Source organism: Alosa alosa, chromosome 7 (assembly GCF_017589495.1).
Source record: "Alosa alosa isolate M-15738 ecotype Scorff River chromosome 7, AALO_Geno_1.1, whole genome shotgun sequence".
Lineage (NCBI taxonomy): Eukaryota > Metazoa > Chordata > Actinopteri > Clupeiformes > Clupeidae > Alosa > Alosa alosa.
Genome location: NC_063195.1, coordinates 36024967 through 36278940, shown reverse-complemented (window position 1 = coordinate 36278940; position 253974 = coordinate 36024967). Strand labels below are relative to the sequence as shown.

Below are 253974 nucleotides of genomic sequence, written 5' to 3'. Positions count from 1 at the left end.
GGGTCCCTCTTCTGGTTGAGAAGCGCAATAAACAATCTAAATATGTACTAACGACTGGCTTCTGCCCATAGCAACCATCCATTCAGTACAGTATAATATATTACATTAGATTACAAATTAGGCCTATTTGTCTATTACTTTGAAATATTCAAAAGTCAGCTATTATTGCATTTCGCAAGTCTTGTACATCGCCAGGTACGTTGCATATTTCCTTAAGTCTGTAGAATATTTAAGCCTATGCTTATGCTGGTTTCATTTAACAGGCAGACATGGATGTCTTCTATGTTCACATTAACGCTCTGGGATTTGTTTCCCTGTGACATATTATTGATTTAAGATCATAGGTGAAATGATACTGTTGTTATCATGACGTTTATCACGTTATGAGCTCTATTTACATAGTCTGCCTTTATACCCAGATATCGATGGCAAAGAATGGTCCAATAATGTCCATGTGTTGGTGTCTGACATCGAAACGCAAAAGAGCTGCTGCACTACAGGAATTCAGCAATCTTTTTCACACCACACATAGCCTGACAATTACAAAACACTTGTAACCATGTATGACTTGCCCTTCCTCCAACTGTTCCTACAGTACCTGTTATCTTCCTATCCTGACTGTCTGGTCTTATGCCTTTTTTTTCCCTTATGGTTTCTTCTCTCTGACCAGTTAATGCTTAGGGATGGCGGAGCACATCTACACCCAGAAGGTGGTAAACAATGGCACCATTCGAACCCTACATAAACAATTCCTTTGCCATGCTGAAAAGTTAGAACATTGCATAGCCTATGTTCTAAACAAACACACCTACCGACCTATATTTTGTCAGGTGTACTTGCGGGAATTGCGACAGAATGCCCACGGAAGCAGAGAATCTGTGCTGCAAGGAGACTCCTCCGGTAATGATCTAACTGGCGTTGGTTGATGCAAGTTTGTTGACAAAGGTTACTCATTTTGTTTTCACGTGTCACACACATGTGTGCTGCAAGGAGATTCTTATTGTAATGAGAACTATGGCATGGCTTTGGTTGATATAAGTTTGTTGGCATAGGTTACTCAAATTGTTTACAAGTTTGTTGGCATAGGTTACTCAAATTGTTTACATTCACGTATGACTGCTCAGGTGGTTAGAAGAATGGGCGACACCGGTACCCCTGTTGCCTGTATGACCCTCCACCCAGGATTAGAACCAGTCTGCCTCAACATATACTCCCTTCAAAATGCACTAAATATTTATAGAGCCGACTATGGCCCCCTGCGAGAGAGAGGATATGAAAGGTAAGATAAACCATCTTTAGCCTAAAAGAAAGAAAACAACCTGATGAAACTCCTAAAGCCAATATAGAAAAAACGGGTCCATTTTCAACAAATAGCTTATTTTATTTACATACAGTAATTTTCAAGTCTAATAAAATAATGCAAACACAAAAGAAGAATATCCAAACTATGTACAGAATTTACAATGTCTTTTTTTGCAAGGCGATGCAGACATCTGGCCTACAGATCCTTTGTCAGCTGGTGCTGGGGTTATTTAGGTAGAAAAGTCCGAGTTGTTATTCCGGCTTGTGTTGTCCTACGGATCCGAAGACAGTTCCCAGACACAGAAGGCCAATATGTCGGCTTTAGGGCTGCCCTTGCCTAAAGCGAGATGTGTATGCAGCCACAGCTTCTGTCAGTGGAGGATGGTAGAATGCTGAGGACAGGGCATCAGGAACAGGGATTTTTTTGGAGCTCCTCCATGTAAGGCAGGGGGTTGGGGACTATCTCTTCAAACACCCCAGCAATCAGGTTGTGGACGTAGCCTGGAAGAAAATGTTCAATGTAAATATGTACATAATGTCTCCTCGATATTAAACAGTTTTATTTGTCTTTCAAGAATGGCAATAAATAGTTTGTGTTTGAGTTACTTACAGTGTGTTGGTGGTGATTTTACTGGCTTCACAGTGTGCCCTCCCTTTTTGGCTTTTGGGAAATGTAAGCTGTACCTCAGTTTCCCTGAAGTTGTTCTTGCCTGAGTGCGGCCAGCGTTTTCATTGAAGTGCATTGCTGCCAGATATAGTCTAAAAAACAAAATAGGCTGTTATGACAAATCACTATCCTACCAATATTGGTTACTTCCAAACCAACAACATCAAATTTGATAGTAATTGATCAGTGCAGATGATTACTTTTTCTCTTAACTGTAAGCATTTCTTGCAAAATCACTTTACACATAGTGGTTAATGTAGATGTGACAAAACATACCTGCACAACATCCCAATGAAAGGAATGACCACACTTTTGGGTGTGAAGCGCAAGATTACACTGTGGAATGCCTCCAGTGTTGAGGTCTGGTACCGTGAGCTTAGCCTCTCAACATCACTGAGGACCCTCTTATTTGTTAGGATCTTCTCCACTTTGTAGAGGGCTTTGGAACCTAGAGACATGAAGCACAAAGTAAATAAGTATTCAAAAGTTATGTTGTCACAAAACATTGAGTACAACAGACAGCTACACACCTGGTTGAAACCACTTCTTGCGATCTCTGCTCCAAGGACTGGATGTTGGCATTGTGGGAAGAGAGGATTGTCGTGGGTATGTTTGTTTTGCATGTGGTTTACCACAGATGTCCATTTGGCGACTTTCTCTGGCCCTGAGGATGAGGATGTTGCACACCAATAAACATGGTTGCTGATTCCACGCTGCCACTTCTTGACCACCTCGCAGTCCTTCTCTTTAGCCACTTTTCCCAGTTTCTTAGATAGACCTGGTGATCACAAAATGAGTTGACTTATTGTGATGAAAAACATGATGTGTGTGCATCTAAACATTAACTCCTAATATTGGTACAGGGATATTGTTATTGCAATGCAATGCCATGTTGCAGTGTTGAAATTCTATGTTGAACCAAAGTAAGACTATAACCTTTTTCCAAATGCCAGACATCATAGTAGTGTGTTATCTTTTGCTCACGGAGATATTTTTGTATCTGTGGATGACGGTCAGTGACAATGTAATCGACTGCCACACCCTTGGACTCCAAAAGCCAACATGAGCATTGTGTAACATTGATAACTATTTACATCTGTGAATCCACTCACCTGGACTAGTTGAATGTCAATAATGCTGTTGGTCTCCAGATTCATCAAACTGTAACTTCCATATTTGGCAGAGTGACCTGCAAATACACAATAGTTCTATTAGAAGTAGGTCTTATTATTATTATTATTATTATTATTATTATTTATTTATTTATTTATTTATTTATTTATTTATTTATTTTTTTAAAATTTTGTGTGTTACACCACGGTCTGTCATAATAGAATATGTTTCGTCTAATAAAAAGCGGAAGCTTACCCGGTGAATCTGCTCGCATGTCCCTCCAATCTTGACTTTCCTCTGACTCAAGAACTCAAATTCTGCTTCTTGGTACTGGTGCCATTGGTGGATCACAGCTGTTTCCAGATAACTGCTTGCATGCCTATGGAATGCTGAGTAGCTGATGTTTTGCAGATGCATGGCTTGAAATATCTACAAATTAAAAAAAATCATGCATGAGGACATTGTAAAGCACTGTATCGGGCCAGGCGTGTTGGTTGGCAAAGTAACTTCCAAAATCATTTCCAGCCTCTAAGGGTCAGCATGAATAGTACAGGTGAGAACCTTCAAATGTAAATTAGGTGTGGGTCATCTGAGTTCATGTTGGCTCATTGCCTGTTGGAGGCACTTTGTAATGTAACTGTTGTGTCTCCACTATAGAGTAGTGCCAGGTAAAGTCGAGGAAGTGGGGCAGGGGAAACGTGTGACTAGGGCCAGGTAAAGTTGTGAAAGTGGGGGGGGGACAGGTGTGACTATGGCCAGGTAAACTTGAGAAAGTGGGGCAGGGGAAACGTGTGACTAGGGCCAGATAAAGTTGTGAAAATGGGGAAGAAGCATCAAGAGTCTTACATCTTAAGTGAGCAGGGCCATTTGCTTGCTATCCAGCAGACCCTGCTTCTGACCAGGACCAGATAAATACTGTTCAATCTGGTTGGATAGTAAACATTGGGATAAACTGTGGAGTGTACTATACCTTTTGCACTTGGAAATATGAGGAGCCGGTGAAATATATGGCAGCAGACAGTATTATGTTGCCTACAGGGGAGCTTCCAATCGCTGGCTGGCTCTTCCATTGCCTGGAAAACTGGCAGTGATGGCATTTTTGGTCGATGGCCAAAAATGTTCCCCGTCTGTAGGTCCTCACATCCGACAACCGGCGACAGTCTGGACACGTTTCAAAAAGTTCCATAAGGTTCTTCTCAAATACTATGTACTTGGAGTCTTTGTATCCAGTTGAAGACGTATCACTGTTTGAGACAAATGACATTATAGACATCCACAATGTTAGTTTAACAAGCAAAGTATTAACACAAAGATATTTATCAACAGAAACATTGTCGTTTAGATGAAATGACAGCTCAAAACATATACGTGGGCTGTGATGCTTCTGTTACATTGCTGATTGACTGTGCTGGATCATACGTGGAGACCTGGGGTTCAGGTAAAATTGTGGAGATGTCACTTTCCTCCTCTTCATCAACCCGAGGTCTTTTTGCTGGCCTTGGGTGAACAGCCTTGATGGGCGTAGAGGTAGCAGGTGCATCAGAGGTACTTGTGGCAATACTCGCAGTTCTCATAAAGGATTCTGTTTGGGTACCTGAAGTAAATGAATGTGTATTACTGTCAAGTTACAAGATACAGTATTAATAGGACACAGGACATTCAATATATCACACAAAACCGTAATGGCCCAATGGAAACAAAAAGATTTCAGTGACTGTGATAAGATGTATGATGTAACAAGTAGCACACCCACAAAAAGACATTCAGGAATGTCATTCCTATTTGTAATGCAATTGACTTTCCCAAACATTGACAAGCACATAAGCACCTGCTTTACTATAAAAAGTGTTCTAGAAACTAGCACAACAGAAATTGAAAAAGAGTCAGATCACAAACCTTTGCTTCTAACGTGATGACCTAATGTACCCATAGAAAGCTGTGTAGCCCGACATGCACAGCTAGGTGGGTCTGTTTGGGTGCTGGTATGAATGGGGGTTGTCACCAATGTCTGTGATGTGCTCTGGAAGACAAACACTACGTAAGCAAGTAATCAAACAAAACATTAATGTACAAAGGCCAATGTAATAATGACTAGAAGACATAAAGTAGACTGAAGTGTAAATACCTGAGCTCTAGTGATAGCAACTTAGCCTAATGGTGCACGTGTATAGTTTCCTTGTTCAGACTAAGCGTAAATCTCGTCAAAATGCATCCTAGGGTGTTTTTGTGAATGCAATGTACCCGAGTCAAACTTTCGTTTAAAAGCATAATTACGTTGGAAGGGAAGCACCACTTTTCAGCTTCCCAGTGTTGTCGTTTTCTGGTCAAATGGCCTTTTGAATAGCCACTACAGTTTTGATGCATGATCGCGTCAAAATCGCTATTTTTAAAACACTAAGAAGGCTCGACACAACATGAAACTTTGATCGTTAGTATCGAAGTATGATCAGTGTCTCTACACATCAACTCGAGCGTTGAGAACATTGTTTGTGTACACATAGTTTACTAAAAAGAGAGGTTTTGGACAGCTCACTCCTTTCGAGCAGAAAAACCAAGTAGTTCTTTTAGTGAACGACAATGGACAAGTGTAATTCTGCCTTTAAACTAAAGTTTGACTCGGGTACTTTCACAAAAGCACTCTAGAATGCATTTTGCCGAGAGGTACGCTTTAGCTTAGGTTAGAAGATTATAGGTTCAACAAGCTAAATCTCTCGGTAACGTTTTTTGTTTTCTATGAGTGACAGCCTAGCTCGTGCCCATTTCATGCATGCTAACGTGAAGAATATGAACAAAAACCTTAGGTAGAAAAGTTTGTTTTTACTTACCCCCTGTGTGCTTGTGCTCGATCGTTGTGATGGTACAGATCCAGGTTTTAATAACAACTTCGATGCAAAACCACTACTGTAGGCACCGAAGTTGTAAAAGTCACTGTGGTCAAAATGATTTGAACACAGAACTAAATTAGGGCTATACTTCGCTGGTGGTGTTCCGAAGATAAATTCTAACCATTTAGTCCTTGACTCTTCTTTCTTGGGCAAGAAATGCAATGTTGATGTCTTATTGCCACAGATAAAACAAGCACGAATGTGTTCCGCCGCCATGTTAGCAAGTAGCTGTTCACTTAGCTTCTCTGCAGAGATTAGCTCTGTAGCTCTGCTACCTCCTAGCCACAAAATCAATACTGTCTTCCTGTGGGCGGTCACAAGCCAAGGTGGGCGAGTTCATGAATAACCAGTTTCCCTTCGGCATCATTGGGAAGGGCTTTTTCTGATTCGCTTGTTTTTCCGTGTATTTTCTTTCATTGGCTAATGCGGGCAATGGGGGTAGAAGATCATTTTCACGTGCAGCATGCATATGCAACTTGGAGTGAGCTATAGTATTTCGAAAGTAACAAGTATTAAACGGGTTCTCAGTGAATGACACCTTTAACCAGTTTTTTCCTAATAAATTATTTATTTCACATAGGTTTATGTTATAGGGTTAGTCAAATCAAAAGTTTGTTTCATTATTCTGAACGATCTCCATTAAACCCAATGTGGTTAGCGGGACTTTTATTTTGAAAAAATGGCTAACTCTTAGCCGCCTTTGCTAGCAATAGATACATCCGGCACGAACATTCTATTTTCGCTAGGTTCACGCTGCTGTCTATGGCAGCCCATAGAACGCCTGGCTAAAAAGTGCAGATTTTTTGGCAGAACGTTTCGGGACACTCCACTGACCACTCACGCTCATTTACGGATCTCTAAACCCAGCCGTCTAGCGCCACCAACAGGTCAAAGTTTGGCCGAAAGTTGAAAAGCTGGGTTGAAAGGTATTTGCAAGTCATTATTATTATTATTATGAAATTTAGCGCCCTGATTCAGGACCGTCCCATGATCACTCTCACCAATTTACAGAACTCTATGCCGAACACTCTAGCGCCACCAATGGATCGAATCTGGACTCACATGCACGCATGTAACAATTGAACGGTGTGTTCGATTTTCACAAATCAAGCAGCGTTGGAATCCCTAGACTGACTTGAGTTGAATGACCCCTACTACGTCACTTTCCGCCATACTGGACCTCCATATTGGATTTAGTCCAAACTCTACGAAAAGTTTCAGCGGTTACAAATTTCTTCCGATTTTCACGAAACTTGGTAGAGATGACCTTCTGCCCGAGCCGCACAAACGGTACTTGTCAGATTTTTCAATTTCATTTTTATTTGCCCGTGACGGCCAATCAAATATGGTGACGAAGCCACCAAACAGGAAGTGGACAACCATCTAGGTGACGCTTTGAGTTAACATAACAAAACTCGAGACCATTAGTCAGGACACTGTCCCAATCACTCACACCAATTTTCATGCATATACATTGAACACACTAGCGCCACCACCAGTTTAATGCTGGACATGCGTTCATTCGTTTGATCCTTGACTCTTTTGTCTGATTTTCACAATTGAGGTAGCGTCTGAATCCTTGGACCATCCCGAGTTCATCGACCCCTATCCCGTCACTTTCCGCCATATTGGACCTCCGCCATATTGGATTTAGTTCAAACTCTACGAAAAGTTTCAGCGGTTACAAATTTCATCCGATTTTCACAGAACTTGGTGGAGATCTTCAGACCGAGCCGCACAAACGATACTTGTCAGATTTTTCTAATTCCACTTTATTGGCCCGTGACTGCCAATCAAATATGGTGATGAAGCCGCAAAACAGGAAGTGGGCTAACATCTCGGAGATGCTTTCATGTATGAAGTCCAAACTTGGTACAGGGACTTTGTATCTGATTGTGAGGACACGGTAAGAAATTGGCATCATTTGGCCTCTCTAGGGGGCGCTGTAATACAGGAAGTGAGCTTGTATCTCAGCAACAGTTCGGTGTATGAAGTCCAAACTTGGTACAGGGACTTCGTATCTGATTGTGAGGAGACAGCAGGAAATTGGCATCATTTGGCCTCTATAGGGGGCGCTGTAATACAGGAAGTGAGCTCGTATCTATGCAACACTTCGGTGTATGAAGTCCAAACTTGGTACAGGGACATATTAGCTGATTGTGAGGACATGAAGGAAAGTGGTCTCATTTGGCCTCTAGGGGTGCTGTAATAAAGAAAGTGAGCTCACTTGGTAGAGGGACATGGTAGCTGATTGTGAGAACGCACAAAGACATTGGTGTAATTTGGCCTCTTGCTGTGAGTGCTTGCTCATGCCATGGCAACGCCATTCCTGCTATAGCGCTCTGCTAGGCCCCCGCATTGCTGCTTGCAGCTATATTTTGTAATTAGTTTCTTCTCTTGTGTAGTATTTATTAGTGATTATTTTTACTTGATGTAGCTGTTGGCATACATGTAAGATGAAGTTGATGTCATTTCTCTTTTTGTATAGGCCAGTACATCATTAACATTACATACAGAAGAAAGACCAGCTACAAAATATATTGATTGCCAGACTGAGCCCCCTGAAAGAAAGTGTTGGCACACAACTGTCTTCTAGGACTCTGCAATTATGGTCATTACCAGGTCTTGCAGGAACTCCTGCGTTTTGTCTTACAGGAACTCCTGTGTTCTACAATCTAGAAAAAAGAGCTGACCAAGAAGACTGTCCTGAAGGATATTGCCAAACTCAGTCCCCACTATCAGACGTCCTCTTTGGAGGCGTTCCATAGTGTCATTCTGCGGTTCGCACCCAAAAACGTGGTCTATCCATATCTGGGGATGCTGTGCAGGTAAATGAAACTGTTTATTCTTTGAGAATATTTGCCCATTCCTTGAAATTGTTTTCATGTCTGATTTTCTTTTTACTGTCCAAGACTCTACCTGCATTATAATGAGAGTGCTAATCGAGGACAAGCCACCACATCTTCCTCTTTACAAACTGAGCTTTCCAAAATCCAGGAAGGGAGAGTGCAGAGCCAGACCAGTGAAGACAGACGCTACATTCCGTGTTTTTTTTTTTTTTTTTGCTACACAAAAACAAACACTTGCATTGTACATGACAAAGTACTGCAACAGTGCTTTCAACACAATAAATAAAACCAAACAAACTTACTTAAATACCTGAGAAACTACAAAATTTCACGTGCAAAATGAACAGTTGTTGAATAATGTAGTAAATTATACTAGTGATTCACTTTTTTGTGTGTATGTTGATGATTTGATGGACATGATCATGGAGAAAGTCTTTGTTGACCCATCATCGTATGGAGACGAGATTCTGAAGCTAAACATCCCGCCGGACCTGTCTTCACAATATGAGCATCCAGACAAGGAGGAGGTCATCGCCAGCTATGTCTCAAGATTCAATCAAGGGGCGGGAGTTTGAAGCCTACATATCTTCCATGGGCGTCAGGAAACTCCCGTGACGACACACGAGGGGATCACTACCCGTATCTTTCTACCAAGGAAGCCCCAGCACCAGCTCACAACTTCTGTAGGCTTAATACCTGTAACGAGAAAAATGAACTTTGCTAGTCAACAGGTTTTATAATGTATGTCTAATTTGGAATCGGTGAATCATTCAATACTGTATTTTTATGTACAATGACAGTGGTAAATAAATGTTTATTGCATGTGTAAAATGATTCATGTGAATTTGTGTAATATACAGTTTGCTAAGGAAATACTTAGCTATAAGTTCAAGAAAAAAATCTGAAATGGAGGCTTTGGCAGACTATATTTGCTTTATTATGTTGTATGAACAGTGAATGTAAGTAGGTTACTACAGATAACTCACTGCTCTATTCCCCATAACTGTAAAGGACCGTAGTCAGCCCTGTAAATGTTGCATGCATTCTGCAGTGAGAACACATTTAGACCGTCCAGGTTTAGAACCTGTTTGCCTATCATACATGGAGGCCTTTCATCCAGCTGCTGCAGCCGTCTTGTAACCCTGGCAGCATAAGTTCTCCGGCTCTGACGACATTGTTGCACAATTTCCACATGTGCACCTAAACAAACAAATACAAAAGGAGTCATACATGAATAAAGCTAAAGAAATAATAAACCTGGTATTTTTTACCCAATAATAGCACCCACGATTACATTTGAACGAGCGTGCTCCAGCTAGCTAGTACTTTCTCAGCCTGACGTAAGTAGGTGAATGGTAAGTAGTGCTAGGCTAGACTTTCTCAAGTTTACAATGCTAACACACCAGTATACACCAATATATCAAGCGCATACATGCAAGTCTCATAAGTATGACAGAAAAATACTACTGTACTTTAGGAACACTCAGTCTGTAGAGCAATGGTGTCGGAGCCCTCCCTAATTTTACTGTGAAAAACTGTAACGTTAATGTTATAAGTTAGTTACAGGATCTGCCAACTGAGCGAAGCTTGAAGCAGCGGGGTGTTTACAAGACATAACTTCACGTTTAGTGAACAAGAAGCACAATATAGTTTACTACTGTGTGAATACAAATTCATTAAGTTTAATAAATATTGAATAATAATTCATAATAGTGCCTGACCTGGTACTAACGTTAGCTATCGATAGCTAGACTAGCCTAACGTTAGCTTTCATGGGCTAAACACTGACTATCTAAGTTTCAAAAAAATAGAAAGTTTAACTAACCATTCAGAAGCGTCTTGCTGAATTCTCTGAGTCTCGGGTAGTGCAGGAGACTCCCCTCCTTCAGGATCAGATTCTGGTTCGAACATGAATGGTTGAACTACTGCCGCCATGTCCATGTGAAAGTTAACGTAGTAGTAGTGGTAAGAGTCAGTGGGGCGTGGGCAAAGATTCTAGAAGCTTTGGGCGTGGCCAAATTAGCTGCAGATCATGAATATGTAATGAGCAGCAGAAAACAGCACACTCTGGAAGGGGCTGAAACAGAGGGTAATAGAGGTAGGTAACAATCGTTTCCTACACGCTATTTCCACCAAACAACTTCAGAAACATGAACTCAAAGACCTATTTGAACTTGTTGAAAAATAGTCAAAATATGGGCACTTTAAGAACACTGAAATTATAGAACGTTCGCGTAGAATTGACCTGTCGCTAAGCCCCGCCCCCCATTGTTATCGTGTGAAAACTTGGACAAACAAACCAGGCTTGATTAGAAATACATTGTGGACAATGGCAGCTGACAGTATATGAAAGCAGGCTTTGAGGACGTTTTGGTCGATAAAGGATTTACTTTCCTCCAGAAGCTATCAAAAGGGACTTAATTATGCTATGGAGGGGTGTATTCAAAACTTTAGAATACATACAAGGTGACAAGCAGTTGTGGCGAGTAGCCGTGCAAATCACCGTGCAAAAACCACTGACGTTAATGCTAGCTAGCTAGGTAGTGGAAGATTGATACTAAGATATGTTAGGTTACGTTAATATTTGATGTAATAAGAATATAGTAGTTGGTTAATGAGCATTTTCATCTTGGGATTTAACAGGGAACCTGTGCCCACGTTTTTGGCTTAGCCTACATTACGTCGAGCTGTTGCAAACGAGACGTCCTGTAGGCCAGGGGTTCCCAAACTTTTCCATGACAAGGCCCCCCAAATACCACTAGGTTCTGGCCAAGGACCCCCTTGATGTGTTATTAAACCCATCGACAATACTACGGCAATTAAGCTAATCCTAATAATTATTTTAGCCACAAGCACTTCGCGATGGAGCATACAGTGTGTAAAAATTGCATTTGGGGCTTTCTGCTATAGACCCTTTCAACAAGGTAAACAAAAACAATGCTTGAACGTTCTATTTGGCCCCAATCTACTTCCTCTGCATAACTCTGATAACATATGGAATGTTAAAAAGGAAGTCTTGTGGGGCCAACTATGATGCTGATAATGGAACTCTCTTGATAGGGTCCATATGAGAGTTATCACTCTACTATTATTCCCAGTCATAATCATGGAAAATATAATGTTCAGATAATGTGAGAAATTATTATAATGGCATTGTATAACAACACTCATAGTAATAGGTATATTTTACATTTTTCAAATGTATTTATTTGTTGCTTTTATTTTTCCTTCCAACTTGCTGAGGCCCCCCTGGCACCCCCTCGCGGCCCCCACTTTGAAAACCACTGCTGTAGGCTACTGTTGGTGAAAATACATACCCTGTTTTCTAGTCTCTCGGGGAACCGGCTATCAGTATTCCACGTCCCCCATGCAAAACGTTTGACCATGGTTATCCGTTGGGGTTTTTTGAGTTAATAAACTCCATAAATAACCATTAATTTGTCATTTTATGCCTCCTCCCTGTTGTTTCCTATGGAGTTGTCCGAGCTGATGTCCGAATCCCGTTGAGGCTGGACTGTCATTGGCTCATCAGCGTTCTAAGGGTGGCGCTTAGCGACAGGTCAATTCTAGAAGGAGCCAGGAAAATAATTCACTCTCTGGGGAATGGCATTGTCTTAAAGAATTTACTCCTCAACAGGATAATAGTGATAAATAGCAGACATGTAATCTAATTACCAATTTTCTGCCTATTAAAGCTAGATAGGCCTAATTTGGCATGCATTGGTCTGCTCACCCCCAACTATATTTCAGCCATACTCTGAGCAACCACAGTTTGCATTTTCTCATGGAAAATAACAATTAGGGAACGTTTCCTGAAGATTTTATTAAGGTCATATTTTTGTATCGTATAGGAATTATCATCATCAGTGGAGTCTGAGGAGTAGGTCTGTCATTGTGTTATAACAGGGCTGATTTTGTGTTGCCTGTGTGTGTGTGAGAGAGAGAAAGAGAGAGATGTCGTGTGGAGGTGTCATGGGGTGTGATTGCTTGGCAACGGTAAACTTTTGTTATGTGTGTTCGACCAAAGATTCGCACAACCGGCGTATCATCATACAGAGAAATTTCTCTGCACCATGCCCCTTCTTCAGGGAAAGCATGGGAAAGATGGCTAGCAGTCACACATTACATTTAGTTATTAATAATACCAGCACATTCAATCATTTTACAAACACAATGGTTATGAAGAAATATGTAACTGACTCATGCCGAAACTATTGGAACCTAATTCGCTTGCAATAGCCCAGTGTTGAGGACAAATTTACACTTACAAGAAGTTCCAATTTAAAACTGTTAGCTTGCTAACTAGCTAACTGTGGAACGTCAGTATAAAATAGTCAATTATCTCATCTTAGTTGTAGGAAATATGTTCCTATTTCACGTGATAGAATTAAGGTGTGGCTTATGTTTAGTTGCTTCTATGACAGCTTGCCAAACCAAGTTAAACAGTCAGCCACAGGCAGCTTGACTGTGACTCCATTCCTGACACTCCTGTTAATAAACTGGAAAGAGCAGAAAATAGGAATGTGATGGTCGCCTAAATCCCAAGTACACACAATAACTCTTAAACCAACCATATATTTTGTGCTTTTCACATTTGCTTAAAGATTTAATAAGTATAATCCCTTTTCGCTCCCCACATCAATGCAGATCCATAGGTTTCCATTAAGTCCAAGCGGTCTGTTTTCCCTGAAAAGGGGGCGGAGCCCTGCAAATTCAAAGTTCCTGGATGTGCCGGTGGTGTGTATAGGCTACTTTTAACTTTATCAACTGTCTCTGGTTTGACCACGGGTTCAATAAAGCACCAAAGATGTGTTTGGATTTGAAAGCGTCTTGAGGTTGCAACATATCGTAATTTAGCTTTATTTGCTTCCCAGCAGGCACTGCAAGAGCTAGTCAGTTGCACAATAGTTGATGTTTTGAATGATAAAATAATAGGATATGACCATTAAAAACCTGGTCTAACCTGGCATGAGAATCCAGCTCCTTAATTATTTAAATATTTTGATGGAGGACGTGAGCTATCATCAATGAATGTTTGCAGAGTCAGCTAGATGTGTGCAGAGGTAAGTAGGCCTATACAAACATGAACAAATAATAGCAATATAGATAATTGAAAAATAATCATCTAATTGCAAGGCAGTTGACGGTAGTCTCGCCCACGGTAAACGGTAGGCAAGTATCTCCCAAGACAGTGCATGCGCTGTAGCCAACTGGCCGAGAAGAGCTTTACCCAAACAAAACTTTTTCCATAATGTATGCAGAGGACATAAGAGGTTGGCTGAAATCATCAATTAAAGACGTTATTAAAAACTGTTTTACTGGCTATTTTTTCCAAACAGCAACAGTACAGTGGCCGACAGGTGCGTGGCAACACATGCAAGTTGACAAAACACATGCAAATCGACAAAACACAAGCAACTTAAGAAAACATCTTCATCAATTTGATAACACATGCACAGAATTTAGAAAACACTACACTACACGCTGCACATTCACACAACAAAAACATTACAGAAACAGCCTGCAAATTCACAACACAAGCAACATTCAGACAACACAATGGAAGTGTTTCCCAGAGAATAGTGATGAACACATCTGGCACCTTTCATACACAGAAAACAGCTCAAAGTGCTTTACATTTAGAGCATTTAACATAATAATAGAGAAGAAAATAATAATAATAATAAGTAAGAAGAATACATTTTGAGGCTAACAGCAGGTTGTTGCAGTAGTATACAGATGTTTAAGGAACACAACGACTGGAAAACTGGAGTCTTAACCCTTAACCTTAGACTTAGTGCAAATGAGCTAAAATGTAAGTGAAGCATGTCATTAAAATATTAAAACCAAAACAGTTACGTTTTAGTAGCCTGGCTCTGCCTGTCTACGTACTTCTGCTCGATTTCTTTTCCCTACAGTACACCGTCTGGAATAGCTTGATTCGCCCTCGTTTACTTCGGCTTCTGACCGCCAAAACCAACCAGCAGAGGGCGTCCCTGAGAGAGATTACGTTACACAGGCATGGTGTTTCAATTACTACGCCCCCACCCCCGAAGCATGGTGTTTCAATTACTACGCCCCCACCCCCGAAGCAGACTGCTTGGAATACATCAATGTAGGGAGCGAAAAGGCTTATGAAATGTTTGAGCAAATGTGGATAAAACTAAAAGGCACAAAATAAGGTTCGTGTGAGTTATCTGTGTGTACGTTTGATTTAAGCGACCATTCCATTTCCTGGTGTGTCCAGGTATGTCACGAACGAAGTCACAGTCAAGCTGCCTGCCTGTGGGGTTGGCAAGCTTACCTTTACATGTTATAACGTCAGCTAAACTTAAGTCATACCTAATTCTGTCACTTGAAATACAAATGTATTCCCTAACACTAAGATGACATGCTGGCTAATTATACCAGTGAGGGTTAAAGCAGAGCAATCAAGGACCTTTGGTTAGCCTATAAGGAAGTTCCACAGTTAACATTAACGTTATACATGTCCTTCACTGGGGTATTGGAAGCGAATTGTGTTAATGTAGCCTAGTTTTGGGATGAGTCAGTAGCCTACATATTTCTTCACAACCGTTGAGTTAGTAAAAGGACTCAGTGTCCTGTGAATTAATAACTAGATGAAATGTGTGACTTATCAATGATAAGATGCAAGCTTGCTTGCTAAGGGTGGGATGCAGAGAAACTTCTCATCAACACCTGGCTCATTAGACCTACTAAACATTGCCAAAAGCAAGGAATTGGTGGTTGACTTCAGAAGGGACAAGCAGAGGCTACATCACACACCACTGAACATCCATGGTGCCTTGGTGGAGACAGTGAGCCACTTTTAATGATTGGTTCAAAGCGGTTCAGAGGAACTCCAATGATTTTAAACCTCAAACTGTGCCCTCCCACCCGGAAATAAACATATAAAATCTTTTACCAGTCTCTCAAAACATTTCATCACCACTGACATCAAGGCTATAGGTCGGTAATCATTTAAGCTGGCTGGGTGGATCTTTTTAGGCACCTAGGAACTACAGATTGGGCTAGAGACAGATTGAATATTGTTGTTAACACTGGTGCAAGCTGGTCATCACATGATTTTAAAAACTTTCTGCCGTTCACTCCTCTAAGTGCTCTTCTCACGTCATGCTCAGAGACGGAGATTGACTGGTCTTCGGGCAGATCGCACGTAGCACCGTTGTTAAAACTGGCTGCAGGGCTAACAGCGTAGTTGTGAGAATGTTCCTCACTGACCTCAAAGCGTGCGTAAAATAAGTTCAAGTCATTTACCAGTGTAGGGTCCACATCTGCTGAGGTGGCCGATCGTCCTCTGTAGTCAGTCATCAACTTCAGTCCCTGCCAGATCCTGCTGTAGCAATTTCCTAAGTGCGTCTCCACCTTCTCTCTTTACCGCTTTTTCGGCGCTTTCACTGCTTTACGCAGTTGGTAGGAGGCCACTTTGTAGGATGTCATGTCACCAGATGACAAGCCATTGTTGTTTGCAGATGTTTGTGCGTTCAAAGCCTCTCGGATAGATCTATCAACCCAAGGTTTCTGATTTGGGTACACATTCACAGTTACCTTGGGGATAATTTCATCAGTCAGCTGCGAAATGAAACTTGTCACCACATCAGTGAACTCATCGATGTTGTCAGAGCTCATCCTGAACATGTCCCAGTCAACATCAGTCAACGCGTCTTGCAGCATGACCTCTGATTGGGTCAGTCCACCGTCTCACTTCTCTCACCGCTGGAGCTTCCTGCTTTAGACGTTGTTTATACTGTACTTCGGGAGAAGAAGGATGGCAGCGTGGTCGGACTTCCCAAACACTGGGAGACGGGTGGCTTTGTATCTATCTTTAAATGGAGAGTAGCAGTGGTCCAGCGTGTTTTCACCCCTAGTTGGACAGGAAATGTGTTGGAAAAGGTTCGGCAGAACTAGCATTAGGTTCGCCTTGTTGAAGTCCCCCGCAACTATCAAGGCAGCATCTGGATGAACTGAAAGGTGTCTGCTTATTGTGTCATGAAGAGCTGACAGAGCAGTGACTGTATCTGCCTGTGGTGGGATGTAGACAGCAATGGTGATTATAGCAGAAAACTCAGGGGGCAGGTAGAAGGGACGGCACAGAATCGCCACAATGTTCCAGATCAGGTGAACAGGAGCGCGACATGATGGATATATTTCTTGCTCATACCTCCTTCTTTTGGACTTTCCTGACACTTCTGTCCTGTCCGCCCGAAAGACGGAGAATGTGTCATCTGGTAGAATCGCATGGTCCGGGACCTCTGAAGTTTACCAGGTCTCCATGAAACACATTATGTTGCAGTCTCCTACATCCCTCTGGAAGCGAACTCGGGCCCTGATGTCATCAAGCTTGTTGTCCAAGCATTGAACATTTGCTAGGAGCACACTAGGCAAGGATGGTCGGTCGGTATGCACTAGTCCTTAGTTTGTTTTGGACACCGACCCGTTTTCCACGATGTTTCTTTCTCCAGCATCTCCGTGAAGATTCGTTGTTTGGGTTTGAATCTCGGAGGATCTCTCTCGGCCAACTCGAAAGGTCAGGTAAAAACCCAGGAAGATGATATAAAGTGCTGCCTTCGATCTTAAGAAGTGCACTAAAGTCATACGCAAGACAGAAGAAGACACTTGGCAATGGAACTAGGCCAGACTCTTTGCCGAAGAGGAACGTAGCAAAACACAGTCAAGAGTATGGTTCACGAGGCTAATCCGCCGCTCCGGGCCCCACAAAAGGAGAGTGGGCCGTACACAGTTTTCTGTGATTATTTTGAGAACCGTAGGGCCTAAGATGACCAACTTTTATTTGTATGTTGGTCTCAAGGGGCCATGTCAACCCATCCCATATCCACTCATTTGAGGTATAGCTCCACCTAGTTAAAAATGAAAGCTGTTGTAATCAAAGGTATTTCTGGCTGACATGTTCAAAACTGCACGAAATTTGAAGTGTAGGAGATTATAACACCCTCTGAATGCATGCCAATGTTTGTGGAATTCTGCTCATGGGGGGCCATACAATAAATGAATATATGCGTACATTTAGTGACTGTACACCAATCGGCCTGTAGATGGCCGGACACAGTTATATAATATAATATAATATCTCGAGAACCGTAGGGCCTAGGATGACCAAATTATTTTGGTATGCTGGTCTCAAGTACCCTGGGAATCCAGAGTTCTTGCGGAAACATTTGCTCAGTGAGAGACTCTGGCAACAAGTAATGATGCACGTAACTTTTGCCCCTTGCATCGCGGGGAACCAATCATATCTGTGTATCTGATAGATATGTTATTTGTGGCCAGACCCTTAATCTTTCAGATTAAGTCTGGTCCTCCAGACTAGGTCTCCAGTGGAAATGGCAACACATCCCATATCCACTCATTTGAGGTGTAGCATCACCTAGTTACAAATGAAAGGCAAAAATTATGCATTGTAATCACAGGTATCTTTGGCTGATGTTCAAAACTGCAAGCAATTTGAAATGTAGGATTATGACACCCTCTGAATACATAGCAAGTTTCGTGGAATTCTGTTCATGCATAATCTGATAATGCTGATCATAATCATAATCTGTATGTAGTTTTGGGATGAGTCAGTAACATATAACATACTGATACAAATATTATTTCTTCATAACTGTTGAGTTAGTAAAAGGACTGAATGTTCTGTAAATTAATAATTAGATGAAATGTGTGACTGCTGTCTTTCCCATTTGAATCAATGATAAGATGCAAGCTTAGTATGTGGTTATAATTATTTCCTTGATTTTTTTTTTCTGTATGGGAAGACATAAACAATTTCACAAACAATAAAATAAAATAAACAAATAACAAATAAAACAAAAAATAATAAATTGGCATTGCATATTGGGGACTCTCCTGGTATTTAACATCTTGAGCAATATTGTGCTCTTGAACAGTCCATCGGAAGTCAGGTGCTCTTGAACGATTTTCAGGCAGGCCGGAGCTCCGGAAGCATGGGTCAGCTGTTGTTCTCCAGGAAGCGCTTTGAAACCAGCCAGCAGATCAGCAGTTCGGCGAATCTTCAAAAGTGACAGATCCTCCATCGGTAGCATAGAAACATTCACACCTCCATCCACACTAGTCAGATGCTTGATAAGGCAGCTAGCTAGCACGACCACTCAGCAACAGGTTGGTATTAGATCCCACAGAGGCCACTAGTGTATTCAAGCCTGAGCGATTTCTCAGACACTGAAGGGGCAGCTCTGCATCAGCAACATCTGCATCAGTCGGGCTTCAGAAAGGCAGAAACAGAGACGGTGCACACAGTTCACAGTCCAATGCAAGACACCTCAGTCCAATGGAAGTTGATGTTAAGGTAGTTAATGTTACCACGATAGGTTTACACCAGGAAAGAACGCACCCATGCAAGGCAAAAACTTAAAGAGTAGATACAAAACTAAAGCAAAAAATTACATAAAATTATTTAAATGATAAAAATCAAACAAAAACAAAATTTTCAATATATTCAAAATATTGAAATATTTGAATATCTTGCATGAAAATCTGCTGAATATATTTAATTATATGCAGAAAATATAAGAAAGTGGCCATAGATGGAAATATTTACCATAGATGTTATTATACTGGAATATGTTCAAGCTGCATATATGTGGATATGTTATTTTTCTGTATGGGATGGTGTCACGCACAGGTACGCTGGTGACTACGCTACTCTGTCTGGCATCTTTTTTGTTGATTAATTTGACATTATTGTTTATTATTGATATTCTCCTTAATGTAGTCTTACCATGTCGTTGTTTTTATATTATTGATTGAATGGACATTGTTTTATTATTGCTTTACCCCTCATTTTCATTGCTTATTTTTATTAGGCTATTGATTGAATTGATATTGTTGTTTATTATTACTATTCTCCTTATTATATTTGACCAACATTCTAATCTGTTCCCTGTTCAATTTTAAATATTATGTTGTTTTGTATTTGTGTGTCGCTGTGGACAAAGGCGTCTGCCAAATCCATAACCATAACCATAACCATCTTTTGTCTTGTGTGTCAATGTCTTGTGTGTGAGTGCTTTGGGTTGCACTCTGTGCATATAAAAGCACTATATAAATAAAAGTGACTTGACTTTACACACACACACACACACACACACACACGGAGGAGAAGGTGCCTACTTTATCTAACACAAGAACCAATTAAAAGCAAACATCGAACTATTTGAGATTTTGACATGTTCAATACCTGCATGTTTTATCTTAGAAACTTCTGTGTTCCTTTAAAATTTTGCCAAGAGTCTGCAGCGGTTGAGCCTACGTACACCCACTGAACCAATCAACAGCAATGTTCATGGAGTCGGCTAGAGGATGTCCAATGAAATGACCTGTGACGCACGCTTAGGCTGTCAAAACCGCACTCTGAATAAACCTTGAAGGTAGGCTATTCTCAAACGCGAGGGCGTACTTGTAGATGACATGTCCTGGTAGTGTGCATAATTGTGGCTGCCACCACGCTCGTGACATAGCCTGACAGCGCCCAGGAAAAACACATGTGACTTCTGTCTGCACACTGCACATCCACGTGAAGACTTGGCGTAAAACAGATAGCGAATAATAGTCTGTTCTTTGGAAATGTCACTAATCGAAGAATATGGAGACGGTGAATATGAGAGGGCCGCTAAGCGCCTCAAAACGTCGGAGGTTGAGGAAGGAGAGGACCTAGAGGAGGGAGAGGATTCAGACTCAGCATCCGCGGAGCTGCTTGGAGATGAAGAGGATGAAACGGGGCCCAGTGGGGAGCAACGCGTCCGCTGGACTCTGTCAAAATATTGCTCGGATAGAAAGGTATGTTTGTAGACTATCAGTAGTAGCCTATAGCCTATGGTCGACGTAGGCTTCAAGTCTGCTGAACATTATTTTAACTGTGTTCAAGATGCCCAGACGGAACGTTGCTTAAAACAAGTGTATCGTAGGCCTCTCATCAAAAATTAAAGAACAGCATAGCCGTAATTTGGTTAACGAACGCATACAGAAGACCTCTTTCTCTGTATTTTTTCTCCTCTTTCACACACACACACACGGCCGTATAACACCAGTACAGCCTACATCATAGCCTACACGCCCACACACACACACACCATGTAGCCTACCTCAATTCTAATTCAGATCACATTGTTCACAAGCCATACGATCTTATGGAGCCTTAAATTAAACTCGCCGCCGCTCATGACTGCGGCAAGCTTCACAGAATTGCGTCTGTCCATGTTGCAAGTCGTGGTGATCTAAAATGACACAATGAAATATCAATGAATATGCGCATTTCAGTCGGATAATTTTAGTCTCATGAGACCCGAACCTGTGGAAACATTTTAGCATTAAGCTTATTTCCAGAATTGTTACACTTCTAGAAGGCCAACGGTTCATTCATAGAATCAATACGTTTGATCAATTAAACGCAATCTAAGTTCACAGCGAAAAGAAAAGTTTAACTCAATAGCATAGGCTAGGCTACTAATCTCGCGTTTGTGGATGTTGCGGCTCGACACCTGCCTTGAAGGCCTAGTAGGTGAAGCTATGCGCCGTAAAATGTGATGTCACCGTGAGAATGACAAGAAATAAAAGCCAGATCGTTTATTTAAAAAAAATAGCAACTATTCACAGGTTGCATATACTGTAATCCTTTCGGATTCTTGGATGCTCATATCCTAGGCCACATTCTACTAATCCAGTGAAGTGAGGGTCATATACATGGCTGTTACATGGCTGTTAAACATGGCTCATGACTTCCCAGGGCCAGGTCACTTTTATTGGCAAGTGGAAAGGGGAAGTGGCAGTTTTGTCTGAGGCATCTCTTTTATTACTCCATCAGTGGTGGAACATCATCCCAGCTGGGGTGAAAATGTTTATCACCCTTAGCATCTCAATAAATGGCTGTTGCATGAGATCAAAAGAGGTGTGGGCGGCAGGGTTATCTTACTCTTGAGAATCTGGAGGTCATTGCCAACGGTCAGGGCACGTGGGTGAGCCTGATAACGTAGGAGTCAGTTTGCATTCCCAATTTACTTTTTCTTTTTGCAAAAGAGAGGCACAGAATCATTAGTCAGTATTAGGGTTGTAACAAACAATTATTTTCATAGTTGGTTCATCTGTCAATTATTTCCTGGATGAATCAATTTGTTTTGATTAAACAGATTGTGGTGAAAACATGTCAATCAGTGCTTCTAAAACCCCAAGATTATGTCATCAAATGCCTTGTTTTGTCCATACCCCAAAGGTATTTTGTTTACAATTTGAGTACTTTTATGTATTTTCCTTAAAAATGACACAGAGATTAACAGGTTATCAAAATCAATCAAAAAGCTTTTCGATTAATCAATTAATTGTTGCAGCATTAGGCAGTAGCATTAGCTTTTATTTGTTTTCTATTTGTTTTTCACATCTCATCCTATCCTTCTGATGCTTTACCTCCTCTGAATTCCCACTAATATGCCAGTGTACATCTGTTTTTAGTCCATGGCATAGTGTCTTCTTGGGTTTCTGGTAGGAAACCGGAATCCCAAGTTCTTTTGAATTAGGTGTTTTTGGGCAATGCATGCCTTTCTCCGCTGTCTAAAACCTTCAGGTATGGCATATACAGAACAGTTATAACTTTTATAATAACTTGAGGTAAAATGGAAGCCCTGTACACTTCCATCACAGTCTGGTTTGGATCAGCAACAAAACAATACCGATGTGCTGTGTGAAGTTGCGCTGCTTGCTTTTAAAGGGAATAAAAGATGTCATTCTCATTGGTTTAAGGATGTTACACCCAAAACACACTCATGACTGATTAAGAATCAAAAGAATAACCCTTTTGCGCAAAGCGTTTGATCACAAAATGTGCCATCAAATTAGTGAATGTGTACTGGCCACGCCTTTTATGTCTATAAACTTAACGCCTCTGACCATCCTTTTCTGATCACCAAATAGAGCCCTAAGGTTGCCTTCACACTTGGTCGTTTAACTGGACCGAACCCGAGTGGGATTACTCCCCCTTAACCCTGACCCAGCTGGTCTCCGTTCACATTGCATTTTTGTTTGCGGACCCGGATCCGTTTGTGTCATAATCATGATTCTTCAATTCTTTTCACCAATATCGCTTGCCAACGGCACAAAAAAAGGTGACAGAATTCAACTGACATAAAAATGGAAACTCATGTCGTCCGTGTGGTCTTTTGTCATTATTTCTGTTAATCAGGCGTCAATGTCAGCAAAATAACCATAACCAATTTAACCACTTTCACTTTGTCATCAACACCTACCGCCGAATGAGAGTGATGTGAGCTGCTCTGATAAGGAGATTCTTGCGGAGGCAGGCTGTAATGAAAGGATGGATTTGCAGCTTTGCTGATTGAGTTTGAGCTATGCCTATGTGTAGCCTACCTTTCCCATTCATACAAGTAGGCTAAACAAACAAACACACGTCTTTGTGTTTGTCAATGCCTTTGACATTGTCAACCGCACCGTAGTTCTAGCGAACCGTACCCCAGACCACTGTATTCTATTGGTCCCTGGTCCACAGCTGGGTTCGGCAGACACACTATCGAAATTGATCAAATCATCGGTCCAAACAAAACTCGGGTCCAGACCAAAGGGTCTAGTGTGAATGCGCCCTAAGGCTAGTTTCACACTACCAGGCCGAAACCAATCTGATGTTGTCAAATCAGTGTGAACAGTGCAAATCACATGAAATTTAACTGAAATTTAACTGATTTGGGCCGCTTCCATATGTGGTCTCAATCTAGTACAGGTCTGATGTTATATATCGGAATTCATGTGATTCTTACATGCTTGATCGACATTCATCAGAACATTTAATTGGAGTAGCCTACCAGAGAAGTTGGGAGCATGCTCACTGATGTGGGTTCTACTGTAGATCACTCGGTGGAAATGGAAGATAGCTGCAAAGGTCAGTAGGACTACACTGTAGCTACATTTGTTGTTGTTTTGGTCAGTTCAGGACTGTAACCAGGTCACACTGGGTTGGAATCTGATATTGGCCACATTTAATAAGAACTATGTGAACAGCCACAAAAACACTTGGGGAGACTGGACCCATCACTGCAATGCCCCCATCCCACCCTCAGCATAAGCATAGAAATAATGAAAAATATATTTAAAACATATTTCTTCCCCTCCACTCCTCTGCTTTAATTTCCAATAGTAGGCTTGACAGGTAAGATAGCCTTGTTGTGTTTCGCGGCATTGCCTAATACGGCTGCAAAGGTTTAACTATGCATTCCAGTCATTTGCAATTGTGAACAAAATCACATACTTCAAGGAAGTTCTCATTCAATTGTTGTTGCTGTAAACCAACGCGTAATCAGCTGTCCTTGGTATTCTCACAGAATTGTAGTTGCTGACAAACGTAATCATTTCCCCCTTTCTATTCCAAGTTGCCTGGTTTGCCTAACTTATTGCAACAGCCCCGAAAATGAGAGCTCTCTTGTACGCATGCGGGTTGCCTCAAGTGTTAGGCTGATAACCTGTAAACTTTTAAACTTTGAAAAGTACATGTAAATAGGTACTCAAAAAGGTCTGTGCATCAAGCACTGCTAATGTATGTAAATGCAGAAGAATCTACGGATAATTCACAAGTGAGGTTTGGTCATAGAAGCACAACTTTAGAGGGCTAACATAACCACATCCTGTCTTCTGTGTATGTGTTATATATTTATTTCAGTCAGTTATTATATCTGTGCTAAATGGTTTTGGCTGGGTTTAAATAGTTAAGTGTAATCATGCACAGTTAGAAACAAGAAGCAGATAAAAAGTGCAAACAAAAACATACCTGCTTTCGTATATCGGTCACATCTGTGGGTTAGCATGTACTATTAGGGTCAGGCCATAATGCTTTGTCTGTGTAACTGTGCAAGCATGTGTCAGACAAACTTCCTCTCCTCCGTGTTGCTTGTAAGGTTTGCAACATTAAATACATTATCTATGTAAAACCTGGAATGTACAAGTATATCATACATAGTTCTGTCATCTGTTTTGATTATGTGTTGTGTGTAGCACACAAAATCACAACATACATTAAAATGTCAAATGCCAGAAAACAAATAACATAGTTTTTTTTCTGTCAGTGTCCGCATAGCAGATGTTTGTTCATGATTTTTTGTTTCTGGACAGTTTTTTTCATTGTGATGAGAGTAGTATTTTGCACAGAATGTGATTCCACAACCAATTAAGCAAAGTCTTGATATATGAATTAAGCATGTATCATGTTTTGTAATAGTTTGTGAACAATACTTTTCTGTCTGGTATGCCAACATTGTGTCGACAACATTTTAACATTTGCGACCATCACTTATTCACTTTTTGTCATAAAAAGCCTTACATTCTAAAATATACATTTTATGGAAAAGGCTGTATTTAAATTGAAATTGTACCACTTTTAAGATTTTGAATTTTTAATGATCGAACTGAAGTCACATGAACTGAATGATAGAAATGACACATGCAATGCCCCCAAGCAGAACTCAGTTCATGAATATTAACGGATATTTATTTTTGTTTTTACAAATGTACTATTTATGCCCCCCATTTTATAATACAGGGACACAGTCAGAAAGCCACCAGCAGTCATTTCTTGACTTGAGCAATACACATTCACATTTAGCATTTTTCTTCCATTTTCTGCCCACAATGTGTTTAGATTTTGAAAGTCAGCCTGTGGGTTGAGAAAGATTAGGAACACTATGACGATGTTGTCTATCTATCTATCTATCTATCTATCTATCTATCTATCTATCTATCTATCTATCTATCTATCTATCTATCTATCTATCTATCTATCTATCTATCTATCTATCTATCTATCTATCTATCTATCTATCTATCTATCTATCTATCTATCTATCTATCTATCTATCTATCTATCTATCTATCTATCTATCTATCTATCTATCTATCTATCTATCTATCTATCTATCTATCTATCTATCTATCTATCTATCTATCTATCTATCTATCTATCTATCTATCTATCTATCTATCTATCTATCTATCTATCTATCTATCTATCTATCTATCTATCTATCTATCTATCTATCTATCTATCTATCTATCTATCTATCTATCTATCTATCTATCTATCTATCTATCTATCTATCTATCTATCTATCTATCTATCTATCTATCTATCTATCTATCTATCTATCTATCTATCTATCTATCTATCTATCTATCTATCTATCTATCTATCTATCTATCTATCTATCTATCTATCTATCTATCTATCTATCTATCTATCTATCTATCTATCTATCTATCTATCTATCTATCTATCTATCTATCTATCTATCTATCTATCTATCTATCTATCTATCTATCTATCTATCTATCTATCTATCTATCTATCTATCTATCTATCTATCTATCTATCTATCTATCTATCTATCTATCTATCTATCTATCTATCTATCTATCTATCTATCTATCTATCTATCTATCTATCTATCTATCTATCTATCTATCTATCTATCTATCTATCTATCTATCTATCTATCTATCTATCTATCTATCTATCTATCTATCTATCTATCTATCTATCTATCTATCTATCTATCTATCTATCTATCTATCTATCTATCTATCTATCTATCTATCTATCTATCTATCTATCTATCTATCTATCTATCTATCTATCTATCTATCTATCTATCTATCTATCTATCTATCTATCTATCTATCTATCTATCTATCTATCTATCTATCTATCTATCTATCTATCTATCTATCTATCTATCTATCTATCTATCTATCTATCTATCTATCTATCTATCTATCTATCTATCTATCTATCTATCTATCTATCTATCTATCTATCTATCTATCTATCTATCTATCTATCTATCTATCTATCTATCTATCTATCTATCTATCTATCTATCTATCTATCTATCTATCTATCTATCTATCTATCTATCTATCTATCTATCTATCTATCTATCTATCTATCTATCTATCTATCTATCTATCTATCTATCTATCTATCTATCTATCTATCTATCTATCTATCTATCTATCTATCTATCTATCTATCTATCTATCTATCTATCTATCTATCTATCTATCTATCTATCTATCTATCTATCTATCTATCTATCTATCTATCTATCTATCTATCTATCTATCTATCTATCTATCTATCTATCTATCTATCTATCTATCTATCTATCTATCTATCTATCTATCTATCTATCTATCTATGACAATGTGTTGATGTCATTGGCTTTTTAGAGCAGAGATGAGCAACAGGATGTGGGACCTACAGACGCAGATAGGGAGTCTGTAGCTGTTGCAGTTGATGTTGCAGCACTGCAAATAAAGCCTTGATCCAAAGTACTGATAGGAAGATAAATGACATGCAGAGCTGTAGTTTTCTTTATATTCCCTTCTTGCATTCTTTTGTGTTTTCTCTCCTGCATCCTTAAAGCAGGAAAACAGAAGCTTTTATTCACATTCAATTTCACATTTATGTGAAGACACAATGGTCTGTATCAATACCAATAGTTATTCAAAATGATAAACTATATTATTATAAGGAAGTAAATCTTATCTCAATTAAAGTCTCCCTATACATACATTGAAAAGCACCTTAACTCTCACATTTCTTAAATCTCGGTCATAGCTGTTGAAATGCCATTATCCTGTGTTGTGCCTGAGCTTTCCATGTCTTCAGGGTGTGCATCCAGTGTTGCAAAACCTGCAGACATCCTGTTGAATAGGGAACTTCTACTTAAACACAGTCAAGTTAAAAAAACAATTTCTCTGCAATATTACATCATTTGCTCATTCCCACATCACACACACTGTCACACATATACCCAAATACACATCCCCTGTACACAAGCACACACATCCAGGCATATTGGGGCAATTGCTCTGTCGCTAGCTTAGCCACTTTTTAGAGTTTAACACGGTTTTAAATTTGCGTTGAGACGAATACGTCACTTCTTACTCCCCATTTTTATATTACCTTGTCTACGTTATACATTTTTCTCTATATGTCCATATTTATTTTATGCTGGTCTCTAGACGTTATTCTTGCACTGTTGCACTGTTGGACTTACTTATTTGCACCATCACCGTGACACTCATAGAGCACCTTACAATGCACACTGAATTACAGGCTCAGTCCCTGCCCTGTCATGCTTGATCATCCTTAAGCACACTATGTTGATATGTGATCTAGTTTATATAGTATATTTAGTATTTAGTATTTTAGTATCATGTTTATCTTCTACTGTCTCTATTGTACAGTGGAGTTTTTTATATGTATATTACTTTCTGCTGTAAGTGCAGTGTGTGATGTCCGTATGCTACTGAGACCTTGAATTTCCCCTTGGGGATCAATAAAGTATCTATCTATCTATCTATCTATCTATCTATCTATCTAAATGTTTTGTATCAGAGAGGGCACCTGTAGGTGCGTATTAGCTTAGTTTGGACACAGATGAAGTTTAATGAAAGATCAGAGCGGTTTTGTCCCAGAAATAGACAAATAGTATCCTTTCTACACAATTGGCAAGCGTGTAAGCTATTCATTTCCAACGATGTATTTGAATGTGTGAATTAAATGCTAAAATTACGTTATGTACAAAATGGACAACTGCAAGAATTGCGTTAGAGGCTAAGGTAGATGTGAAGTGTATGTTTTTCTGTTGTCATAAAAAAGACATGCAGGTTGCGCGTTCGATCTTGCAGTGCTGCAGATCTGGCTGAACGTAAGACATTGTATTGTATTGTAATGTAAGATTCAGCCAGATCTGCACAGGGCTGCAAGATCAAACGCACCCGCTGATTTCACGCTACCGAAACATGAAGCCAGGCAATTTGCTTCCTTCAGATACAGGTCTTGTTATAACCGCTCTGTACCGCTCTGTACACTTTTAAAGTTTCGGTTTGTCTAGAGACCCTCACCACACTACCACAGAAGTATAATTATATTTTGAGCATTGTCAGTGGGGTAAAATAGCGCTTATTTTTTGACGTGCTAACTGCCCCCTTAGCTTTCACTGTAAGCCCATACAGTGTTAATGCAAAACGGTCTTCCTCAAAACTCCACCAATTAACATAATTTTGTGCTCAGTCAAAAATTTGAACTTGTTAACTACTGTAAAAAGACCCTAAGTTGTTTGTACTTTGGAGTTACACTTTAAAATCAGTTGCACCCTTGCAGGTAGACTAAATGTAGCCTAACATTTTGAATAGCTCATATATTTTGAACGAGTAATCAACCAGCACAGAATGGCATTGACAGTGTAACATAGCTTATATGATGCATGTATTGTATTTAACCTGCCACCTTTATTTATTTCTCCCACAGCACCAACTTTTTTGTAAGTTTTTCAGTTGCTTCTGTCTTTTCAGTGCCTTTCTTTGGACATCACACTGGCATATCCCAGTTTATTAGATACATAACCACTAATTCCACACTTACGTCTATTATTTTTTCTTTACTTTATTGTCGTGATTATCCTTCAATCGTGGTGACTGGCTGTAGGGTACAGAGCCCATCAGGGGAAATGGGCAACTTTCTGGGGAAGGCATCCATTTTGTTTCTATCTTTTACTTATTATTATGCACCCTTCCGGCTACGTTTCATTAATTCACGGATTTGGATAAATGCAGAGACCAAATTTCCCTCACGGAATCAAAAGAGTATATATACTTATACTTATACTTAAATGCTATTTAAATGTATTGTGGCTACGATACATGGAAGTGATGTTTTAACAGCGTTAATAATATCTAGGCTATTTGCCAACTAACCTACTTGCTGTAATGTTAGATTTGTTGTGACAAACAGTTGCTATAGGGAAAGAAACCGCATGCGTTCACTCCTCTGTGCCATGCTGACTAGAAGCAGTCAGCAGATAAGAGAGGGTCAAAAAATATATGTAAGAGCAGAGGAGTACCGTGTTCGAAAGCCCGAGAGTTCATGTATCCACAGCTGCAGAAATTAGCAGAACACCTGCAGCCACCATCGCCCTTATGAAAATTAACGATGGTTTTACTATGATAAAATAACAAAAATGATTTTTCCGTTTCATGTTTTTTTGGGTAATCATGGTTTTTGGGTAACTATGATAGCCATAGTTTATCACTATGGTTGATAAAAAAAGCACCATGCCCCGTGAAAAAAGCACCATGCCCCGTGTGAGGATTGAACTCACGACTTTCTGATTATGAGACTGACACTCCACCTACTGCGCTGACAATGCTTCAGCTGTTATGTCACTACGTAGAGCTCATGGTTTATCACTATAATTTTATCATGGTTTCAGAAGGTATAAACCACACTGCAAAAAGTGATATCTTACTAAGTGGATTAAGAAAATGTATCTTAAGATTTAAGACAATTTGTCTTAAATCTTCAATCTAATTTTAAATTAAGGTTAATTTTCTTAATCCATTGGTAGATATATTTACTTGTTCTTTATGTCTTAATTTAAGAAGATTTTGACTTATTTCAAGTCAAATAATCTTACAAGAAAGCTCAAAGTATCTTTATACTAAAACAGTACTAACTATTTTTATCTTAATATACAATTAGTAAGATATCACTTTTTGCAGTGCATGGATTTCCTCAGAAGGTATAAACCATGGTTTTCTTCAGAAGGTATAAACCATGGTTTTCCTCAGAAGGCATAAACCATGGATTTCTTCAGAAGGCATAAACCATGGTTTTTCCTTACCCAACTTTGTAACATCATCGAGTGTTAAAAAACATAGTAGTTACACGGTTTCCATGTTAATACCATAGTAGTACCACAGTCACCATGAAGTGCGATAGGGGAACCATGGTGGTACCAAAGCTACTATGTATAAACCATAGTAGTACTATGGTTAGGAGCACCATGATCATCATCACCATGGGGTACCATGGTAAAACCATAGTTACTGCATTAAAACCATAGGAAACCATAGTGAATTTTCGTAAGGGCGAAGTCAACGGCACTAATGGCTCTCAAGTCTCACGAATCGACTGTGTGAGACACGTACTGTATCTTTGCTTCCTCCTATGTAATGCTACAATGGGATTATTAAATACAAGTTGATCTGAAGAAGGAATCCATTCATTTTGTAGGCTACCGTTTGCTGGTTAGCCTACACATGCAGATAACCTGATAGGCTATGCGTAGCGTTTCAACGTGGAACAATGCTCTGCATTAAAACAAGCTAAGTTCAAATTCACGTTGGCATGGAATGTTTTATTTGTCAAAGAATAATTGAACGACCAAACTCATTTAAACTAGCCTACTAGACATGCCTGTTAGAGCCTGACTGAAACTAACTTGAACAAAGACAGAACTGAGAAGGAGGGGATAATAACCTGCTGTTAAATACAAATGTGGATGGATTGCCTTTTTCATGAACATGCCTTTATAGCCTCATTATATATTACCCCAATAGACTAATTATTTGTTCTATGTTTGAGTTTGATTGTCTTTTAAAAAATGTTTACTATCCCCTGTTCATATGTTCATACTTTAGGAAGGAAGAGGGTGGAGGAGAGGGGTTTGTATTGTGCTAAAAATGTTCTCAATGTATAAATAGAGTTTTTTGCAACTTTAATTAAATGTTGTAGTTGTTACAAACAAGGTGTTAGAGATTCAGTAAGGGTAAGGTACCGAAATCAAATACCATTGAATATCGACACCGAACCTCAGGCACCAGCATCGGTACCGATATGGGTTCAAATGTCAATGTAGGTACCCAACCCTACGTGGAAAATTATCTTCAGAAAAAGCCTCACAAAAGTTATCAGATGGATTTTTCATTTTCAAAAGTGATTGAGCATCACAGCCAGGGATAAAAAGTTTTCACAAGCCACACATTTGATCCGATCTTCACCAAAATTGGCAGACCATTCCTTATCAATGTATTACTTGACGTGGCTAACAAGCCACATCCCCACTTCTAACGTTGAGCTGCCCGGCTTCAGTGTAGCTCGTTTGGACAGAGACTGTAAACTTTCTGGCAAAAAGAAGGGAGGTGGACTGGTGCTGTACATTAACAATAGATGGTGCAATCCCGGACATGTTACAGTGAAGGAGACTGTATGCTGTAAGGATGTGGAGTTATTAGAGGTTAGTCTCCATCCGTACTACATGCCGAGGGAGTTCTCGCACGCAATTGCTGTCTGTGTTTACGTTCCACCTCGAGCTCTCCCGGATACAGAGTGTGACGTCATCCACTCCACAATCGCAAGGCTTCAAACCCAACACACTGACGCCTTTTTTGTGATCTCTGGCGACTTCAATCACATAACACTGGATTCCACACTCACAAATTTCTACCAGTATGTTGACTGCCCTACAAGGAAAAACAGGACAATAGACCTCATGTATGCAAACGTGAGGGATGCATACAGTGCAAACCCCCTCCCCCCACTGGGAAAGTCAGACCACAACCTCATTCATCTCCAGCCAATGTACAAGCCCAAAGTACAGAGGCTACCAGTTGCCACACGCACCTTCAGGAAGTGGACACATGAAGCGGATGAGGCTCTGAGAGACTGCTTCGAGTGCACTGACTGGAGTGTGTTACAGAATGGAGAGGACTTAGAGGAGGTCACACAGTGCACAACTGACTACCTGAACTTCTGCATGGACATTGTTGTTCCCACCAGAACTGTACGCTGCTTTCCCAACAACAAGCCTTGGATAACCAGCAATGTCAAGACAGGGTGGATGGTTATGGTAGGACAATAATAGTAAATGCACTGTATATAAATCTAAGTCTGAATTATTTTTTTTTCTTCAAAATTCTACACATAATACCCTATAATTACAACTTTTAAAAAAAGTTTGTTTTAGATTTGTGCAAATGTATTAAAAATAAAAAACTAAGAAATCATGTGTAGATAAGTATTCACAGTCTTTGCAATCAAGCTCAAAATTGAGCTCAGGTACATTCTGTTCCCACTTAAGTCAAGTCAAGTCAAGTAAAGTTTATTTATATAGCACATTTTATACACAGAGGTCATTCAATGTGCTTTACATAAACAAAACCAAACAATAATAACAAATAAAAGCATAGAAGGGCAATATAGTCAAAGAATAGTTAAAAGGTAAAGATCATAATAAAAAGAAAACATAAAACACAAGGTAAAATCATTTAAAAAAAAAAGAATAATTAGTAAGCAAAAAAACAAAGTCAAAAGTAGTAAAACAAGTAATAAAAGACAAAGTAGAATAATTATCGAGGCAGATTCAGAATTTGTAACTTCGGCACAGTTAGCAGAAAGCGTCTGAGAACAGTTTGGTCTTAAGTCTAGATTTAAAACTGGCTACAGTTGGGGCCTTTTAATGTCATCCGAAAGTTGGTTCCACAGCTGAGCCGCATAGCAGCTAAAAAAGCTGCTTCACCATGTTTAGTTCTAACTGTAGGTTTTACTAGCAGGTTTTTCACCTGGGACCTGAGAGGACGAGAAGGTGTGTACTGCTGAAGCATGTCTGACAAGTATTTAGGTCCTGCTCCATTTACTGATTTATAAACAAGCAATAGTGCTTTAAAGTCAATTCTGTGACTTACTGGAAGCCAGTGCAAGGACTTAAGAATTGGAGTAATGTGGTCAGTTCTTTTAGTTTTTTGTTAGAGTCCTAGCTGCTGCATTTTGTATCACCTGAAGCTGTTTAATAGTCTTTTAGGAAGGCCTGTGAACAGTCCATTGCAGTAATCAGCCCTGCTGGAGATAAATGCATGAATGAGTTTTTCTAAGTCATGTTTTGACATCAGCCCTCTGAGTTTGACAATATTTTTGAGGTGGTAAAAAGCTGATTTAGTTATAAACTTTCATGTGGCTGTTGAAATTTAGATCACTGTCAATTAATACACCAAGATTTGTAACAGTATCCTTTGCCTTCAACCCTTTTGTGTCAAGGAGAGTGGCAACCCTAAGTCTTTCCTCATTTTTTACCAAATATAATTACTTCAGTTTTTCTTTGTTCAGCTGAAGAAAATTTTGAGACATCCAGGTGTTGATTTGTTCTATACACTGACACATAGATTCAAGAGGACCATAGTTGTTTGGTGATAGAGCTAAGTAAATTTGTGTGTCATCTGCATAGCTATGATATGAAATCAAATTATTTTGAATGATTTGTCCAAGTGGGAGCATATAGAGGTTGAATAATAGTGGCCCCAAGATCGACCCTGGGGAACACCACAGGTCAAGGACGTTGGTGTTGAGGTACAGTTTCGATGGCAACAAAGAAGCTCCTTTCTTGTAGATATGATTTTAGCCAGCTGATAACTATGCCTGTAAATCCAACCCAGTGTTCTAGTCTGTGTAGTAAAATACTGTGATCAACAGTGTCAAATGCTGCACTAAGGTCCAGTAGCACTAGGACTGATGTTTTACCTGAATCTGTGTTGGGCTATGTCATTGGAAACTTTAATGAGAGCTGTTTCAGTGCTGTGATTTGCCCGAAAACCAGACTGAAAGTAATCAAAATACCCATTTGATGTTAGGAAGGTGGTTAATTGATTAAAGACTACTTTTTCAATAATTTTGCCAATAAAAGGTAGATTGGATATGGGCCTGTAATTGTTTAGCATGGAGGCATCCAGGTTATTCTTCTTGAGAAGTGGCTTTACAACAGCTGTTTTCAGTGACTTAGGAAAAGTGCCAGACAGCAGTGATACATTTAATTGGAGTCCACCTGTGGTAAATTCAGTTGATATAGATTTGATACATTTGGAGAGGATGACAGATCTCTTCTATGCAGCTCTGGCCAACGCTATAATAGGACGTTTCAGATTGAGATGAGGAAGTAGGTATATAAAGCTCTACATTTTACTCAGATGCTCAGTTCTGTTTTGACATGTTGTTCTCTGATTGGCAAATACTACATGATGACCACATTAGCCAGGACCCTCTACTGGTTGGCCACACTCTTGATCTGATCTGATACCAGCTTAGCAGAAAAAAAATAATAAAACTAGGGCTCTAAAGCATGACCTCTTGGACTTGTCTGCATGTTCAGTTTCCAAGGGTTTGACTGCACTGAGAGGAGGAACCTTATACCTTAAGCCATTTGCATAGCTACCGTCGGGAACACCCACTGGCATGCATTGACAGAACGCAACTGTGTGTGGGAGCCGTTAGTTTGCTTAGCAGTTAGTTCACTTTCGAGGCATTCTATCATCATGTTTGCATAAGATGGACTTATTTAGGTTAGAGAGCTTTTTTAATGATGAAATAATGCCTATTTCAATCCTGTGTGAACTGACTTATTGTGGCATACTAAAACAAAACGATGAAATCAAGGAAGCAATGTAAAAAGTAACAGATGATAACAGTTGATATGTATACAAGAGACAGGGAAGGGGTTTGACTCTGTAAGAGAAGTGGTAACAATTTCAAGAAAAGAACCAAAGAAGAGGAACTCCCTGTTCAGTCATGTCAGGCAGAAAATGGAAATGAAAGCCAGAAAGTCTGTATTAAATGTGAGAGTAGGTAAACATTCATTTTATTATATAATTATAGCCATAGTGAGGCTGTTATGGAACATTTGAACATACTGTAAGTGTGATTAGAGGCACTTTTTAGCCTGGGTGCCATTCCAAACTTAGTCCCGCCACACGGGAAGTTCGGTCTGGCATTGCTCCATTGTGGTGGAAGTATGCTCGCCCTAAATCGGGCGGACCAATCAAATCAGGCTTTACGATGATGGACAGGTGAGCAACAGCACCTGGTCTATCACGTCATCTGAGCACGCTTAGATTAGGCTTATTTTTGAAACAAAAACGCTGTGGCTTGAAGGATACATGGCTTTTAAGACCCCATATGGAAAATTCATATTATTTAATGAGGTTGTATCACTGAAAATGATTATTTCTGAAAACTTTGGCCAAAGTTGAGATGTAGGAAAACTGGTGGTTTCACTTTCATCAAGGGAAAACAGCGGTGTTGCATTGTGACATGTTTCCTCGTTCGTTTGAAATCTCTGATTGACCACCTGTTCGAGGGATTTGCAACAGCCTTTCCCAGCTGTTTAACAATCAGTGTTCAACAGAATTATTTTTAAAAACGGAGGGGATATACTGTAGGAGCAGAAGGATGGTTCGTGTGTATTCTTCCTACACCTCACGGTAAGCTATTTTGTTGCTCTGATTGGTTAGGTCTATCCAATTGAGTGCAGAGGCATTCCCCCCCTGTATCGGTTGAAACACGCCCCATAATTACGTCCCAATGGAGCAGTATCAGACTCATATTCTGACTAGAATTTGAGTATGACAACGTCAGGCTAGGCACTTTTATCTGAAATACCCAATTTAAATTATTTGAGATTCCTGACCTTTTTTTGTCATTTGGAGGTCAAATCAGCACACAGACGGAAATGCCTCATGTCACAGGGTCTGTTTTCTGCATGATCAGGCTTCATCTTTCAGCCTTTTGAGGTAAAATCAGCTGTGACCCTGATATGTAAGGGATTGTTTTTGCAAAGCATCTTTGCCATGATTTTACATACATATTGTACAGATGATTGAATAAATCCATTTGACTTCCTGACTCTTTGACTTATTTTTGGACATACAAAGAGGATACGTGTGCGTCTTACTTCTAAATTCCATGGTCATTGAAAACAAGCCATAGCATGTTTTTTGCTTTGTAATGGCCCATTGATATGTACCATGGCGTTATCATCCCTGCTGAAAAAAAACAGCTAGAAATCAGCTTATGCTTATGCTGTTTTTTTTTCAGCTGTTGCTGGTCTTTGCTGGTGTAGGCTGGGTTGGGCCACCAGGTGGACATGCTGGTGTGACCGTCTTGCTGTGACCAGCCTGTCGTGTGGGATACAGCTGGTGTGAGATGGTCATGCTGGTGACCAGCCTGCCAAGCTTGACATTGTTGGTGTAAGATGTTCATGCTGGTTTGCTAGAATGGTCAACCAGCAATGTAGACCAGCAACACCAGTTAAAATGACCAACTTGAGTTGGTACGACAAGCAAAACCAGCTGAATTAACATTGGCAGCTGAGGGTATGCTTTCGCAAGAGTTTTGCTGGATAGCAGGTCAACCACCATAGGGTGTTCAAACAAGCTGGTTAATAAGCTGGTCAACCAGCAAACCACCTTAAGCTGGTCAGGCTGTTTTCAGCAGGGATATTAAAGGAGAAATCTGGGGATTTTTCACATACAGTAGATAGTTTCTCGAGGTCATCGAGTAATGTTGGTACGAATAAAACAAAAACAATCGGTTTTACCTAGCTCGAGTTGCTAGTTCCAGCAGCTAAAGCAGCCAGGCAGCTACAGCGCTACACTGTGAGGGCATGTCCGTGAACTAGGGCTGTAGCGATATGCGATTCGAAACCGAAATCGCGACAGATCATATCCCTGAACCTGTGTCACGGTGTGAAAAGGCAGAACCGCGACACACCCTTTCTAGTGTTTCAAGCAGCACTTTGCAGCTTACACGGCCGCATGAGCAACACACATCTCCCGCTTTATTACGTTGTCCAAAAATACATAAATATATCATAATTTCGTACCTCTCATTACTTTCATTGTAGACTATGCGTGCAACTTTAACAAACAGTAAACCCCCTCTCCTTGCCCCGCTCTCTCTCACTCTCCCTCGCTCTCAGTCTCAGTGGACACGCGCGACTCGGCCTGCACAATCCAAATAAAACATTCACAATCGTGAAAGCAAGATTTAAAAATCTTGCATTCAAGTTGACTGATCATCCCAACACCAATGTTTCCCAAAAGTGCCTGTCCCAAGAAGAACAAGTATTACCTTGAAACTTAAACACACATGGGGAAACTGAACAGTCAAATCAGTAGACTATGATAAGCTAGCCAACTATGCTACTTTGTTTACAATATTTCCAGGCTTCAACCAGACAGCTGAATTAAAGAGGTAGAGTTGTAATAGAAATAGTAGGCCTTGGCTATAGGCTAATCTGCATAAATATCATAAATTCAGTATTCTCTCTTTTTATATCAGGATATACAGATATATTATATTATATATTATATTATATTATAATCCTCTGGTGTTCTAAGGTAGGCTTACCTATATTGAACTGTGTGTCAAAAATCGTGATACAAACCGAATCATGAGGTTGGTGTATCGTTACAGCCCTACCGTGAACCCCCTTACATATAGGTACACATACAAGGAGACTCTTGTGAAAAAAAACTCCACTGTGAAAAGGCTGTTAAAACTGCCTGAAGCCAACTTAACAACAACCTCTCTGATGGTAATTGTAAACTGCAAATATCACCCAGGCCGAAATGCTAGCAGCAAGTGTCACAAAACGTTTTTCACAAACTGTTTATGTGACTGTAGCCTTCCAACTGAAGACTGCATTTTAAAACGTATAACTAAATCAAATTCCACCTCGTCATCTGGATCCCATCCCCAATTCCCTAGTCAAGCATGCTTGCCTGCCATAATATCTCTGATAACCTCCATCATCATATCCTCTTTGTCAGCTGGCACAGTTCCCTCTTCACTGAGAGTTGCCATTATTAGACCAATTCTGAGAAAATGCAACGATTTCAATCATTGTTGTCCTATATCTAACCTGCCATTCATTTCCAAAATACTGCTGAAGGTAGTTGCATCTCAACTTCAGACCTACCTCCAAAACAATAATCTCTTTGAGCAATTTCAATCTGGTTTCCACCCCCAACACAAGCAACCCTGGTTAAGATAACAAATGATCTCCTCTGTGCAGCTGACACTGGTCTACTGTCCATCCTCATCCTTTTAGACCTCAGTGCCGCCTTCGACACAATTTCACCCCAACTATTGTTGGAGCGACTAGTGAGCATTGGAATCTGTGGTGCAGCTCTTGCATGGTTTGCTCACTATTTAGCAGACAGAACATTTTAGGTCCAGATTCAGGACCAGTGGTCAGAAAGCTCCATTCTCCACCACTGAGTCCCACAGGGCTCAGTGCTGGAGCCACTTCTGTTCATCATCTACTTCCCCTCGGTAACATCTTCAGGCACTATGGCATCCACTTTCACTCTTATGCTAATGACACACAGCTCTGTGTCCACCAAACTACTACTCTGCCTCCCAATACCCTTATTGCTTGTCTCCATGACATACAGACATGGATGGCAAGCAGTTATCTGAAATCCAACAGTAAGAAAACTGAGCTGTTACTCATTGGCATCACATCTACGCTTGAAAAAAACCCAATATCTCTTCAATCTCCATTGGTGAGACCACCATACCTGTCTCCAAACAGAGCCTTGGAGTTGTTATCATGACATCAAACGTTGGCAGGTGTCAGCCTTAGGACCTCCTAGAGTATTAACAGACACAGCTAGTAAGTGTTTTAAATCCAAACACATCAACAGTTACAAGCCATACATCATTTTTTGTAATTTCAGAGACCCCTAGAGGTCAAAGGTCACTAACTTTCTTGCACATTCTAACTATGATTTCCTGAGTCTATGTATCAAAACTTTGGTTTTGATACAGTAAAGCATTGAAGAGATATGAGTTCATTTCCTGTTTGCCACTTGCACCGCCGATTTTGATTGGCTATGATCATTCCAGAAAGTAATATGGTGGTATGGCATGTTCTGATGATGGCCTGTGCCAAATTTGGTGAAAATTGGATACAATTGGTGACAAGATAAAGCTTTTTGGTGTTTCCGATAAAATCCAAGATGTCGGAAAATCCAATATAGTGGAAATTAATGTCATAGAGTGCATCGAAAGTGTTTTTTTCCCTACAGACTGCAATTATGCCTCCTTTTTGAAAATGGGCAAATGGGTCAAAAGTTATGTGTGTGAACGCATGTCCAACCTTTACCTGTTGGTGGCACTACAGCGCTCAAGGTGCTGACATGAAACTTGGTGAAATTAATCATGGGACTATCCCTAATCAGTGTGTCAAATTTCTCCAATGGACTCCAATGGCAGAGGAATAATATTAAGAAAAGGTAGAAACACAATGAGTGCCTTCGCTGCTTGGCCTGCTAAGTCATCTTTTTCCAATTATCTGGTTTTCATAGACTGGGACAATATGTATCTTATCATCACAACTTGGATTTCTCTGTAAAAATCTAATCTGAATTATCAGTGAATTGTCAGTGATTTGTTCTTGCAAGATAATAACACCCTCCTCTATTTATTCAGGATAATGGTGATAACTCACACCGCATCGCTCCATCGCCTGTAGTCCATGTGCGGGGTCTGTGTGAGTCTGTGGTGGAGGCTGATCTTGTGGAGGCCTTAGAGAAATTTGGAAATATCTGGTAAGATAAGTTATCATTGTTGTAAATGTGTTGTTGTCCAACCATAGTTATTTTACACTTGTTTATGTATGTTGTATGTATGTACTGTATGTTTTACTATAGGCACCCAATACGTTGTAAACTGATAACAAAAAGGGAATTGATGTTACTTTAATGGGAATTGCTTGCTTATGTTACTTTAATGTTTTTTCCCTCAACATTTGGTACACATTCTTTGCTGTTATTTGAAATATAATTGTATGTGTCTATGTATTAAACATATTATGATATTATATGTATTATATGTTTTAAAAATACATTTCAAAAATACATTTAAATGTAAAAAAGGTTACACAAAATAAAATCTAACCAAGTGTTATTAATCTTATATTAAAATCAAAAAATCTATTCGGTATTGTTTTTAGTATGAACAGTCTTACCTAGCGCTCTCTCAAAAGATCATTTTGACTTAATTTAAGAACACTTTGACTTATTTTAAGGAGTCTTTTCAAGAAAAATTTACTCAACGCACTGGCAGACAAATTTGCTTGTTTTTAGAACAAATTTGCTTGGCGCACTGGGAGACAAATTTGCGATTTCAGGATGAGACATCTTAAAAGAAATCAAACTCTTCTTAAATTAAGTCAAATTATTTTATGAGAAAGTGCTAAGTAAGTCTATTTATACTGGAAACAATACAAACTTGATATTTTGATCTTGATATAAGATTAATAAGACTTGGTTAGATTTTATTAGATAAACAGTTTTGCAAACAGTAACAGATTCGTTCACCACTCACCATTCATTGTCGTAATCTCTTGGAATTGTTTGTAGGTCATGCTCCAAACTTTCATCGATGCTGCGGAAGTTTTGGATGTAACGGAATACATGCTTCATTGTTGCAACAACATTCAAAACGAGCACACTGCTGTATTCACCCTACATGCTGTCTGTTGTAAACAAAAACAGTAGGCTAGCAGATGTGACAGCGGCCGCATATATTCTGCGTCATACTGTATCTCGCCTCTTGCGAACTCTACAAGCTCCCACCCCTCACTCGACAACCACACGGAGATTCTGTAATGTGCGTGTATGTCACATTTTCTCATGTCACTTCGTTGTGCGGCTAATAACTTTATTAATGTTTCTTTGTCTGACAGCTATGTAATGATGATGCCATTCAAGAGGCAGGCATTGGTAGAGTTTGAAAACCTTGACAGCGCTGACCGTTGTGTGACCTATGGGGCTAAAGAAGCTGTATACATTGCCGGCCAGCAGGCCTTCTTCAACTACTCCACCAGCAAGAGGATCACAAGACCCACCAATGCGGATGACCCAAATAGTGGGAACAAAGTGTTACTACTCTCCATCCAGAATCCACTCTACCCCATCACTACAGTAAGACTCTTTGCACATCATGTATTACATGTCCACTAAAGTTGGAGATTAATCTACTTCACACTGTTCTTCCACAGAAACATCCTCCTAAACCTGTTGTACATTAGACGTCCTGCACATCTTCTAGCGCAATGTTAATCAATGTGTGGTTTGCAAGCCTCATGCAGCTTGCCAAGTTATAATTAGTAGCTCACACAGCAGCTAATAATTATATGATAACACAGACAATACTCTCTGTCAATAAAGATTAAACATTTGATTATATAATTGAATTGTACAACAACTACTGGCCTGATTTTCATGAAACTTAGTCAACATTGTCAGAAGTTAGAGATTAAAGCTAGTTACTGAGGTAAATGTAAAACCTTTCACCTTTTCACAAAGTTGTCTACACTATTTGACAAGATTCCATAGGAACATAAGCAGCGCATTGTTATGATCACTGACCACTGATTTACACTGCATTGTATTTTCCCCCCTATCTGCCTTAGGATGTTTTGTACACAGTCTGCAATCCTATTGGCAATGTGCTGCGTATAGTGATCTTCAAGCGCAACGGAATTCAGGCCATGGTGGAATATCCTTTCTGGAGTCTAACTGTACAAAATAAACAGAAGGCTCCATAACAGTTAGAGACTTTGTTTGAGTAACTCAAGAATATGAAAGTGTTGGTGGTTGTTGTGGTGATTATTTTAGATTAGATTAGATTCAACTTTATTGTCATATGTGCAGAGTACAAGTACAAAGACAGCGAAATGCATCTAACCAGAAGTGCAAAATGTATGAACAACAACAACATACATTTGTTATGTGCAATGTAGTAGCAGCAACATTATAATAGTAAGAATAATATAGATATATCCAGTGTATTAACAGAATATAATATAAGAAAAAAGAATAAATATGGATATGGATATTCAGTATGAAAAATATAGACAGATATGTACTGTACAGGATTTACAGCTATGTGCAGTGTGGTAACAGTACCATTGTAGTGCAGAAACAGTAACATTATAAGAGTAAGAATAAGTGGAAACACTTTATTTTAAGGTTCACATGTTAGCCACCAATACATACCTAATTAATACCTGTATTAGTGACTTATAAGGCATGTGTTAGGCAACATTAACCATTTGTTAGGTGTGTATTCACAAATGTCTTGTTCATGACGAATTAGGCCTTTATTATTGATATAATCTTAATAATGACCTTGTAAGCCTTGATCTCTACATACTAATTAGTAGTAAGTACCAAAATAGAATATGCATAACCTACTTGTATACTGTCTGAATAAATCCCAAATAGTAGGAGAACAGTTGTAGAATAAGCAAGTGTATGGCTCAACCTCATTGCTGCATTTCACTGCCCAGGTTGCTGTGTGAAATAGCACTTAATAACTGGGAGATTGGCTCCCATTCTAAAGTGGAAACTGGTTCCTTGGTAGCAAGCACATTATCATCAGTAATACCTCCAAAGAGTTTTTCAAACCCTGGGAAAATAATGCTTTGTTCAAGAATTCCAACCCTCAAACCTTCTATTCCTTGACTAGCCTCCTCTCACATTTGAGTCCATTCAGAATGCCCAGAGGGCGAAAGCCGCCTTAAATGGAGCAGACATATATGCAGGATGCTGCACTTTGAAAATTGAATATGCGCGGGTAAATCTGCAGTGCTTACACACATCCATACACACACACACTCTGGCAGCATGCATGCATACACACACACACACACAGGTGCACTCTTCACACTCACAGTCACTCTAACACACATGCAGTGCCGCTGTGCTCTCTTTCGCCCCCTCATTGCAGCCCTCACGCCTCAATGTAATCAGAAATGATAATGACAGCTGGGACTACACAAAGCCCTTTCTCGTCAGGAGAGGTGAGAACATCTGTGCGATTCTATGTGTGTTACTCTGTGAGTGTGTATTTCTTTGTTTATTTCATGTTATGTAGAATTCATACTAAAATGTTGCATACACGCAAACCTAAAACTTGATGCACGCAGCATTCCATGCACCTTTTCTTTGTACATTCCAATTAACTTGAAATTAAGCGCACATGCACAATTACTGCACTTCACCCTCTCTCCTCTGTCAATCCTACTCATTTTAATATGCTAACTACAAGGCCACTCAAGAACGCAAACCTCCACAAAGTGTTTGTGTGTGTGAGTGGGTGTGTTTATGTGTGTGCGTGCATGCTTGCATGTCTGTGTGTATGCATGCCTGTGTGTGTGTGCATGCGTATCTGTGCTTGTGTGTGTGTGTGTGTGTGTGTGTGTGTTCATGTGTGCGTGTGTGCAGGCATGTGTGCGTGTGTGCGTGTGTACGTGTGTCTTAATGCTTGTGTGTGTGTGTGTGCATGCGTGCATATGTGTGCGTGTGTCTTTGTGTTTTTGTGCATACGCAAGCTTTGTATATGAGGTCCCAGGTGTCTGTGTCTGTACACCTAGGGCCTCATGTACAAAACTTGTGTACGCACAAAAATGTTGCCAACGCCATCTTTCAAGCTCATGGTCTCTGACTCTAATAACCACTGCCACACTCTGCCACTCACGCCATTTTGTTTGATAAGAGGACTTCCACCTCACATTCGCTGGAAATTACCTTTTTTATTTGCTTACTATGAACCTTACTCTTTGAGGCCTTAAAAACAGCTCTCTTTTTAAATTGGCCATTTTGGATTGAGCTGTGTTGTGTCACATTAAAACCAAAGCAGTAAAACACATTTGTCATGGATTACTATGTTGTTAGCTGATTGAAAGGTGTGTTTGTTTTTGAACAATGTATTTATTTCACACTCCTCTGTTAAATGTCTGATTTTAGAACGTACCAAAGGAAGACAGCGACAGGCCATTTTAGGGGAGCATCCCTCTTCTTATGGAGATAATGGCTATGGTCAGTTCTTCTATTCATGTTTTTTCTTATTTTAAAATAATAAAATCCATCAAATCCACCAAATAAATATATGTTGGTACCCTTTCTACAAATAAAGAAGAAGAAAAAACATTGTATGCTGTCTGACAGGTGCACACTACAGACAGTAGTGTGTCATTACATTGTGATAACGTGATATCCAAAAAGGCAGCCGACTCACTTTCAGTTTTTACAGCAATATCTTTTCAATTAGTTAAAGTAGGCAAATCTAATTTGTGAGATCAACATACAGCGCTGAAAACTGGTATTTTAGTTTTTGACGCCTTGATCCAAAGTAACTTACAGATACCAATTGCAGGCGTCAGTTTCCCTGGAGCCATTAGCCACGTACTGTATGGGTCTAGCATTTTTTGAATGGGCCAGTGTTTAACACAATTTTATATAACATGGCACAGTGGCCAGAAGTGCACATATGACAGGTAACAGGTAACTTGTGGGCAGCCATGGCCCACTGGTTAGCACTCTGGACTTGTAACCGGAGGGCTGCCGGTTCGAGCCCCGACCAGTGGGCCGCGGCTGAAGTGCCCTTGAGCAAGGCACCTAACCCCTCACTGCTCCCCGAGCGCCGCTGTTGAAGCAGGCAGCTCACTGCGCCGGGATTAGTGTGTGCTTCACCTCACTGTGTGTTCACTGTGTGCTGTGTGTGTTTCACTAATTCACCGATTGGGTTAAATGCAGAGACCAAATTTCCCTCATGGGATCAAAAAAGTATATATACTTATACTTAACAAGTGCTATTCCTACTCTATAACAAAAATAAACCTGTAATTTGGCCATTAGACGTTAACTCTGTGGGTATTCTGTCCAACTTCCTTGGCTAAAGTATCCTTCACACTAAGAACGATAACTAGAAAGATAACGGCAAAAAAAGCTAATATGAATGACAACGTCCACACATAAACTATAACGATAACTGCGATAAGCAGCGAATAACATTGGTCAGTGTGGAAGCTTTTATGGTTATAGTTATAGTTAATGTTCTAGTTATCGTACGTTCCTGACATGAATGGCCTTTAAGACTGTTAGATGAACATCCAAGCACAAATGACGGGAAGTAAGATCATTGGATAAACATATTTCCAAGCTTCCAGTAGGCCTTGTTCCTTTGTAAATTTGAGAATAATAATAATAAAAGAATAATAAGTTGAAGGTATTTTTTTTTCTAAGCTAACATTTCATTTTAAAACATCTCAATGAGAATGAAATCACCATAAAAAATATATTACCTATACCAACAGGGTCACCATGACTGTGATGTACTGTAAAGTGGATGTAAAAATAGTGGTGTTCATTCCTTTATAAAAATTACATACTAACTTAGGAGGTTAATTTGTTTTAACCCTCATTTGAATTATTTGCAATTATCATATACAGGTTTGATGATGGGCCCATCACATTTCGGCCAAGGATTGTACACCTGCTGTCTGGTTGTATTTACACCACTGTTAACTACAACCCCAAATCAGAAAGAGTTGGGACGTTGTGTAAAATGTGAATAAAAACAGAATGTAATAATCTGCAAATTTCGTAAACTCATATTTAGTTGCCAAATGGACACAGACAACAAAAGTTGAAAATGACAAATTTGTCTATTTCATGGAAAATATATTCATTTAGAATTTGATACCAGCAACACATTTCAAAAAAAGTTGGGACAGGGTAACAAAATGCTGGAAAAGTGTGTAATGATAAAGAAAACAAAAGGAGGAATGTTTCACAACTGATTAGGGCTAACAATGATAACAATGAGGGCAACATGATTGTGTATGAAAAAGGGCATCCCAGAGAGGGGTATTCATCACTTTGTGTAAACCGGTGTGGACAAATGATGAAACAATGTAATTTTAATGCTTCTTAACATGAAATTGTGAAAAATTTGGGGAATTTATCATCTACAGTACATAATATCATTAAAATATTCAGAGAATCCAGAGAAATCTTTGCCAACTAGCCATGGTCTTTTGGACCTTAGATGGCACTGCATTAAAACCAGACCTGTCTCTATAAATAAAAAATCATTGCATGAGCTCAGGAAAACCTCTGATAACCATTGTCTATGAGCACAGTTTGATACTCAATTGAGAAATGCTAGTGTAAACTTTACCATGCAACAGACAAAATTATATTTAGACATGATACATAAATACCACCGACTTATCTGGGCCTGAGCTTGTTTAAAATGGACTGAGGTAACGTGAAAAAAGGTCCTGTGGTTAGACCAATCAAAATTTGCAATTCTTTTTGGAAATCATGGACTCATCTGGGCTTAAGAGGAGAGGGCCTATCCAAGTATCCAACCTATCCAACTTGTTTTAGGTGCATTCGTGTAGAAGAATGGGTCTTTAAAAATAATTTTGCTACCATTTCGTGGCTTCCGCTGACAAAATAAATAGTTCGCCACACAGATTGAAGAACTTTACAGTTTCAGGTGTTGCGTGGCAACGTGTTACTAGCTGACTTTCACTTTCAATGAAATTCCATTGAAATAAGCAAACAGACTTCTTGTGGAGTGATCTGAAAGACATTAATCAGAAGCACAAAACCCATTGCCATTGACAGCGGTGATTATATACTTTGCCAGTGATAATATAGATTTAACAGACCTCCGAACGTTGGGAAGGCCCATTCATGTGAATGGAACTTTCTGCAGCACTTTGAAGAGCCGTGTAATAAAGTTAAAGCTAATTGTTGCAGCATAAGCTCCGCAAACAGAGCGCTTCTGTTGAGCGCCAGAAGTAGCTTCGCTGTTGGAGGCAATTATTGCCTACAATAGACTTTAGAAGCTCTCTGTGAGACAAAAAAATTGCATCAGCATACAGGTTGGCCCACTCTTTCCACTGAGCAAACTGCTCCAGTCACCTCAGGTCTTCTCCAGACTATTTGTTTCAGCTCTTTCCATATAGATGTTCAATAGGATTCAGAGGCTCGAAGGCCACTCCAAAATAGTTTACTATTCTTAATAGCCTGGGTGAACCTAGATGAACATGTTAACAGGTTAGTCTGGGTCCACCCAAACTATTGTTCTTAGCCATTCTTGGATAGTTTTAGCTGTGTGTTTTGGATCATTATGTTGGAAGACCAATGACCTTCAATTATGCAGTGTCATGTTGACAAAGTCCCCTCTCTTGCCTCGCTCCCTCTTCCTTATTCTCATTTTAGGCTCTCACTGCCCCCTATTGCCACTGCCCACCAACACCAGATTTAAGAGAAGCTCACATGATTTGCCAGAGGTGGTCGCTTATCCTTTACCCCAGACTTCCTCCTACATGGGGCATGCCACAAGCTCAGTTGCCATGGTGAGCGGCCTTCACCCTGGGAAGATGAACTGCACCCGTATCTTTAACCTCTTCTGTCTCTATGGAAACATTGAGAAGGTGAGTGGTTATCTAGAAGAGATTAGAGCAGTAGTAGTTGCACGTATGACTGGCAACATCACAGCATGGTATGGTAACAGGACCTTTACAGCCAGCGCTGCAGGAGAAAGACCAAGCGGATCCTCGCTGACCCCAGTCATCCCAGCCACAGTCTCTTCACCCTCCTACCGTCTGGTAGAAGGTACAAGAGCATGCGAACTTGTACCAGCAGATATAGAGACAGTTTCTATCCACAAGCCACCAGGATGCTGAATTATCATTCTCTTCATCATACCTAATCAACCTCGCACCTCTTCAGGGTTTTTATTTATTTATTTTATCTTATTATTTTATTACAGTGCATGAAAATGCACTGTACTGTTCTTCCTAGGCAACAACTTCTTCTTATTATTATTCCGATTACCACTTTTTCCGTACGCTTTTCTCTTGAACAGTTTAACTTAGAAACTTAATTCAAACTTTTTAACGTAGGTATTCAAACGGACGAAGCTGCTATGTCTTTTCAACTTTTCAACTTTTTAAACTATTAAAGAAAAACTTTTTAAAAATCCCCATAGACTTAACATTGCCGACAGACATCATAATCACGGCCGTTAAGCAATTAGAATCCTATGGCAGGTGTTCAGGCCACCTGGATCAACTGCCAGTCTCAGGCTTTAAGCATACAAACTGGCCCTATTAAGACTACACATCCTGTTCAACTGCTTCCTCTGCCAAAAACTGTTTCAAAATAAAAGTCCTCACTACAACATTTCACTGTTAAACAATTTAACCCTTTAAACTACTGAACTTTTTAACTGTTCAGCCATTGTAACTGTTACTTGTCATCAACTATGACTCCTACCCACTGTAGCTAGTTAGCATAGTTAGCATGTTAGCATTGCTAGCATTGTTAGCATTTTTAGCAAAACTGCTAAAAATGATTAGCTAAGTTAGCTAAGTAACATGGTTAGCATAGTTAGCGTGTTAACATTGTTAGCATGCTAGTTAGCATTTTTAGCAAAACTGCTAAAAATGATTAGCTAAGTTAGCTAAGTAACATGGTTAGCATAGTTAGCATGTTAGCATTGTTAACATGCTAGTTAGCATAGTTATCATAACTACTAAAAATGATTAGCTAGGTTAGCTAAATCACATGGTTAGCATAGTTAGCATGTTAGCATGCTAGTTAGCATAACTACTAAAAATGATTAGCTAGGTTAGCTAAATCACATGGTTAGCATAGTTAGCATGTTAGTATTGTTAGCATTCTAGTTAGCATAGTTAGCATAACTACTAAAATGATTAGCTAGGTTAGCTAAGTCACATGGTTAATATAGTTAGCATGTTAGTTAGCATAGTTAGCATAACTACTAAAAATGATAAGCTAGGTTAGCTAAGTCACATGGTTAATATAGTTAGCATGTTAGCATTGCTAGCATAATTAGCATGTTTAGCAAAACTGCTAGAAAATTTTAGCTAAGCTAGCTAAGTAGCATGGTTAGCATAGTTAGCATTACTAGCACTGCTATAAAACATTAGCTAAGTAGCATGGTTAGCATAGTTAAAAATCTTAGCATAACTGCTAGCAAACATTAGAGCCATTCCAACTTTCAGTTATCGTCAAATATCTACTTATACACAGCCATTAAACTATTTGAATATCAACATTCATTAAACTGCTAGAAAACATTAGCTAAGTAAAGATGGTTAGCATGTTAGCATTGCTAGCACTGCTATAAAACATTAGCTAAGTAAAGATGGTTAGCATAGTTAAAAATCTTAGCATAACTGCTAGCAAACTATAGAGCCATTCCAACTTTCACAAATTATCGCCAAATATCTACCTATACACATTCATTAAACTTCCAGTCTGTCAACAACTTTTAAACTATTTACCTTCAACTTTTAAACGGTCTACTTTTAAACTATCTATTAAACTAGCTGTCTATCAACAACTTTTAAACTATCTACTGGCTATCAACAACTTTTAACTACATTCAGCTTTTAAACAGTCTACTTTTAAACTATCAACTTTTATTAAGCTATGCAGCCACCATGTCTATCCTAGCATCACCGTAGTAACCATCTCTGTATTATCTATTTTAACTATGATACATGATATTTTACATCACAACTTTAGCATTTTCATGCACTGGTAATTCCTTGGAATTGCATTTCTAGTTTACACACATACCCCCCATTTCATCACACCCCATTTCATCACCCCCCCACACACACACACACACACACACACACACACATGTAACCCCCCCGCCCCCCACCTAACCCCCATACACACACACCTTTTCCTCACCCCCCCTTACACACAAACAGGCTTTTAGTATTTTTAGTATCGTCGATGGGTTAGATGACATCCTGCAAAAAGGAGGGCCTTGGTTAGAACCTTGTAGCCAAGTTTGGGAACCCCTGTTCTAGTTCATCATAGCTTAAAATAAAATGTACCTTTTATTTTTCATTGGATATGGCTCTCCAAAACTGATGCATGAGATGTTCTATACATATATGAATCTTTGAATAAGTATTACTGTAATGGTTTTGCATTGTTTTGGTCTACAACACCACTACAAATGGCACTAGGCAACCCTACACATTAGTTTATTTTATTTGCCTGGTTTAGCAACACACACATTTTCATAGGCTAGGCTAAGGGTCCTGTGTATCTGACAAGGGGTCCTTGTCTCATTGAAGATCTGCACTAAAACATTGTGTTTTATACCGTTGGTGCCCATTTAGCTATTTTTTGTTACCTCCTCAAATAAGCCAAAGATCCACCCGAGAATGACATTCAGCAACCCCTCTGGTATTCATCCTTTTGGAGCTGTGCACCTTTAGCCTGGTTTCACCAGACTCATTGCTTTGTTTCACTTAGTGAAGAGAGTCTGGGCACTCTCCATTGGGAAATGTTTTGTAATGGGTGTAGACTTTGCGTTAACTTTGGTTAGGCTGGGAGAGTGATTTTGATCACATTGATCAGGGATTCCTAACATTACATCCTACTTTGTATAACCTTTACAAATTGATAATAAATCACATCACTAGTTATGTACATTAGTACATTAGTTATGTACAATGTACAGTACTTACATTTGCTGTTCTTTCGACTTCAATTTTGTAGGCTTTGCTACTATCGTTTATCACAGCTACTTTCGATTTTTGAAACAAACATCATCCCCTCTCTTCGCTGATATATTTATAGATTATTTTTGTAATTATTTTTTGAGGGGAGAAATTTGGAGTCAAATTATTTGGCAGACCCCTAGTTTAATGATTGGAACACCTAACATTAAAAAAAATAGCTTTATTTTTAACTATTTATGGAAGGTGGGGTTTAATGGGGTTTAATTCTTTAATTTCCCCTTGTGGATCAATAAAGTCTATCTATCTATCTATCTATCTATCTATCTATCTATCTAATGTATTAATGGGCTTGTATTAGCTTTTTGTCTGAAAATAATGACATTGTTGAAGTTTGCATACTTAAGTAAAGCACTTAGATGTTTGAGATTCCTTTTGATTCTGTCAGGTGAAGTTCATGAAGAGTGTGCCAGGCACAGCATTGGTGGAGATGGGTGATGAATATGCTGTGGACCGAGCCATCACACACCTCAACAACATCAAGGTCTTCAGCAAGAGGCTTAATGTCTGGTGAGAGGCATCTTTCTCTTGCCTTTCATCAGTGGCATATAATGTGTTTACTTATGCTGTGCATTTAGATAGATACACTGACACTCACTACATTATCATATGTTTTAATGAAATCAATGGTCTAAAAGCTGTAGCCTATGTAAAATTATATATTGAAAACATTGTATAGGCCTAGCCTATGCCATCTGATGTTACCTAACCTATATGCGTCAGTTCGAATAGCTTAACTAATTATGTTTTTTCCAGCAAAGCTTTCTGGAAAGAGATCGTATGCATCCATGTCCATTGTCCTCTGCTCGCTTTCATTCCTTTTGCTTGCAGCAATGTGAATAATCAACATTTAGTATGTTTAGGCCTACTTTGTAGAAAAAAAAAATGGGTAGGCCTAGCTTATGAAGGAAAGACCTCTAGGCCTACAGCATAATCATGTACGTTATGGTACACTACGGTAGGCTACTGTACGTTTCCAATATGACCCAGGGTAATATGCTGATTTAGCCTACAAAACAGAGGACTAAATTATAAGCGTGATATGTCATGTAGGCTTAATGTTTCTTTTAGGATAGACTATGTTTTTGCTGAAAAAGTAGCCTAGTTCACCGGTTATTATTAATTTATTCTGCATATCTTTGCTATCGTTTTCTTTCAATAATGTCATATGGCTTAAACATTGTCCTTTATTGTTTGCTTTAGCCTTATATTTTAGCCTACATTATTCAACTAACGTATTGTCATCTGATCTTGGGCACTGCCAGTCAAAAAAAGCAAACAGGTGCGCGCTCAGCACCTTTTTACGCAACTCCGACGCAACACTAAATATGAAGATGCCCTGCTTTCAGAGGATAACTTCCGTCCCTTGGTTGTGTAGGCTATATATGATATAAAATAGCTATAGCCTACATTGTATAGCTTACATTCAAATATTACCTTTCTGATACGAAGCTGGAAATAGGCCTATGAGCGCAAATTAGGATGTAGTGTAGGCTAAACGTGAGTAAACACAGTTTATCCACCTCTGACATTTCAGAAATAGAGTTTAGGCCTACCCACCTCTTATTAGAGTTTATCCACCTCTCAAAAGAGTTTATTCACTTTTAACATTTAAAACTGTATTATCCAATACTATCCTATATTCCCAATACTGCACAAGAACCTCCACCATTATTAAACATGTTCAAATGCCTTTTTTAAAAATCCGATACCGCATGGTGCAGTCCACCTCACCGAGATTTCAGAATTCATAGTTCACCCACCTCTTATTTTATCACTACATCCCTGGCACAGATGTACTTTTCCTCTCCTAAACGAGGACAATTGGACATTTTATGGTCAATATTAGATTGGTGAGAATACTAAATATACTAGATCACCTGTAAGAATGTTTCAATCATTCTATCATAGGTCTTGGTGTTTTTTTATTATATAGATATTATGAAATAAGTAAGCAATACGTTTTTTCACTTTCTTAAGTGGGCTATAGTTCTCATTAGCAGTTTTATGCCAAACCATGAAACATTAAGCTGCGTCCAAAAACGTCTTTAAAAATCTCATGATATTGATCATGCATATGGCAAAGAAAGACATGAGATCGTTGGTCTTGGAATTTTGAAAATGCATCGCACTTAGACCTCAGATTACTTGCAGTACCCCGGCAATACCACAAGGAAATGGTCGTACGTCAAGTTTGAACCCGACGTGGAGATAAGCACTTTTACACGTCAAAGACGGTTTTTATAAATCTGAGCGTTGGCATGGATTTGAGCGTACGCACCGTCTAAGATCAAATCTGTGCTTAAGAACGCTTTATAAATGAGGCCCCTTGTCTATATCATCAATGGGTCCTAAAACCAAAGCCTGTGAAAATATTTCTGTGCAAATCTTCTGTCTTCGTAGCTGTTTCAGACCTTGAAATTCTTTCATTTTTTCAGCTTGAAAAACACGTGCCATGTTTGGGTATTATTATCTTGACAAATATTTTCCCTAGCCTCCTCAAATTTTCTAGAGTGGAAGACCAACTCATAAAAAGCATGTGTAAACAATTTAAATCTACTAAATGTCTCCTGACTTTCGAAAGGGCCCTAGATTTTGGAAAAATGTGCATTAAGTGTGATATTGAGGGTATTAAAAAGCAGTTTGTTTTTTTCATTTGGTATCAGTCACTATTTCTCCTTCAAATACATCAGTTTATGAAAGTCTCCATATCAAATGACCATGACAATAATAAGGATAAAAGAAGGTGTTTGTATTTTTGTGTCATTTTCAAGCAACTGAAATTGCATGTGGGGTAGCTAGTAGTACCATAAAAATATATGTGAAAATAGCTAAGTATATGGATATTTAATGTTTAAAGTACCAATATTGTACCAAGCCACATTCACAGAATAAATGCATGTAGTTACAGGTGTTTTGGGAACACCAAAATAAACATTTACAATAAACAATAGATTTTAGCACCCCCTCAGGTGAAACACAGCATAGCATTTTGCTCCTTTTATAAGATATTAACTCATTCTTTACACTACACTTACACTAGTTGAAGAACTAAATAGCTGAGAGGATCTGGCCATCCTCTGGACTCTGGCAGCTAGACGCTTAACAGTGCCACCAATGCTAACACACACTCTTACCATGACTTGTAGCAAAAAAAATGCTGTAAAATGCAAAAAAATTGGCCTCTGCAGCTTTTAGCACTTATATGATGCAGCACAGGTGTGGTTGGTAACAACACTGGTAAGTGGTGCAGTCAGCCTGTATACCCAAATATTGTTCTGAGTCAGAGTCTGTTATTGTATGAAGGAAAAAGGGTGCCAGTCCCAGCCACTACCACGACAGGACATCAATATTCACTGTATAAGAAGACGTATAAAGATACTCAAATGGCCTTTGAAAACTTCATAGCCACCGATGAATGAATAATGGAACATGAAAGGATATCCCCAATTAAGGCCTATTCTAGGTCAATGGTTAAAATATAATTTCTAGTACATAATTCGATATTTGACATCTTTTTCATTTTCAAGATATTAGGAATGTCTTATTCTTTTTGAAATATGGGAAGGAAAATGTAGCCATTCTGTTTTAATGCCTTGTAAAAGGAGCAAAATGCTATGCTGTGTTTCACCTGAGGGGGCGCTAAAATCTATTGTTTATTGTAAATGTTCATTTTGGTGTTCCCAAAACACCTGTAACTACATGCATTTATTCTGTGAAAGGGACTTGGTACAGTATTGGTACTTTACTAAGACTATGAAAACAATAGAAGTGAACACAAATATTTTACAGGTTTTAGTTATGGAATCTAAACTCCTTTTTTGTCGGTGCTGCAACCATTTTCCTGTATTTTGTCTGATTTGACACGGAATGACTCATTGTCATTAAGAAAGTAAAACTGAACCAGAGATAAAGTCTCTGTGTGTGTGTGTGTGTGTCACTGGCTATTAAGTTATCCAAATATTATAATATATATATATATATATAGTTATAGTTACTATTATATATATTATAATATTATAGTATTTTCCCACTCAGTCAATGACCTGGCCATAGGTGACTTGTTTTTATTTTCTTGGATCAAAATTTTCACCATCCATCAGGCATATAACCAAGTTTTCTTTCACAATGTTTAATGTATTTAAGAACATAATCATGGGCTATAGTGGACATAGCCCCAAGACTAACATAAAGGCTAATGCTTACAGACTATCAGTGTTGGGCAGTAGTGTCACTATAAGTAGAGGTGTTATTAGCTTAACTACGCTTTTCAATAGCATGGCAGTAGTGTTATTATTTTCTGAATTAGATATAGCTGTTCAACCTTATAGTGTGGTAGACTTCACATAAACTTCATTTTCATAATGCCATGTGTCTCATTTTGCACTCTTTCCTCAACATATTATTTTCTCTACAGTGTGTCCAAGCAGCAGGCAGTCATCCCAAGCCAGGTCTTTGAACTTGAGGATGGCTCCAGCAGCTACAAGGACTTCGCTATGACCCGCAACAACAGATTCACAAGTGCTGGGCAGGCCTCTAAGAACATTATTCAGCCACCATCGTGTGTCCTCCATTTTTACAATGTACCTCCTTGTGTGACAGAGGATGAGCTACGAAGGGTATGTTACCATTCCAAAAGTTCTTTCGTTATGCTGTAAAAAGTGTAAGAGGATTTTGAGGTAGAATGGTGGCAGTTATAGCAGGCACAAAGCACACTAGTAAGGAAGCTTCTTTGAAAGCATAGCTTTGCAAGAGACCAAATATCTCACACTGGAAGAGGAACTATGGCAAAGCTACTCAAGAGAGAAAATAGGTTGGTAAGCTAAAACGTCTTAGGGTCTTAGAGTCTTTAAAGGGATATTCCACCATTTGGGGAATTATGCTCATTTTCCACCTCCCCTCAAGTTAAACAATTGATTTTTACCTTTCTCCAGTTCATCCAGCCATTCTCTGAGTCTAGCGGTACCACTTTTAGCTCCAGCCTAGCATAGATCATTGAATCAGATTAGATCATTAGCATCTCGCCTCGCCTGCTAGCATCACGCTTAAAAGTGACTAAGATTTCCGGTAATTTTCCTATTTAAAACTAGTCTTTTCTCAAGTTAGAAAGTGTAATTAGAGTAACAGAAAATTAAACATGCATTGCATTGTGAGCGCACCATGAGCGAGCAATGACATCACGCAGCACCTGAAAATAGTCCCCATAGGCTACTTCCAGCAACAAGTTTGAGCTGCAGCAGTTTATTACAGTGCATGAAAATGCACTGTACTGTTCTTCCAAGGCTTTTTACACTGCACTGTTCTTCCTAGGCAACTTCAACAACTTCTTCTTATTATTATTATTCCGCTCACCACTTTTTCCGTACGCTATTTCTCTTGAACAGTTTATTTCTTCATTCAAACTTTGTAACGAATTCAAACGTTTAACTTTTTCAACTTTGAAACTTTTATTCAAACTTTGAAAAACTTTTAAAAATCCCCATAGACTTATTCAAACATCATATCGGGACAAGCTTAGAATCCCATGGCAGGTGTTCAGGCCACCTGCAGCCTCAATACATACAATCTGGGTCAATTAAGACTACACATCCTATTCAACTGTTTCCTCTGCCCAAAACTGTTTCAAAATAAAAGTCCTCACTACAATAATCCACTGTTAAACAATGTAACCCTTTAAACTACTGAACTTTTTAACTGTTCAGCCATTGTAACTGTTACTTGTCATCAACTATGACTCCTACCAACTGTAGCTAGTTAGCATGGTTAGCATAGTTAGCATGTTTACATTGTTAGCAAAACTGCTAAAAATGATTAGCTAAGTTAGCTAAGTAACATGGTTAGCATAGTTAGCATGCTAGTTAGCATTTTTAGCAAAACTGCTAAAAATGATTAGCTAAGTTAGCTAAGTAACATGAATAGCATAGTTAGCGTGAAGCCTCTGCACAGCCCGGCGCCATCGACTGGTCTGGCACATGCACTACAGCACTTTTAGCCGCTTTCACCTCTGTTTATGCACACAAGTTTTTTCTTTACCGCTATCGTTAAAGGTGTGAAAGCGGTAAGAGAAAATACACCCATTGGTTTCGTGTAGAGGTAGCCTAAGACAATAGAGAGCAACAAGTACCCACACAGATGTAAATTGACTGCAAAAGGCATTCTTTAGAAATGTAAAAAGAGTTGGCCAAAAGGCTGGTCCTTACACAGCCCTGCAGTATTATGCCCTTTTTGCGGGACTGATGAGATGTTTACCTACGCTAATTTAAAACAACTGGCATGTCAACTTAAGAAGAATAAAGAAGAAATTGGATTCGGCATGATAAGAACGAAGCTGGAAACACTTCTGAGGTTTAAAAACACCTTTGTGAATCTGCTTAAGATATTTTGTGAGACCTTCTTAGGAAGATATTGGTAACTTAAGTCTATGTGGTGACTCTCTAGTCCTGAGCCCCAAGGCACACTATGGTGCCCCAGAACAGTCTAATCAGGCAACACTAGGCTACCAGCAGAGCTCTAGAAGCGCAGATCAGTGTGAAGCTGAAGTCCTGAGCAGTCTCTCTGGTCAGATGCAGCAGCCAAATCAGTAGCTCGGTGAGGGCAAGGCAGCTACCATGGCAGTTATTGCTAGCATTGCAGCTCAGTAACAGCTCGATTAAGCTCCAGCAATGTTAGGTCTTCCACAGTGAACAACACCACTAATTCAGTTTAAAATTATGCTTGTTAAAAAGCTTTTTGCTGGCAAACATATACTTCAAAATGACACTACAAAACAAGATAAATGTTATAGTTTATTTTTCAACATCAGCTAAATGGTTTTGGAAACAGAATGTCTATTGATCTTACCCTGCTTTTCACCGTCTCTTAAAACAACGATACCTTGAGCGCATCTTGCAGGCAGGCAAAATTGAAAGGTCACATTGATAGCCTATGACGTCACCTACCGGCAGCAGCGCAGGTAGATGAGGCCACCACCTTTACTTACTTTTAAACATTTTTTATTCTCAAATAATTTTTTCACAGGTTAATTTTTAAATGTTTATGAGTAATTTTATGAAGCATTGATAATTTAAATGGACACTCAAAAGGGCACTTATGGACATTCCTAGGCAAAGGGGCAGGGGCTCAGGCACCCATAGCTCCCCCCTCTGAACGTGCATGATCCTCAGTGTCAGTGGAGTGACAAAGACTGAACAGAGAAATGGACTGAAACACAGTAAGTAGCCTGGTAGCCGCGTTAAGCAAATTAATAATGTGCAGAGTGATGGTAGGTGATTTGTTCTGACGAGTACCAACCCAACAAAACATCACTTGTTTTTGTTCCTCATTGCTTTCCTAAATAACATACCTGTGGACTTTCCCTTAGTCTGCCTTCGAGTTTCTTATCTAGAGAATACTGTTACTTCTGCGACTGAAAGTCACATGCTCATAACTTTTAGCGTTTGTTTCGAGAAAAAAAATACTTCATACGAGGTGATGAAGCCAGTCACACAATGTTGTGTTTCTGGAAATAGAAAATTATCATATAAAGACTTAATACACTTCAGATGTAAAGTTATTTGATATCAAAGTGACGCCAAAATGAATGGGGGTCAATTGAATGCTAACTCCAAGTGGTCCACGATTAGCCTTAGAGCCATAGCTGTCAACATTGAGCATTGAAAATAAGGGAGATTTCTAGGGTTTCTCACACAAAATACGGGAAAAATCTTTCTGTTGCTGTCCCTCTGCTAACAGCAAGAATTCACAAAACACTACAAAACTGCTGCACTAACTAAATGAGGTATGGAGTTAGGTCTAATGTGACTTTGCTTATAGATTGGCGTCAAATCATGTTCTCACATAAACTAAATTATCTTAAATAGGCTTATCACTTTAATGTTGCCTTAAAGCAAGCAAAACAATGCTTTTAAAACATCCGTTTCACTGGAAGGGCAAGGGGGTAGCAACAGGACAACAGTACAGAGACTGACAGGTCCGGTGGCAGGGCTAATGTTATGAGAGTATTAAAATATGGGATATTTTACAGGAAAATATTAAAATGGTAAGACAGCAGGAAAACAAGTTCAAATATGTGGGAGAGTTGACAGGTAGGCCTATGCTCAGAGCCTCTGTTACGGGGTACAGTATGCTTTCTGAACCCCCTTGGTTGAAAAGTACAGTTTTGCCTGTCCACACTAACTTGACTCCGCCAGATGGATTGCTTTGCATTTGCTCCGCATAAAAAATGAGCAAAAATACTGGTTAGCTGATTGGATAAACCATCTGTCTATCACCACCTATGTTGGTGATAGACGGTCCAAATCAATTCCTTCATTCCTCCCAGCTACATTGGAGAGACTCCTAGCTTCCTAGCTTCCCCAGGAATACTCAAATATTCGGATAAAACTTCAGCGATAGCTATGCTCATCTCATCCGTGGAAGTCGCGTCACACCTAAACCCACGTCAAAACCAATGCTGATTGGACGTTCGTTTGGTGAACTGCTCCAAATTTTCTCTATCGGAGAGATGCCAGACTGATCTGCGAGTGAAAATCTGAAGCTCGCGAGATCAGGATGGTCTCACGAGGCTATGTCCACACAGCAAAGATAGGGCTGCATTTTTTGAAAATTCCCACTCTGGAACCCGTTATCGGAAAAGTGCGTTTTCAGGTACCTAAAATGCCATTGTCATGTGGACACAAGACCAAAGTGATTAAAAACGTTATTGTTTTCACAAAAATACCAATTTCGTCGTCCCCGTGTAGGCAGCACCTTAGTGTCCCACTCTGCCCCTGCTAAGGGGAAATGGCAGCTATCAAAATATGTATGTAACACTGGAGGATAATGGAGGAGGCTGCGTGTCAACCAAAAGCACAGTAGCCATTCATTTGTATGGGTAAAGTGGGCTAATCGTGTAAATCTATAATTTGGATCATCACAAATAAAATGCGAAACTAAACTACTGTATTTCCCTCATCAATGGGCACTACATTTTGGTATGCAGTAGAGTAAAAAGATATTCTGAAATGGCCTGGACAAAATGTTTGACAAATTGAAAGACAAAGAGCTAAAGAATACTTCCAAGGTGAAATCCAAAGTCAAGGTACATCAGTATCTAATCACATCTGTCACCTTTTGGACAGCAGTGGGCATCTTGGAGAACAACACTGTTTGAAAGAAATACCTAAAAAGCCAGACTGGAACTGGTAAAAAATAATATTGTAAGTTACAATCCATCTGGATGAACGGTCCTTATAGGACTGATGAGGTGAAACTGGAACTTTGACAAGTCACTATACTTCTATGTTCACAGACAAAAAGATGAAGCTTTCAAAGAAAAGAACACCATGGAGTAAGATGTGGTTATACAGTATTTTGGGGCTGCTTTGCTGTGTTTAGCATGGGGTTCCTTAAAATCTGTGCAAAAAGGGAAGATAAGTATAAGTATATATACTTTTTTGATCCCGTGAGGGAAATTTGGTCTCTGCATTTAACCCAATCGGTGAATTAGTGAAACACAAACAGCACACAGTGAACACACAGTGAGGTGAAGCACACACTAATCCCGGCGCAGTGAGCTGCCTGCTGCAACGGCGGCGCTCGGGGAGCAGTGAGGGTTTAGGTGCCTTGCTCAAGGGCACTTCAGCCGCGGCCCACTGGTCAGGGCTCGAACCGGCAACCCAGAGTGCTAACCAGTGGGCCACGGCTGCCCTAAATGATAATGACATGATAATGATAATAGATAATGACCCAAAACAAAATTAAAAGCACCAAAGAAAGCTATGAAAGCTATGAAAAAAAGCAGTGGACTTGAAGTGGTCTTCTATGAGCCTAGGGCTGAATACATCAATGGAAAAAGCCTAAACATGTAGTCTGCAGAAGGCACCTTTTGAACCTGAGACAGCTGTAGCAGTTTATTTAGGATACGTGGGCCAAGCTACCTGTTGTCAGGTGCAGAAGTGTAATTAAGAACTATAGAAAATGCTTGTTGGTAGTGCTAGCCTGTAAAGGCTGTGCAACACAGTAACACACTACTAGGTAAAGGATATATTTTTTGTCCATGCCATGTTCATTTGTTTTATTATCTAAACTGTTCTGTTGATTGAAGAGTTTAAAGCAAAGTCTGATTTGCATTAAACATGAAGTAAATAGTGATGAATGCTAAGTTTTGGATTCTTTCAGGGAAAAGTTGAGGGTTCTTCCTTTTTCGTCGAAGGGTCCCAACAAATTTGGCCACAACTGTAATTGTACTGTATGTAGCACATCGTGGCAACGGTCAACGTCTGAAAAAATAGTATTACTACAGTATGTATTTTGGTTGAGTTATTTTCAGTGCCTATAGACAGAGACTTTCTAATGAGGAGACACAGCACTCCAAAAATCCTCAATAGAAATGCATGGGGTTAGTTTGTAACGCTGTCTAAACATATCCCACCCCTTCCTCGCCAAAACGTCGACATGTGAATACATTGAGCCAATCATGTGGTGTGATGTGACTACATTGAGCCAATTATGTGCTGTGTTGTGCAGACATCGTGCCAATCATGTGTTGTGAACTCGCCGCTGGAGCAAGATTGGTGTCGTGAAGCCTTGCGCACGCGCATTTCTGCCGAATAGGATGCCCAATGAGTACTCAAAAAGCGTTGCAATATGGCCGCCGAGTGGAGGGACTTGCCTAAAAGGACTTTGCTATAGACCCTAATTGGATTTACATATTTGACTTGTATGTGTGTCAGAATTCTTATGTATGTCAGAAGTTATAACTTACAACATACTGTTGCAAAAACTGAAAGGAACCGTATGTAAGAAATGTATTTCATTTAATCATAAAATGGCCCTGATATGTCACTAGACATTAATAAATCATGCGCATTTCAAATACTTATATCACTGACAACAGTACTCCGGCCAGGATATTGTCATTTAAAAAGTGAAGTTGCAGCCCCCAACTGATGTTCATGTTGTCATGTTGTGTTTTGGCCTGATGCGCCACCCTCCTATCTACTAATCACGAAGTCAGTAGTGTTTCGGCATCCGGGTTGCCAGCTCTGCCAGTCAGGGGGGAGGGGATACACCGCTCTACAGTATTTTGAAAGTGATTGCCGTACCAGTTTTGGCCACAATCTTACATATGGTTCCTTTAAAGAAAGAAAATATTTCAAGTTATCTATAAAGAGAGTCAACTACAGTAGTACAGTACAGTAGATGTATTTGTATTTGTAAATGTAAAAAGTTCTTTCTTATTTAGTTATGTTCAGAACATGGTGTCCCTGGTTTCATCAAGTTCAAAGTCTTTGATGCCAAACGTAAGTTCTATTTTCTTAATAATAATAATAATATGAATTATTTTAATAAACATACTTAATACTATTAAACACACTACTGTTACATACTGTACATTTTTTTGTTTCCAGTTACACCCATATAAAGAGGGGATTCCAAGAGTTGCTCTGTAGTTAGGATTATCCTTAATCATATTATGTTGATCTTGTATTTAAGGTAAAGCTATTATGTATATTCTACGGAGCCCCTAAAGGGACATGAGCAAAAAAATATATAAAGTTTAGTTTCATGTGCTCACACGAAACTTTCATGTGCGCACGCAAAACTTTCATGTGCGCACATGAAAGTTTCAGGTACTTAGGCAAAATCTTTTCGTGTGAGCACGCAAAACTTGTCTGAGCACATGAAAGCCTGCTGTATATTGATGTAGCCTGGGGCATATTGGAGACAGTGGCAGCTAGAGAAATGACTACTAGTACAGGAGTTACGGTATTATAGTACTATATTTTAACCTAGGTCTTCATTATAAGGGCATTGCTGATTTGCTTGCAAGTTGTCACCATTATATTGTTTCCATACGATATTTAAAACTAATTTTGAAGTCTTGTAATCTGGTTCTGGTGCATGGGATACACTGCACAGTAGGAGGTAGGGATGTAACGGTATGAAAATTTAACCTCACGGTTATAGTGACCAAAATGATCACGGTTTTCGGTATTATCACGGTATTTCTTTGTGTTCAATATAAGCACTGATAGGCCTATACAAGCTGAAATAGTTTTTAAAAAAGTGTCCTGTTCAAATTTTTTTATCATGTTTAATTGGCTATATGCTTATAGCTTAACTTACCCTACCATAACTTGGAGTTTGCTATTTCTGTTATTTGGATCCAATGAGTGAGACCAAATTAAGCGTTTGAAATAAAACTTTAGGCTACTGTATTCTCCTCCTGATAACGTGAGTGGAATGGATTTAATGTGGATGCGAACATAAAAAGACGCAGAGTGGCTACATGATACAGTGCACATTTTGCGGTGAACATGTTCCGCCTTTTAAAATCAGATGTAGCCTAATCCGAATCGTAGTTAAAACCATCAATTAGACAACAGAATCAGTAGGGTACCAGTTTTGTTTCATTGTACCAGGCCTACTGTATGTCAAAAGCAGGCTCGGATGAAGCTGGGAAGGATTAAACACACGGTTTCCACACCGCGGTAATCAACCGTGATAATTATGATATTTGAAAAGAAACCAGTAATTGTTATCAACATTTTTATCGCGGTTTACCATTATACCGGTAATCGTTACATCCCTAGTAGGAGGATGTTCACAATGGCGCGAAATACTGTAGGTTTCAAAGCGCGCATGAAACTAAACTTTAGATGTCCCCTTAGGGGCTCCGTAATATTCAGGCTTTTGTAGTGTGTGTGTGTGTGTGTGCACAGGCCTATACTGTATGTAATGCTCAGCTTAGTGTGTTTTACTGCAGTTAAAACAGTTCAGTTGCTGAGACTGCACCCTGTTTACTTAATGCCTGTTTGGCCTACCGGTAATAATGTTTTTTTCTACTATTCGCTTGTTTACTCTCTCCAGCCAGCTCTAAAACCATATCAGGTCTGCTTGAGTTTGACAGCAAGACAGATGCTGTGGAGGTGCTAACAGTGCTCAACCATTACCAGATCAGGATACCAAGTGAGTGTGCTAGTACTCTTAAACCAACATTTCATTCAGGGCCTGGACTTATCATGTTTAGTCATTCACTTTTCAGTGTTATGACAAAAGTTAATTACAAGCATGAGCATTTGTAGGCACAGCAGAGATATAGTCTACTTTAATATACACCAGTTATGTCCCTTAAAGTCGTGCAAGGAATTTTGCATTAATATCCTGGAGAGTGGTTTCCTCCTCTTTTTCTGGTTGTTGTGACTACTGTCTTCTATCTTAGATGTAAAGCCCTTGTTTTCACAACACATCTTATCCATCCAAAAGCTCCTAATGTGACTACTGTCTTCTATCTTAGATGTAAAGCCCTTGTTTTCACAACACATCTTATCCATCCAAAAGCTCCTAATATATACTGCTAGGCATAAAAGGCCACTGAAAAAATCTGCTTTGCCAGAAACATTTAGCCTATGATTCCTTTCATGCTGACTTACCAAACTTTTTTCCTTAACACACTGTATTTAGTCCTCATTGCCTGGCATGACATGGCATGGTCTATTATTGTAATTACACTCCAAAAAAGTTGGTGTAATCCAATTTCTATGTTAACTCTCTTTGCTTGCTAATCTTTGTTTATTGTTTTAGATGGATCCAACCCTTACACTTTGAAGCTGTGTTTCTCCACTTCTTCTCATCTATAAGCCGAAGAACTAGAAAGGGACATAAACCATGGAGTATTCATGTTAAGAAAGAAGAATGGAATAGCAGATCAAAGAACTCATGTACAAAGGAAGAGCCAAAGTGCAAAGCACTAAAATAACTATTTCTTTATTGGAAGTTGCAAACACCTATGGCCAAATCTATCAGTCTTTTAAACAACAGAAAACAATTTACTGTGTGTACACACTTTCCCACTTTTGGTTATCGCACACAATGCCCAAGTCTCTTCACAAACGTGAGTCAGATAAGCCTGAATTTGACACCCTTAACATCCACTCTTGCAGTGATCCTCATATGGGCTGAGACACATCTTAGATTGAACAGATTATCATGTACATCTTTCAGGTAAACCTCTCCACGGATGCTGCATACACCAATGTATGAACTGTATGTATGTATGCATACTTCATATATGATGCTTGTTGTGCATCCTGAAGGTTTATCCATGTGTGCAAAGTTAAATATGCACTAATATTAGAGATGTGAATTCTCGGTGCATTACGATGCATGTTGTTTTTATTAAACAGCTGTTTTTTTTAACATTATTTAAACCAAGTTAACTGGTTGATCCACTCCCATATAACTGACACGATAGCTATGTTGATGGTCCAATTAAGATAATAATAGCCCCACCGAAAAAATACATCAGAGAAAATCGTACCGTAATGAATGATATGGACTGTTTAGCCTCCTTACATCACTGTTAGTTCCTCTTAGTGTCACCTACTGCAAATCACAAATATGATGCATACGCCACCTCAACACCATGCTCAGAGGTACTGTATGTATGTTTTTCCTTGGATTATCTTTCATCAATACCGTTTTATGTGTGAAGAAATGCTTAGCATGATTTTAGTGAATGTGTTAACACACATCGACACAGGAGGCCCTTAAAGGTGTCTGTATTGTGTCACAATTTCTCTTTACAATCCATTATTCTCTTTGAATATCATGTCCTAAACATGTCCTTTTATTCTAGCATGCCATTTGGCATCTGCATTAAGTGATTGTCCTGGTACAGGAGGAAATGGGATTAAATTAATTCATTTAGGCCTATCTGTCAACTTGGCTTTTGTTAGATTTTTTTTCTGTAATTTTGTTGTCAATATGATGTCATTGGCACTGCTTGTAAGCTGTGTACTTCCTAAAAAATCAATAAATCTATATGTCAGACATGTCCTAGTTGGATCAACCTAAATGACCTTAGTGTATTTGTGCCTGCATCATTGTAGATAATCAGAATTGTTGAGGAACATAATTAAAAGATGTGAAATCTGTAAAGACTGTAATGTAGATTGTATTGTAATATATCATCAAGACAATGTGTCACAATTTATCATTTTCTTTCATGAAAGACCAACTTTGTTTTGTGTTCATTTAGGTCCGGGCCATTTTGGTGCCCTAAGCAGAGGTGTGCTCAAATTTGCAAACATAGGCGAACGTTTGCAAACAGCTTTCTGTTTGCCTTGAGTTCTCGCCAAACGTTTGCGAACACTCGCAAACAGTTTGAGGAGGTCGTTCTCCGTGAACAGAGAGTAGACCTGGACGTGATCTGGGCGAAGTGTTACCGTTACAATAGACTGTTTACACCAAATCAATCAAATTTATCTGTTCAGAGAAAACATATTCACCACGAACGTTCACCACTGCTGAATTTGAACGCACCTCAGAATTGTTTTAGTTATGATTGTGATGAATATTTAACTCTTAGTACATTATATTTAAATGATAACACAAATGTCAATGCAAACAATTAAAGTTAAATAAAAGGCCTATAACTTACAAACTAACTGCTTCTGTGTATGTGTTTTATGGCGCTGTTTCTTAAAGGTGCAGTCAGCGATTTCGCAGGATGTCGCATTTGTTTGTGTTTATTGGGGGCCAAGCAGCGAAGCTGCGAGGACCTCATTGTGTTTCAACGTTTTCCTATTATTATTATTATATGCAATGGGAGTCTATGGCAGCCCATAGAACCGTATGGTAAAAAGTTTTTGGCACACTGATTGGGGACGGTCCCATGATTCATGTCACCAAGTTTCATGTCGGCAACTCGAACCCTCTAGCGCCACCAACAGGCCAAAGTTGGGCGATGCGTTCATGCACGTAACTTTTTGACCTGTTGGTCCGATTTTCAAAAGTCAGGTATTGTTGGAATCCTTGGACCAAGCCGAGTTCAACGCATCCTATGACGTCATTTTCCGCCATGATGGATTTTCCGCCATTTTGGATTTAATCAAAAACACTTAAAATGTATCAGGGGTCACATACTTTCTCTGATTCCCACCAAATTTGACACAGATCATCTTCAGACCAAGCCTCACAAAAGTTATCACTTTTTGTCTTCGGAAGTATACGTTCGCCCGTAAAAGCCAATCAAAATTTGCGGCGAAGCCGCCAAACAGGAAGTGAGCTCATATCTCAGCAACCCTTGCATGTATCAAAACCAAACTTGGTACATTGACTCATGACCCCATCAGGAGGACCCTCAAGAAATTTGGTGACCGTTGACCTCTAGGGGGCCCTGTAATTCACAAACATGCCTTTTGGCCTGTAGCTGCTGCTGTGCTTAGAATTAAATTGTACTAGCGGTGTCTGGTAATACTGTGAAAGGTCCTTAGGTCAACTGAGGGCAACTTGTCACATCAATATAATTTATTCGGCCGCCATATTTGATTTGATCAAAAAACACCAACAATTTCAAGATAGGTCACAAATTTCATCTGATCTTCACCAAAATTGGCACAGACCATCTTCAGACCATGCCTTGTCACTTCATATATTTCTGTAACAATTGATAGAAGCGTTCGCCCGTCACATCCAATTGAAATTTGTGGTGAAGCCGCCAAACAGGAAGTGAGCTCATATCTCAGCAATCGTTGCATGCATCAAAACCAAACTTGTTACATGGACTCATGACCCCATCAGGTGAATGCCGAATAAATTTTGTGACCTTTGACCTCTAGGGTCACTGCAATTAGCAAAAATGCATTTTGCCGTGCTAGACGTGAAACTTGCTTTGACAGCTTATGGCCATAAGTCTGATTGCAGCATTGAGCTAACAGCATTTCGTTGCCATGGTTACTCCGGCCTTCTGCTTGGCCCCCTCATTCCTGCTTGCAGCTATATTGTTTATTTAAAATTATTAGCAGACGCTTTTGTCCAAAACAACGTACATTATGTTTGAACCAAGGACCAAACAAAACACGCCATAACTGTTATCGTACCACACTGTGATATGCTCTCTGGCCCCAGTGTAAAAGTTGTCTTAGGTGGTACATCCATTGTCTGGCCTTTTTAACCTGAGCTTGGATGTGAATAGCCCATGTCAGGTCCTCAGAGATGTTTACTCCCAGATATTTAAAACCACTAACTTTCTCTACCTGTATTCCGTCAATCAAGAGAGGGGTGTAAATCTGCTGCTGCTTCCTTCTGAGTAGAGGGTCTTTAAAATGAACGACCTGAACTGATTCGCCTTTCCAGTTCTTGTTCGTTCTTTCGTTCATCGCTGAATCACACTGACCTAGTGCTGCCGTGAATGCCTATGGCCCAGCTTCCTAAGGCGAGAGCCAAACCAATCGTATGCTGTTGTCTGTATTGTTTCTAAAACGTCCTCATCGAATTAGCCAATGAGGGGCATGAAAGCATAGCAACCGGGCTAACAAATGGGCTAGTGAGACTAGTGGGAGAGCATACGATAAAAAATAACGATAATGGTTTACATTAACAATTCCAATTTTTACATTTCAATATTGGCATTTACATTTAAATATCTGTCTAATGGTAAATGCATGCTGTCTTTGTATTTTCTGTATCATGCCAGGTTAATAAATGTCTCTTCAATCTGTCTTGTTCGTTCGTTCGTTCGTTCGCCAAGACCCCCCACCTGTTTCACTTCGGTCTGTCGTTCTCTTTCAGTCAGTCACTCGTTCTTGGTTAAAAGCAGAGTGATTATGGCTCTCTAGCCTAGGCAAAATGGGGACTTGAAACATTTTCATCAATACTGTATAATCTTTCTGCCAAGCCTTTAAACATGTTTGTCGGCATAGCCTACTGGGTCTTTGTTCCTTTATGAATTAACACATTTTAAAAAAAGACATTAGCTGATCTAGCTGTAGTCTACTCTATTTACCTTCAATATGTCAATTTAATTTCAAGGTGAATGAACACATTAGCTACTGCTGCTTTGTCTAAAAGTACACATACAAGTTCACATAATCATGAAGTTTTACAACATTTACTACAATTACAGTGTTGTGTTGACCGTTTGCACAAACGAGGAGCTGAGAACCTGCATTCCATGATTCACTGCGTAGACGAGCTCTGGCTGAACGTTGTACCAGAAATGCGACTGAACGAACGAACGATTCAGAACGAATCATCTTGGCGAACTGAACTACGCGAACTGTGTCATGAGAACGAACAATAAAATCCACCACTACTTCTGAGTCAGTTGGAGACAGTTTGCCTGACACAAGGTAATCAATCAGCTTCTCCACCTCCTCCAAGAAGGCTCTCGTTGGAGATGAGGCCCAGGATTAGGCCAACCTACAACCCGAATTCCAAAAAAGTTGGGACACTTTGCAAAATGTGAATAAAAAAAGAATGCTATGATTTGCAAATCATGTCAATCCTATATTTAATTGAGAATAGTTCAAAGAAAAAAATATGTTCATTTTGAATTTAATGCTAGCAACACATCTCAAAAAAGTTGTGCATTTTTACTATTGTGTTGCTTCATCTCTTCATTTCACAACATCTATCTATAAATTACATGAACAACTGTCTGTGTGTCTGTTATTCGCATAGCCTATCTCTCGAACCGTTAGTCTTTTAATTAAAAAGTGTTTCATTCTTTCTGGTTCTTCCTAACAAAAAACGCTTTTGCTAAAATGTAGACATTTTGATTTCGCGACCACGTCTGTTGTAGACTAGCCTATGAGATATTGACAGCGCAATAACCAGAAATCAATGTTAAGGCATTTGTGGAGAAGGAGGCGGCATTTGTGGAGGAGAAGGCGGCATTTGTGGAGAAGAAGAACCCCTGTATCGGTTGAAATATGCACCATAATCACATCCCAATGGAGCATCAACTAGAACTAGAAATGTAATGCCAGAGGAATTACAATAGTGGATGGAAAGCTGCTGGCTTAATGTTGGTGGGGAGATTCCTGGAAAAAAAACATTGAACCACTTAATCTTTGAGTTCATACAAACCCTTGTACCAAAAAACCTTGTGTGTCAAGGCGTTCTTGAGATATAACACTCAAGGTGTTTTTGACCTTGACATTTGACCTTTGACCTCCAACATCAATTCACTTCATCTTTGAGTGCATACAAACACTCATACCAAATTTCAGGCATGTATGTCAAGGCATTCTTGAGATATCACACTCAGGGCCAGATGTACGTACATTTGCGAACGTAGCGTTATCAGCATCATGGACACACCGCAGATTGCGAACGCTGTCAGACCCAAGTTTCCGTCATATTTATCAATCGTTCAATCCTTAGTGTAAACTGCGCCTTTCTCTGCCTTTCTCCGCCCATAAACGCAATTTACGAACGTCCACAACTGAATGGCAGCCCTACACACAAGCGCAGTTTTAACCGATGACAACATTAAAATGAATCAAACGTTTAGCGATCATGAAATAATACCATACATGATAAGATGTAAACAAGCAGGGAGATAATGAAGATCAGTAGTTCTACTCAAACTACTTGTGCACATAGGCTATGGAAGATTAGTCAAATCTAGCAAGTAGGAAAGTTTAAGTGAATGACGTGAAAGTGAAAGTAAGACATTCGAAAGGCCAACGAAAGTTGAGGTTGCTTTTGGTACAAATACTTTCACCACAAAAACTGGTGCTCTAAATAGCGATTCTGTTGTCTTTGAAAGGTTCTCTTATTGACGCATTGAACTGCAATTTGGATTAACACCTGCTTTTGCAAAGCGGAAGTATTTAAGCGCAAAATAGACGTGCGCTTTCAGGCGCAGTCTTTGTACATACCGCGGAAAAATGCAAGTACACCTCGCTGCAGCCTGCGGGAAGGCGAGGCTTGACATCCAACATCCAACTCAGCCATGTTTTCTTTGCCTACATCACTCCCCATACGCTTTACTACCAAGACAGCCTGGTTGGTAGCGAAGCTAATAATAGTATCTTGTTTCATATTAGATGATAGAAACTAATGATGTAGGCTAAACACAAACAACATTTCACAACATTTTTCGTTCATTTGATTTCTGGTTTTGAAACAATATATGCACATTCAAAAAATTGGTCATTTTAAATATTGATGACAATGTGTTCAAACGGAAAACCAGCCATATTTCATTTCATTTAGCCCTCAAAAGTAGAATTAACATAGACAATCAATTTAACAGCAAGAATTCTCCATTGACAACAGGTGAACCAGAAGCATGCATTGTGTAACCGGATAGATCAAGCTAGACATATCCTCATCTCAAATATAGGCTACTGCCCAGATAGCAAGCAGATATCAGACCACCGATAGATAGGCAACTTGTCGACAACCCGCGATGGTAACGTTAGGCCACCGACAGTCTGCCATATAAATGAATAAAGAAAAGGTTGTCAAAGCTGCGGCTTGTTAGCCCAGCGGACCGCGGTAGAACCGATGTGCAAAAACTCAGCGGTCCGCCGGCGGCAGCGAAACCGGTGGGCCGCCGCCAGCCTCTTGCCATCTGGATGGTTAACTTTGCTAGCTAGCTACCCAGCTAGCTAGTTTGTATCTGACGAACGAGTAGATCTAGTGTGACAACGTCGTTCTTATGGAAACGTTGGTGCTGTTGCGAGTTGTTGCACTGGTTTGAATTGACAGTTTACGTGTTGAATTACACAATAGAACGTGTTTTGCAGTAAGTTGCTGGTTTGTAAAATGTAGCAGCCCGCTCAGTCTCGTCGCGAGTCCTGGCTCTCTCTTGATAGACCTCTCCAGAATAAGTCCCGCCTCCGTAACTTCCGTATCCATCCAACTTCCGGGCGTCGATTGTCTATGGGAAATAACATGGCGTTTCGAAATATCATACCGGTAAAACATCTGTAAGTAGCGAAGTAGAAAAAAATGGTGGGCCGATTGGCCTACACACTTCTGCCATCTAGTTTCCACTGGGTTTTTTGATTGTCGGTGCAGTTAAAGTAGAAATATATCAGTAAGAAGTACTAAGCTAACGCACGCTTCAGACGCCGTGACTCCCCCAGTCAAGGTTGCATAGCAACGGCAATGTTTCATAGTTTGTCTTCACCGAAATGGAGTTCGTGACACCAGAGCCTGTCTACAGAGGTGGCACTAACCCTGCATGAAATCATCATGTTTGATAGGTTGTTAATACATTCTGAAAACGTTACTGGTCTGATCAAGGTCATGGTAAAGCTATCGACTCAATACGATTCAGCCTCTGATTCCTAGTCTGCTTATCATTATCTGTTATTCGTGAAAAAAATCTCATCTCGTCATGTCTTTAGTGTCTTCGTCGGCAATTTCTTTCTTTTTCAAATTATCTCAATAACAAGCCAAGAAACTCGCACAGTCAAACCAAAGTTAAGTCAAGTTGAAAAGGTTTACGATTTACATGTATAGACCACTGAAACCATGCATGAATCACACGTGAAAATGACCATCACATTAGGTTGTGAATGGTTGGTTGTGAGCAAGATCTAACGCCCTCCTCCGACCGCGTACATCCGAACTAGCTCCCGGTTAGCATTAATAATCGTTTACTACTTAAACGGCACCGACAATCAAAAAATCCAGTGGAAACTAGATGGCAGAAGTGTGTAGGCCAATCGCCCACCAGCTTTTTTCTACTTTGTCACCTACAGAGTTTGACAGGTACGATCTTTCAAAACGCCATGTTATTTCTCATAGACATTTGACGACCGGAAGTTGGATGGATACGGAAGTTACAGAGGCGGGACTTATTCTGGAGAGGTCTATGCTGACTGCCTCCAGAGAATGTCTAATAAGGGGAGAACCTTCACTCTCGGAACTCTTCCGGTGTGGTACTGCATCTAGGGGCGCTCGCGGGCGAGTCCAGAATGAATGGAGGTCTATGGAGCTGTACCCCTCAAAATCCACTTTTCTCGGGATATAATTTTTTTTCAAGTAATTTGAATAATGTATTCGAAAGGGGAGACAAAGACAATACACTTGGTTGAGTATTATATTTTTTAAAGTCACTTTCACCTGATTGTCGTTGACAAATATCAGATTTGATTGTAGTTTGTATAACTTTAACATGAGTTATAGGTCAAAAGTTGAATGAACGAGTACTTATGTTCTTTTGATTTCTTACAGTTTGGGTCGTTGTTGCCCATAACACGCGAGTGACATCATTGACACGATTGAAAGGCTTTTTAGAACAATTAAGTGACTTTAAAAAATATAATACTCCACCAAGTGTATTTTCTTTGCCTCCCCTTTCGAATACAATATTCAAATGACTTAAAAACCAGTTCAGAAACCGGAAGTTTTCCGAGAGTGGCAGTTCTCCCCTTATTAGACATTCTCTGGCGTGACGTAATACAAAAAACATGGCTGACTTGGATGTGGCTGTTTGATGTCAAGCCCCGCTGCAGCGAGAAAAATTAGCTTTTTAACATTTTTAATCCCCTATTTCTCAAAAGGTATAAACTTTTAATAAACTTGCCCCACTCCAGACCTTCAGAACGGTTATTTCAACATGTCTGTACGTTATGCGGTTAGAGTTGCATTTATTCTTGAAAAGGTAAAAAGAAAAGGTTATAACAAGAAGAAGAAGCCAGGAGATTTCAAGATAGTGGATTCCATCCACTATAATTTGAGTATGACGGTGTCAGGCTAATGTTTTTCCCTATCATCCTATTTTTAAAACCTGCCGGCTTTCGCTACTTTTATGGTGCACATTTGCATTTATCTTGCCATTGTTTCGACAAACTTAACCTCACTTTTTTATGTAAAATACCAGGAGACACCACCCTTTGCATAAAATCTTCTTCGACATACATGAAAGATTTAAGGGATTAATTACTCTGTGATGGCCAATTTATCAGTGAAGATGATTCTTTGTTCTCCTTGATTCAATTGTCACAGTTTGAGGCAGATCATTCCTGGCATTGTCATCCTGGAATGTTCCCATGCCAAGCTATTACGGAAAAAAAAATTGCACTAAGCCTAGATCATAACAGGCTTGTACAGTGGGCACTATTAATGACTTAATAATTTTAGCACCTGGACTCTATGGTGCCATGCGGTTGTCATGTGAAAAATGCAGTTTGGCACTGTTTTCCTGAAATATTCTAGGCCTGCCCTAAAAAAGATGTTTTCTGAATGTTATATTATTCTGTTTTATGTGTGTCTTTCCAGATATGCAAACTGTCAATGCCACTGGCACTAATGCATCCCCATTCCATCATTGTTGCCGTCTATTTCAATTTTTTGATTGGTCTGATCACAGGGCAGTTTTCACTTCAGCAATTTAATTTTAATTTCACTGCTTGCTATGCCTTGGAAGTTGTAAGTCAATGTAATCTTTTAAGACCCACAATCTCAATTGAGATATGCAGTCTGGTGTCGACAAAGTGACCTTCATGGAAGTGTTTTCAGATTAATTTTAAATTATTCATTTTAAACAACAACAGAACACCAGAGAGTGAACTCATCAATTTTCTCCCTACCCAGCCTGATGAATAGTCATGGATAGCATGGAAAGTCATGGATGGCACATTGGCATCCTGGAATATTTTTCAGGATGTCTCAAAGTCCAGGATGACAATGCCAGGTATCATCTGCCTCAAAACTGTAAAAAGACTGGATCAGGAGGAATGAAGAGAGTACTGACTTCCCGTCTTTCAGATATGAAAAGATATGCTGAAGAAGATTTTGTGCAGAGCTTTGCCATATGATAAAGAATCTTAGCGAAAAATTATGGAACTGAACAAAAAGAAGTGAAGGTGCATATGGTTGTCGGAATAATGCCAAGGTAAATGCATGAATGTGCACCATAATCCTGCCAAAATACAATAATGGACTCATAAGTTTCTGGGATTTCTTAAACAAAGAAAGATGGAATTCCCATAAATTCACAATTCATAAATTGATCTTCGAATGCAAATTAGTTGATACATTTGCATGCAAATGCATATTAATTTTCACAAAATCTAGACTAATCTGGTGAAATAATATCAATATTCTCTTTGATATGATGTAGGCCTACTTATAAAGAAGAACTCATTCATTGGCAATAAACATTTTGATTTTTCTTAATTTGCATACTACATCTGAAGTTCAGATATGCAACATTATTATGTACAACCATTTGATAAAATGTGAATATGTTGAGGCCAGAAGACATGTCTAAGTACCTACATCCAACTTATGACCAGGCATACATGGCAGGCCTACTATCATATCTGCTAACACTCAAATATACAAATGACTATCTCATTATCTATCTGTGATACAAAAATGAAATCGTTGTAGGTTTTGCCCTGTCTATAATGCAAAAAAACACACAAAAAACATTTAATGTAAACATTTGATGTAGGCCTACAGGCCTAAACCTAAGCTATGACATACTTTAAAGCCCACTCATTCACTTGTAATTGTACAGGGCCCATTAAGATTAAAAGATCCCCAGGTAAGAAATATGATCTAGATTGAACAAATCAGCCTACTAGACTGTACAAAAAAATCGTCAGGCGCCAATCACAGTCCTGGACGTCTTGGACTCGAGGGGGCTGTTGACGTCAGTTGGTTTTTTTCTTCATTGTTTTGAACAGGTCAAGATGGCGGAGGAGGAGAGCAGGTTGAAGCACAGGAATTACTGTGATAATAACTGCAAAAACCTTGTCTTGGACGAAGGTAGCTATTAAACTGTAAGGTAACTATTAAATGCTTGGTGCTGCTGGTCTATACAATTAGGTTCAAAGTGGTTCTGAACGTTTGGGCTGATGCCTTTTTGGTATTCACCGTTGGATGCTCCGGGGATTGCTGAGTTGCTTGGTGGTGGCTAGCTAGGTCGGTCGGTATATATCTATAGCTGATGGTAAAGCAGATTGGAATTGGTTTTGTATTTTATGATATTGTATTTTGTCAAATGTTGCGCATAATGCCATGTTATTGGGAATTTCCATGTGTGGATATTATCTTCAGTATCTTGACGGTTCTTCGCAGAGTAGGTTACAGTACAGTAGGCTACAATGTTAAGTGATGTTGATAGCTAACCAGTGGCATTCCTCAGTCGGGCAAAGCTATCTAACGTTAGCTATCTGTAACGCTAACGTTAGTAGAAAATGAATTGCTCTTCATCCGATTGATTGATGTCATGACCACGACTATTGCAACGTTTTTTGTGCAATATATGATTTTGCCACGCAGATGAATGTTACTCGTCCTCAGGATGAATTAGTGTGATATGTCTGCTTTGCATACTTATTAATTAACTGGAAAGTTAGCTCTTCATAATGTGCCGCCTTGGGCTGATATTGCTATTTTTTGTTTTGTTTTATTTTTTATTTGCTAGAAACTAGCCTACTCGTCACATTTTTGAAGATATTTAACAGATGTTCTTAAATCCTGTTGTGAAAAAATTCTAATAGATTAATGGCCATTTCCACTGCCTCTATGGCATTCTTTGAATTTCCTGGTAGACTGTGTTTTCTTTAGAAAACTTGACATTCTTCTGTAAGGAATATCTGTTAGCCTAGTTAAGAATAGTAGAATTATGAAGCTTGTTTTGGCTGTAACTGCTTACAGCTTGGAGTTATGACCTAGCACATTGCTGTTCTGAGCACTGAACCTTGATCCCTGGTGTTGTTAACAGCCACGTGCAGAGTTTCAAGGACTTTGTGTTTTTAAGCCAGTTGTAAGCATACTAAATGAAGGGTATTTGTTTTTTTCTGCTATTGAACATTTTGAGGTTTAGTGGCATGGAAGATTTCCTTAAAGTTGCAGAAACTTTTTAAAAAGATCTTATAACCCTTTAAAAAAAAAGGGGGTTAAGGCCTATGCAATGCTGTGCTTACCTTGCCATAGTTGAATAATGACAGTATGTAAGATACAGTGAACTCCTACCAACTACCAAATACCATACACCTACCAACTGGCTATGATGTTATATTGCAGTGTTTCATGTAGTTTAACCTACCTATCAAAAAAGAAGGTCTCAAGGATGATTAGTGTGTGAACGCTATAATGTTAGCTGCAAGTGCAAAGTTACTGTATTTTTCGGACTGTAAGTCGCTCCGGAGTGTAAGTCGCATCAGTCAAAAAATGTGTCATGAAGAAGAAAAAAAAACATAAATAAGTCGCACCGGACTATTTAGAAATTTATTTCGCAAAATCCAAGACTAAGAACAGACAGACTGTGTAACTGGACACACAGAGGCCAAAAAGATTGAGAATTTTACTGGGAATGTTAATGAAGACCAAGGAGTTACGTGACAGGCTAGTCGATTTTGCCTTCAAAGTGGTACTCAGTAGTTCGTATGGCCCCCACATGCTTGAAGACGTTGGGTCATGCTCCTAATGAGACGTCGAATGGTGTCCTGGGGGATTTGCTCCCAGATGTGGACACAGCCATCACTGATCTCCTTGACAGTCTGTGGTGCAACCTGGCGATGTTTGATGGACTTTGATGGCAATGTGCGCACCTGTAATTGCCTTCGGGAACCGGTGGAAAAAAATGTGCGGTTGGATTATCTTGTGGCTGACAGAGGCCACGGAACCATCTCCGTACGTTAACTCTAGTTAAGCTCCTCAGCTGACAGGGGCTCCTGTTAGCACATAAGCCTAGTTGCTGTTAAAAAATACCCACTAGCGCTGGGATCCTAATCACTTCAACACTGGCATGTAACATGCTCAAAACTATTGCATGTTATGGGGAAGACATGACATTTCTTGAAGCATTTGAATGAACTTGAAAGCAGAGTCCCTGACGTTAGATTAGGTTGCCTGCAAATGCTGTTGTCCATGACCTCGCAGTTTTATGGCAAGCCATTTAACATACCTTATGGCAAGCCGCCTACACTGGGTAAGGCCATCCTTAAAAATATTTTTTTGTTTGCAGTAACAGCCAAAAAAATTAAAAATGGGTCGGTAGGTAGGTCAATATTTTTTTTCAGATTCAAAGTAAAAAAAAAAAAAAATACAATTTTGGTCATGGTGATTACTAGGAATGAATTTACACAAATGTGCATATCGTGGCGTAACTGACTGGGTCTTCAACCCGTGCCTTCAGCACCATTGCAAACCTCATTCTGATGCAGGTTATATAGACCAGCCTTTCTCAAACTTCTTTGACCTGAGGCCCGGTCATGGCAGACTTTTTGGGTCATAGGGCTCATCTACATGTACCCAGAAAGAAGGCTACAATAGCTCTTGGCCACGTTATATTGAAATTTGACTATACAATACTCAATGCTATACAGTGTATTATACAGTCTCTGCTCTGTTTCTAAGGAAGTTCCAAAAACAACGTCGTTCTATTAAGTTTAAGTTAAATAAATAAATAGCCTTCCAACAGGTTGAAGCGGAGCTTTGATACCAACGTTATCGATTAGTTTCAGTTTCTCTCGGCGCAGGCGACGCATTGAATGAATGCTCATACCACCACTTAATTGTAGGGCTCCATGTTTAATGACATCGATAGCAGAAACGTTTGTTTTCTTTTTTTTAGTCGATCCGCGGTTTCTTGATCAACTGCGCAGCAAATTATCAGATGAAGCACCGGGCCTAATTTCACTCCACGACTCCGCGGACCAGCAGTCTCCATGTTGCAGACCCATATTTTGAGAAATGCTGAATAGACCACAACCAATTTCAATACTCCGACAGGGTCACCGTTTGACTAAGGGGAGAAGGGATGAGAAAAGATCTGGCCACAGTTCTTCCAGAACTTCGTGCCAAGTAAAAGCGTTATCAGTTTGTGTGAATGAAGCGAGGCGTGAGCCATAGTGTGGCATCGCGAAAACCAATGGTGTAGAGATGACGGCACAGGTTTTTTTTTTTATGTGAGCCACGTTTGCATGTAGGCAATTTGTATTCTCTGTTTACTTGAAAAACAGAGCTTATTAGGGCTGTCACTTTGACGCTTCGAAAATCAATTAAACTTGAAAGCAGAGCTTATTAGGGCTGTCATTGGACCAACCAACAACACAAGTTTCAAAACTAAAATAGGGAATCGATTTTAACCAAATATGTACACTATTCATTTTAAAACGAATTAAACAAATAAAAATCTAGATGTAACAAAACTCACAAACAAGCAGTAAGCATTCGCGAAAGCTAAAAGAAAATTCCCACCAATTTTACGCACCGGAAACAGCTGTTTCAATCGGCTGCTGTGCTGCTGGTGTTTTGCCAAATAATTGAGGACAACGCGATCAACCTCTGCGACATGAGAGAGACGAGTGATGGGCTCTAATAACTATCTAGTTCGATATGGAAGCACTTCGGGGTTTGGGTATATCAAACTATGGAGAAGGACAAAGCGGTATGCAAACTGTGCAGTCGTGGAGTTCTAATGTGGCGAAATTTGTTTGACATTTCTAATTGTAAACGCAGCCACGTTGAAGCCTGCAGTAATGTTTTTCACTGATGTTATGGCAGTCCACTCTGCTTATTGTTTTTCGAGAATGTTGCATTCCTGTTTGTCATTGTGCACGAAACTTCACGCCAAGAAATCATCAGAAATATTGCTGGCTTGTGCGTATTCAAGCCCCCCTTTATGTTCGTCCTAATGCCTGTTAGTTGTTCGTGGATTGGCCTATATTTGCCGTTGAAAATTGAAACGTCTTTAGACATGAAAAATCGATTTTACAATCGATTCAATGAACAATTATGTCTCAAGAATCGAACAGGATTTTTTCACAAAAGTGACAGCCTTAGAGCTTATGTGTGCATCCATGGCAAGCTGTTTTAACATTTGAATGTATTATGCGTAGAAGCAATGATAGTAAATGGAATATAACAGTTCAATTTCATGTTCATGTTCTTATCAATAAAAAAAAGCAATTCATGCTTTAGACCATTTTGTTGTAAAAAAAGAACCGGTTCAGGCATCGTTTAGCAGGGCTCTACAGTGCGCCCATTACACTCGCACATGCGAGTAAAAATGATGGCGTGCGAGTGCAAAAAAAAATATTTAGGCGCACTGGTGCGAATGACTTCTAACCATGTCTACAAAATACACCACAACATCGAGAAACATTACTGGTGCAAACCATAGAATCAAGTCGCAAATGCAGCATAAAAACTACACCTTCCATCAACGTTAGCAGTTTCGCGTTGTGACTCGCTAGTAGTCGCTTCTATCAAATCCAAGAGCGCGCAGAAAAAGCGGAAAGTTAGATTAGCCAGCCAAATGCAAAGATTGAAGAAATTAGTTCTTCTATCCACTGAATTTATCGGCTATAGGAGGAACAGGATGAGATTCTGAGAATGCAGTGAGAGAAGGAAAGGTAACCTAACATGCCTTTTAGCCCAGTTGACTTATTGGCTGCAATATGCAAAATATAGCTGTAGCGAACAGGCACAAAAGTAGCCTCCCATAATACTTCCATTTTATTCAAAGTTAGAACGCTACTGACAACTCCAGGCTTCCACGCATGCTTGTTTGCTTACACCGAACACAAGCTGAAGTGCAAAACGAAAGTAGGCCTAACGTTTGCCTACTGCCCCCATCAACGCAGATATTTCAAATAAAAAATAAAAGTATGAAAAAATATATATCCTTGATTAGACTATGTTGGGTTTTGTTGAAGAGAAAATGGACTGTTTTAGTAGTAGTATTAGGCAGTATACAGTCAGATAGGTCACCATGGGCATATTTGGATTAGCTACAGATGGATTCACAAATAAATAAATTAGCCTGCATTTGGCAGGATACTTGATATACAGGCTAAATGCAAATATGGCAATGTATTCTATTATTTTGCATTAACAAAATGTAGGAAAATAGAACAGACTGAAAATAAAGTAGCCACTGATCTTTAAAATCTTGTTTCCTGTAGTCTAAATGTTGTCAGTCATTCTTAATCTTCGCAATTGGTGCACTGGCATGTTTAACTGTTAGCTGCAGTGTAATGTTAGATTATGTGTAAGTTAAGTACAGAACTGACTATGCGCCCAAATTTTTGTCTGTGCTCCTAATTTTTTTGACTTGGCCGCACAAGTGCTCCTGGAAAAAAATGTTAGTGTAGAGCCCTGCCGTTTAGCCAGTGGTGGATACCCAACCGTACTCACGGCACAAAGGGGAGTTGTTATAAATAGTTATGGCAGTGGGTAGGAATGATTTTCTAACGGTCCTTGTTACAGCGAAGTTGGAGCAACGTCCAGCTGAAAACACTGTTGTCTGACCAGTCAGTGTTCAGTGGATGTGAGGTGTTGTCCATAATGTTAAGGAGCTTTTGCAACATCCTTCTTTCAACAACTAACTCTACGGGTTCAAGTGTACTTCCAATTACAGAGCCAGCTCTTTTAATCAACTTGTTAAGTTTTTTTGTGTTTCCTTCTACTAAGACATTCTTCCTGACCCGCATTTTTAAATCTGTCTGCATCATTTTGGATCCAGTATTCTGCATAGTCTCTTTCTCTGAAACGTTCGGACACGGCAGTGCGCTGTACTGCATAATCTTGATTGGAGCTATGCGTCGTATTCAATTGAATTGACTAATAGGTAAACTATGTTTTAAGGGAGTGGGGTGGTAACTTTTCCCATGCAAAATTCAGGGGAAGGTCAGTTTTCAGTGTATCACCATCTTTGGAGATCAACAGGTCTAGAAAACATACGAACGATGGTAGAGAGGTAACATGCGGTTTTAGAAAAGAGATCTCGAAATCTTTTCACTGAGTGAACTGATGCCTGCAAAACAATAGGTCTTTCCCTTTTTAGAATAAATAAAGTATTTCTTGGAGCCCATATACAGTGTGCAGACCATGTCCTTCTCTTGCTCCCGTTGGTGAACCACACCTGAGCAAGCACACTTTGCAGTTTCTTGGAAATAATTTAATTGTATTACAGCTGCTAAAGTGATCACTCATATTTCTAGCCGAATTTGTCTGGACTCTCAGTTGTGATACGTTTCATGAACTGGCCCCCATTACTAACTATATGAATAGTCCTGGAATACACTTATCTTTCAGCTGCTGCAAATCTTTTTAGAAATGGAAATGTGTTCTCATTTTTACTTATCTTATTAACTTACTTTGGTGTCTGTTTGGATTTAAAGGCCTGAGTAGTGAATTAAATAGTCAGGACATTGTAATTATTTTTGTTTCCTTTTTCAGATGTACATGGAGTTCAGGACATGTCCATTCAGAAAGGCCTAAAAGTTCTGTGTGACGGCGATGCAATGCCCTTTGTAGAAGAACAGAAGATGGCTGAGCCGGTCCAGGTTGTGGTGGCCAACGAGGATGATCATGAGTTTGTTTTAGACGAGGTTACCCTGGAGCGGATCTTGCTGCAGGAAAACATCCGAGACCTCAACGTTGTAGTGGTGTCTGTTGCTGGAGCTTTTCGTAAGGGCAAGTCTTTCCTTTTGGATTTCATGCTCCGGTACATGTATAACCAGGTAAGTAACTTACTGTGATTTACTGAAACAACAGTAACTTACTGTGACTTACTGCTTTGTGAAGATGCTTGTAATGTACCATCACCATGATTCAAACATAGCTTTACTTAGACATATTTTGAATGTGGAACACTTGCATTTATATTTGAGTTCGGAAAATTTAGTTTGGAGTTGCTCCATTGAGAAGTCACAATGCCCGAACCAGAGGTGTTAAGGCCAAGGTGTTTTTAGTCGACGAGTCATTTTACTATTGACTGCCTATTTAATTTTGGTCTCCCGCCTCAAAAGGCTCACTGTAATGTTATTAACTCTTGAGAAGTACAATGACTGTCTTTGGATGTTAAACAGAAAAATAAATAAATAAACAGGCTACTTAGACTTTTGCAGTAATTCAATTTTAGGCAGAGCTAAGCGGGGGGAGCTCAGCTAAGCGTAGTAGACTAGTCCAGACTCTGACTATTATGGCATTGTGGAAATTGCAATAAATGAAGTGAAGAGAGTGTCTCACATTGACAGCGCAACGGCGTGTCGTTTATTTATTCATGCAAAAAAATGTAAAACGAACATGACGCCACCCGTGATATTAACAATCAAGGTTCGCGTCATTAAAGAGACAGCATCCCTATAACACAGAACAAGATAGTACATTGACATGTCGTGTGGAACACATCTCAGATCGTAGCATAACTCACAACACCGAACACACTTGCCACAAGCAGAGCTGTAGCTCGACATCATAACATATCAGCACTCTGAAGTTTGCGGGAACCCTCCCATACGCAGCCCCGACATTAATTAGTTCTTGTGCCAGCTCTTCAAACCCCTCGCCATTTACGGAAAAGGCCTAATGTCTTTACAAAGCGAAAGCTGACACACTTCTCCGTAATCATGTGTTTCCCCTTTGCAGGGTTGAGTTTTGTTGCTGTAACAAATTATATGATTGTAGGTTGATCCTAGGCACTGGCAGGTGTGGACAAGCTTTGATCAACATGCCGAATTCCCGGTCATTCTGCAGAAAGTTGCATCCTTTGGATTTCACATAGGCTAACCCACTGGCTCATTATTCTCATTATGCACATGGTGAAAAACTTTTCCACACCTCAGACTTTGCTTTCTTTGCCGGTGCAACAAAAACGTAAATGCCAGAGGCCAGCCTCCGTTTCACCTCCTCAGCATCCATTTTTGCATCTTTCTCGCAGCTAAATCACCTGACTGCTCATTTAGCCTACCGCGCAAAGCGAAGTGCAAGCCCGAGCACGCGTGAAATGATAGAAATTAAGCCCGAAACAGATCGAACCTCAAAGTCAAAGTCAAAGTCTTTATTGTCAATTTCTTCACATGTTCCAGACATACAAAGAGATCGAAATTACGTTTCTCACTATCCCACGGTGAAGACGAGACATATTTTACCAATTTAAGTCCACAGACAAACATAACATTCAAGTAAACAAAAAAGTAAGTAAATAAGAGGGCACATATAATAATGAAAAAATAAGAGCAGCAAAATTTGGTTGAAATTGTGCATAGACAGTCAATAAAATACTAGTGCAAAGTCAGGCCAATAAAAGGCTTGGGTAGTTCTGTTTGACCTAAGTAAGAAAGAAAGTGGCATAGTGGTGCAAGTTATGTAAGAGCAGCAGAAGTGTTGTGTTTTCAGGACAACAACAACAAGTTGTAAAGTGTGCAAGTGTGCAAGAGTAGTGCAGGCGGCCCATTGTGGGTCCAATGTCCAGGATGTTATGTAGCTGAGGGTGGAGGGGGAGAGGAGGGAGAGAGTTCAGCATCCTTACAGCTTGGTGTATGAAGCTGTTGGTGAGTCTGGTGGTGCGGGAGCGCAGGCTTCTGTACCTCTTCCCAGAGGGCAGTAGATCAAACAGATTGTGACTTGCATCACTCACAATTTTGGTCGCCTTGTGGGTGAGGTGGGTGGTGTAAATGTCCTTCAGGGAGGGGAGTGAAGCACCAATAATCCTTCCAGCTGTGTTCACTATGCGCTGCAGGGCTTTCCTGTTGTATTCAGTGCAGCTTCCGCTACCCACACAGCGATACAGCTGGAGAGGATGCTCTCAATGGTGCCTCGGTAGAATGTGGTCATGATGGCTGGTGGAGCACTTGCTCGCCCGAGTTTCCGCAGGAAGTACCTGTCGTGTCATGCCTGGTTGGTAGGCTAAAATCAATGGTTATCATGGGTGAAAACTCATGAACTTTGGCACCCATATCATCCCTTACAGTGTCTATTCAGGGACAGAGATTTTTCCCCAGGTGTGGCCCAGGGACTCCATAGCGCCCCCTTATGACATTGAGTCTTGTGGTCAGCAAATAATTTTACCCCCACACACAAAATTTGGTAGGGATGTGGACCTCCCTAAGACAAAAGGCAAAAATGCAAAGTGAGTAAGTGCTTCCAATAAATAAATAATGCAAAAACAAATAGCACACACATCAGAGATGTGCATTTGACAAATGCACCACATGTGAGTGCATTGTTGAATTCCGAAATGTCAAGTTTCGAGTCTTGGAAAACATTGGTATTGAGATGATCAGTCAACTTGAATGCAAGAGTTTTAAACAAATTTGCGCAGCGTGCTAGTAGGGTTGGGTATCGTTCGGGTTTTATCCGATACCTAAATATCGTGCTAAATCAACACTTTTAAAACGGTGCTGGTGCCTTGTTTTTACAATAAAATATCCAAACCAATGGTCGAATGCATGAATAGCTTTTTTTGATTGATAATACAATTTGAACATGAAATTGAAGTATATATTTAGTTTATTATCAATATATGTAGTTTCATTGCTTCTAGGCATACTTTTAATTGCAGACGGCTTGCCATAACTTTAAATGTTAAAGGAGAATTCCGGTGTGATATTGACCTAAAGTGTGTTGAAACATGATGCCGAGTGTGAACGTATGTCTCATAGCCCATCTCGGCTTGTCCCCTGCACTCCAAAATCTGAGCCTCGTAAATGGTGTAAAACAGTGATTTATTTGCATGGCTAGCTCGATGCCGAAGCACCACCATTGAAAAAGCTGTTGGTAGCATCGGCTAATTAGCGCCAGATTTTGGAGTGCAGGGGACAAGCCGAGATGGGCTATGAGACATAATGCTCACACTGGTATCATGTTTCAACACACTTTAGGTCAATATCACACCGGAATTCTCCTTTAAAATTACTTTCATGGATACACACACAATGGCAAGTAGCCTAATCAATTTTTCCTCTGCTTTTAAGTTTATCCAGTGCAGATGGCTTGCCATATCTTTAAATGTTAAAATGCCTTGCCTTCGAACTGCCAGGTCATGGACAGCGCAATTGCAAGAAGTCTTATCTATGGAGTCCGCTTTCAAGTTTATCCAATATGTTCTCAAATGCTTCAGTACATTTCATGTCTTCCCCCTTAAGTCTACATTCAACTTTTAAACTATCTACTGTCTCAGGTTTTAAGCATACAATCTGGCTCTCTTAAGACAGATCCTGTTCAACTGTTTCCTCTTCCAACAACTGTTTCAAAATAAAAGTCATCACTACAATAATTCACTATTAAATAATTTAACTATTTAAACTATCCAACTATTTAACTGTTCAGCCATTCCAACTGTCAGTTGTCATCACCTATGACTCCCGCCAACTGTTTCCTCTTCCCTCAACTATTTCAAAATAAAAATCCTCACTACAATAATTCACTATTAAATTATTTAACTATTTAAACTACTCAACTATTTAACTGTTCAGCCATTCCAACTGTCAGTTATCATCAACTATGACTCCTATGACACACGCCAACTGTTTCCTCTGCCCACAACTGTTTCCAAATTAAAGTTTGTTTTTGCATTTTCATGCACTGGTAATTCCGAGGAATTACATTTTCTAGTTAAAATGTGTAATACTTCTCATATCAATCCATCCTTTTTGACTATAGAAGTCAGATTTCTGGCTTGGAGGGAATGATGAGCCCCTTACAGGCTTCAGCTGGAGAGGAGGTTGTGAGCGTGAAACAACAGGCATCCTCGCATGGAGTGAAGTATTTGTAGTGGAGAAACCTGATGGAAACAAGGTAGTAAACTGATGAGGAATGGTTTGTGATTGCTGTATGTATGGTGTTTTATGTAAGAAATGTGACATCATTTTACAAATAATAATGACGTAACTACTCATCAGTAATTGATGCTGAGAATGGTGGATCTTGTTCCTTTTGTGTCTGCCATAGGTTGCTGTTTTGCTTATTGACACACAGGGAGCCTTTGACAGTCAGTCCACTATTAAGGACTGTGCTACTCTTTTCGCTTTGAGTACCATGATCAGCTCTGTTCAGGTGATTGTCATCTTGTTAATTTTGTTTTGCATTTTAAATTTCCTTCTTTCTTTCTTTAATGGACAAATTTGTGTCTTTGTATCTTTTGGTACATGGCTGAAAGATACAGATAGATTATTGCATTATTTTTTGATAACCCCTGTCCAACCCTTGTGTGATCCAGTGTAAGAGGTTTGAATTTAAATCATTTAAATATTTATTGGGTTTAAATCATTGGGATATTTATATAGTAGCTTTATTTAGGGTAAAATACAATTGTCTCCTATTTTTTGTCAACGAAAAATAAGTTTTAGTTTACAAAAATACATTTTAGTCGTATCTTGTCTTATCTCATTAACGATATTTCATGTTGATATCATCACAGTCGGTGTTGCCTTGTCTTAATCTCGTTTTAGTCATGGAAAAAAGGTCTAAAAATACTAGTGTGGACAGTAACACTGTTAGCTGTCTGCCCTGTCTGTATGCTACAAAGCTAGTGTGCTGAGGTATTTATAATCAAAGACTACTCCTTCAAGAATTGCTCCACCACTATCACCACTAGTCTGGGATGTCATTTATTTTGCTTTTTCTCTGTGTTATTTCATACCATCAACTTAACATTAACACAGACAATTACATTTTGTTAACTTTGTAAGGCATGAAAGTACAGTTCAAATACCATACATTTTGTACAATTGTCAAAATGCCATTTTCATTGTAACAAGCCCCCACTGTTTAGGTGTTTAGAGAAGTTTCTGTTTTGATAGCGTGATGGTAATACAAATGATTTTTGCACTGATATTTTGGAATACATGTGTAATTTCATTGTAGCGTTTAGTATGTTGTATGTTATTAGTATGTTATTAATTAAATTAAATACTAGATGTAAATCACTTTTTGTATTGATCCTGAAGTGTGTTTTTGTTTTTAAACTTGTAATTTTGTCAATTGTCTTTCAGGTATATAATTTGTCACAAAATGTACAGGAAGATGATCTTCAGCACCTTCAGGTATAAAATACTAATGTTTCTGTTAATAATAAAAATGCTTGTTATATTTGTTGTTTGAATAGCAATATTTGAAATCACAAGGTCAATGACAATGACACAATGACACTGCACAAAAGCACAACAGAAAGGGGAGAGATCAAATTTGTGTCTTCTGAGTTAATTATGTCAAGAGAACGTTATGGTTATGGGATTTGGCATAAGATGGCAGGGAGCAGATCCAGTAAGTGCAGAGACTTTCTAATGTGGAGACACAGCATCTCTTAGGTTCATCAAACTGAGCAATTATTTTAGCAACTTTTTCAGTGAAAAATGTTGCAAAGTCATCTGCTGACCGTGAAGTAGGTCTTGGCGGGGGTGGTGGATTGAGAAGAGACTTGAAAGTAGAAAAAAGCTTCTGAGTTTACGCCGGAACGAAACAGTAGGATGAGGAGCTATCCAGATCCGTTATGAGATAGAGAGGGGCGGGGCAAGGAAAGGCTGTGTGCGTGAAAAGCACAGCTCAATGAAAGAATTGTATCTAATTTAAATAGTAAAACATATTATATAATATTATTGTGTGGCGGCCACTGTAGATTTTATGGTGGCCCGCCACAGATTAGTCAATGTATGGGAAACATAAGAGTATAGTTACGTAGCAGAATTATATCAAGATCCTTACCAGCCTTGTGAGTAGGAGGACTGTGGACATGTGTGATATTAAATGAGGTGAGTAGGGGACAGGAAGTCAACTGAAGACGAGTTATCCAAATGAACATTAAAGTCTCCAAGGATTAATAATGGACATGTATCCATTAGGATAGCAGACAGTAGAATGTCTAACTCATTCACAAAGCTGCCAAGTTGTCCTGGAGGGCAATAAATAACCACCAAGTATAATTTGTAGGGCTCAGTTATGATGATGGCATGATATTCAAATGAGTTGTGGTTCTGAGCAGGCAGCAACTGAGTAAACCTCCAGTCATCAGAGACAAGAAAGCCGGGACTGCCTCCTCTACCAGATGAACGACTGGTATGCGAAAAGTCAAACTTTCGCACCCTGCGTCTATTACATAGGAGAACCGGGACTTTTTAATGAAATGTCGCTTACAAAGACATCGTACCACACTGAAAGCTGATATTTTGTCACTAGCAACCTACATCTGTCCTCATTTTCAGCTCTGAATAAAACCGTTCATGAGTTATTTAAGCAGAAGTTGAATGTGCGTGTTTCATTCGTCCCTCCTGGCCAGTACGAATGAAACCGGCAAGAGTGGCGAAAGAAACATACAGTTACTATGTACTTCCCGCAACTTCAATATTTGACAACATATGATTATAGGTGTTATTTTGGATAGATTGCTGATGGGCTATAGGCCTACATATCTGTTAACAACTTTTTGCCGTCATCGTGAAGCACGTATCTCTCGGTTATGGAAATATCATGCAATATGCCATTTTTTATAGTTAGAACAATATGTGTTCCAAATTATATCATGTTTCTATAGTGCAACATGTTATTTCACTGTTTTTACGTGGGTTAGGGCACCACACGTCCAAATAAGTGCCCTTAATGACCCACAGGCCGTCAGTGTCCATAGGTTAACATTGCAAAACTCGAAAGCTTGCCAGGCCTCCCGTGCCTAGTTACGGGTTACTAAGCCACGATTGGCCTGTGGCGGTTTTCGGGCGTGGCTTTGGAAGGGTCAATTGCAGAAATTCTTATTTTTAAAATTTAAAATGTGGCCTATTGAAAAACGTATGTGATTGATCCAGCTACAAAAGACAGCACTGGTTAAACAAGGCGCAGGTAGTTGCTTGCTAACATGGTAACGCAAAGCAGGTGGCTGGCAGATAGATTGTACATGAGCTCAGACATAGTTTTTAGATTTAATAGTACTTATTTCTCTTAGATTTCTCTTATTTCTTTTAGATTTAATAGTGCTTATTAGTTTAGTAAATTAGATAAATTAGTTCAGTGTTTCCCATACATTGACTAATCTGTGGAGGGGCGGCACAAAATCAAAATCGGCCGCCACACATTAATATTCTATGTTTAATTTAATTTAAATTAAATATAAGCTCAAATCCTTGCATTGCAATCAAGCAGTATCTCAAAGCTAACGTTAGAATACTGTTTGGATGTCGAATTTAGCATGCTTAGCCTACTTACAGCTGCTTGTCAATTTTGTTGAAAGGCTCATTTTATGAGCCTTGATACTGAATGTTTGCATAATTCCATTTGGAAAAGTGTTTTCCAAAATTCAAAAGTGGGAAACCCAAGGAGAAGTACAAACCTTTATTTTAACTGTTGTCCAAGTCAGCTACCGCCATTTGAATCCAATTCTGTGGGAAACACTAGTTGGTAACGGAACTGTTGTATGAAAGTAATGACACTCGTGGTTGTAGAGTTAGTAAAGGAGATTGCCATGGCTGTAATTGCCTTCGGCCTCGTGCCTACGGCAGAATTACAGCTGTGGCGATATCCTTTACCAACCCCACTCCCACTCGTGTCATATTGCTTAAGTATGTGTATGCTGTACTGTATAAAAAGATAAACACTTAAACTTGTGTTTTGTTTCACAGCTTTTTACAGAATATGGAAGACTTGCCATGGAAGAAGTCTATTTAAAACCATTTCAAGTATGATTCATGATTTTCAAGTTTTCAAACCCCTTTCAGCTCAGTGTTTCACAACATCCTAACTAGTTTTGCACAGAGGTTGCACCACTACCAGCTTACCAGTAGTCAGCTAGAGGTGTAAAAAAGTCTGATCACAATTGCATACCTGTGTACTATGGGGTACTTAGACAGAAGTTCCCATGAGGCCATGACTTACTTATAATATGATGATTAAATGAATTATCATGAACTTAAGGCCGCTCAAAGACAGACCAATCATCATAAGCCCTTCAGCCGTTTACAAATGCGTGTTTTTGATGTCCTCATAAATAGCAACAGCTGACACCAGCAGTGATTTGACTGTTTTTAGGATACAAAGAAGATGAATGGTGTACAAATGCTTATTTGATTCCTATAGAACCTTTCTAAAGAAGTGGATGGAACAGTTACAGTAACTTATCCAGTCAATAAGTGGAATGCTCAACTTAGTTGGTGAATTTGCCCTTTTCATTATTTAATAACTTCTAATAATCAAACATGCTATGCTGAGACTGCTTATGTCTTCTGACCTAGAGAATTGTTCCAGCCTCAAGACCCCTTCGCTGCGCGTCGGGGTCCGGTTCGCCGTGTCGGGACTTATTTTCCCAATAATGACCGGCGTTCTATACATTATCCCTTACGTGTTCTCCTACCCTTCACATAACCTCACATAACTGTTTCATCCACTGCTAATAAATTATAATACAATGGTGATGTAATCCAAAGTATTCAGAATATGTTACTCACTTTGAGTAATCTATCGGAATACGTTTTACATTACAAAATACATTTTAGGCCTTGTGTTTTGTAGTGGGATACATTTTAACCTGTTGAGGAGTACGGTCACAAATATGTGATCAGATGCAGCTGGGCCCCTGAGAGTACGATCACAAATATGTGATTAGAACGTTTTCGAAAAAGGTTCTATACCATGACTCAACAATTACCCTCAGGGACTTTTCTGCCATTAAACAATTCACCCTTCGCTAAGTCCCGCCCTCCTTAGTTACTGTTGCTATGCCTGACAAGCTTTAGCACCCTGCACGTCTATTACATAGGGGGAGAACCGGGACTTTTCAATGAAATGTCATTTACAAAGACATCGTACCACACTGGAAGCTAATATTTTGTCACTAGCAACCTACAGTGGGCAGTGCTTCGACTTGGCCAGCTTCCCTCGCGGTCCGCGCGCGGCATCACGCGGCATCACGCGGCATCACGCGGCATCACGCGGCATCACGCGGCATCACACGGCTTCAATTTGTATTTTTCCAGTGACGCTGCAACAACCAGCAGAGGTCTGAAGTGAGCAGGGTGTCTCGTAAAAAGAAATGGAGCTGGAAAACCCTACACAGACTTCACTACAGACTTTAGCAGACTGGTTTAGAAATAATTTAATAGCCAGAAATATGCCTGCCCTGCCCTAATAAAGAAATATTTGGTTAACGGCGCGAGTGAATCCCGCTTTGCAGCCGAGAAGAAAACGCTAGGACAAATTAAACATTCTGGTTTTCTCCGAAAGTACAACGATGATAGACAGACATCATTTGGACAAAATATAGAGCATATTAACCTCCGCTGCTCAGCCAAAAGCCTTTACTGTTACGGCCCTGTTATCACGGAGTTACAGGCTTATAAACCATTTTGATGGTCACAAGTTTACTTCATTAGCTTATTTTTTTTGATTATTAAAGAGTGTTTTTCATTTAAAGGCTTGACTTCGCGGCTTATTCAGAAGAGCATTTAGTGCTCTCCCAATCCCAGACGCTCACATTGTATGTTTGTTTGTAATGGATGCAAACCGCGAGATACACTTGTCATAGACGCTGATACCGCGGTGTCCGCCTCTCGGGCACCCACTGAAAACATTGAGCACCCACGCAGCCAGCTTATAGTCCCGCTAAATTTACATTCAACACCCAGTTTATGTTAAATTCAGCATCTCTCATAATGTGATTGGATATGTTGCTGTCAATTCCCTACTCCATATACTAACCACCAATGAGAGCATCTCTCGTATGAAAATTCCTGACACTTCCCACCTGAAGAATTAACGCAAGGCTTTGTCTGGTCTTCAGCCCCGAATGTTTAAAATGTATATAGCCCTGAATATCATTTTAAAAGTAGTCTGACAAAGCTTATTGTTTTGTGACACAGCTAAACACTGGTACCTCATAGAACGTCTATAACATAGCCTAGGTGGTCGCAACTCACAAAAGTAAAGTAGATAGAAAGAACTCACGCAAATCTAGTATCACTGTGCTTTATGATTGTTGGCTTCTGATGTTATCTTGCTAATTCACTGAACTGCATTAGGTGACACAAATGGTATTGCTTTTATCTTATAACTCCTTGTCTGAACGACTACCAGGCCTATGGTTTTTAAAAGTCAGATGTCCCTGACAAAGACATTCGAAAATTAAGAGTGTTTATTGACCCTTGAAGACATCGCGGTCTGGTGCGCTATGTAGATCGTTTCTCGTACCATTTAATTTCTCAGAATTTAGGTCTACTAGGCCTACAATAACGTCATCACCAAATACATCTTTTATATTTAGTTGATCAACCACAAAGAGTAGCATAGGCCTACTGTGCACAGTGCTGAGTTGTTGTAGATGAGAGGCAACCCCTTGTTTCAAATAGCCTGGACAACATGTTACCTGGGTGTTGCCTACTTTATTAATTAATGGTAGCCTACACTAGTTAATTGATTCGCGTAACATATTAGTTAGCTCAAAGAGTAGGGAATCAGGATGGAGAGAGTCACGCGTGTGTTGCTTTTGCGGGATCGAATCCAGTTTAATGCTAGTTTTCAAAACATATATTTTTACATGTCTTTTGTCCGAGTGGCTGTAATGTAGCCGAGCTCATGGCGTGATGAAAAGCGCCTTCAAACCGCCTAAAAGAACTTGTTTGTGAATGTCTGACAACTGCTGCAGCGCATGCACGCGCAAGGAAACCAGTAGGTGGAGAAACCAGAAGGCACACAACACTGGAACGATTTTAAGGCTATTTCGCATAGGCTACTCAATGGGGCTATTTCACACGCATTATAGCGACCCCCACTCACCGGGGTTTGGTTGAAGGTATTAATAGACGACATGAGCCTACAGTGGACTAGGGCTGTCAAAATTGCTCAAAAATGACGTTCGAATATCCCCTCTAAAATAAACACATGTATTCGAATATATTGGAATATCTAGGCTATATTATTTGCGCATTATGTCAGTGACGGGCATCATGTCATCTGTTTTTAACTTTTTGTATGGTTATTGCTTGACAGGGGGGATCCCAAGCAGCTTTCAGCCTTAAGGCATTTCCTAATTCACCCCACACAGATATTCATGTTCGCAAATGATGAAACTATTTCGGCATAGCCTATAAGCAGTTTAATTAAATGTAATGTTAGTTGTAAACAAACGGGCTACTTGGTGAGGCTTGGCCTCACAGATGCGCTCGTGCCTTAAATGGCAATACAAATCTTCATGATAGGCCTATTAACTGACTGCCCGATTCACGTTGGCTGGGGGGCAGGGGGGGCCATCAGACATTTGTTCCCAAGGGTCTATGAATTGTTAATCCGGCCCTGCCCCCAACGAACGCAATTTGATTTGCTGGTAACCAGCCACAAATAGCCTACAGATTCTTCCGTGCGTACATTCTCTATTCTCTCCAAAATGTGCCCGTTCTATAGGCTGGCCAAGTCGTAATTCTGCATAAAAAGCAGATGTATTTGTTTATTGTACAGAAAAATAAAAATGACATGTCAAACAGTCAATTGACTACATTGCAGTCAAGAAGTAGGGCAAATTAATTTACTGAAACCAAACGTGGGTCATAGTTGTCTAAGCCTCTATAGCGTAGCCTGTTAAAAACGTCGCAGAAGCCTACCCAAGGCTACAGATGAATTCTGAACAGTTATTTCTCTACTGGCTCAATTATCACATCACTGTTTTGATTTGCGTAGTTGCGTTAACCCAACACTGGGTTGCTGTCTAATAATGTAGACAGCAAATTTCGATTTCCGTTACCACCGTGTAGTCAAGCCTTAAGCCATACCCAAGTAGCCTAAATCGAGGTAAATCAAGCTTTTTCAGAAGGGGCAGGCAGAGCGATGTACAGTGGCAGAGCGACGCACAGTGGCTGAAAGTGCTACTAAAGCTTCACGCAGCTTCACGCCTCGTAATGCGCGACTGAAGTGGCCATTTGAAAGTGATGCCCACTGTACATCTGTCCTCTGACAAATACAGTTGGAATTTCATCTCTAAACAAAATCTTTCATGAGTTATTTAAGCAGAAGTCGAATGTGCGTTTTGTTTCATTCGACTCTCCTGGCCAGAATGAATGGAACAGGCATGGGGGACGAAAGAAACATACCATTTAAGCTATGTACTTCCCACAACTTCAATATTTGACAACATATCATGAATGGTACTTCAAATAGGTGTTATTTTTAATAGATTTCTGATGGGCTATACATCTTGGTGAACGTCTGTTTAACAACTTCTTGCCGTTATCGTGAAGCGTGTATCTCGCGGTTATGGAAATATCATGCAATATGCCATTTTTATAGTTAGAACAATATGTGTTCCCAATTATATCATGTTTCTATAGTGTAACATATTATTTTACTGTGTCTTTACGTGGGTTAGGGCACCAGACATCCAAATAAGTGCCCTTCATGACCCACAGGCCTTCAGTCTCCACAGGTTAACATGGCAAAACTCGAAAAGCTTGTCAGACCTCCCGTGTCTAGTGACTGGTTGCTAAGCCACGATTGGCCTGTGGCGGTTTTCGGGTGTGGCTTAGCGAAGGGTGAATTTTAAGAACACTGAAACTATAGAACGTTCACTTAGAATTCTAGAAGGAGCCAGGAAAATAATTCACTCTCTGGGGAATGGCATTGTCTTAAAGAATTCACTCCTCAACAGGTTAAATGTAACCTTCCCAACCCTTGGTGCAGGGTCATATCTCTCCATCTTTCTAATGGTACACAAAAACAACTATGTAATAGTTGGTAACTATCTACAATATCTTGATATGTTACAATAACACCTTTTTTCTTTCGACAGTCCCTAGTGTTCCTCATAAGAGACTGGAGTTACCCCTATGAACATGCTTATGGCCTTGAGGGAGGAAAGACATTTCTAGAGAAAAGGCTTCAGGTAGCATAATATTAAGCACCTTATTCAATTGTTTTTTTATTCAAGTTAATATGTTGAGTAAAATCTCCTCTTGATGTCTACCAGGTGAAACAAAACCAGCATGAAGAGCTGCAGAATGTCAGGAAACACATACACTCCTGCTTCTCAAACATCAGCTGCTTCCTACTGCCTCACCCAGGCCTCAAAGTTGCCACAAACCCCAACTTTGATGGCAGACTCAATGGTAGTTCTACCCTGCCCCTGTGTTTTATAACAATTAATATGTGTCAACAATTGAAAATGGTGATAACCTGTAAAAAGTTTTTATTCCTCTCAGTATAGTATAGTATAGTATATAAGTATATAGTATATAATATATTCTGCCTTTATCCTAATCCGTGAATTAGTAAAACACACTCGGCACACAGTGAACACACAGTGAGGTGAAGCACACACTAATCCCGGCGCAGTGAGCTGCCTGCAACAACAGCGGCGCTCGGGGAGCAGTGAGGGGTTAGTTGCCTTGCTCAAGGGCACTTCAGCCGTGCCTACTGGTCGGGGTTCGAACCGGTAACCCTCCGGTTACAAGTCCGAAGCGCTAACCAATAGTTCAGACCACTCCATGAATGTTCTTTTACATTTTGTAGACCTTTCGCGGGAGAATCTTTTGTAAATTTATTTCTTTAAGAAATAGGCCTGATACATGCCTGCAAGGTTGTTCGCCAGCTACAGCAGCCATCTACCTAATGTTCAACTGCAGAGCGAGTGATGGAATGTTTCAACTTCCATTTCAATGGGGAAAAAAGCCGAGTAAAGTGCAGCACAAGCGGCAGCTTGCTACTTAGCTGCTCTTGCGCATGCTGTGGTCAAAGTTCACTGCATTGCAGCGCCCAGCAGCAAACACAACACAAATCTTTGGGCCATTTGCTCAACCCAAGGCAACCTACCGGCGAGTGTAGCACATGTTGCTTCCTATGTGTAAGCCCCCTGAGGCTTGAGCACTAATGGCTGCTGATTTTTTTTCTGTTGAAAATATTACAAAGTAATCTGCAGAAAGGGAAGTTACAGATTGTGAAGGACGAAGGATTTTTAAAAAATAGAAAAGTTTGAGCCACTGTTTATCTTTTCTTGGTAGAATGCATTGTTTGCAGCTGTCGCTGTTGGAGAAAAAGCATATAGCAGAGACTTCTAGTTATCGATTGTTGTCATCTCTGGATTTTTGCCATTTTCTCAGCTGTAGCAACTGTAAGGTCCATTCCTATTTTATGAATATTATCAGAAAGCCACACTGACTGGGATTAGATAGTCCAAGTGTATACTTTCATGCATATACCATGCAAATGTGTTTCTATTGATGTGATCAAGTGTCCTAATGTGAGGTTTTTACTGTTTTGTGGGGGCATTAGATCATGACCGCATCACTTAGTTTTCTCCATTCCCAACAGATATTGATCACGAGTTTAAAAAGGAGCTGATCAACCTTGTTCCATTACTACTGGCCCCTGAAAACCTTGTTGAGAAGGAGATCAGTGGATCCAAAGTCACTTGTAGAGATCTTGTACAATATTTTAAAGTGAGTGGTCTTTTTCCGAATTTCTTTCAGATCATGTTTGCCATCATGTTTGTCATCAATATGTACATATATTTACTTTCATAAGGCTTATATGAAGATATACCAAGGAGAAGAACTGCCACATCCTAAGTCAATGTTACAGGTTGGTTTGAACATGTCTGTTATCAGTGATATTTTTGTATATTGTTTATCTGACCCACCAAGGCAAGTCGGAAGTTGAGGTACATGGAGAAATACATTGTCTATGCTAAAATGTACTAATGTAGATTTCAGCATCATTTGATAGTGTTGCATCCACATTTCAATAGTTTAAACTAATTTTTCAAAAATTCATAGCTTATGCCTTTCAAAATGTACTTTCATTGAGTTGCATCATTGGAAAGACTTTTTTTTTTTTATTGCCTTTAATTAATTAATTTATTTTTAATGAACACCATAAGTACGTTTTGAAAAATGTACCCAATTCACGTTTTGCCCTGGAGGGTTGAATATTTTGTATTCATATTTTGGAGTTATATGGCAAGATGTTATGACAATACTTTTGTGGTGTGTCGCTTTACACATAGGCAACAGCTGAAGCAAACAACCTTGCAGCTATTGCTGGAGCCAAGGACACATACAACAAAAATATGGAGCAGGTGAGATGGCAAAACCAGCGTTATCTGCACTGATTGTGATTATTAACTATTAGCACACCACACAGCTAGGGGCAAAAACATCTATCCACTAGTTGGCTTGTCTGTACTATGGTGAATGTCAGGATCTTTCTTAAAGAACCTTCCTGAAAGAACCTCTCAAGTCAGTTGGCCTTTTACAATGACTTTGGGATGGAGTAGCCCAGTGTTTCTCAAACTGTGGGCCAGTCCATGATGAAGAGACTGGTCTGTGGAGCCTCAGAGTTAAATTATTCCTTGTGTTTCTGTCACCCGTTTGGTAATTTGTGGAACAACTGATCATGGGATCGTGGCCTAATAGGAAAAGTAAACAAAAATTTCCCCGATCTTGAAATACTTGCTGATTTAGTGTCATCAAATATAGAGGCATAAATCTGGGTGAAATTGCTCTGTGCATGCAAGAAACTGAGCCGACTCAAGCTGCACAGATAATGTTGGCAGTGTTTCCCCTACTATGTATTCATCAGCTGCAAAAACAGTCGCCTAATTAAAAAAAGAAAAACAAGTGAACTTCGGGAACAGCTGCCGTTCGTTGCTCTCTAGGTTTGATGTCAACAAATAATAGTAGGCTAACATTGAAGGCGCAGTCAGGGATTTCACAGGAAATCACATTTGTTTGAGTTCATGGTTAAGTTCTCCTATAATCCAAGATAGATTTTCTTCGAGTTGTTAGGCTTTTAAGCATTTATTTTAACAAATGACATGGAAAACACAATGCACAACAACGCTATCAAGCCTCACTGGTCGCCACGGCCTTAAAGTGACAGGCAATCAATTTGACTTGGACAGCAAAAATATAGTGTAATGACATGAAAGAGAAGTTTATACATTCTAAATAGTAATAGTTTAGCTCACAGGTGAGATGAGGCCAATGATTAAGCTTTATTTTTTTGTAATTAATTGTAAATAATAATTTCTGTGTTGTGCGTTGTCATTTCATTTTTGTTTCATTTAAATTTCTAATAATAATGTAAGTAATAAGTAAGGGATAATGTATAGAACGCCGGTCATTATTGGGAAAAGTCTCGACAGAGCGAACCGGATCTTGCTCCGCCCTGAAGGGACTTATTTTCCCAATAATGACCGGCGTTCTATACATTATCCCGCTTATTACACGGCTACTTGCCAAAACGAAATAATAAACTTCCCACGATATGACTTTAGCCTACATAGCCTAACCTATTTGTTACCGTTCATCGTGGCATTTGCTGAGAAACATAGTTCGCAACAACACACGTTGAACTTGAATCAAACATTCTTTAGAACACAGCTGATCAACCATCTGCTTTTACTTTTCAATGAAGTTCCAGTTCTTGCGTAGTGATATGTAATACCTGAAGTAGAAGCACAAACTCCGTTGCCATTGACAGCGGTAATTATGACCGCCCAGCTCTTTCCCCAAGTCATCTACTTTCTGAATTTTTTTGGTCAACGATACCGGGACACCAACCACGGGGCACATGAAATTTGGTGGGTATGTAGCCCCACTAGACTTTTACGGAAAAAAATTTAGTTTGGTCCCGGGGCCACTCCCCTCTGCGCTGGGCCCCCCGAAACCCAAAAAATGCAGTTTTTCCTAAATAACTACCTGAACCGTGGCACCGAGGATGAAGACATTTTTATGTTATGTTGGTCTCAAGGGCCCACATCAACCCTTGCCCATAATCACTCATTTGTGATTTGCACCCCCCCGGTAAAAAATGGAAATGCAATATCATTCTGCTTTAATCGCCCCTCTCTTCAGTTAAGATGTTCAGAACTGCACCCAATTTTATGTGTATGATTAACCTGACATTCTCTGGGGGTATGCCAAGTTTCGTAGAATTTCATCCATGGGGGGGGGTCTAAAAAAAGTTGTGTGTACATTTAGTGACTGTACACTCATTGGCCTATAGATGGCGGTGCACACATACACACGCACACACACACACACAGGAACGTATACCATTAGTATTGGCAATTAGAACGGCCGATACATAATTACAAATTCAGTAGGATTAAAGGAAAACCAAATATTCATCATAATAATAATAATTTGGCTGCATTTTCAGTATTGGCGTCACGTAGTCGTTTTTTCCACTAGATGGCGCATCGTTGCAGTGAGACGTCATTTTGTTGGAAGTTAATCTAAAGTGGGTTGGAAAGACACTACGCTTCCTACAAGGACAAGACTGTACAGTAGTTTACCGCAGAGAACGTCTAATAAGGGTACGATGATTTCTGCATGACATGTAATTCCCATTTCCTCTTGAAGCCAAAATAAATCTGAGAGTGTTTATCGGACATGCTTGTTTTTTTACTGCTGGTAGGCTACGTTAATCCTATCACTAGCAGGTAAAATAATGTTAATGTTACCGTTAGCATGGTTGAGTGATGGAGGCCGATTTGATTATTGATGTATTTGTAGAAAACCATAAATGCGTTTATAGGCTACCAAGCAAATTGATAACAGCACTAATTGTATCTTTCGACGGTCATCTCATTTGCTTATGACCATAACCTAGGCTACTAACAGGAGCTAAGTGAGTTAGCTGCTACGTGATGGTTTTCTAATGGAAAATATATAGGCTACCTGAAAGATAACCTGTCTATGATGCATCCTAAACACATGGCACATTTCTGCTTAAGTCTCAAAAAGCATCTGAGTCAACGTTCATTCCCAAACACCCATATAGGCTACTTCAATCCTCTATTTTCAAAGGTGATTCAAGTAAGGAAGAGCATGGCTTTAAGTAAAGTAGGCTAACTGAAACTACATAAATTCGTCAAAGTGAATAATTTTGTGTCAACTCGCCGCAATGTAGATTTATTAACGCACCCATGATGTACATCTCCAAAATGCGGCAGCCTACTGTAGGCTACATTTAAACCAGATGTTATAGAGCGCACGTTGAGATGTATTCAGGGCAGGGCTGTACCTACACATATTTGTTGCACGTGCTACAAAAATCATTCTTTGCGATGGATGATTTATTTAGTACCAATGTTACACCGGTCAGATACAGTTTTGCCTATGGCCATACCGTGAGACTGAGGCGCTTTTTGTTTGTTCGAAGTGCGTGTTTAGGGTGTGAGAGGGGAGTCGATGTGCTTTGATTCCAGCTTGGTAGTTGTAGTCTATGCGATTGAAAAACACGTGTGTGTAAAGTATCTAAACAATGATAACGCTTTAATTATGGCTGCTTTAGCCACAGACCTTGAGCTACTGTACAGTGGGTTGGGTTCCATTTAGAAGTGTCCACTTCATTCACCCTTTCCGTGATTCACACAGCTACGTGAATGTATTAGCCTACTACTGATATGCAAAACTATTAACTTTTCGCCAAGAGGTGGCAGCTTAAGTCCGCTTGATACTGTAAGCCATTGGTTCCCAAATGAGATTTTATTTGGGTAGCCAGCATAGCCTAGTGACTATTTGTGTTGTGTAATAGGCCTAGCATAGGGCCTACCTTATATAGCTTATAGTTTGTTAACAGCCACGGTTTTGTCCCTCTATGTATTTTTGCATTTAGAATAGCTCTGAAACCCGGGGCTAACACGTCGCGGGGCTTCAGTCGTGGATATCTCAATCGCAAAATTAAACAATATTTCTATCGGGCGCCTACCATGGACTAGGCTGGGTGAAAATCAAAGGATTGCGTCAAAAGATTGAGCTTGGTCTGGCGAAAGCCAGACTAACCATGGACCTCATAGTTGCAAAATGCAAGGGGACATAAATCAGCATATTATTTGCACAAACAATAACGGACAGTAGCTCTTCAACTTGGCCTGTTAAAATGTCTATGAACAGTCTCGCAACGCATTTCATGAAGGCCCTTTTGGACATGTCAGTTATTTGCACCACTGGGTAAAACGGCATTTTGTTTTAGACTACTGGTATTTAATTTGTGCATTGACAATAAAGCTGAATATCATATGAACTAGATGACTAAACTTATGAATATGTAGAAGAAGAAACATTCACAAAAATCCATGACCTCTCTTCTTGATAACTGTTGAAAACGGCATGGAACTGACAGGGTTAAATATAAAAAATAAATAAATAAATACATTATGCTGCTACCTTCTGCTTTTCCCAAATACAATGTAGCCTACAGGTGTACCTTTCATCAGTCCAGTTGCAATGGATGGACTGTGATGAACTGCCCTACTTGTGATTGTTTAGATATTTTAAAGGTTTTATAACAATGCTACAAATTTTTTGGCAAGTGCTGCAAATCTATTCACCTTTGCAGCGCCAGTAGGCTACTTTGTGTGCGGCCCGCAAACACACATTCCAAACAAGCATACACAAAAGTTTCAAGAGTGGGGGATGGAGTAGAAGATGGAGACAAATTCATTAATATGAATTATTTTCGTGGAATGGATGTACAGGACTGAGCGGCGGTCGTATTTTGTACCGCTATGCGGTACATCTAGTTATATGTTTGCAGCGGTAATTACATGAAAATATTTCACCGTAGAACTTTGGGAAAGCCCATTCAAGTCAATGGAGCGTTCTACTTGCCTTGTGAAGAGCTGTGTAATAATTTCTAATAATGTAAATCAAAAAGGTGAAAGAAAACATGAATAATCCTGTCCATATGTGTAACTCTCAATCTGTCAGCTTTAGCTTCCTATGATTAACAGCACCGCTGCTGGATACATTTCTAGGGGAAACACTGGTTGGTAGGCGAAGAGGTAACAATATTCAATACAACAAAGTGGATTCCTGCAACTGTGCATAAAAAGAACATGGAGACGGGATAATGCACTGTATAGAATTGAGCATTATTAGTCAGATTTGAATATAACATAATCTTCCTGTTTAATAAATATATCCAGATCAGTTATTTATGCCTATCTGCTCCTCATTGTGTTCTGACATTCAAACAGTATTTTATAAAAAGCATGTAAATATTTTCACCATGTGCCTACCAGTATGATGCTTGCATGAGGAAAACTTCCCAAAACAATGGTTGAAGTCTGCACCCATATAATTGCTGCTGTTTTGTCATGCAACCATACTTAGTAAAACACTGAAGCTGTTATTATTGAATTGGCAATTTTACTTTACTGAACCAGTCCTCTGATATGTTTTCAAAAAGTTGCTGATATGCAAGTTTTTGTGAACAATGTTTCCTTGGAAAACATCGACCGCTTTACTAATTATAACAACAACAATAGCATAATAATAATGACAATAATAATTGTATAAAGATTTCTGGGCTTATCCTTAGGCTGGTGTGGCGGGGAGCATCTGACTGGGCCCTATCAAAGACATGTCTTCAGGTTTTATTCATATTAGTGAAGATGAGACAAATAAGTAGAAAAGCTATATACAAATGAGCAAAAAGCAAAAACAAGCTAAAATAGTATAGTTAAATCAAGAAAGAAGACAAATGAAGACAAACAAAAACAGTAGAATCTACATATTAGACTAATACAAACAAACACGCCACATTTTACATTACATTGACATTTAGTCATTTAGCTGATGCTTTTATCCAAAGTGGCTTACAACAATCAAGATACAGTAAAGTACCGTGCAGACAAGCATAAGCAATTTTAATTTAATGGGGTCGGTTACAGGTAGCCACTGGAGCTTGATGAGCAGCGGGGTGACGTGCCCTTCTGGGTTGATTTAAGACGAGGCGTGCCGCAGCGTTCTGGATAATTCTGAAAGGGTTTAATGGTGCAGACTGGGCGGCCCGTCAGAACGGCATTACAGTAGATGCCCATGGCTTGTATCAAGAGTTTACCTGACTTTAGAGTGAAGGCAATTTTTAAGAATCTGAGCATCTTTTAATAAATGACATTCATATATTTTTCACAGGTATGTGGTGGTGACAAGCCCTACATTGCTCCCACAGACCTGGAGCACAGGCATGCCAAGTACAAGCAGGACTCAGTGCAGCAGTTCCGGTCAGTCAAAAAAATGGGTGGGGAGGATTTCTGCCGGCGATATCAGGAGCAGCTTGAGGCTGAGCTGGATGAGGCCTATGCCAATTTCGTCAAGCACAACGATGGAAAAAACATTTTTTATGCTGCCCGTACACCAGCAACATTATTTGCAGTGATGTTTTCCATGTATGTTGCATCCATGTTGACCGGTTTTCTTGGCATAAACTCTGTAGCCACAATTTGTAATTTCATCATGGGTATAGCACTGGTGTGTCTGTGCACCTGGGCATACATCAAGTACTCTGGCGAGTTCAGAGAAGTGGGCAGCATGATTGACCAGGTGGCAGAGCTGTTGTGGGAACAGGTAAGTGTTTTAAAGATTCTTATAGCTTTCTGTTTAATCTTGACTTTCTCTCTGTCCACTCTTTTTGTCTTGATGGGTCTGACTTTGGCCAAAGTCTATCTTTGTACACGGTGGAATTATAGAGGGCTGATTTTGAGTCTAACAAACTCAAAATCATTTTTGCCTTGTCTTCCTCTTCTAGCTCTTCAGGTCAATGTCCATTGACCACGTAGGACATGCCAAGAAAGACACTAGAATTTAGAACTTTGTTATTTTTAACAGAACAAAACCCACTGACAGCCCATTTGGCTTGCACTTCATGCTGCTTTACCAAGGGAGTCAAAACATGGGTAAACCTACATTTAGGTTAACTTTTCAGAGTTTCTTGCTTTTGAAAAAGACAACTTACCATCTCCAAATGTCTAGTGTATTCCTATACTAGTGGACTAGATTTCTACAGAGTCTTGAAATTGTAAGTGTGATTTAGAATATAATTTTTTCTCATTTTTGGAAAAAAATATTTCCATTAATGACAGACATCAGTGATGGATAAAATAATAATTTTAATGAGAGTAGAAATTTACAGATGAACCTACACCACTATGCCAATTTCCAGCAAAAATAAGGGTTTGTTCAGAAATAAGAGGAATGGTACCCATGAAATATTGGTTTATGCAGCAATTTTCATAGTCAATTTTCAAAGACATAGAGATAGACAAGTCATAATGGAATAGGCATGCATATCTCAAAAGTGAAAAAAAAATATATCTGACTGACATTTTTGTATGATAATTATAAGATGTCAGTATTGTTAAATGTCTTGTTTTCACCATTTTGACAGCAACATTGTGGCTGGATGTATCAGAAAGTTAGATGCATTCAACCAAATGACGTTGTCAATGGACACTGGCCTTTAGATTGTTAACTCAATAAATTTCCCATCTTTATTCTTTTTTTCCTTCTCATCTTTGTGCTACTTAGAGGACTCCTAGAAAGGTGAGCTGTTGATGTCTATGGGTTGAAGGGTTCATTCATTCATTTATTCATTCATTATTCAGACAGGGCCGTATTCTCCCGTGCGTGTAAGGCTAAGTTAAGACTAAAGGATTTCAGCTCTGATTTTTATATGAGGTATGCCGTAAAGCAGTCGAATTTTGTAGTTCTTTTTGTGCTCGGGTTACTACCCGCACCCAGAAGTTCCGTAGTGCCAGTAAAAACGATACAGACCCCGTCAGGCTATGGCATACGTGTCATTCAACCTGTTGTAAGTCGATGTACGATATTATAAAGGTTGAAAAACTCCATAGTGTTGCTTTAAGCTGTGCTTTATATGAGTCTCTCAGAAGTAAAGATGTGGAGGTATTTATCACTCTGTAAATCTGTGTGTGCGCAAATGATCAGGGATGCAAACACGGCGCTTTTCGGCGCCTCCCGCTTTTTTCACGTCAGTTTGGGTGACTTGTGTGAATCGTGCAGATCCGAAGAGTTTTTTTTTTAATGGGGGCTGATCATCAAGGATGCTTTCCGGCGACTCTAGCTTTTTTCACGTCATCTACCGCAGGCTACAAGAGGAACCAGAGCGTTTCTCATATATATTGGGTTAATGTGCTTCTGATAACCTCCACTCATCTTTGATCATGTAGCAAAGGAGCTGTAGTCTATCGTTCTGATAGCAGCTAAGACAATATAGGCTCCGTTAGGAGGCAACTCTCTCAGTTCGCGCTCTTACCTCCGCAGTATAGCTACTTCAGGTGGAAGTTTTAACACGCAACACGCTGCTATCTGACTGATCATCCGGAACCGTACAATAATAAAATTATTCCTGTCAGTGACCTAGGCCTAGTATTTAATGTTATGTGGGAATTGCAAGAATACGGGTAAAAACTATTCCTTACTTCAACCACGGAATTGCGTGTGTCATTAATTAAAACGGTAGGAAAACTGAATGAAAGAAGGCGCCGTTAATCAACAAAAACGGCACAGAGTCAAAACGTAGGCCTAATTTAAAGTCCCAGACATTTAAAGGGACAGCGATCACTCAAGACATAGGCCTACAACACGAGTGACGAACATGAAATGCTTTGAATAGCCTACTAAAAAAACACTGCATTTATATGACAACTGCGTATAGAACCATTCTAATCTAGCTAATGGTAAATTAAGTATATAGCATTCACATATAAAGCATTCAATAGCCTGATGAAAACTTGTTCAGTCAGTTAAATTGCTCTCATAAAAGGAACAGCAGGCCTACAGAATATTCCAAATAGGCTAGTTTCCTTTCACTTCGACTGCAACATATGAGTTAAACCATGTTCAATTCAAAAGCATCTGGCAAGTGACAGGAGGTTTTAGGGGAGGAAAAGAGAAAAAAAGTGTGTTACCTGATTCCACAGTCAATGTTCAGTATTTGGCCTATAATTAAGCCTATAATATTTGGCATTTTTGAATCCATGAAAATTAATCAAAATCTATAATTTCCTATGAACAACAGACCCCAGTAACACATGGAATTGCTAAAAATTTTGAAGGATCGAAAATAATCCAATCATTGGCTTAAAGAATCAATATTGTATCGAATTGTGATTAAACTTGTGATTTACACCCCTATATGGCATCCTTACAATTAGGAAAGGTTTTTGGGAAGTATTTCTCATGCAAGCACTGTGCAACCATGCTGAGTAATGCAATGAAATCATTGTAATAGTTTGCAATTTTGCATTAGTAAAGCAGTCCACCGATGTGCATGTTTTCACTTACTGCTTTATTTTCAATTGTGCAACAACAAGACCATAACAATGATAATGGTTTTATATATCCATAAAGATACATTTCTGGAACTATCTTAGACTGTTTTGTTTTTGGGTTTTTACGAGGGGGGTGGGGGGTTGGTTGGTCATGCTTTTTTGTCTCTTTTTTCACCTCACATGTGTTTGCATCACTGCCAAGGAACTGGGACAGTGTATTTTCATATAAAGAACATTTTTGTGTGAATAGGGTGAGCCCTGGATGGCAGAGGTGGTGGCAAAATGTAATATAAATGATATTTACTGTGGGGGCGTGGGCTTCGATAATCTCACTCCTTTTTGACCATAACTCTGTTTGCATCCCTGATGATGAAACAAAGAAGAATAATGAAGGATTTAAAGATTATCATGTACATTCCATATTATTATTAACATATTCAGAGAATCCAGAGACCTTTTTCTGTAAAGGCAATCATTGTATGGGCTCTGGAAAACTTCGAGTCCTATGGGTAGACCAATCAAAATGTGCAATTCTTTTTGGAAATCATGGACTCCTGGGCTAAAGAGGAGAGGGACAATTCAACTATCCAATGTATCCAACTTGTTATAGTGCTCAGTTCAAAACCCAGCCTCCATGACTGTGTGTAGGTGTGTTAGTGCTTATGGCATGGGTATTTTGCACATCTGGCAAGTCACAATCAATTCTGAATTATGTACACAGGTTTTGAGCAACACATACTGTTATCCAAACCATGTAATTTCAGAGAAGACGTTGACTATTATAGGAAAACAATGCCAAAATTAATTCTGCACATATTTAAACCGTATTTCTCCTAAAAGGGAAGAGTCCAGGTGCTAAAATGGCTTGTCTGCAATCCAGACCTGTCAAATTGGGTGCATCATGATTAAGAAGACCCCAAATGAAATCCTAAATCAGGCAGGAATGAGACCACATTTCATTTTCAAAACTCTATCAACTGGTCTCCTCAGTTCTTAAACATTTACAGAATGTTGTTAATTGAAGAGCTAAAGCAACACAGTGGTAAAAATGCCCATCCCAACTTTTTTGAGACGTGTTGCTGGCATACAATTCAAAACATATTTTTTCAAAACAACATTTTTCTCCTTCAGCAGATATGTTGTCTTTGAACTATTCTCAGTTAAATATAGGGTCGTCATGATTTGTAAATCATAGCATTCTTTTTATTCACATATAAAGCGTCCCATCTTTTTCGGAATTCAGGTTGTACCATCAAAGGCAGTCAATGCTGTGTCAAGAGTAAGACTGGATATCTAGCATTTTAGATTCTTCCAGATATCTAGAAAGCATGCTACAAGGAGCTATAGCCAATGATGGTTTAAGATATAGACAGATGAAGAGCAATGCCTCAAAACCGAAGATGAACTTACAAGAAAAATATACTAGCTCTCCATTGACTTAAAATGATAAGGAGATCCCATCACCCATAATTGTCTGCTAAAAAGTGAAACATGAAGCAGGAAACACCATCAAAAAGAATCTGTTTCTATAGACCCCTGAAGTTCGCCTACAAAAATGCTGTCGTCTTTGCTCATATAAGGAGATCCGTTATCTTGCAATTTTTCCTATTTGAAAATAACATGGTTATTATGTTATTAAAAAGAGCATCCCAGAGGGCCTGTGATTATCACACCTTTTACACTCTCGCGGGGACGAAGAAATCTGAAATGCAGATGCTTTGCCCTACACACTTTTGTCATCTGCCTTTAAGTGGGTTCTGTGATCTTTGGTACGTTAAGACAGTGAACTTTGATTTTTGCTACCCTAGATCTAACTTGCAGTGCAACTTGCAATAGGTAGTTAGCTTCGACCAACACATAGATCTCCTTATTTTGGCAAAGATGGCAGCTTTGGGTGCAGGGGTGGAGGGGGGCACTAAAATCCACCGGGAAAATTCTGACGGCTCTGCCCCCCCCAACACACCCCTATGTCAATTTAAAATACTAATAGGCTACATTTGGAGAAAGGAACTATGGATTGTGCTAATGCAATACAACAAGCCAATCAACCACAAACCAGGCACTTTCAATAAATGTGTAAGGAACTAGATATTTAAGTGCAGTATAACAGCTTTGTGGGTGGATGGAAATTTCAAGCATCATGCAAGGACATATGCTTGGGTATCATAGCACTCCAATAGTTGCCTGTATAAATAAAAAAAAATGCCTAGCCTACAGACAATGTCAACCTAATAACACAGGTAATTAAATAATTGAAAAACCAGGCACTTTGAATAGGTTTGTAGAGATTAAAGTAGGCCTATATAGGCTTACATATAGACAGTTCCAACGAGTTCCACAAACCATTTATCAGCCTAAGTGGCCCATTAATTAGTCATAGGCTAGGCCTAGGCTACATATCAACATAAGACTACCCCTACACCCCTCACCATTACAACAGATCAAGTGACAGTCCAACTAAAGAAATTGCGCAGCAATAAAGCAGCGGGGCCTGACAGACTGTCCATGGCTACTCAAGGCCTGTGCTGCTGAACTGGAGGAGCCACTGAAGCACATCTTCAATTTGAGCCTACGCCTTGGACAAGTTCCAACACTGTGGAAGACATCATGTCTTACTCCTGTCCCTAAGAAGCCACACCCTAGTGAGCTTAATGACTACAGACCTGTCGCTCTTACATCACATGTGATGAAGGCAATGGAGCGATTGGTCTTAGGTATGCTCAGACCCCAGGTACGCCATGCACTAGACCCGTTACAGTTTGCATACCAGGAGAAAGTGGGCGTGGACGATGCCATCACTTATCTTCTACACAGGACACATTCTCACCTAGACAAGGGGAAAAGTGCTGTGAGAATCATGTTCTTTGATTTCCCAAGTGTTTTTAACACCATCCAGCCCCTCAGATTGGGAGACAAGCTCTTGCAGGTGGGTGTGGACGCTCACCTGGTAACCTGGATTACAGATTACCTGACCGAGCGACCACAGTTCGTCAGACTGAAGAACTGTCTCTCTGACACTGTGATCAGCAGCACCGGAGTGCCACAGGGAACTGTGCTCTCTCCAGTTTCTGTTCACCCTGTACACATCTGACTTCTGCTACAACACCGAGTCATGCCACTTGCAGAAGTTTTCTGATGATACTGCAATTGTGGGGTGTATCAGGAACGGGCAGGAGGAGGAATACAGGAGCCTGGTGGAGGACTTTGTGCAATGGTGCAAACTCAATCATCTTCAACTTAACACTTCAAAGACCAAGGAGATGGTGGTGGATTTCCGCAGGTCTAAGCCCACTCTGCTACCAGTCCACATTGATGGGGTCAATGTGGAGGTGGTGAGCACCTACAAGTATCTGGGTCTCCACCTGGACAATAAACTGGACTGGTCAGCTAACACTGATGCACTCTACAAGAAAGAGCAGAGCAGGCTGTACTTCCTGAGGAGGCTGCGGTCCTTCAATGTGTGCAGCAAGCTCCTCAGGATGTTCTACCAGTCTGTTGTTGCCAGCGTCCTCTTCTATGCAGTAGTATGTTGGGGAGGAAGGATGCGGGGCGAATTGACAGGCTGGTAAGGAAAGCTGGCTCTGTAGTGGGAGCTGAACTGGAGTGCATCACTTCACTATCTGACAAAAGGACCCTGAACAAACATCTTGGACAATGAGTGTCACCCACTCCACAGCACTATTGTTAAGCAGAAGAGTCTGATCAGCTGGAGAGTTCGCTCACTGCCTTGCACAACAGACAGACTGAGAAAGTCATTTGTCCCCAGGGCCATTGAACTGTTCAATGGGAAGAGGAGAGATAGACTTCTCTGCATAGTCTGTCTGCCTCTTCACCCCCTCCATGTTTGGATACTGTCTGTCCACTAGCCACTTTTACCACTGTCTTTCTGCCTCACTGTTTGCGTGCTATATTGGCACATATGCATAACCCCTCCCTCCATGCCACAGCTGAACTGTGGCCACACTTATACCTTTTCTTAAAATAGTTAAATATATAGATATATAGACTTTACTTTACTTTATTTCTGCATTGTTGCACTGTTAAACTTACTCATTTGCACTATCACCATGACCACTATCACCATTGCACTATCACCATGACACTCATTCACACAGAGCACCTTACCTTACCTTACCTTACTATGCACAGAGAATCACAGGCTCAGTAGAATTGATTTAGATTAAGTGTTAGTTAGTATAATTTGTATTTTAGTATATTTAGCATATTCTTTATCTCCTACTGTCCTTATATAAATTACTCTTTCTGCTGTTGAAGAATGTGTTTGTGTTGTCTGTATGCTGAGACCTTGAATTTCCCCTGGGGATCAATAAAGTATCTATCTATCTATCTATCTATCTATCTATCTAAGACTAGCTTCTGCTAGTTTCTGCCTAGCAGTAACGTCAATGCTTTAGCTCCGCTAACCTTTCTCTCTGCCTTCCATCCATGTGTATAACAGCAAGCAACCACGCAAATATGTCGACTGTCAAAAATCCTAGTAGTTTTCCTCAAACTTGATCACTTGTAGGGTCATGCCATTAGACGAGGGGCCGCTCATTTATCCCCCTACATTTCTGTAAATAGACTTGACCTGCAATCGGTTCATTCGATAAACCAGAAACACATTCCCCATTCCCAGGAGGCTTTGCTCCATTCTAGCCTAGGCCTGCGTTAATTTAAGAACAAACAAACAAAATAAATTGTCTTTTTTTTGTGACCATGAAAGTTCTGTAACACCTGAATAAGACAAAAATGAATTAAGATAAACATGAAGGCCTACACAAAAATCAGCATGGGAGAGATGAGTGTGCAGGGTAACCATGAATGACATAGAAATTGAGCTAGTGGTATAAATATTGGTTGGACTTCTCCAAATTGTGAAGTAGATCTCAGAGATTTTCGCAGAAAATTCTAAATGCATTTCTCATGTACGACTCACGGCCGCGCTAAAAGCTCTATGGGCCGGCCGCCGGGAAAACTTCCGACCGTCCCGATTGCCACTCCGCCCCTGTTTGGGTGCTTTTTGTTGGTGAACTTCAGAGATCTATTGGCAGTTTAAATACTGTTAAGATGGGTTAGGTCACTAGCCATGCCACTACCATTGGCTAATTAGTTAAAAGGTGCACCTGTCTTGAAAAAAGAAGGAGCTCAATTAGTTTTGGCAGGCTCTGCGAGAGCTGAGGCCTGGTGCCCCTTGTGTTGCCACCATGACCGTTTGTGGATTATGAGTTTTGGTTTTGGATTCCACCATCAAACCAAAAACAAAGCCTGAACTACAAGAAATCAATGCTTGGGCTGGCCATAGGATTATCAGGACACTGGGCAGGTAGTATGAGGATGCTGCAGGGATGTCGACCGGTCTGTTGCTTCTGCCAAGTTGACACACACGCACACATTCATCTTGGTTAGAACCTACTTCCAAATGGTGCATTACATGTAGGGCTAGCGTGCAGGGTAGCTGTTCTCCTGTGTTCTCTTTCACGTTGCGAGTTCCGGAAGGCTTTAGCTTAGTTTAAAACAGTGGTGTTAGCATAGTGGTTAAGGAGCTGGGCTAGGATGTAGTAGCCTGAAAAGTTGTGGGTTCAATTCCTGGCTTCCACCGTTGTGCCCTTGAGCAAGGCACTTAACCCCCAAGTTGCTCCTGGGACAATGACCCTTGTAATATAATTGACCTATGTAAGTCGCTTTGGATAGAAACGTATGCTAAATGAATAAATGTAAATGTAATATAGAAGCTGGAACTTGAACTAGGCTACAGAAATGGTGTAAAGACGGATCACTTTCTACTGTTTTTTTATGTCCTGCAACTAAACGGACAATGGGCCCTATTTGACGGTCTGTTCCTATGTTCTGAAGCGTACTGTATAGTTTAAGCGCATTTCCAGTCCTCTTTTGATATTTTGATGAAGGAATAAATGATGAGACATTTGGCGCATGGTTCCAAAGGGGTGGTTGTTATGTTTCTTAATCATGGGTATGTTTTAGGTGTAACATCCATTAAACCGCGGTGCAGTGGTAGTTTAGTGGTTAAGGAGCTGGGCTAGCGTGCAGTAACCTGAGACCTGTGGATTCAACCAACTTCTACCACTGTACCCTTGAGCAAGGTACTTAACCCCAAGTGGCTCCGGGGACTAGTATTGTCACGATACCAAAATGGATGTTTCGATACCAAGTCAAGAATTGCGCTTTCGATACTTCTTCGATACTTTTTAAAAAATGTATTTGATTTGGGGGTCTCCACCACCTTGAAGTCATCAGTAATACTGAATATACTGATCATTCACACCAGTGTCCATCCTAGATTCTCCTTGACTCTCTACACCATAGGTTCCCAAAAACTGGGTCGCAGGAGATTTTATTTGGGTCGTCAGCATAGCCTAGTGACAACTTATGTTGTGTAATGGGCCTAGCTTGTACCTTATATAGCTTAGGAAAGCTAACAGTTTTCTATTAGGGTCTAGATCTAGTTTGTTAACAGTCAAGGTTTTGTCATAACTCCCTCCCTAACTCCTTTTTGCATTTAGAATAGCAACAGGGGGGGGCGAAAACTTCGTAGAGGGGACGCCAGAGCGTGGATATCTCACTCGCAAAATGAAACAATATCTCTGTCGGGCGCCTACCATGGACCTTGCAAAATGCAAGGGGACATGAATCAGCCTATATTTGCATGAACAATAACGGACAACAGCTCTTCAACTTGGCCTGTTAAAATCTAAAAAGTATCATTTTAAATTGTAAAAAACATCCATAGACCAGGACATAAGGTTATTACATTGCGTCATAGGCTGCAGATACCAGCAGTTTCAATTGTAGATAGGCTCTAAAATGAATAGCAGTCTCCTCACATTCCTTCTTATTTCGGACAACAGTGCATTAGATTAGGCTATAATTTAAATGGACATTGACAGTGAGACTGTGTACGCAACAGCAGGATTCCACTAAAGCTTGCTTTGCTAAAACGCATTTGTGTGACCAGCAAAACTCGCATCTACACTCGTTGAGTATTTGAACTTGTAGGCGCCAACAAGTCCCTTTGATTTGCGTGCTATTTAACTATGCTCCTCTGAGGATTGTCTAGTATCACTATGTGACAAAACACTATATATTGCCTTTAAAGTAAGCGGTGCGACTACTTTTAACATTATACTTCATGACCAAATAAAGTTGAAAAATGTTGATGTTTATGTGTCGTTATTTCTAAACTATAATAGCATTTCATGCTGACCTGTATTATGTTTATGTTGATGGAATTTTTCTAGGGCTGTCAAACTATTGTTTTTTAATCGCGATTTAATGCTGTGAATCGCTATAGTTAATCGCAATTAATTGCACATTTTATCACAGGATTAAAAATCTATTACTTTGCATTTCTGAACTTCCCGGAAGTCCATATTAGTAATATAAAGCAATTTTTACCAGTGTATCTTGATTGGGAATCAAATGAAAGCAAAGAAAGGTACTTTATTAACTTAACTTTTAAGATGTATTTGATTATTTAAATGTTTAAATATGCAAATATGTGCAGCAACACAATGTATTCTTCAGAAATATAGCTGATATAAATTGAAATAACCTGAATGCTACAGCAGAAGTTAATGCACAAAATTATAAAGGTACGACGGAGTATTAGGGCCACACATGAAGAAAAAAAATATTTTTGCCATGATATTAAACTCGACATGTTGACGTACATACATACATAGTTGCTGTACCCACCCCCACAAGAAACTGAAATGAATAGAGCAAATCAATAATAATTAGAAAATATAATTCCGAGGAATTACCCGTGCATGAAAATGCAAAACATATGATGTAAAAATATACAGTGTTAAAACAGATAATGTAGAAATAGTTACAATGGTTTTGCTTAGGTAGACATGGTTGTTGCCATGCTAAATAAAGCTGTTTCTATGATGGTTGCTAGGGTAATCATGTTGCTATGGAAACGGACATAGATGTTTTATTTCAATGGTTGCTAGGTTGGTTGCTAGGTAGGTGGTGGTTTAATATAGTTGGCTGGAGGCATAGTTGATGATAACTGACAGTTGGAATGGCTGAGTAGTTAAATAGTTGGATAGTTTAAATAGTTCAATCATTTAAGAGTGAATTATTGTAATGATGACTTTTATTTTGAAACAGTTGTAGGCAGAGGATACAGTTGGCGGGAGTCATAGTTGATCGACAGTTGGAATGGCCGAACAGTTAGTTGGATAGTTTAAATTGTTAAAATATTTAATGGGAAATTATTGTAGTGAGGACCTTTATTTTGAATAGTTGTGGGCAGAGGAAACAGTTGGCGGGAGTCATAGTTGATGACAACTGAGATTTGCAATGGCTGAAAAGTTAAATAGTTGAGTAGTGTAAATGGTTACATTATTTAAGGACTTTTATTTTGAAACAGTTGTGGGCAGAGGAAACAGGTGAACAGGATCTGTAGTCTTAAGAGAGTCAAATTGTATGCTTAAAGCCTGAGAAAGTAGATAGTTTAAAAGTTGAATGTAGATAATGTAATGGATGTTGATAGATAGTTTAATGGGTGGATGAGTGAATGGTTTGAAGAGGATAGAAAGTTAGATGGAATGTGCCTTATCCTTGTAGAATGGAGAGATATAGAGAGAGTTGGCACAGTTGAGCACCTGTTGATACAGGTGCAAATCAGTTTAATTAGCCCATTGTGATGTCATAGTGCCAATGCAAAGAAAATAAGCTTGTGTTTTGTTAATGTCTCAAAAAGTATTAAGTTTACAGAAACGAAAAATATATTGCACAGGTGTCCTTTTCAAAACCTACGTTACAAAGTTTGAAGAAAGTTTCTACGTTAAACGGTTGAAGCTGAATTGGACACATACAATTTTGTTTAGAAGAAGAATAATTCTTGAATTTCCCCTTGGGGATCAATAAAGTATCTCTATCTATCTATCTATCTATCTAATAAGAAGATGACTTAATAGAACAGTGCATTTGCACTGTAATAACTAGATGTACTGCAAAGAGGTACAAAACATGACCGCCGGTCAGTCCTGCACATTCTCTCTGCAAAAATAAATCACGCTTGTCAATGTGTCTCCATCCCCAATTTTTCTGTATGCAAATGATAGGGGTGGCACGGTTAACAAAACCCATGGTTTGGTTCGTATCACTGTTTTAGGGTCAGGGTTTTCGGTTCTGTACGGTTCTTGTTATTTTTCCTTTTAATCTTAACACTTGAAATACCATACTTCAGCATATGATGTATAGCTTAATTATCCACCATTTAGGCTACAGTATGAGAGTGGTTGCTAGGTTGACATTATGGCAGTTGTTGCTAGGGTAGACAGGGTGGTTGCTATGATGGTTACTATGGTAATCATGTTGGTTGCTATGGTGAGGTTGACATCATGGTAGAGGTTGCTAAGTTGTTGCTAGGGTAATTGAGATTGTTGCTAGGGTAGATAATGGCTCTGTTCGAAACTGTAAAAACTGCTGCCTTTAAAGATATCTAACTGGGGAACGAGGCAGCAAGTGCAGTTCAAAACTGAAAAAAACTCTTTTTGATGCCTTCTAAGATATCTTAGAATTACCCAAATAATGGTTGTTTCTGAATGCAGCATCGATACATCCTCCATGCTCCCTACTACCCAAAATCCTTTGCAGCAATGGCTGAAACAGCTGTGAAAAGTAAACAAAGATGGCAGATGACATCGGAAATGGCTGCTGAATCTGTTGTAATGTGATTTCTTTGACATTATTTTGCTTAGATTTGTCAATGCCTAGCAAGAAATAAACACTGTACTATCCAATTAGACCATTGTTGTAACCATTGATAGCGTTTGGTCTGATATGTGCCTTAATCTTGGCATCATCCAAGGATATATCCCTCCCATTCCTATAATGCAAGTAACCCTTATGTATGCCTCATCATTCAGTTGAATAATAACTAGAAAATTTGGACATAAATACATAAATCCTTTCTTTCTAAATCCTTCCTGTTTTAATGATATTTATACATAATAAGGTTGTGACTTTCTTCTGTTTTAAATAAATCATGCTTTATTAGCCTGCCTTTATTTTGACATTAAGTGCTAATTAAACATGTAACAGAGTATGCATAACTCAAATGGACGTAAACAAACTTGCATGCTAATGGGAGAATACAGCTCATTAAGGTTGTACTAAATTGCAGCTGATGCTATGCTAACTGCTAAATGCTAACATCTGCAAACATTCTCTAGGTGCTTTCCAAAGTATTGCAGCTGGCCAGGAGTCAAATCTCATGGGGTTTCGTCTTGCCAGCGCAGAGAAAACGACTGTCCTCCAACAACAATGTCAAGAAGAAAAATTAAAGGCAACGTTTTTTGCTAGCTATAGGAACCCCCTTTTATGACTTTATATACATATTATACACACATAATACATGCACTTTTTGCTTCATTACCTATTGGTTGTAACACCATGCTGATTTGATGATCACTGTACACTGATTGAATTGAATTCCATTTTATTGCATTGCATCATAACATATGAATACGTCTCAAGGCGCTTTACAGAGCCCAACTTGAACTTGAACAGCACATGTTGGATGCAGATCAGCACTTTGGACCCCCCCCTAATACTCATTCTGAATTATGATTTTGTTTTCTGTGGATGGCTGTGCCATCCACAGCCATCCATTGGAGTTGAAGCCACTTTCATTAGATGGAGCATAAATTCAAGACAGATGTAAACAAAGGCTTCACTGGGCAGGTGTGGCAGCACACAAGTCCTGCTCACTTTTTGTAGTACCAAAGTTTACATACTGATTACTAAACCTTATTTTGTACATGCTCCACCCGCCCCAGGTAGATGAAAAGACGTTTGTATGTAATTATAATGGCAGTTGTGAACTCAGCAATGCCATTACCTGTTCCACTACACCATCATTATTGGAGCTAAGTTGTCTTAAAGCGAGTCGACACACTACCAGTGGAAGGCTGCCCACGATCATCCACATTCAGATTTTGAGATTTGATTATTCACATTCATATTTTCTCTGTGATGCTAAACACTCTTAAAAAAAGCATAATCTGACTTGTCTTAATGTTGTGCACTGTTCAGTATACACTACAAACACAAGAACATTTATGATGGCCATTTTTTTTTTTTTTTTGCATTATGCACTGTTATGTATTACTATGACATGTCATCGACAATTCCATCCAATTCCACCATGACCAATACGGTGTTAAGGGTTTCCTTTCTTCTTTTTTAAAATAACTCATCACAACTGAGGTCACATGTTATGAGTTGTAAATGTATATTTATAAAATTTTCTGTATTTTTTTTTCATAGCTTAAAGAACAGTGGTTTTCTGTAGGTCTAATTGCAGTTTGTGTGAAGAATGCATTGCGTCTGGTGTACATTTCTGAACATTGTTTTATTTGCCTCGAGCATCAAACTATTCCACCCATGCTCACCAAGCAAATGGAATGTTTATAATTCCTCTTTTTTGTTGCATTGTACAGTTACTTCTGTAATTTATTTTTGAATACTGGAAAAAATAAAACCGCTATACATAAAGTATGCTTGATTTGTTGTTTCTGCTATAAAAATAAGAATAATGCTAAATAAGAATTCCCAATGCATTGATATTATGGAATTAATAGCTATTCTAAGGATTTTTAGCTTTATTCAATTTTTTAAAACACTGTCACAAATAGCCTACCTCATAACATTTTAGTGATTATCTAACAGTCAGAATAATAGCAGTCATCCACAACCTTGCAATAAATATGGCAGGATTAGACATCCCCTCCTTCATTGTAACTGGGTTTCCTAACTATCACACCATGGAAATGCTGTTGCACACATCACAGGTATTGATTAACCCATAAAACCTCATCTCTGTTCTGCATAATTTTGAATTTTTAGGAGCCCATTAGCCCGTCTCTGACAATGCATCTCACAGACTCGTCATATAACAACACTTTTGGCATTTCATAAGCTGACAGAATTTCTACCTCAGGTTTGTGGCATAGGAAATTCAGGCAGTCAGATTACACTTTTTTTCGCTGCAGTTCCAATACTCGGCCATGGCTTTTTATTGATTTGTTGTGAATTATGCAAACCTCATATGCACATGTTAACAGGTTTAAAACCTAATATTCACCAATAGTCTTAAATCAGCCACATTGGATATTTTGTGACGTTACCTTATGTTGATGCTCGACTTTGAAAACTGAGATTGAGTGCGGACTTTAAGGACTGCATGCTTATTGAACAAATATGAATGAATCTGAGGTATGTTCGACTGAAGGCCACAGTAACAGTAGGCCCATGCCATGCTTAAGACTCTGTGAACTTAGATTTTCAGGTCTTATGGAAAACCAAATTCATCCAAGCCTAAATTCATGAGACATGGGGCATGGAACTGGACTGAGTTTTTGTAATCCCACATTTGATACAACAGTCCTTTTCACACTAGTCTATCATACAACTCCATTCTATTCTTGCCTATGCTTGTTTTGCATCCACTGGATCGAAGCAATTCATTTTGTAATGTAATCTTTCATACGTAATAATTTGGTCCATTGAAAATGCTAACATTTTGCATATTGTACAACGGCCTTTATTCCCTCTTGTGTTGGGGCAGAGGGGGCCACTGTGACTTTTCATACAGTCGTTGGGCCTCATTCATCAATATCCTCCTAAAGTGTTTTCTTACATTTGTTCTTATGAAATGTCCTATGAAAATTATATTAAATTCACAGACTTAAACCTCAGAATTGTTCAGAGCTTTGTTCTCATCATGCTGTGCCCTATTTCTTCTTAAGTTGAAAGCATGAGTGTGGTGTAAATTAGCATACAGTAGTTAAACAGTCAGTCCCCATAAAAGGGCATGAGACTGCAGGGCTGTTACACATAAATTGAAAGAGAAGTTGAGTAAACCTAATGAAAATCTTGTGAAGGTGGTGAAGCAGCTGAGAAATAGCCCTCCCATCGTCTTAGCCCAAACCCAATTTAAGTTCAACCTAAGATCTCAAAATACTTCCTTTTTTTCCTCCATCTATTCTTATCTTGCTTTATTTCTCCTTAAAGGAACCGTATGTAGGATTTTGGCCAAAACTGGTACTACAATCACTTTCAAAATACTGTAGAGCGGTGTACACCGCATATGTGGTAACTAGAGCAGAGCTGGCAACCCAGATGCCGAAACACTACTGACTTTGTGATTACTAGATAGGTGGAGGGTGGATCTCATCAGCTGAAGACGTAGAAAACCTTTGGGTTGTATCTTAGATTAATATGTTTCCTAGACTCATTAACTTTAGATATAACAAGTTTATTTCAAGTATTACTTTGAGCATAAACCATACATATACAAATGTTACCATTTGAACAATTTTTAAATAAACGTCAATGTAATAAGAGAATACAGTTGTCAATTTCACACTGACTGGAGCCTACTCCAGAGGGCATATAAATCTGTACATGACAATATATATGCAGTGGACTACACAGTTTATGGAGTATGTAGCAAAACTGCAGAAGTGACTTAAGTAGCTCAAACAGACAAAGGAGCACAATGACGGGACACATGTACCTGAATCATCATCAAATATGTATTAAACTGTACACGATTTTACAACATATTGATTTTATCCTAGTATTCACCTACTATTGGTGGAGGTATTTGTTATCACTGATACAGCTATGTAAGTCTGAAGTGGATGGCAGACAGAAGAAAACTGAAGTGATATGACAGTAGAGCTGTAGGTTTCATTGGTAACATCGCGCCATGAAAAAAACACAAAATACAAGTAGATAACTAAAGCACAAAACACCAATTGCATATTTGCATACACACACACACACACACAGAGACACACACAGAGACAGAGACAGTGTTGGGAAGGTTTGTATTCCACACATACGTTCCACTTACAGAATACATGCCCTAAAATGTATTTTGCAACGTATTCTGACAGATTACTGAAAGTGAGTAAGGTATTTGACTTTGGATCACATCAGCATTGTATTACACTTTATTAGCGATGGATGAAACAACTTCAAATAACCTCACATAACTGTAAGACCCATAGCTAATTTCAACTACAACCCACAACCTGTTTTACATTAAGGATGGATTGATATATGGCCTACTGTGCCAAGAAATACTTAAGGTCATTGTGTCAAAGAACGTACAACAGAAATGTTTTGTCTGCACATAGGCTAAAAGGCTACCAAATCCCAAACAAAGTATACACAGATTTAAAAAAAAATAATAATTTCAACAGCACAAGGGGAGTTGCATGCAGAACACTGTCAAGAAACATTAACCTACACTGGCCTAAAACATGCTGGCTGGGTATACATGTAGGCCCAATTGGCCTACAACAAAACTCATTTTACATTCTACATTCCCTGAGAGGTTTTTCATTTAGGCTAATAATATAAACAGAGAGGGAAGGAGAAAGGTTCATATAGACGATATGGTGTGGTTAAAACCCATAATATTATTTGAATTGGAAAAGCCTTGGCCTACATGTTATAAATATAAGATATAAATACAGTTACTCATATTTTGAATTTTAAATACGTAATCCTGTTACATGTATTCTGTTACTTCCCAATACTGGACAGAGAGAGAGAAAGAGAGAGAGATAGACATACACACACAAACACACACGCACACACACACAGCCCCCACACACACACTTTAAAAGCAGAAATGTAATGCTGTAAGCTTTCTAGTTGGAACCATTGTCAAAACTGTGTGTCTAAAAAGAGCTTATCAGTATACCGTGGAAGTTTTTGTACCTTGTTGTTAATAATTTTAAGCAGATGATTACAAGTTGGGAAAAGAATAAACTAAGAAGAAATAGAAAGCAGGCTTTTATTTAAAACCCTCCCTATGATTCAATAAGCTTCATAGAAATGATGATTCCCAACATGTGATGAGTTCCACCTGATTATTATTCCAAGATAAGTGTAATCTCAGAATACAGACTGATTTAGTTAATGCTCACTCTTTTTTCCACATATTTATTTTCAGTGTGCCTCTCTTTCTCATTGTCTCAGAGAGCAGGGTAATGTTTATTTATTGAACAAGTGAGTTTTTGTAATTGTTATCAATTCAAGCCTGTCTAACTTCGATCCTCTCTCCAGTTGATGCATCATTACTCCCTGTTCTGTCACCTCGTAGGCCTACACTTATGTTGTTTATAGGAAGTTGTTGGTGATCTGCTGTTGGTGCTCAAACAGGTCCTCCACTTCAGCACTGTAAGCATCCCCTGAGAGGGGATGTCAGGAAGAATGTCAGGCATTAAACACAACAAACAGCAGTAGAATGTAGCAGTACTACTTACAAATCTATGTCTACTGACACCACCAAGTGAGTGTACATTTAAAAGAATTGTACAATGTACATGTAAATATGTAAAGTACTATGTAAACAAACATGATCCCACTGCCTCAATTTGTGACTCACCTGCATGACAGCTGTACATGAAGACCCTGGCACCATCATATCTGCATCGGCAACGCATCACATTATTCTGAAAGTCTGATTCTGCCATGTCAAGGGAGGGGTTAACTTCCACCTGTGGAGACATGCATATCAGGGTACAGGTTGGACAGCTACAACACTTTTTTTGTATTTCCTTCCGTTTCTCAGAGACTGTATTAGAAAGACAAAATTGCATGAGATAAAAGCTGCAGGTCAACACTGCAATAAGAGCACTAATTAAATATAAATATGATATAACATTCAAATATAAAGATCAAATTAAATAATTAACATGGAAACGATACGTAAGGGATAATGGTGGTCTGTTCACAGAAATTAATGCACGGTCGAGGTTGTAAAATGGCCCCGACGCGAAGCGGTAAGTGCATTAATTTCTGTGAACAGACCACCGTGGAGTCCATTATCCCTCTTATTCCACTGTGGCCACTTGCGTTGTATTCATTTCTTGTTACAATTTAAACGATTTAGTCGCTAAAACTGTCGATTTAGTCGCTAAAACTATCTTGTTTGTAGAACTACTTTCTTCCGATTCATATCAACTAATTAGGCCTACTCAACTTGCAGGACAAACTGCCGTTACTAGTTCTAAATGTATGGTTGCTACGGCCAAAGGCCAGTCGTTAGTTCTATCTCTCCCGTTGTCAAGCGGGCATATCCCAAGATTCTGATGAACTTTAGCTTTGAAACATCGCTATTTTACTTAGTCATCTATCTAGCTAAAAGCCACCTCCGTCATATGCTACAATGTTGCCATGTTTTGAACGTCTGCATTTTACAGCTTGGATGCATATTTGTGCATATTATGCGTGACAGTTCACTTCAAATGGATCTACTTCATAGGTTAATGGTCGTTCTAAATGACGTAGGACAAATGAGAAATTCAACCAAGCAGTGGAATAAATGGGGATATAATACTGCCAAGTGGGTGTGTGGGGTTGTACTGCCAAGTGGGTGTGTGGGGTTGAAACCAATGGAATCGAATGTTGAAAGCAGAGCGCACCACACTCATGTTGCCTACGTGTGGAGCTCCAAGAACTACACTATAGTCTGTATTAACTTAAATCTCACACCTATCCTTTCACACCAGCTGACCAATTACAAGCCAGCTGGGAAGGAGGACATTGTTATTGGTTTCAAACATTGCAGGATGTAAGGTCTCTTCTTTTCTCATCTCTCCTGCTCTCTCTTGCTTTCCACTTCTGGAGAAGACCATTCTGCTCTTTGGTCTCTCTCTCTCTCTCTTTCTCTCTCTCATTATAGTGGATGGAATTCACTATCTTGAAATCTCCTGGCTTCTTATTATAACCTTTTCTTTTTACCTTTTTAGAAATGAATGCGGCCCTAACCGCTTACAGACATGTTGAAATAACCGTTGCGTAGGTCTGGAGTTGGACAAGAGTTAATGTTAAAAGACGTATTTCTCTCTGTATGACATCACAAAGGAGGCTCATTTAGAAGGGTCGTAAAGTAATCAGGTGCAGGTCCACCTGCATACAATCAGGCGCTCCCTAGTCCTATACATCCTGTAATTAATCGCTTTTGAACCACACTGCTCAATTCTCTTCAAGACAGTTTAGTTTTCTTGGTGTCTGCTTCGTCCAACAAACAACGATGAAACAGACGTTTTCCTACCACGCCCAATGTAAGTTACAAATAATTTGTATTTTCTATTCGTATGTGAAGTCTGTTTTTAACAACTCGGCTAGACAAGTAAGCAAGCTGGCTGTCATGGATTAGCAACAAACTCGTAGCTGCTACGTCTATAGAGGACTTTAGCAACAAACTCGTAGCTGCTACGTCTATATAGGAAGTTTAACTGTAGCTAGTTTGATAATATTGGTATTACGTCGAGTAAGTTCAGAACTTGATTAAGCGATAACCGAGGATTCAGTAGGTACTGTAAGTTATATTACGTTAGCTAGACCTCGGGAATGTTTCTAGGGTTGTGTGCAGTGGCGGCGGTAGTGCTAAGCCTTCTCACTAAAATTGTCAGCCGCCTTTCATAGCTGGCCTGACGAGAGAAATGGTCTTCTATGGCAAACAGTCACTGGCAACATGGGCGGATTATAAACTTTCAGGCCCCTGGGCCCAGATGCATTAAGGGCCCCCCACTAATTGTCGTATATGTGGGAGGGGGGGTTTGGGGGTCCTCCCCCAGAATTTTTTTAATTTGTTTGATGTGATTTCCTGTATTATGGTGTATTTTGGGGATGGCCAATACTAAATTCAATCAGATTCATAGCCTACATCCTGATTTGTTGATATTGAGGCAATGATTCCATGCAAAGGCTTGGGCTTCAGGGCCCCCTGACCCCCTGGGCCTGGGCCCGGTAGGCCCGTGCAGTAATCCATCCCTGACTGGCAACTTAGCCTTCGTTTTGAACTACGTTTGTATAAGTGGTAGGTTGTGGCGTAAAATGACTTGATTGTAGGCTTAGCTGTTAGTTTGTTGTTCAGTTGAACATATTTATCTAACAACTGTCTCTTTTTTTCCCCCTTCTATTTCTGTTAGGTGTCGCCTCACTCTGCTACTGGAGGATCAGGCTGACTTCAACTGCTATGGATGGCAGGAAATCACAGCACACGTACATTTCTAGATGAGTGAAAAAATGCACTTATGCAACTAATAACAAGTTGTCAATGGTTATTTATGCAAGCTTGTGTAGCCTAAACCAGACATACATAGGCCTAGCCAAATTTATCCTGGCTGTAGATAAAGCAGGATAGGAATTTTCCAATATTTTGCCAGATTAGGCTAATAGTGGTTTACTGAGGTTTAAAGGGACACCAGGCAACGTTTTCGTGTTAATTAATCATCTTCGTAAGTCGGTATATGGTTAAATTACTCATTACAGGGCGAATGAAGGCTCTCTCGCCCGCCCCTACTGCCTGTAGGAAGAATATCCCACTTGCAAGTTCGGTGTATCCTACCCGCCGACCGAAGCAGGATCAGTTTACAGCACAGAGGCAGGCTAACGGCACGCTAGAGATTGTTGCAAACGTGTGTATAATGGCAGAGCCGGCGAAGAAGCAGCGAAAACCCTTGACGGAAGACGCAAAGAAAAGGAAAAGAGCTTCAGACGAGCGAGGGGAAGTTTCGTAGAGAAAAAACATCAGGCTTGCCTGGTGTCCCTTTAATATCAATTGAAATAGCTACCATTGAAATCACATTGATCTTTAGTTTGGTTGTAATTTCAACACTGTTTCAATATTAATTTTAGTTGAAATACCATTGATCTGTAGTTAGAATTTCAACGTTGCTTCAATATTAATAATGAAGGGTGCAAAAGAGATGTAGAATCAATGTTGCAGTGCGACGTTGATTCAATGATTTTAACGTTGACAAAGTAATGTTGATTTTAACATAGATTCAATGACTAATTGTTATCTGGGTGCAGAATGAGCAATCATCAACACCAACTGAAAACCCCGTTTTGCAGGTAGCCTTTTGCATTGCATACAATTAGGCTTTCTCTGAACTACATTTTCCAAAGGCTTCGTGCTTGTGTCACAACTTCAGAACAGCTTGACGCACATGCATCAAATTTGGTGTGAACATTTGTATGGACTCAATGATGAAGTCAAATGTCAAGGTCAAACCCACCTTGAGTGTGATATCTTAAGAAAGCCTGATATACCGTAAAACTCCAAATAATAGCCCGGGCTTTTATTTTCCCAAATCGCCAAACTGCACCGGCTAGTATATGAGACAGGCCTTTAATTCCCTTTACACAAAACTTTTCCTCTGCAAAGATGGAAAATATTATCGAATTAATTATTTCAAACACACTGAATGTCTACCTATATGACTAGGCTATCTGATGACAATTACGGATCATCATTCATTTAGTGTTGAGATGTTGTTCATTGAGTGAGATACATTGAGATCCAAATAGCGGGGATAGCCAGAACAGATGAAACATGTTTTAATTAAACGTAATCTACAAAGAGATCGTATCACACTGAAAGCTCATATTTTGTCATAGTCACTAGCAAATAGCCTATATCGGTCCTTTGTCAAATACAGTTGCATTATCAGACCTGACCAAAACCGTTCAGGAATTATTTATGCAAAAGTGGAACGTGCTTAATGTTTATTTCTCCCTCCTTTTTGGCACGAATGAAACGACATGAGAGAGCATGAACCATATTGTTTCTCCCGTTTTGTATTTGCCAAATTTGACAACAGTCTACATTCAAATCATAGCCTACTTCCAGGCGCGCGGGAACATATTTTTGACCAGGGGTGCTGAATAACAAAATAATCATGGATGTCCGACGATTTCTCCCCCAGCATATGATTCGAATTTAGACAGCTAAATACGCCATTTCACCGCCGTGTATGAGTAGGTCTAAGAGTGAGAAGTTTTATAATGCCCTGGGCAGCCACATTCCACTGCAACTATGCGCAGCACTTGCCACTCCGACTCATCAATAAAAACTGTGCGCACACACACCAGCCCCATAGAAGCGCACTTGACTTTACATCATTAACCTATTTCAGTAGGTTATATAGCCAGAGAATGTCCGTAGACGGGCTCTGATATAGCCTAGTCTAAGGTATATTCCTTTTCTGACTTCTTTCTCTTTATCGCCATGGCATTTAGAATAAAGAATAACGGTCGCTGGCAACATTTTGTTGCCAGCATAACAACAAGCCACCATCGGCCTATATGCAAATTTTAAACACAAGGGATGAATTGAACGATGACGTAGTCGGACATATAGGCATAGTTCATATTGGAAAAAAAGTTATACAATTTGGAACTCTAGCTTTTCCCCAACGCAGTCTTTTAATGCCATCTAATCATAACGTGCGCAGTCTGCGCCATACTTAAGCCCAAATCACACCCAAGATTCGCGACGAGATGAGCAGCAACTTGATGCAACATTCTAAAACCTTGCAACTGTGACCAGACATGTGAATGCTTTTATGACGGCTTGTAACGACGCGTGCAACATCTAATTCACACTGCTGTAACCTCCTTTCTGTAACGGTTTCGTGTCATTGCGAATCTTTAAACAGACGATCTGACAGGTTTTAGAAGATTAAATACAACCCGAAACTAAAAAACAGACCAGGCCTCTACTGGAGACCGGCCTTTAACCCAAACCTGTAGCCACGCCAGGCGTTTAAAAGAGACAGGCGTCTCTTAGGGACTCCGCGATTATTTGTTTTATTTATTTTACGGTTTTAAAAGTTTTACGGTAAGGTTTTTTGGTACAAGGGTTTGTATGAACTCAAAGATTAAGTGATTCAATTTTTTTTCAGGAATCTCCCCACCAACATTAACCCAGCAGCTTTCCATCCACTATTGTAATTCCTCTGGTATTACATTTCTAGTTTCTTTTGGTTTTGTTTGGATGTCTTTTAATTTATGCAATGTCTGTCAGTTGAAGATTTTGGCATTAGTGTGTGGGAACAAGTCACAGAATGTGTTGTCTCACTCATATCGTACTTGTGTGCAGCTCCTCAAATTGAAACATTGAATAGTTGAATATTCAAGGTCACTACAGTTGGTAACTGTTTTTTTATTCACTGTAGTACCCTCTAGAGCAGTGGTCCCCAAACTTTTTCTTCCGAGGGCCAGCTCACTATGCCTGGCTCTAAGAGAGGGCCAGAGACTCGGAGTATATTACGGTGGGCAGTGCTTCGACTTGGCCAGCTTCCCTCGTGGTCCGCGCGCGGGATTACGCGACTTTAATTTGTATTTTTCCAGAGACGCTGCAACAACCCAAACAACCGGTAGATGTCTCAAGTGAGCAGGGTGTCTCCATAACCATAAATAACCATAAGTAACCATAAATAGCTTAGTGCTGTGAACAACAGCAGTCTACCTTAGTTGAATATTCCATTACATTTAATCATAGGATACTGCAATTTAATACCATTGTTAGCTGTGTTTATATTGCAATCATGCCATATCAGTGCAAAATGTAGCTTAAATGAAATAATACTAATAAAAAAAAATTGCATTCCCAAAAGTCCCAAAAGTGTATTTTATTCAAAATGTGTGAACTCTGAACTCTGTGTCTTTGCATACACAGCTCAAGTTGAACAACATTTGAACGAGTGAATAAAAAATAGAATCGGAGGTGGCAATCATCTTTATGAAAAAACATCCCGGAAACTCCCACTAGGAGTACCACTAGAGAGAGTCTGCGTAGCGCCTTTTAAGAACCACTGTGTTAAAGCACTGCTGAGATATTACCTTACTTCCTGTCTGCCAATATTGACACTGATTTTGATTTGCTGTATTGGATGAATGCTTTTGCAGATCAAAATGCCAATATACTTTTCTGAGGTTTGTGTCTGAAGAGTATTGTATCTGTGCCAAATGCCATTAAGGTTAAGCAAAAGTTGTGACCTTTTTTTTTGGTTTCTATAAAATCCAATATGGCGGAAAGGGTATTGATGTTATGGGGTGCTATGCACTCAGTTTGATCCAAGGAATCCAATGGTACCTCCATTTCTAACATCTGTCAACATCATACAACTTTGACCTGTTGGTGGTGCTAGAGAACTCGAGGTGCATATATGAAATACTTTGCCCAACCACTGTGTAAAATTTCAAAACTATTATGGTTCTATGGAGAAGCATAAAAAGATGAGATTAAGAGGTAGAAACACAATGGGTATCTATGCAGCTTTGCTGTTTGAGCTCCAATTAAATAATAATAATAATTATAATAATATGTTTAATTTATATAGCACCTTTCTCAAACTCAATGTCACTGTATTGTCAAATCAAAACAATACAAGAGTGGAGGAGGGAAAAAACTAATGTGGTAAGTCTATGCAGTGGTGGAGAAAGAGTGTTCATGAAACAGGACACACCTCGAAGGCCGTTATCCCGCTTATCACCCGGTTGCCACTGTAAAGCAAAGGAAACACGCGTTTAACCAGATCTACTTCATAGGTGTCCCGTTATTTAGAATTAAAAGCCACCCTGCCAGCCAATCAGAAAAGAGTATTTCTTCTCTCCGGGTGATGTATGCTTAAAGGGGCAGCGTGGCCTACTGGTTAGCACTTAGGACCTGTAACCGGAGGGTTGCCGGTTTGAACCCCGACCAGTAGGCACGGCTGAAGTGCCCTTGAGCAAGGCACCTAACCCCTCACTGCTCCCCGAGCGCCGCTGTTGATGCAGGCAGCTCACTGTGCCGGGATTAATGTGTGCTTCACCTCACTGTGTGTACACTGTGTGCTGTGTGTGTTTCACTAATTCACGGATTGGGATAAATGAAGAGACCAAATTTCCCTCACGGGATCAAAAAAGTATATATACTATACTATATTAAAGCCTGAGAAACTGACAGTTGGTGCAGGTGGCCTGGCCACCTAGCCTAGGATTCTAATTGCTTAAAGCAACACCAAAGAGTTTTTTGTACCTTAAAATAATGTTTCCAAAATTGTTTCCGTGGTTCATCAACTCGTAACAGGGTGAACGGCACTTCTGCATTTGCTTCACGGCCCTCTATCGGCTATAACCGCACTACGTATGTAAGTTTGCCAGATCGGGTAGCGGATCTGCGATAGAATGAGACATACTGTAAGAAACTACAAATTTGACTTGCATGATGTCGCAATACATCATACTTTCATAAAACCATGCAACATATTCTACCTGGTCTATGGACATTGTTATTTGCAAAGCCGTTGCTGGATAAACAAATAGCGTGCGTGCGATAATTTGTATTTTTCCAGTGACGCTGCAACAACCCAAACAACCGGCAGATGTCTCAAGTGAGCAGGGTGTCTCGTAAAAAGAAATGGAGCCTGGAAAACCCTACACAGACTTCACTACAGACTTTAGCAGACTGGTTTAGAAATAGTGAATCCGTGAATCCGTGTAGGGATTGAATCTGTTTGCAGCCGTAGAAGAAACGCAGGACAAATTAAACATTCTGGTTTTCTCCGAGTGTGAGTCTGTCGATGATAGACAGACATCATTTGGACAAAATATAGAGCATATTAACCTCTGTTGCTCAGCCAAATGCCTTCCTGTTACGTCCTGTTATCACAGAGTTACAGGCGATAAACGATTTTTGATGGTCACAAGTTTACTTCATTAGGGACTGTTCGTTATTTATTTAAGGGGCTACCGGTGGAGTTTTGGGAGCATTAGTCAAAAAAGACGTGACCCTCCCTCGCCAGCAAGAAATTTTTCTATGACCCATGGGCATGAATCATGCTGAATGCTATTTGTCAATGAGTTGAAACACACATGACATTCAAACTATTGATACATTGTGCACTATGGACACTGGTCTGTAGGCTACCATTGGACAAATAAATGACATTGACTCACCATATCCTGACTCAGAAAAAAAACATCTTCTTGATTTTTGCCGCAAACTCAACAATGAAATCATAGGCCAGCTTGCAGGTAGCCTACGTCTTTTTCATTTCATAGAAGGGCGAATGGATAGCCTGACGAGCCAGACCCACATTAAAATGTAGGGTCTGGGCACTCACCGTTCGCAGTGCTCAGTCCGAGGGGCGGGATAATCAGTTGTCTTTCAAATTCCCTCTGCACGCAATAGGACAGTGGCAGCGCTATGAGCCCCATGCGTTTCCCACCAGCGGAGCTAGTTGGCTAGTTTAAACGTTTGTCAACTTAATAAAAGCTTAACTCGTGTCACACTGTTTGCCAATAGCAACATCCATCTTATTTGTTTTCAAGTAGCAGGGAATTCAAGCCAAACCGTTGCAACTCTGCCATCAATCATTATTTTAAGCCCACCTAAAGACTCTATACACGATTTCATTGGCCTGATTGAGTTTCGATTTCTGGAGCTCACAAGCCAACGGAGAGTTGCTAGACTAGCCCTGGGCACGCTAGGGGCACGTCTAGATTTCTAGGCTAGCGGATGGATGAGTTCAATGAGTTGTTAACAGACATGAACCAAGACATACAGCCCAGCAGCAATCTATCTAAAATAACACATACTTGAAGTAGCATTCATGATATGTTCAAATATTGAAGTCGTGGGAAGTTTACATAATTTAAGCTGTAGGATGTTTCATTCATCCCCCTTAAATAACTCTTGAACGGTTTTGTTCAGAGCTAGTGTAACCTGCGTTGTGTTGAACCTGTGCGATTCAGCCCTGCACACGCCCGGACTCAAACCCGCGAACAGCAGCACCTCGGATCAGGAGGCGAGCGCGCTAACAAATGAGCTAATAGCCCAGGCTACTAGCTTGCATGCCAGCAGCACTCTTGAGGCGTCGGGGAGTGAGGTTTACCAACGTTCCACAAGTACAGCTAAGCTAGCCGGCATCCGTTACACTAGCTTATACATGCAACTGCTTTCGACAAAGGACAGATGTATGTTGCTAGTGACAAAATATTAACTTTCAGTGTTTTACGATGTCTTTGTTATGGGGAAGTGTTTTTCCCCATGCATTTCTTCTAGGCTACTGTCAGTGACTGCCGCAAGAGAAGCAGGTTCTGTGTTGCGTTTATTTCAGTGACTGACGCGAGAGAAGCGGGGTCTGTGTTGTGTTGCGTTGCGTTCATTTATTTTCATTGGGCATGCCCTGCCGTGCCGTCCACAGCTCTTCAGTTCTGACAAAGCCAATTTGACTCATTTTGAAACAATGAGTGCAGGCCGCGTGTTTGTATGGTTATATTGCCATAAGGCTACTTTGAGAACATTTCCTAATTCACCCGACACTAATATTCAAAATGTTGAAAACTATTTCGGCATAGCCTATAAGCAGTTTAATTAAATGTAATGTTAGTTGTAAACAAACGGGCTACTTGGTGAGGCTTGGCCTCACAGATGCGCTCGTGTCTTAGATGGCAAGAAAAATCTTCGCGATATAGGCCTATTAAAGGGGAACTTGGCAACTATTTTAACGTAATAAACCCGTTTAGAAATCATTTGGATGGTTAAATGACCTGTTCCGGTGAAAATGGTGACTTTTCCCGCTGCCCCTAGCGTCCCCAGGCGGAAAACCAACCTTGCAACATTGCTACTACTGTCCCGGAAAGAGAAGTGAGAAACAAGAAACTCGTTTTAAATCGTGTTTCTTACCTTGTAACTTATGCTAACCGTTTTGCTAGCTTGTAAACAAATCCATGTGCTTTATCGTTACCTTTTTCCACAGTTTGAAATAGCATAATGCACAATTTCTCCAGCAGAGGCGGAAATCCTGGCAAGTTTCCCTTTAACTGACCGCCCGATTCGCGTTGGCTGGGGGGCAGGGGGGGCCATCAGACATTTGTGCCCAGTTAATCCCACCTTCCCACCTCTGTGACAGCTTAAAAGAAGTCGAGAGGACTCCTTACTCACAGACCTATTCACAAACCGGTTTTGTGGCATTTCTCCATGTTTTGAAATCCTATGCGGCTACAGGAGCTTCCAATCGTGAGGAAGCAATTTTGCATTGTAGGCATAACTAACATGCAATAACGCCACCAACAACAACTAAAACTAGGCTACTCATTGTCAACATGTAAATTAAATGTAACATTATTGTGAAACAAATTAAAATGTTTTCTTTTGCAAACGTAGGCATAGGCATAGTAACAGATTAATTTAATAATGTTACAAAGACACAATCAATACATCAATCCGTATGTTTCATTAGGCTACTAGGCTATTTGTTTTGCCTTACTCTTGATTCATTTAGGCTAGGCCTTTTTATTCAGTTATTCATCATCCGTCCTTGTGTAGCACACGCATTCTCAGACCTGTCACCTGCCACTCATCATCGTAAGGGAGGTATTTGGAATCATTCCCGCATTACAATCATCAGCCAATCAAGGTGGTCACTTCAGTCAAGCTTGTGCATGAGTAATAACGTCATCCATAGCATCGAAGACTCACTCACTCTTCAGAATCTGTTCAGGAGTTGTCATTTTTCCTTACTAAGAGTAGGTCTGAAAGGCTTTGTGAATAACTTAATAAGACCTCCGAGCTAAAATATTTTATTGCTATTTAGGAGTAGCCTACTCCTAGTGGTAAGATAAAAGGCTTTGTGAATACTGTATGGCCCCTGGTGTCTAACCCAATGCATAGCCCATTTACACAAAATAATGGTCGAATATTAGGCTACTGATGATCATTGTTGTTATGACCGCCGCGCAGCGAAGCAGTGGTCATATAGGTTTAGTCAGATTTTTTTTTTTTTTCTTTTTCATGCCCAAATTTCCGTCCAATGAGTCCCGGACACTGAAAGACCGGGGTACCGCGAAAACTTGGTGGGCATGTAACCCACATGGATAGCATGGAACCATCGTTTTTCGTTTAGATCTGTAACCCCCCCCGCTTGACTGGACCCCCCGACAGGAGGGTAGGGCAGACACAGTTTTCTGTGAATATCTCGAAAACCGTGGGGTTTAGGAGGACCTTTTTTTTTGTATGTTGATCTCAAGGGGCCATGTCAACCCATTCCATAACCACTCATTTCATGTATAAGCCACCTAGTTAAACACAAAAAAAGTAAAAATGAGGTGTTGTAATTGAAGGTATCTGTGACCTAACATAGTCAAAACTGCACGAAATTGGAAGTGTATGATCATTATGACACCCTCTGTATGCACGCCAAGTTTTGTGGAATTCCGTTCATGGGGGGCCACACAATAAATTAATTTCTGTTACTATACACCAACTGGCCTGTAGGTGGCCGGAGACAGTTTTCTGTGAATATCTCGAGAAACGTAGGTCCACCTTTTTTATGTATGTTGGTCTTAAGGGGGCATGTCAACCCATCCCATTACCACTTATTTCATGTATAAGCCACCTAGTTAAAAAAATTAAAAAGCAAAAATTTGGTGTTTTCATCACAATATCTCTGGCTGACAAGGTCAAAACTGCAAAAAATTAAAAGTGTAGGATCATTATGACACCCTCTGAATGCATGCCACGTTTTGTGTACTTTCATTCATGGGGGGCCTTACAATAAAATAATTTATGTGTACATTTAGTGACGTACACCAACAAGGATTCCCGGGACACTGAAAGACCGGGGTACACGAAACTTGGTGGGCATGTACCCCCACATGGATAGCATGGAACCGTCATTTTTCGTTTTGATCTGTAGCCCCCCCGCTGGACTTGACCCCCCCGAAAGGAGGGTAGGGCAGACACAGTTCTCTGTGAATATCTTGAGAACTGTAGGGCCTAGGATGACCATTTTTTTCCGTATGTTTGCCTCCAGGGGTCATGTTAACCCATTTCATGTGCACACATGTGCACAAACAGATACACACACACACACACACACACACATTCACAGTAATCATTCGTATGACACATACTCACACAGTAGACATATGTACGCTTGCATGCACAGGCACATACACACACACACACACACACACACACACTCACACACACACACATGGACTGGACTGGGCGGCGGTTTTATTTTGTACCGCTCTGCGGTACATCTAGTTTAAGAACATGCAGTGCGTGTAGGGCACCAAAAACATCTTGCTCGTAAAAAATCATCATACCGCACATTGTGGCGGGTCTGTTATTTAACCTACTTACTATAGGCTGCGCTACAGTAATCCTCCTGCCTCCGATACCACAGCTGTGGATAGTGTGGAATGTTCAAGTAATAACACAATTCAATTTGTGTCTCAATTGTCCCCCGCTGACCACCTCACACATTTCGCTAGATTTTGCAACGACCTTACATGACACAATGCCATAAAATGCCAGTTTTTAGGACACAGAATAATGTTTGTAATGATACCAGTTAGGCCTACGTTTAACAGTAACATAAGTGTAATGAGCTATTCATTGTCGAAGGTGCATGGTGAAGTGAAATTCTTACTTTGGAAAACAAACATTTGCCGATATCATTGTATAGGGGATACCTATGCCTACTTGTTTATTTTTTACGTAGCCTACAATGGCCAGTTCAGACAAAGCCAAAATTACTCATTTTGAAACATTTGTATGGTTATATTGCTTGACTTAAATCCCAGAGAGTAGGCTACCGCACCCCACAGTGATGGGCCTAGCGGTCTTACGCGTTCAGTGTGGGGAATAAACAAGCTGAGAATTTAGCGGTGTCACGTCTGCCTGTCACAGACGTGGGGAGCTCTTTGAAGCTTGGGATAATGTGGTAATGTGGTTCAGTTACTACAGTAACAGTATTTTATTTTACTTCTTATGGAATATTTTTTTTTTTCACTTTTATAAAGGCTTTGTTTGAATGCTGTGGGAACAAATAGTAGTTGATTATAAAGGCAACTTTCTGTTGCAATATTCTGTGTGTTGGACTGCAGGTATAACTTGCAGTGGTTCTCAAACTTTTTCTTTCATTCCCCACTTTGATCAAGGGGGCATTGACTGATGATAGTGGAGATAACGTGTTATCCCGAGGCCTTTGCAAGTCAGCATCTCTGACGGTAGTCTACCCTATTAAAAATATAAGTTTTCGATGTCCCAAACGGAGCCATACTTTATTGTTTTAACGATCTCTATGCTACTCACCAAAATGCAGGCATGGGAACATGATGAAGTATCCAACTGTCGTGTGTTAAATTATTGTGATTACGAGCCAGTGGTTTTCAAACATTATGCATGATTCGGACATCTAACGAAATGCAACAGGCTCATATCGTCTTCGCATTCGCAAAATGAGGACATACAGACTGCTCAGATAACAGGTGTACCTCCAGTTTTGCACGGTTTTAGTCAAGTTATAGGCTTGTTTACCTTTAAAGGTTCTGCATTCTGCATTTTGCAATGAGCAGTGCTTTTCCTTTTGAATTGGAAATGCTCTGTGTCATTGTGTGTGTGTGTGTGTGTGTTTCTATGAATTGTTAATCCAGCCCTGCCCCCAACAACTCACCTTTCCACCTCTCCACCTCTGGCCTATTGTCCAGGAGGAGGAGGGGCCTGAGGCCTGGACAAAGTCATCAAAGGCATGTGATAATTTTTATGATAGTATGAAGTACTTTTTGTATAGGCTACTATCTTAATTGGTTTATACTCAATACTTGACCAATGGCTATTGCATCTTTCTATTGCAAGTGAGAATGTGGCAGGTGATCTACTGTAGCCTATAGGCTTCATAAAATAAAATAAACAGGGGTGCATTTCCCGTACAACTACTAAATACGAGAGCCAGAGCATTAAATATTGGGAACATCGTTAACGATTTTGCACAACGAAAGGCTCGTAAGATGGCCTTCTAATGGCCTAATTTACGCATATTGGGGATTGTATGCATATGAATGATTTTATTTGGTTTCTGCACGGTTACATAAGTTAGGCTACATTAAGTTTTGTTTCTGCGCAGTGCGAGTTTATAAGCAAGCAACGCTTGCAGTTTCAGCAGAGGGTTGAAGAAGCGCATTGAGCGCATTGAGTGTTCCCATAATTCCATGCGAGTTGATGTTAATGCAGTAATATTAGATTACCATGGCCTGCAGGCTGTTAATAAAATTATTTTTAATGTTTTCACATGTAATGCATCCTATGTAGTCGTGTGTTTTTTATTTGAAATTGTAATATGTAACTACTAAACTACTTCGGTGCCTCAGGCCCTTTGTATAAACAATTGAAGTCACCCTTAATGTGTATTGCATGTATCAGAGCTAATTCATCCTGGGCCAAAGTATGTCAGTATGGGCCCGCATAGTGCTCTCACACCTGGGCCCACCATTGGTTTGTTACGCCACTGCTAACCAACATGTAAGTTACGACTGTTTCCCAAAACTGTTGTACTTACATAGTACTTGTAAGTTTGGACCATGATAGTTTCCAAACTTCAGTAGTCTGGACTAAGGTGGTTAATGACGTTTAGTAGCATGTGACTGGCACACCTGCACATACAGTAACATAGACTTAATAATGGACTACCTTAGTTTAATCCGTGAAATCTGTTTTTCTCAGGGTCATCAAGTTAATTCATTGGTTCATATAGACTGACCTTGTAAATTAACCACTGCTTTGAATTAACGTTTAACACGTGTCCTTTAAATGTGCTGGTGAAACAGTTGTGTACTCTATTGTTATTTATCCCCTATTCACCCACGCCGTCAATTCTGTGGCGCAGTGCGTTAAGGCCGGCTGATGACAGCCGCCGATACGCAGCAGTTATCAGTCCCCTGTCCAAGAGTTCGAATCTGGGTTAAGCGTAGTTAGATTTTGGGAAACGCACCCCTGATGTCTGATGTGTGATCAGTGGAATATGGGGAGAGAAGTGTCAGTGTTTTTTTGCGCGTCTGCAGAAGTCAAAATATGAATGTAATTCTGCGGCATAAAGCAGATGTATTTGTTTATTGTACAGAAAAATAAAAATGACATGTCAAGCAGTCAATTGAATACATTGCAGTCAAGAAGTAGGGCGAATTAATTTACGAAACCAAAACGTGGGTCATAGTTGTCTAAGCCTCTATTGCGTAGCCTGTTAAAAACTTCGCCAGATAGTATTAAATCGGCAACAACATTGTTTTCTGCAGAAGCCTACCCAAGGCTACAAAATCTGAACAGTTATTTCTCTACTGGCTCAATTATCACACAAGATACTGTTTTGATTTGCGTAGTTGCGTTACCCCCAACACTGACAATAATGTAGACAGCAAATTTAGATTTAGATTTTCGTTACCACCGTGTAGTCAAGCCTTAAGTCATACCCAAGTAGCCTACAGTAAATCGAGGTAATGTTTAATTATGCATGATTTATTTTGTTATTGAATTCGTAGGCTGGGATTCCTCCCGGCAACAATAATGTTTAATGGTAGCCTCCTGCTTTTTCAGAAGGGGCAGCAGGCAGAGCGATGTACAGTGGCAGAGTGACGCACAGTGACTGAAAGTGGTACTAAAGTTTCACGCAGCTTCACGCCTCTTTATGCACGACTGAAGTGGCCATTTGAAAGCGACGCCCACTGTATGTATTTTAACATTCTAGAGTGTATGTATTTGAACATTAATTTTAATCATCACCCCAGCCTTTGATCATGCCAAACCTTTTGTCGACCAAACTGCTCATGACCTTTGTCAATCAAATGCTCACATGACCCATTGTAACTTAGACAATCATGAGAACCACATGAGGACATATGATGACAATTAATCATTTGATGATGAGTCCTTATGTTATATAACCGTATGTTATTTGCACACCTATGAAGTAGATCCATTTTTTTGGCCGTATCACACTTGTATATTAATTCGCCGAACTCTGGATGACAGCAGGCTAAGTAAAATAGCGATGTTTCAAAACTAAAGTTCATCAGAATCTTGGGATATGCCCGCTTGACAACGGGAGAGATAGAACTAACGACTGGCCTTTGGCTGTAGCAAACATCCATTTAGAACTAGTAACGGCAGTTTGTCCTGCAAGTTGAGAAATTAGTTGATATGTGTCGGAAGAAATTCTAGTTCTACAAACAAGACAGTTTTAGCGATTAAAACGCTAAAATTGTAACAGGAAATGAACACAACGCAAGTGGCAACAGTGGAAGAAGCAGGATAATGGACTCCACGGTGGTCTGTTCACAGAAATTAATGCACTTAAATTAATGGACGACACCACCGTGTCGTCCATTATCCCTTACATACACTACTGGTCAAAAGTTTGGGGTCACTTAGAAATTTCCATTCCACTCCATTATAGATAGAATACCGGCTGATATCAGCTACATTGATTTTTTTTTTAATCAGGGAAGAAAGTTTTCAGATTACATTATATGCTTACATAATTGCAAAGGGGTTCTCCAATGTTTTTTCAGTTAGCCTTTTAAAATGACATCAGATTAGTAAACAGAATGCGCCTTAGGAACATTGGATGAATGGTTGATGATAAATGGCACTGTAGATATTGCATTAAAGATGGCAATAGCCATTTATTTCTACAACAGTCAAGAACACTTTTGGAATTATAATAAAAATAAACAATGCAACTGATCTCAGCTGGTATTCTGTTTGTAATGGAGTGGAAGGGAAATTAAGTGACCCCCAATTTTATATCACAATAAGATCTCTTTTTGAAGTTGTTGTTTGGAATGATTCAAATATAAGAACAACCACCAAATTCTGTCTTAAAATGGTAAAACGGGAACACCACATTGCGTAGTTGATTCCTAAATAACTATGCAATCAAGGATAGACATTCTGAGGTGATTGTGTGTTATGGGTTTAAATGTAGGTTTCTAAAATTGGAACCCCACTATTTGACTCAAATAAATCACAGAGGCAGTGCACACATTCCCTCAGTCACTTAATCGCACACTTCTGTTGTGCAACATTTCTCATGGCAACCATGAGTGATATGCAAGGGTGTCCCACCATTAAATGTCCTCTGTACTTTTGATCTTAACAATACTCTGCATGTTTGTGATTACACCCTAGAAACTCATCTTGTGGCTAAATCACACACAGGAAATAAAGTCGCACCACTCCCTGCTAAATGAAAAATATGTTATCTTGCAGTCTCAGTTTGTATCCACAAACACAGTAACTATGCTGTGACTTCTGTTTCTTTTATCTGCATCAACATCAATGGTTGTCACTAGGCTTATTTAATATACAGTCTTTTAACAGCCAATAATTAATGAATGAATAAAAATTTTTGTCATTACCAGATGATCTCAATAGTGACTTATGTGGTATTTTCAGACCCATTCTTTATGATGAATTGGCAATGTTTTCCTTTCATTATCAGATAGGTCTGGAAATAGTGTAAGCACGTCCTTTTGTTTAGCAACTAAATTATCTATGACTATGAGTGTGCCCTTTTTGTCAGCATATATTTTTTATACAACATTGTCATTTCTGTTGGAGCAGTGACATGGACATTGTTTATGACTCTGCAGTCTCCAAGCTAACTTTAACATCTAATTATCCTCCTGGCAACAGGATTATTTGGTTTAATGGGAACTGGTGAGCCATTTTAATTATTTCTCCATGAAGGAATTAAATCTAAACCCACTCTATGGATACAAAAAATATATTTTATGACTAGGATTTACCATTACTCTCTTTAGTCTATTTATATGTCTGATTCTGTTAAACATTTGCAATGCTCCTTGAAACTCAGAAACATTGCTCTTTGGAACCAAGGCAATTATTATAAGATTATAGATTAAAGATTCTAACCTGGAGTACGTAGTCTCCTGGTCTGATGTCGGTGATGTCAACCCACTGGCAATCAATGTCATGGCGGTAGGTATCCCAGCAGCCCACAGTGATCCCCTGTTCTCCCATGTTGTAGCAGGAGAAGCGCTTATGTAGGCCTGTTGTCCAACAAAACTTTCTTAATGTTTGTATACTTTTTTTTTAAACAATCAATCACATTTAAATGTGGCACATGCTATTTGCACCCAGGTGTCAATAGCCATATGTGCTATTTTTACCCAGTGGGAATAGCATTTGCGGCTATTGACACTGGTGTACACAGCATGGCATAGCAGAGTCAGGTGTCTGTAGCCAGCAATGCTACTTAAACCTGGGTACACATATTTACATACAGTGTGTATCAGTGAATACAATGCTTTTAAAAATCTATCAATTAATCTATCTGTTATTTTGACTTTTTAATTGAAAAGCATTTATAAAAATTTCTAAAAGTCAATTAATTACATCTCATAGTCATTCACTCTTAGCCCATAGGTTACATGTGATCTATCTGCCACAAGGAGTTCCTGAGTTGTAGCATATTGTGCTTTACAACTAGGACTTAAAAACTTGCTTTCACAGCTTGTTGGGCTTACCCTACACATAATCCACATGCTTATCTTCTTTCTGTGATAATAATCCATCAATGTATCAAGTTTCCCTATTTGAAATCAAGCTGGCTAAATACTTGTAAGATACTTGTAAGATACTTCGCAAATGTATTTATTCAAACATAATATGGTACTTAAAGGAGAAATCTGGAGAATTTTAACACGGAGCTCAGTTGATCATGTTCACGGAATACTGTCGGTCGGGAAAACGTGAAAAAAAACAGTGCTGTCTGACGCAAGTTAGTGGCTAAAGCAGCCAAAGTGCTTCCAAGCTATCTTATAGGGGTATAAACTGTACCTGCTATCTTTGTGCCTCCTAACAGACTCAAAATGTCATGACAAGTGCTGTGCAACATCTCGCAACATTTCATAACCAAATTTGGCCGGTTAAAGAGAAGATTGTTGCGAGACTTGGCCCATATTTTTTGGGGGGATCGCCAGACAAAAAAGGTTTAAGAACCACTGCCGTGGCCTAAATTCAATACCGAAGTCGATCTCATGCCTTTTCCCATTAATGGAGACCAAATGTTTATGTCTAAAATAACAATGATTCAGCATCGCAATGTTTATATATCAATATGACTGTAACAACATGGAAGCTCCAAATGATAGCTGCAACTGCATACTACTGAATGGAATATGGAGAACCAAATATGACAGGATAAATAATTAAATTGAATAGACTTCAAAAAAGATGTACATGATCTGTATACACATGGATTGGCTTTAGGCTTCACGCTGTCATATATTTTTTACATGACCTGAATAACTGGTGGTGGCTAGATAATCTGGTTTAAAATAGAGATTATACAGTGCTTTGCAATTGATTTCAACGGTACCTTATTTTTGAAAAACGGACATACAGGTCAAAAGTTACGTGCACACACCTTCACAAACACAGACAGCCCAGCCCAGCTTTATAATTATGCAGCTGCCAGATGGCCTAGAACTCTGCCAGGTGTTTGCAATCAAGAGTCTGGCAGTTAGGGCTGTGATGTCATAATGGGTGAGCATTCCACCATTCAAGTCTATGGCAAAAAAAAAAAAAAAAAACGGGAATAACGCAAAAAAACGACAAGGGGCAGTCACACCATTTATACAATGTGTATACTGACAATGGTGTATACTGTAAATGGTGTGACTGCCATTATACATCGGTTCGGGCCGGAATTTTTAAAGTTGGAGCTGTGTCGATAGCTCAAACACGCTCAAAAGAAAGCATATCTGAGGAACTGCAAGAGTGGGCTTGCATTTATTTTATTGATTATTATTGTTAACTATTAAATACATGTTTATTATTGGATGTTTAATTGGTATGCTCATTTTCTAAGCTATTTTAATACTAAAACAAACTGAAATTCCACACATTATTTTGTAAAAAGTAGCACATATGTACACACAACACACATCCTGTTAAAGTAACTAACCATCAGGGCAGTAGGTGTCCTCCAGACAGAAGCTTGCCTTATGGCCCTCAGCAACCCTTGTACCATTTAGGGTCAGAAGGTCATAATGTGTAAACACTTCAATGCTGTGATAGTGCCTGAAAGTAACGGCAGAAAGACCGCCATCAGAAGTTATCAGAATCAATTAACAAAAAAGATCAGTTAACCATTTCTATTTTTTATCTCTGTTTGCTATTATGTTTGGATGGAATCCAGCAGGATGAGAGAGCCTATTTTTTAAGGGTCTGGCCCACCGAAAATGTGTTATGGTTTAACAACTTCCACCTTAATTTTATTTATTAACTCTCACCTGTGACACTGATGCCATACCCAGGACTCTCGTGGGGCACGGGGCATGAAATCTGCACGGCCCAGGTTCATGATGCGTGAGGAGAAGCGCAGTAGTCGCCTGTGCCCATATGGCCAGTGCATTCGGGCAGCAGAGGAGGACAGACAGTTCTCCTCATGTGCGCAGGTGAGGAGGTGCAGGGGGCGATCCTCAAGATATGCTGACTCTTGCACCAGCTGAGCATCAACCACCAGGTCAGGGGCAGCTATTGGACAAACAATGTGCAATACATTACATATAATCAGAAGTACAGTAACTACCACCACAGCCATCAGAGGCCCAGTGGCTCTACCTTTCACTAGACAACTTTTCTGAACTACTTTTATTTCTTTAATTTTACTTAAGTATATTTAATTTAAGCATGTATGCAAATTATATTAATGACAGGGTGTTTACAATGTGGAGAACTGCATTAAACTGCACAATGTTACGATGATTTGTGATTAATAATTATTACACGGATACCTGCCAGCATTCCTGGGTTTCTCCCATATTTCAAGGTAATCTCCCGGCACCCTCTCGTTTTGTTATTTCTCCCGGGAAACTCCAAGAATTTGCATGACCATCAAACTTAATCATGGATCAATTCATTTTTTCTGTTAGTCTGTCATTTCCTGGGTTGCCAAATTGTGTATGAAATACACCCTACACAGAACCTACACTACTATTGGCAACCAAAAACCCAAATAAGGAAGCGGATTCTCATAAGCAAGCGGGCTATTTGAATAGCCTAGTTTGGCAAATTGTTTGAGAAGAAATGTTGTGATTAACATATCACATTATAACTGTTATTGAGTGAGTGTTGATACACAATAAGCTGTTTTGCGGAAAATAAGCAGCTTTGGAGGAGATCTACTTCATTGGAGCCCCAATGTACAGAATTTATAGCCCTCTGCCAGCCAATCAGAAAATGGTATTTCTTGTCTTTTGGGGATACGTTTTTAATAATATGCCTTGTAGTTTCTTTTAAAAGTTGGTATACCATGATTATTGTGTGGGCATTTTTGTATTTCCAAATTACGAGCTACAGTACTTGTATTTTAATTAAATACATTTTTCACATCAGTATTTTGTATTTTATTTTGTTATATTTTATGAGCCAATATTTGTAGTTTGTAACAAAATAGTTTTTGATGTACACAGCACATCTGGAAGGGTGGCCTATGCACTTTTTTGTGCATACATTTGTTTTCTCTGAATCATTTGAGAAATTATCTTCAAATGTAGGTTTCTATGCAACATTTGTATACATGAGGCCCACAGTTCACTACTGTATTAATTAATGTTTCTACAGTTGTAGTTGCAACATTACTTTGTTGCTGTGTATTCTTGGCATGTCTGAATTCAGATTGAATTACTCACTCTCTGCACAGGTGACCCCAGCTGCTTTGCCACTAGGACAGTACACATGTGAATTTCTGCGACACTGCTGAAGGGACATCTCTGTGCCAATACAGTGTGTACCGCTTAAGATCATTTCCCCAGCATTTTGGTTGCCAGGCCAGTACCAAGTTTCCTAAATAAACACACACACAAAAAAACACACCAACAGGAGTTAGTTTAGAGTACGGAAAGCTAAAGAGGAAATAGACCCTAGAAAGGAAATAACAGAAATGCAGTAGGTCACCCAATGAATCTCTGCTATTAGAGGCATTTAAAGAGGCATCATCATATGTTTTCCATTCTCACTCTTCATGGGTTATTTACTGAGTGGAACCCCTGTGAAAATTAGTCATTTTATGTGCATGCATAAAGCACATTGCCATTTAAGTTCAGTCCAATCTAAGCACTAACAGTTTTATTTTTAAGTTTGTTTTCACTCCAAATGTCCTGCTTTCTTTCTTTCCCTGGACTGGTTTAGCATTTTCCTGAGAAGCATGCAATTACTCTCTACATGGGAAATAACCCAAAGGAGAAAAACAAACTCTGTCAGGAAACAAACGGAGCAGAGAATTCAAAATCTGAGTTAATACACAGTGCTAAAGTAAGTCTTACAGTACCAGTAAGTACAAAAAGTTATATTGTTGTTGAACTTCCATCCACACAAATCAGTGTTATTTGCCCTGATTTTCAAGCATTCTTTTCAGCAGGCTCACCCTTGGAGAAGACCCACCATTCAGGAAGTTACTAAAAAAAAGCATTTCTCCTTCACAGGTCTTTTTTTAGTTTAAGTTTAGAGAATTTTGCTCCTATGTCTGTGAAATCTATACAATCATTTTTATTTTTTATTTTTATGTTATATTAATTTTAAACATTTGTCATGTTTGGCTGCACTTGTTTGTTATGATATTTTATAATGGCTGCGGCTTACAAATCCGAACCAAAGCTAAGGTTGTCTGAGAATGTGAGATAAATAAATAAAGGAAAATAGCTACCAGTTGGGAAGGAGGGGGCAAGCATACATACCTGATGGGCTCTAGAGGCAAAGCCATAGCCCAGCTGTCTGCACAGCACCATGGCCTCACGGATCCCCCAGTTCTCACTGCAAACAGCTCCCCAACGTTGAGTCTCACCCACTTCTATCAGAACCTCCACACGGCCCTCTGCCAGGTCCCGGCCACCAGCCAACCTCACCTAGGAGACAGTGAACAGGGAGGGAATAGGGCATAGTAAAACTACTACTACTACTACTACAACAGTAAATAATAAATCATTCAATAATATGGTTAATGATGCATAATATAATATGTTTTATTTAAATATTATACAGTACGTGTTATTTCATAAACTTCTTTTATGGTTTCTTTATTTTGTCCAATACATCTGCATAGAAATACAAATTTATGCATGTTGAAAAAGAGAGCTGGCATTCTGACTTTGGTCTCTAGGCCCATGCTTGGGACATGACAGCGAACTGAGACATCCTGGTTGTGTTTGCAGCTCCTGAGAGGGACCTCACGATGTTGACACTGTTTGATGGAGGTTTCTCTGCCAGTGCACTGTACCATGTTCATGTGAATAGGACCGGTCCCTATAAAACACCAAAAAGCATCAACTGTATTGTAGAGATGTCTTTGTGGATTAGTAGTGTATGTACCTATACAGAACCAGGCTCTAAAATGTAGATCTACGAATACCTACAGACAAATTCACATTTTATATTTAGTTGCTCTTCCCCTCAATATGTCAAATGGATCAGATCATGGAGGTAGCCATATGTGAGTGATGTGGACAGCAAGAACTGGGTGTGCAGCGGACCTCAGTGGCAAAATTATACACAAGAACACCAAAGGCACTGTTTAATAGTTGAAAATAGAACCCTCTTTAGATGGCAAGAGGAAAAAAAGTGTATGTGATGTAAAGAATCCCTGTAATTTGGTCTGAAATAGAAGATTATCTCATCATGGGCTTGTGTAAACGTGTCAGTTGTTGCCATGTGCTATGTTTGTTTTCTAGACAGTCATTACTCTTGTAAACACTGTTTTTCTACAGGTGGTTGAAAGATGTTGCAGATTTAAAATAAGGAAAGAATAGCCCTCTCTTGCATCTTTATTTGAGAGATATTGGTGATGTAGTCATTCCAAATTAACAAACAAATAGCTGCATGATGAAATTAATTAGTTTGCCATAAAGGCAAAAATAAATAAGAAATGGGTCATGGATTTCATGACCATGCATGACCAGTTAACTCAATGGATACTAAAAGCCACCACGTTTTGTGACTGGCTTTCAAGGGGTCCCAAGATGAATAGTTGTGGGCACTTAAGAGGGCGTTATAAAAAGCAAATCACCGTAGGACAGAATTTCGTAGGTAATAAAATAATACTTGATAAAAATGTATTCATTACAGAATACTCTGTTTGAGAGGTTTCATGAACCAAGACCTTGAAAACAATATTATTACAATTCAGATATATTATTTGTCTTTTTCTATGCAATGGACATCCTGAATGTGAGAGAAAAGTTCCTTTGTGATCTTTTTTCCATATCTTGGCAAAAAATTACCTTGACCCATTTGGGCTCCTTTAAGGGCCTCCTTAGCTGTGCCAAAGCCCAACTCCCTACAGACAACGCTTGCAGCTGTGATGTCCCACATGTGGTCACACACAGTCCCCCATTTTCCCTCCCGGAGCACCTCCACTCGCCCTTCGCCCAGTCGTGGTCCTGCCTTCAGGCGCACCTCTGGCTGGGAAAATAATAGTTCAAGTGTTGGATTTGGGGTCCTACTTGTATACATAATGGATTGTTAATGGTCATTTACACATGAAGTGATACAGCCTTTTCTCACAGAAGGTAATAGATGCTTAAAGGAACAGCTTGGGAAATTAGCCTTCTACCCCAGGGTTAGTCATGATGATGCAAAACTTTTTGCAAACTTTCTTTTCTCTGAGCGTGCAAATTGCAATACCCCGGTCTGACACTTCCACAAGCTAGCTTAGCTTAATTCACGGGAGGTGAAGACTTCCTAACAACTCCAAAAATCTTAACATGTTGTGACTTGTGTATTTAAATAACAATGTAACAAGACATAGTGATTTTCTAAGCAGATATACTGTATAACGCCTGTTCAAGCAGTCAGTGAAGTGAAAAGTAGTTCAAAATATGAAGACTTTGGTTCCAAAACGCTTAAAACATTAAAAAGTCATGTTATTTAATTGTGTATTCACTATCAATAAAATTGCAGATTCGTTGATTTGGCTGAGTAACGATAAATCAAATATCATTACTTGGAAAACAAAATGGAAAAACTAAAATTTGAAAAACTGAAAAACATCAAACTTGTTACCTTTGTTGCAGGTCGAGATATTGTCCTGCCAGCAGCTCGGGAAAATTGAGACCCTGGTACGCATCGTACTACTGCTGGCATGCCACCAACACAAGGCACATCATTATGAGGGACAGACAGCCGAGTCCGACAGTCAGTCACTGATGGCTCTGTACCTAGACACTGCACCTCCTCCACCCAGTAGCCCTTCTTAGTGACCATTACACTCAGTCTAGGAAAAAATGTTATAACAATACATTAATACATTACATGTAGGGTTGAAAAAAACCTAATGACAATACATTAATACATGTAGGATTGAAAAGAGAATGAATTATTGGAGGTGGGGACTGCAGATTTGACATTATAATGCATGATTATTAAATATAAAATAAAATTACTAAAAATAAAAACGGCAAACCAGATTACAGTACCTCGTAGAGGGGTCTGCTATCTTAGTGTCCCACAATTTCCTGTGATAGAAAACACAAATATTGTTGAGAAAGATGATACGGTTAAGGTACTAATATGCAAATGAACAAAAATTTATGTAGCATGGTTAATTTAAACTATGGCCATTTTTTTTGTTTATTTGAGAATTCACATCCCCCCTCCAAACACATAGACACACACATTCACAGACACAATGCAGATGCAAAAAGGCTTTGTATATACAAATGTACACACACATAAACATGATCAGGATATGCTACAGAGACAAAACAAACTAAGAATGCAATGTGGTTTTGAAGTTTCACAGAAGCCACATCTAGATCTCAATGTTTTCATTGTTCAGTCAAAAGCAGCCAAACCAAAGCCTTCATCACTCCCTCTCTCTCCACACAGCCTTGCTCCCCAGTGGCCATCTGTCTGGTGTAATACACTCAGTCGCTTTGTATAGAAACGTCTGGCAAGAGAAGCACTCATGGAAAATGCTGCATACACCATTTTATAACTCCATGAGCTGAGCTAAATGCAGCTTGAAGTTACGCTGAGTTAACAGTAACAGCTGGGGGTAACCAGCTGTTTATCCTAAGGTATTACTCCACCTTAAGACAAAACTGGACGGAAACCTGTGAGTCCCTCCTATTTCAAAAATGGAATCAGGAAACGGGTAACTGGGCATTAAAGTTAAATAGACATACGGCAGTGCAGAAACCTCAAGCTTCTGTTCAGTGGTCACACCACACAAACAATGGTAAATCTAGCACAGTTGCTTGGCAAAGATAAAAATGAATCTTGAGAAAAAGGAAAAAGAAAGAAAGGCTCAATGAAAACTGTAACAGAAAATCCACTTGTCTTTTTGTAATGTACCAAGGCCATATGCACTTAGTCTGGATTTGGGATTATGGTTTATAAGACTTTGTAAGGCTGATATTATAACAGCAGTCTGGAATTGTAAAAAGGAAAGCCTATCCACTCTACAGACGCTTGTGAATGAAACAAAGGCTGAGTCACCAAAACAGCCAACCACACCCCCTGCTTTTTTAAGGCAACCCCAAGGCTGTGGCGTCCACTTTGAACTTCTGCCATATAGCCCAAACTTAGTTGTTTTGTCACATTTACACTACATATGCAGTGTGTTTTCCAGACACTTTAAAGACTAACAGTCTGTTAACATCAGAATAAAAATGCATAGGCATTGTGAGGAAGATAGAATGCTTAAGTTCAGTTCAACAAATGGACATGATCAGAGAAGTCACAAGAAACAGATGGAAAGAGGGCATGTATTGGGTGTGCTAGAATACATTGCATTTAGCCTGATCTCTGGTTGCTGGCTGACACATTTGTGCACCCAACCAGGGATATAAATATATTACCCAAACATTAGTCTTCTAACTCCATACTTTTCTCAGCTTATTTTATGCACAAATCATTACTGAGCTATTAAATAACCACAGCACCAACTGGCTTCATAACAATGGTATCTTAAGTTCCTATCATGCAATAACAACCACAAAATGCTGATTAAACCTAGAACACGTTATCAACAGGCTCTAATCAGTACAAAGACTCAACAATAATATCTGATTCTGCCCTACACTGTGTGCAAAATAAACAACATAATGCACATTATGTCTTTTGCCAAAATTGATCATTCAATAAATACACTGATATGTATTGATTCAATAAATATGCTGGTTCGTATTTGAAAGTGAGAAATGTATCTTTACATAAGGAAACATGCTCCCCAAGGAGTATAAGGGCAAAACGTTGTTGGCAAATAGTATGACTTCAATAGATCCCATACCATCAGATAGAAACACAAACACACACACACACACACACACACCAACCTATTTACTCACACATACATCATATGCAAACACATGTACACTATTAAAGCCCTTATTATGAAAGAAAAGAAATAAGGTTAGGCACCTGGCTTGTCCTGTGTACCTAATTCACAATGACAACGTAAACTGAAATCTCTTCAACTATAATGAATATTTTGCCTCAGTGTCTCAATAAACGTTAATACATTAACTGTATATTCACTGTCACGGCCATTAACTGTCAATAAACAGCTAATGCAAGAGATGAGCTTGGCTTTCTCCTTTCTATTATCAATGTCAGTTACACACAAATGCAAACTATGCAAATGGAGGTCAACTACAACTTTCTTCCTCAGCTGAAGAAACCATATCCTGTCCCCAAAACTCAAAGACAAGAGGCAAGCAGAGGTGACCTCTGTCTGGCTTTATAGAGGAAAAGCGGCTTAAATAGTGTTGGCTAACTAAATGGTAGTATTAGGTTAGCTATCTTCTCAGAAATAAGTGAATTGAAAGCAGTGGATAAACCCACCAATTGAGGCATCCTGTATATAGTGCATGAAAAGACTCTGTGGTCAGTCATTCAGACAGAGAAAGTCTGTCTCTAACTGTTTCCATTAATATATTTAGCTAAATGGTCAGACACACGGGCTGGACTCAACCAATATATTATAAGGCCTTTGGTACCAAGGAAGTAACAACCTCTATTAGTAGATTTACTTTAGTGTATCAGGAAGTGTTTCCCTGTTACAAAACTCAAGAACCAGATTAAAAAAAATAGAACAGGGCTTTCAGAAAAAAACAATGCTAGTGTCTCTGTAAGCGCCCCTGTTTTACCCTACATACCACAAGACATATACTTTCCATAGTACCGAGAAACCCACTGGAGTCTAAGCCCACAGCATAACGTGCATAAGGAGGTATGTCAGACAGACAGAGAATGACAGAAATGGAGGGGCAGAGAGAGACATGTAGACAGGGTAAATGCAAATTACAGACAGCAGACTGATCTCACTCTTTCTTCTAGATTCACATAATTAGGGAGGGAGAGAAAACAGTTTTGTGGGAGAGTAATGAGCTAGACTAAAGTGCACATGGCATTCAAGATCCCCAGTTCTGGAATTGTTGCTATGGTTAAGTCAACACAACCTGGTTAAATTGTTCAATGTCTGAAAGTGTGCAGTAGGTTTAATTGTAATAATGCAACCTCCACCCCTCTTGGAGTTTTTACACTTACAAACATAACTCATAAACAGATGAAATACATATAAAATAAAATCACATATTGTCTCTTATTTGAGCAGATGTTAGTGCAAGCTCAAACAAGTGAATTGGAATTCACCCTCATCAATTCCCTCTTCCCCCATTATGCTACACAGGGCAAATTGTTTGATGAACAATGTGAAGTAGGTCTAAATCATTTTTCAATGAGCTCCTTAGTTATAGTGACAGAAGAGCTTACATGAAATTGTGATGGCAGTGTTTTCTTAACGATTGCTTCCATACAATTGATTTATGATTAAGACCTAACGGTGTTATAACTCCCACATATAGTAGTGTAGAGTTGAATCTTTTATTTAGCTTTTGGGCCATGTTGTTCACATCATGTTACTGTGGTAACTACATTTACACTTGTAAAAGCTTGGTGATTTTTTTCCAATAGTGATTGTTTACAGAGTTTATAAAATGAGCTATTGTACTACAATATATATATATGTACAATATGTACTACATAATACTACACAGTTTAAGAAAAGGTTCCAAGCATGGCTACTCTGAACAAAATCAGAGTGACTTGAAATCATGATAGTGGGTATGATGGGTATTGATGGTCTACTGACGGTTGTTGCGCTCACCTGTATGTTGGCTCATCGGGCTGTTCTGCTGCAGGAAATCCCAGCATGCCACATGCCACCTGGCTACTTCTTAAATTCCAACCCAGACTACACACATGGCGCCACCTCCCATCCAGCTTCACCTCCACCACACCCTCTGTTACTACGGTGGGTTTCCTGGTACTTGTCAGCACAGGCCGCAGGCGAGCCTCATCAAGATTCACCCTGGTGGAGCCCTAAGATAATGAAAGAGTGATGATGTGATGATGGCAGCGATATGGAACATTATTTGCACATTTTATCTCCACAGGCCTTCATCTGTTGTGCCAAAAGAAACAACACAACACAAACATGAATGTCTAACATTTATGTTATCTGTGTTCACCTGGTTGTGCTGGTCAGTGAAATCAAAGTTAAGGTTGTTCTCCTGCAAGTTGGCATGCTGGGCCATCTGCCTGGGCGCTGATTGTGGACCCTCATAGGTGGGTGTCTCTGGAGCAGGTGGTGGTCTTCGATAGACATCTGTATTAGGAGTCTGATTTATTGTCTGTGAGGTGGGTGAACTGTGAGACCCCACTTGGAGTCCAGGGCTTGACTCGCTATCAGGTGCCTGCCTATAGGCTCCCACATTGCGAAGGCGGTTTGGTATCTGGTGGCCTTGGGGCAGTGAAGGCTCTTGGTTGCGGCGCCGATCATGATTGAAGGGGCGCAGTTGGATTTGATGGCCATGCCTTTGATTGGGACCCTGGCGGGAGCCAGACCTATGAATTGCAATCTCATGACCCCTCCTCCGGGGGGGCTCTGGGATGTTGGAGATCTGAGGGGAGCGGGGTGACTGGAGTGAGGGGGAGGGAGGATGGACTGCAGCTTCTGAGGGCTGGATGAAAGTTCGCCCCTGCTCCGGGCTACACACAACACCTAAATCTTCAGCATGGGAACAGTCATTGATGCCCCAGCCATTTGAGTGGCAGTCTGCCAGTGAGCTCTCAGTGCCTGAGCAGAGAACGTTGTCCAACCAGATTTGGCCTATAGTGGGCAAGAGGACAAGAAAAGGTTTGTTGCCCTTATTTCATCCAAAACAAAGAAATGTGCCAAATGTATTTTCAAACACACAGCAGACAAGGACAAGAAAATATTTAGGTAGTCTTTTCAAGCAAACTGTTCTGTTGAATAAGTATAATCTTTGTACATGTTTAAATAGCCATATTGTCAAAAATTGTATGATGAAAGCATCTGCACATTTCACCAGCTACTGTATTATCCTCAATGAAAAAGGGACACTTGGGGAAGAGCACTAGAGGGATGTACTTGCTGTGTATTGTTTAATAGTTCAAGCAATATCTGATGCTTCTACTGTTAAGATATTTACTGTTTACCTGATGTTGCCAGACAATGCAGACATGCAGAACATATGCACACAAAACCTGTAACACTACATGTACATACCTTGTCCTTGCCCAAATTTAGCACTGTGGGCCCAGGTAAGGCCCTGCAGAAAGCCCAACTCCCGGCATACTACATTTGCCAGGTTTATGTTGACCTCATCATCACACACTGTTCCCCACATATTGTTGTAGAACACTTCCACTCGGCCCTGGGTGGAACTGGAGCCATTGCCTGCAAGACGCACACGAAAACCTGGAGGGGCTCCATGACCATAGGGGAAGAGGAGGAGGTTCAAGGTCAGGAAATAGCCCAGCATCATCTCCATCAGTGGAGGCTAGACCTGTAATATCAGTTTAGCATTTATAAAAACCATTAGCCAAATACCTGAAAAGAACACCCTAATCACATCAACACCTTTGAGTCAAGTCCATAACTTTGCTTGATTAAGCATAATTTTCACTGCATCAGAGAATTTTGAGAGAAAAACATTGTTTGATTAATGAATTATATTTTTGCGCTAATTATATTTTTCAACAGCAAAGTAAGCAGAAATAATGTAAACAGTTTATAGAAGGTCGAATGTAAGTTTTTGCTTCAACAGTATTTAAGCACTGCAAAAGCTAAAACAGTGAAATACAGCAAACACTAAATATGCATTCATCTGACAGCTATATAATTAGCAACATAGATATTTCAGCACATTCAATGTTATAAATCGATCTCTGTTAGTAACAAAGGTCTGAATGTTGGGGTTACAGTTTTTGCTTGTAAAAGCTACTGTGCTATTATTTAATTTGAAATGACTATTTCTACAATAACCACCAACTTTTCTTGCCAGTGGTGCTGCAAAATGGCAAAAACCTCTTCAAGACTCTCAAATTGTAAAGTCTTCCTGTTTGATTTTAAGCACCAACAAATATGAGAAAAATAATGAACAGGAAAGCAAACAAAGATATGACAGTAATTGTATTTAAAAAAAAAGAGTTATGACTTACCAACACTGATGCTTCTTCAATGAGTGAAATGTGTGTGTGAGTGTGAAGAAAGGGAACATTTCTCTCCTCCCTCCCTCTTTTCTGTCCCTCCCTTTTGCCACTGTCATCAACCCTCTACATCTCTCTTGTTTTATGTAAATCTCTTTTATGTAAAAATCTTTTTTTACACAGCGCACTACTTTTTTCACCCACAAATATTAATTTAGCCTATTCTAAAATTACTATTTTTCAGCATTGTTATTGAGTATAATACTGCATCATTATTTTGTAGTTAATCCAGCAGATTTATCAGTTACACTAACTGACCAGTGGTAGTTACAGTAGATTAGATCATTAGATCAGGGAACTCCGTATTGCTGGCAAAATCACACCTATCACCGGAAGCTGTCTCATTGACCTTCTCCACAACTTCAAATCATATTTGCGTAAGGCTGGTCCACGTGAGGAGGACTTACACAAGGTTGTGGTTGTGTGAATTCACTGCCTGTGCTTGATTTTTCCCTAGTTCCCTCTCCTTCTTTCTATAATTGTACAGTAGCAACCATGATGGCTTCCACACACCCAAAATTAGTGGTATGGTGAAATAAATATGCTCTACAACACAAAGTCTGAATCCACATGTTCCTCAACAAATCTTGTGCTGTCAGGATGAAAGTTTGAAAATATCATGAGTATATGACATATGGATGTAAGCTATAGTACTGGAACCAACAGTAGATGCCAATTTCTCATCTTGATAATGCTGCAGCCCTACTAGTAAGCACAGACTTCACAAACCAGTGAACATATCTGATATTTTATAAAGTCTGAGTCACTCCACTGCAGTGTACTTGCCATTACTCTAATTTCAATATAGACCAAATTAAGACATGTTGTTGATTTTTTTTTTTTTTTTACTGTGCCAATGTGTTTTCATGAACACATTTCATTTATATGATTCCAATAAAAGTAGTTTCTTTTCATGAAGGTATCTGTCACCCTCTATTGGTGATAATATATATTCACAAGTGCAACACCCTTGCAGTGCAGTTGCATGAAAATATCTGTCACTGGGCTCCTGTCTTATAAAGGCCTTATAATCACATTAAATATGAAGTTTTTACATGATCCAGACGTAATTTGTGTGTTTGTGCATGCGTGCATATACATATTTGTGTTTATGTGTGTGAGTGTGCATGTGCGCGTGTGCGTACGTATGCCTACATGTCTACTGTGTATGTATGTGTGTGCATGTGTCTTTATGTGTGTGTGTGTGTGTGTGCGTTTATGTGTGCGTGCCTGAGTGTGTGTGTGTGTGTGTGTGTATGCGTGTGAGTCTGTGATGCGTGCATACGTATGCCTACATGTCTACTGTGTGTGTTTATGTGTGTGTATGTGTGTGTTGTGTGCATGTATCTTTACTCTATGTGTGTTTGTGTGTGTTCATGAGTGTTTGCGTGTGTGCATGCGTAGTGTACAGTCACTAAATGTACAGTAGACATGTATTAATTTATTGTATGGTCCCCCATGAACGGTATTCCACGAACCTTGGCCTACACTTCAAATTCTGTGCAGGTTTGAACAGCCAAAGATACCTGCGATTACAACACTTCACTAGTTCGCCCTTCTATATGATTGCTTCAGCTAGACTAGAATGTATGGGAGAAGTGCATGTTTGGCAAGGTAGCTGTCCGTGGTCCTGGAGTGCCTGGAGCGGATATCGCGATAGAGCGATGACCGCTTGCAGCCCCCTGTGTAAGGAGGATGAGTAACAGGGCAATTGGTGAAATGGAGGAGTAGGGGGAGGAGGGGGGATGATTTTGCGAACGTCGGAGCGTGTGACGTATGGAAAAGGAGGTCGGCTTAAATAGGCCTACCCTGCGGCGGCAGTGGGTGAGTTAATTGCTGTCAATCATCCCGAAGGCTCCACCCGAACTTTGTTTATAAAACATCATTTCACTAGTTCGCCCTTCTATATGATTGCTTCAGCTAGACTAGAATGTATGGGAGAAGTCGGTTTGGCAAGGTAGCTGTCCGTGGTCCTGAGTGCCTGGAGCGGATATCGCGATAGAGCGATGACCGCTTGCACCCCAAAAGATCACAGAGAAAGGCCGCTACCAACTACATAAGTGCTAGCTGAGCGAAGTCGTAAATCCGCTAGATTGAGCGGATGTAAGACTGGTAGGCATCCGAGGACCAACGGCCCAGTATTTTAATTTGTTGCCCGATAAGCCGCTGAGCGCAGCTGTTGTGGCAGCTCCTATCCTGAAGGGTGTCGCGGAGTAGCGATCCGCTGGAAAACCAGATTTGACTAGAATGGTTTTTAAGAGTGTCTGGAATCTGTGGCGAGTGATGGGTAGCCCTTCGTCTGACACGAAGAGCGGGCTAGTAGACGAAGCTTGAGCTGACCGATATGAGATGTAGTGAGATAGGTATTGGAAAGGCTGAAGATCTGAGGCGGAGTTAAATGGATATGGAGTGTCCTTTTCGGGACTGATCGGTTTTACTCTGTTTGATGGTAAATCGAATGGTGTCTTGGTCTCGCTGTCTAGATCTGCGGCGCACGGGTGGACATCGGGAATGAAGAGAGACGGCTGCGCATGTAAACTCACTACATCTCAGCAGCCCAAAAAAGGCCAGTATAAACATAACGGAGATGGTGGAATCGAATGCGGTGACATGAACCCTTTGGCGGCGGGGTAGCGAGGCAGGTGGCGAGAATGCTTGAGGTAATGGGAAGGCGGAGTCTTGGGGACTGGATGTTGCCTACGGATCCCTTTAATTAACAAGCCTATCCTGGTGTCGGAGAAGGGCATTCGAGCCGCGGGGGCGCTTTGTAGAAGAAATGAATGCCAGCTAGGTAGACTCTAATGGAAGAGACTTTGATCCCGAGTGAAGTGTGGGCGAGGTGATAAATGATGATATGGTGACTGCATCGAAAACTGGGAAATGGTAGTGAGTGCTTTGGCGTGGAACTGTTTGAAGCACGCACCAAGCAGTCCAGTAGGACTGCATGGTCCTGGGTGCGAGGGCTTGAAGGGCTAGGGTCGGCCGCGATGGGCTGAAGAAAGCTGAGGGGGTGGTTTATGGGAAGATGGTCTCCTCAAAAGCTGGGGAGTGGAGTAGGGTAATGGTCCGCCTCTGGAGCCGAAGCTTCTGAATCTCTGGAATTTAAGACGAGAGAGAGTCAGCAATTCCACTGTGGCAACCGGGACGGCGCTGCTCTTATAATAAGCTGGTAGCTGGCTGCTATCCAGATTAGACGCCTAATAAGAGGGGAAAGCGCAGGCGATTTTGAGCTCAAGTATTAATGACGCGTGCACTACAGCTTCGTTGTCGCTGTGGATTAGCACACCTTGGAGGTCCACTCATTCCCCAGGTAGGGCCGTGATGGCTACGGGTAGAGTTCGAACACGGCTGGACGATTCGCTTCCAGTTGTTAGCTCTCTGAACTCTAGTGGCCACGGGATGCAAACCAGTGCCCTTTGAAAAAGCCTCCGAAGCCTGTTGAGGGGGCTGGTGCCGGTGTACAACTGGAGCTCTTCTGGAGATGATTGGCAGTCGTCAGAGAACATGCACAGACCATTCCATTCGCCTAAAACGTCCTCCACAGTTTGATATCGGCCAGACACTGGGCATCTAGAGATACTGACGCCTTCGAGATGGGGTTGCTGTTGAGCGCAGTTTAGGAGATGCGAGATGAAAGGGCGGCCCTGGGAAATGAGTTGACTAGTGGACACTTTCGACCGCCGTGACTGGGGCTATTGCAGAGGGACAAGATGGCTTAAGTCCTAGGAAAACGCGGTTATGGAGCTCCATATCGAAACCCCAGTAGGGTTTTGGTTCCAGAGGCCGACTCTGGCAGCGATTTTGCTGAAAACAGCCGGTGGAAGCCTACGTATAAAAATGGGCTCCCCCGTAGGATCCGGCTAGGCCGGCGATGATGGCCGGGTAGTCATTTAGCTCTTTGCGTAGACTGGGGAACACGAAACAGACGACTTCTGTGTAGTTGGTAAAAGCTACGGTGAACTCGGGGAATGACAGCATTTTTGATGCTGGGCCAGAATGTTTTAAAGACAAAACCAGTTCGCCGCAACTAAATCCCGGTTATGAGAGGGAATAGGAAGGGAGGGAAGAATGGTAGAAAGGTCTACGTCTGCACCTGACAAAATGAGGTTCCTGGTGGACGCTGTGACGGGTGGTGGTTCGAATGCTGCAGCGTGAGGAGGCGGTGGCAGGGCCTGTGCTGTGGCTAAAGGATAGTTTTGCTGCCGAACGGACGTCGGGGTCCAAGCACTCGCTGAGTGCTGATGACCCGCCGGGCTGGTCTAGCTGAGCCGGGAAGAGATGGGAAGGGAGAAAAGGGGAGGGAGGGGAGCGCTGACGCGACCGAAGGGGAGCAACCTGGGACAGGGTCGCGGGAAGGGGACGGGAAGGAAAGAGGGTTAGGGGAGGAGCGACGCTGTCGCCATCGGCGCCGCTGAGACCAGGTGCTCGCTAACTCATAAGAGAGATGGGGAGCTAGTGAGGTGACTCTTCGAGCTGACGCTTCGCGGAGTTGAGGCGCATGCTGTACATCGGGGCCCGGAATGGAAAGGGAGGGGAGAGGGGGAGGGAGGGGAGCAGTCGCCGAACGACTGGAGGGGGGGGGTATGCCTGGACCGAGTCCTGGCTAGGGAGGTGGATGGGGGAGGGAAAGAAGGGGTGGGGGGAGTAGCGACGCTGTCGCTACCGGGGCCGTCTGGAGAAGTAGGGTTGGACCCGGAAATACGGGCGCGGAGTGGGCCTGAGCTGACGGGGCAGTGGCTGTGGCTGAAGCAGCGAATGATACGCCTGAAGCGCAGTGGTGCCGAAAGTGCTGTCGGCGTGCCCGGTTCGCGAGGTGGCTGGTGGTGTGTGCTTCGTCCGGCTGAATGGCCGGCGGAAGGAACCGCGTCGGGATGCCAGAAGGAGCAGCTTGCTTCCTGGTCCGGGGAGGAAAACAAAGTGAGGGAGCGGGAGGGCGAAAAAGACCGGGCTATCCGACCGTTAGCAGGTGGAGGAGATGGAACTTCCTATCCGACCCCACGGAACGCGACATGCCGCTGAATGGAGAGTGCTGCGATGCGAGCCACTGTCCAGTGGGTAGGGTCAACGCTTGCTGGCGCTGGGTCCTGGTACTGCCGCGAAGTTGAGGCTGCTGAGCGGGAAATGCTGCACCCAAGACGGGGCAGGAGAGGAGCACCTTCTGCTAATTTGTGTCCTGGATTCCCTACGCTGGTGGCGAGGGGAACGAATAAGATTATTTTCGCCCGGCGGAGGGCCCTGGGTGTCGGGTGTTGGCGGGACAAAGTTGTCCTCCAGATCGCTGGAAGAGGCGTGGATTTCCAGTTCCATGAGAGCTGTCTTGTCAATGCAAACAATACGCAGACTGAATGATTTCGCTAACGCCGGAGCGCAGTGACGATGGGAAAGGAGGTCGGCTTAAATAGGCCTACCCTGGGCGGCGCAGTGGGTGAGTTAATTGCTGTCAATCATCCCGAAGGCTCCACCCGAACTTTGTTTATAAAACATAATTTAATTTTTGCTTTTTCATTTTTAACTAGGTGGCGCTATACATCAAATTAGTGGTTATGGGATGGTTTAATATGACCCCTTGAGATCAACATACTAAAAAAATATGGTCCTCCTAGGCCCTTCAGTTCTCAAGATATTCACAGAAAACGGTGTCCCCCCTACCCTCCTTTCGGGGTCCAGTCCTGTGGGGGGTATCGGATCAAAACGAAAAAACAATGGTTCCGTGTCATCCTTGTGGGGCTACATGCCCAACAAGTTTCGTGCACCCCGACCCCAGTCTTTCAGTGTCCCGGGAATCGTTGACACAAAATTACTGAAGAAAAAAAAAATCCGGAAGAAAAATAACTCTAAACTAAACCTACATGACCTTCGCTGTCCGGTGGTCATAATAATTTTGGCTGTTTTTAATGTAATAAAGCCCATTATAAATCACTTGTTTTACTAAATTGTGGTCTCGTTTTATTAGATTGTGTGCTTGATTTAGTAAATCGTCCACACATTTTACTATATCGTGTGCACATTTTCCTAAATTCATTTTGCTCATTTTACAAAAATAGTTTTCTATACACCAAAAATATCTTGCAATGACCCCTCCAGGGTTTCGTAGGTAAACCATTTGAACAAAACATAATTTCTGAAATGTTTTCTCTATTGTTAACGTGAGATATGTCTCCATGTAGGGTGTCAACCAGTTAAGTGAAAGCAGGTAATGTTTCACGATTCTCGTGAGATGTATCCGGGTCGATGACACCTGAAGTTGTGAGGCTGTTTTTTTTATGCAGATCGCTAATCAGCTATATGCTCGTTAATGTCACGTGGGCCAGACAGAAGAGGGACACTGCTTGCTCTGTTCTGTCCTTTCCAAACTGTATTAAAATGGTATGTTTAGCTGCCAAAATTTCTAAATTATCACAGGGGACAAACCCCAGACCTCCACTAATATCGTCTGCACCTCCTCTCAGAAAATACTTCGGTAACACTTTACTTGACGATATCGACATAAGAGTGACATGACACTGTCATGATACATAACCCTAAGCCTAATCATAACCCTAACTCAACTCTAACCCTAATCCGTTATGATAAAAACTGAATGACACTTAATAACAGAAGCGCTATGTCATACTGTAAACATTTATGACTTGTTTACCCTGTAAAATACCAAAAGGACATGTGTATTTGTTTGTTTCAATTTTGATGGAAAACCCATATTGTAGTTCTGAAAACTACAATAAAATGTGACTTTTTCTGGCGATAAGCAAGTAAAAAAAAAAATGCAACGTTTAGCCTCATAGACTCCCAATCATTTTGCACTCGCTCACAATCGCCCTTGTGAACTTTAACCAGTTTCAATACAATGGGAGTTAATAGGAAGTGAACAGTCTCTCCATAAACGGGTTCTGCTAGTAGCTTCGCTACAAGTAGTTGAGCTACTGCCCATCACTGGAGATAATGTAAGAAATGCTATGAGACAAATCTAAGTTGAGGTGAACATAAGGACATAAGGCACAGAACAGTTTGACACCACCTGACAGCAAAGATTCAAGACCAAATTGTTATATTAAACAGGAATATTTATTATCATTGTCAACAATATTTTTTATTCAGTTTGTACCTTATTTGTTGAGTTCCTGTACCATTGTCTGGGTTATTTAAAATGCTTCATCAGTAGCCCTATATGTAGCCCATGAAAACAAGAGTAAACTCTTTATGACATTTTCTACTTTGATTCTGTCATGGTCTGACCTAAATAGAACTCCACATTCAGTCAGTGGGCATATCTTATAAGATGAGCCTGGTTAAAGGGAAACTCCAGTCAAACAACAACATAGGATATAGCTTAGCCTTTGGGGGCAGCTTAGTGGATTACTGAATGTGGCACAAACTACTGTCAATAGAGTTCGGTAATTGGCCTGTGCAGACTCTGTTCTCACAAGATGACGACAACCTGAAGAAGAGTTTATGCACTGACTGCATAGTGATTTTTCTTTACCTTCTTGCCCACAAAGACTATGCTATATGATATTCAGCTGTACATGTAAACGCATATTCCGGTCTAACACAAAACTGCAACAATTAACGTTGTTTTGGTCCCAAGCAAAAATTTACATTTATCATCATCCAAAAATAGACCCTAGGTTGTTAGACCTCCATTTCCCTTTCAGTATGAAGTGTAACAGCGAGTGAAATTTTAGCTATGGCCCCATTTATATTCATTACATACAGTCATGTGCAGGATTTGTGGACACACACTTGATAACATCTAGAATTACTGTGCAAAAAAAGCAAGTTTTGAATAAAACTTTAAATCATTAACACAGCTTTGTATAAAACATGGAAAACTATAAAAAAAGCATAAAAGTCGATGAAGGTGGGCACTTCTTAATGATTTTGTAAAACATGCACAATAAACATGTGACCTAAAAGCAAACCTTCATAATTTGTTATTATACATAAATTGCACATAATATTTCTACAAATATCAGTAAACTGGATATGAATAGATATATACATAACGTATATTTATACATTTCAAATTGATGTCTATATTTAGCCTACAACAGTTAGACCTTCAGAACTTTTGTGGTCAGTATTAGTGCTATGAAAATAATAATAATAATAATAAAAGTGTAGTACTACAAAAAATAGAAACTGTACTGTTTTTCCTTTTTTTTATCTTTTTTCTTTAAGTTAATTTAAAGCATTATGGTGACATATTTCTACTGTTATGATGGTGGCTGTCTGACTTGTAACTTCAACACTCAACCACTAGGGCAAATATTTCAAAGATCCAAAAAGTTTGATGATCATATTCTGTGTCGTTGGGCAAAGAGTATACAAGAAGCTCAATAGCTGTTCTCATGTCCTGCCAGGATGTAAAGGTTACTGTGTGCTGTAGGGTCGTCCGTTGGCCTGCTTTCCAAGACTACAACCCTGTCAAGCCACAGAGAAATTTGTTCATATACTGAGATATATCATATAACATGTCAACAGCAATGAAACAAAACATTTTAAAACATCAGCCTACATTTCACACAGTTGTTTAGGTATAAAGGGCATTGTGTGAAATACAGGGGTGGGTGTGGGCAGGACCTCCTGATTGACACCTGAGACCCCCTTAACACAGATGACTCATTAGGCTACTGTGCTGTGCCTATCAGTGGCATGACTAGATAAACCAACAATAACCTGATAACTAACCTGAATAAAATGAGAAGCTATATATATTTTTCCTTTTACATAATTACATTTAAACTACGAGAAAGACTATGGGGAAACAAACGTCTTCATGGATAACTTTGGGATCACTTTTTTTTTTTTGCTGAGACAAGATGGATGCATATGATTTGGTGACTGAAACATGTCTATATTTCACTCAGATGGGTAGAAGTGGAAATGTCAAGCTAACAGGTCATAACATTCCTCCACTGCTGGCAACTAGGATGTTTATAATACCTTGGCCTATTATTATGACTCTTAGGCGTACTCGATACCCTAAGAACAGACATCCTATTGTGAACCATTTGAGTGAACCATTCCTAAGTCTAAACGGGAATTTAGCCCATCTGATGACAGAACAAGGAGAAGGAATTTCATTTGACATGTGGGAGTGATAGGATAGGAAATTGATATTGATACTTCTGGTAAAAAGCAAAAAAGCAATCTAAAACCACAACCTCCTACAGTTGAGTATTTCAAAATGACATACATATTTTGTAGAAATATGTGAATGCAACTTATGTTTCCAGAAGACAAATGGAAATCTTAAGATACTGGGTTTTGTTTATCATATACACATTTAAACCCATAATTAAAGAAATGGGGAACAAATAATGTCACAATTTTAATTTGCCATGGTGGCTCAAATAAAACAGTTGCCTTACACACCAAGATACAGCAGAAAATTAAAGGTGCTTTAATCTCTCACCTGTCTGATCCAAGTAGCCTGAATATCCTTGTATTATCTGAGATCTCCTGTGTAATCTGAATGGCCGAGAGACTCAGTGTTTGTTATTAAAAGTATAGTTATTGCATTCATTTCAATACAATTCCATTGTATTACATTTATTTCCATAGATTAGAAGAAGAAGAAGAAGAAAAAAAAAAAGAACCACAAGGTCATTAAAAATTATTTTTTATTATTATCATAATTATCTTATTGTACGTATCAATAGCTGGGTTTCCATTCCATAGGCGAATGCTAGGGGCACCCTGCATCCATAGGGGTGTCTGAAATAACGGCAATAAAAAAGGCTATTTTTTCACACCTGCTATCATTTCAAAATCTTACAAAAAAGACTTTGAAATGATTACTTAAAAAACGGGCGCATCTGAAACAATGTGTGTGATGCAAATACAGACTGTGATGCAATCCTTCTTATCACTGCCTCATTCCACACATTACACGTTACCACTTTAAAGTTGGAGATTCAGGTAGACCTTGCTGGAGCCTGTTGTGAGCGGTCTTTGCCTAAAAGGCAACCAATCAGTGTGAACCTCACTTTTTTTTCATGTGGATGCTAGATAAGCATGAGGGAGTGCTACATGCCTGCTAAAATGAGCCTTTTTATTCCCAAGCCTAATTATTGGGTTATAAATGGGCTTGTAAACTAGCATCTGAACATGTACTGGATGGACCAAAGTTGCATGGATCGTAAACGAGGTAAAATACTTCATTCCATCCATTCTATGTCATCTTTAAGATCACCGATTTTCAAAAATGTTACACTGTCATAAGCATGTAATCATTATAAAGAGCTCTAAGCGATGCTGGGCAACGTCACTTCTGTTGACTTTAAAACAAAACAGAGAGCTAGCTTGCTACTTCCTCCCCCTCCCTCCCGTGCTGCTCCCGTGCAATTGAAACTCTCCTAAACGCGCTTCTCGTCTGTGATTTGCTGGAACAGTTTGTTATGTTTTCATGGGCTAGGTTTGCCCAGGTTATTTTTGTTGCCGTTCTTGGAGCCTGGGCTGTCCACAGAGATCGCGTTTTTTTACAGTGTATTCAGGACACAGACAGCTAACGGTTGGTTGATTAAGTGACATAAAATCTTAAGGTGATGTTTGCATTAAGTGACATAAAATGTTTTAGCCTAAAAAACGTGTGGCATCGCTTAGAGCACCTTTAAGATTTAAAAAGTAAGCAAAACCTCAATCTTAGCAGAGCTACCAGAAAGATGTCTGAACACTACACCATGGCATCAACTTGAAAATGACGTTAATCAATGGCATGAAACTCATGATCAGACTCAATCAAGACACTAAAGACAGACATACCTCATTATACCTGAAGCTTCGACCTTGCATACCATGTCTCCAGAATGCTAAAACACTGTCCTGAAGACAAACTAAGGCAAAAAGAATACTTGAGATGCATAAGAATTCGTTAAAAGGCATACAATTCAAGAGTCCACTTAAAATAAACATCAGGACAACTGAAAAACTGTTAAAAGTATTCTATAAAAATCAAGTGAACCCAGACAAACCTGTTAATAAACTGAATTTGCTCTGCGAGTTGGTCTGGAAAGGAGCTCATTGACATCTATTTCTGAATTACTAAATAACCAGACACGTTTCTACGAAATTGAGTAAATAACTGCATTTAAAGCCTTCATTTACAAGAAAGATATGCACTTCTGAAACGATTTGATAACTTTAATGCACAAATTTAAGTTTCATTTCACTTCTGGTTACGCTTGTGGTAGCAGTAAAATGGCAAGTTCTGCTCCTTCCCAGACGGACCTGCAGGGCAAATTTAAATTTTCTAACAGGTTCGTCTGGGTTCACCCAGGCTAGCAAACAGAGCCTTTACCTATAGACTCGATCTGGAAGTCAAATGTGAGTTCTGCTGATAGTTTCTTGCTTGATTTCAGCCTGCCTTGCAAATTTACTATTTTGATGTAGTCTGAGGGGAAATGGGTGGAGACGGAATACAATTAAATATTAATATGATAATATGATAACTAAAGCATTCATTAACATCTTTTAACTGTTAATATGGACACATTTTTAGCATAAAACATTTTGGACTTACGATCTAGGCACACTAAGATGGTATCTCCATCCAGCTGAGTTAACTGTATTACAGAACTCTGAGGTATGTCTGAGAGGGAAAACAAATGCAAAGAATGTCAAAATAATTAAAAAAAAAAAGGTTTTGTGAGCATGAATAAATTGAAGGATCTTTCGTTTCACCTCTCCACATTGCATTAACAGTGTTTCTATAACTGTGTGCTACAATGATCAATACTTTTGAGCTATGGGTCCATGGATAACCTGCTTGCTAGCACATGTCAAAATACCAGATTTGTTTTTTGTTTCAGTGGCATGGGGGTATGGGTCAATAAACAACTAGGAAAATGTTTTCTGTATATATCTTGATTTTTGAAGTAACAGCCAATAATGTAATACTTTTAATGTAAAAAAGCCATTGATATCTTGCCAATAATGTGATAAAATTTCTGAACCAATAACGTAATAACTTTTTGCCAATAATGTAAAAAGTTATTACATTATTGGCTGGCTATTTTGTTATCGGTTGGGTAAAAAAACCAAAAACCTCAATGTAATTACTGCAGCCAACAATGGACAATCACCCTGATTAGAGGCCAAGCATCGAAGGCACCCATAGTGTTTCTACCCTTTCTTTTTTTCTATTATAATTATTACTGGTGTTATTATTATTATAATGATGATTATGCATGTTTATTCCACTATGGGAGTCTATGGCAACCCATAGAAATGGTAGTCTGGTAAAAAGTTTAGAAATTTAGCACACTGATTCTGGACAGTCACATGATATAATAGCGTTGAGTTGCCATAGTAACTCTGGCCCATTAGGCTGTTTGGCCCCGTCATTGCTGCTTGCAGCTTTATTTGAAGTTTTATTGGATATAAAGTGTTACTCTTCCATGGCACATAGTTACTATTACCTCTTAGCTGCTTAAAGATCTGACCACCAGTGGTGTAGTCTAAGTGATACACAGGACTACGCTAGCTTGGCTACGCCTACTTAGATCTCCTTTTAGAGAGATACTAGTCTGGAACCCCATAGTTCCATCGGTCAGCAGATTACCTGTCCAATCAGTGACAAGAGGAATGACGCTATAGTTTCAAAATTGAAAGTGGCTTTGGTAAACCATGAGATTTTGCAACAGTCTGAGTGCTGGAAATGGAAAAAAACTTTCCTCCAAAGACACCCGTGCCCCACAATCCCTGCCACCCTGAGCACTTTACTGTCTACATGGGCAATACTACAGCCTACACTTAAAGCCAGAAACTGCTGTGTTGATCACAGTGTACCCACTACCGCTAACTAGACTACACCACTGCTGACCACACACACACACACACACAAACAAACACACACACAAACACTCCTAATCTCTCTTTCTCCCTGGAAATTACAACATCTATTTGTTTAAAAAAATGAATAATAATAATCACACTTCATGTCTTCATATCCTACTCAATCAACCACTCTTGCAACTCATGTAGGTGAATGTATGCATTTGTGAGTTTGCTTTTGCGTATATGTATGTGTGTGTGTGTGTGGGGGGAGGTGTTAGGGTAATCATACACATATCCCAGAGACTGTTAGGGTAGTCATACACATGGAATTTTATGAAGAAAATGTGTACATTCGAAGAAAATTGCAATTAACCTACGTGTCAAATGTGTGTGTGCACCTTCTCATCACAAGATATTTGCAATTGAAGCTCTAGATTTTTTGCATTGATGTCAAACACTAGGTGGCACTACACCACAAATTAGTCCTAATGTCCTGGAGCTATGCACCTCCTAGTGGCAAATTTAACATTTCAATACTTTCACAATGGTTGCTGATTATTCCTCAAAAACTGAAAACTCTTATTTTGCACGAGTAGAAACACTGCAGCATAGCCAAGGATCATAATACCCAGTACAAAATTGGCACATGAAAAGACTTAATACTATACCTGATTTGGTGACCCATGATAATGTGGAGTTTGGATTTACTGTCTCAAAACGAACCACCTGGTTGAATTCTGTGCCTTTGCTGACAGCCATACATATGAGTGGGTACTGGTGATCTTGGACCACCAGCATCTCAAACACCTCCAGAGGACAGGGTAAAGGGAAGTCTATACTCTATAGAGAATAGAGTAATTACTAAATTACCCTTTTGTTACAGTGCAACAACAACAAAAAAAAAATGCATGCTGACTAGACAAGTCAAAAGAAAAAAAAATGCTCTGTAGAAAAAAATTGTAATGAAATGAAAATGAGCTAAGCCAGTTCAGTTCAGCACCCACTGCACTTGGTCAACTATAGCCTAAACCACATTAGAAGCTGTAATTTTTGTCTGGTTTTATGGGATTTTATAGAGATATAAATGGAAAACAATTGCCAAACGACATGCATGGGATTAATGCAACACTGATACATGGACTATTTATCATTTACAGAGAAATTCAGAGAGAAGACCGAAAGCAAATTTTGTTTAATTAAATGAAATTCTTTCCTCCCAGCACTCCCCTATTCTAAGCAATGGATTCCTTAGAACAAAATAGTTATATGCCTGCAGATTAAGCCACACAGTCATCTCAATATAAAGATAAACAAGAGTGCTTATATTTATTGTAATACATGCGTATAATCATGTTAATAATAGGTGTTAATTCATATACAGTTGTGAGAATAAGTTTATGAACCCATGCTAAAGTTGACTAAAAAGAGCCCCACATCACCACATACTCTTCAGCATACTTAGAGATTGGCATGGTTTTTATTTCAGTTAGCCTAATAGCTGGTTTTATTTGCTTTGAGAGATGATCTTATGGAAAGTACCCCATGCCAATCTCTAGGTATGGTGAAGGGTATGTGATGATGTGAGGCTATTTTAATTCCAAAGGCCAACGGAACTTTATCAGGATGCATAATATCCTGGATCCATGAAATAACTGGCCTTTAAAAATAAAAATCTGCCTGCCTCTATGGGAATTTAACCTAGGGGTGTGTATACCTATGCCCCTTGTATTTTAAGGAAGAACATTTATTTGTTTAAAATTGGTGTCCTTAAAGGGTTCGATTTTTCCTCATTTTTCTAATTAAGGCATTACAATCAATTTCCAAAAGATGATTTTTTTATTCCTCTTTTTAGTCAACTTTAGCATGGGTTCATAAACTTATTCTCACAACTGTACTAGGGTGAAAAACACATATGGTCTGTAGGCAAGGTTGGCCCCATATATGGTGGGGATATGATGTAAATACATAGTGCATGACAGATATATGGTCAATATTTTGGTTTGGTCTATTTTGCATATGTGGGCACGAACCCATTACAGACGATATGGTCCACATGTCAAATGAGACTAACATGGCTGGCACATTTCAGCTTGAATATGCCTGTAAATACACCGTATGAAAACACACCAATGTAAACACACCAATGAATATACGATTTTAAATATTCCCAGACACAGAACCTTTTCATCCAGTGACAGACAGTAGGACTTGCTAAGAAATTACTGCTGTTCCACAGCCAGAATAAAATAATAAACTGACCTTAACCAGCATGAATTTCTGCATGGATTCGACCCACTCCAAAAGAATGATACTGGACTGCAAGGCACTGCAGAGGTACTTATGACCAGTATATGGGTTTCTTACTGTGGAATGAAAAATCACTTACTGTAGTCACTGAAGACAAATTTCTCAGAATTTTTAACATGCTTCAAAATATTGAAAATAAATGAGTCTATTGCAAGCCAAGGTTTTTCATAGTCTGGTGTAAAGGTAACTGCCCAAGAAATATCACCCGAGACACTTGCCTACACAACACCTCTGGCATCCTTTTGTGTCTGGAATCTTATTGGAGACAGTGTATTTCCTGTAAACAAAATAATTGCAAGTCAAGTCTACTTTTGAGAGTAAAACAATTTCTAAATAAAATGGATATATTTAGGCTACCTGGGAATAATCTTGTCAGGAAATTTGTGAGTTGGAATGGCATGCCGAGCATGCTCAAAAAGGCCACGCAAATTGTGAGAGTACAGCTGAGGTGAGGTTTTTCCTATCAGACATAGTAACATAAATGTTTTCAGTTTCACATGAGAAATAGATGTAATATTGATATAAATGTGTGCATACCTTATATAATGTGTATGGTCATTAATAATCACAGACTACACTAAAATCTTACCAGATATTGAGAGCAAGCTGTTATTCATGACATACAGCCATGTACATCTCCGAGGAAACAACTAAGGGTGAGACATTACAATGTTTAAAACCCATGTATGATAGAGATTCAGTTGACCGTATATTAGTATAGTATAAGTATATATACTCTTTTGATCCTGTGGGGAAATTTGGTCTCTGCATTTATCCCAATCCGTGAATTAGTGAAACAAACTCAGCACACAGTGAACACACAGTGAGGTGAAGCACACACTAATCCCGGCGCAGTGAGCTGCCTGCAACAACAGCGGCACTCGGGGAGCAGTGAGGGGTTAGGTACCTTGCTCAAGGGCACTTCAGCCATGCCTACTGGTCGGGGTTCGAACCGGAAACCCTCCGGTTACAAGTCCGAAGCGCTAACCAGTAGGCCACGGCTGCCAGTAGTCACCAAATCTGTCAACTGAATCACTGCTGTCTGCACTAAGCTGCTTAATGCACTGACAATCAGTGCTGCTATCACAAATGTGATTAGTCATAATCCTTGTAAATACTCACTTCTAATTTTTTTATTGCATTTGGATGTTTAGTGCCGATTGTTATACATAAGATTAAACATTTTCAATAATAGCAACCCATTAGCCATAAAATAAACACCTACCTGCTCCATTGATGTTTCATGTAATTCATTCAGGTTTAGAGTGTAAATACCCTCTTCAGCTCCAAATATAAGATGTTGATCTGAAAGAGCATTAAATATCTGATTAACTGATCTGATTACAAATAATTCCATTAATGCATAACTAATTTAATATTACGTTATTTTAAAATACAATACACAACATATTGTGTAGTCTGATTTTTAAAGCAGCAGTGAGGAGTTTGATCAAATCAAAACACCATGACTTACAAACAAAGCACAAAGGTGTGTTTTGCATTTGTAAAGCATGGTGTGCATATTTGCTAATCATGGGACATTTATAAATCACAATCATTTATGCACTCTATCTGTTGCATTTTTTTTTACTTAATTTGCTCGTGTAGTCACTTTTTATGCTTTTTAGGATCTTCTTTCTGGACCTAATTTGTATGTTGATACTGGCACCAATAAAATTCTTTGTACATGAAGAATAAAGATTCTGCTTCTGTTGGGAGTATTAACACATCATTTTGAAATTAAGTTGCTCCCAGAAAAAAACTAGCAAGCTTACTACCTAAAAGGCATATAAAAACCTTGCACAAACAAACAATAGTAAAAGTGGAACTGATTACAGCTGGCATGTTTACTGATATTTTTGACCCAGTCAATGCTGTAGTGAAATCTTTCTTTGCATTTTCGCTGTGTGGTCCTTCCCAGACTATAGACCTATACTACACAGCCTGACATGACCATATATTTATGGATATGAAGACGACAAATCTGTGTTCTCTTTACATATAACTAGAACTATTCATCCAAGCAACTTTACATAAAACTAGAACTATTCAGTGCAGTGTCGAGTGTGAAGTTGTAAGACAAAGACAAAGAAATATAGCATGTAGATGAATGTACAGTACATACGATGTTAAGCTCTTTATTACACATTTCAGTACCTCTAGAATCGGGGTTGATCCAGGAGGTGGCACAGTGGATTTTCAGTGGGCAACCATTAAAGACTTTAGAGAAGCAAGCTCCCATCTGCACAGAAAACACCAACAAACATGGTATATGCATACAGTACCTACATGCATAGATACATACATCCATACATACATCCATACATGCATACAAACAATACCAGTCATTTTTTTATTATTATTTGGAATAAAACAAAGAGTTATGTAACAAGCAAAAAAAAAAATTGTAGAAAAAAAAGTTGCAATTGAATGCCAGATAACTATCAGGGGGTGTTAGATATCTGCAATGGGCCATTTTATTCCTCAGCCTAATTATAGGGGTGTAAATGGACTTGTAAAATAGCATCTGAGCAGGTTTGTATACCTTCTATGTTAACATCAGAGAACAAGGTAAAATGGGGCGGTTGTAGCGTAAATAAATGTGAAATACTCTAAAATACCTTCATCAACCTCATTTAACATTCAAACAAAGGTCCAGGTGCGCTGGTGGTCTGGTGTCCCAGGAATTGTTGACCAAACATTGCAGAAAGAAATACTTTGACAAAACCTACAAATACAAATTCCATGGGCCTAAGTTGGAAAAAGGAATCTACCAGCGGAAAGCTGCGTCAAGGTGGGGACTCTGATATGGGAGGGACCTCTCCAGTGAAGTGAATTTGAATACACCAATCACATGCAACCAGCGCTGAATTCTAATCTATCCACCGGCTAATACAGTAAATGTCAACATCGCTTTATGGTAAAAATGGGACATTCTGTTGTCCTATGTGAAAAACTGAGTAAGACAGTAGCCAAAATACCTATATACGTATAGGCAATACGACAGTGAATATCCTTAATACATCATGGCAGAGTGTCCAAAATAGTAAAGTAGTAAATGTTTGTCATTGTATCATCAAAGAAATTTGCCTAATTGCTATTAGGAGGTCAGAGAGGTTTCACTTCATTATTCAAACTATGCTATCTCTAATCTCATCTTCATGCGTGACAATCATTAATTAAATTGACAACAGTTCAACACAACCTAGACCGGTCTTATTATTTAGGCTACTGCTCACTGCTGCTCCTGCATTAGGTCTTTCAGGTCTCTCAGGCTTGAACCACACTGCAACCTCGACCCAGCTAGAGAATAGAAGGGATGCCTATTTTTTCATACCTAAAATATAACTACGTTTATGTTTCACAACTACTCCAACAATCAAATTAGCCTCCCCCACTCAACCAATGCTAACTTTATGTTACTGTTAGATGTAATGTTAAGCTGGAAAGACAATACTGGAAATTTAGATGAAGGATCACCATTTGTCTGTCCTTTACTTAATTTAAAAATAGTTATCGGCCATTATTTACGTTGATACCATTAGATCGGCAAATAGCTAATATCGGCTGATAAAACAGCACAATATTGGTCGGGCTCTACAGACTCTTTTTAGACTTTAAAGACTCTACCTGCCCTGCCCCAGTGTTAGGTATTGTTTTGTCTGAGAACTTTGCTAAGCCTTTGATTTATGAGTTTGGATTCCCAGTGATTGACTGTGCCTGTTACATTGATCGTGAGTTTTGGATTACGTTTTCTGGATTTCTGTCTTTCTTGCCACACGTGTGTTACTGACCCGGATCGTGTACCTTGACTGTGATTTTTGATTTAACATTGGGATACTTCTGCCTGTCTTTGCCTCTCTGTATTACCGAACCTAGACTGTTTACATGTAGTACATTTATTGGACTTTCCCTTTTGATCTGATGATCATTACACCAAGTTAGCCCCAGACATCTGCATGTCCACATGGATCCAAGGAAACCAGCGTTTAAAAAATCTTCAATTTAGAAGGCATTTTTAAAAATATGTGTGGACAAAAGGCCCAAAGGCCCCCAAAATTATCCATTTTAAAAAATATCCAGGTACATGTGCACAGGGCCTTTAAGGTATTGCTTTAACGGCTTTAACCAAATCTGTTACTAATTAACAACAGCCTGGCTCTGCCCACTTCTGCCTACTGCGCGGCCACAGTGTGCATGCGCTCCCGTTAGCGCAGGGAGATACCATTCCTACTGTATCTTGGGCCTCATTTGTGTTATGTCATAATTTTGAGTTTTTTTTCTACAGTGTAAAAATAGTAAAAATAAAGCAAACCTCTGACTGGTACTTTACATAGATGTATGTATGTGTATAGTTTAAAAATAGAAGATATGTAAAAAGCGTAGGTGCCATGTGTAATTACAAAAACACTTACATGGACTTTTGGAGTTGGAGGTAGTCCATTGCTGAGAGGTATCTATAGAAATATCAGTTACACAGAGTCAGGCTAAATCCATTAGAGACGTTTCACAGTAACATTTGGGGTGGTGTAATGAATTACAAATAACATTTAAAAATCAATCCATTCAAAGATGTGTAAAGTTGTTATACAATACCCATACCACAACATCCTTTTTGTCTTTTCGTGCAGGATCACTTGGAGACGAAGACGGCTTCTCCTTTCCTGAGGTCTCCTTCTTTCTGCTCTCATCAGTCAAATTCACTCCATTGCCTGGGGCCAGAGAACAACAAGTTTAAAAACTGTACTGTACTGTACAACCTCACAACTGGAGGGCAGAGCAGTGCTGTACTATACAACCTCACAACTAGAGGGCAGAGCAGTGCTGTACTATACAACCTCACAACTAGAGGGCAGAGCAGTGCTGTACTATACAACCTCACAACTAGAGGGCAGAGCAGTGCTGTACTATACAACCTCACAACTAGAGGACAGAGCAGTGCTGTACTATACAACCTCACAACTGGAGGGCAGAGCAGTGCTGGGTGGTGATGAAAATTATTTTCACCTAATGATCATTGCTTTTAGTTGCTTGGACAACTAGATGGTAGGTCTGTAAACCTGTTCCTGTAGAGTTGTGTTCAAACCTAACTCACTAGCAGTTAACGCAAAAGCAACCTGAGGTTGACTCTGCAAGAAAACAGAGAGGGGATGTATAGATTTTATAGATTCTATACTATAGAAGCTGACTGGGGATGAAAGACTGACTGAAAGACTGCCAGTAAGGGTGTGGGCAGCAGACGTTAAATGAGACAAGAGACTACTGCAAGCAGGGGCGCAGGAGATATTTTGAAAGTGAGGGGGACCAAATTGTGAACACAAACCCATAGTGAGATCAGATTTCCAGATATCAGATCACCACCTCTGGCCCACTTTCGACCATCATATTTTAAACTTGCCAGAACATTAAGATAATACCATTGATTGTTTTCAAAATATTTTTTGATAAAAATGGTGAAAACTGTGAGATGAGCACAACGCCAGATCAGCCCTCAGACCAGCTTCTTGCTATGTGCAATTCTACTTTTATTTATTTTAGATTTATTTCACACTACTTGGGCCAATGGTAGAATACTGGTCACTACTTGGGCCAATGGTAGGAAAAAGCAACATGGGATGTTGATATTTTATGAAACCATGAATGAATCATCATGCCTATGATCCAAACATAGACTACATGATCAAATAGCCTAGTTAGGCCTACTTAAATTGTCTGGCATAAACCAAATCAACTCTCCACTGTGTGTTTGCAGTTAATATTTATGCAACGTTAGAACTTAACAAGTGTTGGCTTAACAAGTTACCAGTCCAGAACACACAGAAAATTGCAACAGAAAGTTGCCTTTATAATCAACTATTTGTTTCAACAGCATTTAAACAAAGCATTTATAACATTGAAAAAAAAAAATACATAAGAATTAAAATAAAATACTGTTACTGTAGTAACTGTATCACATTATCCAAAGCTTCAAAGAGCTCCCCACGTCTGTAACAGGCAGACGTGACACCGCTAAATTCTCAGCTTGTCTCTGGGATTTATGCTCCAAGGTAACTGAAGTATCCAATTTGTGTCTTGAAATTATGTTTGAAATAAATGTCTTACAGTAGAACAAAAACGTTGATAGACTTGTATTTTACAGTTAGGCTAGTGAAAACGAGTTGATAAGTAGGCTAGTTGAGTTTGTTATCAATAATCATAACAGCTAATGTCATGTTGAGCAGGAGGAGTTGAGCACTAGGCTACCATAAATACTCAAATTATGTTTACAATTGCCTACCATACCAACAATTGCCATCAGTCCACTAGAAGACATTGTTTCGATTTAAGTCAATAAAATAACACCTCTTCTTAATATTTTATTATGTTGTATTGTATTGTATTATGTTGGTTGGATTAATAGCCTATGGTTGGCAAAGAAAAGTCGTTTTCCTACCATGGGTCTCCAACACACGTTCTCAAGCTCATTCTCTTGCTGCCCCTTTCGAGCTAATTGCCAGAGGCTAAAGCCTACTACATTTAAACACAATTGTTGCGACTCAAGGCATTCCAGCCTACGAATTTTATAAAAAAAAAGTACTAAATCATGCATAATTAAACAATAACTCAATTTAGGCTACTTGGCTACGCAAAAAGGTTTCTTTTACAGAACAACCCCTATTCAATGAAGGGCTGCCTTGTCTTGCAATAAACAGCAGTGGAAATCCCGACACTTTTTCAACTGCATGAAACATAACAGTGAACCATCAAATATCTCCCAGATTTCAGTGCCCATCAGTCCCAACATTTAGCAATATAATCAAACAGTCCAAAAGTAAATTAAATCCCAAACCAAACCGAAAATGCTTTTGATAGCCTACCGGTATGCTGCTCCAAACGAAACGCATGTCTAAATGCAGGTTAGAAATATTTTAAAAAGCCTGCCTCGAATAGCCTACCTAAATAAAGATGATGATGAATGATTTATGCTAAGCAAGTAGCCAGGATTATTTTATGATTGTAGTAGACAAACTGGCTTCAGATATCCAACAGAGTGAATATGAGATTGTGCAGTCTTACAGTACTGTAGATGGCTGTGGTTAGTGATGTGATGCTGTTAATGGGGAGTTTTACATAGTTAGCACAAATCCTATATGTTATCATTTATTTAGCGTACCTATAAGGCTTTTTTTTTTCTATCAAAAGTGAGGGGGACGATGGCTGTCTCTTCAGCACTGCGGGGGACATATCCCCCGCGTCCCCCGTGCCTCTTGCGCCCCTGACTGCAAGGACAAAGATATGGGACGGTGTGGCTGGCCTTACAGTTAACATTTTCGTCCTGATCCACTTTCAATTATGATCAAATGCATTTATTTTTCTGTTGCAATGGCAATTCACAATCTGATCCTGCTAACTCTCTTTACCTAAGCTGCTGAGTTTTTGTGGGGGCGTTTGCAGGGATAATGGCTGAGGAGGGCTACAGGCGGATGGTAGATCGGGGCTGTCCGTGGCTGGACAACACATGATAGTGTCATGGTTGCCATCATGGTCACTGGTGAGATCCACTTGAGGGGTGGAGATGCTCTTGGGCTGAGAGACGAGAGGCAAAGAGTTAGCTGCAGTCTGTTAAAAGAGATAACAGCTTGAGAGAAAGACATCTTAGTTTATTGTAGTGATAATGCCCAAATTAAACCAACTATGTAAAATCACTGGCATAAAACATCAAACACAAGTACTTAGCACCCCCTGAAAATGTTCTGTTTACTTAGATGCTTACACATATTGTCCCTTTGGGAATTTTCATTATGAACACTTATGCCATAGTATATTTCTAACTTCATACTTAGCGGGTGAGTTGATGAGCACTCAGTGAGTGCAGTGGGATGTGAAGTTCTTTGAATGTGGAATGTGGAGGACATCATTAAAATACGTTAACAGATCTTAGCAGCATTATGATTGACTACAGTGTACCTAGAGCAGTGGTTCTCAAACCTTTTGAGCTCAGGGCATACATTTTTCCCTCAATGGCAAGTCTAGATTATGTTTTGTTTTCACTCTCAGCACCATGTATGTCTGCCATCTTTTGTAATATGACACTTGATAACAGCGAAAATCTTTACGACGGTTTTTATACACAGTATTTTCAATACAATACAATCATAACAAAATGTCAGCCTTTGCTTGTTAAACCAAAGCGTAGATCCCATCCACTTTCATGCTATGCTTAGCACATGCTCCACACAACAGGATCTATTTGAACTCAAACTCTAGCATGACAAGAGTGCAAATGATCATAGGAAGCTGAATAAACATTCATTTGCATTATGCTCTGTTTCATGCTTACCTGAGGAGGTGGTGGTGGGGGTACTTTAGGTCTCATGGTGAATGCTTTATTTCTGTTGGGGTAACAGCAAAATTGTTACAAATACCAGGAAATATGAAGTACCACCAGCCTAATTGGTCTCATACCTGAGGCATGAAGATGTGATACACAGTAGGGATGCACCGCTACCCCAAATAAACTGATATTGGATATTGGTTTGGCACTGACTCAAATAGCTGGATTGGGCATCATGACAATGGGGCTTCAGGTATCATGACAATGAGGCCAATCTATTCACCCAAGTCTATGTTTTTCTATGTTTGTACTTTTACAATGTCCTCTGAGTTTGTGCTTCTGTATGTAATGTAGTGATTTCACTAATCACTTTCTCCAATGTAAAAATGTTTTGTCAAAACTGAAAAATCTATTAGATTTACAATTATGATCTATAAACATGTATACAATATCTCACACACAGATACATTCTCAAACAAACATGATCAGAAGACACATGAAAGGCTGTTTACTATTACTGTATCCTTCAGATATATCTCTTTGCCGATCTAGAAGCATTTCAATTCTTTTGCAGCAGAAAATCACTGCACCTTTAATTGCTATGAGTCAGATGAGGTAGGCCCTCAGAGAAGGGATGGGAGTTAGTAGGTTGGACTTCATAATGTGAACAATCTGGGCCTATGAACTTAACCGGGTTACACAGGGACACAACTGAAGTAATCGGTTTGTGGAGTGTAAAATAGTTTTGGAGAACTGGTCTAGTTTTTTCAAATGTGCGCAGCACTCTCTCATCTCGTGTAGTGGTGTGTTTCTAGAGGAAGCTAATTGTTGCTAAATACACTTTGCGAACGGAACGCTTCAGTTGCGCACCTGGTGTAGCCCCGTTGAAACACAAACTACAACAGAGTAATTTCTGAGAGCTCTTGGGAGACTGTATAAAATGTATTGCTGAGTACTACACTTCTGTAGGTAATTAATCATTTGAAAAGGCCCACTCTATACATTTAAAATTATATTATGAATATATAATATATTTAGAATTACCATGCTTCTGAATGTTTGACAAAGACAATATTTATTGGTATCTGTTGCTATTACAGTGTAACAAACTAGCAACATTCTCATGGAGAGATTGTGAACTTGATAAAAAAGAAGCCCACACTGACTGCTTTCCTGGTCATATGGAAGTATGTTGGGCACTAAACACAAGTAAAGAATATTAATGCAAATTAAATAGAAAGTGACTCATCCAGTATAAAGTAACTCTGGGGATATCTCCCGTACCAGACCAAGACATTTGCACCCATCATTATTGATATTTGATATTGCTATATCATTATTATTTTGCTGTAGGCTTACCAACTTCATTTTTTTTTTTTTTTTTAACTATTATAATGATCATATTCTGTAAGTCGCTTTGGACAAAAGTGTCTGCTAAATACAATAACCATAACATTTCATTTTTGTCATCATCGAACAAACAAACCTACAACTTGATGTAAAGATAAAGATAAAGCATAACTTATCTTATCTTAATACTACTTTACAGAGCAAATTATAATCATGATGTGGCATACTCTGACAGTGCCAGGCAAAGATTCCTATACTTTAAGAGATAACCAAGTAAAACTCTGTGCGGAACAATAACTAGATTCATTTGTCCACCAGAGGACACTGATGACACTTTTGGGAACACAAACGATTTGCAGACTTTGAATCTCAGCTGACTGCTGCTCAGGGTTTCTGATCTGTGTAGTCATGGTAAGGTGATATTTCTACATCAATTATTTAAATCAACCAAAATATCTTCCATCACTTCTACTGTATGGCTTTATAAGCCTGAGAACATTCATGAACAACTATGTCTGGTTTTGTAACAGCCAGGCTACCATTAGTCATTTCTAATCCAGCAAGAGTGGACATTAGACACTATCTCAGAGTCCAGTCAGATTTAACTTCAGAATCTTCAGAATCCACCATATGATGGGTGTGGATAACAAAATATTTATGTTTAGCATAAAGGCATTTTGGAGGATAGCTAAGGATTATGAGGTAAATAAGAAGACGAATAAAGAATGTGAAATCTGAAAGACTTACTGTGATTGTTCTTTATCACTATTTCTACCCCAATAATCATCCTCAGGATCTTGTGTAGAATCATCATGGTCTTCCCTATTGTCCTCCAAGGAGGCATTGCGGACCCTATCATAGATAAAGACAAGAAAGCTAAAATTATGACACTTAGGTAAAACACAACACAGTGAAACTAATTTAGCACACATGTCAATACAAGAATCTAAATTAGAAATATTGTCACATGCCAGAAATTATAAATTGTTGTGGGTTGGAGTAAAGGAATTGACATAATGTTCTGTGAGCAGTTTCTCTTTGTGAAGAAATTACTATGAAAGTAACATTGTTTTGATATTTAACATATGGGGCTCAAGCAGATCAGCAGGAGGAGAGCAGGATCTGCCATGGAAACTTCATGTCAAGATCAAGGCATGAAAACTGCTAATTTCATGTCAGTTGAAAAAAAGATTAGCTGAGATATGAGCTCACTTTCTGTTTGGCTACTTCACCACAGACTTGAATAGAGTGTGCAGTGTGATCTTGTAATTTGGTGAAGTAGCCAAACAGAAATTTGGTGTTAGCATTTTAATATTTCCTGGTTCCAAAGCAGATATAACCTTGAGTGGGGTAATGAATGAACAATAAAATTCACTATTCAATTCACCATTGGTCCCCCGACTAACAGGGAACGTGAACTACAGTTGGTCAGTCATACGATACTTTAGGGCAGTGTGACTTACATACTCCCTCCAAGAAAGGAACCACAAGAGGATGCATGTCCATAATCCATCTGAAGTTCCTGAGAAAGATAAGATTATATGAAATAGAAAAGTGGAACATTAAATAATCAAGTGATTTTCTAATGTGGTGATATGAGAAGAAATGACATGATGAAGAAGACAGATCTAAAGTACATTTTAAAAAGGGACATTGGTATCAAAGAAGGATGCATTTATCCAGATGATTAGTGAGACAGTTTCTGCACTTTATGATGGCCTATGAACACTCTAATCATGGACAGATGAGATGAGTTCACTGCTCAGTCCTCTAGCCAGACAATATCATAAAAGAGAATCACTGGCTACTCAGGGATGTTAAACCACATTGATTTCTCTTCCCCTCCCCATTCCAAGATTAGCACAATGCAATTCCCCTAACACAGCAAAATGTCATATCACTATTCACTGGATGTGCTCATGCTGATGCCTTCCTTTTTATAGAGGAGACAGAGAAGGAAACACCTGACAGAACATCTAAAGCTTTCGGGCTCAGTGGCCATGTCTAGTTTTGGACCATTTCTCTTACTTCAACTCGTAGGCAACTCAGTCAAACTCACATGCAGCATATTCCTTTCAGTGGATCCAGATTGAAGATACATGTAACCACAATCCCTCTGATCACTTATGAAATGTGTGACTTGAACAGGGCTACAAGCACTAGCAGTAGATAGGAGATGGTGACCAGAGACGAGGAGAGGCACAGGGGTGTCTGAATTTATCACAGTAATACCTTCCGAGGCACCTAGATAGCACTACCTTTTCAAGAGAGCAACAGAACACCTTAGCTAAATGTCTCATTCAACTTTACTTTTCACTCCCTCAATTTGACTCTGTAAATCTCTCTCTAATGTAAAAGAGGTCTTGGTGATGAGGCATAAGAATAGGGTCCTGTTGTGACCTTGTAAACATAGGCTGCCCTGCTCTCTTCTCAAGGGACTTTGATCACTGAAAAGAGAAGGAAAGAAACGTGCCTACTTAAAGGACCATGCTCTCATGTAAAATATAGTCAGGTTATGTAAATGTAAAATATAAATCCGGTTTCTCGGCCAAGCATACTTGCGTATACAAGGAATTTCGTCTCTGCATTTATCCCATCCGTAAATTAGTGAACACACAGAGCACACAGTGAACACACAGTGAGGTTAAGCACACACTAACACGGAGCAGTGAGCTGCCTTGCTACAGCGACGCTCGGGGAGCAGTGAGGTGTTAGGTGCCTTGCTCAAGGGCACTTCAGCCTTTCCTATTGGTCAGGGATCGAACCGGCAACCCTCCGGTTACAAGCCCGAAGCCCTAACCAGTAGGCCACGACTGCCCCTCAGTTATAGGAAAAGACTGGAAAGCAGAGGACAGTCTGAGAGATTAATTAAACATAACCTTTAGGTCTAACTCAACAATGAGTTGCTGTAGAAAAATGGAAATTATCAGAAATTAACTCCATGTCCATTAGAAATGTAAAAAGAAGAAAACATGAAGTAATAGATATTCCACAAGTAAAACACAAAAGGCAATAATTCAAAAATGCAGCAGGACACAAGAAAGACAGAGAAAAAAGCATACCAAATTAGATCTTGCAGTGTAGTAGATCTCTTCCACACAGTCCAAAAAATCATCTGGGTCAAGCTATTGCAAAAAGACCAAGAAATCACATTTCATATATTGGTACAAAATAGCAGCTGACAGGGAAAAAATCAAAGCAACAAAAAGCAAATGAACTCTACATGGGAAAAAATGCATAGGCATTAATTAGTTGAATAAAATTCTTAAACAAAAATTGGGTAGTGAACTGAACAGATTATGATTTCAGTTACACACACCTTCTCTTTTGTGTACTATTTAGTCTTGCCAATATTTGTAGGGTAATTAGCTGTAAAGCAATATTTATTAAACCCATTTATTGAGCGTACAAAGAGGTGGAAGATACAGAAGAAATGTTGGGTGATGAGACAAAAAAGAAAAAGTCCCACCAGCGGTCACTCACCGGCTCATGATGAGGTTCTGTCTCCTTCCGCAATGGAGGGTCAAACTTAACTTGGCCCACTGTAGGGAGGAAACCATAAGAGTGTTTAACTCAGATGTACGTAGAATTCGGTCTATTCCAAAAAGTAAGCTAGTCAAAGAAAACTTAATCAGTGATCAATTTTGACAGTTTAAAGAACACCTTAACCAGCAAGCCAAAAACCCTAGTGGACTGTACTTAATTATCATGGAATGGGTATAAGTGTTCTATCAGCATGATCAGTACTGCAAACACTTACAGTTAATTTCAGAGAGTGTCTTCTCCTCACGCGCATTTCTACTGATGGACTGAATCCGGTGAGGCACTGCCATTGGAGGCTGCAATTGACAAAAAACGTATGCACACACACACACACACACACACACACAAACAAAATATCTTTCTGAACCACAAAACATATCTGACTCGTCATCGCATTACAATTCACAGGATGTTGATCTTGAAGTCTTTTCTTCAATGCTGTATAATACGACAGGCCCTTAAGTCTTGCAAAAGGTAATGCTGCTGTGTCATCAGTAATTGACGTCACTTAAAAGTGATGCTTGAGTGAGCAGCACATCTCATTTCTCATGCATGTCCTGGATCCCTCCATCCTCCTTGCATTCTTCCTTATCTCCTTCATGTTTTATCAGAGGGAGGGGCTAGAATGTGGCATGGGGAATGAATGAAGGCAGGAAGAAAGGTAGGAACGATGGAAGGAAAGGAGAATTGACATGTACCCCTTGTGTCATTGACTGGTCTTGTAGCAACTTACTGTATCCATCAGCAGGGCACACTAACATCTGAGACTGTAAGTGGCCGGATAAATTGTCACTGCTGACGTGGCACAGACGTTTGAGCATTATGAGAAGGACACCATGCACTCTCAAGCCCAGCTACAGTGTATTTGATGTCATGAGAGATATGTTTAGCCTTAAAGTCTTTTTACGACAAGGACAAGCAGATGTATAATTTGCTCTCCCTTCTTCACTACTCTCCTAGTGGACAATAAATGCATGATTTGTGTGTCAGTTTAAACAGGACCCAGTAGAGCTAAGCACACAATGTAGATCTAAGTCCAGTGGGTCTTTGAAGTTGAACAACCTGAAATACCACTCCAACTATCAGTGAAGGCAATGAGTATTTTTATCAGACATCGCTTATAAAACAGCTACAGACCCAAAAGAAGTTTCACAAATTGTCAACAAGGACATAAGTGCTATACCGATACTTTGACCATTACTTCTAATGTTACAGGAACTGACAGGCCTCTTCCTCAGGGAATAAAGCAGAGATGAAAAAGACAAAAGTCCACAAAAAGCACTTGGGCCTCATTTACAACACCTTGCTTATCAGTGGTGGCTGGTGCTAAAAAAATGTGTGTGGGGTTTAGATGCTTACTGTTTTGCTGCCAAATACTGGCCCAGCAGCACAACTTCAATATAAATGTTGCCCTCCTTTCCTTCTGGGCTGAAAATGTCTGGTTAAAATCTGTCAAACCTGTCAAGTCTAATGTCTAGGTCTCCGTTACGATGCTAGCAAATGGGTCTCGTAAAAGCAACTAGATGTACCGCATAGCAAACACGTTTGCTGAAATGTTATCAAACGTTGGTTTTGTTATCAAACGTTGGGGCGCTTGGCGCAAAAAGTTTCCGCTTGACAGAAATGGTCTGGAAAATGTTTAGCATCTTTTTCTTTTCGGTCCGCATTTCAATGATACCATTCGATTGTGCCACAAATTATCCTTGGACCAGCAATGTCCTCGTCGAGGAGGCCCTAACCTTGCAGATCATTGACAGAGAAAGCATGCTCTGGGAACAGAACACAGTTGCATGTCCAGTGTAGCCATTGTTCTGTCTACACAGAAAATTACCAGTGTCTTGGTGCAACCGCACCCCCCGCACCTCCACTTCCAACGTCACTGACATTCCGACAGATATGCCCAACACTTCGGCTTTTTCTCTGATGGTAGTGGGGCTAACCAGTAGAACTGTAATTGGGTGTTGTTATTTGATTTACCTTTAATCAATCAATCAAGTTATCAATCAAAACAACACAATTGCAATTTTATTGATATTACCTGAAATACACAATTAAATGACTTATTTTTGACTTTTTTATGTTTTTAAAAATGGAGATGCAGCGTTTCGAAACCAAACTCTTCATATTTTGTTTTTCTGCATCTGTTCTTTTTACTTTTGTCTATATAAAGCATACTGAATTGCACTATATTGATAAAAAAAACTTCCTTTGCCTTTCCGTATTATTATTGCCATTATTTCTGGCAATCATCATTTCATTATTTTTTATAATTACCGGGATTATATTCATTGTATTTTATCACATTTAGATTTCTGAAAGGGATTTAAAGCATCTGTGAAATATATAGACACACATTTTCCAAATTTCCCTCACGGGATGAAAAGAGTATATATACTTATACTTATACATTTTAACATTGTAATTTGCTTTCAAAGATGTGGAAATAGATTCAAGGCGAGACACGGCAGGTGAAAACATCGTTTTTTCATGCACTGGTTAATTTCGAGATTTTGGGCTAATTTGCTACCTTAGCATGTATTCTTTCACACTACTACAACAAGAAAGTCCGATTTACACATTTAGGTGTTTATTTCATTACATTTCGTCCACTTGCGCCTGTATATTTCTCCTAAATTCACCAAAAGTTAGCCTTCTAACGTTTCATGCTCTACCGCGACTGTGATATGAAACATATCATGTGTACAGTAGTACAGTTGGAAAGCTCTGTTTTTCCTGCATAACGTTGTGCAATCCAAATATGGACACTTCCTTTGTATCCGCAACCAATCATGAAAGTTCAAAGGCGAGTCTAGGCTGAGAACGGAATCTCATTGGCTGTGTTCCAAGGCTGTTTTCTTAAATTGAGTTTTTCTCATTTTCCAGTAGAAACATCTCAGCCTGTGTAGCACCTATATACACCAAACTTTCCAGTTATACACTTAGCAGTATTCTAAAGATATGTACAGAGGGATTTGTTAATAAATCATTCCTGGCCTGATTTATGTGACATTTTAATCAACAAAATATGGCAAAAATCCGATTTTTTACAGCAATGGACAGTATATTTTGATTTCCTAGGTAATGAAAGCAGATATCCTGAAATCCCTCTGTAATTTTATTTTCATCTTGTGTGTAAACAAAATGAAAAAAGAATTTTGTACCTGGCTTTATCATATGTTCAGATCTATCTATCGAAAATATGCAAAATCATGCATATTTAATGAGACATGCCTAATTTGCATATTTAAACATTCGAATTTCAAAAACTTGTAATACATTTTTTGTTCATACTTGTGTAAGTAATCAACTGAGGAAGTTTCATGGTGATGTCTATTATTTTAAAATGTTACCCCATTCACCTGTAGTGTCTCGCCTTAAAGAGAGAACAATCTGTCAGTTGCATGGGTTAATACTTTTCTTGTCATATGTTGTCAGCATACCTCAGGCTCAGTGTCATCATCATCAATGTCAGAGTAGGAGGCATGGTCCGGGTTGCTGACCTTGTCCAACAGCTCAATGCCAAGAGTGTGACTGAGGGGCTGTGCGATAAAAGGATGCTGAAAAAAGAAGCAGGGACAAGGATTAGGAGGTCATATGAGCACTGTCAAAGTGAATGCATTTACACATTCACCTACTGTATGATTAATTTGGTAACCTCAAAAGGTACCATCCTCCAGATTGTGCCAGATTGTTATACATGTGTCCTTCAAATTATTATTTTTTAATGGTAGATAGATACATGCCCAACATGGGCAAAAATGCATATTTTTCATCTTTGCCAATAGTTTCTACAAATATTAGATGCAGAGTACAGAGAGAAGAATAAATTAAACAATCTTTCTTGTTCAGTCTTATTCAACTATTTTTTCTCAATCTCTACCCTCAATAGCAGTGGTTCTTAAAGGAAAACTCTGGACATTTTTCACATAGATCTATGTTTCTCGAGGTCACCGAGTACTGTCGGTACGAAAACAACTAACAAAAACCGCTGCTACCTAGATCGAGTTGCTGCAGCCAACAGCTAGAGTAGCCAGGCAGCTACATGATTTACATGAAAATGCACTGTGGCACTGTAGCTCCCTAGCAGCTTATGTTTCTATTTGAATCCAGAAGAAATGTAAAAAGAAATATCAATAAACAACAAATAAATATCAATACATCCTTTATCTGCTATGAAGGAAATACTTGAAATATTCCAAATATGTACCTGCAATAACTTATCAGATGAAGGCCTCTTCTTTGGATTTTTTGTGAGCGCCATCTTCACAAAATGTTGAAAATCATTGGTCCTTAATAGTTAAAAAAGGGGCAACATAAGGATAGATATTGTTACTGTGCAGTACATTCTCAATTTGATCAAATTAAATGAAAACTATACTGTACTGGTGATGATACAATATCTGAATGAGGATAAAATGGAGATTGAGACGAAATCTTTCTGTAAGAATACTGCAGAAATCACAACTACTGCATGTTTACGTCATTGACGTTAAAATAGATTAAATCAAATCATATACCATTACCATTTAATTTTGTCTTTTAATCTTGGTGGTTGGAAATTGCTTTTTGTCATGAGGAATAGGGCTCTGAAAAAAAGGAAGCAGGTATATCATTACTATCAAAATACAATTTACATAAAATATGACTTGCAGGTCAGAAATATTCTTCATTACTTTTCACAAACATTTGGGTGAACTGTATCAAAAGCCTATCATCTTCCTCTGCTCCTATACAAAATCACTACAGGCTTTATTATTGTTTAAAACTTCATTTAAGACATAATACAATGTTTGCAATTATTGGGAGAAATCAGGAATTAAATGAAAATGTGGCATAATTTGAACATCATATCCAACAATTGCACATTATATTTGACGTATTGGCATGACGTTAATTAGGGGTATTCCCTCCATCAATGAAGCGATGTGTTTTGCATCTCAATCCAATATATTACATAAGGAATAAAGTATTGTCCACAGTCATCAGAAAATAAGTCCCGACAGGGCGAACAGGTGTGTCGGAGTCCCAGGGATAATTATCGAATTAATTTCCGATAATTACCGGCGGACAATACATTATCCTGCTTATAATGCGGTTACTTGCAAAAACGAGAAAACAAACTTCACACAATGGGCCTTTGAAAAAAATAAAATGACTGCTTGGTGGCTTCCGCTGACAAAACGAATAGTTCGCCACACAAGAACTTGACAGTTTCAGGTGTTGCGTGGCAACGTCTTACTAACTTAACTAACGTCTGACTTTTACTTTCAATGAATTTCCATTGCAATAAGTGAACGGACTATTTGCGGAATGATATGAAAGACATGAATCAAAAGCACAAAACCTGCTGCCATTGACAGCGGTCATTATATACTTTGCAGCGGTAATTATGAAGTTTTAACAGACCTCTGAACGTTGGGAAGGCCCATTCATGTGAATAGAACTTTCGGGAGCACTCTGAAGACCCGTGTAATAAGTAAGGGATAATGTATAGAACGCCGGTCATTACTGGGAAAATAAGTCCGCGACAGGGGCGAGCCGTTACCCGGCGCAGCGAGAGGGGTCTTGTTCCGCCTGAAGGGACTTATTTTCCCAGTAATGACCGGGCGCTTCTATACATTATCCCGCTTTTATTACACGCTACTTGCCAAAAAGAAATAATAAACTCCCCACAATATGACTTTAGCCTACATACTGTAGCCTAGCCTATTTGTTACCATTCATCGTGGCATTTGCTGAGAAACAAATAGTTCGCATCAACACACACTGAATTTGAATCAAACATTCTTTAGAACACAGCTGATCAACCGTCTGCTTTCACTTTTGAATGAAGTTCCAGTCCTTACGTAGTGATATGAAAGACGTATCAGAAGCACAAAACCCGTTCCCATTGACAGCGGTTATTATATGTTTGCAGCGGTAATTACATGAATATATTTTACCGTAGAACTTTGGGAAATCCTATTCAAGCCAATGGAGCGTTCTACTTGTCTTGTGAAGAGCCGTGTAATTATACTCAATACAACTTTACATCAATTAATGCTTGGTTGGTTTGTTGGTTAGTTGAGCTTGCTTACACATCTAACTATGTTCTTAATGTTTCCTTTTCTAACCAAAGATTGTGCACTCTATCCTTTTTCTGAGAAAGTACAATTATTGACGTATCTAATGGCTGGGATCAGAGCTTCTGAAATGTATATTAGGCCTACCTCATAGGGTGCAAGTCAAACATGGGTGGCTGAAGCTCAGCAAGTTCAATGGCAGTTATGCCCACTGCCCAAATGTCACAAAGTTGGTTATAGCCTCCTTTCCTCTCAACTGCTGCAACTTCTGGTGCCATCCTGCACAAAATAATGTCAAGTCAAGTCAATTTATGTCATTGTGATCAGCTACAGACAAGTATGTCATATGATGATGCATCTTTTAACAAAATGGTTTGTCTTCTCTATCATGTTATTTAATAGGCTAAACATACAGCCTTGACGCAAAACAGCTGTTAGGCTTATGTCATTTTGATCTGTAAAAAATGTCACATGCAGCCATGCTTAAATTCTGCTCACTGCACATTTATTATATTATAATATACTATTCAGTATTCATTATTGAATGCAAAATTATTTTTTCCCCTATCATCCTATTGTAATGATCTGAGCCTAGCTGTTATGACTGTGCTCCCATGATGCTGTGCAGTATGTGTAATGTTCATGTTCTAAACTGTCTAAACCATGTGGGTTGGCAACGTTGTATGTCCTGTCTGTTGTGTTTATGTTTGCAGCTAGTTACAGTGTTCATAATTAGGGTTGAGTGGTGTGTGTTTTAGATACAGCCTCATATAGATGCTTAGTGCTGGAGCATAAGGGTCAGGTCTGGCCCGGAATTATGTGTTCGTGTGTTTTGGTGCGTAACCAATAAAAACCATTCTAAGACAAACTGTGCAGTTTGTTACATTGGTGTCAGAAGTGGGATGTCGACCCCTACTGGACGGGAGGAGAAAGCTGCAACCGATGTCCGGGCGATGATAAGTTTCCTGCCAAGGCGACTCTTCGACAGCGCGCTCGCCCATGGCCACCTGCTGGGCCCAGCAGATGGAGCCAGCCTGCAGCGTGACCGTAACGAAGAAGCCCGCCCCAGGCCACAGGAGGAAACGAACCGGGCTGATGGCAGCATCCCGCCACTGGAACCCGCTCCACACGGGAGCGAGGGAAACCGGCCGGTTCCCCGGCGTGACGGCGGCGGAAGGGCGCTCCAACGCCAAGTTGCCCCGCTACAATGGTGAGAGGCCGCTGGCGACATACCTGGTGCAGGTCCGGCTGGCAGCCGAGCTGAATGGCTGGTCGGCGAATAGAACGGGCGTACAGGTGGCGTTGGCCCTGGAGGGGGAAGCGCTACAAGTATTAGAAGACCTGCCACCGGCAGAGCAAGCAAGCTGGACCGCAATCGAAGCCGCTCTGCAACGACGATTCGGCCAGAGAATCTTCACCAGCGATGCTCGAGAACAACTCGCTTCCAGACGGCGACACAAGGGCGAGAGACTGGGCAAGTTCGCGGCTGACCTGCAGCTGTATGCCCGGCGGGGCTACCCAACGTACAGCCAGAGTCTACATGAAGAGATGGCACTGGAAGCGTTTGTGCGAGGCATCCATCCGGGGCGGCTGAGAGAACACCTTCGCCTGAGCGCCCCCAGCTCGCTGGCCGTGGCGCTGGCGGAGGCCGAACGGGTGGAAAACATCTTCCACACAACGGAGTCGAGGCATTGCGTACGCCAGACATCGATGGAGGAAGACGGGGGGGGAGTTGGAGACGACGCGACAGACCACAGCACAGCCACCACAACGCCGCCCACGCGAATGGAAGAGGCCGGCCAGCGGAGACGGATGCTACCGGTGTGGCGAGCCGGGGCACATTGCGAGGTACTGTCCCGCCCCAGTACCCCTTACGCGCGCGCCCTAGTCAAACTAGAGGGAGGTGGCACGGCGGGAAGGGATGCCACCTTCAAGTTTCACTACCTCCTTGGCTATGGACTGCATACGGCTGGGCCGGCTCGGCCAAACAAGAGGACTCTATGTGGACTGTACGCTAGACGGGACTCGGTGTCGCGCCTTGATCGATACTGGCTCCACCATCTCGCTGGTGCACCCCGGTCTCTTACCCAGACCCAGAGGCTGGGAAGAGACAAAAACACGCATCACCACAGTTACCGGAGAGCAAGCGGAACTGTATGGACAAAAAGAGGTGTGTGTGTGTGCATCAACGGTGAGACGGTGAGCCGCCAGCTTTGGTTGGCTAGCATTCAGGATGATTGCATTCTCGGCCTGGACGTGCTAGAGAAATGGGGGGCTGTGGTGGACATTTCCCGGTTCACACTACACTTAGGGACGAGCAGCGTAGTGTTGCACACGGCGGGGAAGACAGAGCATGAAGTGCGGAGAGCTGGCGCGACGAAGAACCCTCCAACTCGCTCCACACAAGCCCGCAGAAAGCAAACTCGCAAAGAATGCTCGCCATCCAAGACTCCGCCCCTCCCCACACAAGCCCGCGAAACTCAAGCCCGCGAAAACAACAGGCCTCATCCAGGTCCGCTTGCTGAGTCCGCCACTGCTCAGCTCACGCCCACTCGAGAGGAGCCAGGAGAGCGGGTTGAGCAATCACCACTCTCCGCTCAGAGAGCGCGGCCCTCTGTAGAGACAAAGCAAGCCGTAAATTAACTCTGCACTCGTAGCTGTGAGGGGCTGAGTGAAGCACAGGGTAGCCAGGTGCGGAGGCTACTAGCAGCGTACACCGACATCTTTGCCGCAAGAGATGAGGACTGCACCCGAACGAGCCTGGTCCAACACGATATCGACACCGGAAATACCGCTTACCGTTCGCCAAACGACAAGCAGCTGAAGAAAAGATAAAGGAGATGGCTGCGGCAGGATTAATAGAGCCAAGCAGTAGTCCCTGGGCTGCGCCAGCTGTACTTGTCCGGAAGAAGGACGGCTCGTGGCGGTTCTGTGTTGACTACAGGCGCCTCAACCAGGTAACCCGGAAAGACTCCTACCCGCTCCCCCGCATTGACGATGCGCTGGACAGCATTGCCGGCTCCTGCTGGTTTAGCTCGCTGGACTTGCGCAGTGGCTACTGGCAGATTGAGCTAGCCCCGGAAGCTCGGCCGAAGACAGCGTTCACCATCGGGCAAGGGCTGTGGCAGTTCCGGGTACTTCCGTTCGGCCTATGCAACGGACCAGCGAACTTCGAGCGGCTGATGGAGCGTGTCCTGGTGGGCATTCCACGAACATGCTGCGTGGTTTACCTGGACGACATCCTGTCATTTCAGGATGTCGTCCAGGTAAATCACGGCAACGCGGACGCCCTGTCCAGGCGTCCGTGTGCAGCAGACCAGTGCCAACACTGCCACCGGAGGGAGGAGAGGAGCCTGGCCGCGGCTCAACCGGAGCCCACTCGTCGGTTACAGGCTGCATCACCGCTGGCAGAGAGAGAGAGAGTCGCTGTTTTCAACGCTAGCCAGCGTCGCGCCAAAGAGAGGGTCAACGCTCGCCAACAGCACGCCAGTGAGGGAGCCAACGCTCGTCAGCAGCACGCCAGCGAGAGACTCAACGCCGCCAGCCGCGCTTCCATCAAGAGAGAGCCGCCGCCAGCTTCACGCCAGCGAGAGACAACGCCGCCAGCAGCACCCATCGAGGTCGCAGCCTTCCGCTACCAGCTACAGTGATCGAGAGACCGGAGACAACGACCGCAGCCCAACACCACAACGCAGCACTGCAGAGGCAGCTGGGGCCACGGACGCCCGCGCAGTCGCCGGTGGGCGGATGTCTAGGAGGAGATCCGAAGGTGCAATCGGAAGACGCCACGCCGGCGAAAGTGTGGTCATGGATCGAAGCCGGTCAGCGACCGCCATGGACTGGACGTATCAGCACTTTCGATCCAGAGACCAAAGCGATTTATTCACAGTGGCGGGGAATAGTAGCACGCCAAGGACTGTTGTACAGACACTGGCGAGCTCCCGATAGACAATCTGACATTTTTCAGTTGCTGGTTCCTGCTGGATTACGAGCCTGTGTACTGGAACATGTGCATGGGGCAGTGGGGACGGCTCATTTCGGTATTGCAAAGACTCTTCGTCGGGCTGAGAGGCCACTTCTATTGGCCGGATGCAGGCTGGGCGTTGAACTGCATGTTCACTGCTGTGACGCCTGCACAGCTTAAGAAGGGCCCCACGGCAAGACGCCGCGCGCCGCAGCAATACGCAGTCGGGCTCCCATGGAGCGGGTAGCCGTCGATGTCATGGGCCCACTGCCAGTCACAGAGCGGGGAAATCGCTTCGTGCCTCGTGGCCATGGACTATTTCACTAAGTGGCCGGAGGCGTTATCGCGTGCCAGATCAGAGCCCCCTACACGACATTAAGGACAGACTGGTCACTGAGATGTTCTGCCGGTTCGGGGCACCGGAAGAGCTCCACAGCGACCAAGGGCGGAATTTCGAGGCAGAGGTGTTTGCTGAGGTTTGCCAGCGCATGGGCATCCGGAAAACGAGAACAACACCTCTGCATCCACAAAGCGACGGGCTGGTGGAACGGTTTAACCGGACGCTAGCAGTGCAGCTGGCCATATTGGCCGACCGCCGACAAAAGGACTGGGACTTACACTTGCCCCTGGTGCTCTGGGCATATCGCTGTGCGGTGCAAGAGTCAACGAAATGCACACCGGCAGCTCTGATGTTCGGGCGAGAGCTACGCACGCCGGTGGACTTGGTGTTCGGTTCGCCTCCGGAAGCGGAGATTGGAGGTAAGCCAGGGCTGGAATACTACAAGCAGCTACGCGAGAGACTGAAGGGAGTACACGAGTTGGCCCGGCAGGCTATGAGTGAAGCTGGAATACGCCAAAAGCGAAGCTTCACGATAATGCTATCGCGCCAGGAGTTCCAGACCGGCGATAAAGTGTGGGTGTACTGCCCGGAGAGAAAGAAAGGCATTTCCCCGAAACTCACTAGCCAGTGGGTCGGGCCGTGCGATGTCTTAAAAAAGCTGTCTGATGTGGTCTATCGTGTGAGACTGATTAAGCATCGGAGAGTTGTGGCTCTCCACCGTGATCGACTGGCCCCGTATCGACCCCTGGCCTCAGCTGAGGGACGTGGAGACTTTGACACTGACTGTGTGGAACTTGGTGACAATGGAGCTGTGGCTCTAACACCGATCACCGTGCAGCCTTCACCGGAAGTCACCGCTGCGACAGCGGGGCGCCCACAACGCCAGCGTCGCGTCCCAGCCAGGCTCATGGACTAACGTAGGGTAAGACTTGAGTCAAGGGGACATGGACTAAGTCTCGGGGGGCTGTGTAATGATCTGAGCCTAGCTGTTATGACTGTGCTCCCATGATGCTGTGCAGTATGTGTAATGTTCATGTTCTAAACTGTCTAAACCATGTGGGTTGGCAACGTTGTATGTCCTGTCTGTTGTGTTTATGTTTGCAGCTAGTTACAGTGTTCATAATTAGGGTTGAGTGGTGTGTGTTTTAGATACAGCCTCATATAGATGCTTAGTGCTGGAGCATAAGGGTCAGGTCTGGCCCGGAATTATGTGTTCGTGTGTTTTGGTGCGTAACCAATAAAAACCATTTTAAGACAAACTGTGCAGTTTGTTACACTATTTTTAAAGCAGGCATACCTGCCGGCATGTAATTGGGCTACAGGTTTTCTACAGCAATAACATGTTTGAACAGGCACTGCACTACTATATTAAAAGCTAAGGAAAAATATACATACAATTTCAAATAAAATATACAGTACTGTACTTTTACTGTACTAAAAATACAGCGTATGGAAAATAATTTCACACAAATCTGTAACAGAACAAATCTGGACCCCAAGGGTTTTCAAGATAACATTTTAAGGTCTTCTTAAATGTAGAATGGAGAATAAAAATATTTTACCAATAAGGTGTTCCAATGAAAGACTTCCTCTTAGCCAGTGTGGCTGTAATTTGTGCAGATACTCCAAAGTCAGCTGGTAAATAAAGACATATCAAAAAGATGCTGACACTTCACACACTCAGCCTTTTTACATTGTATCAAGATGTATCAAGATTTACTTGATGCATTTGTGCTCCATACAAGTCTTAAGTAATTCTTGTGATTATGTATAAGGAAAAGCTCATGTTAAAATCATACTTGTCATAGTTCATACTCATTCACCACACAGCAAATCAAGTTTGATGATTAGATGCATGTTTATTTATTCATTGCTTTTGCGTGACCATGAGAAAAAGGATACACAATGTTTTCTTACCTAATTTAACACGCCCATTGTCTGTCAACAAAATGTTGGCACCCTTTAATTAAAGGAACATATATTTATATATTTACAACATTTGTTTTACTTCAAGAGAGAAAGGCCAAATATGCAATGTTACATACTGGGTCACTACTAGATTCCTTCATAGCAAGGAAAGTATTATTCTACTTTCTATTTTCCTATTCCAAATTCAAGGAGACCCGATACAGATGCCACCCTACCTTTATGTCTCTGTGCATCTTTCCTTTGTTATGTAGATAGTATAGACCCTGGATATAATACAAGAAATAAATTAAGCACACCTTTTTTCATACATATATAAAATCATTAATCACAATGCTCAATGTTCTACAAATGCATCTGTAATCTTAGTATGGGTATTGCCACCAAAAAGCCCAAATGGTGGCATCACTTCTAATGTTCATAATAACAGCACAGTGTGGATAAATATTTATCGCTATGCCATACCTGTAGTGTTTCACGTGAAACATAAGCTATCTGAGATTCCGTCAGAGGCCCCGATACTACAAAAGAAGGGGTAAAGTGTATAAGTACATATAATGATTATTATTCCAAGGAAATTAAAAATTATTAAATTAGTAATGATCATTATTCCTGACACTGAAAACAAAAACAAATCAGGACAAGGAGTTGAAAAGTTGCATAATATGTAATGCATAATGAAAGAAGCCAATGCCATCTGAACTGAACAATGACACCCAATTCTACCACCACAAAAGTACATTTCAATATTTATTACCCTGAAACAGTTCCAAAATGGTCCATGTGATTCGCAGCCATTTTATTTCCATTTTGAAATGGGAAAACAACTCATTTCCCATTTTTGTTTTGAAATACCATAATCTTTTTTTTTTTTTAAATGCTACAATGTGGGCCTACTGTATTAACAGTGCCTACAATGTGCACATGACATATACAAGTTCCTACTTCCTTGATACAAGTCCATAGAAGACCGGAGCATAAAGGACTAAGTGTGACTGTTCTTAAAACAGTAAATCTGTGTCTATGGTGTTAATTTACTTGCTTGTTACCTTAGCAGCTATGGGAGAAGGGAGGCTGCTTGGTGTTAATCAAAACTCTGAACCCTGCAGCTCAGTGTTGCTGTGACAGCAGGGAGTCAGGCATGTGGGAGGTACAGTGGCGCAGCTCACACCAGCATTCACACTGCTCAGTACGGAATACCAGATGCTAAAGGCAGCCTCCCATTCTTCACCCACACACTCCAGACAGCTAATGATCTTTTTAGCTCAGCGGAGACAGAGTTATGACACTCTAAGGGCACAGAGGTCTTAGCTGCAGCAAAGTAAAGGTTAGGTAACTTACAAGTAAGGTTATCCTTCTATCCTTGATTTCTGTAGTCCATATCTTACCATGGTATATGTCTTGAAGGGAGCCACCTCCACAGTACTCCATGCATATCCATAATTTATTCCTTCTGAAAAAGCAAGAAGCAAAAAATACTTCACTTGGGTCTAGCTCAGAAGGGTTTAGGCAGCATATTTTTATAGGTCAAAATACACCAGGCAAGAGTCTGGGGTCACATCATGCTGCAGCTGAGAGATACAGGTAGAATATATATATATATACATACATTTTACTTTTTAGTCATTCTCAATCACTAGTAAAGTAGCATGTGCAACATATCTGTTTTAGGACATCAATGCATAAGGATGGGAAAGAATTGGTGAAGAAGGTGGTATGGTGTGTGTGTGTGTGTGTAGGGGGTGGGGGTCCTCCTTACCTTAGGTAACTCCCAAAATAAGCCACAATGTTGGAGTGCTTGCAGTCCTTCATCATGATAATCTCCTGCTGCACAACTGCAAAATCCTCACCTATAGCAAAACACCCAGTTTAACAAAATCCTCACCTATAGCAAAACACCCAGTTTAACAAAATCCTCACATATAACACAACATCCAGTTTAACAAAAAAGCTAAGAGTATTCTATGGTAGAGGTAAAGGAAATTGAAGACGGATTAACCTGAATTAAAACGTTTTCAAATGTACACCTTAACATCAAACACGCCCTATCAACCAAATCTACCACATCTACCACAGACCATTAGTAGCAAATGTGACCCTCCACGGCAAAAGCAAATGCATGGGTCAATTGTTCAAAATTATGTTATTGTGTTTTCATGAGACCATAAAACAAGCTTTCAAATGATAAGAATATTGACCAACAAACAGAGATAAGGACATTCAAAGTGTCCTGCACTTGGCTGCAGCTGGTATTATGTACTTTTAAAAAGCTCCAAGTCCATTTTTTAATGTCGCAACCATGACCGGTTTTGATCAGTTTGTCAAGTGCAAATAAAAGTGTTGCCGTGCTCGAAAGTCTTTGTTGACAAGGAGTCTGGCCAAACTAATCTGTGGCATAACATTATCTGTAATTTATCAGGTATAGCATTACATTTCACAAATATTCATTTAGCAAACGCTTTTCCAAAGCATGCATTTATGAATGAAATAATGGTAGACTTAACTTGATGTGTGCCTATATCTTTAAGAGGACGATATAAAGAATCAGAGAATTGTAAGAGGACGAACAATGGTAAGAGGTTTATGATCATTAAGCTGTGTTGGTCAGCTGGCAAGCAAAGTGAAACACATGCAATACATTAATTGGTTAGCCTATTTATTGCTAGGCTCTCCACTGCATTTGATTTATGACCGTCATCCTTCAGCTTACTGCTTTGGCAAAGTGGTTAGTTTAGTTCTGCACAATCCAAACCCTCAAAATTAGGGGCATTTGTATTTGTAAGCTACAAAAGAACAAAACATTAAACAGTCTTGTGACATTTGAACTAAAGTCAGTGAACACCATAAATCTATATAATAATAGCGCTAAAAAAAACTAAAAGTGACAGCTAGTACGATACAGGTAGGAATACACCAGGTTTTTGTTGTGGAGTCACAAATATGCTCAACCAACACAATGAACTCAAAAAAAACATGGGAGAAGTGCTGGATAAAACAAATGATGTCCAATAGCATTTTGAACAAACATTTATTCCAAAGAAATGGTGGATGCAAAGCAAGTAATGGCATGGCATTCACCCCCTTTCCCCACATAAGGACACACCCATATCCTCAATGATCCATTGATCTGCATTTGGGTGGTGTTAAATATGCTTCCCCCAAGTAACTGTCAATACTGCCAGTGTGTTTCCATCTTTAAAAACCAACACGTTGGCACACTGTTGCCAGGTCAGCACATTTCCCAAGCCAGGGCTATCGAACAGAGCCCTTTCTGGTCTGTAGGGAAGGATGAGGCAAAACTGTAGGTCTGACAGTTTGAAGAGAAAAAAGGAAAAGGATGAAGGAGAAAAAAGGAGAGGCTCACTCTTCTCTGTGATTGGGCTGCTAAGGGGTCTAGGCCTCTAGCTGATTGGTAGAGAGGCTTGTGCTGTCAGTCCTATGGGCTTTAGACCTGACACCACTGATCGGAGCTGACCTTGATCTTCAGCTCAGGTCTCCACATCCATAAAAGTAGATGCCATTTTACATGAGAGAACGAGGGGAGGAGAGAGAGAACAAAGTGACTTTGTTGTGACTGCTTGCTTAATGATGGAAGCTGAGGTCTCATTAAAAGACTCAAACCTCCCATCCCTACCAACTTGCCTATGCTCGTGTGTGTTGACGCTTTTCCATGCATTCTACAGTGCTGCAGATAAATATTTTAACTTATGTAATCCCTCATTAAAATGTATGTGACTTTGCAGGGGAGGACCCTGAAATCCTCCATTTACTACCACAATCAAGTACAATTATTTTCAAAACCACTTTACTGAAACATTTCTTAGTTCAATATTTCTAGATTTCCTTATTACTGATTTCTCAATTCTTTAAAAATGGCTATCCCACTTTTCCTCAATCATTGTTGGGAGATCATATTGAAATCCTTAACTCCTTTTTTTGATGGATAAGGAATATTGTAGCTTATTGCTTGCCTACCCCTCTGATGCATACAGAATATCAGGTTCTGTGTGTGTGTGTGCTCTCTCGGGAATAGTGAGGCATTGCAGCATGGTCAGATGATCTGTGCATCCTGCTCATGCTGGCATTTGCTCTCAGATGATGCAGTGACATTTCCAAGCTCAAAGGTGACAGGCACTTCACTGTTGGGAATTGTAAGTGGACCTGCACTAACACTATGCAAGGTTAAGAAGACGCTTAACTTCAATTGGGCAGATATAGAAAAACAACCTGCTCCAGAAAAGCTGTAATTTCTGCACAGTTCTAACAACCAATATTAAACAATCATATTTATGACTTTCTGACATAGTAGGTTTAATGTTACAACTACAAGAACACATAAAGGTTTTTTTTCCATCTCCATCCACATAGGTTGTGAACTCTGATTCCTCTCTGTGTGCTTCGAGGTGAGAGATCAGTTGGAGTTGGAGCGTCAGCAAGCTGAAGTTAACCATGCTAGTTAATGACATCAACAGTACAATTTCATTTGCGCTCAATGGAATTTGCCCTCAATGGAATACACCATATTGGGCAGCCATCTTTCCACAGATGACCAGAGGGGACAAACCAAAACACTGGCTCTATAGAAGGCCTTATCAAACTAATACAATTAATTTAAAAATACCCAGCTGATGATACCCCAGTCTGTGTAATTCACAACGCAAAGGAATTTGTCAGTTTGACATCAAAGAAAACACTGTAGTAGAACCAATGAATGAAAGTTTGTGTGAAAAGAGCTGTTTCATAAGCATTGGCTATAGTTGTCTGGATTGAAGTTGCTGGAATACCGACGTGGGCAAAAATATTTCCAATGTCACCAAATGTATTTCTCTCCTGTTCTGCATGATTTCTGCATTCCTGAATCCTGTCATCTTAATCTCATAGAACACCTATTGCATGCCTTCAATGAATGGCACCTCTCCTAAATATGAATAAACTGAAGGCTTGTAACACAAATTAGAACTTAATCTTTGGTGAAGCCCGTCTTGGGTGCCCAAATACCGTTTCCTTTCTTTCATTTTGAACTAGGCTATAACAGGCTTCTTTCTTATTTGTACTAACAAGTATATGCAACTTGTATATATTTTCCATGTCCTTTTCTTGTTGATGCTATTTCCTAATACGATAAAAAAACAAATAGTCTGATACGGCTAATGTGTATGCACACACACACACACACACTTTCTCACACACCTTATACCAGCTCTTATACCATGCATTTTAAATGCCAGCTTGCTTTAGCATGCATGGCTAATACCAGTGGTTTAGCATGCATGGCTAATACACACAGCACTCTAAATGCCCTTGAGGCTCCAAAACAGCTGTATTGCAGGCTGTAAAACAGCCGATAAATCAGACCATTCCCAACCTTTCACTTGCTCCACACAACAGACAATTAAACAGAAAAAAGCACCTTCATAACTTGTTCATCAAATCTACCTTTTCCTGAGGGCAGGAGCCATGTTGTCAGAATCAGACACTGAGAGGTAAATATAGGCAGAGTGCACACTAACATGACAGATTGACCATATTACCATGGTGTAAAATATATCATGCTATTTGGCAGCCTTCATCCACACGTATTCTTATGTATGCAAAACATACACACACAAAAGCCTGGGAGAGAGGATGAGCCAAAGTGCCATGTTTATCAATTTAAGCGTAAATTCATCACAACATGCATCTAAAATATGGCACAACATGTGCACATACACACACACACACACACACACACACACACACACACACACACACACACACACACACACACACACACACACTCTCTGGAACTCTCTTGAAAGGGTCCCTTTCAAGAGAGTTCCATTATCAGCATCATAGTTGGCCCCACAAGACTTCCTTTTTAACATTCCATATGTTATCTTAATGCAGAGGAAGTAGATTGGGGCCCAAATAGAATGTTCAAGCATTGTTTTTGTTTTTATTGTTGAAAGGGTCTATATAATAGTTTGACATTTACATTGACACATGTTCTTACATTACATGTACACACACACATAGACAAGCACACTGTCCAAGTTTACAGTAACAGACTGAATGAAGGGTGAGCAGAGTTTTTGTCATGGTCTAATACCACCAACACTACAAATGCAAGTTGGGGGGGTTGAGTGTCCAGTGTTTCCCATACATTGACTTATTTGTGGCGGCCCACCACAATATCAACATTGACCACCACACAATGATTTTTCAGGTTGTACTAAATTGTGCTTAAATCTGGTTAGCATCATAACCACGCTGTGCCAATTTGTTAAAAACTGTTGCATTCAAGTTAATTCTGCAAACCAACCACCGCAAATGGAATTCAGTTCTCTGGGAAACACTGGTGTCTATGGTTGTGTGGCTGCTCTTGCTGCCAATAAAGCTGTCGCCTACCTTTTAAAGTGTTAAATTGTTGCATGATATAATCTATGGATCCATCGTGCCATCTAGTCTATCCAGCTAAAAACACTACCAGAGGTTCACAATTGGAACACTGCAAAACTGAAACCACAGTATCACAACAATATATATCACAAACATTGGACAGGCCTGAGAGCCAACATAGCAGTATGCTCTAAAAACACCCCAAATAATATTCCTTAAGATTTAAGGAATCCTCAAACAACAGACCACCATGAAAAAGCTCTGCTCGGTTGCCATTCAAAATGACGTCCAACTGTTTTTCCTCATATTAATCTCTGCTGGTTGCCCTACTATGAGAAAAAAATCTCACCAGGTTCCAGTTTAATGACTTTAATGGCAGCCAGCTCCTCAGTGGTGACATTTCGAGCCTAGAGAACAACAAAAAAGAACTTGTTAAGAACTCAAAACAACTGACCAGAAAATTATGCATGTATTTACTGTATTACAGTTAGCATGGTTTTATTAGTTATCATGGTAATCTGAGTGCAAAGGCATAAATCATAACAAATTCTAATCAGACTGTGCTCTCATTTTACATTGTGCTGGACAATGTGGCCCATAAGAAATCTTAAAAGGGCATCAGAAGAAATGAAAAGAGAACAGCACCTATGCAGTTTAAAGAGGAGGGTATATGGTAGACTAATGTATCTCTCTCTCTCTCTCTCTCTCTTTCTCTGTCTCTCTCTCTCTCTCTCTCTCTCTCTCTCTCTCTCTCTCTCTCTCTCTCTCTCTCTCTCTCTCTCTGCAAGGGAAAGGTGTTGAGTGGTGCAGAACCACAGGGAGGTGAAAGAGAGAACAGCACTGCCAGCCAAAATGAAGTGCTCAGAAGGGGAGCCACATGAAAAATAGACGACCCACAATAACAAATGCAAAGATGTCAGCAGCAATGTAGAGGACAGATAGGTTCATGCAAGGATTCACTTGGAAGAGATGTCATCGAAATGGACAGGTAGAGAGGGAAACTGAGTAGATGACTCATTTAGGTGATGAATCTTCAAATACTGTATGCTCAATAAAATTGAATTTGTTTTCTATAGGCTGCAAATCTCACGTTAAGTTTTAACAGTTAAAATCAATCGCCTGCACTGTATGCAAATTAAAGCAGGTGTTCAAAGTTGTTCGGGCAATGCTACCCGAGAACATTATGCATGGAGTTAGGTATGTGTAAAATGTACTAGGATTTCTTAAAATGTAGCAAACTATATTCATGTGACATGACTGTCCTTTTCTTTTGTGTATAAGGACCGGGAGAGCACGTTGTTCTTGGATAAACAAATGGACACACTTCTTTAAAGGAGTCCTTCCGCATACGTCCCCTAGTCACGTCAACATATCTTATTTCAAAGTGAACTGTGCTCTTCCCTGCCTGTAACAGTAACAGACAGGTAAATTAGAAAAGCACATTTCTACATATAAACTGTTCTCCTTTATGCTCCTTCCCCTGTTAACATTGGACCGCCCATAGCAATCTGAATCAATAAGATGGCGCCATAGAAATGAGTAACCTAGCGATACAAATGGAAAATGCTTATCATCATTAAATTATTAGGAATACAATGAAATACTCCTGTTCTAGCTCTCTCTGTCTTAAGTAAAATACATAAAAAGACATAGGCCTACACAATACGGCTACACGATTTGGGGAAAATATCTAATAACAATTTTTCTGACAGATATTGCGATTACGATTTGATTTGCAATATAACTTTTGAAAGTCAAGCTTCAGTTCAATATTCCAAATTTGACTTTAAGTTGGCAACTTCTTGATTGATGAACATGCCTAGTGCATGAAGAGCACAGCTCTCCTGATGGGTGAGCTTCACTGGCGGTCACACAAAATAAAATGCATAAAAGGCATAAAATGCATCCATAGCCTAAAAGTGGTTGCCTAGGTCAATCAGTTCTTTCATAAATGTGGGGAACACTGTTACTCAACAAAGAAAATAGGGTTTGCCAAAGCTGCAAGGAATCCATAAATGTGTGGCTAGTCAAGGTTTTTAGTCACAAGACAGGTTTAAATCATTACCTGGTTACATGTTTAGGTACAGAAAAAATGTGCTTTCTACAGATGTATGTAAAATAATAAGTGATATTATATATCAATTTCATGAACAACCACACAACACAAAAAGAAGAAAAATAGAAATCTATTACAAAAGATATTAAAAACGGCTGTACATTTAAGCTTATTAATTTTTGATTTATGTCAATGATGATGATATTTAAGTAGATGGGTCTGCTGTCTAATTTTGTCTCACTTCTTTGTTTTATGCTGACATGGGGTTTAGAAACAAAAATAGCTAAATGTCTTGCTGTTCTTTAAAAATCACCACCACAAAATTACAACATTGACAACAGTGAAAATCTGAAGAGACTGACATAGTATACGTATGCATTTGGAGCCTACCCAAGTGTGAATGTGCTTGCAATCAGGCTTCAAGATGACACATCTCAGATCTCATGCAGTAAACAGCTTCATGTCAAAATTGCATCATGGAGGCTGTAAACTGTGTGTGTGCGTGTGTGTGTGTGTGTGTGTGTGTGTGTGTGTGTGTGTGTGTGTGTGTGTGATGTGGGTGTGGGGTGAAAGAGAGGGATCGTGGGAAACCCCTACCACGCACTGATTAAGAAACATGTGGAGGTGGCAAAGGAGTGATGAGAGGAAGACACTGATTGTACAGGCCAGAACAGTTTAACATTCCTCTCTACATTCCAAATTTCACCAAATATTAAGTAGGCCTATTATTCCAGGCTTGCTACCACGTGCATTGTTGCCAGATTGGGTTCCTGCTAGGGGTGTAAGAATTCACTGATACACTGAAAAAATTGTTTGAATGTTAAAGATGCAACTGGGACTCCTGGATTGGTCTTAATGTACCATGAACCGGTTGGTGGCCCAGTTCTAAAGTTACGAATCGGTAGACTGATTATTTGCTGCTACTATAGCAAAGCTGCTGCAGAAGACCTAACATAAGGTTATGCACATAACCACTGTTCCCTGAGGGAAAGTAACAAGATACAACACTGTACAACACCCGCGTGTGTCTGGTTGAAGACACCTGAATTTACACCTAAAAAGTAGGTGACACTTCCGAAAAATGTCTCTCAAACCCCTTAGCCTGCCTGTGTCTTTAGCAACGCTTGCCAATGATGACATCACTGGGGTTTATAAATAAATATGGTCAGCTTCTTACTTTATCATTAACCACACAGTTTCAACTAAACTCTCAGAATGGTCAAAAAGCAAACACATTGCAGCAACATTGAGAGTTTTTATGAGAAGAAAATTATTTAGAGAACACTAGCAGAAGTAATGAGCTTAATTTTATTGTCACTTGATGTGGTCTCCCATCCAGTTATTGATCAAGGACACTGCTTAGCTTTTGACTAAGACTACAGTATGAACATAGGTAACACAGTGAGTCACGGTCTGCACTTCCGATATGAAACAGCTTTGAGGTGTTGGATGTTTCAGCGTTTCACAAAGCCTCGCTTTGCCCATCCCTATATTGCAGCCTCTGGTGGTGTTCCAATTACCCCAAATCAAAATGTGGCTTATTGTCACTAAAGAACACTTGAGCAGGGCCTACACCCAAAGACACAACAGGTCCTGGGGCGCTATCAACATGTGTAACCATCAACTATACGGTTATGACAGTTGAAATTCAATCAATCAATCAATCAATTTTACTCATAAGCTTATCGCTTTCAATCACATTTGTAATACAAAGTGCTGAACAGTAGACAAGTGCATAGGAAAAAGTCTACATAGAACTAGGCTTACTAGCCTAAATCTTACGAAAGAGTAATATGCTACCCATAACAAGACCCTGAGTCCAGTGAACCTCACCATTCATCTCAGGGTTAGTTTTTCTAATAATGAATACTTTGACAAGATTTTGGGGGAAATTCTTGAAAGATTTAATTAATCTTTTAATGAATGCCCCCCATTCAAGTTTTACTCAAAAGACTACAATCTTTCAAGAATCTCCCAAATCTTGTCAAAGTCTTCTGGTGTAAGGAGGATGGATATGGTATGGTATGATATTGTATTTAGTTTTGAGATTATTCCAGAAACGTGTCTTGTTAAAATAGCCTAGATCGTTAGGGTTTAATACTCTGGCTGCAGAATTCTGGACCGAACTTTGCTTTGTAAACCATTTCACTACTAGGCTAAACAATAACAACCTGCTGGCATTGGCTCAATAAAAGGAAGAAGCGGTAGCCTAATTGCTGACTAACTTCTTTTACTTCTTTTAAGTAAACTCAAAACTCCAAGACTCATCAGGGAGGTGATATGTTCTGCAAGGGATCCCAGCTGGGATACGTCAGACACGGGATATTTTGCATCAAAATTAGCTACGCCTAATTTAAATAACCGATAGTACGTGACCATCCATCCATTTAGGCTGCAACTGGCTGTCATGTTAGGCAAGCTAGAAAATGATGTCGGCTAAAGGCTACTCTGTAGTAGCACTGTGCATACTAGTGAAATCTAAATAACATATCTGTTCAAATAAGTTTGTATGCTTAACGTAGCCTAACTTTTGCTCTGAGCAGGCAGATCAAACAACTGTGGCTAAACGGCCATTACTGCTACGTGTTCTTTGCAATAGCGAACAAGTGTATGTACTGAAAAGAGCTCACATAGTCAACCATAAACAAAACATTTCCTAGCCTACCTTGTAGACATCACCGTAGGTACCGCTTCCTATCCGCTGAATTATCTCGAAATCCTCTTGGGGATTTCTACGCGAAATGTCGGGATTGGAATTCATTGAAACGTCTGAAGGCTTTTATCAACCTCAACTCCTAACTAACAAAATATCACGAATTGTGAAAAATGTATTTTAAAAAATCTGACAAACACCAAACATGGCTTCCCTTATACAGTGCGCCTGCGCAGAATGACAGCCACTGGTACAATGGGGATTCTTGAAAAAGAGAATAATATTAAAGCAACATTGGCGAATAAATTTCGTCCAAAAGTGTGCTGAAAACACACTGGTGCACACATTGGCTTCACGTCCTGGGGGGTATTCCAAGTACGTGGTTTAGTGAGAAACCTGGTAAGTTAACTGAGAGTAAGTGATAAACCTCCTACAACAAGAGCATAATATGCCATTGTTTTGTTAGGAGAATGAAGCAAGCTTTTCTATTAGGAGGTATACCACCAACCCAGATAGAAATGAGTCATTGAGATTAGGCTATGTTAAATCGTCGGCTATTCAATTCAATCAATACATTGCCTTAAGAGGAAGGAACCATTGTTGTCGAATGTCAAAACCCCTTAAGATGCCTGCAACTCTGGGCCAGGGGAGTATTCCAAGTAGCCTACATGGTTTAGTAAAAAACCTGGGTAAGTTAACTCAGTAAACCTCCTGCAACAAGAGCCCTATGGCATTGTTTTATAGGAGAATGAAGCCATATAGCTCTTCTATTAGGAGTTTAACTACGTACTCTGACTGAGTTAACTTATCCAGGTTTGTTACTAAACCACACACTTGGAATACCCCCTTGTGTTGCAGGACAGAGAGCCTAGAACATCTCCCAATTCAATAACAACAACAACATATAACTGCAAGCGGTAATTGTCGGGGTCAAAGCACAATGGCAAGTGCCCTTAAACTGTGTTTAGGGCCCAGAATGAAGGTGGGGGCTGTAGCACCCCCTATGGACCGAATTGTACGAAATTTGGTGGGCGTCCAGAGAATGTAGTATGAAGTGCCCTTGACCTAACCCCTCACTGCTCCCCGAGCGCCGCTGTTGTAGGTGTGCTTCACCTCACTGTGTGTTCACTGTGTGCTGAGTGTGTTTCACTAATTCACGGATTGGGAGAAATGCAGAGACCAAATTTCTAGAGTATATATACGTATACTATACTATACGCAGCTTTTCTGCTTGGACCCCTAATAATAATAGGCTAATAGCCTGCATTTATTCGTATAGGACTTTTCAAGCAGCGAGAGGTGGGCTGAACAACAGTTGAGGCTAGACCTCTTCAATATGCCAAATGATGCAGGATGCAATCCGATAAATTCTGATAGGGAGAGATAGCAATCTGTATCACTATCATTCAAAAATGAGCTATTCCCAGCTAATACAGCTGTTCCCCAACAGATCAGCTTGGTTCACTGACCCCTGCTAAAACGGCATGTAACCTGGGTGACACAGTTAATGACTGACTAAATTTCCCTGAGCATGTAGTCTTAATTACAAATTCATGTTTATCCATATACAATATTTGGAAGCACAGACCTTACCCAACACAATATGCCACAGAACGTCCTGTGATATTCATGGTTCTATCCAAACTGGACTACTGCAATGCATCGTTAGCTGGCCTTCCTGCTTATAGTGAGACCATTAGATGATTAAAAATGCAGAGGCACTTCCAGTCTTTAAAAGGAGACACATATAATTCCTCTGTTAGTTACTCATCATTGGCTTCCTATCAGACACAAATCCCTCACTCTGGCCTATACTGAATCTGCACCTTGCTATCTTAACCAAAGTCCTTTTAGGCAAGTCCCTCGACTCGGCAGCCATATTGCAACGTGTTTTGGGCACTTATCGGGTATCTATTTTAGCAGAAACGTGCATGCACAAGGCTTCACGACACCAAACTTACTCTAGCGGCGAGATCACAACACATGATTGGTACAATGTCTTCACAACACACCACATGATTGGCTCAATGTATTCACATGTCGACATTTTGCCGTGGAAGGGGTGGGATATGTGTAGACAACTGCCATATTGCCATTACAGACTAACCCCATGCATTTCTATGGAGGATTTTTTGAGTGCTGTGTCTCCTCATTAGAAAGTCTCTGTCTTAACTCCATGATCCAGCTCTATGTCCTCCTGTCCACTGCAGTCCTCAGATGAGCAAGCGTCTGCTATATCGGCCTTCCATCAACACTAGGAGGCCTCAGTCAAGACTCTTCTGTGCTTCCTTGTCAGCGGAATGATGTACCTAGTGCCAGTGTTGGGAACAGGGGTGTCAGACTGGGGGTAAAACCACTACTGATTATAGGGGCCCAAGGGGAGAGAGGGCCCTATATTAATATATTTTATTTTACCTGGATATTTTAATTTCCTAATTAAATTTCATATTGCATGTCAGATGAAATGTAAAGTTAATGTATTGGCTGAATAACTTGGTTGATTGAATGACTACAACATCTAGGCCTACAGATTCATGTGTACAGAGGCCCGATCACTATTATTATTATTAATTATTTTTATTTATTTATTTATTTATTTTAATTTTATTTTTTTTGGGGTGGCATTGAGGAACATGGGGGCCCATCAGGGGCCCAGGATCTTGTGCTACCTGGTTGGGAAGTAACTGAATACATGTATAACGGATAACATATTTAAAATACAAATTATGAGAAACTGTATTTTAAATACATTTACCATTTAAATGGGTGGTATTCAGAATACAGTTACACTGATAAATTTAAAGGATTTACATTCACACATTCATTCATTACATCATTATAACACGTAGACCAAGGCTTTTAAAACTTAAATTCAAATGTTTTTCTATTTGTATCTATGTATCTCTCAGGTGGCTCCTTTCTCTTTCCCTCTCCATTGATAGCCTAAATTTATTTTATTAATTTATGTACAGTATGATATATGCCTTTACCTTAAATGTAATATTTTGATGCCATTTTAAGTCATTTTGGTCCGCTAAGAACTTTAAACATAAAGTATAAACATTTTGAGCCAATTATATCAGTTCCCTAACCATCACCAAACATTTCATCATATTTTCATGTTTTCATACATGCCCATCGGAAAAGACTTTTAAGACTTCTGAGTCTTGGGACCGTCAGAGACTTTGAGGTAGATAAAAGCTGCCTTTTCCTTTCCTCAACTCCATAGAACTTCAGAACTGCTTGGAATGCACACTGAAAGCAAAATACAAAAGGAAGAGGCTATCTACACCAAAATCTTCTGTTAGTGAGCCCATAACAAATTAGTGAGGGTCTCCAGCAGATGATGTGCAGCTTAGACTCCTAAAATACTGTACACAAAGGCTGGTCACTTGAGCAGAGGCCATTTCATGGACAACTTAAGGAGTGTGCATATGACTTTGGTATGATTTACTAAAACACACGTGAGTTAAAAAGTATGCTTTAAAAAATACTTGCATGCATGTCACCTCCCTGGCTACTAACTTTACTTTTAGTTTTAAAATAAAGTGTAAAACAAATTTAGCTTAATATTGCCAAGTGATTGTATTTCTTCCAGAAAATACAATCACCAGGCTGCAGGCCTATCAAGGTAGTCTGTCTAATCTGTTATTCCTTAAATAGCCTACTTAATAGCTAAGGGTGTAGCCTTGGCACTGTTACAGCCTAAATGCAAATGAGAAATGAAAAACAATATTGCTTGAATTGTTGATATGAGGAATGTCCCACAATGGGCCGTGTGTTCCTCAAGTCTAAATGATCACAACATTAGCCTCATGATATTCTGTTTATTAATTCTCATAAACATGCCCATGCTTAGGTAGCCACTTCATCATCTTAGCCTATGACACAAAGCTCGCGATGGGAGTGTTTGGCCCGTCTCGTGGACACACCCATCGCTAAGGTTTGCTCAGGCGCGACAACCTTGACATTCCCTCGCACTTTTGTCGGCAAGGGGTTGACTCCCATAACGAACGTTTTGGATTAAGTATAACAACTTCTCTTCTTTTAAGACGACGGTCACAGGGAGCGCGCAGGTAAACTGTAGGCTATGTTATTGCTGCTGGCACGTTCGGTGCAGCCCTATAGCTGCTAGTCAGCTGTTAGATCTTTCAAAATACACCCTCCCTACCTATGCAGCTGCAGCCGATGCTACTGTTTAGGGGGGAAATTACTAAAGACTAAATTACATGTGTAGGGGTCTGCAGAGAAAGTTAACTGGTCATGCCTAAACTAGGATAATTGATGTTCTAAGGTCATTCCGTGGACAGAAGAGCGTAAAGAACTCTGGTCTGATGTTTGAAACATGGAGAAACAACCGCTTGTAACGACGCTCAGCTTGTCCATGAGCCTTCTTTCTCTCATTTTACTGGTCACCGCTATTTTCACCGACCACTGGTATGAAACGGACACAAGGCGACACAAAGAGAACTGCGATCAGTATGGCACTGACTCCAACGATCAGAAAAACAGGGAGATGCCCATTTATCACCTGCCGTTGGTTGACAGTGGCAACCCCAGGCGCAACCTGGCTCTAATGAAACCTATTCACGTTGGGAGTCGAGAAGAGGAATTGCTCGAAAATTGGAGGGCGATTTTAGGGATGGGGATTCTGGAGACGGAGTGTGGGAGACCGCTGTTCTCCACCTTCTCTGGTCTGTGGCGCAAATGCTACTTTCAAGGCATTGACCGGGATATTGACAAACTAATATCAAAAGGTAAGATAAGAAATGTAGCCTTAACGGAGATAGGACTGATGAGTGCAATGTTCTCTGACTGTTGTCATTTGTCTGATTTGTGTTGTGTTCAACTGTAGGCTAAGTTGTCCGTTGCGTCAAAAGAGAGGGCTTTTTATTCGCCACTGTAAGCCGAATCGTTTCCTGAGAAAATCGATGAAAGCGCATCTTCCTTATAGGCCTATAGGCTATAGATCGGCTGATTCATCACGTTTCTATCCTTGTGCTTGGACAAGGCTATTTAATGCAAAATCACGCAAGTGTAGGCCTTATTCTCGCTATTGTAACTCAAAGTGTCAGTACAACAAATATCTAGCCTATAGTTTTATCACCTGACTCCAGCAGTGTTTACATTGGCATAGCTAACAATTACAAATGCCTAGGCTTATGATCATGTTTGAAGGGCCAATTAGTTGTATATAGATAAAACAGTATATTGCCATGCGAAACATTTAGAAGATTAATTTGACAGCTTGGACAAACAAATATAATTTAAGTCATTAATGAAAAGAGTGATGCAGGTGCATTTTTCAGCATACTGTAGCCAAGGCAAGGCACTTGACCTTCATCCTCCTGTTTTTCATTACTGCAATAGGAGATTAAATGTGTAGTTTGGCCTATTGGCCTACTGTGCATGTGTACCCCTAGAAATGAAACCGGTGCAGTAGTGCTAGTGGTCACTGAGCAGGGTAGATAGATAGATAGATAGATAGATACTTTATTGATCCTCAAGGGGAAATTCAAGTAGACATACTTTCTTTAAGTGTAACCTTATATGTGTTTTGTAAGTTTGATATATTGCTGATAAACCTGTTTTCATCAGTGGTTCATTACAATCATGATACAATTTGTATGTGCAAATTGTTTCACTGTAAATATATGACACCTGCCCATGTAAAAGCCTCAAACAACAACACTTAAAGGATTGCACACAAGCTGTCTTGTTTTCGAGAAGATATAATACAAAGACTGCATTCACTTGGCCTGATTGCTGCAGTCCCCTGTGCAGGTCTGGCTCCAGCATAGAACAGGTCCACCACTGAAGCCAATTTCTTTTCTTTTTTTTTAATTCAGGCAGATAGTGACAGAAGGTCATGCAGAGGGGTGGCAGGAGTGATGCTGCAGCTATGAACGTTATAAAGCATTCAGGCAGTATGATGTGCAGAGGCCTTCCACATTGATGGAGTTGTGTTGAGAGTGATAGCATATATGCTACACACATACATTGTGACACTGCTTATTGATAGACTGACAGTGGATGTGTTCGATAAATAAACAACAGGTAATTTGTGTCCTGCCACTTTACTGATTAAAAGAAAACTGTTAGAATGATTATAAAATCATGCTTCCTTCTTCACTTAACGTTAAATACTCTGGTAAGGTTAGGTCATTTGAGGCTCTTCACAATAACTGTAATGATTACATGAGCCTGCAATCTGTCTACCTAGGTATTGCAGATCGTTGCACTACTGTAAAGTATCACTTTTCCCAGCCCATCCGGCTCAGGAACATCCCCTTGAACCTCACCAGAACCATCCAACAGGACGAGTGGCACCTCCTGCGTAAGAGCTTTTGTTTCCTGACGGTGTTTACACTATGCATAGCACTCCAACTCAACGTCTGTGAGCTCACAGGCACACAACAAGTGTGCATTCTCTTCCCTGTCTTTACCTTTTTTTTGGAAAAATTCATTGTTTCATTTTTATGATATTCATTTTACAATTTTGCTGTGTTATTCTGGAATGATTTATAATGTAAATATTTAAACTTTTATGGCTTAATTGTTGTTTTCAACCTAAGGCATGATAAATGCGTATTTAGCATCATACAAGAGTCACTTTGGACTTCCTGTCCAAACATACAGAGCTCTGAGGCAATAGCTAGAGTAAATGTGCTACATATCTTTAATCTTCCTGCCTGTTGCCTAGTCACTGTGTGGGTGGTTGTCATGGATACAGTGTGTGTGTGTGTGTTTCATGAGCAGATCTGCGGCGAATCACAGCAGGATTCCTAGGGATGGCTGCTGCCGTACTGCTGTGCGGGAGCATCGTGGCAACGGTAGGATTCTTCTGGGAGGAGAGCCTAACCCAGCATGTCTCTGGCCTCCTCTTTCTCATGGCAGGTAAACTACTTGGATGTCCTCCACTAGCCAAACAGCCCATCTGGATGCATTGTACTTGTTTCCTATGATTTTAGTGCGCATCAGATTCAGCTTATCACTAGTCTCCTGGATTTTCTATTCTTCCTGTTGGCTGCTGGGTTTCTATTAGCTGGTAATGGCCGTTTTGTTGCCTGGTAAAATGTATGAAAAACCGCCAAATTTATGTCATGAAGTTTGGTAATAACAACACATAAGTACGATGTAGACCAGGGCATTTGGGTTGACAGAGAAACAGCCTGATCTATCTTTTTTCACCGAAAGGGAATGACCAAAGATTCTTGATTAATCTGCTCTACTTCAACCCTCTCTGGTTCCATCAGGCTTTAAGTAATACTTCCATAATTCTGGGTGGGATCTCTTTTATGTTCATGCCTTTATTTGCGTTTGGACTATTTGGTTATCTTCTTGGACTTTGGGACTAATATGGCACTGAGTTCTGGGGACAAATTAAAAGTTTGCTACTACCTTTTCAGTATTTTGTTGTTTTGTAAGTGTTGAGTTTCTAACCCGTACCCAAGTCAGACATGATTCAGTTTTATTACATTGATATAGGGTAATTTACTTCACACTTCTTCATATGCACAGTACATTACGTACATTTTATCCTGAGGGACCCAGTGCAGTGACTATTGAACTGAACTGAATTGAGCGGGTTGTATTGAGAAAGAAAACCATGGGAGACATCATCTCATCGTTATGTGAAAAGATCTCATAATTATGATTCCGTTTCTGGATCTCATCAGGATTTCCTAATAATGTATTCAGTTTTGTTAAAGGCAGGAGTCAAGTGACAAGGGGTACAAGCATCAGTGACCATAGCAGTAGGCCATGAAACCCGAACAGGGCTATTTCTGTGAGCTTAACACAAAGCTGAATGGTTTTGTAAATAACCAGCAGCCACTTTCTCTAGACCTTTAGGTGCAAAAGAGAGGTTGGAGAATGGCCTGTTTTTGGACATGTCTGGATGGCTTCTTCAAGTGATGTTAATGATAGCTGTTTAAAGAGATGAGAAATGATCAAAGTGCAGGGAGTGGCTCATGATATGGGTGGTGATGTGATGAATGACATTGTAAATTGAGAATGGGTCAAAGGCAGATAATTTTTTTTATTTTTACTCTGACTTTTGGAGAACATCAGAGAACCTGGAAGATTACAGAAACCTGGTCAGCTTTTACTGAACAGTTTAAAAAAAAATGTTTTTGGAGCTCTTATTTCTATGTTGGGATTTGTTGATATCCTGTACAGACCTTCCAAGAATATTGAGGCTTTGATCTTTACAGTATGTTTTCACTTTATCATTTCAGGAATTTTCTGCACCATATCGCTGTGCACATACGCAGCAAGCGTGTCCTACGAACTTGCCCGAAACCCACCGTTTATCTACGGTCTACCCAGTGATGTAGACCATGGCTACAGTTGGTCAATCTTCTGTGCTTGGATCAGCCTGGGTCTTAGTGTTGCCTCTGGGTGCCTCTGCACAACATATCCCTTCCTGAGCCGCAGTAAGGCCCTTCAGTCCAAAACTGCTCGGGAATCTTCAGTATGAACAGCTGCCGGTACACTTGAGGAACCATTCCAGCTCAGGTTCTGCTGAGCAGTGAAGATGGAACTTTGGAATACTCACAGCAACAGTTTGTTTCAATCTCTGAAATTTCATAGAAAATGTAAATTGTTTCCTGTAAGAGACTGGTATCCCAGCCTTGGCAAAGTCTTGGCAGGCACAAGTCCATTACATAGGCTAGTATTGCTACACATTAAGGTGATAATGCAGTGCGCCAGTGTTGCAAAATGTCATCTAAGGCCTATTACAGTAATCCATGTATGCCAACACAAAGTCCTTCTAAGCACACGCATACTGTATACACACGCATTGACTTTAATTCTAAATCATGTTTATGTAAAAAGTAAACAGTACCAATCACACACAAACATTATGAGTAGGAATACTATTTATGGGACTTTTCATATGAAGCCAGGTGTTGTGGCTGAATATTAAATGGTCTTTACATATTTTGTCATGTGACACACAACAGAACTAATGTGGAACAGGTTTTGATATCAAGTGTTATAATTTATTGTATGCGGCAAAGTGGATTTTGTTTATGTGTTAGTATTCAGGACTTTAGTTCCATTGATTACCAAGGTCAAAAACCTTTTTCCTTGTTGAATATTAATCAGACACTCAAGGTTTGGCCTACGTGACAGCTGGAAAAGATGTATATGTAAGCTGTGCACTGTATGTATAGCATTGACTATCAATTGTTTTTATTGTTGAACAAGATCAAATGCTGCAAGACATTATTGGTGACGTGGACACATCTGGTAGATAACAAACAAAAGAATGTGATGGAAAAAAGGGTTATGGTTAAGTTCTTAAAAATAGCCATCCCAGCCCAAATTAAATGTATGTTGCAGTTTAAAACTAGAAAAGGAAACAAAGCAAAAGAACAGAGAACTGAACTGTCTGAGAACTGTGAGTGACAGCTGTTGCTCAGGGCAACGCTGTTTAATGATGTTTATTGATCAATTGAACCTTCATTGTGGACACTTCAGCCTTTACTTAAATGTTGATCTAATCACAAAGACACTTCTCATTACTTCTGAGCTCATAGACAAAATAAAAGTATTTGAACTGTAAATATAATTAATTCAGTATCACAGTTTTCTAAATTCACACATATTGTCCTACTGGCTAGTTTGTCTAATGCACAAAATACAAAATCACATGGGTGTTGTTGCAATACAGACATTTTACCAAGCACTTTTCCTCCATTGTATTAACTAGACAAAATGTCAACCAAAGGCTAAACAAATCTGCTATTCATGTCCTTTGCATAGCACATGAATGGAAAAAAGCAAAGGAATAAGTGAATCTCATGCTGTGAATTTATTATGGTAAGTCAAGCAAAAATGGTTCCTTAAAGCTTTGTGTTCCTTAAACCTAGATGTTAGCTCTGTGAAGTGAGGCTCATGCAATGCAACTTTGAGTTTGCAACAAGCTGCTCATTTAATGAGCAGACAGTCTGTCAAATACAGGAAAGGGCAACTCTAACTGGTCTCAGCCAAAATAATGGAATTTCTTGACCAGATTATTTAAATATTTTGCACCCAACATACTTAATGACCTGGTTTCATGGATTACGCATATAGTCCTGGACTAAAAGCATTTTTGAATGGGTATCTCCATTGAAGTTACAGTAGGCTATCTCTAAGTCTAGCAGGCTTGTGCAAAATTTCAGAATTTAATTGAAACCGGCTTTTAAATTTCAATTCAATTCTTGAATTTCACTTAGTAGCAAACAGGAAGCAGGATTGTAATTCGAATTTTGCACAACCCTGAAGTCCAGGTGAATGTATGGGAAACTACCACATATGCAAACACATATCAGTTGTTGAAACACAAATGTCATTGTTATTTGGAAAATGTATATTCATTTTGAATTTGATGGCAGCAACACATCTCAAAAAAGTTGGGACAGCTTCACTGCTACAACTCTTCTTTTGTCAATGGAAGAGACCAGTTACTGGAGTTTTGAGAATAAATTGTTATCTCGTTCTTGCCCAATATATTACTTCAACTGCTAGACAGTCTTCACAACTGTGTTTTGCGTTCAATGATGCACCCAATGTGACAGATCTTGACTGTCGGCAGGCCATGTTAGCACCTGGACTCTTATGGAGCCATATTGTTGTGATATGTGCAGGATGCAGGTTGGCACTGTTTGTTGAAAAAGATGTTGTCTGGAACTGTACACTAACAATAAGTTGGATGGTCCCTCTCCTCTTTACCCCAGAAGACGCGGAGTCCATGATTTGCATAAAATTACACATTTTTCCTGGTCTAACCACAGCACAGGATGCCACTTTGCTTCAGTCCATCTTAAATGAGCTTGGACCCAGATAAGATGGTGGCATTTCTGAAACATGTCTATGGTTTCTTCTTTGCATAGTTTTTAAGCAGCGTTTGTGGATGGACCATCAAACTGCATTGGTAGACAGTGGTTACTGGATGGTTTCCTGAGCCTATACAATGATTTTCTGTACAGAAGCAGGTCTGTTTTTAATGTAGTGCAATCTGAGGACCCAAAGATCACAGTCATCCAATACTGATTTTCAGCACCATCCCTTGTTTACAAAGATTTCCCTAGATTCTCTATATATTTTAATGGCATTACGTATTATGATACATATTTCATCACAAATTCATGTTGAGGAACATTATTCTTACATGTTGTATTATTTGCCCACACTTTTGTTCACTTTTGAGATGCTCTTTTTCTATCCAATTATGGTGCCAGTTAACCTATTAGGTGTGAAAATGTCCTCCTTGTTTTCTTTAGCATTAAACAACTTTTCCAGCCTTTTGTTGCCCCATCCCAACTTTTTTGATGTATGTTACTGGAATCAAATTCAAAATGAGTATCATTTTGTCAGTTCAGATTTGCCAATTTCAACATTTGATTGGTCTATGTCCTTTTTGCAACTAAATATGGACTTATACAATTGGTAGATTATCACATTATCAAGTGTCCCAAACTTGTATAAGGGGTCATTTGTAATAATTACCACCAGTGTTGTTGGTTAACATTTCCACATCCAATATTAATCTCCATTGACAGAATAATTTTAAGTGAAAACATGTTCCCTTTGAAAAGTGAAACAATCAATTTTGGACTGTTCTTTTGGCAATACATTTGATAGGAAATCTGGTATTAAACATGTTCATTAAAGGGAGCCCATATAATGGTTATCAAAATAAACATGTTTTGTTACATTCTGTTCCTATTCATGATGTAAAAGATGCCCCCAAGTGTAGCACTGTAGCTGCCTGGCTACTCTAGGTATTGGCTGCAGCAACTCAAGGTAGCACTTTTTTTTTCCTTTTTTTTCTGTACTGACAGTCCTCAGTGACCTCAAAAACAGATTTGTGTGAAAAAAACGCCGGAGTTCTCCTTTAAGTCCTTTAGTAATGTGCCTTGCCCTATTACAAGATCCCTTTTCTAAATGTATTGCACCCTATGCACTGTATGTAGCAAAAATTGACTTACATCTCACCATGTCAACTATTTTAAAGGTTCACAAACTTTATTGTTGAGAGTGATTTTCTTTAAGGCCTTGCGTGGCTATGTAAAACAGCCAAACGTGCAAAAACCAAAACAAAGGAAATTTATTTTAAATGGATATCCATCCAAGTAAGTTACCAGAGCCATGAAAGCCTTCTTCAATCTAAATCATATCTTCATAGAAAACCCCTTTGAACCTCTGTGAAAGCATGTCAAAAATACATGTAATTCATTTCAATATTTTATTCCTACCAAAAGAAGAGGCAACAATTACACTCACTTAATTAGATAGCCTTAATTTTTTTTTAAAGTATATTTTTTGGGGTGCCTTTTATGCATTCCTCTGCTTTTAAAACATCGGGGGCCCTAATATGTATGAAAACGAAAAGTCTAATTGAATGTTATTGTTGACCATCACCCATGATATTGCCAGGTAAACCATGTTACAATATGCACAGGTATTTATGAGATGTTTTAGTGTTGCTAAAGAGTGCAATAATGCAAGCTAGAATACTCAGAATAGAATACATTGCAATCTATATTCTAATAGGCACAAAAACTCTGCAGTCAGGTGTGTTAAACTGGAAATTAACATAGGAAAAGGTGACTGCTTGCTTTATTTTATCAACATGTCAACCATTTCTATGCAAACAAATAATGAAAACATACAAGAAGCTTTCATTACATTGTAAGAATAGAATACTGGCATTGCTCTGTTTTTTGTTTGTTTTTTACAGAAATTTTCAGGAACACTGCTAGGCTAAACACATTGTTTTATCAATTTCTACTGAGTAACAGACTTAACAGAGTATGCTTATGACATTAACATGTTAAAGGAGAATTCCGGTGTGATATTGACCTAAAGTGTATTGAAACGTGATACCGAGTGTGAACGTATGTCTCATAGCCCATCTCGGCTTGTCCCCTGCACTCCAAAATCTGGCGCTAGTTAGCCAATGCTACCAACAGCATTTTCAATAGTGGTGCTTCGGCATCGGGCTAGCCATGCAAATAAATCACTGTTTTACACCCATTTACGAGGCTCAATGTATCTCCACACTTCATTTTCATTTAAAACGAGACATTGAGAACTTTGAAAAAGCACTGGTAGTTTACTTACAAGACGATTTATACAGTCTGTTCCAGCATTTCCACTGAATTATTTTTGGAATCTGATCCCTTATCATACCTGTTCATTCTTACTCGTTGCTCGACTTATCGTGACTAAATTCAAGATGGCTGCAAACGCTAAACTTCGTGAAGATACTGTCTGTATAAATGCGTCTTGTAAGTAAACTACCAGTGCTTTTCAAAGTTCTCAATGTCTCGCTTTTAAATGTCAGGGCCCTCGGAAGTCTACCAATGAAGTGTGGAGATACATTGAGCCTCGTAAATGGGTGTAAAACAGTGATTTATTTGCATGGCTAGCCCGATGCCAAAGCACCACTATTGAAAAAGCTGTTGGTAGCATCGGCTAACTAGCGCCAGATTTTGGAGTGCAGGGGACAAGCCGAGATGGGCTATGAGACATACGTTCACACTCGGCGCCATATCCAAAGGCTTCTACTTTCAGATATTCATTACATTGAACTGATAATAAAAAGCAAAACTGCCCAGCCTTTACAAAAACAGGCCTACGTAAATAATGGATAGAAGGACTAAGTACAGCACCCTCCACATCTACTGGCACCCCTGGTTAAGTTGAGTAAAAAGAGGAATGAAAAATCATCTTTTGGTGCTTTATAGTTTCACAATGAAAACACAGAGGAATAATCCAACCTTCACGAGACGCAAATTTATTCTGAGAAAAAACAAAGCATCATAAATATTTTTGACAAAACACATGAGAGTAACAATTACTGGCCCTCTTTGACAATATTATAAATGAAATGTAAATTAATATTTCTTTAATTTAAATGCAACTTCTTCACTGCAAAAAATAAAATATGTCTGTGTTTTTAATCTTATATTAAGATCAAAAAATATATTTGCTATTGTTTTTATTGTGAAAAGACTTACCCAGCACTCTCTCAAAAGATAATTTTTACTTAATTTAATATGAGTTTGTCTCATTAAGACAAATCTGCTCAATGTACTGGCTGCCAAATTTGCTTTTTTTATCTTAAAATAGGTCAAACTCATCTTAAATTAAATCAAATGTTTTTACGAGACAGCACTAAGCAAGTGTCTTTATACTGAAAACAATATCAACTAGATTTTCATCTTAATGTAAGATTAATAACACTTTATTAGATTTTATTAGATAAGCAGTTTTTGCATTGTTTCAGTTAATAAAAATGTGTATAAACTTCCAAGCATTCCATGACTTCCTGTTTCATTAAGGTAAAAAATAAAGTGACACAGAGGTCAGATGTCATTCTTTAACATGAGAAAGACAAGAGAATACACAATTCAAATTTGTTTGGGATAATGTGTTGACCTCTATAAGTAAGGGAATGGCTAAAACAAATATTTGCCTGAAAATGCCCTATTTACCATTGAAACAATAATTAATAGATTCCAATAAACAAGAAATGTGACAAATTTGCCTGGATAAGGACCCATGTTGCGAAAGAGTTGCGGACAAAAATACCACCTTAGGGTCACAGAGTCAACAAAAAAAACTTGTGAGATTCATATTACCAGATTATTCAAAATACATGACAGGGGAAAAAAGGCCCCTCGCCATTTAATTAAATGTAAAAGGTTGGAGTTCCAGAGTACTATTGTGACTTGGAATCACCTGCAATGGTGTTCTGTTGTGAGATTAAATTAAAATTGTATTTTTTGGCAACAAACACTCATGGTGGGCTAGGCATATATAGAAGGCTCACTATACTGAAAAGAACCCCATGGCTACTGATAATGTATGATATAGGAGGTCATAAGAGAAGATTAAGACCTGTTGTATTGGCAAAGGGAGGCTTTAACATCCATTAAATACAAGGGTGCCAATAATTGTGGCACATGTGTTTTTGTTAAAAATATTTATTTTGTTTATGATGCATCATCTTCATTTTGAGTTTCAGATTAATTGCCAATAGATGATTGGACCACCTAGTGAATAGAATGGACTATCCACTGGGTGGTTTTTGCTTTTCACCTCTCAGTGAGTTCGCTACCTTAGAATAATAAGGTTCTATCTGACATTTTTGTCAAAATGGAGTTATTTACATATTTATATTCTTTGAAAGTTTCTTAAGTTCAGATGAGGTGTTTCTTAAAGTTGTGTACATATTTGGACTTTATATCAAAAATAAATTGTTCCATTTACCATGTAACTCTATGGAATTCTAAAACTTTGAAGCTCAATATCAGAACTACTCAAAAGATAGAACCTTATTATTCTAAGGTAGCGAGTTCATTCAGAGACTTTATAATGAGACACAGCGCTCAAAGAATCCTCCATAGAAATGTATGGGGTAGTAATGCCAATATGGCAGTTATCTACACATCCCGGCCTTTCCTGTAATGTAACCAACCGCATTGTTGGAAACGGCATGATTGACGTCATCTATAAAATAGCTGCCCAAAATAACTGCCCTAGGGCTATATCATACAGTTGGCGCAACCTGCCGCCAAGCACGATGCAAAGCTTGTTCTTATCTTATCCTAATTCAGAGATTATTTTTTTGCAATGCACACCAGTTCAATTAAACATTGCGTCCATGTGCGTGTCGATTAAAAACATAGGTGTGGTCAGGCGCATAATCCAAAAATCGTTATCTTACATCCACTGAAAGTCAATACGCCACTAACCAAGAAAAATCTGGTCTATAGCAAAAAGCACATAATAAAGCACAATGGTAAAGATGCCCTGTCACGAGATGTAAGCAACCCTTAGCCGACAAAACGAGTCCCAGGCAGGCAATGACTCATTTTCAGGATGAATATCCATAAGATTTTTAGTCAGTCATTGGAACATTACTGGGGCAAGTTGTGCTTTTTTCAGGCTATTTTTTTCAATTGTAACCCCTTGTCAGTCAATTGTGTAAGTAAAAAACTGAGTGTACTGCAGAACTGTTTTGTCATTGTCACGTGAACTTAGTTTCAGTTCAGTTTGCCCATAAGTTAAAATAATAATTGAGTGTAGATGCATGTAGGATATACTCTGCTAGTCACACACTAGCAAGTATTAGTGGAATCGTGCAAGCAGATTCCTTCAGACGCTCTGACTGTCAAAATACCGACCTTGATGTTGCACTGCTTGCTTACTCTCATTGTCACTCTCATTGGTTTAAACTAAGGATTACGCCTAAAACACACCCATGACTGATTAAGAAACATAAGAACAACCCTTTTGAACAATGCGCTTGGCCTCTGATCACAAAGTCATGCTGTTAAATTAGCAAATGTGGACCGGACATGCCTTAAATGTCTTTAAACATTATGGGCCCTATCGTGCACCCGGTGCAAGGTAGTGCAAAGCACGACGCAAGGCTTATTCTTATCTTATACTCAATAAAGTCAGGAAATCGCCATGCGCTGCACTTTTATTAAACCTTGCGCCCAGGGGTGTGGCAATTAACGACATAAGGTGTGGTCTGGCACATGATCCAAAAATCGCTATCTTACACCCTCTAAAAATCATTACACTACTGACTAGAGATGCACCGATTGCAATTTTCTGGGCCGATACCGATTTCCGATTTTTCATAGAGTTTGACCTGCCGATACCGATTTTAGCCGATTCCAATTTCATTTCTTCTAACCATTTTACAGCACACACACAAATAGTTATTTTATTTTATTAAATGTTTATTTTATTTTTTCTTTGATAGAACATGTTAATATAGACATGTAATCAACTTATCAATGATGAAATGGCTGTTAAAAAAAAATGGAACCGGTGAGCAGACAGATTCTTTTTCAAGTCTAACTTCAGATGCAGTATCAAATTATGGATTAAGTTAAGTTAAGTTATGGAACACCCATTTTATGCTTCTCACATCCAATATCCAACTAAAGATTTAAGAACAATTTTCATGATACTGCATCATACTACCATGTAACATATTTTCATATGCATTGATGAATTTATGAGAGGGCGCGGGAAAAGTGGTAGCAGCCTAGGCTATCATGCAAACACAGGGGAGAAGTGCTAATAGCGATTAGGTGCTCCACCATATGAAAACAGTGCACGTCTGTTTTGCGGTGAAAAAATTAAATCCAAATTCCGCTTAAATGCATCAATTAGGCTATAGAAACTTACAGAGACGACTGATTCAGTATTCAGAGCATCAGTTTTCTTCATTGTAGGCTACTATGTCAAAAGGAACTTTAACGTTTGTTTGCCTTTCTAATAGGCTATCGTTTGTTCACTTTCACGACATCCACTTCTCAATCTGCTAGACTAGGGTATTTTAAGGCATAGCCCTAGTGTACGTGCAAATAGTTAGAGTATTTTTTTTTTCAGTGGAGTAGAACTACTAGGGCTACTGTATGTCGCTGCTTGTTGACATCTTATTATGTAGCCTAGCCTATGATCGCTAAACTTTGATTATTTTTAATGTCGCAGTCGTTTATCTCCGTTCAGCAGTCTTGTGGTTCAGCTGTGGGCACGCAATTAGCGGCAGTGACGTGATGAGCGATGTTTACGTAGCCTAATGAAGTGACAGCTTAGTAAAATCCACGCAGTAGGTCAATGGTAAAGCACAGCGTTTGCTGCATAGAAAAACTCAGTAGCCTATTAGCGCTTTCTTTGTAGCCCTACATCCAGCTCTGAGTGTTGGCCTGGTTGCTAGCTTCTTCAAACTTTGTAAACTCAGCTGGGTGTTGTTACAATTGCGGCGCACAAGTGTATTTGACCGGCATAAAATCGGCATGTCTCAGACTGACCGGCTGGTCGCCGGTCATGGCCGATCACGTGAAAATCGGCCGATTCCGGTCACCAGCCGATCTATCGGTGCATCTCTACTACTGACCAAGAAAAACCTGGTGGCGAAAGGCACATAAAGCACAGCTGAAGACACACTGTCACGAGATGTAAGCAGTAACTCCTCTGCAGGATAAATATAATATCTATATTTTTATTCAGTCATTCGAATATTATTGGGGTAAGTGTTGCTTTTTCAGGCTACATTTTCGATGGTAACCCGTTGTCAGTCAATAATAGGGTTGGGCACCGAAACACGGTTCTAATATGGCACCGGTGCCAACACAAACGGTAGTAACGGCTCCTACACACAGCTGCATGTTTGCGTTGCTGGAGACGCATCCCATTCACTTGCTCGCATTGAGAAGTTCAGCTGTTGCTGCACCGACAGACAGCACCGGCCAATCAAGCCAATCTATGGACGGCACCAACCAATCACATTACGTTTTACTTCAAGTCATTTGCATAGCTACCGTAGGGAACACCCACTGGCATGCGTTGACGGAACGCAACTGTGTGTAGGAGCCGTAACTGCATCGAATAACAACGTGGATTTCGGTGCCTCATTTCTATGAAACAACATCAACAGTAGGCTAGCCTATACGTTACACAATATCCTTGCTAATGCGCTAACTGACATTTATTTGAAATGTTCAGCAAAGTTGTAAGGTGAAAACTTCACAGTGTGTTAAACAACATAATGGCATGATATTAATCTTTCATGTGCATGAGGCCCATAGGCTATAGCATCACAATGAATATGAAGATCATGTTAAAAGTTAGCTGGCAAAAACATAAATATGTAGGTTACATACCTGATGTCACTGAGCTGTCAAAGAGGCTACGAAACCATCTCCGTACGTTATTGCTAATTAAACTCAGCTGACTGGTGTTAGCGCATAGCCATAGTTACTGTTAAAATGCCTACTAGGCTAGCGCTGGGAATCTAAACACTTCAACACCGACATGTAGCCTAACATGTTCAAAACTACTGCGTGTTATGGGTTAAGACATGAAATTTCTTGAAGCATTTGGGAACATACTGAATTAACTGGAAAGTAGAGTCCCTGTTAGATTAGCTTGCTTGCAAATGCCATTGTCCATGACCTAGCAGTTTTATGGCAAGCGGTTTTAACATACCTTATGGCAAACCGCCTACACTGGGTAAACTTGAAAGCAGAGCTACCATTGTGTGTGCATGCATGGCAAGATCCGCTACCCGATCCGGCAAACTTTATAGTACAGTTATAGCTGATAGAGGGCCGCGAAGTGAATGCAGAAAGTGCCGTTCACCATGTTACGAGTTGATGAACCACTGAAACGATTTTGGAAACATTATTTTAAGGTACAAAAAACTTTTGGTGTTGCTTTAAAACATTTTAAAAACAAAGTACCGGTTCAGGCACCGTTTCGGCACCGGCACCGTTTTAAAAGTATCGATTTAGCACCGGTATCGGATAAAACCCAAACGATAGTCAAACCCAACCCTAGTCAATAATGAAAGTAATTAACTGTGTAGAACTGTTTTGTCATTGACTATGAGACCACAGTGAAGTAAGCTTTCACTCACACTCACAAACAGGTTTTAGTAAAGCAAGGTTTAGTGGAATCCCTGTTCCATACAGTCTTGTGTACAAGCAGATTCCTTCAAATGCACTGCTGACTATCAAAATAAATACATTTTTAAATCTCTTTCATGAGTTATGAATTGTAAGACGTAATACATAAAGGTGAATAGAAAACACAGTCTCTTGAGCAGAGTCCCACCCATCCAGACCATGTGATGAGTAGTTTAATTAATTTACTGCAAACAATAGTCAATAACCAATTTGTTTTTAATGTTTTTTGGCAAGCTATTAAATTCACTACAAAATGTCATCTAAACTGAAGCCTCCTTGTTGATGGACCCTACCCAGATACTGTATTGGATCTGTGGATAATAATAGTTGTCATATTTTCGAAACACTAGACACCCTCTATAATACTATTCTAAGCATATTACCACGACTTCTACTATTTTGAGAACATCCCCCATCAAAATCTCATAAACAACATCAGTAGTAAGTAAAACAATATTTCAAATGTGAACAACAACAAAATCAAAAAGTAGGTCTATTATTAATATCAATATTACTATATTGATTATGCAATATTTTTCATATTGTTACATTGTTGTCCTGTGTCCTTATCATCCCAATCGTCATCCCTTTCTCTGCAGTGGACTGCTTCAGAAACCCTTAATGATGCAATAGGCCTCTAGAGAGGAGAAAATAATATACATAAGCCACAGGCTAAAGAAGAGGGTGGTGGTGAGTATCTTGGGTAATCGTGGGCCTCCAAGCTCCCCCCCAATTTCAGGTCGACGTCTGTACATGAGGACAGCAATGGCAACGAAGGCAAAGATGGTGAATAGTGTGACAGAGAATGCCAGTGTTCCAGGATCCACATAGAATGCTTTCCCGTTTGCTGTATGGTAAATGGCAGCAATGGACCATGCAACACCAATGCCCAGGAAGACATTGACAGCATTGCTCCCAGTGACGTTGCCAATGGAGGCATCTGCATACTGATCCTGTACTGCAGCAACTTTACTGGCAAATGTATCTGGAAGAGGAGAAAGAGATGATGTGTTGTACATGCTAAATAAACATTGCTGAACTGCAAGGATACAGCCCAAATCTGTGCAACTGTAGATGGGATTTGTTGTTTTGTTGTTTTCATTGGATGTTCAGTAACCAGTAATGTAATGACATAATCTATTATCCTCTATTATTTCTGTAATAAAACTGGAAACTCTTTTTACCTGGTACAGAGGTTCCTAGGGCAACAAAAACCACTGCTGTCACCGAATCTTTCAGGCCAACGGTACAGCCAAAGTGAGAGGCCAGATCACCAATGACAGCTGTGAGGACCCCGATCATGACAATGGACACAACGAAGCATGCCCAGCCATTCCAGTAATCAGTGGGCGGCACAAAGGCAAAAAGAAGCTTCCAGAAGATGGTGAGGAAGTGCATGACATAGTCAAAACACGAGGGGAGTTTGCTTTCTGCACCATTGTCATCTTCATCATCATCATCCCCTAAGAATATGAAATTATGTATAAGAAAGGAAAGAGAAAAAGGAAAATGATTGGTTTCTGATATATTCATTAATTCCCTTCATAGAGGACTATGATTTAGAAAACTGATATGTTCTACTCAAGAATGTGTACATAATCCCTGTACTGCCCACAGCCACTTTATGATGGCACTGACCAGCAGAAAAAACAATGTTGTACCCACAGATTAGATGCTATTTTGAAAAATGAGAGTTCTCTTTCAATCGAGTTCACTCAACGTTAACCAATGGGAAGTCATCTCTGCATGACATCATGGCTCTGAATCTAATCTACGTAATCTAATCTAATCTAATCTAAGCAATCTTCCATCAATTCACTAATCCTCTTTCATCTCTTCAGTGACCATCGAGACACTTAAACCAAGCTGATTATCAAGACACTCATAGCCAAGTTGACTCAAAAGATGCAGGCGGATTTCCGTAAATGCCTGTGCCTGCCTGGTGCACAGTGTTGTGTGTAACACGCTACAAAGTAGAGTGTTAAAAAGTAGCGCGTTAAAAACTAGCATGTTACAGTAACGTAACTACTTTTACGGGTAAAAAGTAGTGTAACACATTACTACTGAACATTTGGTAATGAAACTTAGCTCCTTTTTCAATTCAGCGCAACGTTACATTTCCCAAGGACAGATTTGACAGCGACACTGCTTTCTCAGCTGCGCACTTGAGCAATAGTCACGAGCTCCACACGGTAGCCTATTACGTGACAGAAGCTGGTAGCATGAAGAGCAATCATGGCAAGCGAGAAGCCTAACTTCTGAGGGATGGAGGTATTCCCATTACTTCGAACTTGTTGAAACTAAAAGGAGGAATGTAAGGGGTACACTGTGCCTTGGTGAGAAACTGTTGTCCACTGCCGTTAACTCTACTGCTAACCTATTGATACGATTTGCACTAGCTTTCCACCAATGTCCTCCATAGTAGAACCTTTATGTAGGCCTACACATTTAGGAACAGATATTGGGTTCCGCCCAGTCGAGCAACATAAAAGTAAAGAGTAACGTACAAATTTACTTTCCATAGAGGGTACTGGTAACTAAGTAAAGTAACGGGTTACTTTTTTAAGAAGTAACAAGTAACGAGCAAACACTACTTTTTAAAAGTTTTTTACTTTTTAAAAGTAACTTCCCTACACTGCTGGTGCGATTCAGCCCTGTCCACACTGTCAGCATTCATTGCAGGCAGAGGCATCTAGGCCTCCTCACCAACACATCAGCAGCAGGGCCCTAGGCTGCACATGCACAAGCTCCAAGACTGACTCAACAGCCTGCATGTCCCCGTGGCTATGGTGGGAAGCACTGACCTCCTAGCGCTCCTGGGACTCACTGCACACAGGCATGGTTGTGACCACGGACGCCTCGCTTCACAGCTGGGGGCCTGATGTGTTAACTATACACCATGTTCCTCACGCTGAAATATTTTCGCCCTATACTGTCAGTTTGTCAAGTTTTGATCAAAATGATCACGGTCACGTTGGTGGACTATTTTTCCCACAGCTCTGTCACCTGGTGAGGAGATTGCAGTTATGGACATGTATGCATCTGCTATCAATTCATGTGATATATTTACCTGGTGTGCAGATTGCTGGTGCGGGCCATTCTGTTCAGAGGCTGCCCACACCAGTCAGAATGGGGCCTGAAACACCCAAGTTGTGGTGAACGTATGGGTCTGCTTCAATGTGGCACAGGTGGACCTGTTCACATTGAGGGAAACTACCCACTGTGAGCTGTGGTTCCTGATTCACAGGGGCGCAGGAGATATTTTGAAAGTGAGGGGGACCAAATTGTGAACACAAACCCATAGTGAGCCAGATATCGGATTGCCACCTCTGGCCCACTTTCGACCATCATATTTTAAACTTGCCAGAATATTAAGATAATACCATTGATTGTTTTCAAACAAACTACTTGGGCCAATGGTAGAATACTGGTCACTACTTGGGCTAATGGTAGAAAAAAGCAACATGGGATGTTGATATTTTATGAAGCCATGAATGAATCATCATGCCTATGATCCAAACATAGACTACATGATCAAATAGCCTAGTTAGGCCTACTTAAATTGTCTGGTATAAACCAAATCAACTCTCCACTGTGTGTTTGCAGTTAATATTTATCCAATTTGTGTCTTGAAATTATGTTTGAAATAAATGTCTTAGAACAAAAACGTTGATAGACTTGTATTTTATAGTTAGGCTAGTGAAAACGAGTTTATAAGTAGGCTAGTTGAGTTTGTTATCATAAACATAACAGCTAACGTCATGTTGAGCAGGAGGAGTTGAGCACTAGGCTACCATAAATCCTCAAATTATGCCCGGGATTGATTCTATTTATAGCAGGACAAATAAAGGCAGGTTCCCATATACAAGACGGGGTAACAATTGCCTACCATACCAACAATTGCCATCAGTCCACTAGAAGACATTGTTCGATTTAAGTCAATGAAATAACCTCTTCTTAATATTTTATTATATGTTGTATTGTATTGTCTTATGTTGGTTGGATTAATAGCCTACGGTTGGCAAAGAAAAGTCGTTTTCCTACCATGGGTCTCCAACACACGTTCTCAAGCTCATTCTCTTGCCGCCCCTTTCGAGCTAATTGCCAGAGGCTGAAGTCTACTACATTTAAACACAATTGTTGCGACTCAAGGCATTCCAGCCTACGAATTTTATTTAAAACAAAAATACTAAATCATGCATAATTAAACAATAACTCAATGTAGGCTACTTGGCTACGCAAAAAGGTTTACATTACAGCACAACCCCTATTCAATGAAGGGCTGCCTTGTCTCGCAATAAACAGCAGTGGAAATCCCGACACTTTTTCAACTGCATGAAACTTAACAGTGAACCATCAAATATCTTCCAGATTTCAGTGCCCATCAGTCCCAACATTTAGCAATATAATCAAACAGTCCAAAAGTACATTAAATCCCAAACCAAACCGAAAATGCTTTTGATAGCCTACGGGTATGCATGCCGCTCCAAACGAAATGCATGTCTAAAACCTACCTTGAATACCAGCCTGCCTCAAATAAAGATGATGATAAATGATTTATGCTAAGCAAGTAGCCTGGATTATTTTATGATTGTTAGTAGACAAACTGGCTTCAGATATCCAACAGTGAATATGAGATTGTGCAGTCTTACAGTACTGTAGATGGCTGTGGTTAGTGATGTGATGCTGTTAATGGGGAGTTTTACAGTTAGCGCAAATCCTATATGTTATTATTTATTTAGCGTACCTATAAGGCTTTTTTTCCTTATTAAAAGTGAGGGGGACAACGGCTGTCTCTTCAGCACTGTGTGGGACATATCCCCCACGTCCCCCGTGCCTCCTGCGCCCCTGCTGATTCACAACAATAATCTGTCACTGGGAACGGATGTGTTTATGCACTAATGGCTGCAAACACTCCTTTACTTGCATACACTTTGCAATGGATGACTCTACAGTCGTCCTGCACCAGAATTCCTTCTACCAGCCTAAGATGCTGACCTCAGCCCTTAGCCCGTAGAATCTGCCCACCTTCTGCCCTGACATATAGCAGGAGAAGCTTTGGCACAAACTCAGTCTGGTGAGAATGCTGTATACCTACACCGAGTGAATGCAACCCGGCAAGACCGAACAGCTGTTCATCTGCTTTGTAGCCCAGGCTACTGGTTATGGGCCATTGAAACAACATTTCTCCCACTGGTTGGTCGAGGCCATCAATGTAGTGTATGACTCCTCAGGTGTTCCTCCCCCACTCCGGAAGGAGCATGGCTGCCTCCTGGGTAGTTTGGAAAGACATATCCATAGAACAGATGTGTATGAGCACAAGTTGGGCTTCGGATGATTCCTTCACCCGCTTTTAAAACCTAAATGTAGCCAGCCTGATGGGAGCCCACTCAGGTAGCTCTCAGCTGTGCACTTGTGAGTTTCCCTCCAGTGCCAGTGGGCCACTACCGCCTGGAAATGCAGTCCGCTACAATCGCGTACACAGTCAACCCACGGCCAGCTGTCCTGGGCCCCCCAAGGGACTGTCCTCTCTGTCCTCTCTTCCTGTTCTCCCTGTATACCTTTGACTTTAGGCTCAAAACAAACATGTCATCTTCAGAACAGCTATTATGCAATACCACTCCAGAAGCAAACACATAGCCCCTTTGTTTAGTGACTTTCATTGAAGATGATAATGATGACAATGATTGGTGTTTTTCTTGGATTGAATAAAGATTAATGTGAATAACATGTGTATAGAAAAAAACAAATGTATCATCTTTTCTCATCATCAATTTAAAAGAGGCCAACAGGCTGCCCAAAACTTACCCGAGTTGACAGTAATTGCCTCTGCAAACTGCTCTCTCCAGCTGTTCGTGCCAACTATAAGGGCCAGGTTGGTTTTCTTTATCAGTTTATCTACTGTGCTCTGAGGAAACATACAGACACCCACACCCACAAAGAAGACACATAAAAAGGTTGGCACCACATAACACATTTGTTGGAAATCTAATTAGATCAGCTATGTTTACAAAGGCTGACTGGGAAATCTCTCTCCTAATAGTATGCAATTATACATCAACTATTATGTTAGTTATTTGGGTGATTCCTGTTTTGGATGTGCTTTTTGGCTTACAATTTTCTGAAAATTCAAGTTATTGTTTTTGATGTTTTTAACATTTTGTCAGAACAGTGCCACACTTAGATATGAGGAATGCATGTTGGCCAAGCTCAGAGGCTGAAAATATTATATATTATATATAGACATAGTCTTACAGGGTGGAAAGTTAGCTCTAGCTCTTTGAGTGAGCAACATTTAGCTAGCACACTCTACATATGAACAGAACTTAAATAACTATTTCTAACATGTTTTTAAAAATATTTTATATTTTTGATAAACATTTTCCATAATATACACTAACAGGGTAGAGAAAAATAAAGATGAGAGTGACTGTTGGAGCTTTCCTCAGTTTTCCAGTTGCATTCCCTTCTAAAACAACTGTTGTCTCTTCCTGCAAATGGCTATATGGATTTGTAGTATTTTTTGGGAGGCAGGAAAATACAGACTAACAGAATGGAAAATGACTGTGGGGACATATAATATATCATACTACAAAAAAAAACAAATATAGTTTCACCAGATTTACTTCCTTGACTAAAGGAAGTGTACCCTAGTCTATCAAAGCAATACAGAATAAGTTGAAGTTTTTAGCATTTTATAATATAGAGGAAGTTGATTACATTGCATTCTGGGGACCTGCTGAATTGAAGGCATATACCACAGAAAAAGATGCCTGAAAGAGGCGTAAAAAAAGCAATTAAAAACACCTAAACACATAATACAATTGATTTGTTATAAATATTTGTCTAATTGTATTAAAGAATAAGAGTAAGGAAATCATTGGGACATGGACATTTGATCCAAAACAGGAATCACTCATTTACATTAACTAGCATCATTTACTGTAAAGGGTCGTTCACACCAAGAACAATAACTATAACGATAACAACAAAAAACTGTGACATTTATGAACTGTCATGTCCAGACTGTTTAGTTCTCTTGGGAAAGCATCATACCTTAAATTCATAGGACTCCTCTATGATCACTTCCAGTTTCACGTGCTCTCCTAGCATGGGCTGCCCGAGTTCTGCAATACGTCGCTCTTCTTCTTCTTTCTTGGACATGGCCATCTCATCCCTTTTCTCTGAGAAAGTGAGGAGCAGGCAGGTAGACAGAGATGGATACGGTTAGAGTTGGACAGTTCAGCAAACAAGGACATAACAAAGTTAGTAAGCCAAACACCCTTCAGGACTAACACAAGCAAAAATGAACTGTTCGTTGTTTGTTATGTTTTTATGGGCTAAGTTTGCCCAGATTGTTTTTGTTGCCGTTTTTGGAGCCTGGGCTGTCCACAGAGATAGCATTTTTTTTACAGTGTATTCAGGACACAGACAGCTAGCGGTTGGTTAGGTGAGGTTTGCAGTAAGTGACATAAAATGTTTTAGCCTAAAAACGTGTGGCATCGCTTAGAGCCCCTTTAACCGCGTGGCATTGCTTAGAGCACCTTTAAGGAACATGCATTAAAGTGTATCAAAGTAGCATGCAAATAGCTAAAACGTGATAGAAGCTTCTTAGTAGACACCTTTACTTACTTCAACTTGTTATTAACTGATTTTAAATCCAAGATTAAGATAAATCTTATATTATATCCAAAGGTATATGACTAGGAGAAGTGCCACCAGAAATCTGGCCAAACATGCAAAAAGTTAAGTGACTAATAATGAATGGACAGAAGTAGAAATAAGGGAAATAGATGTATACCTGCTATGTTGATAATGGTGGAGGGGATGTGGTTATCTCGGCCCTGCACTTTCCGGTAGATGTCCCTGCCTGATGATGTTAGAGACACTTGGCTGAGTAGGATAAGAGGTGGATGTGCAGTTGTGTTTGTCTAATTAACTCTCTTCTTTTTTATTTAATGGAGAGCTGATGTTTTTCATTTTGTGGAGAAATCCAGTGTGTAACTTTAGCCTGGAGACCAATCCACATGATTGAGAGGCTGTCTGTCATTTACTCTAAAATTTGGTTCCTTTACACATTGTGTTCAAGAATATTTCACTGTCACAACAGTAAATTAATAATAGCTATTGTTGGATTCATTATGTTGCACCAGAGCACCGGAGCTGTTCTACTGGTACCTAAATCTTATGCAGCAAGCGCACATACTGTAAGTTTATGTCAAGGGCAAGAAATAGTATAATCCCCCTCTTAGCTCGAGTGCCCTTTAACTGAACAGACAGAAAAGTTAATTCCCTTTTGTATTTTATTAAGAACAAATTATCACCCAGTGACTAATGCTGAGCCATACTGGTGGGCGAAGTAGATTTGGATATTGATAATGCATTGTGCAAAATATGTTTAGAACAATAAATCATGAATCATAAAGACTTTGGAAACAGATAACAAAACAACAGCACACATTATAACATCCTGTCATTTGACAAGATTGTAGAAATTCTAAAGCAGGCATGACATAATAAAAAGGGAAGGAGTGGGCGCTCTATCTCAGACATGCTATGCACACATGCAGGAGGATGATGGTGTTCTTGATGTAAGCAGTGTGTGCTATGCATGACATAATGTTGCAATCAAAAATATAACTCTTTTGCACTAGCACATACCCAGACACATGCACAGCCACACACACACACATGTATTTGTGTATGTATCTCAGAACATTGTGACACCTTGCCTCCTTTTTCATGTTAGCTGTGTTACTATGCAATGTCAGTGAATATTCAGTAAACCATAACATCTTTCATCATACATGCAAAATATGAGGATTCTCTGTTGATGGTGAGTATCATCTTCATTTAATCATTCCCCCGAAGAATTTAACATTTGTAAACGACCAAAACAGAATGCAGTTAAAGTGACCATTCAGACTACAGAGATTTCAGAGGTGGTTAATAGTTAATGAGTTATGGGCGAGTTAATGAGTAAAGGCCACCCTTGCCACTACCCACTACAAGTTTCAAAGTAAAAGTAAATTCACTAAATTCAGTCTCTTACCATAAAGCTTTTTATCTATTAAAAGGCAAGATGAAATACATTAAAACTGTGACTGACGAACAAATTGTTAATTAAGCAGTTAGCTAAGTATTAATATGATGTATAAAAATAGTTGCATGACATAGCATACCTGTCTTCACAAATCCACCTATAACCACAAAGCAAAACACAATTAGCCTACCATCAGACATACTATATCTCTGAATGCTATTATTTCTTATTATATTTCTTAAGTTCAAAACACTCTGAAGAAATTTTGCAGCTGAATTCAGCCTAGCTTGTTTTTGTTGGCGAATACCTATTGTGGTGAATACACATCACTTGCAGTAAAGTCTTAAAGAAGAGAAAGTGCTCTCATATGAAATGAAGAAACAGAATATGGCTTACCACACTCATGTAGAAGCACAGCTGACCAACAGGAAGGAAATAAGACAGTAAGTATATAGGACAGCCGAAATAAGCAGCAGAGGAGAGAAAATAAGAGTAAAGCAATATGATCAGTAAAAATGACAAATCAACGCTACATAGTCCACCACATACTTACTTGTTACTTATTATGGAAATTACAGTATAAATGTTCTATATAGATTTTTTTTATACCGGTAATGACAGGTACAGGTCAAAAACAGTACATATCATGTAAAAGTGAATAAATTGTTTAATGTAAAATCATGTTAAAACAGTGCTGTGCTGCTACCACCTACTCATAGACTTTCCAAACGCACAATTTGTCTGTATCACAAAGCTTCTCACTACACTAAAAAAAACAATAACCACTTTTTGTCAAAACAAAAAGACACCCTGCAAAACTTTTAAGCGCAGCAATACACCACCTAAACCAAATAAAACCAGACCAGCTACTGCCATGCCATGCAATGACTGACTCATATAGTGTCATATAGAAGGTCTGAAAGGTCACTGGTATTTTGACTTATACAGTAGGTGTGATCCCACTGTGGACTGGCCATAGCCACTGTCACAACCACTCTGAACAGGTACACTGTCATTAGAAGAGGAATTGCGAGTATCCCTCTTGGTGATATACTGTATGTAGAATAGCAAGGGGACAGCTCAAAGAGTAAGGAGCCAAAGAAACAAGAGAGGAAAAAGCATATGGGAGTAGTGGAAGGAAGAGCAGGCCATTCAAAAGAGAGGTTCTACTTGTCTGCTCTCCCACACCTGTCCATCGCAGCTTTTTCCAGTGTGGCTCCTGAAGCTGTATGTAGAAGTTGGCCTGTTTGTTATATTCTTCATGGTCAAGTATTTTTACCGTTATGGTTTTCCTGTTGGGACAAAAAATCACACGTATGACGTATGGAATTGACTGGCTGTGGTAAGGGCCTCCCATTAAGCATCTCCCTCTCATTCTCTCTCTCTCTTTCTGTCTTTCTTTCTCTCGCTCTCTCTCTTTCTTTCTTTCTTTCTCTGTCTCACACACACATACACACACACTTTTCTGTGTCCTGGTTTCAGCCAGACAGATAGTGATGAGCTAAATCAGTCACAAAAGTGACATGATACATGATCCGGAGTCTAGACCGATGGGAACAGGAAGTTTAAAAACAGCCACCTCTACCTGCAACAGCACACTGTCAACACCACATGGTCAAATGAAGATCAAACCTGACCTTACTACCCTGCACCCAATACAAATGATTTACCATATTGAAAGTATGACATAGCAGACACTGCACTATGTTTTGGAAAACTACAGTTTACAAATATCAAGGGTTTAACTAATGACGAAATGTCAAGTCATGTCATGCGAAATCTCCAGTCTGGGTTGTCAGTCTGAACATGGGAGTGTCTGGTAAAGCACACCCCACCTTTTCTCTCACTCATCTCCACTATCTGTGGCTCTCCAAGTTCGATGAAAAGGTTCTTGTTCTTTTCATACTCCTCATCGTCGATTATATTGATTTGAAAAGTTTTGCTAAAAGAGAGACAGAGAGAGAGAGAGAGAGAGGACAGGAGTGGAAGGGAAGAAGCAGAGAGGAAGAGATGCATGAAAAAATAGCAGATGTGTGGGCATGAAATGTGGCAGGCAAAATGAAGACAAAACTGTGACAGAGTGATGAAAAGTGTGAGGCTGGTGAGTTGGTGAGAGCACCTCAAAATATAATAATAATAATAATAATAATTTAATTACAGTGTCATCATATCACCATATTTTTTCCTGCTTGGAAGTGGCAAATACAGTATTTCAAGCCACTGCCACCTGTGATGATACATATATATGAACGGAACAGGCAAAGACAAAATGTGTCAGGTCAGATAGATCAAATGGACCACATGCACGGAAGGCTCTTAACCCAGCTCATTTGGGTCCGGTGGAGCGTCAGCTGTGTTGTAACGACATCTTCTGTTATATTCTGCTCCTTGCATGTTCACTCAAACACTTATAACAATAAAAATGTTGACACATGCATAAATCCTTCTACACCGTAATGTGCTGATTCACTAGGTGAAACTCCCAAACGGGTCGGCGGCTTCTACAACACACCCGGCTCCACCAGAAACAAATGAACTGGCTAAAGAGCCTTCCGTGCATAAACCGAATTGAATACAAACGTAATGTAAAGTAATTGGAAAATGAGACTAATCGAGACTAAGAAAAAATGAAAAAATTAAAACCAGGAAATTAATTGGATAAAGAACCAGGATGGAATGTTGAAAATAAATGGCAACAATGAAATATGCAAAAAGAAAACCAATCTTTTGCGTTGTATTAGGTGAAGGGTGCTTTCCCAAACAAGTCTGAATTTGGTCTAATGTTAAGACAAGCTGCCTGTTTCACTCATGTTGGAATCAAGAGCTAATTGGACATGCGAAACATATTGTTAAGTTCAGCTGTCAAGTAGTGAGACCTTTTATGTCTGTACATTGCTACTGTAATTCAAGCTCATGTGACTTGTCTCTCTCTTGTCTGTTTTCATCTATGTTATGAGTGCCTTGAGGACAGTTCTAACCATGGCAGAGAGTAAGTACCAGTTTGAAGGGTTGAGTCAAATATCTCTTGCCATTTGACTTAAACAGCTTCAGGTGACTATTAGACTATTAAACAGCTTCAGGTGATACAAAATGCAGCAGCTAGGATTCTAACAAAATGAAAACTAAAAGAACTGACCACATTACTCCAACTCTTAAGTCCCTGCACTGGCTTTCAGTAAATCACGGAATTGACTTTAAAGCACTACTGCTTGTTTATAAATCAGTGAATGGAGCAGGACCTAAATGCCTCAGACATACTTTAGCAGTACACACCTTCTCGTCCTCTCAGGTCCCAGGTAAAAAACCTGCTAGTAAAACCTACTGTTAGAACTAAACATGGTGAAGCTGCTTTTAGCTGCTATGCGGCTCAGCTCTGGAACCAACTTTCGAACCAATCAAAAAGGCCCCAAATGTAGCCAGTTTTAAATCTAGACTTAAGACCAAACTGTTCTCAGATGCTTTCTGTTAACTGCGCTGAGTTACAAATTCTGAATCTGCCTTGAAAATTATTCTACCTTGTCTTATTACTTTTATTACCTTTTTACTACTTTTGCCTTTGTTTTTTTGCTTATTAATTATTCTTTATTTTTAAATGATTTTACCTTGTGTGTTTTATGTTTTCTTTTCATTATGATCTTTATTATTATTCTTTACTTTTTAAACTATCCTTTAACTATTGCCCTTCTATGATTTTATCAGCTATTCCTGTTTGCTTTTGTTTATGTTAAGCACATTGAATGACCTCTGAGTATGAAATGCGCTATATAAATAAAGTTGACTTGACTTGACTTGACTTGATAGCCAGGCATTATTCAAACTGGAATGCATGTGGATACTTGCTGGACACATGTTATCTCATTGTTTCAGTGCATATCTCATGTAGGCTATGTAGGCAAATGTATTGCCTTAAGCATGGTACGACTGCCTGTGTTAATATTGTTCTTGGTCTCTACTGATATACTGATGTAGAGATGCTACTAGCAGTTACTAGCTACTGTGATATATACAGCGCTGTATACATATGTCAGCAATAATATGGCACAAATGAGAATTGGGTTGGTAATGGATAGCCTATACCCACGGCTAGAATTCAGCTTTTGGCTTGTGCAAGGCCAAACCACATCCATGGGTAGTCTTTTACCAACCCCATTCTTACTCCTGAAATATTGCTTTTATACAAGAATTTCTCTTCGAACTAATCAAGTTTAAACCAAGTCAAACATCAACATCAAATTGTGTTTTCTATAGTTCATGTAGATTTTTGTTTGTTCATTCTCTGCCCCAAATAATAAACTTAGCACAAAAAGTAAGGACATTTGTGTTTGGTAGATTATTTCTCTGTGGTAACAATGCTTTTTGGCAATAAATCTTATACCGTTGGAAAGCCTATTTAGTTAGTGAAAGAAACATGCACTTGTGGGATGAGCAGCAGTGCTGAGTATGTGAAGCCTGACGAGCCAGACCCACATTAAAATGTAGGATCTGGGCACTCACCGTTCGCAGTGCTCATTCCGAGGGGCGGGATAATCGGTTGTCTTTCAAATTCCCTCTGCACGCAATAGGATAGCGCTATGAGTCCCATGCGCTTTCCCACCAGTGGAGCTAGTTGGCTAGTTCAAACTTTTGCCAACTTAAAAAAAGCTTATCTCGTGTCACACTGTTTGCCAACAGCAACATCCATCTTCTTTGTTTTCAAGTAGCAGGGAATTCAAGCCAAACCGTTGCAACTCTGCCATCAATCATTATGTTAAGCCCGCCTAACGACTCTATACACGATTTGATTGGCCTGATAGAAGTTTAATTTTTCGAGCTCACAAGCCAACGGAGAGTTGCTAGACTAGCCCTGGCAGCAAATGTAATTTGCTGCCGCTAGGGTGTGTCTACAGTAGATTTCTAGACTAGAGTATGTGGGTTGCGCCCATTAAAAATTGCCATTGCCAAACAGGTTATTTTGCTGTTGCTATTGACACTTGTTTTGAGCTCTCTGCCCAGACAATCCGGAACAGAAGTCCTGATGCCATGACCTGCCCTTCACCGTCAGGCTCGTTTGTGCTGGTGTTGGCAACACGTGCACTGGAACCTCAACATGTGGAGGAACGTTATGTTTAGTGATGAGTCTAGATTCTGGACTCATTGGATGGGATGCCCACAGCAGTGTGTGAACAGGCTGGTGACCAGCATGAGGAGGAGGTGCCAGGCTGTTGTGGCTGTGTATGGTTCTCCTACACACTACTGAGGCTCCTGTTTGTGAAATGAATGAATTGTTAAATTTCCAATATGTCTTGTTTCTTCAAAAATCAATCATCCAATTCACCAAACACCAAACGAGGCAATGGCTAAATAAGCTGTTTGGCATTGGCAGAGAATATTTGGCAATTTTTTCATGGGCGCACCCACATTGCCAAAAATAATTGTTACCACAGAGAAATAATCTACCAAACACAAATTCCCTTACTTGTTGTGCTAAGTTTACTGTAGTTCCAATATAATAAATAACAATAGCCTGGTGCCAAGCAACATAAAATGACACTTTGCAGGCATTGAGTGAGAGAGGCTGTACTGTATGTGTACAGTCATTTGGACTCGCTTGTCCTCCCATTCCATGCTTATTTACTCACTCAATAACTAATGTGACAGTCTGAAATAAACTGCTCTCTCGCTTTGAATGAATGGACAATTCACATTGGACAATTCAAAACAAAATGCGGAGTGATTCGGCTACGTTCCTGGGATAGGCTATCCCCACTCATGAAAGCCTCTCATCCAATTAGAAATGAATGAATAGTTCAACCCTACAGTTGTATATGACATATGCTACATTATTCTACTGAATATTAAATAAGCTGTTAAGCTCCATGAGTAGGCCTATAAGCTCTCAAAATTCTAATAATATTTTTTATGTATATCCTCTAGGGAGATTTCAGTGTTGTGTCATCAGGGAGATTTTCACAGCACTGTCTGCATCACACAATTTAGGCCTGTAGTCTGTCTGACGGTCCATTCATTTGGTAATGGAAAATATGTTTGAGTTTATATTACTCTGCATACTCTGGAAGTGTGCCAATAACAGAAGACAGGACCAGCAGAGAGTAAGGCAGGTAAAGAAGCAGACATCTGCTGAATTGGTATCTCAGACCGACATTTTCTTTCAACACAAGATGGTCTAACTCCTTGTATACATATTATGTGAGAAAGTGGTGGCATATTCAACTACAGTGAAACTAGTAGCATTACAGAATTAATATCAACATAAATTAAACAATTATTGACCTTTCCATTGTAAAAGAGCCAATATAAATTCAAATCTAGCTGACCTATGTAAGAGATTTAGCTATTTTTGACAATTTGTAATCATATATTAAAGAAGTTATTAGGCTAACAATATTTTTAGGCTAACAATAACTGAAATAGAAGAACTGAAACTATCATGTGTATATCATTGGTTGCATTGAGGTTGCAACCCGTATATCAGAGGGTCAAAAAGACAACACTCATTGGTAACAAATTGACATACATCAAAGTACATTTCTATAATGCTATTGTAGCCTACCCCCTTTAGGTCCTTTTCTTATAAGACCTCAGCAAAAATACAAAAGCAAAAGAGAATCTCTCTCTCTCTCAGGTCATGTGATCTAAGGGCAGTTTACCATTGAGCTATGCTGCCAATGGACCTGCAGTCTTAAAACAAACGTGTTAGAAACAACATAAGTTGTGTTATTTTCAACACATACAGGGCTAGATGTAGGCTACGTACATTTGCGAACGTAGCGTTATCAGCGTCATGGACAAACCGCAGATTGTGAACGCTGTCAGGCCCAAGTTTCCGTCGTATTTATTAACGGAGTGTCTATTTACACCCCTGGTACGAATAGCCTTGGCCACACAGCTGAGCTATTCACACCCTGTGACATAACAACAAAAAGACGTTGCTCACGTGCACAAAAAACATGGCGGACATTCGTTTTTTCGTCAGCAGAAACTGAAGAATTCTGAAACGTTTCGGCACTAATATCTGTTCAGATTAAGTTTTAGATTGAAAAGTTGTGTTTTATTTTCATAATCTTGGTTCAGTGAACACATACAACCGTCAGTTTGTTAGTTAACAGAAATTTTGTGAATATGACGTTCAGCATACATTGATATTTGTACCAGACGGGGTACTAATAGGACACATTGCTGTGTGCACCGGGGTACGAATAGAATTCACTTCTTATTGCACCAGGGTACGAATAGCATACACTGCTAATTGTACCAGGGGTGCAAATAGCCTTACCCATTTATTAAACTAGTGTAAACTGCGCTTTTCTCTGCCTTTTTCCGCCCATAAACACAATTTACGAACGTCCACAACTGAACGGCAGAGCCTACATACAAGCGCAGTTGAATGAAGTTAACTGACAACATTAAAAAGAATCAAACGTTTAGCGATCATGAAATAATACCATACATGAAAAGATGTCACTATGACAATAGTGCAAAAGTAACACCAATGTAGAAGCTTCAAAAATACAATACATGCACAAGCCAACTAATATACAGTAACCTATACGATAGGCTACTGGAAGACATTAAAGATAATTAGTTAATGTAGCTATAATGTTCCACAATGTACCAGCAATATAGTATAGCCTACATGAATAAAATATTTCCAGCAACAGCCATATTTATTTTGTGTTGTTTCAGTTGTCCTAAAGTGATTAATGTCTACTACAATCTAGGTAATTTAGCTCTTTACACATAGGCTTCAGCAACTGTTTGGTGCTGCTGTCAGTTGAGCATTGTATAATTTAAATGTAGCCTATTGAATAATTTGAAATGATACTTTGAATTCAAGCAGAAACTCTTCTTTAATAATTGCTTGTATAGCCTAGGCTACTTGAATATGGAGATCATGTACTCCATGGCTACCTCTGATCAGTCAGAGTGATAGCCAATAAGGCCTATCACTTTCAGTGCTCCATGACAGTTGAAAATATATGCATATTTAATGGTAATCAAAGATTTTGTATTTAATTAGGTGTGCCCGACCGATTTGAGGGCCGCTTGGGCCAAATATGCCAGGGCCGATTTTTGGTCCCAGTCCGCCCCTGACGTACAGTAGGCTATGGAAAATTGGTCAAATCTAGAAAGTAGGAAAGTTTAAGTGAATGACGCAAAAGTGAAAGTAAGACATTCTAAAGGCCAACGAAAGTTAAGGTTGCTTTTGATAGTACTACTTACAAAACTGGTGTTCTAAATAGCGATTCTGTTGTCTTTGAAAGGTTCTCTTATTGATGCATTGAACTGCAATTGGATTAACACCTGCTTTTACAAGGCGGAAGTATTTAGGCGCAGAATAGACGTGCGCTTTCAAGAGCAGTCTTTGTAGGCCTACATACCATGGAATGCATAATTAGGTGCTATTAGATAGATAGATAGATACTTTATTAATCCCCAGGGGAAATTCAAGGTCTCACCAGCAGCATACATACAACACAAACACATTCTTTCTTTAACAGCAGAAAGAGTAATTAAAGTATATAATATAAAAACACAACTAAGCAGTAAGGACAGTAGAAGATAAAGAATATGCTAAATATACTAAAATACAAATTATACTAACACTTAATACAATATATAAAAATATACTAAAATACAAATGACAAAAATACAAATTATACTAACACTTAATCTAAATCAATTCTAAAAACAGTATCCACATAGTGGTGATTAATAAATCTCAGAGGTGCTTGCAATGACTGAGGCAGGGACTGAGCCTGTGATTCTCTGTGCATAGTAAGGTATGGTAAGGTGCTCTAAGGTGCTCTGTGTGAATGAATGAATGAGTGTCATGGTGGTAGTGCAATAGTGATAGTGGTCATGGTGATAGTGCAAATGAGTAAGTCAACAGTGCAACAATGCAGAAATAAAGTAAAGTAAAGTCTATATATCTATATATTTAACTATTTAAGAAAATGTATAAGTGTGGCCACAGTTCGGCTGTGGCATGGAGGGGGGGTTATGCATATGTGCTAATGTGCTAATATAGCACGCAAACAGTGAGGCATAAAGACAGTGGTACAAGTGGCTAGTGGACAGACAGTACCAAACATGGAGGGGGGTGAAGAGGCAGACAGACTATGCAGAGAAGTCTATCTCTCCTCTTCCCTTAAGTGAGGCATTGAACAGTTCAATGGCCCTGGGGACAAATGACTTTCTCAGTCTGTCAGTTGTGCAAGGCAGTGAGCGAAGTCTCCAGCTGATCAGGCTCTTCTGCTTAACAATAGTGCTGTGGAGTGGGTGACACTCATTGTCCAAGATGTTGATCAGTTTGTTCAGGGTCCTTTTGTCAGATAGTGAAGTGATGCACTCCAGTTCAGCTCCCACCACAGAGCCAGCTTTCCTTACCAGCCTGTCAATTCGCCCCACATCCTTCTTCCTTGTGCTTCCTCCCCAGCATACTACTGCATAGAAGAGGACTCTCACAGCACTTTTCCCCTTGTCCAGGTGGGAATGTGTCCTGTGTAGAAGATAAGTGATGGCATCGTCCACGCCCACTTTCTCCTGGTAAGCAAACTGTAACGGGTCTAGTGCATGGCGTACCTGGGGTCTGAGCATGCCTAAGACCAATTGCTCCATTGTCTTCATCACATGTGATGTAAGAGCGACAGGTCTGTAGTCATTAAGCTCACTAGAGTGTGGCTTCTTAGGGACAGGGGTGAGACATGATGTCTTCCACAGTGTTGGAACTTGTCCAAGGCGTAGGCTCAAATTGAAGATGTGCTTCAGTGGCTCCCCCAGTTCAGCAGCACAGGCCTTGAGTAGCCTTGGGCACAGTCTGTCAGGCCCAGCTGCTTTATTGCTGCGCAATTTCTTAAGTTGGACTGTCACTTGATCTGTTGTAATGGTGAGGGTTGTAAGGGGAGGGGAGGGGGAGGGGTGCATCTGGGATCTGTGTGTCTGATGGCTGTTGACTGAGGTCGTTGTCACCTCATTGTTCATGATCGCCATGTGGGGGAGGGGTGCAAAATCCAGTGATGGTGGGGGTACGATAGCCTGTGATGATGGAGGTGAGTGTTGCGCTGGTATTGAGGGGGTGTGAGGGTGGGGGCTGGGGCTATTTACAGTACGCTTCCCCTCCCATCTCTTTATGCTAAACTCCCACTTTCCTCTGGATCCTCCCATGAATGCATGCATGACACGAAAAACGCAATGTGCCCTTTTCAGTTCCCGCAACAGGCAGTTTGCACTTTAACATCTTTGCGGCCTGTTTGTACATACCTCGCAATGATTTTACACGCACGTTGCGAAACAAATAGGGCCTACGCCTGAAGTGGGCGCAAAAGCGTTAGTACATCTGGCCCACAGTGTACACTTTTAAAATGAATAAAAGCAATGTCTTAGAAACAACGCAAACTGTGTTGTCCCTATCTGGACAGAGATGTGTTATTTTCACATTTGTTTGCAAGTGCGCATATCCAAATCATACAGGCTATGAATTTGTCTTGTAGGTTTAATTTTTGTGAAACTAAGGAATGCATAATTTAGAGATACTTGGACAGAGTATTACAGAAAAAAATGAATACTGTTAAAAATACATGGTATTTCACGTGACTAACTGTGTCTTGAGGCACAAAAATAAAATGGATTAATAAGCAGGATGACAATAATGTGATATTAAATATGTCTGGTAAATATGCATCTCTGAAGACCTGGTAATATTCCAACTCCATACATAGTATGTTCAAATGTATTCTTAAGTAACATGATTTATCCTTACTTACTCTAGACAATATACCAGGTGTTTATGTACAATATTTGAGGCATATAGTAAATCACATCATGTATTTACATTTAACAAAACCTCATAGCATCACCTTGGACAGTGGCTGTAGACACTGAAAAAATTCAAATGTACCACCTCCAGTCAATTGCAAGCCGGAAATATAAACTTGTCATCTTAACAAGAGTGCTCTGTCTATATATGGAGCTGAAGCTATGATCCAGCCGGCCTGGCCTGCTTCAGTGTTCCTCGGTTTCTGGGCTCTGTCTTTGTACCTCTATAGTAATAGATCTTTCATCTTAATTCATGTGTGAAACATCTACAAGGTTCTATTTTAAGGTTCAATTATGACTGACTCCTTTCCACAGTTGTTTGTCTTTAACCAGGCAAAATGTTTCTAATTCCTTTCTACTGAAACTAGACCCTGTCACCATTATCAACTGGCTCCACTACTGTTTAATTCACAATAATCCTGGCCATGATAGGAGTTTGACATTTTAAATATACTATTCTGTTGTCATTTTCTGTGCTTTCAAACTACTACACATTTCAATGATACTCAAAAACACACTTAGATTCTGAAGTATGTTTATGCCTAAGCCATTTGTTTTAGGGAATATTGAAGATAACAGATTATCTGCCACCACCATCCTGTCATATCCTTATGTCACCTGTTCATGCATAAAAGACGCAGCAGTACTCATTAGTATGCTCAAATTGTTGAGCAGTTGCCTTTCCAGTTCCCTTTCCTTCATGTACATATAAATCAAATGTGAATTTGATCATAGAGACAAAAACAAAAACACTTAAATACCGAAATATTAAATTGATGAAAAAAATGAAAAAATATATATTTTTAGCTATTCAAAAATATACATTGCCTATTATTATATTATTAGTTATCAAAACTTTTCATTAGTCATCCAAACTTTATATATATATTATACAGTCATCCATTCTTAAACAAAAGACTGCAATTGGCTAAATGACAAACAAAACAAGGAAAAAATATAAAAGACACTTACACAATTTCATCATTCTGGAACTCCAGCACTCCGTGTGTATCTTCAAAATCTTCACCACCCCCTTTAGCTGTGCCCTCTATAGTTTTGTAGGGCACCACCACTACCCCACGGGCACCTGAAGTACGAACAACTTTCACCTCCATCATGCCAATGCTTTCACTAACATTAACCAGTGGCTCCTCAAATGTAAAGATTCCAGCATGGTCATCATCAAAGATTGTGACCGTAGCTGTTGAGGGCAGACCAAGGCCGGCTAATGTCTCTGTATGGTTGATGTCTGAATATGAGATTGCTTCTGAGCTTGCTGAAATCACTCGCACATTACTGAGGTGAACCAGAAAATGCTCATCTTCTTCAAAGATGTCATCATCAATGATATCAATTCGGATCTCCTTTTCTGTTTCACCTGGCCTGAAGATGACTGTACCTTCAGTGAACTGGTAGTCAGACCCAGCATTGGCTGTGCCATCTTCAGTGCAGTAGTCCACTGACACAGTACTTGTCAAGTCACCACCTCTTCGGACTAGATTAAGAGCCACTTTACCACAGTTCTCTAAACACTGATATGTGCTGGGATCAAAGAAAATCTTTGATGAGAGATCGCTGTCAGACACCACAGAGCGCATCTCATGGTGTCCAATAGCTTTTCTAGCCTGGTCAGCTGCATGCTTCTTCAGGATATTTCCTGCCCCAGTCATAAGCCTAGTGGCTTGACAGCGATAGAAAGCTCGACTCTTTTGCTGCTGACAGAGGACCTGGTAGTTTGCAAGCTCAATGAGTTGCTCCATCTCCTTTTCAGGATGTTTCTGTTTCAGCTCTTTCAGGATCCGAGCCATTTCCATCCGGACATCTTCTTCGTCCATCTCTTTCTCTTCAGCACCCATAATCCCATCCAAGTATTCCTCTGCATGTGAGTTTAACATCTGTCCATCCATCTCTATGTCTGCTTTTGACTGGAGCTCTGCCTCACCCTCTGTCTCAATGATCACGCCCTTCCGTTTGCCCAGACGATAGCGTTTGGGCACATAATGGTAACACAGGAGTCTGCGATCAGCCACCCATGCAAAGAGCACACAAATAGGGAAGAAAAAGAGTGTAAGCAAACCTTCCCACACTTGCACCACACCTGGGGAGATGACAGCGAGGATAAGGTACAGCCATGTGTAAGCAAAGATACTCCAGAATGCAGTGACGAAAAACACCCGCAGGTGCTTGACCTTGCGGTGGTCTCCATCTGGGATGACGGACACACACAGCCCAATTATGACAAACATATTGAAGGCTGCACTACCCACAATTGTATTGGGGCCCAGCTCTCCAGCATCAAAGCCATGTCCACACACCTCAACCACAGAGAGCATGATCTCTGGTGCGGAAGATCCCAGTGCCATGAGAGTCAGGTTGGAAACAGTTTCATTCCAGATTCGCACAGTGGTGGTACAGATTTCACCATTGGGTTTCTTGAATGTGATCTCCTTTTCTTGTGAGGTGATGACTTCAATTGATGCCATGAAGCGATCTGCGATTATAGAGACACCCAGAAACATATAGCACATACCCACAAAATAAATTGTGGCACGGGCCAGCATGTCTCCAAAAGGTGGGTCTGTAGGCTCCCATATGGGAAAAACAACACCAGGCTTACATGTAAAACTGCCCCCACATCCAGTGGTCACATTGCCCTCGGACTGTCCTGAGGAGTGTGTGCTATTTAGCAATGTTGAGTGTGTTTCTGGTACAAAAAAAGAAAAACTTATCCAAAGCTGCAGAGAGATTAAGAAGGTAAGTTGTTTATCCATAGTGCTGATCAGATCTGTGTTTTGCCTTTCAGTTAAAACAGTTCTGATGGTTCCCTGTATAAATGAGAAGGATGAAACTTGGTTAAAAGAGAACAGTGAAAAGTTTTGTCTGAATGTTCAAGTCTGTACATCAAAAAAATAATTATAACAGTAGTCCAAATACTATGGAAATATCTGAACCATATGAATTATAGTTATAGTTATAGTTTTTTTTATAGAAGGGAAAAAACAGACTAATTAGAAAGTTCATAAAATTTCAATACATCAACAGCACATCTACTATATATTTTATTTATCAACAAATAACGTTAAAGTATGCCTGATGAGAAACCAGAATGAAAGCTATTCATAAACACAGACTGCTGCTTTTTTTAAAAAACAAACAAAAAAAACTCAACTACGTGTAACCTACGTGTGTACTGTAGTACTATCTATCTATCTATCTATCTATCTATCTATCTATCTATCTATCTATCTATCTATCTATCATTCTTGGTTCAGTCTAAGAGAGGCCAGAGATGCATATTCTAACCTTATTCAAATGCTGCATAATCTTGGGCCTCACTTTCCAAAAGTATTGAAAGTCTTGTAGAATCCATCTCACAAATCTCTGAACAATTTCAGACAATTCCCCTGAACTAAAAAAATTCTATAGCTGTGAGTGCTTTTGAGGACAGATACCATGGAGACAAAATGGGGCAGCTGTGGCCTACTGGATAGTGCTTCAGGCTTGGAACCGAAGGGTTGTCGGTTTAATCTCTGACCGGTAGGTAAAATGTGCGTGGGGGAAGTGGTTGATCACAGCTCTCCAATGCCCACATCCATGGCTGAAATGCCCTTGAGCATGGCACCTAACCCTTCACTGCTCCCTGAGCGCCGCTGTAGCAAGGCAGCTCACTACTCTGGGTTTGTGTGTGCTTCACCTTACTGTGTGTTCACTGTGTGCTCTGTCTGTCTCACTAATGGGATAAATGCAGAGACCAAATTCCTTGTACACGCAAGTATACCTGGCCTATAAACCTGATTTACATTTTACATACAGTATGGGTGACAACAACATTACACACTACAAGAATTACACACTACAGTAAAACATATTTATGATGTAACTTAAGTCTCACAAACTAAGGACTAAATGACGAGACAGGGCAGAATAAGGTTAAGTACTGATGAGTGGGTCACGGTTTAAATTGGGTCATTTGAGTTTGAGTTGTAAATTGATATCATCAGCAGGCCAACTGCAGACCCTTAAAGTATTGATAACATTCCAAATCTGGGCCCTAATTTAAAAGGTGGGCAAAGTGCAGAGTGCAAAGTACGTCAACAAGCAATGTTGTCGTGTATAGATTTCCTTTTGCATGTGGGAGATATATATATATATGTGTGTGTGTGTGTGTGTGTGTGTGTGTGTGTGTGTGTGTGTGTGTGTGTGTGTGTGTGAGAGAGAGAGAGAGATACATGTTTCATTTCTTTAGTTTATGTTAATAATATGGTGTCACCGTTTTTGTTAGGACTACAAAAATGACATCCCCAGAGCTTCTCAGCCTGGCCAAACAGCTCATTCTCACAGAAAATATTATAATAATGAAAAGCACACAGAACATTTCCATGTTGGTAGAAGAGAGTTTGCATTACTACATAGAGAGAATGAGCGAATACATTTTTGAATACATACACACTCACTCCCTCTTTCTCTCTCATATCCACAGAACATACACACCTTGTAGCATGATCCCCCAAAAGCACTATTTTCATAATGTAATGATGAATACTTTTCTAGTTACTAAAGTGCACAAACTCCTGCACATGTTATACTCCTGAGAGTGTCTCACATCTCAATATCTTATTTTGTAATTCTCAATGTAGTCACTACTCTTAAAAAGAAGAGAACTAGAAAAATAAGTAACAATAATTAAAAACGATCCATGGATGTCTCACAAATCTAATATAACGAAATTAAAATCAGGCATTTGGGGTTTGAAACATTGTTTTTGTATATAAATAGACTTTGGAGGCAAGGAAGAAGGGTATTACCTTTAAATAAGTAATTGCTGAGAAGATCTGAATACACTAATAAAATAAAGATGCCATATTGATATATCACTATACAAATGATTCAGCTATACGCAGTTATGTCAGAGTGGAACAGGTTTGTCAGAGAGTGCACCCGAAAGCACCTGAAAGCACCACACATTACATTGTACCAATACAACAATAGAGTTCAATTCTTACTGTTATCTAACCAATTTACATATAACATACATATTTACACCACTTATTTTCATGTAGTGAATGTTTCATGTTCACTGCACACACATGGAACATTGTCAATTGCCATTATCCTATCAATGCTGTGGTTGGTTGCTATATCATGCAATGTATGCATTGATTAGTTTAGTACAGTAGTAGGCCGTTATACTGTGACATGAATAAATTCAGATTTTATATGGTGTGATAGGGGTCAAATGGCAGTTGCATTTTTCTCAGTTGTCCCGTAGAGATGAACATTGGCATGTTTATGAATTCCAACCAACCATTTTTCAAACAAGATGCCTCAATCATCAAACTGTCTCCTGTTATTTATTGGGTAATAATAAGACTGAAATGAATGTATACATTACATTGCTGACACATTTGTCTGACTTATTTGACATGGCCTTAAGTATTTCCAACGCCTGATAGCTGAAGACAAATGACATGCGCAGATATTTCATCTGTGCTTCCTCTAGCCTACCTGCCATCTTATTGCAAGCATGTTAATAAAGTATGAATTTCCCCATATTCCCAGTTTGCTAAAATTGTGTGGAAAGGAGGGGATATAAGAAAGCACAAAGAAGAAAACACTCACCTCTGTAGTCCCTGTAGAGTAGAGATCCACTGCCTAAGGGAGAGAAGAGTACACGATAACCTCTCTAAATTTAACAGAAACACACATTGTTTCTGAAGTGCAAGGCCTTGGTGAGTGTATCTAAACATGGACAGCATAGCTGGGCTGCTGCTTATCGTCTTGCATTCTCTTGACTCCACTTCCTTACATGGTGTGCTAGAGGAGGCTGTCACTTGCTGCCTTACACCTAAAGGCCCTCCCTATCTGGTACCCCCCTCCTGTCACCATGGACACGTGAAAGATAAAGCACCAGTGATACTCCTTTGGCCTTTACCTTTCCCCCCCTCTTGTCTGCATTCTCTCAAGAGCAGGACAAGTGTCCCCCAGCCCCCCTCCAACCACTACTTCTCAGTGACTGTCCAAATTTTCCAATGCCCCTGCCATCTCCTGAGATGAGGGGCTTATTTTGTAAAGGTCACTGTAGAAGATCAGATCCTTTTTGTTTTTTGTTTGTGTGAAACAAAAAAGACCTGTTCTCTCTTGATTGTTGTTGTCTGCATGGCAATTGTGAACAGATTACCTTCCAATCTGTCAATGATATATAACTACTGTACAGTATTAAACAGAGGACCAACAGAGAAATTGCTCTTGAACCGGTTCCGTTCTTTGCACATTGGTGCTATCTAGTGAATCTGAACTGAACTGAAAAGAACTGACTTTTCAGGTCCCAAAGCGATTACATTTTGGTTGAAATGTGGTTCAACATCTGGAGAATGAACCAGAACTGAGCAGGTTTTTTGTTGGTGGAAAAGCGCAGCAGTGAATTTACCTGTAAAAGTTCAATTTCAAGTAGACATTATCAATGTATTGGTCAAAAACTAATGAGCAATGGTAAAATTGGTGATGTAGTGCTGTGATGGCTTTTCTCAGACAACCTCAACCACAGTATAGTGCATAGCCAATAGCTACTGGAAAAGGCAGATGTGTTCAGATCTGTCCTTTATACATTTTCTATAAAAGGCTATTTGATTTTAAATATATAAAGAAAAAAAGCATACATGACATTTTGGCATATTGCAAGAGACAAAACAAAACATCTGTAGGCCTACTGCTGCTATATAACGTGGAAAGTTATGAGAACCGTTAAAGTCACACTAATTAAGAACTGAACTGCAAAAACCAACAGATTTACTTGATCAGCTGTTTTACAACCAAATGTGGAGATAAATGATAAATTGAAGAATTGAAAGATACGTGTGATTGATTTCAAGTCATTTCAATTTAACTGATATCAAATTCAAATGTCAAGGGTTAATTCTTGTGTTCAGGAATTCATATTATTATAAAGCATTTAACTTGTTTTAGGCCCTTCACTCTGAGATGTCTCACTGAAAATGAAATCAATTGCAATTTCCTCACAAACCTTTAGCAATACCTCATATGACATTTCATATTATTTCATATCATTATCTTTTTGTTCATGTTTCTTTAATCTAATTCAGTTGTAAAGTTGTTGTTTCTAAGCAACCGTTTCAGCCGTACGTATATGTTTTCTACAATGAATCTCTTTTCTTGCCCCCGAGAAATTGAATTACACTGTTTGAAACAGAAATAAAATGCATAATTCTGAACTGATCAAATTTTTAATAATGTTACAACACTTTTTTCATCATTAAGATTGCTGATTGGATCATAAACGGCCACAGCAATGAAGAAAAGTGAAAGTGATTGATAATGACTATTATTGTGTTACATGCTCCAAATGTAAAGCACTTTGAGCTGCATTCTGTGTATGAATGGTGCTATACAAATAAAGCTTATTATTATTATTATTATTATTATTATTATTATTATAAGAGGAATATGAGCTAAGTATTACTGTTTATGGCACCTTAACACAATGGGAGGCAAGAATGTGGTGTAACACATCTTTGTAACATGTTCTTTGTATCAAAGAATGTGATGTAACACATCTTTGTACCATGTTCTCTGTATCAAAGAATAACTGACCACTGTTGTTGTGTGGTGGCAATGCACTGCATGGTCTCCAAAGTGTTGAAGACAGAGGCTGAACTGCTATTGGTGGGAATGACAGTGATTGTGGCAGGGGATAATATAGAGACTACTTCGGTTATCTGAACCTGTCATGAGGGTGACTGTGAAGAGTACAGTGTGGAACAATATCATGTTCTGAGGTCTTGGAGTGAAGTGAGCTGGAGGGAGAAGCATCATCAGATACTCAGTCTGGTACTCAACATATGGTGATCATTTTTGGAATGGTTACGGTTTATTTTCCATTATTTCCTACATACTGGACCTTTAATCTACCTATTCAAAGTGCCTGGTTTTTCAATTATTTAATTACCTGTGTTATTAGGTTGACATTGTCTGTAGGCTAGGCCTTTTTTAAATTTATACAGGCAACTATTGGAGTGCTATGATACCCAGATATGTCCTTGCATGATGCTTGAAATTTCCATCCACCCACAAAGCTGTTTTTATACTGCACTTACATACTTGCATCTAGTTCCTTACACATTTATTGAAAGTGCCTGGTTTGCAGTGTTGGGCAAGTTACTTCAAAAGCGTAATGCATTATTTATTGCTTTTGCTTTGCTGTTGCTGTCATCTCAAAGTAATTTGTTACATTACAATATTACTGTCTTTGAATTGTAAGGCATTACACTACATTTACATTACTTTCACCAAAATAACAGGAAATATGGATTTGGTGTTCTCAATAGATCTTCATGTGTTCAATGCAGCTCATTACACTGCAGGAGGTGATGTGGTATGGCATAATGACTGAGCCAGGCTTAAGGCTAACAAAAAAACAATATAATGGTTGCAGTTATGGCTCATGGGACAATGTAGGCCCCAAAGGCCAAAGGTCACTCACAACTTAATATAGTAAAATATAGCCATAGTGAAATGTATGTTGACTTTAAATGGTTCTCATCATTGCTGGTTGCCTTTCCTTCCACTTACAGTGGTGTAGACTTAATGCAAATAGTTTGAGAATAATGGCTACTAGTGCAGCAGATTAATGGCATATTTCAAGAGAATCGTTCAAATTGGTATAGAAGCATGAAATTTGGCACAGATACTCTCTAAGGGTAACTTTTTTTGGGAAAAGGCGCTGGCCACCCAAAAATTCAACATGGCGGCCATTTTTCAAGATGGCCGCTATTTCTGTCAAATGTCATGTCAATTGTTCAAACAGTGATGTAGGCATAACATTTTGTGAAAGTACTCTCTTAAGAATGTTTTTTTTTTTTTGTAAAATGTGCTTGTCCCTCAAAAATTCAAGATGGCAACCATTTTTCAAGATGGCCGCCATTTCTCTTGAATCCTTACATCAATTTTTCAAATGGTGATGCTAGATGTAGTTAGATAGCCGCACCTGAATTGACAGGTTGTGCCAGCACGGGAGAGCCGAGCCAAGGGTAAGCGGGGCAACACATGACTTGTTCATGTAGGCTTACCTGGAAGGTGTACAGATCACACGGGACTTAAATGGCACTGGATGAATGATCTGGCTAGGTGTAGGTGACCCGAACCTAGTTGTATCCCATACTTGAATGTGTACTATGTCTATGATTGAGGTGGTAAAAGGATAACCCCTCGGCCTTAATCAGACAACAATCCCCCAAAATGGCAAATGAAAATCCCATGTCAGCCAAGAGATCAACTGA

The 253974-nt window shown here is 39.9% G+C and overlaps 7 protein-coding genes across 16 annotated transcripts in view; 4 read left to right on the top strand and 3 right to left on the bottom strand.

Annotated features, from left to right (window-relative positions):
* srsf7b (serine and arginine rich splicing factor 7b) overlaps positions 1 to 9636 on the top strand; it is a 65661-nt gene extending 56025 nt beyond the window's left edge. Inside the window, exons 6-7 of the transcript XR_007194107.1 lie at positions 8623 to 8795; positions 8880 to 9636. The gene's annotated coding sequence lies outside the window, so the exon portion shown is untranslated. The remainder of the gene's footprint in view (positions 1 to 8622; positions 8796 to 8879) is intronic.
* A 10597-nt stretch (positions 9637 to 20233) lies between these two features.
* LOC125297903 (heterogeneous nuclear ribonucleoprotein L-like) lies at positions 20234 to 66344 on the top strand. The gene is made up of 13 exons (XM_048248459.1): positions 20234 to 20651; positions 39970 to 40088; positions 41228 to 41465; positions 41957 to 42042; positions 43026 to 43122; positions 43276 to 43348; positions 44295 to 44366; positions 47565 to 47779; positions 51306 to 51427; positions 55335 to 55536; positions 62142 to 62199; positions 63770 to 63868; positions 64484 to 66344. Exons 1-13 carry the CDS (start codon positions 20439 to 20441, stop codon positions 64537 to 64539), a joined length of 1650 nt encoding a protein of 549 aa, XP_048104416.1. The 5' UTR covers positions 20234 to 20438; the 3' UTR covers positions 64540 to 66344.
* Positions 66345 to 75317: 8973 nt separating this feature from the next.
* Positions 75318 to 117974, top strand: zgc:158270 (uncharacterized protein LOC791213 homolog). Of its 6 annotated transcripts, XM_048247359.1 has the most exons (14): positions 75326 to 75424; positions 81851 to 82134; positions 86057 to 86191; positions 86345 to 86449; positions 87388 to 87438; positions 90001 to 90057; positions 95148 to 95240; positions 95325 to 95463; positions 96665 to 96792; positions 96878 to 96934; positions 97359 to 97430; positions 103282 to 103713; positions 104674 to 104688; positions 116651 to 117974. In XM_048247359.1, exons 1-14 carry the CDS (start codon positions 75349 to 75351, stop codon positions 116759 to 116761), a joined length of 1755 nt encoding a protein of 584 aa, XP_048103316.1. In that variant the 5' UTR covers positions 75326 to 75348; the 3' UTR covers positions 116762 to 117974. The 6 variants fall into 6 exon arrangements, with proteins under 6 accessions (XP_048103319.1, XP_048103316.1, XP_048103318.1 ...); XM_048247361.1 differs by lacking the exon at positions 104674 to 104688; XM_048247360.1 differs by lacking the exon at positions 104674 to 104688 and having other exon boundaries at positions 116027 to 116782.
* Positions 117975 to 120296: 2322 nt separating this feature from the next.
* On the bottom strand, positions 120297 to 152952 carry LOC125298483 (lysyl oxidase homolog 4-like). The gene is made up of 14 exons (XM_048249229.1): positions 152678 to 152952; positions 151617 to 152257; positions 151253 to 151467; positions 147558 to 147596; positions 147145 to 147355; positions 146364 to 146544; positions 145235 to 145389; positions 144825 to 144992; positions 143781 to 143934; positions 142380 to 142623; positions 142052 to 142167; positions 139996 to 140132; positions 121885 to 121996; positions 120297 to 121687 (listed from the first exon to the last, which is right to left on the bottom strand). Exons 1-14 carry the CDS (start codon positions 152940 to 152942, stop codon positions 121617 to 121619), a joined length of 2709 nt encoding a protein of 902 aa, XP_048105186.1. The 5' UTR covers positions 152943 to 152952; the 3' UTR covers positions 120297 to 121616.
* A 7751-nt stretch (positions 152953 to 160703) lies between these two features.
* Positions 160704 to 205545, bottom strand: map4k3a (mitogen-activated protein kinase kinase kinase kinase 3a). Its single transcript, XM_048248308.1, has 33 exons — positions 205343 to 205545; positions 200971 to 201028; positions 196003 to 196093; positions 195632 to 195696; positions 194709 to 194764; positions 194462 to 194509; positions 194235 to 194277; positions 193880 to 193952; positions 188161 to 188292; positions 186475 to 186537; positions 186159 to 186240; positions 185392 to 185508; positions 182169 to 182247; positions 181892 to 181950; positions 181471 to 181533; positions 179872 to 179930; positions 179156 to 179260; positions 177065 to 177116; positions 176145 to 176310; positions 173347 to 173456; positions 173160 to 173201; positions 170902 to 170986; positions 169970 to 170049; positions 169334 to 169394; positions 169102 to 169204; positions 168963 to 169021; positions 168697 to 168800; positions 167106 to 167277; positions 165182 to 165250; positions 164960 to 165052; positions 164425 to 164495; positions 163076 to 163131; positions 160704 to 162081 (listed from the first exon to the last, which is right to left on the bottom strand). Exons 1-33 carry the CDS (start codon positions 205436 to 205438, stop codon positions 161994 to 161996), a joined length of 2700 nt encoding a protein of 899 aa, XP_048104265.1. The 5' UTR covers positions 205439 to 205545; the 3' UTR covers positions 160704 to 161993.
* Positions 205546 to 209261: 3716 nt separating this feature from the next.
* tmem178a (transmembrane protein 178a) lies at positions 209262 to 217038 on the top strand. The gene is made up of 4 exons (XM_048249170.1): positions 209262 to 210087; positions 211554 to 211667; positions 212090 to 212227; positions 213571 to 217038. Exons 1-4 carry the CDS (start codon positions 209676 to 209678, stop codon positions 213810 to 213812), a joined length of 906 nt encoding a protein of 301 aa, XP_048105127.1. The 5' UTR covers positions 209262 to 209675; the 3' UTR covers positions 213813 to 217038.
* A 7983-nt stretch (positions 217039 to 225021) lies between these two features.
* On the bottom strand, positions 225022 to 250454 carry slc8a1a (solute carrier family 8 member 1a). 5 transcript variants are annotated; one of them, XM_048248251.1, is made up of 11 exons: positions 250301 to 250386; positions 245654 to 247506; positions 235702 to 235808; positions 234263 to 234283; positions 234006 to 234023; positions 233876 to 233890; positions 232625 to 232693; positions 231880 to 232007; positions 230632 to 230731; positions 226008 to 226286; positions 225022 to 225808 (listed from the first exon to the last, which is right to left on the bottom strand). In XM_048248251.1, exons 2-11 carry the CDS (start codon positions 247450 to 247452, stop codon positions 225432 to 225434), a joined length of 2913 nt encoding a protein of 970 aa, XP_048104208.1. In that variant the 5' UTR covers positions 247453 to 247506; positions 250301 to 250386; the 3' UTR covers positions 225022 to 225431. The 5 variants fall into 5 exon arrangements, with proteins under 5 accessions (XP_048104208.1, XP_048104212.1, XP_048104211.1 ...); XM_048248255.1 differs by lacking the exon at positions 235702 to 235808 and adding an exon at positions 235055 to 235158; XM_048248254.1 differs by lacking the exon at positions 245654 to 247506 and having other exon boundaries at positions 250301 to 250454.
* Positions 250455 to 253974: the final 3520 nt, after the last annotated feature.

Coding starts and splice junctions, on each gene's coding strand:
- LOC125297903 (XM_048248459.1), top strand. CDS start 20,439: ATGTCACTAATCGAAGAATATGGAGACGGTGAATATGAGAGGGCCGCT. Junction 20,652..39,969: donor AATATTGCTCGGATAGAAAG/GTATGTTTGTAG, acceptor CTATTTATTCAG/GATAATGGTGATAACTCACA. Junction 51,428..55,334: donor AGCAAGAGGCTTAATGTCTG/GTGAGAGGCATC, acceptor TTTTCTCTACAG/TGTGTCCAAGCAGCAGGCAG.
- zgc:158270 (XM_048247358.1), top strand. CDS start 75,349: ATGGCGGAGGAGGAGAGCAGGTTGAAGCACAGGAATTACTGTGATAAT. Junction 75,425..81,850: donor AAACCTTGTCTTGGACGAAG/GTAGCTATTAAA, acceptor TTCCTTTTTCAG/ATGTACATGGAGTTCAGGAC. Junction 82,135..86,056: donor TCCGGTACATGTATAACCAG/GTAAGTAACTTA, acceptor TTTTGACTATAG/AAGTCAGATTTCTGGCTTGG.
- LOC125298483 (XM_048249229.1), bottom strand. CDS start 152,942: ATGGAGATGATGCTGGGCTATTTCCTGACCTTGAACCTCCTCCTCTTC. Junction 142,168..142,379: donor GTATGGCATCAGTGTCACAG/GTGAGAGTTAAT, acceptor CGTTACTTTCAG/GCACTATCACAGCATTGAAG. Junction 121,997..139,995: donor CAGGAGACTACGTACTCCAG/GTTAGAATCTTT, acceptor ATGTCTCCACAG/GTGGAAGTTAACCCCTCCCT.
- map4k3a (XM_048248308.1), bottom strand. CDS start 205,438: ATGAATTCCAATCCCGACATTTCGCGTAGAAATCCCCAAGAGGATTTC. Junction 194,765..195,631: donor CCTTCAAGACATATACCATG/GTAAGATATGGA, acceptor CTTCTTTTGTAG/TATCGGGGCCTCTGACGGAA. Junction 167,278..168,696: donor AGAAATTCATGCTGGTTAAG/GTCAGTTTATTA, acceptor TATTCTCTATAG/AGTATAGACTTCCCTTTACC.
- tmem178a (XM_048249170.1), top strand. CDS start 209,676: ATGGAGAAACAACCGCTTGTAACGACGCTCAGCTTGTCCATGAGCCTT. Junction 211,668..212,089: donor GGACGAGTGGCACCTCCTGC/GTAAGAGCTTTT, acceptor TTTCATGAGCAG/ATCTGCGGCGAATCACAGCA. Junction 212,228..213,570: donor CCTCCTCTTTCTCATGGCAG/GTAAACTACTTG, acceptor TTATCATTTCAG/GAATTTTCTGCACCATATCG.
- slc8a1a (XM_048248251.1), bottom strand. CDS start 247,452: ATGGATAAACAACTTACCTTCTTAATCTCTCTGCAGCTTTGGATAAGT. Junction 234,284..235,701: donor GGAGATGAGTGAGAGAAAAG/GTGGGGTGTGCT, acceptor CCTGTTGGTCAG/CTGTGCTTCTACATGAGTGT. Junction 225,809..226,007: donor CCTAGGAACCTCTGTACCAG/GTAAAAAGAGTT, acceptor CTCCTCTTCCAG/ATACATTTGCCAGTAAAGTT.